This window comes from Melanaphis sacchari, unplaced genomic scaffold, assembly GCF_002803265.2.
Source record: "Melanaphis sacchari strain LSU unplaced genomic scaffold, SCAv2.0 Contig4_pilon_pilon, whole genome shotgun sequence".
Taxonomy (NCBI): domain Eukaryota; kingdom Metazoa; phylum Arthropoda; class Insecta; order Hemiptera; family Aphididae; genus Melanaphis; species Melanaphis sacchari.
The window spans coordinates 235,660-524,017 of NW_020271335.1; the positions used below are offsets into that span (position 1 = coordinate 235,660).

The 288,358-nt window shown below is 25.9% G+C and overlaps 33 protein-coding genes and 1 non-coding gene across 51 annotated transcripts in view; 22 read left to right on the forward strand and 12 right to left on the reverse strand.

Annotated features, from left to right (window-relative positions):
- The first annotated feature begins 31,263 nt into the window (after positions 1-31,263).
- On the forward strand, positions 31,264-34,028 carry LOC112598952 (elongin-B-like). Its single transcript, XM_025345621.1, has 5 exons — positions 31,264-31,366; positions 31,474-31,575; positions 31,663-31,756; positions 33,706-33,847; positions 33,907-34,028. The coding sequence occupies exons 2-5, from the start codon at positions 31,573-31,575 to the stop codon at positions 34,016-34,018; spliced, it is 351 nt and encodes a 116-aa protein (XP_025201406.1). The 5' UTR covers positions 31,264-31,366; positions 31,474-31,572; the 3' UTR covers positions 34,019-34,028.
- A 3,292-nt stretch (positions 34,029-37,320) lies between these two features.
- LOC112599171 (PHD finger protein 3) lies at positions 37,321-54,876 on the forward strand. 3 transcript variants are annotated; one of them, XM_025345970.1, is made up of 15 exons: positions 37,321-37,695; positions 38,571-38,717; positions 39,043-39,192; positions 41,527-41,655; positions 41,716-41,823; positions 42,201-42,295; positions 42,363-42,497; positions 47,136-47,738; positions 47,800-48,015; positions 48,089-48,141; positions 48,224-48,340; positions 48,409-48,851; positions 51,497-53,557; positions 53,721-53,932; positions 53,988-54,876. In XM_025345970.1, the coding sequence occupies exons 2-15, from the start codon at positions 38,585-38,587 to the stop codon at positions 54,609-54,611; spliced, it is 5,079 nt and encodes a 1,692-aa protein (XP_025201755.1). In that variant the 5' UTR covers positions 37,321-37,695; positions 38,571-38,584; the 3' UTR covers positions 54,612-54,876. The 3 variants fall into 3 exon arrangements, with proteins under 3 accessions (XP_025201755.1, XP_025201753.1, XP_025201754.1); XM_025345968.1 differs by lacking the exon at positions 37,321-37,695 and adding an exon at positions 38,101-38,200 and having other exon boundaries at positions 53,988-54,611; XM_025345969.1 differs by lacking the exon at positions 37,321-37,695 and adding an exon at positions 38,122-38,210 and having other exon boundaries at positions 53,988-54,611.
- Positions 54,877-57,685: 2,809 nt separating this feature from the next.
- On the reverse strand, positions 57,686-58,353 carry LOC112599019 (U6 snRNA-associated Sm-like protein LSm7). Its single transcript, XM_025345721.1, has 2 exons — positions 58,213-58,353; positions 57,686-58,126 (listed from the first exon to the last, which is right to left on the reverse strand). Exons 1-2 carry the CDS (start codon positions 58,278-58,280, stop codon positions 57,871-57,873), a joined length of 324 nt encoding a protein of 107 aa, XP_025201506.1. The 5' UTR covers positions 58,281-58,353; the 3' UTR covers positions 57,686-57,870.
- Positions 58,354-58,700: 347 nt separating this feature from the next.
- Positions 58,701-61,877, forward strand: LOC112598799 (probable ATP-dependent RNA helicase pitchoune). Its single transcript, XM_025345418.1, has 6 exons — positions 58,701-58,734; positions 58,797-59,213; positions 60,579-60,743; positions 60,811-61,112; positions 61,183-61,335; positions 61,395-61,877. The coding sequence occupies exons 1-6, from the start codon at positions 58,719-58,721 to the stop codon at positions 61,875-61,877; spliced, it is 1,536 nt and encodes a 511-aa protein (XP_025201203.1). The 5' UTR covers positions 58,701-58,718.
- Positions 61,878-65,020: 3,143 nt separating this feature from the next.
- Positions 65,021-73,327, forward strand: LOC112599181 (Fanconi anemia group D2 protein). 4 transcript variants are annotated; one of them, XM_025345991.1, is made up of 25 exons: positions 65,025-65,342; positions 65,419-65,797; positions 65,891-66,048; positions 66,108-66,241; positions 66,323-66,535; positions 66,602-66,794; positions 66,870-67,063; positions 67,206-67,359; positions 67,439-67,536; positions 67,620-67,788; positions 67,870-68,042; positions 68,125-68,270; positions 68,340-68,446; positions 68,535-68,608; positions 69,279-69,663; positions 69,735-69,877; positions 69,937-70,192; positions 70,897-71,142; positions 71,203-71,362; positions 71,851-72,066; positions 72,139-72,364; positions 72,422-72,611; positions 72,675-72,824; positions 72,882-73,049; positions 73,118-73,294. In XM_025345991.1, the coding sequence occupies exons 2-25, from the start codon at positions 65,458-65,460 to the stop codon at positions 73,292-73,294; spliced, it is 4,470 nt and encodes a 1,489-aa protein (XP_025201776.1). In that variant the 5' UTR covers positions 65,025-65,342; positions 65,419-65,457. The 4 variants fall into 4 exon arrangements, with proteins under 4 accessions (XP_025201779.1, XP_025201776.1, XP_025201777.1 ...); XM_025345992.1 differs by having other exon boundaries at positions 65,025-65,338; XM_025345993.1 differs by lacking the exon at positions 65,025-65,342 and having other exon boundaries at positions 65,458-65,797; positions 73,118-73,327.
- Positions 73,328-74,868: 1,541 nt separating this feature from the next.
- LOC112599182 (vesicle-fusing ATPase 1-like) lies at positions 74,869-79,138 on the forward strand. Its single transcript, XM_025345995.1, has 12 exons — positions 74,869-75,089; positions 75,179-75,267; positions 75,330-75,557; positions 75,626-75,777; positions 76,107-76,239; positions 76,310-76,452; positions 76,520-76,719; positions 76,778-77,002; positions 77,058-77,168; positions 77,257-77,736; positions 78,427-78,770; positions 78,875-79,138. Exons 1-12 carry the CDS (start codon positions 75,084-75,086, stop codon positions 79,008-79,010), a joined length of 2,247 nt encoding a protein of 748 aa, XP_025201780.1. The 5' UTR covers positions 74,869-75,083; the 3' UTR covers positions 79,011-79,138.
- A 6,994-nt stretch (positions 79,139-86,132) lies between these two features.
- Positions 86,133-92,356, forward strand: LOC112598840 (protein toll-like). The gene is made up of 4 exons (XM_025345472.1): positions 86,133-87,082; positions 88,475-90,488; positions 91,302-91,460; positions 91,546-92,356. The coding sequence occupies exons 2-4, from the start codon at positions 88,476-88,478 to the stop codon at positions 92,281-92,283; spliced, it is 2,910 nt and encodes a 969-aa protein (XP_025201257.1). The 5' UTR covers positions 86,133-87,082; position 88,475; the 3' UTR covers positions 92,284-92,356.
- Positions 92,357-93,372: 1,016 nt separating this feature from the next.
- LOC112598991 lies at positions 93,373-96,152 on the reverse strand. Its single transcript, XM_025345682.1, has 2 exons — positions 95,717-96,152; positions 93,373-94,196 (listed from the first exon to the last, which is right to left on the reverse strand). The coding sequence occupies exons 1-2, from the start codon at positions 95,967-95,969 to the stop codon at positions 93,376-93,378; spliced, it is 1,074 nt and encodes a 357-aa protein (XP_025201467.1). The 5' UTR covers positions 95,970-96,152; the 3' UTR covers positions 93,373-93,375.
- Positions 96,153-99,290: 3,138 nt separating this feature from the next.
- Positions 99,291-105,622, forward strand: LOC112598996 (protein brunelleschi). The gene is made up of 19 exons (XM_025345690.1): positions 99,291-99,475; positions 99,547-99,673; positions 99,772-99,963; positions 100,080-100,360; positions 100,418-100,634; positions 100,704-100,818; positions 100,890-101,025; positions 102,142-102,282; positions 102,398-102,867; positions 102,927-103,152; positions 103,227-103,528; positions 103,587-103,813; positions 103,915-104,029; positions 104,123-104,192; positions 104,345-104,487; positions 104,543-104,699; positions 104,773-104,965; positions 105,034-105,278; positions 105,358-105,622. Exons 2-19 carry the CDS (start codon positions 99,553-99,555, stop codon positions 105,502-105,504), a joined length of 3,498 nt encoding a protein of 1,165 aa, XP_025201475.1. The 5' UTR covers positions 99,291-99,475; positions 99,547-99,552; the 3' UTR covers positions 105,505-105,622.
- Positions 105,623-107,932: 2,310 nt separating this feature from the next.
- LOC112599246 lies at positions 107,933-112,875 on the forward strand. The gene is made up of 4 exons (XM_025346064.1): positions 107,933-107,947; positions 110,325-110,477; positions 112,090-112,284; positions 112,780-112,875. The coding sequence occupies exons 1-4, from the start codon at positions 107,933-107,935 to the stop codon at positions 112,873-112,875; spliced, it is 459 nt and encodes a 152-aa protein (XP_025201849.1).
- Positions 108,147-108,218, forward strand: Trnad-guc. The gene has a single exon. It is a non-coding gene; the product is annotated as a tRNA-Asp (tRNA).
- Positions 112,876-115,650: 2,775 nt separating the features above from the next.
- LOC112598744 (ubiquitin-like protein 4A) lies at positions 115,651-118,366 on the forward strand. Its single transcript, XM_025345327.1, has 3 exons — positions 115,651-116,046; positions 117,833-117,938; positions 118,026-118,366. The coding sequence occupies exons 1-3, from the start codon at positions 115,999-116,001 to the stop codon at positions 118,289-118,291; spliced, it is 420 nt and encodes a 139-aa protein (XP_025201112.1). The 5' UTR covers positions 115,651-115,998; the 3' UTR covers positions 118,292-118,366.
- LOC112598742 (presenilin homolog) lies at positions 116,053-117,450 on the forward strand. Its single transcript, XM_025345326.1, has one exon. The coding sequence runs from the start codon at positions 116,181-116,183 to the stop codon at positions 117,378-117,380; it is 1,200 nt and encodes a 399-aa protein (XP_025201111.1). The 5' UTR covers positions 116,053-116,180; the 3' UTR covers positions 117,381-117,450.
- Positions 118,367-118,475: 109 nt separating the features above from the next.
- LOC112598792 (methionine aminopeptidase 2) lies at positions 118,476-121,479 on the reverse strand. Its single transcript, XM_025345409.1, has 8 exons — positions 121,155-121,479; positions 120,887-121,099; positions 120,173-120,315; positions 119,871-120,108; positions 119,714-119,808; positions 119,516-119,657; positions 118,760-119,065; positions 118,476-118,676 (listed from the first exon to the last, which is right to left on the reverse strand). Exons 1-8 carry the CDS (start codon positions 121,306-121,308, stop codon positions 118,555-118,557), a joined length of 1,413 nt encoding a protein of 470 aa, XP_025201194.1. The 5' UTR covers positions 121,309-121,479; the 3' UTR covers positions 118,476-118,554.
- A 6,098-nt stretch (positions 121,480-127,577) lies between these two features.
- Positions 127,578-164,485, reverse strand: LOC112599174 (rho GTPase-activating protein 100F-like). 3 transcript variants are annotated; one of them, XM_025345981.1, is made up of 16 exons: positions 164,172-164,485; positions 136,717-136,833; positions 136,460-136,645; positions 136,226-136,384; positions 135,431-135,705; positions 133,048-133,207; positions 132,702-132,975; positions 132,421-132,624; positions 132,228-132,351; positions 131,569-132,113; positions 131,352-131,489; positions 130,897-131,283; positions 130,530-130,799; positions 130,307-130,467; positions 130,010-130,208; positions 127,578-128,263 (listed from the first exon to the last, which is right to left on the reverse strand). In XM_025345981.1, the coding sequence occupies exons 1-16, from the start codon at positions 164,241-164,243 to the stop codon at positions 127,785-127,787; spliced, it is 3,750 nt and encodes a 1,249-aa protein (XP_025201766.1). In that variant the 5' UTR covers positions 164,244-164,485; the 3' UTR covers positions 127,578-127,784. The 3 variants fall into 3 exon arrangements, with proteins under 3 accessions (XP_025201766.1, XP_025201767.1, XP_025201768.1); XM_025345982.1 differs by lacking the exon at positions 164,172-164,485 and adding an exon at positions 137,216-137,503; XM_025345983.1 differs by having other exon boundaries at positions 128,042-128,267.
- On the forward strand, positions 143,483-145,896 carry LOC112599175 (palmitoyltransferase Hip14). 2 transcript variants are annotated; one of them, XM_025345985.1, is made up of 4 exons: positions 143,483-143,589; positions 143,651-143,846; positions 143,928-145,261; positions 145,323-145,896. In XM_025345985.1, the coding sequence occupies exons 3-4, from the start codon at positions 143,940-143,942 to the stop codon at positions 145,873-145,875; spliced, it is 1,875 nt and encodes a 624-aa protein (XP_025201770.1). In that variant the 5' UTR covers positions 143,483-143,589; positions 143,651-143,846; positions 143,928-143,939; the 3' UTR covers positions 145,876-145,896. The 2 variants fall into 2 exon arrangements, with proteins under 2 accessions (XP_025201770.1, XP_025201769.1); XM_025345984.1 differs by having other exon boundaries at positions 143,483-145,261.
- A 571-nt stretch (positions 164,486-165,056) lies between the features above and the next one.
- LOC112599176 (pancreatic lipase-related protein 2-like) lies at positions 165,057-169,217 on the reverse strand. The gene is made up of 10 exons (XM_025345986.1): positions 168,991-169,217; positions 168,771-168,893; positions 167,969-168,237; positions 167,575-167,815; positions 167,005-167,235; positions 166,489-166,659; positions 165,856-165,948; positions 165,674-165,788; positions 165,385-165,585; positions 165,057-165,285 (listed from the first exon to the last, which is right to left on the reverse strand). The coding sequence occupies exons 1-10, from the start codon at positions 169,085-169,087 to the stop codon at positions 165,189-165,191; spliced, it is 1,638 nt and encodes a 545-aa protein (XP_025201771.1). The 5' UTR covers positions 169,088-169,217; the 3' UTR covers positions 165,057-165,188.
- On the forward strand, positions 168,307-180,715 carry LOC112599177 (sorting nexin-30-like). Of its 2 annotated transcripts, none has more exons than XM_025345987.1 (10): positions 168,307-168,607; positions 178,601-178,723; positions 178,781-178,918; positions 178,973-179,083; positions 179,145-179,309; positions 179,459-179,654; positions 179,718-179,881; positions 179,938-180,063; positions 180,120-180,368; positions 180,434-180,715. In XM_025345987.1, exons 1-10 carry the CDS (start codon positions 168,575-168,577, stop codon positions 180,479-180,481), a joined length of 1,353 nt encoding a protein of 450 aa, XP_025201772.1. In that variant the 5' UTR covers positions 168,307-168,574; the 3' UTR covers positions 180,482-180,715. The 2 variants fall into 2 exon arrangements, with proteins under 2 accessions (XP_025201772.1, XP_025201773.1); XM_025345988.1 differs by lacking the exon at positions 168,307-168,607 and adding an exon at positions 178,301-178,319 and having other exon boundaries at positions 180,434-180,714.
- A 307-nt stretch (positions 180,716-181,022) lies between these two features.
- Positions 181,023-183,433, reverse strand: LOC112599178. The gene is made up of 6 exons (XM_025345989.1): positions 182,910-183,433; positions 182,699-182,832; positions 182,552-182,634; positions 182,375-182,481; positions 182,126-182,307; positions 181,023-181,473 (listed from the first exon to the last, which is right to left on the reverse strand). The coding sequence occupies exons 1-6, from the start codon at positions 183,320-183,322 to the stop codon at positions 181,265-181,267; spliced, it is 1,128 nt and encodes a 375-aa protein (XP_025201774.1). The 5' UTR covers positions 183,323-183,433; the 3' UTR covers positions 181,023-181,264.
- Positions 183,434-183,699: 266 nt separating this feature from the next.
- Positions 183,700-186,149, forward strand: LOC112598809 (probable 60S ribosomal protein L37-A). Its single transcript, XM_025345433.1, has 4 exons — positions 183,700-183,807; positions 183,975-184,110; positions 184,179-184,263; positions 186,040-186,149. Exons 1-4 carry the CDS (start codon positions 183,805-183,807, stop codon positions 186,089-186,091), a joined length of 276 nt encoding a protein of 91 aa, XP_025201218.1. The 5' UTR covers positions 183,700-183,804; the 3' UTR covers positions 186,092-186,149.
- A 4,906-nt stretch (positions 186,150-191,055) lies between these two features.
- LOC112598948 lies at positions 191,056-193,945 on the forward strand. Its single transcript, XM_025345618.1, has 7 exons — positions 191,056-191,220; positions 191,351-191,443; positions 191,513-191,651; positions 192,157-192,278; positions 192,455-192,568; positions 193,398-193,529; positions 193,611-193,945. The coding sequence occupies exons 1-7, from the start codon at positions 191,151-191,153 to the stop codon at positions 193,805-193,807; spliced, it is 867 nt and encodes a 288-aa protein (XP_025201403.1). The 5' UTR covers positions 191,056-191,150; the 3' UTR covers positions 193,808-193,945.
- A 1,620-nt stretch (positions 193,946-195,565) lies between these two features.
- Positions 195,566-202,253, reverse strand: LOC112599057 (tubby-related protein 4). The gene is made up of 12 exons (XM_025345775.1): positions 201,948-202,253; positions 199,567-199,740; positions 198,544-198,726; positions 198,346-198,453; positions 198,124-198,277; positions 197,800-198,044; positions 197,510-197,725; positions 197,163-197,385; positions 196,807-196,976; positions 196,386-196,741; positions 196,204-196,312; positions 195,566-196,138 (listed from the first exon to the last, which is right to left on the reverse strand). The coding sequence occupies exons 1-12, from the start codon at positions 202,038-202,040 to the stop codon at positions 195,872-195,874; spliced, it is 2,298 nt and encodes a 765-aa protein (XP_025201560.1). The 5' UTR covers positions 202,041-202,253; the 3' UTR covers positions 195,566-195,871.
- Positions 202,254-205,455: 3,202 nt separating this feature from the next.
- Positions 205,456-210,100, forward strand: LOC112598983 (lon protease homolog, mitochondrial). Its single transcript, XM_025345666.1, has 15 exons — positions 205,456-205,974; positions 206,039-206,130; positions 206,213-206,379; positions 206,599-206,768; positions 206,844-207,032; positions 207,487-207,702; positions 207,870-207,958; positions 208,100-208,361; positions 208,437-208,597; positions 208,658-208,931; positions 209,002-209,091; positions 209,174-209,339; positions 209,398-209,618; positions 209,688-209,852; positions 209,921-210,100. Exons 1-15 carry the CDS (start codon positions 205,603-205,605, stop codon positions 210,068-210,070), a joined length of 2,784 nt encoding a protein of 927 aa, XP_025201451.1. The 5' UTR covers positions 205,456-205,602; the 3' UTR covers positions 210,071-210,100.
- Positions 210,101-212,886: 2,786 nt separating this feature from the next.
- Positions 212,887-214,854, forward strand: LOC112599043 (chromatin assembly factor 1 subunit B). Its single transcript, XM_025345749.1, has 6 exons — positions 212,887-213,189; positions 213,263-213,392; positions 213,455-213,676; positions 213,744-213,840; positions 213,908-214,402; positions 214,501-214,854. Exons 1-6 carry the CDS (start codon positions 213,064-213,066, stop codon positions 214,808-214,810), a joined length of 1,380 nt encoding a protein of 459 aa, XP_025201534.1. The 5' UTR covers positions 212,887-213,063; the 3' UTR covers positions 214,811-214,854.
- On the reverse strand, positions 214,650-216,586 carry LOC112599044 (serum response factor-binding protein 1-like). Of its 2 annotated transcripts, none has more exons than XM_025345750.1 (4): positions 216,416-216,586; positions 216,055-216,216; positions 214,877-215,984; positions 214,650-214,742 (listed from the first exon to the last, which is right to left on the reverse strand). In XM_025345750.1, the coding sequence occupies exons 1-3, from the start codon at positions 216,449-216,451 to the stop codon at positions 214,878-214,880; spliced, it is 1,305 nt and encodes a 434-aa protein (XP_025201535.1). In that variant the 5' UTR covers positions 216,452-216,586; the 3' UTR covers positions 214,650-214,742; position 214,877. The 2 variants fall into 2 exon arrangements, with proteins under 2 accessions (XP_025201535.1, XP_025201536.1); XM_025345751.1 differs by having other exon boundaries at positions 214,690-214,781.
- Positions 216,587-218,070: 1,484 nt separating this feature from the next.
- LOC112598806 (beta-galactosidase-like) lies at positions 218,071-222,738 on the reverse strand. Its single transcript, XM_025345428.1, has 11 exons — positions 222,624-222,738; positions 222,024-222,178; positions 221,183-221,333; positions 221,021-221,084; positions 220,182-220,276; positions 219,901-220,090; positions 219,406-219,755; positions 219,064-219,339; positions 218,868-219,005; positions 218,397-218,612; positions 218,071-218,301 (listed from the first exon to the last, which is right to left on the reverse strand). The coding sequence occupies exons 1-11, from the start codon at positions 222,690-222,692 to the stop codon at positions 218,098-218,100; spliced, it is 1,908 nt and encodes a 635-aa protein (XP_025201213.1). The 5' UTR covers positions 222,693-222,738; the 3' UTR covers positions 218,071-218,097.
- A 2,314-nt stretch (positions 222,739-225,052) lies between these two features.
- On the reverse strand, positions 225,053-227,674 carry LOC112598870 (tRNA-dihydrouridine(20) synthase [NAD(P)+]-like). Of its 2 annotated transcripts, none has more exons than XM_025345520.1 (6): positions 227,396-227,674; positions 227,200-227,338; positions 226,806-227,138; positions 225,950-226,237; positions 225,278-225,604; positions 225,053-225,208 (listed from the first exon to the last, which is right to left on the reverse strand). In XM_025345520.1, the coding sequence occupies exons 1-6, from the start codon at positions 227,571-227,573 to the stop codon at positions 225,103-225,105; spliced, it is 1,371 nt and encodes a 456-aa protein (XP_025201305.1). In that variant the 5' UTR covers positions 227,574-227,674; the 3' UTR covers positions 225,053-225,102. The 2 variants fall into 2 exon arrangements, with proteins under 2 accessions (XP_025201305.1, XP_025201306.1); XM_025345521.1 differs by having other exon boundaries at positions 227,403-227,501.
- Positions 227,675-229,988: 2,314 nt separating this feature from the next.
- On the reverse strand, positions 229,989-231,471 carry LOC112598918 (dnaJ homolog subfamily C member 17). The gene is made up of 7 exons (XM_025345584.1): positions 231,273-231,471; positions 231,087-231,215; positions 230,872-231,024; positions 230,632-230,814; positions 230,490-230,570; positions 230,221-230,415; positions 229,989-230,158 (listed from the first exon to the last, which is right to left on the reverse strand). The coding sequence occupies exons 1-7, from the start codon at positions 231,342-231,344 to the stop codon at positions 230,045-230,047; spliced, it is 927 nt and encodes a 308-aa protein (XP_025201369.1). The 5' UTR covers positions 231,345-231,471; the 3' UTR covers positions 229,989-230,044.
- Positions 231,472-231,573: 102 nt separating this feature from the next.
- Positions 231,574-232,594, forward strand: LOC112598919 (anaphase-promoting complex subunit 15). The gene is made up of 3 exons (XM_025345585.1): positions 231,574-231,851; positions 231,932-232,000; positions 232,410-232,594. The coding sequence occupies exons 1-3, from the start codon at positions 231,723-231,725 to the stop codon at positions 232,557-232,559; spliced, it is 348 nt and encodes a 115-aa protein (XP_025201370.1). The 5' UTR covers positions 231,574-231,722; the 3' UTR covers positions 232,560-232,594.
- A 915-nt stretch (positions 232,595-233,509) lies between these two features.
- LOC112598883 (uncharacterized aarF domain-containing protein kinase 1) lies at positions 233,510-236,971 on the forward strand. 2 transcript variants are annotated; one of them, XM_025345541.1, is made up of 10 exons: positions 233,511-233,855; positions 233,931-234,020; positions 234,109-234,312; positions 235,044-235,205; positions 235,545-235,703; positions 235,841-235,941; positions 236,090-236,252; positions 236,311-236,508; positions 236,570-236,712; positions 236,773-236,971. In XM_025345541.1, exons 1-10 carry the CDS (start codon positions 233,730-233,732, stop codon positions 236,939-236,941), a joined length of 1,515 nt encoding a protein of 504 aa, XP_025201326.1. In that variant the 5' UTR covers positions 233,511-233,729; the 3' UTR covers positions 236,942-236,971. The 2 variants fall into 2 exon arrangements, with proteins under 2 accessions (XP_025201327.1, XP_025201326.1); XM_025345542.1 differs by lacking the exon at positions 236,773-236,971 and having other exon boundaries at positions 233,510-233,855; positions 236,556-236,697.
- A 1,639-nt stretch (positions 236,972-238,610) lies between these two features.
- Positions 238,611-240,917, forward strand: LOC112599188 (COP9 signalosome complex subunit 4). Its single transcript, XM_025346004.1, has 9 exons — positions 238,611-238,932; positions 238,999-239,078; positions 239,184-239,305; positions 239,360-239,496; positions 239,559-239,673; positions 239,733-239,922; positions 240,213-240,383; positions 240,437-240,637; positions 240,704-240,917. Exons 1-9 carry the CDS (start codon positions 238,850-238,852, stop codon positions 240,841-240,843), a joined length of 1,239 nt encoding a protein of 412 aa, XP_025201789.1. The 5' UTR covers positions 238,611-238,849; the 3' UTR covers positions 240,844-240,917.
- Positions 240,918-242,695, reverse strand: LOC112599190 (voltage-dependent anion-selective channel-like). Its single transcript, XM_025346005.1, has 7 exons — positions 242,497-242,695; positions 242,039-242,262; positions 241,779-241,896; positions 241,599-241,717; positions 241,434-241,542; positions 241,167-241,375; positions 240,918-241,101 (listed from the first exon to the last, which is right to left on the reverse strand). The coding sequence occupies exons 2-7, from the start codon at positions 242,235-242,237 to the stop codon at positions 241,010-241,012; spliced, it is 846 nt and encodes a 281-aa protein (XP_025201790.1). The 5' UTR covers positions 242,238-242,262; positions 242,497-242,695; the 3' UTR covers positions 240,918-241,009.
- Positions 242,696-253,411: 10,716 nt separating this feature from the next.
- LOC112599187 (lachesin-like) overlaps positions 253,412-288,358 on the forward strand; it is a 101,980-nt gene continuing 67,033 nt past the window's right edge. For 2 of the 6 annotated variants that reach the window (XM_025345998.1, XM_025346003.1), the window contains exons 1-2: positions 253,412-253,707; positions 255,024-255,134. In XM_025345998.1, coding sequence (XP_025201783.1) covers positions 255,068-255,134 — 67 coding nt within the window. In that variant the 5' untranslated portion in view covers positions 253,412-253,707; positions 255,024-255,067. Of the gene's footprint in view, positions 253,708-253,817; positions 253,858-255,023; positions 255,135-288,358 lie in introns of those variants that run through there. The other 4 variants (XM_025345999.1, XM_025346000.1, XM_025346002.1 and 1 more) reach the window with 4 other exon arrangements.
- Positions 259,339-260,503, forward strand: LOC112599191. The gene is made up of 2 exons (XM_025346006.1): positions 259,339-259,659; positions 260,411-260,503. Exons 1-2 carry the CDS (start codon positions 259,342-259,344, stop codon positions 260,501-260,503), a joined length of 411 nt encoding a protein of 136 aa, XP_025201791.1. The 5' UTR covers positions 259,339-259,341.

The window sequence follows — 288,358 nt, forward strand, 5'->3', positions numbered from 1 at the left end:
GTTTTCCTATACCCTAACAAATCTATCCTTTCTCAGACTATAAATTCTAATTTTCAATGAGTAATTGAGTTTGTGTCATAGGCGCGTAAATTGGAGGGAAGGTTTCAGGGGACTTAGCCTCCTCAAAAATGTGTATAGCCCCCTATATTATGTATTTGTTTTATTTATAATTCAGCTACTACTACTATTTAGAACTTGAGAAAATTAAGTAAAATTTTGATTAAGCACAAGCTACACTCGGGCAAAGTCGGGTAATTCAGCTAATTTATAATAAAATTAGAATGATTGAATTAATAAACTTGTAATAACATGTAATATGTTGACACATTTTAAATATAATAAATAAAAAAAAAAAAAAAAAAAAAGAATGATTGAGTTACATTAATATCATATAACAACAAATTTTTCAATCTATATTTCGAGCAAAGTTTTTATGAGAACCATGAACTTTATAATATATTGGTTAATATTTAATTTTATATTTTATATTTCTTTAGGTATTTCTTTTAATTCATTGAAAACTGAAATGGCCATCGCAAAAAATTGTATAATCCAAACAAATAGTACTTTAAAAGCATTAACAGCAAATAACTTAAAGCTTATTTTTAGGGCTATGAATTTAATGCACTAAAAAATCTTAAAAAACGTCAAAAAATTCAATAAAATATGCACTTAAAATGCCAAAAATTACAGTATAAAATACACTTAAAATAATTTTTAATTTAATTTTTATATTTAAATTGATATTATAAGATATTATAAATTTATTAAGTTACATTTTACATACATAAAAATATGTTAATTTAATAAAACCTTTTTTAAAAAATTTTTTTATGTAATTATATTGAAGATGTTAATTAACAGAATTTAATTAAATATACCGAAAAGTGAACTTAAAAAGGAAAATATGACCTAAAAATGCAAAAATGACCTATAATTTAAAAATGTCAAAAAATGCAAAATAAAAGTTTTATAAATGGATTCATGATTACATAATTCAAATTATGTACTTACAAAGCTACGTTTCACAATCGCCAAAAAAAAAAAAAAATGCACTTTCCTACAAATTCACAGCCCTACTTATTTTATATGAAAATATTTACCTAAACTTGTTTTTTAATTTGTATAAAATATCATTAACATTACCAATTAGTTCCTCCACGTGTGAGAGTAGCTTCTCTGCTATACGCCACATAAAAACGTAGTTACAGACGTCTATGTTAGAAGATAGATTCAATCAGGTATCTATCTTGTATATAGAAAAAATTTATATCAAAAATATTAACAAAGAATTCTTAAGAATTTTGCATAATATGAACATAAATAAATAATGTTAAATTATATAGAAAAAAAAAAGTTATTAATAAATACAATAAAATATGGTTTTGTTAAATAAATAATTTTGAAGTATTTATATACATCTTCTAAAATAAATGTTACAATTAAATCATACAATTTATAAGTAGAGGGTGCGGGGGCGAAGCCCTCCGTAGGCCTATTTTATGTTTAAAAATTTAGTTCCCCATTTAAATAAGCCAAATTTACGCCTATGATTTGTGTAATTAATCATTAGAGTTTGCAGCGGTAGCGTGAACGGGGTTAATTTGATGCGTCACTGAAAAAATGGTGGGTTAGTGAGTAGGTATTAAAATTTAACGTTTGTAGTTGAGTAAAAGTTAGGAACTTATTTTAACATCATCGATTAATTATAAAATATATTTACAATAATCATTTGTGAATAGGACAATAGATTTTAAAGATGCTGTAAAATTGCATCAGATTAAGCTATAACTATTAATATTAAATATAGTTCCAAAAAACGCATTTATCAGAAATATTTTCAGTATCTTATTTTTTTTTTTAATATTTTGGTGTTGATATAAAACGTGGGAGGGTGTTGAAAATTTTTTAATGCGTCACTGAAATACTAAGTTCATGCCGCCACTGAAAATTTATAATATACAATATGTTCTTTTAGTAAGTTTATGATTAGAAGCCTTTCCCAATTCTCCTCCCCTTAAATAGTCTCCAAACCCAGTCCTGGTTATGAGGTGTAGGTTTACTTACTGTCATCAAATTTCCCGTTTACCAGTAGATGAGTCCATGCCACATTTACACACATAGTAGCGTACTTAGGATTTTTTTTTTTTAATGCAATTTTGACTATTTCCAGACTTCACGTTTAAACAAAAAATATTATATTCTAGATTTCTAGCATTTTCTTGTAGGTGCTATAATAGTTAATTATAATAATATATTATTAATCGTTTTATGGAAATTAGTAAAGATGTATATGTTATTACTTATTAGTAACGTCTTTGAGTAAATCATCACGTGATGGCGGTAAATAATAAATGTGCTTTCATTACTAGGTATATATCATAGTTTATGAAAAATTAAAAATTATACCTAAGGGAATATAAAAATACAAATTTTAGTTTTAACCATGAATGACAAGATATAAAACGAAAGGTGGAGGATATAACACCCTCGTCATTAATTCCCTGAACACGCCCATGTAACTCGCATGACATGTGTGACAAGTCTGCACCAAATACATAAATTCGCAAATAACAATAGTACACGCGTCCGGTGTTTACAATTTGGCCAAGTATATACCTATAATTTTAATTTTTATATAGTGCGCACGCACGTTTTGATAAAATCACGAAGACAAAGACCGTGGGCCCGTCCCATATAATGATTTGGTTACATTATTACACTTTTATTTTTTCTCTACGCAATCGTTTTGACTGGTAGAAGCCTACCTAAAATTTATGATTTAAATGCTGTTTCTGCTGCGTTCTCAATCCATTCCGATTACGAAAATAATAATAAAAATACCTACTTACACTTATTATGACTTCATTGTTTGAACAGTACACGCACACTGTATAAAACCTATTGTGGTGTGACGTAAGTACAATATAAAGAGTAAGACATAAAATTAAATATTAATTAAAAAAGCATTCAAATACAACAATAATATATTATATAGTATTCTATGTTCTGTGAACGAAATAGAACTTGCACAAAGGTGTCTCGAGATTATTTGTCGTCACTCGTCTGATATATGCTGATTAAGTGAGTTATTAGCCTTTAAAATGATTACGGGAAGTTTATGTTTCATAAAGATTTCTTTTGACTTTTGTATTACTATTATACCAAATAATAATCTTGGTTTCTTTATACGAACTTGTATAAATTTTAATAATATATTATTTGTATTTTTCAGATCCCAATAAATTAAAATATGCATCCTTTATTTGGTCTTCTATTAGAAGATTTCTAATAATATAGAGGTAACTCATAATCTCAAAGCTATTCAGAATCGTTTTCCTCGTTTTTTATCATTTACATTTAAAATCGAACATTCATGAAATTTCGATTATAAGATTATAATGGAGTATTATTTTATTTCGATATACAATCGTTGAATACAAGAAGAAGTAATCTTGATTATTCATTTTTTTTAAACTATTAAATAACTCTACAGGTTTCCCTTATTTATTAGAACGATTAAATTTTCGAATTCATAACAAATCTAATAGAAATCAAGAAAGTTTTTTAGTTAATAATGTTTCTAAAACATACTTAAAATTATCACCTACAAATATACTGATGACTATAGGAAACACTATGGATATTAATTTAATTTATTTTTAGTTAAGATTTATGTATCACATTTAAAAAAGACAATCCACTGTTTAAATATGGTTATTGAATCATTCAAATTTTAAATATTAACACACCACTTATGTGATATCCTGCTTCGACTTTATTAATTTATAAAGTATATAATATGGGTCACAAAGGACCAGTTCCCGATTATTGAATATTTAAAAAAAATATTTATATGAATCAATAAAAAGCTAGAGAAGTATATTATGTACAATTTCTACTATGTGGCTATTGTTACTATAAGTTATTTCTCACGTTGTATTTAATAAATAAAAATATGAAAAGTTAAAATGTATACGATTTTGTATCATAGCATTTAATTAAGAAAATTTTTAACGAATAGGTACTATACAATTTATTAATCAGCCAGTGTAAAGAACCAATTTTTTTTTTTTTTAATACGGAAAACGTCACTAAAATTTTTACATATTGGTACAACAACATACATAAAGTCACACTCCTGTATAAAATATTAAAATCATGATTAAAACAGCCAAGTGTACCTGTGTAAAAAAAACAATAAGTACTATTTAAGTATGAATAAGTATAAATATGGATTTTTTTAAAACTCACTCAAAATGAAAATAATATACATAGTGAGTAGTGAAAGGGACCGACCGTAAAGATAAGTAATGTATCCGCCACCAGCAAAGTACCAAAACGAGATTAATACTTTAAGTACACGCCTTCAGAGTTACCTCTTACTTTATTATATTATTTTTATTAAACGCGGGATTTATGTATATATAATTGACGTATAATAGTTATAATAGTAACATATTAAAATAATATAATAAAAAGAAGGATTTCTATTGACTGATATTTTATCAATATTATTATTACTATACACCTTTGATCGTAAGTGATCAATGAATTAGTGTAGGCGAGTGTTAAACGACGAGTGATTGAGTTAACCAATCAAAATTATTATCGCAGAAGTATTTTTACACTACAGGAGGTCTTTAAAATAAAGAAAATGTAAACTATTAATCATATACTTAATGTCGTATGGCTAAGTAAATCATATTTAAAACAACAAAAAACCAATGATATCTTATAATCTTATGAGATAAAAAAAAAAAATCGATATATCATTCTTAGCTTGTTTGTAAAATTCACATGTATTATACTTTATAGTATACATAAATATACAATTTATACGTTAAAAACTAAATCATTATTAAAAATTAAAATATTATATAAATTATAATAATTAGTTTATTGTTTATTGATATATTAGTATTAAGATTTGTAAAAAATAATATATAGGCACGAATTACGATATACTCCTCTTAAATAGTTTATTTGATTTTGTCTTTTATACAAAATGATCGGAGAGATTTTTAGTTTAAATAATTAGGAGTTAAATTTAGTTTATTCACTCACAAAATCACAATAGTCACTACTTTGTGTACCACTTTTTATAGTTAGTAATTACTAATTTAGTAAGACTTAAGTTTACGTAATGAACTAATATATTTTTTGTATTAAAATATTAAATACTATTAATACTGATCAGTAATATAATAACAGAAATTTTATTTAAATGTATATATTTTCATATACTATCATATTTTATCAGTCTTTACAAAACTAATAATTTCACAATGATATAAAATTTTATTGTACGAATGTTCAATTCTTATTTATGAAATACATAGATAATAGATATACAATAATTATACATATAATACATATAAATAGGTACTATATGGCAAAAATTGTTGTATACCTACTTGTATAGCAAATTAAATCGTAATAATGCAGATTTTATATCTATTTAAAATTATATTCTTTCGTAATAAATACAACATAATATTATAATGATACGACTTATGAATATTAAGTATAACTTATAAAATAATAAAAAAATCATTATTATATTTTAAGAATAAAATTAAAAAATTATTTAAAAATATACGTTTAAAATTATTGTAATATGCAGATTATTTGATTAAACACAATAATAATACAAATTTATAATTAAAGTACAATGCCATAAATTGTATAGATGTGTATAGTTAATCTGTTACTTATCATAACTGTAATTTATTAATATGTGTTGTATAAAAATGTATATTTTTCATAATACAGTCGAGTCGCAATAACTTGAAGTTGAAGGGGGGGATACAAATTTGCTTCAATGTTCCAATGTATGTATTATTCAAGATACCTCACTCGAATTTATTAAAATTAAGTTAAAATTTCAAGTTATGTAATAAAATAATCAACTTAAACATTCTTTACCAATTGTACAAAACTAAAATGCTGTTTACCCTACATTTTTATATTTTTTGACACTTCATAAAATATTAGTTATTACCCACTAATTTAATATTTAAAATTTAATTCATACATTTAATAATAACATAAATTTATAATGTAAATACATCTAATTTAGTTAATTAAAAACTTTTGTAACTTATAACTTATAACTATTGTTCATTTTTAATTTGAAAATCATGACAAATTGTTAAATACTTAAATGTATTAATGTTTTTTTTAATAGTTATATATTATAAGTATTAATTTTTTTCTTTGATATCACCTTTTAGAGTAGTTAACATAGGTTTTTTCTAGTAGATAGCAAAATGGATCTTATTAATATAAGGATATCAAAAGTAAAAAATTCCCTTAATACTTTTCAAAATAATTGGAAGTATATTTATACATTAACAGACATTTTTTGTTTGGAAATTGTGTTGTTTGATATACTTAAAATGATAGTGAAGTTGGAATTTAAGGCTCGAAGTTAGTCCTAACACTTCAAAATTGATACATTACGTATGTATTTTATAATAAATACTCATTTATTGTCCACATTGTTACTGTAATGTAGACTCTAAGGGATACTTTATATGCTTTATTTCTAAATGTCTAATCTATTACCTATATGTTCTAGAATTTTGTTTTTTGCACTTTTTCCATCATGTTTAACAATAGTTGATACATTATTAGAGATTCTTATTATTATCATCGTTATAATTGTATATATTTATTTAATAAATGTATACTTTTGTCAGAAATTATAATATAATAGGATTGGAAAAGACATGATGGGTATTTAAGAATAATAAATTGTAATATAAACCGAAAACTTCAATGAGAAATAACTTTGAAACTAAGTTAAAGCCCTAAATTTTGATTTTACTATCATATTTTTCGTCAAAAAGTTACCAAATTTTCCAAAAAAATCGCAAAAAAAGAGGAGTCTGGTAATGTATAGAAATTCCTAATCGGAAAAACAATCAATGTTAATAATTAGATGGCCGTAGGTAGGAAAAATTTTCGGAGGTTTTATTATAAAACATTAAAATTAAATATAAATTATTTATTCAGTTTTATCTTCAATTTCGGGAGGTATTTTAACACCCAACCTCTCTTATCTATACCCATGAATAATTATAAAAAAAAAATGGTAATATTTATGCAAAACCAGTTTTCGACCAAATTATGTTATAATTTTTATTTGAAAATGAACAACTATAAACTTGAATCCTTTTTTAAATATTTGAATTAAAGTTTTCTAGATATGATATTATATAAAAAATATTTCTTTTTATGCTATTATTATAGGAATTTTTAATTTTTTTTTTCAACTTACGTATAAAAACATGTTCGTTTGTTTGCTTGTAAAAAATATTAAATAAATTACCTAGCTTATATTTTATAATATAAAATATATGACTAATAACAATAAAAATATTATATAATACAATATTTATAGAAATATAGGCTAATGACCAGTTATGTTTAATCATATATTCATATGTAATGATTTATCCATAAATTTAAATTTAATACATCTATTATTAATGTAACTAACTCAATTTTGGGATATAGTGGACATCTACTTTACAGTAGAGCGACTTCCTCGGTTTTTTCTTCATTAATCATGAATAACACAGCAACAGTTATTTATCGTTTTTGGTAAACGTCAAGATAATTGAACGATCACGAAAAGGCTGTTAGTTAGTCTCTCAGTTTTTTGTTTATCAGACCATTTTGACTTGTCATATTTATATTTTAATTATGATAAAATAGTAAAATATTTTTGTCACACATACATCGATAACACAAAAAAATAATTGTAAAGCCAAGTTAAATAAACAAATTTAAACTTGTGATTTTTTTAGTGATTTATGAATCGCTTATTATTTGACATATAGTAATGATGTACGTACTCTAAATATTAAAAATAAATAACTACCTATCTACCAAAAATATGAACGTAAAATACAATAAAATAAAGTCACTAGTCAGTATATTTTTTATTCACTAACAGTCTTAACATGTTACAAAATAAAATACTATACATACCAATTTAACAATATATTAATAATTTATAATAATAATATAATTAAGCATTTATTGTTTAATAATAAAAATATTTTATTAAACTAACCGTGTTTTAAAACAATGGAAAATTATGTACTATACGAAACTGCTTTACACCGGCTACATATGTTCCTACCTATTATGCTATATGCCTACATGAAAATATGATTAACGTATTTTTTAAATATTTCGCGGACTATATAATTATATAAAAATTATTCTTCATTTTTTAATTTTTATATAATAACACGATATTATATTTATTATATATAGGTACTGGCGTACTGCAAAAAGTTATTAACATTATTTATAAGTTATTATTCATTATAAAAATAAAAAACGTTTATATTTTCAACAAACTTTAATCAAAACTTATCTTATAAAATTATAATTTCTTTATAAGTTAAAACTTATTAAATTTAAAGATTTTACTATCATGATTATTTAAAAAATACAAAACGTTGAAAACTAAAATAAATTAACGATTTTAAACAGCATATAGGAATATACATAATATATATAGGTATATATTATTTATAACATTTGTATACATATACTCGTATAAAATATAGATATATATGTACTTAGAATTAAGTAATTATTTATTTTGTTTTTACATATGCAAAAATCAATATAAATCTAAAATTGATGGTGGGGAGGGGGGTTATATTTTTTCAGAAAAAAATATAATTATTGCAATAATAGTTAAAATAATACATAACTAAAATATGTTATAACAAAATAATAGTTTATTTGTACTTTAAATTTATAAATTTAAAACCTACAGAGTATTTATTACTCTTATAAATAAATTCATGTAAAATGTATAACATTTCTAAAGAAACAGAGGTAAAGCCTCTTAACTCCCTTCTTATATATCTGCACTTGTTTGTGCATAATATATATTAAGGCCTAAAGGTAATCTCCGATTATGGATAACAGTTATCTTACTCGATTAAGATCAATTGCATACATTGCACACACACAAAAAAAAATAGACGACGAAAACAATTTTTATAAATGAAACAGTGAATAGGTAGGTAATTTTTAGCGGCCAAAATCAATTCTAAATCCATTTCCAATGAAATTTCTTGGGTATAAAAACTAACATGAAAACATTCAAAAGCAATAGAAAACAAAATGTTAAATATTATTATTTACTTGTTTATTAGGGTAGGAAAAGGTACATTCATTCACCACTGTTTTTTATATTGATTTTATTTAGTGAATACATATTATTTTTTTATTTATTAAATTAAGTGGATCAAGTGCAACAAGTGCATCAGCACAATAAGCAAATAAAGTATATTTCAATATCTTAAATCAGTTTAATCTATATATGTTAAAATGAATGTATATTAGATGTGGGTTAGTATTGGGCTTATAGACTTGGAAACAAATAAACTAATTACCAACAAGCTTAGCAGACTTACTCATATTATTCTTTGAAACTTAAGGAGTATTATTTACTTAGTTTTTAAACTCCTATAGGTATAGGATAACTAACATGTTATACATTTATCGAAAATTGAATAATTTTTTTATTTATATATAAGATTACTATGAGTTACAGAAATATAATTAAATATATATATATATATATATACCTAATAGACTAGCCAACCCGACATATTTTAAATAAAATAATATTTAATTTATTGTTTGTTATTTAAATATACAACAAAAAGCGAAGTTAATTTGTTTGTAACTTATAGACTCAAAAACTAATTTACCAATTTTAATGAAAGTTTCAGGGATTATTGTAAGAGGTATAAAAATCTTGTACAGTGGTTTGAACCACATTAAAAATATATAAAGTGTTATATTCATTCCTCTATGTCTATAGGCAGCAATCTAGTTAGGATGGTTTAACCACTCCGGTTGAATTAATTTTCTAAGTAGTAAGTAATGTAAGTACACCAATGCTGATTTTCCTGTGAACTGAGGTTTGCTAAAACTAAAACAAAACAGCTTTGAGTTTTATATTTGTTTACTTTTTTCCCTGAGGAATCCGTATACTTACAACAAGTGTACAAAAAAAATGAACTTTAATACAATACGCGTAAGAATAAAAAGATTATTATTTTATAGAACTCAACCTGTTTTTTTTTCATGATAAAAACATTATTTTAGTTTAGTACCTAAACGAGAGATATAAGAGAGGTTCCTACAATATTTAATCGATAAGTAGCATTAATAGGTTGTGTATTTCATAAAATGTGCGATTTTAACGAGCTGGATGAGTTTGTAATTTTAATGCTTAAAAATATTTGGTGACTATTTGGTACCTAATTAATTTGATTTTAGTGTTATTGACGTTAATGTGTAGCACGGTGGAGGGTGAGGTTCAATAAAAACCACAGTGTACGAATTATCGTATATAGTCACGCGTAGAATGATGTATTATGAGTTTGGTGAGGTTAATTAGTAGCTTTAAATAAGGATAAAGCAAATGTTGTCGTTTTTCGTTTAATTTAAAAGCAAAAAATCCAAGTCCGTTTTTTATCACGCATAATGCCAATCGAGATACTTGACAAATGAATAAAGTGGGATTAGGGTTGCTCAAAAAGAACAGATGAATATAAATTGAATAAACCTATGTACCTTAATTTATAGGCTGCGGTTACCTGTAAACTATATAATATATATCGCTACTGCAGGTTTAAGTGTTTATATTTACAGTAAAAATATATATTATTAATTTATACTATATTATAGGATTATCTTTTTGGTTATAATGTACCTATTATAAAATTATAAAATAATAATTATATTTAATATTAACTTCAACTTCAAAATATTTGATTAATATTATAATATCAATATATTTGTAAAGAAAAAAACAGTTTTCAATTTTTATTGTTCACACATAACCGGCGTATAATATAGGTATTACTACGAATATTTATTTATATAAGCCATTATATTGCAACATTCAACAATCTAGTGAAAATATTATATATATTTATTTGATATTCTAAAATAAAATGTAGTAACACAATGTAACATTGCTTAAATTGCATTTTATTTGTGGGCATAAACGATTTAGGCGTGCCCACGCCATATCGGCTGTGGTGGCCGGATGGAACACTAATAACTTAGCGAACTCAAGCGATAAAAAAATATAATCGTATAGGTAATAGTTTTATTAGGTATATGATATATAGTAAGTTTATGGAACGAATTCAGTGAAGATATCTGTTAGAATTTTTACGTATAAGTTTAATTTATTAAGGTTAGCTTTCATTTCCGTTGTTTTTAATTTGTTTACTGTAACTAAATATATATATACATATAATATATATATTATATAATAAATTGCATCTTTTGTATGTGTATGTGTATGTATATTGTATGTATATATTAGGTAGCTAGTTTTTAAAACTCTAATATATTGAAGTAATTCAATTATTATGCTCCAAATAATATTAAAAATGAATAGAGCATACACACAATTCGAAAACAATTCAATTCAAAGGAAACGCTGAAGTTAAATAAATTAAGTTAAATAATAGATTTGTTTAGGAACAATATTTCGATAAATGTATGACTGAAGGTTAAAAATATAATACTTTCATCATCGTATACACATTATACCTCATGGCTTATTATATATACTATATATGAAAGTGTTATACCTTTTATTTGTGTTATCCATTCATTCATAAGCACCTTATAACAGAAATAATAATTTAGTAAGCAAGATACTTTAAATATGTGGTGTCTAAAAAAATAATTATTTTGATTTTCACCTTCTTCCCACGTAACAAATTTATACCCACGCCACAAATTTGATTTATAATAATATTTCTACGCAAAAATACTCTTAACATACAACGTGATGATTCAAAATGATAATTATGCTATAATTTTAAAACTAACATGTTATTTAAAATATAAATACTTATAGAAAATATTAATTAACATTAATAATTTAAATTTTGATTACTTTATCTCTTTCTTTAAAATACTGTTATTGCCTATTTGAGTAAATATATATATTTTCATCATGTATTCCGCTACGTTGTAAATATATATTTATAGGTAGTTAAATAGTATTGTTATAATTATATTTTTTTAAATCAAAGTTAAGTATAAAAAAATCAGGTTACTGATTAGTGACTTCTATACATAGGTAATTGAACACATATCACCTTGATACTGAATAGTTTTTTATTATTTTTTTATAAAAACCATTACAAAATCAATTCTTAACAGTATTTGCTCTTTAATAGTGCACGGGTCATTGGAAGAAGGAGCCAAACTCATCCAGGTATAAAATCAGCCCCTCAGTTAAATCTATTTTTAATTTTTGAGCAAAGCAATGAATATATTAATTTATAACGATGTGTGCTTTATTTTATATCTGTGTATATAATATACATATTAAAGTATTCAATTAATGCTTCAATTTTAAATTTTAAGAGTAGTATTGAATAAAAAATTAGATCTATTTTAAATTTCAGATTAAAATTAAAAATTCCAATTATTTTTCAAAATTATAGAAAAATATAAACAAAAAAATTAAGGAAAAATTGGATTTTTGCGTTAGACCAGTTTTAAACAAAATTAATTTCTTAATATTGTTATTATTCAAAAACGAAAAACCGTAGAAACTTAAAATTGTTACCAAGTGTTTATATTAAACTTCTGTAAATGTTAAAATTTTCAAAATATTTTTGCTATTTTGGAGTTATTTATAGGCAATTAATTTTTTTTTTTTTTTTTGTTTATAAGGAAAGTTAAAAAATGTATGAATGGATAAAACGCTTAAAAATGTAACACAAGGTTCTTAAGAGGACACCACATCTGCATGTTTTAACTCCGTCTTACATACATACAACATAGCAAATTTTAGTTCAATAGAATCCATTTTATGTCATTAGCTTTAATATTAGAGTAAATTCACTTATTATAAAACTAGCTAAAAAATCTAAAAAAATATACTAACACAGACAAAATGACATATTTTAGCTATGGATGTTAATTATTTTGTTAAATAAAAATATTATTTGTGGGGGCATACAACTTTTACATTTACATGACGTATTGTGATTTTTAATTCAATTTTAGAATATTCTCTAATTATAATATGAACCTATTTACAGTATGATAAGTATTTACAGTAAAGTATTATTAACTCAAATTTTAATAACAATAATGTAATAATATGATATAAATATATATTATTATAATATTTAAATATTAATAATTTAAACAATGGAATTTATTTTAATTTATTTTTTTCGAAAAAACTGTATCAACCTACCGTAATATTAATAGAAAAATAAATAACTTAAATAATTATTATAAGCTCAGTGGACATTGATACAGACTGATAAACCGTCTTTGCTCATTATTATTAATCGAATACAATGATATTTTGTTGAATTTAAATTTAAGAGAGCGTTATACGAATTATATGTATATGTAAAGTATAACAATTTTAAATTGTTCATAACTCACTTAAAATTTAAAATATCATATAAAACCTAAGTTTAAACATAGATAATTTTCTTATCTTCAAGTTTAATCATAGGTCTATTAATTCTAATATTAAAACTAAATAAACAAAATTGATCTCTTGAACGCAAATTTATTATAGGTATTCAGGATATTATTCTGCGTTTGTAAGATGGAGACAACATAATATTACTAAGTATCTACACACCCCCCATATAGTGACGCACTCAACATGTATAATGTACAATAGAGCGGTACCAACTTGCCTATACCTTTTTTAATAGTCTATTTTATTCATATAAATCATAAAGTTTAAGCTTATTTTAAAAAATGTATGTCAAAGTCCTGCTTTATGCTAATATTCATTATAAAATTTCTTTACGCTAGTAAATAGCGATAGGTTAAATAGGTACCTATATTTATATGTATTATATGTATTTGTAATATATAATATATAACGAGTTCTGCCATTCTGTGTCCTACTTCTTGATTTTTTTTTTCTGTCCCAAAAATCAACTAAATTAAAAAAAACCATACTTGTACATGTTTTATGTGAATAACTATACTATAGTTTCCTAGAACATTTCAGTTGCCTACGTAGACAAAATGAACCTATGTAAACTATTAAGACGTGTAGTTAGCCCACCCTAACATTAATACGTTGACAAACGTATCAACACTATCAATTTCAATTCTTCACAATTATTTTACGAATTATATATTTACAAGAATTTACAAGTAACCTTTTAAATGAAAATTATTCCCCACTGCAAAAGGTAAATTAAATAATATTCTGCCTTAAAAAGTGATTACAACCCAATAAGTTGCCATAAAGAACTTCAAAAATAACATTTAATAAAAGATATTAGTTTGTGATTATAGGTACTAGTATGTAGTCAATATTTTTGAGTAGTCTTAATTAATGATATCGATAACTTCACATTAACCACCTAATTTTATCTGAGACTTCAAAATTAGAATAATTGGTATATAAAAATTATTGTACAGACTTAGATTAATGATAAAATTCGAAAATATACTTTACTGTATTTTTAAAAAACTATATTTTTTACCAAAAACCTTATCCGAAATAATAACATTTTTTTTTTTAATTTTTACAATAATATAATAATTAATAACTGGTAATAAATGATAATTTTACTTTTTGATAATTATAATAATCAAAATTACGCTATCAGAATATAATTTGATAGGTATACATATATTATCATAATTATTAGTTATTATATTATTTATGTATAATAATAAATAATATATTCGTTATCTATTCGTTTCAATTTAGTTTGATATTTAGAACTTCAAAGCAGGGGCGTCATTTGTGGGGAGGGGGTTAGGGTGTGCGGTTGCACCCTTTACTTTTAAAATAATATACTAATTGGCCTGCGCTCTGCTGATATAATGCTCAAAATTAAATCTTCTTAAATTGCATTGTAATTTTTATATTGACATTTATCAATATTGGCATATACAGTCAATTATTATGATTGTTAATTATTTATTATATTTTAATTTTTAAATTGATTTTCACTGCCTATTTATATTGATGCAATGATTCGGTCCATGAGATATATGGAAATAATTAAAAGCAAGATAATGCGTACATATACACACATATATCAATATTCGTGATATAGCCATCTAACATTCTATGTAGGATATGGATCCATTAAACAAATTAAATCTTATATCTATATAAATGATTTATACATTATATATACAGACTGATACAGTAAATCGTAAGCTGTGCAAAGATGGTATATCTAATAATATTGTAAGTATACCCATTTTTAAAATAAAATCATATTAATACACGTAAGCGCCACGATAATTTTTAATTGATAAAATATCAACCGTGTAAATAGTGTTTATACTTTATACCTATCTAAGTCTATAATAGGTATACCTACATAATTTATTTTTTAAGGTGAGTCATCAAATACCGATATGAGTTTTCATGTATGTAAATATAAGTACCATTCTCCTTTTTTGGTAGATAAAATACCAACAAAAAAAAAAAAAAAAACGAAGAATAAAAAGTTCTAATTGGTCTATACATATACGCGGCATATTTATCGTTAAACCCCCAGATCGCATGATGTTATATTCAAAAAAATATATTATATTTTGATGATGTACCTATATAATATTACTATTATTATATTATAGTTATTATACAATAGCGTATAAGCATATATTTATATATTATATTCAAAACGCACCTTAATAATATTTACGCAAGTCTGCAATTTTAACCGCAAAGTTGCCGTGTATCTATTACCTAATAGATTCATATAAATATATAATATTTACATAAATATTTAATTTATTGTGTCTAAAGATTTGGGTCGATGAATGCAGGCATATACTATATGTATACAGAATGTCTCTCATAGTATATGATGTTTCCTCCGCCCAATTCATCTGTTTATACACTTATACTCATACTGTAATAGTAATAAATACATGATAATATATTTTATGGAATACTCAATTCTGTGCATCTATTTCAAATGTTAACTTCAACTTCATCATTAAAAATCATAATATACTTCTGTATGGCTATAACAAATAAAAACCTACTGTTTTAAATATTTCAAGGTAAGTATAGCACAAAATAAAAAGAATAACATAACTATCACAATTATAAGAGATAAAAAAGTTTCTAGCATTGATATTTTTTTAATTTTATTTTATTATTGAAAAGAATTAAACCAAAATCGATTTGATTTCATCAAAAACATATTTAATAAACTTAAAGCAGCATAGATACAAAATATTTTTTTAATGCATAGGTACATTCAAAATAAATTTCAAAAAATAAAAGAAAAACTGTTTAAGAAAAAATACAAAATAATTAGCTCATAAAAAATTGATATAAATATTGATACTAATTATAATATTGTAATCATTATATTGCAAGTGTACATATTTATATTGCTTTTTAAATTGTTGTTTTATAATTATTAGTAATAACTTAACAAAAGACACCCCTTCTCACCACAAGCTTGCTTAAAGAGAGGGGTAATCAACTCATATATTATTATTGAAAGTAAATTTATATATAATGTTTATTATACTTAATTTGAGTTAAATGAAATTGAAAAAAAATATGATAAAGATGGTGAAATGTTTGAAATGTGAATTATTAACTATATAAGCGATTATTCACGTACCTACATATTGGGTGTTTTTGACTTATAAATTCAAGTAACAATACTCGTATTTTACACTATATAAATTATAAAATAATAAAATATAGTATGTAACACTTAAAATAAATTATAATTTGTTACTGCTGAGGTATTATAATAAGTAATAACTAAATACTATACCTTTTTTAAAATAATTGATAAGAATAAAATATCATATAATTGTTTTGATAGTCTTAAAAATGTTATTTTTTTAATTGTATACAATTTTTTACAGCCATAAAAGAGTAGCAATTGAATTAACCAAAATTTCAGGTATGCCGCAAAACCATGCAATTAAATTAAAGGTTTTTCGTAATGATTTATATTTTTGCATATTTATATACAAATTAACGTAAGAAAATCAAAAAATGACCTATCTCAATCAAGTACAGTCTGTAAATTTATATGATATATCGGATATCATCCGATTTTCCATCTATCAGAAACGGTTTACACACATGATTGCATAAATAGTACTCAAGTGATCGAGTCACTCCTTCCGCTCGAAAAAAAAATTATCGCTTACTACTTTACCGTTACGCTCAGAACATACGTTTATTATACCCAAAAATTATCTTGTTGAACGAAACACCCAATGTGCGGCCCGTTGCAGTGCGTGCCTTATAATCGTCCCGGGTGGAGCAACAATATAATATTTACAATATTTTATCGCTATTAGCCTTATGACGCGTGGGACGGGGCGGTCGCGGTACAGTACATACTCCGTCTTGTCGTCGCCGCCGCCGCCGCGTGCCTGAATCGGATAGCAAGCGACGACTCTGCTAACGGCCGCGGCCGCAGCAATGTACGATATAATATATAATAATAATATCACCTCCGCAATAACGCGCGACCGCCTCCGCATGGCCACGGCCCACGGAGGACCGGTGCGTTGCCCACTTGGCGCCCTCCAAAAACGGCATCCGCTGCGGCACCGGCAGCCGCCGCGCTCAATTCACGAGCGCATACGGAAAGCGGCCCGCGGACAAGTTGCGCAGTGTGAACGAACCTGCGCGCGGAGGTGTTTATCCCACACACGGTCACATCTGACACATGGCAAATCGCTTAAACGCGTGCAGTATTCCTCGTTAAGTTTTTATCTGCACAACTGCAACAAAAAGATGTTTTCGGTACCCCTTTCTCATTGAGAAAAAAAAAGACTGTATCTACATTTTTATGACGGCATTACAGCAGTTGAAATATAACCATAAATCCTTATAGAACCTATTTTATTGTTAGTGTTAGACTAGATATACTTTCTTTTTTTTTTTAATAATCATTTATATTTCTAAAGTTACTTGAGAAAGTACTTATAAGATTAACAAAATACTTTTTTAAATACTTCTCGAGTATAATTACCCGCTAAAATTAAACTAGTTCCTATTCCATAAATTTGTTACCTAGTTTTTTTCTTACACAAAACATGATTATTAGTAGGGATGAACCTATACTAGATATCGGTTTTATCGGTATCAGTTTCGAAACCGATACCAAAAAAAAAAATCTATCGATAGTATCACAATTCACAAGTGCATATGTACAATACAATATCAAATACTTTTATTGACTATACAAATTACAAGTACTATTTGTTGAAATTTGTTATTTAACTATATAGCATTATTATTTTATATTTTTATATTTATTGACAAAAATTTATAGTGAAGGTTCATTTATGTTTATTATTATTTGTGATTCATAATTATGATTATTTTTAAATTTTTTATAGCTTAATACAAATCGTATTCTAGCTTTAAAATATTAAAGACTGAAATAAAATTAAACATATAATAACTATTAAATAATCATTTTTACTATTAATAATCAACATTTTCATTTTTATAAGTAATATTTGTGTAATCGGATATCGTTTTTATTATAATATATTGGTTGGTGGTATCGGCTCATGTATTTTTTACAAAAAAATATTGTTTTAAAATGTCCATACATTATCAGATATTGATTTTATATCGGCAGCATGTATCGGTGTATCGAATATCGGTAATAAGTGATATCAGCCCATCCCTAATTATTAGTGATCTGTAGGCTGTGAAGTAAACTTTATTCGTATGTGAAGACCTGTAAATCGAGATTAAAATAATAATTATTACCTTGTCGGACCCCTCCCCCTTAAACACACACTCATTTTACAAAGTTCTGGGTACACTGCTGATCTGCACCATATTATTATTATTATTATTATTATTACTATTACTAACGTTACACCTATTATTATAATGATTCATAATATTATGATACGCGTATAATATCGCGCAGTGTGCGAAGATGGTTCTATATAGTAGCACGCCGGTCGTTGATGGCGCGAACACGTTATTGTAAATATTGTTATGGACGAAGTCGCGCGTGTAACGACTGCAGGTAAACGATATTATAATATGACGAACATGTTGTGCAGAGGTTACGCACTGCAACGACTGACGCCCACGTGCATTTTGACGAGTCCGGTCGCGATGCATGTTCCAACGGCGGTCTCGGCGATTGATGAAAAAAAATTTATAATATACATCGTTATTTTGATACGACTACACATACAATATAATATGATTAAAGCATTATACTATATTATATTGACAAAATACGATAATGCTTTAGCTTTAGCTGACGGTCGTATTGTCAAACTTCAAGATACGACATATTCATCGAGGGGTGCCTATATAAATATATTATATACCTACCTATATACATCATGTATTATTGTAAAATATTTTCCGGGGCAGTGGTGTATCCAGAGAGGGGTTAGGAGGTTACAACCTCCCCTCCCCCCCCACGAAACGTTTTCGACCATTTTATATATTTTGTAGGTCATACTACATAATACTATGACAATTGTCGGACAAAAGTGTTTTGTGTATGAATTTTAAATATTCATTATATTATTTTATATTTTTAAAAATTTATAAAGTAATCTATACTTCATATCTCATATTGGCCTTACCGTCGAAATTATATTATTTATAAATCATTACATATTTATCATCAAGTATGGACGCATATCATATCGATGACAGAATTTATCTGTGGGTAGAAAAATTATAAATTATAATTTTCTTATCTTTTGGTATTTCTCTCCAATAACAACAGTACCTATATATATCCACAATACTTAGGTAATACAATTTCTGTCAATTCCAATTTATACTTTACAATACTCTTCAGTCGGCCATTATACGTGCAGTTGAAACTTGAAAGCTCTTGTACTATTTATATTTGTGTAATTTAATCTGCTTGACTATATTGTTTTTGCAAATTTTGGGAAATATACCTACTAATTTTTAATTTTTAATTATTAGTAAAAAATCTCAAAATAATATATTAAATTACTTTTCTTCGACATTAATACAAAATTGTAAAAAACAAAAACTATCTGACGACCAAAGTGTAGTTTTTAAAGAAGTTTAAAAACCAACTAATACTTCATCCAGTATACGGAATTGGTAATGTCTAATTTACCAGAAACAAATCAACCAAGCAATACAAAAAATCTGATCAATCTTACTTTTGATGAAACACAAGATATTTTTTTCTATATTGGAAAACGGGTATCAAATAGATGTATATATATATATATATAAATATATAAACGATAAAAAAAAAATTAACGCTTGTACCTTGCATCGCGTATAAATTGACATGATATTTAAACCTATTAATAATACATACTATGATTTGTTCCTTTTCAAACCTTTAATAGATTTTGATTCATATACCCTTATCTGTTCTCAAAATTTAATGAAAATTATATGAAAAAAATAACAATATACTTTTCACGTGAATAGGTATTTGATCAAAATATTTTTCAAAAAACATATTATGGCTATTCCTGCAATAAAATAAACTACTTAAAACCGCTCAACAACTAAACTAGTACTTATATATAATATATAAATATATATATATATTGGAAAATACTAAAGGAGTAATTCGTATTCAATTTGATTTTTAAGCACTACATGCAATATACTTGTTATTTATGCCTTTATAATATCCGCGATGTATATACAAAATAAACTCATGTGAGGCATGTGAAGTATTTAGCTACATAAATAGTTATCGATATAATATAAGAGTATGAGACTCAACTTCGATATTTAAAAAAATTACTTTGATTCATGTACACGTATAGAAAAACCTACGCACAACACACAAATACCCATATAAATATATTCACTTTCGGTTTTTTCGCCTGCAGTTCACTGCACGTATGTAAAAAAAATTAATATTCCATAAACTATGTTCAACGATTTTTACTGCTGTGGTTGTAGATATAACTAGTTGTAATTCAATAGTTTCATAAAAGATTCAAATTAATAACTTACACAGGTTTGCACTTTTGGTCAAGTATATATAATATATATATGGCCATATGGGCAATGGACATAAATGTGTAATAATAAGTATTCTATATTAATTAATACACAAGTATATCATACGTAATATATTACATATATATAGTATGCATCTAGTCAAGTATACATACAATATTGAAACGTTGATAGGTACACATAAATATATATATACACATACGCAACCATACGCACGCTTAAAATATCCCTTGGATTCCGGTGATCTGATATATTATAACCCTAAGTCTTTTTTGGACGTCTACCAATTTTATATATATATATATATAAACGAGCATACAAAATTTCAATGATGGCTTGCGACTTGCGTACAACTGCTTACACAGATAGTCGTCAAAATGTATAGATTACACCTTTTTCTGAGAATAATAATTTAAGAAAAGTAACTATATTTTTTTGTAACTATTTTAAATATCACTATATTATGATAAATTATTTATGATTTATACTTAGGATATTTATATTTAGTAAGCCTTCTCTTTGAAAGCCAATAATCTTTGTTGGTGTGGCTACTTAATAGAAACAAAAAAAGAAATTATACTTAGTATAATTAATAGTTGGTCTTTAATTTAGATTAATTAGATTGTCTTTCGATATCGGCCATTCAATCATTTTTGTTATATACTCTATTATATAAATTAAATATAGGCATATTATACTCGCATAAATAAAAATCTTTTTCTAATGTATAAGTAGAATGTATATGTTGTTTATTTATATTAAAAATAAACTGTGATATTTTGAATTATTTAATAATGCTATTAATTAGTAATTTATATGTAATATACTTGTATTTTTTCTGCGATTAATTTTTGAAATCACTAAGACATAATTTTCAATTAGTTTAAAGCATATGTTTTATATTTCTGCAGATACGAAATTAAGTATATTATGATATCCATTAGGAATACAAGGTCTTTGATAAATTTCACTGAGGAGATCTTTTGTGTTTTATTCATACCACTTCGTCAGTAATGCATATTGTAAATGATATATTAGTTTTTTTTAATTGAACATTACAAACATTTGAAATTAACTATCCATGATATTATTATAAATATGGTTTTAAAAAACTCTCTGAATAAAAGAAATTGTACCATCACAAGTACAAACAAAATAAAACTCTTTTATAATATTATACGTAGTATAGTTAATTACTACTAAGTCTACAAACTAGACATAGTAATATTTAATTAAAAATGTATTCAAGTTAAACTTTAATTTTTTTTTTTAAATTAATCTTTTCAATTGCAGCTTCGAAAAGTATATAATATAACGATAATCTTCTACGTATGCGTTTTGAAATACGCTAAACGCCGTATTTGCATCATAATGATAGATTAGTCATCAGTTCACCAGGCATACAGAAAGTATTATTAACTTATTTTACTTATTAACTAATCTAACCTAAACTAATCCTGAAATTAATAATCAGATTTTGAAAAGATATAAATAGAAAAATTAATTTTCTGTAATTTTTCAATAAATTCATTATATTTTAATTCATAATACAGCTGTATAAGTATAAAATATAAATAGTAAATGCATGATGCAAATTTTAAGATTTAAGATAAGTAATATTTTTTGATACAAAATTATGACAATGGGAACCGGAATTGATTTGACATGGATAGTATACGGGATAGCCGATTCGACTCCTTATTTGAGTGCCATTATAAGTGTCTTCTATTCAACCGATCATTCTATACACGTACCCTAAATTTTAAGAAAAACGCATAGGAAAGATAAAAATTATTATTTATTTAATAATATGTAATATTTTAATTATTTCAAGTAGCTTCATTTGAATGTACCTAAACGTACAACATGTTGGCAATTAATACTCTACGATAAACATACATGTTTGATATTACACACCCATTTTAGAACTTCAAACAAGTTTTTTGTACACTATTAGTTAATTTAGTTTATTACCTAAGGTGTGGACAATTAATTGGTTTTGATAATTTCGTGGCATGTTCTTTTGTGTTTGTATATTTGGATTATGGATTATAAGTGAACTAAATTTCTCTATTTGGTCTACTTACAACAATTATTATGACGTATAATCTCATAACCACATAAGTTAACAAAGTTAACTTACTATATGCATTTTTAAACTTACAAAAAATAATATCTTCTTAAACAAAAATAAAAAACAACTTATAGTACCAATAAATAAGTAATACTATACCTAGAGTACTTATAATAGGTAACAATGATACCATACTATAATTTTGTATAGCGTGAATAACTAGACGATTTTTCATAGCATACATATTAATATTGATTTACAGCTTTAAAATACTGAAAATAAAATACCTATGAAATTAAGAAAAATCTGCAAATAATTATTATTTTATCACATAATCCTGTAAATATCATTATTATTATTATTTGTTTTTTTTTTCAATAAACTAATATAAAAGTTTATTATTATGAGTAAATTAAAAGTTTATTATTATTACGTGCAGTAGCTACACTATACAACAATGATTAGATAAACTATTCTATGTCAATTAGTATAATAAAGCACACTAAATGTTTACCATAATATTATACAAATCTATTAAATTTGCCAATCTTCGAAATACCAAACAAAAATATTGCTGTAATAAAATATCTTCCTACGCCCAACTAATTTAAACTATGCAACTGGATGCCTGATTCAGGTAACCATCTGTTAGGTTTTTTAATAAATCTCGGATGTGAAAGATGACCATATGCTTAATAAAACTCACATAAAACGTTTCAAAGAATTAATATAAACTAATTTAAGCCTCAATGAGAATTAAACACCGCAATCATAAATAATAGATAATATTGTAATTTGTATTATATTATTTCCGCTGCTGTAATACTATAATAGTACTGCAATATAACCTAATAACTACCTATACATAACTATTAACTAATATGAAATTAATATTTAAAACATAATACTATAAATTTGGAAATGTTATGCATGTATCGACTAACACGATAAAATAATGTAGAGCTTAAATATTTAAATATTTTATAGCTGAAAAAATAAAACATTGGCTATTGCCTATATTTTATATTTTAAAAATTTAACTTTTGACGTGTAATTAAAGAATTTACTAACATTATAATAAGCATACAAAGTAATTTGAAATATTAAAAATCAAAAATTATATAAATATCATGAAGTAAATATGAATTATTTGTTTAAAACTATGCTTTCATGCTCAATGGAAAATAACATATTAAGTACCTATGCATAACCTTAATCCATTTATTAGGGAATGAATGATAATATAATGAATATAGTAATTGAATAATTGAAATGTTGAGTGAATGTTAACTTCGAATACATAACTATTTTTCTTTTACACAGTAGGTATAATTTACATGAAATTATTATTTATTTATTGTTACTTTCGTTGTATATAAATATATAATATTATAAATATTAAATAATGTATTTAATAGTATTATTTCTATGGAAATTTTAGTATACTAAATTATTTATTTATTTATGTAACTTTCAATCATATTAAATTTTTGGAAATTATTTAAATTAACGAGTTAATTTATGATATAATTAAATAATAAGGTATTTAATAAAATTCAATTACCTATTTGTAAATTCATACTCATCATATCATTTGGATTCACATACCGAACAAGATATTTTTAGTTTATTTTTTATATAGTTAAATAATGATAACACTTAGCTTCCAGCTTTAAGTATTTACATAATAAAGAGTCTTTATAGTATTCTCTGGGATATTTTAAAATAAATTTAGAATGGATAATTAAAAATTATTACAAAATGTGTGGTTAAAAATATTTACATTAACAAACAAGAAGAAAAATATAAATTTATGAAAAATTATAAAGAACAGTTTATGTATAGTTAAATGCTGCCTACGCTAATTTAATTGTTCCGAAAATGGTTTAAGTAACCACTATTTTTAATTTAAAAATAATTAAATGTATAATGATTGTTTTTATATTATACTAGGTATTAAATAGCGTTGCCCGTGACAAATTTACCGGTTTAAAACTTCATTAAATGTAAGCTACATATATTTTTAAAAATGTATTTAATCATTCAGGCGATTTTGACTAAATATAAAATACTTGTTTTACGTGTGCCAACAAATCCCTGTGTGGATTCCTCTTTAAAATTTAAAATTTAAATAATTTACTTTAAGATTTATATACTCGGGTATAGGATTAGCTATGTACCAAATGTTGAGAACCATAAAAGCAATAGACTTGACTGTGGATCATTTACACACACCTACAATATACACACAGTGATATTGAATTGAGTCCATGCTACTTTTATGTGTTTGAATTGAATTCGTATGGATAAAATAACATAGGTAACTATCTATATAGCCAATGACACACAATTAGTTAATACTTACTTAATTAATAAATTATTACGAGTGAAAAATGGAGTGTATGTTTAGATGTTTAGATATTCACCTATAAAATAATTATTTCTCCTCAAACAATTTTTAATATTTTGTTATATTTCTAAGAATAATAATAAAAGTATATACTTGAAATTTCCAAGTTATTATTTTCAATACCTATATTATGATAAAATTTTCAACAAATTTTAACTCTTTTTAAAATATTTATAAGTATGATAAATTTTCAACTTTTTTTTAGTATTTTTCTATAACTGTCGATAAAAAAATTTTCTCTAGGTAAAAAGTACCTTTATTTATTATTATTTTTAATATTTTTTAATTAATTAACTCTTTAGTCTTTATACTTATTATTATAGTTAAAACTCAACTCGAATAACCTAACATTATTGGTCGGACTTAACTCTGATAACCCAAAGTATTTGCAAAACTCAGTTCAATATTAAGGACTTAATTTAATGTTATTCCATACACATATACACACCGACAAATTTCGATTTTTATCAACACAAACTATACAAGTTAAATTATAGACAAAGTAGTAGGGATAGCTACTTTAAAATCGTAAATTCGTAATCACTTTATTAATGAGTTTTAAATTCAATGTATATCGTAAAAAGAACCTTTTTTAGTTTTTTTTTTATTATTATATGCGTTAAAAATTTAAATAAACTCGTTTATTTCATAATATAAGTACCTACTCCAAATTCACGCGTATTAAATTCTTATGACTAAGAAAAAATATAAATTATAATTTTAATTATTTAGATTACATATATATATATTTAATGTGGATTTACATTTTTCGAAACAATATTGTATATGTCTATTGGTTTAATGAGTACTTTCAAAAATAAAAGTGATTTTTTTATTAAATACATAAAACTAGACATAATTATAATATTATATACAACTGTTTCAATTGTGTATGAACCATGTACGTTCCTATGTGTTATTATTTCAATGACCGGTCCCAAAACAAAAATTGGTTAAAATAAGTATTATACAAATCATGGAACATGCATAAAAAATTAGAAAATAATTCATTCGTAGAACCTTTAGAATCATTAGTCGTTTGAAATATAGTAAGTACCTATGTCAAGAACGTAATTTTATGAAAAATATTCTGTTGGAAACACGCTTGTAGATGAAATTGTAGCAAACTGAACAATATTTTGTCGAAATCTAATTTTTTGAACAAATTATTTTCGTGGAAAATATTTTGTTGGAAATATATATTATTTGGTTGATTTATATACAGCTGTAAACAAGTGTCAAATACTTACCCGACAAAATTTATTTTAAAATCAATAAAATTCCAAATAAATATAATTCAGAAAAAATATTTCCAAATATATATATTCGAACTTATTATTTTCTAACAAAAAATACCCCTCTACGTTGCGCATGTTTAATATAAATTATTAAATTATATACACTTATCAATATTTCAATAAACATACTATTAAAACTATACAACCCTGTTAAGCACATGGCACATTGACATATAGTACATATTCTACGTATACTTCATATATAGTATTATAATATATTGTAATATAGTATATATATAGTATTTATAGTATAGGGTTGCATTTTTTACCAATTTCCCTTATTATTGTGTTAACATTACCACTGTAGCCGAACTCTGACTAGGATTTTCTACATAAGCCCATAAACGACGAATAACGTGAGCATGCGTGACGCAACAGAGCGGTTTTTGACAACCCAAAGAAATTCGCTTTCTCCGTGCTCGGCGGCACATCAACAATCGTTGCTGACGATGGACAGCAGTCGAGTGGCTATTAAAGCCAACCGACATTATTATGAATGACTAGGATAGTGCACTTGACTGCTGAATAAGAGACTTGATATAAAATTTTGCGATGAATATAAAATAATAATATATTGTTTTATCGTTACGAAAGAATGACGACAATCACAATCCATTTAGTATAAAAAAGAATAACCGTCACGTGCAAAAAACGACAAAAATTGCTACGTGAGTATATTATATTGTGCCTATATATAAAATAATGGTTAAATGCATGCACCATCGTATATAGCCTCTATAATAATGGTGTAATGCATTCGGTGCAGTCAATGCATTGTATACTATTATACTGTATAATACATAATATTAACTACACTATACTATAAAGTACATAAAGTGCATATAACTATATAATATATAATATAAACAACACACATTAAAAATATATTATAACATTTATATTAATATATAATATGATATAAATATTACTTTTTTCAAATATATTATTTATACGCGCCATCGTGAAATACTAGATTGATGTCGAAGATAAATAAAAACAAATTACAAAAAAAGTAAAAATACTTGAAAATGAGTCAGTTAGACGACATTATTAAAGTATTAATGTATTATAAAACGAATTTCGCGTGGTACCTGCACACGAAGACGTCGACAGCGGCAAACAGCATTAATAGCGTATAGATTATTCCATGCAGTGGGAATATATAATTAGATACAATAATAATAATGAAATTGGCGTGGCGAGAGGATCAGACTATGTGCGTGCTCTGTAGGCGTGACAATGATGTGGGCACAAACGGATTATCTCTCTTGTGGTCGTGTAACGAACGCGAAAACAATATTGTGATATTTACTCAAAAACGGGTATTTAGAGAGGGGCGATCGCCTCGGGTGACACTCGTATTTTGTGTATGAAAATACATACATGATACATTTATCAGCATTAGAATCTTAAATATTAATAGAGCATAATTTATAATTATATTATTTGAATATTTACACCCTAATTACTTATTAGTGATTTTCCTAGCTTTTTTTTTCATCATCAAACAGTTGTAGACACGTATTAACTAATATCTATTGGCTATTGCTATAGCCTATAAGGAACCTATAGGTTGTAAATTATACAATGTATACATACTTTCTTACCTTGACGCGCTGCCTTCGACTCGTAAGTCGTAATCCTCGAGAAACAGGTGATGACGATGCAAACGGAAATGAATAGACAAACATACGTAAACTTGTTTCGCTGGAACTTCGTCACTCTGCACTCTACATGTTAATTACTGATTGACGCGCTCACAGGCGTCAATGTTAAAACGGTTTAATCGAAAATCAAACGGGATGATAAATGTGGAGTTTTATCTATTTCTTTAATGATATGATGAGGCGATGAGCGAATTTCCTAAAATTTGGGTTTTCATTTTAACCATTCCGTGTTATATTTCATACATCAAATATGCAGGTGATAAAATGTGTTAATATTAATAGCACAACCATCCACCTGTAAGAATTTTCTGATGCGGGAGGGGTCTAAAATATATTTATTTTTTGTTTTTTATCTTATATATATATTTATACATTATTATTATTATTCATCTTCATAATAGTATCTAATTATGGTTTTGGTCTCAAAGACCCCATCACTAAATACAAACCTTGCCACATAACCCTGTAACCTGTTCAATACTGCTTTCAACTTTCATCTACTGTCCTATTGGGATTTCCGGCTCCACTGTCTTAATATATTTCTTATATTCAATCTTTCCATCTTAACTTTAGTCTCTCCAAAGAGTGAAGACTAAAGGATGATGATTGATTACATAGAGATATGAGTGTATTTATCGGAATAGAATTGTTTGTAGTATCGAGTTGCCAATATTAGTTAACTGTTGGTATTTATATGTCTTTACTTCTAATGAAGTAAATAAATTGGTCATATATTATGGGGCTCCAGTTATTTTTCTAAAAGATTTTATATACTGGATATTGGAGTATGAAAGGTTTGTATAGGTAATTTAAATTAGTTAGGTAGTGCATACTTTGAACAAGACGTTTTTAGTCTGTCTCAGGTTGTAATATGAATATTTAAGTTTATTTTATGTGTAATATATAATAAATGTATACCTTTACGTGTGGGTATTACGTCAACGCGTTCTTACCGGGAATGTTCGTTAAACTGATACTGTTTATCGTACAAGAAAAAATGAATATTTTACGGTATTATGAACTACAAAACAATAACTATATCTATGATTATACACAAATGTAACATTCATACATATGTGTATATATATATATATATATAATATTCAAAAATAACATTCAAATTATTAACTAAAAAATAGCTAAGACTTAACAGTCAACACTATATAGGTAAAATATAGATGATAATGTACTATAAAAAAATAAAATAAAAATGTATATATAATATGTACTAAAATCACCTCAAGTATTACAATCTGTAGATTGCTTAGTCAGCTGTAGTTCAATGCATAGAAATATTAGTATAGGAATGACTCATTATATTCGGTCGTTCAATATGTAACCAATTGTACATACAATCCATTGCTGATTTTTAAATAATACTATTATAATATTACTAAATAGTAGTGGTGTAGTGGAATTGAAGTAGTCTAAGGAAATGAACTAGAAAAAGAAAGCAAATTAACTATACTTTTTACGTGGGATACGTATTGGACAGATCGACAAATTTTGGTGGGTTAGAACGTTACGTCAGTACAGGCAACGGTCCACTCCCTGCCAGGGGTGGACTGGCCAAGTAGGCAAAGGGGCAATCACCTCCCAGGGCCTTGATAATATTAATTAATAAAAATTATACATATTTAAATATAAAGTGTAATATTAAAATGTAGTAGTAGTAGTAACCTAACCTTACACCACCACACCACATTTCTGTCTGGTCAAATATCAGTACGCTCGAGACTTTGCTATGATAACGCCCTACAGAAAAATCTCCAAAAGTCCGACTGTTGAAAAAATCGACATCTATTGTGCTTTAATAAATTCGATGAAATCGTCTTTGACCGTTTCTGTGGACTTTACACCAGTTATCGGTGCCAATTATTAATACAGTAACAGTATTGTTCTGTGGTAGCAATCCACCCAAGTCTAAGGCTGTTGACAACGTACAAACAAACCAGGCCGTTGCTTCGTTATCATCCATAAACATAAACTGCAACGTCACTATGTATAGTAATTGGTCTAATACTGCAAGTGATATGATTTCATCATATTCGGTCCCAGTTATATTTTAAGAGTCATCCGACACTTGTTCGATAGGTACTTTGACAACAGAAAATAATATAAAAAACGATGATGCATAGCAGTCAAATCAGTGCGGCCTGCAACATTATTCATTTAATACTATGCCATCACGTCTCCCTCCTACCCTTGAAATGTTAGTCCTGTCAAATTTTTGTTTATAATTTTCAAACTTTTTTCTTTTATTTCATTATTTGTACGTTTATTAATTAATAGATAACTATACATTTTTTATACATAGGTAAACGAAAAATTTAGTTTTTTGTTCCATTATTTTTTTATTACCTATTATTAAATCAGAAGATAATATTTGTCCGAGTTTATGAATAATTCTGAAATAGTTAGTCAAAACACAATTTATGAAACTTTTTCTGATGTTTTATACAGGTAGCTAAAAATTTAAAGATTAATGTCGATTAGGTACTAGGTAAATCACTACCTATAAACTATAAAGCATAAATTCAAATCGCTTTATTTTTTTTAAATAAATAAGTCATCGTAAATTTAACAATATATCAATAATTGCTTAAGATTCTTCACGAAATCATGTTTAAACTATAGTTGTTGCCCGTTTATAAATTGAAAGGCAAAAAATATTAAAATGTGTTATTAAATTAAAAGTGGTTGGTTGGCTAACCTGTAATATAAAATTGTATTAAAATTGATAAGTAAGATGAATTGATAACGAAAAAAAGAATGACTATCAATATTTACTATTATTTAGTATTTACATTATACAGTAGATACTAATGATACTATAATGTGTGTAGTAAATACTAAATACTAACAGCACTAACTACCTTAGTAAGTTGAAGTTGTATTATTGTAATTGTGTTAACATTAACCTATATAGATTGTATTATTGTATTATCTAATCTAATGTTTGTTTTTGCCTTTACTATGCAATACAGATTTTAGATTACTTGACCTCGTGCTTTCAAAATCACTTTATTAAGAAAAACTGACTATCAGTATAATTCACGATCAAAATATTTTCAGTTTCATCTAAAATGGTTAGTCAATTTTTATTTTCTGATAGCTTATTTTATTAAACTTCTCGTTGTAAAATATAATTTAAATGATAATGTTTTATTGTTTAGGACGCCTTCATGATGATACAACGAAAAAAGCTAACCATATTTACTGATGCTAAAGACAACATACTGGTTAATGAACTCAAAAAAATTATTGGATGTATGTACTATTAGATATATTTTTATGGATAAAAATCCATTGATATAAAATATATATATTATTTAAGTTTAACCTGATAAAAAAATATTTTATATTGTATGATTTCATCATAATATGAACGTGATAAATAAAAATAAATAAATATATAGAGTGTTTCGTAAAGAACGCAGTTTTTAATTTTGCTATAAATCAATTTAATTTTACAAGAAATACATTACAATATTTACAATACGTAAATATTGTTTCACAACAAGTTGAGGTTTAAGTGTGAAACACAATATTATACATATGACCCTCTTATTGCTCATCACACAATAACTGTCAATACAATTACTAACCTCGCTTTCACGAATTTTTTCATTAAGTTTACTGACTTCTCATTGAAGTTTACGGCTTGCTTTTTAAACCAATGATTTAATGAAACTCCTAAGGGAAAAGTTACATAGAGTAAATCATACGACCTTAGTGACCACTGCTGATTGCTTCAGAAGAAAATGAGTCGGCTGTCAAATTTTTCAGGAAGTAGAAGTGTAACAAGGCGTACTGTTTTACTGGAACCACATTTTTTCATTAACTATGTCATCCCAAAAAAAGGCTAAGGAAAATTGGAAATCATGTTCCAATAGCAATCTTCATTCACTGTTTCTGAATTTCTATATTCATTTTCTAAAAAGTATGGACTTATCCCCACTTTCCCGATAGCCACACCAAACAATTACCTACCATGGATGCATTTGTTTTTCTTTAATTACCCTTAGATTAAGCTTTTTCATTTAGAGTTTCATTAAATCATTGATTTATACAAATAAGCCATGAACTTGATTGAATCTTAAACAAGAAATTCAATGAGTTATCAGTGAACTTAATCAAAAAATCTGTGAAAACATGATTAGTAATTGTATTAACAGAGTTAATGTATGTCAAGTGATTAGAGGAAGTCAAGTGTACGAAAAATGTATAGCAAAATTTAAAACTGTTCTTTATGAAACACTATACATAATTTTAATAAATAATAATAACAGCAATAATTTCTTTGGCAACTAAACTTAATGCTAAATATAGATTGTACTAGAAAAAAATTGTGTTAAATAGATAAGAGAACTGAAGAAATTTTATCCAAATTTTAGTTGAGTGAAAAATGAGATAAATGTGAAAAGATTTTTATATTATTCATGTAAAAAATGTTATTTACTTTTTCTTATTAAACACTTTTTTGAAAGTAGTGTTTGCTATCTTTGTCTATTACATACATATTGATCAAACTGATGTGTTAAGGATTCTCAAAACAGATTTAGTTTTTCATAAAATTTGCTTGCTATCAACCTTACCACTTTTTTTTTTTTTTTTGTTTGATTACTATCCATAAATATTCAAAGAAAATTGAATAAATACCATATTAAATGGTATGGTATAAGTAAATAAAAAAAAAAAACTGAATGTTGATCTAATGTAGATTTCATGAAAAATTAAAATTTGTTTTCATAATTATTATTGTGTAGTATTAGATAGGCCAGTGCGTTTGAAATGAAACAAATTTTAATAACGAAATAGCAAATATGGTGGATAAAAAGTAAATCACTGTTTTCAAACTTCTAAATATCCAATATTTAAAAAGCTGACAGATAAAATTAAATATTTATTTTTTGTTTATGATTATAATTTATAATGAACAATTTAAGAAAAATTTGTATAAGTAAAATACTTTATTTTTTTAAGACAGTTATGATAGTAAAATATTTAAAATTCCCAATCAACAACTACTAAAAATATTATTTTAAGCTCCTCTTATAATATTACCTCAAAGGTAAATGAGGTTAAATCCTTAATTCAATTTGTTAGACAAATTTTTGATAACACTAATGGGAACAATAAATTATAAAAACGATCAAGACTAAAATTCATTTATTGAATTTTTTTAATATTTACTATATTATTCATTATTATTTTAGGTATCATTAAAGTAGCACCAGAAAATCAACAACTTTATTACAAAGAAGAAATCATGGATGGGACAAAAACGTTGTCAGAGTGTGGTTTGAATTCTAATATTGCTAAGGCACAAAGTCCAGCTACTATTGGTTTAGCATTGAAGTAAAAACAATTAAATATTAAAATATTTGTAGATAATTAATGTTGTATGGTGTTTACAGGATGGATAATGGAGAATTTGAGGCATTAGAAATGGTACCATACTCATTGCCACCTGAATTACCATATGTTATGAAAAATCAAGAACCTAATGGCCAAGAACCACCCATGTAAACAGCAATCACTAAATAATATATTCCAAAATGAGTTTGTTTTTTTTAATGGTTTATAAACAAGTGAAAAATAGCATCTCAGCTTAAACTAAGGATTTTTTTTTTTATGATTGGTTATAGTATTTTTTTATTATTATATAACCTTATTTTATATTTTATTTATAATCAATAAACATGTCATGACTATGAAAGTGGTAACATAAACACTAAAAAAATTAATCATTATACCAAGTCACTAAATTTGTTAATTTAAACATAATTGTTAAAAAAAGTTGTGTTAAAATTTAAAGTATTCAATATAAATATCTAAAATATTATTTATTTAGTTTGTATATTGCTTTCAAGAGAATAAAAAAAAATACCATAACTGAAACAAAAAATGTTAAATAACTAAATACAATAGAATGTTGAAATGTCTGTTTACCATACTTATCCTTAATTAAAAATATTTATTTCTTTATAAGTTTGTTGACCTTTTTTTAAAAAAAAAGAAAACAATGTAAAATTAACAAATTAATTAAAAGCATAATTTTTATAATTTAATATTCAAATAATAATTAGTTTTTACTGAGGAACGTAGACATATTATTGTACAGACTGGAATTCACCTATACTCTACCAGAAGTTTTTCAGTATCGACATTATTGAAAACATATAGCCAATATAATATGTAATATGATAATCTCAAATCCTTTTCCAATCATTGATATTATACATTATATATGACATTCCTATGTTAAATGCAAATAAATTTTAAGATCAACATAATAGTAAAATAAACTATGTTCTTACTTATACAGAAGCTTCTGAGCCATAAAAAAACTAACATTTAAACCACAGAGAAAAGAGATGAGATACAATGATGTAGTATTAGTTATATTGGCTTATACATGTTTATATAATAAATCCATAAGTTTAATATTAATGGACCCAAGATATTTGTTATATAAAATGTTTTCTCTAAACTTTTTTCTTTTCACTTAGTCTATATGTTTTTATGTTAATAGTGAGGCATCACTTCTAAATTCTAATGAATGTTCAAAGTCTCATAAATCAATCTTATCACTAGAGGCAAGTAAGTAATAACTAATAAGTTATCAATTGCTTCATGATGTCAAAAAAATTGAAAGAAACCAAATAAACAAAACTTAATTACTAAAAACAAAAAAAAATAGGACAGTGCTTTACATTCAGTATTGGTTATAAAATAAATTGTACTTAAAACTATCGTAATATTATTATTTAAACATGTGTTCAGGTTAAATAAGGTAAAATAAACAATGATTTTTTTTTTCATATATATATTTATAAAGAGCTATGAATCAATTACATTGGTTTATCCAAAATTCTATAACATTGCCTACCATTATTATCTTACCATTTTTGTTTTGTTTTTTTTTTTTTTTTTTTTAATATATATTACTTATACAATCTATTTACCTGTTGGCTGTTACAAGAAAGTAAAAAAAATATTGGAAAACTAAATCTTAATCAGAGGATGCTAATTATCCTTAACTCTCCTCCCATTTGTGTCATTTAAAGTTATCAAATATAAATTTAAATAAAATAAAAAGTATAATATTAAAGTCTGATGTTTGTACATGAGTTACAAATAATCTGTAATTATAAATTTATATCCATACACTAATTAGTAATTACAAAAATTATAAATACTAGCTACCAATCACCTCTGTACTGGTTTAATTCCCTTTTATTTTCAATACAGTCAATATTATTAGAAAATTATTGTTCCAACTTCCAAGTAACTTTTACAGAAAACCAGTAACTCATGGTCTGGTATCTGACACTATTTGTTTTCTCAATTATACATACTTCTCATTTAGAATTAATGAGTTTTAATAATAAATCTAACTTCTAAGTATAAATATTCAACAGATAATAAATCTAAATTTGTTTTTAATTATTTAAAAAAAATTAATATTAAAATAACCTGGTAAGAAAAAATGAATCTGTATAATTGATATTTATTATTTTATACTATATATTTCAGTATGATTTTCAATAAAATGTTAAAAGTAATGATAAAAATAGATTCTAAAAAATATATTTACTAGTTTACTTCTGTATTTAAAAATTTTTATATTTTTTTCCTATCAAGGAGCTCATTCATTATGAATTATGATAAAATAGTTTGTTTTTCTTATCTCTTTAAATATTTTTCTTTTTTTTAAAGTACATCTGACTTTTTATTACTTTCTAATTTTTTTTAAGAAAATTATTTTATTGATTGCAATTTTATTAAGTAATTTTTTTATGTCCAAATGCTTGAATCATACAAGTTATACAAGAAAAAAATTTTAAAAATAGTTTTGGTCTAAATTTATACAATTTAATTAACAATAATATTTTATTTCATTAAATTTAAAAGCTGATAATTCTAACCTTTGGAGCCTACGGTTGAATTAGTGATTTTATACTTAATAATGATATGCTCTGTTATGTTCATAAATTTGCATTTTTGGATTTACTAGTCAGTGCCTAATCACTTGTACATATTTTTTATGTTTTTTTGTCATGCAGCAATATGTACAATTCCTAAACATTAGGTTGTTATAATTATTAATTAGGGCTCAAATTTAAATGCAAAATGCATTATTACATGAAAAGTTCTAGGAAACGCTTTTCAAATACAATATCCGTTTTATAAACCAGAGAATTGAAAACTTAAACATATTTTATTAACGGTTTCGACATTTTAATATAATTTTGATAATTTTTAAATAAAATTTAAATGGTTCTTATTTATTACAACCATTTAATATTTATCATTTTATCAATTGTTTTATTTTTGATTTGATTTTTTAATGCACAGATGGGACGATAACCGATAACGTATTTACTTATCTACAGTACAAATTAACGGCTGTAATAAGTTCGGGACTCAAGTAAATGTAAAGCTTAACATAAACTAATTATAAATTTTGAATTATTTAAAATAAGTAATTCAGACTCAAGATTGATGATTTTACCGATTAACGCTTAAAACCAACACCGAAGTGTCCATTAAAATTTTATAGATTATTCATAATAATATTATAAATTAATAAAATAATATTGCAAAAATAAACTTTGGGTTTTTTTAGACTTTTTTGTAGTAAAAGTTTAAAGTTTAAAATGTATTTTTTTTTTAGTAATTTTAACTATTTTAAATACTTGTTATCACCATTCACCACCACAACGTCTTTATCAATATCAATTTTTCTTCTACAGTTATTCACTTTTCCATGACGCAAAACAATGGCGGACGGCGCTTAAACACATAATAATAAATATCACAACAGTGAACAGAATTGCGATTACCAACACACGGTTAACAACAAATTAAATCGAGAAGACGATAACCCATTACCCGACGAGAATTTGCTATATAGTCCGACCCCGCGAATACCGCACCTGAAAATCTGTAGGCCTCTGCGCAAAAACTAAAAGTCAATATGAAACAAATTGTAGACTCCCGATAAGCGCAGTATCGCGAATATAACAGGACGGTACCTACACTTCAACGAACCATGGCGATGGGTTCAGACGAACGAGTCGGATCGTGTTAGCAATCCAGCCAGCAGTGATAACGGCGCCGAACCGTCGGCGGTTGTGTTACAGACGTTACAGTTAAAGACTCGTGAGTCCCGATTATATTCACTGCCTGTAACCGAACCGGTAAGTACATAAAATTGTTATCGTTGTACCTCTTCGCATAAATTTAAAATATTTAATTGCAATGTTATAATACTAAACTTGTTATGCTCACATCGATTTTCGCGCGCCTGTATGTCGTGATAATATCATTACACGAAATAATTTACCGGGGATGTGTTTATAGTGTTGTGAATTTTTTTCCTCTCTCCGTCACTACTATACACATACCATCTCACTCCTACCACCAAGACAAGCTGTGTCCTTCGCCCGGGTTTGTGTGGCCCCGCGTCACCCACACTGGAGCTGTTGGAGGGAAAAATTTTCGGTTCACCTATCCATAACAGTCGGTGTAACTTACGCATCATAAACGTTATACTTATTATTATTATTAAATACGTAATACAATAATAATAACACTAGATTGTTTATTTTGTTTTTATGCTGATATCAAATTGTAAATTGTTTTACAAATTACTTATGGATTTTTACATATTTTAATATTGCACATTTTCACCGTTCAAGACAGGTTAATGATGGTTATTAATTTATTATTATAAATTATTTTTATGAAATGATAATTCCCTCAATACCTTATAAAATTATGTTGTTATTATAAAATATATTTCATTGATCATTCTGGAATAATAATAGTAAAAATATTGTAAAATGAACTTAAACATTTTTTGAATGATATGATTTTTTTTTAAATATTTTAGTTGTATTTTAAATAGATAATCTGATACATTAATTTTTTTTAAGTATTTGATAGTGTTATCGTATATTTATTAATATATTATGTTGAAAATAATTACATTACTATACTACACATACATTTTATTTTATAATATTGCATTTTTTGTTAAATTTCTTTTAATTTACTTTAAAATCTTTTTTAGGTTAACTGTTTATTATGTCGTGTTCAAAAATAACTGAGAAAGCAGACGAAGAACCAGAAGATGAAGAGGCTGATGATACTTTAGTAGTAGTTGTTAAGCCTGATGGCACAGTTGCTATAGATCAAGAAACATTCAATAGAGTTTTAGGTAAGTCATTTATAAGTATCTTAAAACTCGAGGGTAAATCACTTCATAAAAAATATCTATATTTGATGGTTGTTTAATTATTATGTTTAAATATGTGTGTATATATGTATATATTTAATAAAATCATACACATATTTTATTTTTTTCTATTATGATATTTATATTAATTGAGACTTTGTTTGTAAAATCTATACTTTATTGAAATTGTTTATTATTAAAAACCTATTTCAATTATTTTGACTCATAACTTTGTTATTTTCAAAATTACTCCTGCTTATGTTTAGAACTATCATATAATCTTGTATTGTTGAACTTCTTTGTTTAGAAAATAATAAGGAAACCATGAATATTATCCACTTTGAAAACAGCAGTAATAATGGCATAACCACTAATCCAGAAAACGGAGAACCAGAAATCAATTTGACTGTGCAAGGTTTTTATCCATCTATTTCTACCAAAACATTCTTGTCACAAGGTAATGTAATATTAAATATAAATTTTATTATTTTCTCATAACATATCATTTTTTAATCATAAAATAATTTTATGTAATAAATAATAATAATTAATAAGTTAATTAATATTCAGGTCTTGGAAGTAACAAATAATTTTTTGTTAGATATTTAACTTATATACATATATATTTATAGTTATCCCTGTACACTGCGTTGCCTGAACAAAATAAATTCACGTTTAAATTTGATTGCCTAATACTAACATTTAGTGTAATTTGTGAATAAATAATATTTTTGATTAAGTATGTAGATGATATTTTCAGTATATCAAGTTTATATAGCTGTTTCGTCTAGCATTATTTTTTTTTTCCATTTAATAACAGCATTTTTATCAAAATATTTTTTTTTCTTTTTTTGAACAACCAAAATTTGATTTTCTCATCATTCTGAATTAAAAATAAATAACTCATAAAGTTTCAGTAATGTGAACCAAGAACAACAACAAAGTCTTGTACTAGTATACTAGATCAACTATTCACAAAAATATCAATTTCTAATAATAACTAATAATTAGTAACACAGATGAAAAAGAAAATTTTCAACGGGTTTTGAAGATAATTTAATGAGTTATTTTTTAATAGGTAGATAACTCAGTTTTTCATTAAATTTCTACCAGATATAGGTTTTAAACTTGCTCTTGTCAATGGTGGATTTAGAGTTAAATTTTGGGGCCTCCTAAAAAAATTACTTCTGAACCATATACATTATAATGTTTTAATTCATGTGTTTCTAAAAATATGAAAAAAATGGTTAATGGAACGTTATTAATTTTATTATAGTTGGATTAGGAATTGTTTATGTTAATTAGGTACCTATAATAGTTATACTATTATAAATTTTAATTGTTTAATTTTAAAATAACTTCTATCATACAAAATCTAATCTGTACTTATTTTTAGAAGTGAAATTATTTATAATTAATATTATTATTATAATGCGTTATTACACAATTTAAAATATTTGTATAAGTAAAAAACTGTTAAAGTGATCTGAAGGGGATCCACCACTGGCTCTGCTATATAATCTTTCATTAAAAAAAAAATATATATATATAAAATCAGATGAGTAGTTTCAGAAAATATGTATGACAAAGATTTCCATTTTGCAATTTATATATTTATAGAGAAATTGATTTAAATAAAGTCTTTCACAAAGTAATACATAAAATTAAACTGTCATAGTGTTTTCTTAAATATTTTTAGAAAAGGAAAGTTAAGCTGAGCTTTATGTACCTAGTGATTATTAATGTAAAAATTTTTATTTTTACTTTTTAAATGATAACATTCATTTTGTATTTTATATCCAAAGCAAAATAATTGTCCAAGAAATGTTATAATTATAAAACAAATATCAAATAAATTATTTACTATAGATTTACCAAGTATTTATTGTATTTAAAGTTTAGATAACTAGAGTAATGCACCAACATTAAGAGTACATCACTTTAATCTTAAAAAATTTAAATATCTATATAATATTTATTAAATATTTATTTTTTAAATAAAAATGTTCACAGTACCATATTACTCAAGAATATCATTTAAACAATCTTTTTAATTATTTATTAAAAACTAAAAAAATAAAATTGATTTTAAGTTTTCATATATTTAAAAAAAAATTCACATTAGGTAAGAAAAAAAAAATATTTTTAAAACATCAAGTATATAAGAATAATTTTATATAACCTAAAAAATTAATATATCACATAGTATAGTAATTGTATAAAAAAACAATAAAAATGATCAATTAAAGTTTTAAAATATTTATATACATATATATTATTGATTTTCATTCTATTACCACTGAAATACAAATAAGTTTTTTAAATGAAAGTTGTAATAATGTAAATTGTTCAGTTTATATATCTAATAAATTTAAATACTTTATAGATCTGACAATTAAAATAATTTTAACTTTAACATAGATATTACTATTATACTATAAATTATTTTCTACCATATAACTTTATTTTAGTTTATGTTTATTGAAAAACAGATTACTAGTCAATAGTTCTATTGTTTACATTTTTTTTTATTATTTTAAGTTGTATGTAAAATATAATGAATAATTATTATTGGTCTATTATGATTGAATTCTGAACATTTTTTTTTTTAATTGAAAGCTTCTTTTAATTATTATGAAATCTTTGGTTAAGGTTTACCTCATTTTCTAGGTAGTAATATGCTAGATTTAATTAAATAAATAAATTTATCATTAATTACATTTTAGCACATGTTTAATATAACATTACATAACTACATTCAAAGTAACACTTCTATTTTGATTATTTTTAGAAAATAATGATATGACAACTAATACTATTTATTTGGATCATTGTTACTACAAAGATTGCCCTCCTAACACATCAGAGGTCATCTCTAATTCTCAGAATACACTCTCTACCGGAATACAGCATAGTACAAGTAATCAATATGATAATTAATTTACAAGTAATATATTTTAAATTTAAATTAATATTTTAGATAAATTGAAAAAATCAAATATTGTAAACGAAAATGAAGAAATTGAAGAGATCACTGTTTCAGTGGATGAGAGTCGGTTAAACGCTTCTTTGTGTGTACTTATAGAAGGTAAATATTAAACATTTTAATAGTTTATTGGTGTAGTATTAGTTCAGTAGAACCCCTCTAATCTGTCTCATTTTTTGACTGAGGGCAAGGTTGGAATTTTAAAAAGGTTGAATTATCAGAATATACAGAAACATTTAATTTTCATAAGTGTTATACTATTAATATTAATGTAATTATTTATATATATATGGAGTAAAAAATAACTTAGAAAAAAATAAAATTATAGATTTTTATATATCTATGTACTATAAATTGGAAAATCCAAATATATTTTTAAAGTATACATATCAATAATATTATTGTCGAATCAACTAGAGTAGGAAGTGTGAATGGTTCTACTGGACAAAGTTTTTGTAAATTAACAAAAAATTTTTTAGATATGAAATCAGGCACACCAATAACTATGTCCAATAATATCTCAGAAAGTAATTTACCTAACAGCAAAAGGATGTTAAACTCAAGAGTTGGAAAAGTATTTAAAAATATTAGTTATCAAAAAAACTAAAATAAATTACTAATAATTGTTTATATTAATTCAGAATGAAAAAACAAGACCTAAGGGACCAATATCATTAAAAAATACAATGACTAAAAAGAAACCTATGGAATTACAAAATAGCCAATCCAGTGATAAAGCAAGAATTACAAAAACAGTCAAACGTCTATTACCAGCGGTAAGATTAACATTTGTAATTTGATAATAGAACACAAAAAAAAAAAATTAGTTACGCCTATCTAAAATTCTAAGACTTAAAGCATAATAGAATTTGAAAACATAAAATTATATTTCTTAATATTTAGTAAGAGTGAATGATAATTTTATTTATCAGCAATTTTTTAATTATTTTATAAAATATTATTGATTAATTAAGCATAAAATTAATTTCCTATTTAAATATTGATTTTAACATTTAATGAATTATAAATTATTTGATTATTACTTATAACAAGATAACATAATTTTTACTTTTAAAGTATATTATTAATGAACGTTTTGATACCTATTGTCAATTGAAGGAAATTTGAGAAAACAAAATTATATTTAAAATTTTGTAATATTTATTAGATTAATTTAGATTTTAGATATAAATCATAAACCACAGACAAATAACAATGTACAATGTACAATATAAAATAAAATTGCACAAATAAAAAAAAATAAAAAGATAAACGAACAAAATAATACAATGAAATATAATTTACAATTTAAATTAAAATCCTTGATGAATAATTAGATTAAAGGTAAAATAAGTATATGAGAAGGGGATCAAAAATGTAGAAGAACAATATGGTCAAGTAAGTTATGTAAGGAGGCGAATAAAGTAAATAATTAGAATATTCAGTTAGAGAAGTTCACATAATCAAAAAGTATACACTAGAGGTTGCATGAAGCCTTCCTAAGATAAACCATTAATGAGGGTGATGGGTTGTATCCTTTAAGGAAATTAAATAATAAGTTTAAAAAGGAAGTAGATTATGGTGGTACCATAAATATGAGAATACAACTACAATATATAGATTCATTGGAAAAAACCATGGTTTGACATGTAGTAAAGTGCTTATGTCAAAGTAAGAAAGAAACTCATTTGTACTGCTAAGCAAAATATATTTCTCTGAACAGGGAAGAGATAAACAAAAAGAATGATTTATTAGAAACTTAGTGAAAAACACTAATAAATCGGCTTTTTTATTTCTGTCCATCCAAACTTCAAACATAACACGAGTGCTCAGAGAAACTTAAAAATAATTAAGATTTTAAAAGTACATTGTGGCGGATAAAAACGAGTTTCTAAAGTTAAAATAAATATATTGTAGATACGCTTGAAAATCAAAGACATTTAAAATTTAGAAAACTTATTGTATTTTATGTAAAAAACAATTTTAAGTTTGACTATGTAAAAATAAAAATCTGCTGAATCGATGATAACAGATTTGTCATTAAACATAAATAGTAAGCAGAAAATTAAATTATTTAAAATTTTGCTAAAAGAGGCTTAGGAAAGGATTGTTAATATTTATGGGTGAAGTCCAAAATATTTATTACAAATTAATTAATCAGGATAATCGATTATTAAAATGATGTTATAAATTTGTAAATTAACGTTAGAACATAAGATAAAAGTAATAAAAGAAGCAATATGGAAAAAGTTTTTATACATTATTACTGTATCCAGGACATTTTATTATTAGTGTAAGTTATATATAAGATTGAATAAGTGAAAATATATTTTAATAAATGAAATTAATGATGTTTAATTTCTATTAAGTGACAGGAATAATCTCAATACTAGTCTATTCGGAATGAGATCGTACCTCGGCGGCCGATTTCTGCGCATGGGCGTGGCTTTGTTCCACAGCACTAGCATGAGCTTTCGTGGTGGCATCTGACCTTCGCGAACGAAAACTGGTCGCCGCCGAGGTACGATCTCATTCCGAATAGACTATAGTTAGGAAAATTGGTTCCTATTGTCGTTCTGACATTATAATATATAAAAATTGAATTTATTTGTTTGTAATAAATGAAAGGAGCAGAAAAATAAAAAAGAGTTGTAATCCTATATGAAAAGAATGACCGCTTTTAAAAATAAGAGAAGATAAATTATGTGAACTCCAATAACCAATAGTAAAGCACATGCATATTAACCAAGGACAAATAGAGCTAAAAGAGAGGAGTTTGAAATGTACAATCCATCTAAGTTTGAGATTCAGAATGTGACTTATTTAAATAAGTATCGTTAGATTAGCTTGACTGACATTAAATTTTTCCGAAAGTTAAAAATGTAATAGAACAAAACCGTTTTTACAAAAGAAACTAAATTCAATGCAATTTTTATGATGGATTCTCCTATTTTACAAAATATGGAAGAGTTCAATAGGTTCATTGTCATTTATGTTCGGCATCTTTCTAAATTTGTAGGAATCACAATTTTTTTTAAAACCACCCGAAAGTTATATATTTTATTGTCACGATCAATAATACTTTCTCAAAATTAACTTGTACCTTTTAAATGGTAATAAGACAAAAAAATTAAAAAGTTTTTCCTACCTTAAAAATACATTACAAAGACATACGAAAATATTTTTATTAAATATATGAAAATATGTTTGAGTTATTACTCATACTGAAAAAGTTTCAGTCCTAGTCTAATATTTTATTCTTTAATGGCGTTCGGCATTTAAAACGCTTTATGACTTTTGAAAGTTGTCAAATAGTTGATGTGTTAATTTTTTCCGAATTGTCACTGTTAGTTTTGATTTTCAAACTTTTTATTTAGTTAGAATATTATTGATCGCCTATTGTAAATGATCAGTTAAAGTTCGCAAATTTTCTACCAGTTATCATTATTGCTGTGTCATCAACAAACATATTTGTTATTTAATAATTGTTGGTATGAATATTGAAGAATAAATACAAAGTGGGTCCAAGAACATTACTTTGTAATACTTTTGCTGATATGTTTTTCCAGTCAGTTATTGCTTCCTCGTGTATAATCCTGAACTAACGTTCAGATAGGTAAAATTCAGTGAGTTTTCGGTAGTTGATCACATTTCTCAATAAATAATCCTCTGTGCAACAACAAGGAATGCTCCACAGCAAAATATTTTTCTTCCAGTGCCTTACTTATCACATAAGTAACACGATGGACTTAATCAATAATAAAGTGGTTATTTCCAAGTCCAAATCGGTGTTCAGGAATGAACTATTGTCTATTTCCATTGAGGATTTTAATCATTTTAAGAGTAATTTTTAAAATAATTTTGATAAATTCGGAAGAAGTTATATTAGTTTGTATGAAGTTACTTGTTCGGGTGGTTCACCTAGCTTAAGCTGCATGATAATTTTCAATTATTTGTATTGTTTAGGAACGCATTCTGTACATCGAATGACATTGTAGATGTGTATTAAACGGGCTATAACATTTTGGATAGCTTTCAAAATTTATGGGTTTATTTGATTAATTTAATTGAGTTTATAAGTCAGATGCTGTTTTTAGGTTGATATTCGTATCGATTTCTTTTGCGATTTTAATCAGAGTTAATTTAATCTTCTGCTTTTTGCTTGTATAACTGCCTTCATATGAAACTGGTGACTCATATAATGATGAAAATTATAGGTCAAGAAAAACAGAGGCCAGATCAATATGATTATTACTGATTTTTAAAAAAACTTTTGATACTGTGGTTGATGGTTTTCTAATCAGAGACTCAAAGGACTAAGTGTAGATGACCCCACTGTGTTCCTACTAACTTCTTACCTAACGGACAAAAAACAATTTGCCAAGTTACACGATTCCGTATCTTTCATGATAAATGTATCATTCGATTTTCCAATGGTAGCCATTTCAGTCCTCTACTTTTCATTTTATTTGTTAATTATATAAAAAAAAAAGTCATCATGAATTGCGAGAGTAAGGGAAGTGGTTTCAATTATATTGAGTTATAATAATAGGGAAATAAACTATAACAGTGATTTAAAAAATTGCTTTCATTGGATATTAGAATGGAATGAATGTTCCATTTTTTTTAACTCTCAGTATAATTCCATAGGTCCAGTATAAAAAAAATGTATAATAAAATATTCTTTTAGGTAGAAGGCTATTTTAACTTTGAGATATGAGCGTTAATTCAAAGTTATGTTTGTACACTGTAAAATTAATCTTGCATGCAGAGATTTTATATTTCTTAAAAGCCGTGATTAGTATGTGATAATTTTTGCATGGTTGGTTCGACCAAAACGCAGAAATAGATGGATATTTTTGAAGGTTAAAATTAATTTAGATGTACAGCAGAATCTCGGTAATCCAGCCGTTCGATAATCCGATACGTCCAGTAATCCGGCTGTATTAACATGCGGTTTTATCATGACGTGGAATATGTATATCACTTCTATTAATTCCATTAATAATGATGGAACTATAATCAACTCATCTCCAGTTTTAATGATCACACACATGCAACAAAATAGATATTTATCTCTCAATACTAAGAAGGTTTATTTATTTTATTGATTATTTATTAATTTTCGAATTAGGACAATACAATGTTTTTTGAAAACACTATTTAAAATATATATATGTGTATTTGTGTGTTTACGTATTTAATAACTATATGTATATCTAATTAAGAGATTTATGATAAGTATTAAATTTAATACTTAATTAGAAATAATACTACTCTTAAAATTAATTTCCTGATAAGTATTGTAAATTTATATTAAAACACTCCTTCAATGTATGAATTTTAGTCTAAAATTAATATTATTACAACATTTTTTTTCTATATTAATAATTTGAAAATATATACTCTTTTAGAAAACCTATCAAGTTCGTTCACCGGTTCAAATCAAAAATAATCGACAAAAAAAAACAGATGTTATTGCTGACAATGTTTTCTTGCAAGCTAATGAATTAATTCGTCAGTCAAGTATTGAACCAAAAAAATACATACAAAATCAGTTGATGTTTAAAAAAAATAAAGATAAAATTGGAACCATTGAGAATTCTCTAGATTCTTCATCAGCTCCACACAAACATGTCACAAAATTACTAGATGTACCTGAATTATTTTCCTCTCCAGATATTATTTTAGATGATAACAAAACATCTATTCAAACAGTAAATGATAAATTGGATCCTAATATAATTGTTGTCGATAAAATTGATGAATTAACAACTAAAGATAACCTTGTTTCCGACACAAAGAATTTAGATCAAGTGACTATAAATAAAGAAGAAACTGGAAGAGTACGAAAAGTCTCAAGCCGAATGAAGGATAATCCAGTTGAAATTACTGTAACTAAAACAGTAGAAGACATACTAAATGATATTAGTTCCAAAATAGCCAATCAAACAGAAATTATTGATGAAGAAAATTTAATTGATGAACTGGCAGATCTCAATGAAGACCTTAACTCTGTATGTAAACTTAAAAATGTATATAATTAAATTAAACTAATTTGTGCATTATTTTTTCTAGTCAAATTTTGTTGCTCCATCTAACTCTAGTCATGATTTGATGAACAAACTATTATCTGATGATAGTCTTAATCAAAGTGACCAGAATGACTCTATAACATTAGGAACTGATGACAAATCTAAAGGTTCTACTGTTGTAGTTTATGGAAAATCTGGTAAAATAGTGACACTACCTCCAATCGAGATTCCTAAAACTCGGTCTTTAGTAAAAAAAGAAGTATGTTTTTATCAATAATAAATATAAAATTACTCTTTTTATTCTTTTTATTCCTTTTAATATTTTTATTTAGAATCTAGATGCTAGTATAAAAGAACAAGGTAGACAGAGACGTTCATCAGAAAAGTAAGTTTAAATAAACAATACTTAGGATTTATTCCATTATGATTTCTTAACTGATATATTATTAATATATTAATTTTTTTAGTTCCAGAAGCATAAATGACTATAGTGAAGAATCAGATACTGATAGAGAAGGAAATATGACTTCAGAAGATGATCCAAATAGACTATGGTGTGTTTGTAGAAAACCTCATAATAACAGGTAATATTTTCAGATTAAATTTAAATTTTAAATTATAATAAACTTAAATGACTTAAAATTTGGTTCAGATTTATGATATGTTGTGATACGTGTGAAGATTGGTTCCATGGAAAATGTGTGGGTATCACAAAAGCCTTAGGTGAACAAATGGAAGCCCGTGGTGTTGAATGGAATTGCCCTCCGTGTAAAAAAAAAAGGATCGAGGATACACGTAAAAAAGCTGAAGAAGATAAAGCTATTAAAAAATTGGAAGAAGAAAAGAAAAAAATACCTAGTTCAAAATCCCCGGTCAAAAAACCTGAAACCAAAATCATGAAAGTTCAATCTCAATCACAACAAAAGTGTGCTCAATGTCAAAAAATTATTGAAAATGTACCATTAGGTTTATTTTGTAATGAAACATGTTTGGATCAGCATATTGAAGAAAGTGTAGTTGCCATAAAAGCCTGTTGTACGTCAGATTCACCAGATATTATTTTATTTGACAAAAAAAACAGCAAATTAATCACTGGTATGTAACTATTATATTATACTATATGAATACAAAGCTTCAACATGTTATTATTAAAAATTGAGGCAATACGTGGCAAAGTAGACAGTCTCCACTTTTTTTGAAATTACTGTTTTAAAAGTAATCTTATTATACTTTTCACGCTGCATCGACTGGTGACACTGATTTTTATCAAACATGTTTCCTGATCGAGATATAATGTTTTGATACTAAGTCATTGCTGACAAAGACAGTAATCTCTAAATCAGTTTTTGACAATTACCAAAAGTTACTGAATCTGGAGATTGTCTACTTTGCTACGCAACGCCTCAATTATTAAAATAGAGCTTCATAATATCTAAATAAACCATTATGTTCAATATACAATGGTACCAGTAGTGGTAATCTGAACTTAATACAAGGAGAGGACAAATTTATGAGTGACATTTTAAAATGTAATTAAATAAATACTTACTATATTTTTGAAATTTTGTGAAATAAAAAGGTCAGATATTTAGTATAATATAAAATATAACAAAAAAGGAATATACATCAAATTACAATATGCTTATGATTGAAGCTTGGAACGTTTGGTATTTGCATATTTGTTTAAAAATTACATATTGAACTTGTGGTTTGATACAAAATCAATCTATACTACATATATTTCGAGTACAACAATTTTTATTGCATAATTTTGCATATTTTATAGAATTAACAAAAATATTTTCTTTTACAAATTTATAGTTCAACCAAAAAATATTAGATATATAGCAACTTAAGTTCTAAATTTTATACCGTTTGACAAAATAAATTGATTCATCAACAGTTATTTTTGTACTGCTTCTAATGCATTTAACAATAATATTTTAATCTCTATAGTACTAAGAACTCATAATAGTGACTGCTGACCAGCTCACATTTATTTTTATCCAAATTTACCACTGCATCAATATTTTGTATTATGATATAAATAAATTGTATTCACAGCAATGCGCAAGTTACAAAATGTTAATATTTTTTTTAATTTTTTTTTTTTTTCAAGTACCTAATTAAAATTTTTCAATTTCATTTATAAAATGTATTTTATGCAATAAATTACATATTTTTGCATATTTTCCAAATTTTTACTTCATATTTTGATGTTTTCTAATACATATGTATGAGCATATTTGAGTACTTTTTAATGCATAAAGTTCCGAGCCTCATGATAAATACTACATGTAATAAGTTTATTTAACCTCAATCATTTGGCTGCATATTAGTTATGCACTTATGCCCCAATTATATTTATAAGGAAAGGTTTAATCTAAATTTTGGTCTGATTATTATTTTTATGGATGTTACTAACAGTCAGCAATCATAATATAGGTTTATAATATTCTTACATTAATTTTTCTTCTCAAATGATTAATAACTTGTTCACTATTTAATAAAGACAGTTCAATGTAGTTACTAAATTACCAAATACACCTTATGTCATCGCTGACATTTTTTTTCTAAATTATGTTTTACTTTTTTTAGTATAGCAATTAAAAAGAAAATTATGTAGCAATTATATTGTGTAGGCGCTTTTGTCACAATATGACTTTCAATATAATATAACAGTATTATACCACAAAAAAAAAATACAACATAACACAAATTTGCTACATATAGTTATAGTTTATAACATTTAGATCTAGAATTATAGTGAATGTCAACCTTCTAAACATAAATTATTGTTAAAGATAAATTAACACAAGTCACAGATATCATGAAAAAGCACCTTAATCTAAATAATCATCAGGAGATCTTCAAATAAGAGATATAGAATATAAGACCATTATTAGACATGAATTCTCAGGCCTAAATCAAGCATTTAAACTTAACTCTGACCGATATTTTAGATAAACACTAAAAAGTATCTATTAAATTTTTTCTGAGTTCAATTTATTTTGACTACGAGCAATCTAATATCATTAAACAATTGTTTGTATGTGGCAAACAGTATTGCAGCTATTTGAGAAGATTGAAATAATTCTGTAATTATCTATATTTGAAATTATTTTTCTTACATTTTTTCTCAAAAAATCGACGTATGACATTTTTTTTATTTCCTTTCATAGATTGTAAAAGGAAAATTGATTTAAATGATTTTTTTTTTTTTATGTGTTTAAAAATTTGTATTGTAATAGTAATAATTTGATTTTAAATTTAAAGGATGGTTTTTAGTAGTAATTTAGAGAGTCTATTCCTAGTACTTTTCAAAATAATTGAGAAAAAATAAACCAGAAAAATGGCTATTTTAAATAATTTTTTTTTAACTATTTCAAAATAATGAATTACAATTTTTATTTCTTTTCGGTGTACTAATTTTTTTTTTTTTACAATCACAAAATCAATATTCAGTTGTTTTGAATGACAAAAATATCATCAAAAAAATAATTTTGGTCATTACATGTTTTTTTTCATTTTTATCTAAATTATTTGTTAAAAAAATAGATCACGATAAAAAAAAAAATAACTGTTAGTATTTAATAGTAAACTGAGATGAAATAAATAACTATGAGTAAATGTTTATAAATATAAATATCTCTTAATTAAATGCAAAATGTTATCAAATTTAGATTTATTATTAAATAAATATCTTAAATAATTTTATACAAGTTTAAATTATGTTACAGGTGAACAAGCTCCAAAACTTGCAAATATAAAACAATGGATGAAAGAAAATCCAACATTCATAATTTTAAAACCTTCTGGACCCAAAACTAGCCTTAATAAACCATCTATAAAATCTCAAAGTAGTTCTAAATCAATCCCAAATGCAATTAAAAATCCTAAAAAAGATAATGAAAATCGCCTTAAAAGACCAGCTACAAGTCCAGATAAACATAAAGCAAAAGAAATTAAAAAAGATTTTGATATGTCAGAATTATTGCAACCAGATAAAATGAAGCTAGTATTTGTTAAAAAAGATTCATCAAAACCAATATTACCTCAAAAAGAACCTATTAAACACACTACTCCCCAAAAAGAACCCATTAAACATACTACTCCTCAAAAAGAACCTATTAAAAATACTATTCCTCAAAAAGAATCTATTAAACAATCTACTCCTCAAAAAGAACTTATTAAACATACTATTCCTCAAAAGGAGGCATCAAAATGTGTGCAACCAGTAACACAGACAAAAACAAATGTACAAAAAGTTGTAAAAAAAAAACCAGAACTGACTAAAAAAATTGAAACCATAAAAGAAATTTTCAATGAGAAAAAAGGTGAAGAACAATTGCGTTCTAATGTTCGTAAATCTTTATTAGAATCGTTAAGTAGTAGAATATCTGAAAAACCAGAATTAAAAACTGCTGAACAAAACTTGGAGGAATTAATCTCAAAAATTGAAGAAGAACTTTATAATCAATTTAATAAGGTTGATCAGAAATATAAAGCAAAATACAGAAGCTTATTATTCAACATAAAAGATCCTAAAAATTTAAATTTCTTTAAAAAAATTATGTTTAAGTGGGTTACACCATATCAGTTAGTACGTATGACTGCTGATGAAATGGCTTCACAGGAACTGGCTGAATGGAGAGAACGAGAAAACAAACATCAAATAGAAATGATCCGAAAAACCGAGTTGGATATGATGAACCAGCCAAAAGCTTTATTAATGAAGACTCATAAAGGAGAAGAAATCATTGAATCCAAGGATAATAAGGAGACAATAGTATCAGAACTTAATCCTGACATCAAGGTGGAGGAAAAGAAACCACAGATTTTATTAAAATTAACCAAAGAAAAGAAAAAGAGCAAATATAAAGAAAGTAGTAGTAGTGTTGAACGTGAACGTAGACATCATAAGTCTAGTAGAAATCGTCATAAATCTCACAAGGATAAAAAACGTAGAAGTCGTGACCGCAGCAAAAGCAGAGACATAAAGAATAAAAAAGTTGATAAAAATAAAGAAAGTGAATCTTCTGTAGAACTAGTTACTAATAATATTAAAGTGCGGAAAGATGAGGATAATAGTGATAGGGAACCAAGTTCAACTGTTGTAATAGCAACTCCACCTCGGGTGGAAGAAGAGGTTGGTCCTATATGGAAAGGTACTATTAATTTCACTGATGTTGCACGTTGTAATGTTACAATGTCTCGATTATCTGGTAATGTAATTGGATTGGAGGCAGAACTTAATTTAACAGTTCTAGAATGTGTTGGTCGTATCAAACAACAAACTGTTTGGGAGTATATGGGTAAATTGAAAAAAACTGGAACCAAAGATATTATTGTAACAAAGTTATTATCAAGTGGAATGGAACAACAAATGTCCTACCTGAGTTTATATCAATACTTAAGTGCTAAAAACCGCATAGCAGTTATTGATAGTAAGTCATTTCCAAATATAAAAGATTTTTATCTGTTTCCTCTGGGCTGTCATAGTCCTATTCCTCAAGTACTATTGCCATTAGATGGACATGGCATTGATGACTATAGAACACATTTGTTGTTGGGAATAATTGTACGAAATTCTAAAAAACATTGGGTTCCATCTTGGAAAACATGTGAAAATAATTATGTGTTACCTGATATCAATGACACTTTGGCTTTACCTCATCTTAAACCTGCTTTTCCGGCATCTAATCAAGACAATTATTCACCAAAAGAAAGTTATACACCGCCGAGATCACCAACTAACAAAATTCTCAGCTTACCAACACCCGTCTTACCAGTATCTTCAGGTAAACATTTTAAGTATTAGTAAAGGACCATAATAATAGTAGGCAGTAATTATAAGTGTGTAACACTGTAACTAAGACACTGTGATGTTTATTAAATTAATAAGTGATAACTTTTTTTTCACTTACATTATTATATGTATTTTTTTTTTTTTTTTTTTTTTAGTTTTGACTGATGATGACTTGCCTTATATACCTGGAGAAGAAGAACCATACTCACCTGTTGATGAAGATGTACCGAGCTTATCTGATGATATAAATACAACTTCAAGTATTCACCAACAAATGGAAGAGTTAACGAGGAAGATTGAAAAAGAAAAGTTAGTTATTCAAATGATGACTGCTGGTTCTCAAAATTCAGTTCTTATGGATGATAATGTAAGTATATTATAAAATTGTTTTCATAACTTTTATTTATTATTATTATACATAGTCACTAGATCCAGATGAAGAAGTCTATAGTCCTACAAGTGAACTAGCCCCATTAACATCTGAAATTCAACTGCCTAGTAATATTAAAGATATACTTTCTTCCATTAATACAAAAGAATTACTTTCAAATGAGGTAGAAAATTCTAAAACTACTGCAGATGTTGAAAAGAAGTGCAGAGATCCTCGACAACGAATTTCAACAGCTGAACCTCCACCACCTGGTTTAGAAGATGAATTTACACCTCCTCGTAATCCTGACATAAGTGTACCTCCACCCCATTTTTCACTTCCATTCAGACCACCTACAAATTATATTGCACCTATTCCATATCCTTATCCTCCACCTGGGTATATAACTGATGCTTACCCAAATCAATATGGACCTCAGCAACCACCTCCACCTCCTCCAACTATGGCCTTAGACCAAGGAAAATACAACAATTATAATCAACCTGGTTATGCATACAATACAGTACAATACAAACCACCCATTCCACCACCTTATCCAAAAACTAAAAAAGGATCAGGATTTTGGGGCCATGGTAGTTCTAAGAATGAACCAAAAAAGAAAAAATTTAAAAAATCAGGCGATCGGAGAGATAAAGGTTCTTGGAGACATATGTAGCTGTTTCCTAAATGTTTTTTATGTTCTTGGGTCATGTTTTTATTAAATTTATGTTTTATATGTACAACTTATTTTATTTATCTTGATATTGTTAAGATTTTTTTTTAAATATATTTTACACAATTTCTTATATCTAATGTAAACCTTACATGTCTATATGTTATTCATAAAAAATTGTTATAAATTTTATTGTATTTATTTATAGTTTAAATATTATAAAAATTAATAAATATAAATGTACAAAACTAATGTGAATTTGTTGTGCAGGCACGTTATAAATGGAACATAATTTTATACAAATAAAATGTATAACTTTTATACAATAAAATAACACCGACACTTAATTATGTTTTTAAACACAGTGACTTTAATTATTGATGTTAATTTTTTCAATAAAATTAGATTATGTGGACACGTGGCTTCATAACATCTTGTCATTAGATTTTATTTTTGGACAAAAAAAGACATTTCAATATATTAAATCATAATTTAACCCTTAGACATTTAGTCTATTGATGAAAACAAAATCATTTATGTTTTATTTTCATTGTCTTAATATAAGTAAGTATGTATACAATATATATAGTATTTGTAAAAACTAAACATAGACTTCTATAGGTATTGTAATAGATATGACGTAGGGTAATAATATTTTTTAGTATAATTTATGTTGCACAGTTTTATTTCATAATCTAATCTATCAAATTGTAAATATTGTATATCATTCTGTATTTCTATATTTTATATATGTTAAAATAATTTTTCATTTGCAGTGATATATCATTGAATTTAAATTTAACATATACTTTAAGCTAACTTATTCAATAACGAGGAACAATCGATACCTACTGTTCAGCAGAGTGTTTACCAACGCTCCCTGCTTTTATTGAAAAAATTTCTTATTTTTTTCCGATTTACTGCGGCTAATAGTTATTTTAGTATAAACTTGGACAAATATTCAATAATCTGTAACTAGGTAATCAAAATTTATATACTTTATGATTATAATAATACTCTTAAATTTGAATTCATTGATAAGTTATTGCAACATACCAAAACCGCTAAAACTATTCTAAGTGAACAGTCTACCTGTATTAACATCTAGATATACCAAGTATTTATTAGATGTATATTTATATAGCTATTAGCGATTTTAACTATTAGTAATTTACTAGGATAAATTAATTTTTGAAGAAAATATTGCATTTATTATGTTATTAATTACTATTATCAGTTATCAATATGAACAAATAAAAATCTGTGCACTTACCGTAGAACTATATGATTAGGTTTGGGGTATCAACAGAGATTAACTTACAAATAATAAATATAGATTTTTTTATTGAAAACTTTAATTTACAATCTGTACAAAATATGGCAAAATAAATAAATAGTTTGAAAATATAATATGAAATTAGCTTGATTGTCTTAAGGAGGGAATTGTCAGAAATAGTACCTCCTAAATAAAATGAGTTTAATTAGTTTAATTGCATATAATTAATTTATAAGCTACTGTAAGAAAAATGTACAGCAACTTTGTTCATGAAATACATTTTTTAACTTTTGCCTTAACTACTTTATACATTTTTAACTACAAAATAATTAACCCGATTTTGTGATTTGATCACTTAAAAAAAAAATTGTTTCATACATTTTCGATATTTTTAACTGCCATAAAAATAACTGATCTAGGGCTCTGTAAAATTGTCTTCAATGTTTTTGGCTATGTTTAATAATTAAATTAATTTTTATATAAAAATTTTAATGAATTTAAAAATGTCAAATGTGTACAATTAAATTTAACTGTTACTAAATATTTTAAAAATCTTGTTCATAAAAAAAATATAATTTAATTGATACTGAAATATTTAAAGTTTTTATAATTTAAAGTGTTTAAATTAAATAAAATAACAAAAAAATTATAAAAAATTGTTATTTTACGTAAAAAAGGTAAGGTAAAAAAATGATAGGATAATGGATATAACTCTGCTATATAGTAAATGTCTAGTAATTCACAATAATGGATGTGTTAAATTTGTATTCTATGATATATCATTGTGAAAGTAAAAATTAGGGTGACTAACTTTCAATTTGTATCATTAATTAGTTAATATATTTCTATTAATTAATTATTGTGATTAACATTTAAGTTAATAAAACTACTGAAATTATTTCCAAATGGTATAAAATAGATTTATAGGAAGAATAGGAAGAAAATATATCAAAATTAATCTACATATTGTACAAATTTCAAATCTATAATAAAATGTATGCTTATATATTCTTTAGATTTATGATTTAATATAAATTATTATGAGGAACATTGTATTAAATTTTAAAACCTCAGCTATAAAAATTTGATCAGCAAATAATTGAATAAAAAAATTGTTTACAAGTACTTTTTGCACAGATATCAGATCAATTTATGTAGGACCTTGTATTAAATTTTCAAGAATTTCAACAGAAGGAATAATTCTTTATCAATATTTATAGAAAAATTAAAACTAAAAAAAAAAAAATATTTTTTTCAATTTAAATTATCAGTAGTTATTTGTTTTTGAATAACAAAATATCAAAAATCGTTTGACTTTCTAACAGGTATTTAAGTTTTATATCTGAAATAAGAATATTTAACTAAAAAATAATTTCATAATTTTTGTAATAATTTTGATGAAATTCATTTAAATTTTAACATGTGATGCTTATAATTTTTCTTTTAATAGATTGGTGCATACAATTTTATGAAATTAATATGATAACAACTTATGAGGAACCTTGTGTTAAATTTTCAAAATGTTTGACAAAATAGTGGCACCTCTTTCAAGTTAGGGGTACGTCACAAACAATATAATGTTTTGATATACAAATTGTTTATTTCTCTATACATGATTATAATCTATTGTATGTACAATAAATATTATGTTTGTTAATATTAATTGACAAGGAGTTGAATTGAGGAGTTGTTAATAAAAATATATTCATAATAGAAAATTTATCTCAGGTTTTAAGATTAATGAATGGTAAAAACATTGTCTTATAAGATGGATTTATATTGAATGTACAGAAATAAAATATTTAAATTTAATATTCTGTATCTTTTATTGAGATTTTTATTTGTGTAGTACAAAAGTAAATTTAGAAAAACATAATGGAAAATGATAAAACCATAGAGGCTACATTTCTACAAATACTTAATAAATACTCATAAAAACCTAGCTACATAATTATTATAAATTAATCATTAAATATAGCTTAACATCTAGTCTTGCTGTACAAAAGGATTGGCAATTGCTTCCATACCATCAACAGGACAAATTAGAACAATCGATGTGCCTCGACAAACAACTAAACCTAATGTTCTTGTATCTTCCGTTAATTTCATAGGTTCATCAGGATCTCGTAAATACTCTAATGTATTATCCAATACAAGATTTACTAATGGATCAAATCCTTTTAAAATACCAGATACTTCTCGACCTCCAGAAAACTTAACCCTAATGGCTTTTTCTAAGTACCTAAGAAGACATAAAATATAAAATTATTATCTTGATATGTTTTTAGAAAAGTTCATGTAATTCAATTTTATTTATGATCGACTAACCTTGTTAAATCTAAAATACTTTCCTTTTTCTTTTTCTCGGGAGCTGAAGTTGCTTCTTTTCCACTCATTTTAAATAATAAATACTGTAATATGTTTATCGGTACTTGATATTTTAAAATAAGGAATTTTAAGAATTTTTTTTAAAATATTAAAATCCCTGGTAAATAATATCATATCAAAATTATTATCATAAATGCTTATAAACATAACCAATAATTGCATTAATTGTAACCGGTATACAGAAGATTCTAACATTATAACCACATTAACCACTTATTTATACCATGCTTCATGTGAGAATTTTTGTTAAAAGTTTGTACACATAACCTAAAATTAATCATTTAAAATTACTTAATTTAATATTTACTATTTACGTAGTTCTTAGTTCTTACTTTTTACTTATGAATTCACGATATTAATATATTTTACTATAACTTTTTTTTTCAAAATTTAGTTAAAGCTAATTATATTTTTTGTAATTTTAATGATTTTATAAAACTGACAAAATGAGTGACGACAAATGTAAATATTTATCTAATCTAATTTGAGAGTAAGTGGTTTTTATATTTTTTTTTTATTCACAGCACTTCCAGGTTCCAGTTTGGAGTTGAAAATAATGGCTGAAGATAGAAAATTTTCCAGTCTAGAAGGCCATGTATGTGAAAATACATTAAAAGGGATAGAGGACATGGGATTTACAGTAATGACTGAAATTCAAGCCAAAACTATACCGCCATTGTTGGAGGGACGTGATTTAGTTGGAGCTGCCAAAACTGGCAGTGGGAAAACATTGGCTTTTTTAATACCCGCTGTAGAATTGATTTACAAACTTAAGTTCATGCCCAGAAATGGTACTGGTTGTATAATTATATCTCCTACCAGAGAATTATCAATGCAAACTTATGGTGTATTAAAAGAATTGATGAAACACCATCATCACACCTATGGCCTTATGATGGGAGGTGCAAATAGGCAAACTGAAGCTAATAAATTGTCTAAAGGTAATTATTTTAGAATATTTTAATTTTATTAATCAAGATAGATCAGTAAATTATTTATTTTCTTTGGCTCACATGCAACAGAAAATTTTGCTTCACCAGAACCAATCATCTGTTAGTTATAATATTAAGTTAAATGATTTGTCAAGTATTGTAAATGTATTTTGTACATTAGATTTTTACAAAATTACACAATTATTTTAATTATTAAAATTTTAACAAATAACCAAATTTATTTTTTTTAACTGATCATTTTTTATATGAATCTCCTTCAAAATTGCTGATTAGAACATTTTTTTTACAATGTAAAGTATTGTCAGATTCAAAAATAAGTTTAAAAAAATCCCCATTGTTAAATTAATACATTTTATGAATAGAACCTTGTAAGAACATATAATTGAAAAATTGCTGGGTTATCAAAAAGTTAGACTTTATATATACTTTGACATACATAGTTCATGTAATTTAATTTTAATTTAATACCACTATAACAATAAAATCAAGGGTTGTTAAACTTGAAATTTACTGTACAACAAAGCAATTGACTACTCGCCTACTTTTATTTATGTAAAACACAATTTAAAAATACTTGTATATTGTATACAAATTGAGAGTTTATTAAAAATGGATAATATTCTTACCTTTTGAATTAATAATTGGTCGAATCACTGTAGTATTACAGCTAAAGATTAATGGTTCTCTTTGACGCAATTTTGGTACAGTGACACCTATTACTATGTATCAATATTGTAGATGCAATACCTAATTTATTTTTATAGTAATACGGTGGACGTTTGTAGTCCATTAGATATATTTATACAAGTTTTAGATAATATGATATTAATATATACATTTTAGCTTGTATTTTAATGTAACAATTTCACTGTTTACTGGTACTTTCTATTTTTGAATTTTATTTTTATGAAATACTGTTAGAAACTGACATCATCATGATAGCACCAATGATTTGGTAAGTCTTGAAATGTACTGATATCCTCTTCAAATAATATAACCATGTAATACAATAATTAATAAACCTTTCATTTTTTAACTATAATTATTAATTTCTGACACTAACTATATTTTAGTATGTATGATTGTTGTGTAGAATGAGTGGTTAATACATTTTCATAGAAAATAAAAAAATGTTAATTAAATATTTCTCTAGTTCTTAATATATATGCTATCAATAGTTTTATAGAGCAAGTAACACTGTTTCATATTTTATGATAAATCATAACATTATGATCTATTTTAATCAAAAATGTTAACTTAATTAATAATTATTATTATTTCTTATATATCTGATATCACATATTGAAAAAATTTTATAACTAAGAAAACTCATCTAAAAACGTTTAATTTTAGGCATAAATATAGTTGTAGCCACTCCTGGAAGATTATTAGATCACTTACAAAATTCTCCTGATTTTCTTTATAAAAATCTTCAATGTCTCATTATTGATGAAGCTGATCGTATTTTGGATATTGGATTTGAGGAAGAAATAAAACAGATAATAAATTTATTACCTAGTAAGTTTTCTTAAAATAATATTAATTTTTATTAATTTATTATAATTTATAACCTATATGTGTTTAGAACGAAGACAAACAATGCTATTCAGTGCTACTAAAACACCTAAAACGGATGCACTGACTACATTTGCATTGAAAAAAGAACCAATTTATATTGGAGTAGATGACAGTAAAGACGAAGCTACGGTTGAAGGTTTAGAACAAGGATATGTTGTATGTCCATCTGAAAAACGATTTTTATTGTTATTTACATTTTTAAAAAAAAATAGAAAGAAGAAAGTTATGGTATTCTTTAGCTCATGTTTGGCAGTCAAATATTTTCATGAATTATTAAATTACATAGATTTGCCTGTTATGTGCATACACGTAAGATTTTTTTTATTTAAATTATTATTTCAAATGTGTTATGTTATAACTTTGTTTCATTATGATATAGGGTAAACAAAAACAAGAAAGACGAACAACTACATTTTTCCAGTTTTGTAATGCAGAAACTGGTATATTGTTATGTACCGATGTTGCTGCTAGAGGATTGGATATTCCATTAGTCGATTGGATTGTTCAATTTGATCCCCCTGATGATCCCAAAGTAAGTATTTTTAATTGACTATAATATTATTATTTAATAATTATTATATGCACTTTTAGGAATATATTCATCGTGTGGGACGTACAGCTCGAGGTGAAGGTAGCAGTGGACATGCTTTATTAATTTTACGCCCTGAAGAATTAGGATTTTTACAATATTTAAAAAAAGCAAAAGTGCCATTAAATGAATTTGATTTTTCATGGAATAAAATATCAGATATACAACTACAACTTGAAAAACTTGTAGCTAAAAATTATTTCTTGCATATATCTGCAAAAGAAGCATTTAAGTCATATGTCCGTGCTTATGATTCACACCATCTAAAACAAATATTTGATGTTGGAACTTTGGATATTACAAAAGTCGCAGCTTCGTTTGGATTTACTACACCTCCAGCTGTTGAATTAAACGCAAAAGCAGTTCGTCCTCGAAAACGACATGGTGGTGGGGGTTTGGGAAAATTCAATAATATGAATAAAGGTGATAAAAAAGTATATAAATTTGTACAACCTCCAGAAAAAAAGAAAAAAAGAAATAAATGATAGATATTGATTTTTTTTGTACACTATTATTTTTTATTAAAATTTGTTTACACCATTTATTTTATTTATTTATTTGAAAATTTAAACCCACATCTAAAGCTCTAGTAAATTACTTAATTAAATTGTTAAAATTAAATATAAACATTAAACATAATAGTTATATGTTAAATTTATTATTTAAATTTACAATTAAAATGTAAATTATTAATTAAAAGAAACATTTACTTGAACTTAGAAGATATGATCAATTTATTTATATTAAATATATTTATCTATTAGAAGTACAGTCTGATCCATTTAATGGGAAAATTCTTCACCTACTTTCATCGCAGTGATTTAGACGTCTATATAATCTAATGAGGTATTATTTTTTCAGTATTTAGCTTCCAGTATATACTTTATTTATTATTTTTTAAATGGGATATCGAATTTACGTTTATAATATTTTTGATTTTTTTAACCCCCAATCTTTTAAAATTAAAATTTTGTAATTATCGTTTTACTTAAACGACAGTATTTTTAAATAGCTTAAATAAACTTAATCGTTTTTATTGCATCATACCTTATTACCATTGTGTTATATACCACAAAACGTTATAAACATAACTCACAAGAGATAATAATTATACTGTAGGTAGTATACTGATATGTAAGGAGTAAGGACCTAGGTACATAATGTACCTTACATCTATAATATATTTGACTATTTATATATGATAATATAATAATATATATAATATTATATAATATACTAATATGTAATATTTATCAAGAAAATACTTTTAAAAAATAACTATTATTATAGTTTTATATATATATTTTTTTTATTTTGCAATGTGTACAGTGGTTTTTATGTACAATTTTGAACATTGTATTTTACATAGCCTAACGGTTCCCTGCAAATACAAATTTGCAGTGCCTAAAATTATTAATTAATTTAGTTTTTGTTACAATACTTCAATCGTTATTTTACTATCTAATTATAATACTTCCTCCAAGCTTCTACTTAATCTTTAAATCGTATCTAGAAGACAGGCAATTTTCCGTACAATATGGCTCAGCCCTATCTGACATATCAATAATTAGAACTGGAGTACCGCAAGAAGCTGTAGCGGCACCTCTCTTGTTCAATCTGTACACATCAGATCAACCCACCACCATCCTTACCACCACTGGTGACGACTTCGCTGATGATAAAGCTATCCTGGCCCTCCACTATGACCCTCTCGAGGCATCCAACATAATCCAAACCCACCTCGACGTGGTACAAAGAATGGGGATTCAAACTCAACGAATCCAAATCTAAACACTGCACATTCACTCTCAGACCAATAAGCTGCCCCTCTATCACACTCAACAATCAACCTCTCCCGACCGCTCAAAATGTGCGTTACCTAGGCTTATACCTAGATCGCCGGCTCACGTGGGCTATCCACATACGTAACAAACGACTGGTACTCAATAATCGCCAAAGACAGCTTCGCCTCCTCCTCTCTTCCAAACACGTCTCATTAAATAATAAAATCCTTATGTATAAGGTACTCCTCAAACCTATCTGGTCCTATGGAGTTCAACTCTGGGGATCAGCCAAAAACTCCAACATAAGCCGAATCCAAACCTTCCAATCAAAATGCCTACGATAAATAACCCAAGCCCCCTTTTATGTGTCGAATGACACCTTACATAGGGACCTCCTCATTCCAACAGTAAAAAACGTCGCCAAAACCTAATACAAGCGTTACCACCTCAAACTTGCTAATCACCGTAACTCTCTCATCCAAAACCTCTTCATGTACAATTCCAAGCGACTCTACCCGTCGTTTAAAACGTAGTTGGTGTCGTGATCTTTTAGTGGACTAATTTACTAGCTTCTTTCTCGCCATGAAGTGCTATTATTGAATAACTCCTTCAACCAAGCCAACCATGACCTATTGTAACCCTCCATTGTGCTTATTGTAAATATTTTTGTTACAGATTGTATAAATTAAAATAAATATATTAGAAAAAAAAAATTATAATACTTAAAATACGTGAAAATATTATCTAACTTAAGTACTTCACTGAACGTTTACTATCTATACTTATTTATAATTTTTAAGAAATTAAACAAAATATGAATCATTAAAATATTTATGTATATTACTTATAGAAATTTTGGGCCAAACACGTAAAATTGTCTAGTTGTAGGTATTTAAGAAATTATAGGTAGATACGCGATATTATAAAAATAATATTTAATTATTCATAATTGTAAATTGTATTAAAATGACTAATGAGTAATAAACAAAAAAATGTTGTCATATTATTACGTTTATTTTTGTTTAATAGATGGATATCCTCATAATTATATACATAAATCTCCACCTCGTTATCCGTTTTATATAGGTAGGTACTATACTAGTCTAGGAATAGAATAAAAGGGAATACCTATGTTAATATTTAAAAAAAAAACTTTAAAACGTAATAGGATACAGGAAAAAACACCATCTCATTTACAGCATAATATATTATAATAGTAGCAATATAATATTTTATTTTTGGAAAAGAAACAAAATATCGTATTCAGCATTCCACTTAGGTACCTACCTACTTTTTATGTATATTATATGTTTAAATAACTATAATAAGTAATATTACGATTTACGAATAGTAATCATAATATAGTCATTAGTCATTACTAAAATGACTTTATGAAGAACTTTGTCTTCAATTTTTAAGCTATATGACTAACCAATTATGTTTTCATCAACATTTATATAATAAATGGAAAATTTTTATTTCTCTAAATTATAGCTATGTCCTATAACAACTTAGCGCAAACATTGATAACATGGATTTTATCTTGTAGTGTTTTTGTTTTACCTATCACTCTATGAATATTTTAGATAAAAGTGATATAACACACTATTATTATAGTTTACACAGTCACACAAGACTTCTATACTTCTATAAAGAAATCTGTGGTTGTATAATATTAATATACCAAACGGGAAACATAATATTATCACAAAATAATCTATGATGATGAACCATATTATGATGAACACCAAGGTGGATATATCCACCTTGATAAACACAACAATAAAATCCCGCCATTTTCATGTTATCATTTCGAGTTATGACTTAAAGTATTAAAATTATTAAATACTGTAGTCTGTAATCGTTTTCTTTAAATGTTCTACATTTTGTACTAAATAATAAATATAATTCTTTATTTTTATCGCATGCATCATGAAATAGATCTATTTTGTTGTGAATTGTGATTGTAACCTGTAGTTAACAAAATATTAAAGTACAATCTCGAATTTTGATACGCTGATACTTTGATCCTGTATTTTAAATAATTCTGTTTGGTTATATATTTTCTACAATAATTTATTGCTAATTCAATTCTTTAGAAATTGGAGCACTGATCTGTGATAAATCGTTAAACGTGATAGATATTATATTTATTTACGATTGTATGTTAGTAATACTTTTATTTGTTTCTAATTAATTTTTTTTAATTGTATTTATTTTGTATCATTATTTGTTATTACAGTAATTCAAATCCTTATTTTTTACTAAATTGGAAATAAGTATGTATAAAAGAAAGTTTCCAAAAACTGTGGTTGAAAATGCTTCGTCACAGTTGCATAAAAAGTCTACAATTTCTTCTTTGGATGGTAGCACACCAAGTATGTCTCTTACATGCACTAGCACTAGTTTGAACGATAAATCGCCAGAATCGCCATCAATATTGGATGATTTTGATCATTTTCCTGTCGTTAATAATATAAATACTATAGATGATAATGATGTGGATGATATGACAGATTGTTCAGAACCTTTATTTAATGACAACAATGATGTTTATTCTTATTTAAAACAAACATTGATGAGTTGTGGCTTACATTTAAAAAATGATCAAAATATTTTGTGTAAGTCAGTTACCAACTTTATGTAATATATGAATTCATAGATACTAATTTTATATTAAACATATTGTGTCAATGGTTTTAATTTATTTTCAGCCGTTAAAGAGAACAAATTCTTGCAAAATATTAAATCCAAATTATCTAATGACTCTGAAGAAATTGGTGAAATTGATGTTGTTAATAAGTTTTTTAAAGAGTTTGAAGCATATCACAGTGATAAAATAAATCTTAAAATAGCTCTTTCTCCATATAAAGTAATATTTGGAAAACTGTTTTTTGGAATTATAAATTTATAAAATATTTTTATATTTAGACTATTCCAGAAAATAAATTTCAACAACAAAGAGATACTTTAGCTCGTCTTTTACTTCAAGTGCCTCAACTTCAATCAATTATGATTGATTTTTTATTCGATAAAATGGCTGAAATAACTTTAGAAGATACAACGTAAATAACATTAACTATTATTTTAATATTTATTTAATTAATTATGAACAACTATAGTTTCACTTGTAATTTGAATTTTAGTGATAATTCAGTTTTTCCAGTACAAAAATGGATACGACTATTGATTAGGCCATTTAAATATCTTTATACTGTATTAGATTTGAGAAAAACTTGCAATAAATTATTTGACAGTCTGTATGTCATGTCTGATGTTGACATAAAAAGGGAGCTTATTTTATCAATTCCAGATATAGTACTTGATAGTGAGGATCACGATGCACTTGATGAGTTATGGTAAAAATAATAAATTTGTTATATTCAAATTTCAAAGTAATTTTTATGTTTTATTATTCATTTTAGCAAACTTCTTAGAAATGACAAAGAATTAATGGCCACTATTTTGGAGACCATTAATCAATTAAACATCAGCAAAGATGAATTATCATTAATTCAAATAGATATGATACCTGTTATTCATCATACTCCACCAGATATACTACCAGCATTGGTCAGATTTTTAATTAAAGTATATGATCGTGCTGTAGCCGAAAGAGTAAGTATTTATTTTTCAAAGTCATACAGTACTTTAAAGTATAATTCAATTCTATTCTTACTATTTATATGGCAGATTGTGAATGGTTTAAGATCAGAACTTCCATTTTCAACGCCAGAAAGTATTTCACAAATTTCAACAACTGATAATTTATTGAGCATACAACTTATAATTTTCAATTGTATACATGATAAGTTTTTGTCATGCAAATTATTATTGGAGGTTTGGATAAAGACAATAAGTCAAATACAATCCCATGCAGAACACATGTAAATTAATATAAAATATAAATATATATATATATATATATATTTTAAATATATTGAATCCAAAATATTAGCTTTAAAATTAACATGATTTTAAGTGTTACTTAATATATATTTTTATTAATTTATCTTTATTATATTTTAGACCATTAGATGTTGTTATTATGTTTTTGGCATATTCAGCATCGTTTAATGTTCATTCAATGAAAAATACTGTTTTGTCAATTTTTAAAGAACGCTTAAAGAATGGATTTATTCGCTCAGAAATTATTGTGAAGACTTTTCAAACATTTACTCCAGTTAGTCATTCATGATATTATTATGATAGATTAACAAAATTAAATTAATTTAGACGTACCTGTTTTATTATAATTGAAGGTATTCAAACAGTATTTTGAAATGTTCATTGATTTATTTTCCAATCTTCTTAAAGCTACTGACCACGTTTCTATTGAAATTGTATCTAGTATGATAGTGTAAGTATATAATGTTCTTAAGAAAAACCAAATGCATTAACAGATTTGTTAATTTTTATTTAATTATGTATTTACGTTTTCAGTAACTGTTTTGATAATATTGATCAATGTTGGTGTAAATGGATTGTGGATGAACTTCTTGTTTTATTGGGAACAGGTAACAAGTTAACTATCGAAAATGTATTAAATATACTAACTGAATTAACTGAAAAAAGGATTGATAAAATTCAACCATTAGCTACTCGTTTAATGGTAATAATTATGAATTAATATTAGTCAAAATAATTTGAATGCAATCTGTATGTTATTGATTTTATTTTATCTTTTGGGCAGTATGTTTTTATGAATAAAGTGCACGATTTTTCTACAAAAGACATAGCTCAAGTCTTAGACATGTTGTGTAAAATTGCTTACTCAGAAGGCCCTGACGGAATTAACAACTGTTCAGTATTCCAAGATGAGATAAATATATTTGTACAAAAAGAACTTTGTTCCCTTAACATTGTGTAAAATTATTTATATTTTTCCAATTTTTTTTTTTTTTGTATTTATTTATAAAAATTTTTTCTGTTTAATGTGTTATTTTAGATCTCAAAGGGTTGGAATCATTGGTGCAATTATGTTAATAAAACACATAGTTCTATTGTCTCCTGATGAAGAAAATATCTTAATTGATAGGGCTAATGATGATATTTTACTTACTAAAAAAGCAAAAGAAGCTTATTCCCTTATAGGTAATTTATTAATATAATAATAGGTTTAATTTAATTTTGAAACATCTTCACCATCATTTTTTGTTATAGAATTATTAGTCACAAGAACCCAATCAGATACAGATTCTCAAATTTTATTTTTTGATCAATTTTCACTTATGTTATTTCATGGTCTTCCCTTTGATAAAACTTTTATGGTAATTTTTTTTTTTATTACAGCTATTGATTTTTAGAGTATTGTAGTTTAAAATGATTTATCACTAAAATTTGGTTGTTGTTTTTTAGTATGCTGTATCTTCAGTTATGAAAAAAAATTTTCAATACAGTTTTTTGATTGCTGCTAACGATTTTAATAATGAGTGAGTATTAATTTTGATTTAAATATATAATATTGAATATATTTTATAAATTAAAGTTATTCAAATAAATCTATATGTTTATATCGTAAAACACGCGCCCTTCAGCTCATTTTTTTGTGACCTGTGGCTACCAATATTAAGGGACAAAAAAAAAATAATAAAATATTAATGCCATGTCACAACTATCTTGAATTCTTAGAGAATTATTTATTTAGTATACTATAAACATTATTATACTGTCTTATTTTTTGATAAGCTAACCTTTATTAATTTATTTGTATCTACCGTGTTCATAAACATAAAGAATAAAATTGAAAAATTTGTATAAAATGTTTATTTTCTTATTAAATTTTTATATGCGGTATATTAAACTATTCAATATATTTGGCCCACTTGATACTTTGAGTTAGAAATGCCTGTCATAAAATATAGTCAAATCATTTATCTAAATGTCTAGATAGATAGAATAATTGCATAAAAACTAAATTCTTCAACTATTGTTTAGGCATTTAAAAAAAGATTGATTTGACTATATGTCTACAACATATATAAATGAAAATTAATAGTTTATATTGTATATTTGTTATTTATAAATATATTTCAGGAAATTGTTACTTCATTATTGGTTATAATTAAAATTATTTTATTAATATAACATTTAATTTTATAGAAACTATTTAGTTGACTGTTCTTTAACATTTTGCCTTGACAAAGAACTTGATGAGATTATTGCTGTCAATTTATGTCCTAAAGTCATTGGTGAAATGAAAAAACTTGATAATGCAATAGTGATGGGTTTACAAAGTTGCCATTCAAATGCTTTAACATCAATGTTTCGTTTAGTCAGAGGTTTGGAGCGTGAAGATTTAACTGAAATTGATGCATTATTAGGATGTCCACTTGTAATGCCTACTAGTAAAACTATTGATGAATTTGAAATGTTATCTCCAGAACAACAAAGTGTTGTAGTCCATACACTTTTTCATGCTGTCAATTGGTTTCATGAAGTTATTAATTGTTTTTCTTATTTAATTAAACAAAAAAATGGTGACAAAGTAAATTTATTATTAGTTGTATCTTAAGTATAAACTTAATTATGGAGATTAATTTTTTTTTTTTTTTTAAGGTACTTATTAGATTAAGAACTATAATATATTTAATTAAAACAATAAAAAAATGTTTATCGGTTATGTATGAACCCGAATACATTCCCCCTTTTTGTTATTATGGATTGAATGTAGAAAAGCCAAACTTTAATAAAAATAAAAAGTACGTTAAAAAAATAGGATACAATTTTTTAATTATTACATAAATAATTATTTGTTTAGAAAATCATTAAAACCTAAGAAGAAAAATACTAATGCAAAAGGAAAGAAAACAGTAAATGAAAAAAAAAATGTTTCTCTAGAATCAACAAATTCATCAAATTTTAATATTACAAATTTAGTAGAAGATGAAAATGATGATGACGTTTTAGAAAATGAAGTGGATCTTAGTATTTATAATCATTATTTTCGTGAACTTGATATTGATACTTGGCTTATACTGACACAAAAGTTTGTAATTAATCCTGAATCTGAACAGGTTTGTTAAAAAAAAATCTAAAACTTTGAAATATAGCTCTATAAGAAAGTATTAAATTTAAGTATTTTAAATAATTTATTGAATTTTAGATAGTTTAATATTTAATATAATATGAAATATTGTCAAATAAACTGTATTTTATTTATTTTGACAATAAATTATCGCTCTATATCTACAATATCACATAATTTAATAGTCTAACTTATGTATATTATATTTATAATATTATCTACAACTAGATTTTAAAACTATAAATTAATAAATATTTATAAATTAAATTGTAATTGTAAATTTTAATAAAACTTTACATTAGCAAGAAGTGTATTTAGAGTTACTGATAAAATAGATATATAGTTAACCATAGCTTAATAAGCTTAGTTGGAGGGCTCAATCCCTAGATTACTTTAAGGAATTGGTATGATCAATATTTTTATATACTAAATATACTAGTCAGCTTAAAATATGATTTATACCTTATTATTTTCTAATTTATAGTAATTTAAAATTATTTATTCTACCTTTTCATTATACATTACAATATATTTTTAAATAGTAAAATAAACAATTAGACTAGTTGTTAATTGTAAAACACAATAAAATTTACACAATTTAAATAGCTATTGGCTTGATTTTACATCACTTTATTTTTTATTTAGCTAGCTTGTTATTTAGAATTACATTAATTTTACTTGAATTATTTTTAGAATGAAGAATTTACACCTGAATTAGGTCCCTCAGAGTTGCGTTATTTAATGGAAGATGTATTACAAAAATTGGAGCATGTTGTTTTTAAAAACAAAAAGATGAGTCCATTGGTTAAAATTAAATCTAAAGATATCATTGGATTTAGTAGTGTTTCTTTAGTACCTACTAAAACAATACTTAGAAATTTTATTAAACTTCTTCCATACTTATTTACTGATTTAGAAATTCTTTCAGAATTTTTTAAGGTAACTTAAGTTAAATATGATGTAAAAAAAATGAATCTAAAAATTAAATTTATTCTTTAGAATTTATTGATGTCAAATGACAATATACTAGATGCCTCTGGAATGTTTATGCCAGAGTTTTGTGATATGAAACATTGTGTTGGATTAATTTTGAAATCTTTAGTGGTATTATTCCAATGGAATGATTTTGAATCTTCAAACACAGATGATCTTTTCAAAAGTAAGATTATTTTATATCAATATTGAAAAATATTTATGTCATTAAATAATTGTATCGTAATTTATAACTTTTGTGATCTATATTTTATTTCAGTGTTACTATTATGAAAAAAAATATTATGTATCGCATGATATTTAAAATTGTAATTTATCTCTTATTTCATGCTGTATATTAAAATATATAAAAAATAACTTTTTGTAATTAAATTCTTATTGTATCAAAAAACACTATTATTATACCTTTACTTCTAAGTTTTTAATAATCAACATTTGGGTCTTAGTTATGTATACTTTATATTTATAATTTATATAATATACAATTTCATGACTAGAAATAAATTGTATATGGGCTTTAAATTTATAATTAGCTTAACTTTTTTTTTTTTTTAATGTGATATTTTAATCCTCAAGTCACTAGTTTAAATTTAAAAAAAACTAATATTTTAATTCTTTATTTATGCAAACATTTATATTCCAAAATTATTTTAGATGCCTTGAAAAAAATAACAAACAGAACTGATTTGAGCAGCCAGAGTACACAATTTAAACAACCATTATGCAAAAAAAGATTGATCTCAGATAAAATAAAATATCTAAAAGAGTTTCAAAATATTATACTACATTTAGATGCTGCTGTTAGTTTAGTTAGCATTATACAAATCTTGAAAAATTTTACAGATGAACCAGAAAATGATGTTGTTTTAAGTAATTAATAATATTATATTTTAGACAATTTTTTTTATTATTTTTTTACTTATTTTTACTTTTATTTTCCAGGAGATACTTGTTGGAATTTTTTAACTCGGCAATGGTATTCAATGAACGGTTTAGAAGAAAATGGTCAAAAGTACAATGATCAAATTAAATCTTTACTTGAAATATATTTGCAATGTCATACTGATAAACTAAAAAAATTGGTGGAAATGGTCGATTGGTTGGAAGTAGAAGTTGTAGGTATGGAAACAAAGACTGATAAACTAAAAACTTTGCCAACAATTAAAAAGTAAGTTAATTTAATTAAAACCAATGTATTATCCTTAATTACTTTATTTGTATCTAGAATAAATTTTAAGATTTTAATCAAAGTTGTACTATACACTTTGTTAGAATCTGTTAAAAATGATTTGAAAACTGCTGAAAGTGAATTGGAGCGACTCATTGTTTGGCAATCAGCAATTTATGTGATGGAAAAAATAGTACAAATTATAAAAAAACAAGATTCAAGGGATAATCTTCTAATATTTGTTAAAGTAATATAATTAATGATTATTTTAATGATATTTGTTTATGATAATTAAAGTTAAAATTTACAGGGTTCTGTATTATTATTAAAACTGTTCTTAGCTGAAGGTATGACTGTATGTCAAAATTTATTTAAAGTTCGTACTAAAGAAGTGTCAAAGGTTTTAAAAAACCTTCAAGTTATCACAAGATACATACAAAATATTTGCAATTACACAAAAGTTAGATTTTTTCGATTTATCGATTGAAACATATTTTTATTATGTTATTAATTTCAGGTGATTAAAGATAATGCACTGAGTAATTGCTTACCAAATATAAGAGGTATTTTAGAAGCTCTGATATTGAAAGTGAAAAATGTTATTGTTATGAATGGTTGTACTGATGCATTGTTTATGGGCATTATGAAAAACATGGACATAAAAGGAGATGAAATAACGTCACAGGTACATTTGTCAAATTTGTGTATAATATATTAATAAGTATTATAATTATTTTTTTCATGTATTTTTAGAATGATAGCTCAAATGATAGTGATGGTGAAGATGATGATGATGATGATGATGATGATGATGATAATGAAAATGATAGGGCTGAAGCAAATTATTTAATTCAACTTCTGGGCAACGATAAATCATCAAATGATGAAGATGAAGATGAAGATGAAGATAATAATTCATCAATATTATAATTTATTTATGAGTTTTGACATTATTTATATTTTCATATTTTAACTATGTTAAGATTTTTTCTATGTAAATAAATGTAAAATTTAATTTTCTTATAATAAAATAATTGCTTAGTTTCTAAACCAATATATTTTTTTCATTCTCCCTTCACTCCCATTTAAATGTTTGATCAATACTTAAGTAAAATAATTATATTCTGAGTGTCAGTATTTCTTTTAAAATGTCTCATGAAACATCTCAAAACACGTAGTAAGTTAATCAAATAATCACTAATATTTTATTTGATTTTTTTGTTGATTGTATTTTTTTTATAATTTAGTGACATTATATGTAAAGAACGTTTGAAATCATCAAAACGTAAATATCTAGATTTAATTTTTAAAGAAATTGATGATTTGATTTTAAATCAAAACTCTGCCATTGAAGGAGTAAAATTTCAAAGGTTTTTCGAAGACCGATTCCCGTATGAAGAATTTATGATTAACTCATTGTCAGACAAACAACGTGACCGGCTAAGAAACATGTTTGATGATCGAAAACCCTTTGCATGACAAAACAATCAAATAGAATAATATATATTATTTATGAATAATTTTAACTGTTCTAGGCAGAACAACATCTTAAACAACATTAATGAAAATATAAAAAGCTATCTACCCATAGTAACTATCACTAGTGGTGGTCAGTGAGTGTCAAAGTAAAATTAATATAATAACAAATGACAATTTACATTATTTTAAATAACAAGTAATACATTGTATGCTTTCGAGTGAGTAAAGTACATTTTATAAAAATTTATAGTTAGACTAAAAGTGTTAAACATTTTACGTGTATATTATAAGTAGTTTAAAAAACCATAATATTTTTAAAACAATAGCATGTATAGAAATTATAATTTTTCTGAAATTCTCTAGTTAATGGTTATTGGTATTAGAATGGCAACAAAATAAGAAAATCGATTACTGTCGATAATTGGTTTTCCATAAAAGTTCCAGTTGTTTTCCTTTTTATTAATAAAAATACTTAAAACCCACCAAAATATCAACTAGATTCACTTGCCTTTCAGAAATTTTAAAGAAATTGAAAATTTAAGCATTTTTACTGCTCCTATAGATAGACAAAAAAAAACACGCATTGTAAAATCAATATTTGTAAATTAATATTTCCAAGTATAATAAACTGAATTTTGATCCTTGCGAGCACCGCCCGTTAAACTTATTTTCAGAAAATGACCCTGCGACTTAATTTTTATTTCCATAATATAATAAAATAGTTGTATCACATGCCCGGTGAGTGTGCTACACAACTACTGCAATACGTACTAAACTACCAAATGGTAAAATACTGTATCGTACTATCGTGTGAGTGTGTGATCCACCAGGCATTGTTCATTGGTATAACATTGTATAAATTATAAAATACTTTCCTCCCTATCCCAGCGACCCTACCAGACCCATATAGAATATACTGTAAACTCAGTACTTAAAGTTTAACATATATATGAACGCCTTCCATAACTGTGTCACGAAGCATGCGCATTTCACTTACCATTATTGATTTTTAAGCATTCATTGATAACAACGTTGATAGTGAATTGGTGTTAAATGTTTATTAGTTATTATAATTGACTACACGGATTTTACTGATTCCCAGTATTTCCACGTTCACTATTATATTATATATTTAATATTCGTGTCCAATCAAACAGAAATATTCGAGTCGTCTGGTAGAGGTGTCCTACTAATGTAATTTTATTTATCAAAAGTTCACTTACTCAGTCACTGCAAAAAAATGGTGGTAAGTCTTAGGGTTTAACTGTTTTGAGTGATTATCGCTAACTTTGTACAAGCCAACAAAGTGTCTATTGTTCTACTATTTTTATATAGGTTTACAGGGCAATCAAATGTTTGGCAGACGATTGGGCTCTTACAAATTGTGCAGTGATTAATGATGAAGACTTTAAAGACGATACAAAGTATGTGAAAATTAATCATATCAATGTTATTGTTTAAACAACTATAATAAATATATATTTAGATACATAGAGGTCCAACATCAATTCAAACCAGATCTTAAGTTTTGGTTTACAACATTGTTTGTGAAAAATCCTCCTCCACGAGGAAGCATAGCTTTTTCTGTGAATCAACGAGAATGGGCCAACCTGTCTATCAATCAGCCAATCAGTATTACTTCTTATCCAGGTAATACTCCTTTTGACTTTTTGTGTTCAGTTGAAGCTGAAATTGACTATCTTCAAAAGAATAAGTAAGTATATTATTGTGTATTTATAAAAAAAGTTAGTAATATAATATATAAATATATGTATATAATAGGTCTAAAAATACTAATGAACAGTTTGATACTGACATGATGGCTAAAGAGTTTTTAATAAACTTCACAAATCACGTTTTATCTGTCGGTCAAACATTATTATTTCAATTACCAGATAAACCATTGATGATAATTAAGATCAAAAGCATTGAAGGTAAATATTTAATGTTCATTGAAATTGAACGATTTGTTCAATTTAGATCTTTATATTAATACAATATGATATCTTCTTAACTTTGTCATTTTGAATATTAGTTGATTAACTTTTAAAATAGTAATGTATACAATTTTTTATTTTAGATTTACTATAAATTTCAAAGATTTAATTAAAAAATCTCTGTTTTGTAGTTTTAAAATAATATAATTATTTTGATTCAAAAATAATTTTAACATTGTCCAAAAAAAAAATATATTACAATAATTGAGACAGATATAAAAAAAAAATTTAAAGTGTTATAAAAAATATACGATATACATTTTTAGGTGTAAACTCTCAAGAAATCAATTCTGGAGGAGTACCCCGGTCTATTCAATATGGGAAATGTTTGAGCAATACAGCCGTACGATTTGTTGTAGGCCCTAATTCTACATTGATGTTGGTAGGAAAGTCAAAATGGTAAATTGATTTTTCTTATTAATATTGAATTTTCCTACTTTCTGATTATAATGTTGCTTATTATTTATAGTCAACAAGCACGTGTATCAATAATTAATCCAGATTTTGACTTCAACAAAATGGGAATTGGTGGTTTAGATACAGAGTTTAATGCTATTTTTAGAAGAGCATTTGCATCTAGAGTATTTCCACAAGAGATTATTGAACAACTTGGTAAAATCAATTAAAATTGAAAATGCTTCATTTTAAAATTAGCTAAATATACTTTTCATTAATTTAGGGTGCAAACACGTCAAAGGTATTTTGCTTTTTGGTCCACCTGGAACTGGTAAAACGTTGATGGCTAGACAAATTGGACAGATGTTAAATGCACGTGAACCCAAAATTGTTAATGGCCCTCAAATTTTGGACAAATATGTGGGTGAATCTGAAGCAAATATAAGAAGGTTATTCGCAGATGCTGAAGAAGAAGAAAAGAGGGTATTTTGGATTATTAATTTAATAAAGATTAGTTCTTATTTTTATATTTTCATTTTAGTCTGGTTCGGCTAGTGGCTTACATATAATCATCTTTGACGAAATTGATGCTATTTGTAAAGCAAGAGGTTCTGTTGGAGGAAATACAGGAGTACACGATACTGTTGTTAATCAATTGTTAGCTAAAATTGATGGAGTTGAGCAACTAAATAATATCTTAGTTATAGGTATGACTAATAGAAGAGATATGATTGATGAAGCATTGCTTAGACCTGGCCGACTTGAAGTAAGATATTTTTTATGAAACTTTTTGCAATCATATCATAATTACTTGGATTTAGGTACAAATGGAAATAAGTTTACCTGATGAACATGGACGTTATCAAATTTTGAATATCCACACAACACGTATGAAAGAATTTAAAAAAATTGCTGATGATGTAGACATGAAGGTAAATTATCTAAATAGTATATCCTGTTGTTGATATTAATTTCTGGTCTATAAAATCTATATACAATTTATGTGTCTTAATTGTTTAGGAACTTTCAGTACGAACTAAAAACTTCAGTGGTGCTGAGTTGGAAGGTTTAGTTCGTGCTGCACAATCAACAGCCATGAATCGTTTGATAAAAGCCAACAATAAGGTAGAAGTTGATCCTGATGCTTCTGAAAAACTTCAAGTGTGCAAAGATGATTTTTTACATGCATTAGAACATGATATAAAACCCGCATTTGGTGCTAGCGCAGAGGCTTTGGAACACTTCTTAGCTCGTGGCATTATAATTTGGGGCCCATCTGTCAGTGGAATTTTAGAAGATGGAACATTGCTCACACAGCAAGCTCGTGTAGCTGATACATTTGGTCTTGTTTCTGTACTCATTGAAGGACCTCCAAATTCAGGAAAAACTGCTCTGGCTGCAAAGTTAGCAAAAGATTCAGATTTTCCCTTTGTTAAAGTGTGTTCACCAGAAGACATGGTTGGCTTCACTGAAACAGCCAAATGCTTACAAATCAGAAAAGTATATTCCCTACAAATATCCTAATAAAAATAACAATAAACGCTCAAAATCACCTAAAAATTTAAAACCTATCTAAACTTTATCTGTAGTATGAAAAATAAAACATAAAATTGACATAATTTTTATTCAATTTTATCTATAATCACGAACAGATATTATAGGCTAATAGTCATTTATAAATTATTTTATATTCATATATTATTTACTCTACATAAATGTGTGTTGTCTTTGACTGATTCAGCATTTATAATAGAATATATTTAGGTATTATCAAATTAATTTGTATAATTTATAAAATTAATCATACATTCATGTATGTCCTACCTAACCTATATACAAACTAAGAATTTATTACATATATATATACATATACAATTATTGATAACTACAAATCAAACTTTAATAATGATTATCCTCATTTTACACAGTACTAAATAAATATTTTTATAAAAAATCATGGTGTTTTTTACATATTTATGCGTAATTTAAGTTTAAGTTGTGAATTTTAAATTAATTTACTATTTAGTAAAACTTTAAGATATATAAACTACTTAAAAATGAACATTTTTTACTTCTTCCATGTATATATTTTTAATTATTTCATAACTTAAAAAGACATTGAGTGTTTATTGATAATTATGTAAACTGGTATTAACTAGAATTAAAATATTTTCGTATTTTTTTTTCTAGATCTTTGATGATGCGTACAGATCTCAACTTAGTTGTATTTTAGTTGATAATATTGAACGTTTATTAGACTATGGGTCGATTGGTCCAAGATATTCTAATCTAACACTACAAGCTTTATTGGTTCTGTTAAAAAAACAACCCCCTAAAGGTAAAAAACTTTTAGTTTTGTGTACTAGCAGTCGTAAACAAGTACTTGAAGAAATGGAAATGTTATCTGCATTTACTGCTGTACTTCATGTCCCTAATCTCAGTCAACCAGAAGAACTTATTACAGTTCTAGAACAATTTGATTTGTTTACAAAACAAGATATCCACAAGATATATAACCAAATATCTGGGCATAAGTGAGTTAATGAATTTTGTTGAGTATTTTTTAATTATAAATAGTTATAATAATATGACCTTATAAGTTACTTGATATTTTAATGGTAATGTTTTATGGTTTTAGTGTTTTCATTGGTATAAAAAAGCTATTGGCTTTGATTGATATGGCCCGTCAAACAGATCCAAAAGTAAGAGTGATTAAATTCTTAACTAAAATGGAAGAAGAAGGTTGTCTGGATCTAGGTACTATGATACATTAGATATTGTATTGTTTTAATTTTAAAAATTAGTCAACTATTCAATAAATCATATAAAAAAAATAATTATGATAACATTCCGAAATAAATTAAGAGTCAGCAATTAGGCTATATTATTGTTTTAAATTAAAATCAATTATTATTACAATTTTTATATTTTTCTTTGCTTTTATTTCCATTAAAATATTGTTTAATCTAACATATACATTACAATGTTTTCAATTTTCGTCCATTTAATTGTTATATATATATATATATATATATATATAATAATATATTTAATTATATCATTAATTTTTGTTTTAAAATGCATTGGCTGTATATTTTTTATTTTCTAAAACATGATGTTTGAACATTATAATAATTTAATATTTATGATTCCTATTTATATATATATTTAATAGAAAATTAAGTAGTTTGGTAATTGTTTAAAAAGTAGACAATACTAAAACTAATACTTGTTGACAGTGAAATATTTTCACTTATTACTTAAGAGTTATATTACTGAAATGCTAATTTATTTACCCTATTAAAATCATTTATAATAAAGTTTGTTATTTGAAGACAAAAAAAGTTTTTAAAAAATGTATTCTAATTTTTGATAGTTATTTTAATAGTATTGTAAGTATTTTATAAAATAGATTTAACTTCAATTTTTGGAATTTCATTTTCTTAATAATATGTTAAATTGTATAAAACTTTTAACTTATTTAATAACATTCTAATATCTTTACTATAGGTATCTATTATATAATAATTAGTGAAATATGTTTCAATTAACCTACTTAAAATTATATTGAAAATAATTTGATTCAATCAAATTACATTAATAGAAATTATTTTTAACATTAATATATTTGTAGATTGTGATTGGATACTTGTTTTTATAGTGTATACTAGTCAATTCAGATGTGAATTGACTTATAAATTATAATAAATGCTTTTAAAAATTAATATTTTATTCAATATTTTCAAACTTATTTTTTTAATTTGCATTTACCAAATAATTTTGGTGAATTTTAATATTAATAAATTATGTTTGTTTTTTTTTTTTTTTAGTTTAACTTGATTATAAAATTTGCTCGACACTGTGTTTTAATAGAAAACATGCTTAAAACCCATTAATACAAAATTGAAAATATAAAAGTTACAAGTATGTAAGAAAAAAATATATACCAAGTTTTTATTATCTCAACTAGCTATCATTGAATCATTGAACCTCTTTAAATAAATATATTATATTCTAATACCCTGTTGTAGGCTTGTTCAATGTTATTAAATTATTGGGACATGACTTAAATGATTTCAAATTTTTTAACCATTTGTCGTAATTATAAATTTGGGTCCTCGGGGCAGTATAAAGTGTTGGCCTCCTTATATTTATAATACCAAAGTTAAAAAAAAAAATAGCCACTTTATTTCTGTATAGTAGGTAGGTATTACAATTTTTAAACAATAATTTAAGTGTTTCAAAACTTTATAAACACACGATATAACAAACATTATAACTTAAAAGTTAAACTTACTTGTTCTATGCAAGTTGTCCAGACGATTCGACAATCAAATGTAAAATGGCGTGTAGATGAACAAAACGAAAAATAGACGATATTAATATTAATATCACGACAATAATAATAATCGTTGTACGTACGATTACCATTAGTGATGAGTGGCATAGATTACCATTAGTGATGAGTGGCATAGATTAAATATACTAGTATATTTAATCTATGTTAGTGGATACTGGATAGTATGTGTACGAGTGGTACGACGATTATTATTTTTATCGCATAATAATTCAAGATTCTATATATACGTCATAATATTAATATAAAAAATAAACATTGTTTATTTTCCAATAATAGGCTGTTTTTCACTTTTTTCCTATCCTAATAAGTAATAACAGTACATGTCTCGTGAATTTTAAAATAAAATTCAAATGTTTGTACATCATTTTTTATAATACAAATTGTATGTATGACTGTACGAGGGTCGAAGGCCCCTCCGGGGCCCACCAAGTCCAAGGCTCCGAGGCATTGCCATGCCTTGCCATCCCGTAGTTACGCCACTACATTTGTCATTAACACGCCTACAAAATTTTGTCATGGTCTTTTTTTTTCATATCATGCTTTTATGTTATAGTTATACATCTTTAATTATTGAAATATATGTTATATGCATTTAGTCTTTATATATATATATATATATACAAGAAGAATTGATAGTTGAGTACTTTTATCCTAGCAGAACAATTCAGGTTAAAATTATTAGGTGAAACCAGAAACATGCAACAATTAAGCTAATCTTTTCTCAAATTCTTCAATCAAAATGTAGGTATTTGATTATATTTCCCAGTTAATGTATTTATTTCAAATAAAAATATACATTGTGCAATAAATTAGTGTTTTAAATTTATTTATGAAAAAAGTATTATTTATGGCAAAATGTTTTAAAATTTAATATAAAGTTCCCCATAAGTATGCTTGCCATTTGTCCTTGTTTGATCGGGACAGGATTTAACAGCATGATTGGTGTCCCAGTCAGTCATTAAATTTGTCCTGGTTAATAGAAGCTGAAAGAAAATAACTTAAATATTGTATTATTTAATTAAAAAATCTAGAGATATATTGTACACTATGTCATTACTCATTACCTATAATATATAAATCATATTATGATTTTCTTGTCATATTATCTAAATGTGTTGCTATAAAATATGTTAGTTAACTTAGACTAAATCTAATCGAAATTGTTTCAAGTTTATCTGTCTTTCTGTCTCTAAAGTCTATACGATTAGGTAAATATTATTATTCTTTGTTATATTAACAATATTCATAAGTAAAATGAAAATGAAGTTTTAAAAATTTGTGGAGATGAACTATAGACTAAGAATGAAAAAATTAATTATGACTACATTCAGATAGTGAGTGTTACTATATGCACTAAAAAATTATTAGGGGAAAAGATTTTTTAAAAATTTCCCAACAATCCAAAATCTTTGTGTATACACTATACAGGATGTTTATAGTTTCGTCGACTTATTATAACACAAGATTAAAATACATGCCCAAAATAATACGTCTAAAATACGGTGGTAAGCATATGTATTCAATTATAACTATTTTTTAAAGTAATAATAATATTGATAAAATAACAATTACGGATAAAATAGTGTACTCAAAGTCCTTGGGACATTGTACAATCAAAATTGGTATTTTTAATAAATTATTGGTGAAAGCGAGAAGTACTAATAAATATTGTCTAAAAAATCCTCAGAAACGTTGAAAACATTGGCAGAATGAATAATGATCAGTCAATAAATATACCGATAAATATTGCTCCTGTTACAAAACCAGATTTAAATGAATTAAGATAAAAATTAAAAAGAAATATTTAAGATTTTCCAATAAGTTTTAAAAAATTATTTGAAACATAACTAAGTTTACTACAATTGAAACTAAAATGTTACTTTTTTAAGAAAATATAAACAATATTACCGATTATTTTAAACGTTAATTTTTATTTACATTTTTCAGTTATATTTTTATTTAAATAACACGATTATTTTACATTTTAGGATATTTTTAAAGGTAATTGAATACACTTTTTAAAAAATTACAAGTTATTATTTGAAAATAAATAATAAACAAATTATAAAAATAACTTTTCCCTAACGAATTCCATGCATTTATCCAGTCTGTATTTGTGTGTGACAAATATACTGAATTGTTAGATAAATTGCCATAGTAAGTTATTTTTCGTTTTAAAAACCATTTGATGTCATGTTATGCCCAGTAAACTTACATTTTTTTTTTTGTCTAAAACGAATTTTTTTAAACAGATTATTTTCGGTTATACATTTTCAGTTCATCAAGATTATTTTTTTTTTCAAATTCAGCACAACATACGCATTCAATATCATATTTTAAAATACAACACTTTTACACCAATTTACATTAGAAACTTTTGAACTTCCATTAATATTTAACTCCTAATGAACTTGAATTGAAATATTGTAGTTGAATACCTCGTCCAAAATCATTATAGGCTCAAAATTATATGATTGAGGGAGCATATATAAAAAAAAAATAATAACTAAATCGTATTAATTATATATTTACAGTCTTATAGATATTATACATGTTCACTGTAATAAGTGTAGTACTAGTTTTAAACTTGGTAAAATATTAGTAAGGTAGTACTGCAGCAGTAGAATACTAATCCGTGTTTCTAGTATAGCATATAGCTTATTATTAATTATTATAAGAATATTTATAACTCATACCTACCACAGTAATAAGTAATAATTATTAATATTTCATGAAAAATAATACCTACCTACTTCTTTAAAAATAAACACAAGCCAATTTGGACAATGGACGTAGGGTGTACAACTATGGGACTCTGCTAAAATCTCGAACATAAACCGTACACGGCATTTACAATTCTAGTACCTATTACGTAATGATCTCGCCATTTTCTCTGTCCAATATGTTGCAAAAACCTTCAATAAATGTTTTAACTTAAATATACAAAACCGTGCAAATCCCTTAATAAAAAGTCTTGCGCCATCACTTAGCAAACATTCCTGGTAATCCTTAAAAAAGATTAAAATGTAGCCACTGTAAGGACCTACTCATCTAAAATTGAATACCCAAATATTTTAAATACTAAATACATTGTAAATTGTAAGAAGTAATTATAATTTTAATTAACTAACTTACAAAGTCTTTTCACTGGAAGGTCTTTCTGAATTAAAAAAAATAAATAAATAAAATAATTTATAACGTAATCGTTTTTTAATTCAATTTTAGTCAAATATTTTTTAATTACTAAGAATTTTTTTTTTTTTGTCAAGATTATTTAAATCCAGTTAACTATAAGCGCAACTGCTGTAAACTAAACGTATTTTGGTTATCGTTTTGTACAATTATACTTGTCAATTGTCATTAAAGATGTATAAGATTGATTAATATGATGTCTGCGTACTTGTTTCCAATATATGAACCACGCGCAACAAAAAATAATATTCGACAAAACCTATCTTGTATTGTTAGTTAATTATAATATTATTAGAGTGAATTGACCTATTATTAAATTCAATGATAAAAACATTATCTACGTCCGTATATTATTATATTGGCTTTTTATTTTTATGCAAGTTTTAAGTGAGCGTGTAAAATATTACAATTTAAAAATGATCATTGTATAGCAAAAAAATTGAAATATCTCTAAAATACAACTTATTAACAGATAATGTGGATTATAATTGTTAATACTTAATAGTTATATTTACTGTTCTCTAGATTCTAGATAACCGTAATTCAATTCATTAAAATATAAATCTAACAACTACGGATATAGATATCTATATCCGTGCTAATAACACAAGATCCATTTTACTGAACATGAATTTGATATGCTGAGCGTGAATCAAAGATTAGAGTGATAAAACAAAAATTTAAAAGTGTGCTGATGCCTGATCCTATTAATACATTATAATTTCAAATAGAGGTACCTACCATCCATTAGTGGTTATTTTCTTTCTGATTTTTGTTAGTGCTATTTCTTTATTGTTTCTGTTTGATATTGTAATTTATTTTATTGAAGATAGGTGTATCATGTATGTAAACTGGAGGAGTCGTCCTCTATGGCTCTATCCTTTCTTGGAAAATCCAATGGGCAGTGACAAATGACAATGTAATATTAATGAATAAAATGTGATGTTAAAATCTTTGAGAAAATAAAATATTGTTTAAGTTAAACTAAAAAAAGAGATGTGGTTAATTCCCCCTTCCCACAGATCTGTATTATATACATTTTTAGCCACCAATCTTTCAAAAAAAAAAAAATTTGAAATTGCACGTATATTATGAATAAACAGTCAATTTAAAAATGTAAATATATTTACAGAATGTTTCACTAAGAAATATCTAAAGGCTACTACTAAATGTTTCAACAATGCTATAGCTGTAAATATAAACACTAATACTTATAAAACACAAAATCTAAGAAATAATTATAGCAATAGGTAGGTATTTTAGTTTTTAAAATCGTTTTTGTACCAAAAATTTATCTTATCTTACAAAAAAAATGTTAATAACAAATAATCTGAATCTGTAAAAAAAATTGGAACTATTATTTAAAAAATAAATGTGGTATCTAGGTATTGATGGTATTGTACATGCATATTCCAAAAGGATTGACAATAGGCATTTTTTCAAAACGTGTATAATAATACTTTCTTAACCTTTTAACCTTCGAAATCCACATTTCAATATGAGGTTATCTAGCTGAAATTTTTCTATAATACTCCTAACCTAACCATGCGTTTACCGATATAATATATAGTTAAATAGGTATTTCATAGTATAAAACTACCCGAATTCGGCATCCACACTGTTTTAGGACGGCTTTAATACTATTATCACTTCGAAAACCACGGAAGCAAGGCCAATGCAGCTATTTTGGAATTGTTCAATCTTACCTTATATCATATTATACAGATATCAGAAGATTACGAGAATACAAAGAATTCGTGGTTTGTTGGATTGCGGTGGAGTAGCGGCAGGTCGTAGGTGGGAATATTGTCACCAATAAATGTTGTAATACGAAGCTCATGTATAATTTATAATAGAAGGTATATTATTCTCAGAAAAAAAAGTACCAAATTAAAATATTCTCAATCATTGTACGTAGTAACTTTAGACCTTATAGTATGATAATATGTATATTAGTTGTAACCTACATTCGTCGTCGTCGCTCATAAATAAATAATAATAATAATGATATCAATAAATCACATATTATATATTATTTTTTTAAAGTAAAGAAAATATGCATTTTATTGTAATGTGTACTGAACTGCGCTAAATATAACATAAATAGTATAACATGATACACGTACACATTACACAATATAATATATATATATATATATAAAGTTGGTTATCGAATAGACATAGAAAAAATCGCCGACGAACGACGGAAAGCATTTTGCACGCAGATAACGAGCGTTTGGCATTCTCCCACTGCACTGCCACACCGGACGCGATAAATTCAGTAAATTCTCATCGCCATTATGCGAAATTACAATTTTGTGGACATGCGTCTGGACGGAACGCCGCCACGTTCTCGGTCAGTGGCGTAATCGCGCGTGCAATAGCCAATAATAATAATAATAATAATAATAGTTATTATTATATTATAATATTAATGCGATCTTACGTCGCGATACGACTACTTTAGGAACACGGTACGCGTGTTGTGACTGTAACCCATTATCGTGTTGTGTTGTTATTTTTATGGTCGAAACCGGTTGTGCTTCAGAGGGGATCGCAGATTCGAGGCGGCGCGCGCGAAAGGCCTCCGCGTACTGGGTTTTCAAATTTCCACCACTACCGCCGAGTGCCAACGACGACGACTGAATAATATTATTATTATACCTGCCTACCTACAGGTGCGGAATGGAATAGCGACGATTCACTATTGACGAAATATTTCACGCGTAGTCGTAGTACTACTAGTGCTACAATAGTAGCAGTGTGACTTGCCCGTCCGCGCACGATTCGCGTTTGTAGAAAAATCTTGTTGTCCTCATGGTAAAATCTGACATTAACTCATCACCAGTGTTCTACGCGATGAATATTTAACTTACTTTTTACGGTCGTTATTCGTGTCCGCTAATTAATAAATAATAGCACCCATCGATACTTACAAGGCCGCGTCGTTATATACTTGTTAGATCGTCGTGTCGTGTTTCGTTTGAAGTTATCCAACTAACAAACTTCCGATCTTCTTTCCAGTTCTCAGTCTCCTTGGCGACGAAATACGCTGTATTTACGACGTTTGTGTGGTATAAAACACAATTCTGTCGCGGCCAGAAGATTATGCTTCTACCGCCGCGCATATCTTTGTCCCGGGGACCAGACAGATCTAGTAGGAAGATCCGGTTCACACCGAAAGCACCGAAGTCTTAGGGATGAACGCGCTACAGCCATGCCGTCCATGGCAATGCCCGCATAGAGTCCGTTGACGCACCGCGAATTCTACATCACGTTCCACAGCCGGCCCAAGTAAGTTTTTCACACGATTATATGATATTTAATATTTGTCATTAAATAATAAAAAGTTTGTTTTGTCTTCAGTGTGGTGGGATGTTTTTGAGACCCTAGAACATTATTGCTCTGTAGTTATATTTTTATCGCGATTTTTTGTTTCGTAAAATTTGTTTTCTGTTAAACATGGATTATTTATTTGTTTAAAATGAGAAAAATAATTATTAATGATTTTTTTTTTAAATATATGTTGTAAGACGTGAAACCCTTTGTTTCTTTTAAAGTTAGTTAGAAGTTTTCTAGAATTGTACAATAAGTTAAAATAAAACTTGTTTTTACCATAAGTCTATAATCCTCATTATAGTGTACCTATATCAATATTTTAATGACAAATAAGTAATTACATAAAACATACACAGAAAAATAGTGTTCAAGCTTAAACATAATGCAAAGAAAAAAACTTTTTAGGCATTTAATGAATTAAATCTATAACAAGAGGACAAAATAATAACTGCTCCCACTATAAAATGTGGAAGGTTAGGTCTTCCTTCCCTAAAATAACTTTTATCTATATAATATTTTCTTGAGATAATTCAATCCTGGGTGCTAATTGATCATTGATATGTAAAATTACTTACTATAATTTATATTGAATATATACTTACTACTCAACCACTAGTCTCTACCTATGTTCAATAGAACACTGTATTTTATATTTTTGATAACAAAATTGTAATAACACATATTTTGCTATTATACAACAGCACTAAATTCAATTATACTTTCTGGAATAACTATTAATGTTGAAATTGTTTTAAAAATCATAATATCTAATTAATCTTTGTAACTTAAAATACTCAAGTATAGTTTATACTAATAGGTTTAAATACTATAAAATAGTTATTTCAAACTCAATAGTATTCTCATTAGAAAAATTTATGAGAGTAAAATAACAATTTACTCCAATTTGCAATTATATATAATAATAATTATTGAACTTAATTGTGTTAACCTATAATTTTCATATATTATTATATTCAAAAAATATTATTCAGAATGAGTTGGTAGTAAAATAATAATCTAATTAATGAATAATAGTGTTATCTAAATGATTTATAACAACGCAACCTTTGATTTGTATTCAATTTATTTATAATTGAATCTGTATACTTACTTATTTACTTTAAATTAAATTGTTTATTGTACTTATTTATTTTAAATAATCAACAATCTTGATAAAATATTTAGTACCTAAATCAAGGTTAACTAGATATCTATGACTTTATGAACTCTATTGGATATTTATTTTTAGAAGAAGAATTCGTATTTTGACTAGTTACATACAATTTACAATATTTTCACTGAATTGATTTATAATTTTAAAGCAAAAATTTTATTTTATTTTTTCAGAATGAACTGGTTAATAAGCATTATTATACTTCAAGTAATTCTTGGTCAAGTATTATCGGAATTATTATGCTTAAGTAGTGATAAATGCTCATGTAGGCATCATGTTTACAAAGATGAAATACAAGTGGAATGTGGCTTATCAACTGTGGAAGCCAATTTGATGGAATCCATAGTTAAAATTGAATGTAATTCAGATAAAATACATTGGGAACAACATTTTGATCAAATCAATATAACAAATTTAAATTATGCAAATTGTCTATTATCAGATATGGGAATTCATCAAACCATCTCGTCACTTGGCATTAACAAAGTTCAAAATATGAAACTAGTTTCCATGAGACTCAATGGTAGTCTAGAAAATGGTTATCTGTCAAATTTGGAGAGTGTGAAGACATTAGATATTACTCTTACCAAATTAATATTAACCAATGAATCGTTTAAGGGAACACCTTACCTAACAAAATTATATCTCAGACATAACTACATTGAAGAATTACCTAATGGTGTGTTCAAATCCCTCACTCTTCTAGAAATATTAGATTTAGGTGACAATAAAATAACCGAAATAAATAGTGATCTGTTTTATGGTATTCCATTGAAAGGTTTGAATTTGGACTCAAATTTTTTAACAACTTTGGACTTAAATGTTCAGAGTCTGAAGCATTTGGATGTAGCCAATAATAGAATTACATCCATAACTGTTGGAAATCTCAGTCAACTTGTTGACATATCATTAAACAAGAATATTTTAGTAACAATGCCAGATCAAACATTTAAAAACACTTCTATAGAATCTATAAAATTTAACTATGGTAATTTTACCACTATACCTCATAAATTTTTAACCAACTTAAACCGATTACATTATGTTTATCTGAGGTCTTTAAACATAGAAAAAGTACCAGAAAATATGATTTGGAATTCATCAAACATTAAAGAATTATCATTAGCTTCAAATCGTTTGAATGAATTGCCTGTGATGTTTTTTCGGGATGCTGGAAAAATGAAATTGTTAGATTTATCTAAAAATCAAATTGAAAATATCAACCATGAATTGCTTAAACCATTAATAAAGCTAGAAACCTTAGATTTATCCAATAATTTACTATTTCAAATAAACAATTATGGCTTAAGACACTTAAGTAATTTGAAGTACCTCAATTTAGAAAGAAATCAAATAATAAATTTTGAACGGGAAGCATTAAATCTCCCGAAATTAACAACATTGAAATTGTCTCATAACAAAATAAGTAGCCTGATCTCAAATTATTCATTCTCATTACACTATTTGGATGAAATTGAAGTTATTGATTTATCTTACAATTATATAAATTGTATTGATCCTGGCTGGTTAAATTTAATTAAGTTAAATAATATTAATTTAGCAGGTAATAACTTCACTATACTCAGAACACAAGATATTCAGTATATTAATGAAATTGTAAGAACTAATCTTAACAATAATCCATTAGAAGTGATTGATTTGACAAATTTAGAAATATTTGCTAGAGCACAATCACCACCACACAATTTTTGGAATAATAGACGAATAAATCTGTCTAGTGATAAATTCATTTGTGATTGTCGTAATTATGAGTTTGCAAGATTCTTACATAATCAAATGCCAAAAATAGTGTATAAGTACTTACAAATTGAACAAAAATTGATATGTAATGATGGTTTACGTACAGAATTTTCAAATATAAATATAGAAAATTTAACATGTGACTGGAAAATTTTTGAGGATGTAGACAAAACTGATTGTTTAGAATGTGAGTGTACTTACCGTCCTCATGACAAATCTGCCCTGATGGATTGTTCAAATAGAAATTTAACATTGGCACCAAAAGTAATAATTTCAAGTAAAAATATTAATTATACAGAATTAAATTTAAAAAATAATTTCATTACCAAGTTGCCAAACTATGAAAATTTGAATATCAAGAAGTTAAATATTGGCTACAATAATTTAAACACTATTAACCTAACACAGTTACCCAGAAATCTTATGGTAAGTTGATGAAATTATATACTTATAGTTGTATATTTAAAAATAAACGCATATTTATTTTGTTTTATGTTCTGAATGAAGAGGATTTAATTTTAACCATTATATTGTTTTAATTATTATAATTTTTCTATTAAGTTTTTTCAGTAATCTTTTATATTAATAAAAACTATTCTATTATTATACGCCTTAAATAATACAGATAAACAAAAAAAAAAAAAAATAGTTTTGAAATAACCTATTCTGTTTTAAAAAGAATATTCATCATTCTATAGCTGGCATATTAGATGCACAGGCCCACGGCCACCAGGATTATTAAAAAATTAAGTACAATTAAAGAAAAAAATTAATTTTATTTTGTATCATAACTATTTTAGAAATAAGTATATTTTGGTATATACATTATGTATAATGTATATAGGTAGGTTTTTTCCAATCAAAATTTTTTATACATTTGTATAAAATAATTTTTTATTTAATAAGTTATTTGTGTGGCCTGCGTAATCTATTTTTGTCTAGTTGATACTATACATTTAACATGCCCGGTCTAGAAGTTTATTGGCGTTTTTGCCAGTTATTTATTTTAGTGTTGTATAAATGTGAACATGACCACCAATTTAAAGTTTAATATTTTAACGTTTTGATGTTTTCTCTTAGTATTAATATCTTAGAGTTGTTTATAATATACTAAAAGTTATGATTTATTGAACATAACTTTCTACCTTTAAATTGATCTTAGGGTATTAAGATTTTCACATGATTTTTATTACCATTTAGACTTTTATGAATATATTTTAAAGTCTGTTTTCATTTTAGGAATTGCACATGGAACATAATAATCTTACAATGATTAGTGAGACAAATTTGAATAATACATTACTAAATATAAATACCTTAACAATGAATAGTAATTCATGGATATGTGATTGTGATGCCAAGAATACTATTCATTTTATTCATAAATATTCATCTAAGGTAAAATACGAAGCTCTTAACAGTCTTAACTATAAATTATTATATTATATTTATGTATGTATTTATTTTTTTTTTTTTTTAATAGATTTTTGATTTGGCTAATATCAAATGCTATCAATCATCAACTCCTTTATACACCCTGACTGTGGAAGAAGTATGTTTAGAAAGATTAAATACTGCCACAATCATTATTTTATCTATGTTTTTAGCTGTATTTAGTTTAGTATTAGGTTTGTTATGGGTTTTGTATAATAATTATAAGACTAAAATTAAAATATGGCTGTATTCTCATAATATAACATGGCCAATTTCTGAAGAATCTCTTGATCAAGATAAAAAATATGATGCATTTATTAGTTTCTCTCATAAAGACGAGGAACTAGTTGCAAAGCATTTAGTGCCGGGCTTGGAAGGAGGTAATTCACCGTTTAAACTTTGTCTTCACTACAGAGACTGGGTAGTTGGTGATTGGATTCCTGCTCAAATTGCTCGTTCAGTTGATGAATCTCGAAGAACCATTATTGTATTATCACAACATTTTTTGGACAGTGTTTGGGGTCGTACAGAGTTCAGGACAGCTTACTCCAGTGCTCTTAACGAACGGCGCAGTCGTATAATTGTTATACTTTATGGAGAAATGTCAACTAAAGATTTAGACCCAGAATTAAAAGCTTATTTGTCTATGAATACTTATATTAAGTGGGGAGATTATTGGTTTTGGGAAAAATTAAGATATGCTCTTCCACATAGACCTGAAATGAAAAACAAAACTAGAACCAAGATAATAGTACCCGATAAATTAAATCCTATTTTGTTGACATGAAGTTTATTTTATAACTGATTATCTGTTTTAATTGTATTATAAAATGTAATTATATTTACATAATTTTTTCAGTATGTACATTTTATGACAGTTACTTTATTATAAGTTCTTTTTTTATTTTGTTATATAATTATATGTTTATATCTATTAGTTTTAATTACACACAAATATGAAAATAATATGTTTTAAATGAAAAATTGTTTAAATACTTTTTTACCAACAATTTTATAGTATCAAATGTGTTCTAAATATTTATACTTATTGTTAGTTATAATTTACAATCAAATTAATAAATGTTATCATGTATTGTACTTAAAGAAAGTCATCTATTATTTTTCAATTTTAAATAGTTAGTATAATATTTTTACTTAAACCCAAAGTCAATAGTTTATGAGTTATTACCAGAATACTAAATAACAAATTATCAATTGAATAAAGCAAATAGAAGTATCTTTGGAAAGTATGAAAGATATACTGAGTCTTCAAATAAATTAAATTATTGCAATATTAATACCGATGATATATTTTAATTTCATAACTAAAATGTTAAAACTAAAATATGCCAGAAGAATAAATAAATAATTTAAAGATGTTTCAAAAGTGTAAAAAAATAAACAATTATTCATAAAAGTTATTTAATAGAGAAATAGTAGTCAGACATTTAAGTAAAAAAATTGTTTTATACACTTCACTTAATATAAAATTAAAATTAAATAATAAGATAACAAAAAAAAAAAAAACATATATTTGAAATTTTATAAAAACAAGGCTTTTTATAGTCTATTTATAATCTCACTTATTCTTTAAATAAACTAATATAAACATTTAAATCTTAAAATATATAACATTTTATAAACTTGAATAAACGTGAACAAAATTGTCCTAAATTATTAATTAGTTGTATACTTGTAACAAAATCTAAAAGAATAAAATATAAAAAATATCAAGTAAATATAGTTATTTTAATTTAAAATTTATAATTTGCTCTATTATGATAAAAGAAACAATAAATTAAACAAATAATATTTTAAAATATATATAAATATATAATAAAATTATAATAAAACAATGTTAACAATGAATTCTGTTTTATCACTGTTGTTTATTGAATTTATTAATTCTATTTTTATTACTTAATGGACATCTACTTATAGTATGTGCTTTAGTCCCAGTTGCCTTACAATGTGGACACGTGTACCTTGATAAAAACGGACACTTCACATTCCCTAATTCATCTTTAACAAAATGTGTTCTATAAACTGATTCTTCTTCACCATTATTTTTACAAAATGCACAATGTTGATTATTTGGTAAAAACGGAGCATCGGGCAGCTTAATTGAAATTTTTTTAGATGGTGGAATTCTATTAGATTTAATAGATTCTTTTTTAGATTCTTCAATAATATTATACTCAGGTTTTTCAGATTGTTTAGGTTTTGTAGGTTTAGAATATTTTATGATTTCCGCATACGATACAGTCTTTTCATCAATAGTAGTATCTGATTTAGAACTATCCGAGTCAATGCTGCCATTTTTAGTATCATTGTCCTCTATGACATGTGTTTTATTATTATTTTCTTCAGGTGATTTTTTTAAATCATTATTATTTCTAGACATTAATTTTAGAGGTGTAATAGGCTCTTCAAAATCTAATGGTGAACTAGATGCTGAAAATGATTCAACAGAACTAGGTGTTGGAACTAGAATAGTGACTAGTTTATTGGGTAATTGAACTTTAAGAGTATGGCTATTAGTTAACTCCCTCTGATTGTTATTGTATTTGTAATTGACACTATGAACAAATGTATTTTGTGAATTTATTGGTCGTAATACTGGACGATTAGTCCAAGGAACTGTAGATTCATTGAAAGATGGTTCTGAATATAGTTCACCAAAATCAAACCAACGAGATTCTGTTAATTTAGATATAAATAATTAGTATCTTTATTATATTATAAAATATATTAATTTAAATAATGTTTGTATTTTTTCAGTAAATGCTGAGTTATCTAATCTTAACATACAATATATAATAATTGATTTGATTGATAGTTCTATAATATACATAATATAAGAAAATATTATGTTATAATTAGGGTTGCCAAATTTTGAAATCCTCAAACCGTGTCATAATATTGACTGACCTTTTGTTTTAATATAACTCTTCTATGGAAATAAATATATAATTTTTTAAATTTAAATATTATTAATATAAAGGCACATTTTTATTTATTAGTAATATTGTATAGTTATTTAATATTATAGTACAATTAATAATGATATAATAATACAGTGTACAATATAATCATTATAATATGTCTTATTATAAAATAATAAAATATTTGATTTTTTTTTCTATCTTAATTTGTATTAACTGAGACAAACTGAATAACTAACTTAGACATCAGGATATGCATTTGAAACTGGAATAAATAGTAAATCTAGTAAGAGTACACTAATAATAATAAGCTTAAGAGCAGCTGATAATTTTTCTAATAATATTTTTAGAATCAAGCAAAAATACAAGTAGATATTAAATTAACTATTTTTTAAGGTTGTCATAAGTTTAAAATAAGAACAAACTGATTTTTTTTAAATTTTATTTTTATTGAACTCAAATAAAACTTTTAAAAGTTATTCAAATTAATAATTATTATATTTTGGGTATATTTTGTTTCTTTATCACTTCATTAAATTCAGTACAAATTTTCATTAGTAATCAATGAAATTGTTAAACATTTGTGATTTTCTGTTTGTTATACATATCAAACTTAAGTTTATTGTAAACAATTTACAAAATTACTAATATTAATTAATAAATTAGTGGTAATAAAATTTTTAATAAAATATGCTCACCTTTAGCAATTTCAGAACAAATGTATAGAACCGATTGTCTAATATTATTTTTAACTTTATTTAAGTACAATAAGTCATTACTTAGAAGAGTACAATGTACAAATAAAAATATCAATAGATACCATACTTAAAAAAATAGAAAGTCTTACAATAATATAAAAGATTATATTTGGCAATGTTGCTACAGAATAAAGGGTTAGCATTTCACTCTTAAAACACTCATTCAGTTCTTCCTGCTGTACAGTAGTATTTTGTGTACCTTTTTGTAGTAAAAATGTAAAATCGTTTGTATTCTGTTTCTGTTAGTATTAATAATTGAATAATACAGTAATATATTAAGAAATACTTAGTTTTAATAGCATTTTGTACAATTAATTATTATTGAAATATGTTAGATACCTAATCTCGATCTTTTCGTAATAAGCAAGTAATACTAAGAACACTATCACACTATCAAACAATACAATAAATCCGTTCGTGCAAAGTAAATAACGACCGTCGGATATAGAGGAAACAAAATTCACTTACTAATAACTAATACTTATTGGAATATTAATGGTCTAGCAATAATACTCACGATAATAGTTGACGTGCATTTCTGCGATATTCATAATGTCGTCGTAGAACGACGAGCTCATACACATGTTTGGGAAACGTTTCGAATAGTAAAACGCCATTTTTCGTGAGTTGCCGGACCGCTCGACATTCTCTCTGGAAACTCTGTTGAGAAATCGGAATGGAAACTTTTGCAATAGCACAGCTGCTCTGTCGAACATCTTTTGCTGGTACGATGAGCCATCATTAAGTATCATCCCGTCGTGAAGGATCATCGTGCGCGTAGCTACTGTGCACAATAAATTATTATGCTAGGAAAGGTGGCCAGCGGGTATGAAAATAATAATTATATTATTAAACTATTAATATTGTAATCGAACACTCGCATAGTGTTATCATTGTCAAATTAAACAGCGAAACGTGAAAAATATTATAAAATACATCAAAACTATCGATATACAAATAAAAATATTCATATATATATATATTTTTTTTTATAACATTGAATACGCGTAAAATAATTAAATGGGTTTTTTTTTATAATATGACGATCGCATCCGCCGTTGAAAGTGAACAATTCAATTTTATTCTGGTACTGGTACTAGTACATAATATGACGTTTCGAATTGTCCACAAGATTTAAGTATGTTTACGTTAGGTAACCATGCTATTTTAGTGCCAGGGAAAAATGTGGGAAATCCCCACATCCGTTATCAGACTTCGGTTTTATGATAACTTTGCCCGAGGACGGGATTTGTGTGCATTTTATTGCTAACAATGCTAACAGTGTCGCACCATCACGTTATCACAACATATTTTAATTTTTAAGCTTTAAGTTTTTTTTTAACCATAAACCAAGATGTATCCCTCTTGATATTATAACATTTATAACTTATAAGTTATAATAAGTTATAACACAACATTAGACATTTATTAAATAAGAAATTATAAAATTTAATATGTCATGTCATAATAACTAAATAACATTGTTGTTTTGGACGTTTTGGTGTTAATATTGACTAAAAGTAATATTAATTAAATTATTACATAAATATTGACCGTAATTAACTCTTCGTCGCAGCAATTTATAGATACAAAATTAAAATATAATATGTCTGTAATAATATATAAGTTAATGATTGATGACTGATGTTTGAATGTCTGAAACAGTGAAATATTTAAGTAACACATTTCCTGTAGTTTATTACTCTTCAAATTAATAGGTATGTGTTTATCCAAGTCTGTAAGTCGATTGCTTAGTTTAATTTCAGCTTAATTTTGCTATTTTCAAACAACTATCGTATCGTGTTATTGAGCTATCTCTTACCATTTGAAAATGTAATTTTTTATTTTGACATGCATCTGGATTCTGGAGTAAAATATATATATATATATCTTGAAATCCGGTAATGTTGAGTCAATATAAATTCGGTTCGACGTTATCGAAATCTTAATATTATAAAATTAGGTATACGGTATACTTATTAGGATATGGATTTTTATGAACTAAAAACTCAAGATATTTAAATATTCATGTTAATATTTTGCAAATTATGAATTACAAATTTTAAAAAACCAATAGTTTTTATTTAAAATTATTTTAATATTACAACTATAAAAAAATTAGATAGGTACTGAATTATAAAACTAACAAGAACAACTCGTCACTAGCTATTGCTAGATGATATAACCATCAACCGATATAAAAAATATCATTACCTATTTTATTTATTACGATTAACAATACATTAAACATATTTCTCTTGAAGAATAACTTATAATGATTACCTATTATTAATATGTCTGTGAATAAGAAATTTATAAAAAAAAACATTTAATATGTACTTTTAAGTAAAATATTTAAAAATATACATTTATTTCAAAATGTTCGAATATATTACGTAAAAATTCATATTAACAAATAATCATCCAAACCCACTAATCTCAAACCTCTCTTCTAAGACTATCCCGGACAACCCTCCCCGTCGACTAAAACGAAATTGGCCTCCTGATTTACTTCGCTAAATAAAAAAAAAAAAAACCAGTTTGAAGTAGTGTCAATGGACGCCCCCTTCACTCAAGCCTCCAAACCTTGTAAAAAAAAAAAAAATATCAAATTTACTTAATGTTTTTTAATTTTATTACAGATTGTAAATATACTTATATATAAAAAAAAAAATTCATATTTTAGTATTATATTGTATTATTTGTATTTAGAGGGTTTAAGGTTGTTATTATTTATGAGTTATGAAGCATACCTCATTCAATAAAATGATGTAGGTATATAAGTATAATATTTATATAGAAATATTTAACTTCAATACGTTATCTCATATTTGGTTGTAAAGTGGATCTCAATAATACTTTGACCTTTGGGTGGCTAAAGTAAAAATGTCGAACGTTTTTCTTAATAACTCAGAAAATCTAAAAATAACTAAGAAAAATCATTAATTATTTTTTGTCAAAATTGATTTTGTTATTTTTTTGTAATCAAAAATAAATCTATAGTTATCTGAAAATTTCTAAAAATATTTATAGCATATTTTAAACATATTATGTATAATTTTCAAAATATTTTGACTTTTTTCATTGAAGTTTAAAATTTTCTATTTTCTTTAATCTTCTCTAAAAATAAAAATATATAAATGTTAATAAGCCTGAAACTTTAATACAAGGTTTTTCAAAAATTATTCATGCTAGAATAAAAAAAAATTGAGCCTAAAACTAAAAAAATTTTTAAGTTAACATTTTGATGGAATTGATGTGTAAAATCACAATTTTTCCTCAAACGATTTTAATTTTTAGTTATTATTTAAAGAATATTAATCGTATTAATTTGAAACATTCTTCTGTTTCCTAAGTTATCATTTTTTTATACTCAATAAAATTTTTTAAATATTTAGACCAAGTTTAGGCTTTTTATATTTTCTTTTCTAAGTTGATTCAAAATTTCAAACTTGGTTAAAAAGTTTGAAGACTTCACATAAGTTGTTCTTATAGCACTATAGCAGTTTAAACATATTAAAAACGTATAGACACGATTTTATTATATAAGCGTTTGATGTTTGAAATTTACAAAAAATTACCTAAATTATGTACGTTTATAAATTATTTCGTACCTATTTAAAAATGTATGAAATTTTCAAATTATTTAGTTTCTTCGCAATAAAGTCTTCGTTTATCCACATTTTTGTTATTTATTCAATTTTGTAAAATTAATTTTTCCCAAAATATGGAACCTATATTTACATTAGAGTACTAAATAAATGACGACGATATAGAGTATATACGATAAAGTGCCACAACCACAGAATAGATTTAATTAATATCATTTATAATAGTACCATATTATATTCGTCACTCAAGTATACACATTATATTACTGAATATCTGTGATGGTGTTATACTGATATGTGTAACAACACAATATAATTAAATATTTTTTTTTAAATTTATTTATTAACTACGTGTACTATAGAGTAGTGAGTACAGATCTACTGGCTACTGTTATCAAGTTTATTATCTGTTTTATTTTTTTGGAGTAGATATTAGATAAGTAATTTAAAAAATTTGAAATAAAAACGAAATACGAAAACAAATTTGACTATCATAAATATTTAATACAATTTTGATCATTAATATGATCAAGAATTAAAATTATTTGTCATATAGAAGAATTGAATTGTCTACAATTTAGATAATGACAATATTTTACTTTAACAAATCTATTTTGTGCTCGCCATCAACAATTATTTTTGTTTAAGATTGGATTCAAAATCAGGTGAGCATTCGCATTTTATGAATGGTCATATCATTAATGTTTTGAATTGGCATATACGTATTGAATTTCAGGATTCAATGAGATCTTCAGTTAGTGCCATTTTGTCGACTCCAACACAAGACCCAAACATGTCACATCCTGACTATGAAATGACTGTGCATGATCACGGTACTTTACTTATACTAGTGAAACATCTGGGTAAATAATTTATATGTACAAGATACTAATTTATGTTTTTAACTTGTTTATTTTTACTGACTATGGTTCCCTTAATAAAAGAAATAAATTGTCTTCAGGTGAAGAATTGTCATCAAAAAACTTTAATCGTCTTTTTGAACGTATATGTCGGATAAACCAGTTACGTTTAGTAGATGGTACTGGTGCAGAACGATGTGTTCAAGCAAGATATATCAAAGAGTATCCAGTTGGTAACAATGATTGGGGTGATTTTCAAACACATCGACGCCTTTTGGGTCTTATAACTATTTGTAAGTATTTTTACAATACTTAAATATTATAGTATGCTTATTATTCAAAATAATCTTGTGTATAATTTTCATGAAAATTTAATAATATACATCATTAATGTATATATTTTTTTTAGCTAAATGCAAACTTCAAATTGAATTAAATGAAATATGTAGATTACATGAGAGCTTAAAAGTTAAATATCAATCTACTCTATATGATTCAAGATGTATAATATTTGGTGTAAATGCTCCAAACTCTCCAGAATTAAGTACACCATCAAATTTCAAGTCAAGAGATGTATATTATGCTAGTGATAATGATCCAAATCCTTCAATTGAAATGCATTTAAATGAATTTTTGTCCTCTTTATTTTGGGTATTAGATGCCAAACGACTGGAAAAATCAAAAGAAAAAGTATGCATTGTTATCAAATTTACTACATATTTTTAGTACCTACATTTTTTTTCTTAGTTGGATAAAGCCACCTTGTTAATTGCACCATTTGAAAAACGTAATATCATTGGCTTAGACATGGAATCTAGAGCTAATAAAAAACGTTGTATGGGACGTGTAACCAAGCATTTGGCTGATTTAAATCTGCAAACTGGTTTTTTAAATGATGCTCTTAATTTCTATCAAACTGCTATAGATACACTACGTTCTTGTAATGATTGGCTTTGGTTAGGAGGTAATTTTAAATAGTTAAAAAATAAAGTCAATTTTGAGTATGTAGATATAGTTATTATTCTATTTAAAGGTTGTCTGGAAGGGTTATGTGCAACATCATTAATGATATTGCAACCTCAAAATCAACTGACAAAATCAAATTTTCAAAGAAATGCTTCACTTCAAGAACGTCATTCTAGATTTAAGTATGTTTTTACTGGTTATTTTTCATAACGTATTGTATAATATTTTGTGTAATTGGAAATTTAATTTATAGATTTAGACCATTATCCACAAATGCTGGTTTTGTTTCATTAGATGATAATGTTGTCAGATCTTCATTGCCTCAGAATTTACTTAACATTGACGATATTTATAAAAATTATGGTGAAGCTTTGAAACATTATAGTAAAGTAGGTGGTGAATTGCAATAAAATATAAATTTATTAAACACAGACAGCAATGGTTGGATGTTTTCTGTTTATGATAGTTAAAAAAAAGTTTAAAAACATATAATTTTGATGACGTCATACACGCACATGTTATTTTTGTCTTACTAACATATAGTATACCAATATTTAGGTTCAAAAGTTCCAGTTTTGTGTTGTTATAAGTTAGTAAGACTGAAATAACATATTCAGGTATTTCGTCTTCTTTAAGTAATAATAGATTAAACAATAATTATTTACTAAACTGCAATTAGTATTTATGGTCTTCAATTTTTTTTTTTTTAACATTTTTAATAAAATAAAATAATACACAATTTTATCAAACTACCTTTTGATACTTAAACCATATTAATTATCATTGATGTATTTATAAAACTAAATATAGGGTTCAGCATTAAAACGGGAGGATTTCAATATTTAATTATTTTTTAAATACTGAATTTATTTTTATTTTAGTAAATTTAAATATAAAGTATAAGACGTTACCATTTGTTCAAAAAAAAAAAAACTATTTTCTTTAAACTACACTTATCAAATGACCTACATTTAAATTTATGCATTCTTTTAAATGTAACTAGAATTTTTGTAAAATTTGATAGGTGAAAATGTGTCTCATCATTCATCAATTTCTTTAAGCTTCCTTAGCATATCCTTATAAAATTAGATTTGTTATTGAAAATCATCTAGATTAAGAAATATGCACAATTTAAATTTTGTTAAGATAATTATGAATATCCTGATGAAGAATCCTCACCTATGTCTCATCTGCCCAACAATCCATTGTTAATTGTTACTAAATAACAAGTTGTGGTGATAATGATCAAAGACTGTCATTCCTATCAAAAATAATCCGGTTTCACTGCTGAACTCTGTATATAAAAATAATATTGAGTGATCTAACCATTTATATAATGAACATAAGCATAGAAGTGATTTGTTACTAAATTATTATGTTAACTAAACCATAACACCCTCCTACACAAAAACACACACATTCATTTATCCATAAAATAATCAGTTCCTCAGTTTTTGTCTAACGCAAAATTGTATACTTTTATAATATATTTGTTTATCTTATAGTATTTAAATGCTGGAGTAGTATTAACCGAAGGAAGTCTAAAAGCTGCTCGTATAGCTGTTGACCATCATCATTTTATACATGTCCATTATTTTTTACAAAATGTTTTACCTGTAAACTTGACTTTGACTGATGAGGAAAAAGTAATTTTAAATTTCAATATATTATTAGAAAAATAAATAAATAATCAACTTTATTATAATTAATTCATTTTAATATAAATAAGTTTAAAATATATTTATATTATTTAATATCCAGATTCAGCGTTTAATGAAATTAGCTGAATTATACTCAGAAATTGGTTTTCATCGTAAAGCATCATTTTTTCAATGGTTGGCTTCAAAAAGATATGTTTCTGCTAGTAATCCACATACCTCATGGGAACAGTGCTATCAGTTATTACTTAAAATGTTGCCAGGACATAAGTTATCTTTGGATCCAAATGATTATGTACCTGGAGGGCAATTTGGATGGCCTGAATTACAGCGACAAGTAGTTAATGAAATTGTTTTAGCTGCAAAAAGAGTTGGAAACGCTAGTTTAGCAACAAGGCATTGTACATTCTTATTACAAACTATGTGGTGGATGATGGACAAAGTAGAAAGAAGTGCTTATGCTACACAACTGTCTGTATTATCTGCGCAATGTGAAGGTTCTCCTGTTCCTCTTGTATTGGATAATGGGCTTGTAATACCTCCAGCAAATCTTTTAAATATACCACAACCTGAGTAAGAAATTTCAGTTTAACAAATTATTTAATTATCTACTATATTATAATCTATTTTAGAAACTTTTCTGTTCAAAATTTAAAACTTCACTTAAGGCCACATAAGTTAGTTAAAGCTAAAGAAGATTTTGGTCCATTTTTATTTACTCCATTGAAGTTTGGCTCAATGGAAAAATATAATATTAAAAGTAATAAAATGGAATATGTTTGGGTAATAAATGAACCTTGTGAAGTTATATTAGAACTCAGTAATCCATTAAATTTTGAATTAGAAGTAACTAATATTGTAAGTGTTTTATTTACTAATTATTTTTTTTACCATTATAATGCTATAATAGTTCAATGGTAATTTGATTTTAGCTTCTATTAACTAATGGCGCTGTCTTTGAAAGTATTCCATTTTCTATAAACTTACCACCAGAAATTAGTTATCAAAATGTGGTGTTAACTGGTATACCTAAAGAAGTGGGGAACATTGAAATTAATGGTTATTCAACTCATACGCTAGGAGTGAAATCTAATTGTCGTCTTAAAAATATTCCAAATGTACCAGAAACAACATATAATGTACAAGTTATCCCGTCAATGCCGTGTCTAGAAGCATTCATTTTAGACTCAAAAAATGATACTATATCTAATATTACATTATTTGCTGGTGAAAGGTATATAAAACATTTTATATTCTTTGCTAAAATAGTTATTATTTTTTTAAATTTTTAGTCTGGATTATAATCTAAAAATATTAAATGTCGGATCAATTTCTGTTGATCTTTTGGAAATATCAATTGAATCAACTATTGAAAATTCATTAAAAAATAGCATAATTAAAGTTGATACTGAAAATATAAAAGATTATTTGCCAATAACTCCTAAATCAGAAATTGTTATGGGTATTCATTTAACTGGTGCATTAAATTTCCTTTCCAGCAACCAATATCCACTGGCAGGTAATATTATTATTAAAATAAGATAAAACTAATATGCATTCAATTGTTCTTTTTAATTATATTAAAAATTGTATTTATTATTGTTATTTTTATTGTAATAGAACTAAATAGTTTGAAAAGTAGTTTAACTATATCTGGTCCGAGTTCATATCCTTCATTACATAGTCCTAAACAAAGAAATGAAAGATTGTCTCCTATGACTGCTTCATCTTTTCGGTAAATTCATTTCAAGATTTACTTTTTAATTTTTATAAATCTATTGAATTTTAATACACATATGTACTTTAAAAATTATTGTATATTTTTCAGATCAGGAGAAAGCAGTTTAAATTCAAATTGTTCAAGATATAGAAGTCCAACTGATATAACATCTTTAAAAGTAATATTTATTTTATTTATGATTTATTACTAAAAATTTAATTTAAATCAATACATTTATAAATTATATCTATATCATTTTATAATAATCCATAATTATTGTTTTAATTATAATACATTTTTAAAATCAATAATAAACATCTTTAACTTTAGGTAATTGAATTTAATATTAAAATAAAATATGCCGGAGGTGAAGGTATGGCTGCTGGTTATTGCAGGATAATTTCATGTCTTTTATCTTTAAATATATTCAATTCTGTATTAGTAACTGGATGGGATGTCTTACAAGCAGAAACGTGAGTATATTGTATTATTTTATTTACAAATGTAATTAATATCTTTGTATTTTAGGGGTTCTCAATTTTATTTGGTACTTGATGTTGTAAATGTCACTAATCAAGAAATGGAACTTAAATATGCAACAAATAAAAGCATTTTAATGGAAGAAAAAGAATCTTACAGAATTCCAGTACCTGTTGATAGATTTTTAATTCATAGTTTAGAACAGGTTTACTGACATTTTTTATAAATAATAATCTGTATTTAATGTATTTTTATATTAAAATAAGTTTTTGTTTTAGGTTAGTAGTAGTGAAGAAGGACAAGCTGATATGGTATCCCAATGCAACAAACATATAGCTGAACAAGTTTTGTTAAGATGGTCAGTTAATTCATATGATGATTTACCACCCAGATGGGGTGTTGCAAAATTATACGGTCTTACACTGTGTCCTCAAATGCTTGATATTGTTTGCACATCACCTATTTATTGGGGTAATTTATTAAACTAAATGTTTGTAAATCAAATCTATAATATTATAATATATTTATAATTTTACTAGAAATAAATTTAAATGAAGAAAAAATTGTAAGTGAGTGTGATGAAAAGCTATTATCGGAAACATCTCAATATCCTGTTGGTCAACAACTAAAGCTACAAATTTGGGTACACAATTCTCTTATGTCTCCATTGGATGACGTTACATTGGAACTGAATTTTTACCAGGACTATCAGAATGGAACTACAAATAGTCAATTAGGAAATAGATTAGCTACTACTGGATCAACTAAGACTCATACAACTAGAGTGAGTACAACAATTAAGTTAATAAATACATAAATTGAACATTTAAAACAATTTTACATTTTTAAATTATTAAATATAGGTTAACAAACATGATAGGTTATATCATGAATGTGGGGTAATATTTTTCTACCCAGGTCAATACAAATTGAATTTGCAGTGTCAAACATTAAAGCAACATATATGGAAATTAATACCTCCATTACAGTTGGATATTACTGCTGAATAAATAATAAATATAATATTTATCCATATATTTATATTTCATTGCTTAATTTAAAAATTATTAATTGAGGTTAAGAAAATAGTTGTCAATTTAAGACTTATAATATTTACTGCCATGGTATAATATTTTTAATTAATAAATCTTTGCTTTAATTTGTTAATGATTATTTTGTTCTCTGTTATAAAATCTATGTGTACAAAATAAAAAAAGCACTAATTATGAAGGAAATTAAAAAAATTATTATTTTACATTATTATGTGTCAATGAAATTATTTTTGAAGATAAATCAATATTCTTAAATTGTCATTTATCTAAATTTATTAATACATCAAGAGTTTATTTTAAATGTACCACATAGAACATTTATACCTTTCATCATTAAAAATAATAACCTAAACCTGGTATAACTATTTAAAATGAATGACCAAAGTAAATTCCATTAGCCTTGCTAATTTTAATAATGTTCATTATTATTAAAGTTCAATTATTATGCTTTTTTAAGACCAGTCAACTTTATTCTAAAACAAAATATAATTTTTTTTAATTTTACTATGTTAGTATTTTAATTTTTTTTATTGTTTATCATTCATTTATGTTGATTAAATATTCATATTGTATATTTAATCAATGATATATAATATAGTTATATTACTTAATGATTAAATTTTTAATTGTGTTCAAATGTTATTTATTTTTAAATAGATATATTATATTATATTATTATAATGAATACCAAATATTTATTTTTGTCAATAATAATTATAAATTATGATTGTTTTATTATATTAAATATATTTATTTTTTATTAAAATCAAAATTTGGGTTTATACTTTATGTATTTTTTCATCATAATTATATTATAATATTTTGTAAATATGTTTTATTTGGGTGGAGGAAATTGTATACTATCTAGACCAGTTTTAGATACAATTAACACATGCGGCAACACAGAAAATAATCTGAAGAGCGCGTGAATGGTGTCAAAATTAAAATTTGATCAGAGGGACACCAAAATAATTCTTGCACTTGGCACTGGAAGAGTTAAAGCTAGTCCCATATACTATTTACTACTATATTATGTAATTTTTTGGTTTTACTTTGTTACTTGTGAATTTAGTTGTTGATTATTCAGAACTGAATCTGGCATCAGAAATCAACTCATAACTTGATTAAAATATAAAAATATGCATTATAGTTTAATGATGTATTATGACTGGTTGACAGTTGGATATCAATATAGCCCAATATTACCAGTATTTCAAAGTAATTGTGGTCGTTAATTGTATTTATTTTACTATATTTCAAATATTAAAAAAATGCCAATTACAAGAGAAAAATTATATTTTAGTAGAATTACAAGAATTTTTTTACCCCTGTTAATTATGATATATTAAATTTAAATATTTATTACTTTTAATTTTTGTTCATGATGTTATAATAAAATTCCAGTTTCACATAAATACGTGGTAGCAAAAAGAAGTGTTATAGACTATAGTATAGCTTTTTTAGCCAGAATTAAGTTTTTAAAGAAATAAAAGTTGAAATAGAATCAGGGGTTATTTCAATAAATTCTCCATACTCAGTTGCAAAGTTCTTCAAGTTTATTTTTGATTAAAATTGGATTTTTAACCCAATGTATGATTCGATAAATTGTATATCTTTACTCTCCGTAAAATATTTTTTTAATGACTACAGTATTTAATTTAAATGTTGCTCATTTCTTTATATATTTCATTAAATTCTTCAATATTACCTTCAATTGATTGTAAATATTCTTTTAACAAAGTAAAACTATGAATTTTATGTTGAGAAAAAACACTACCCAAAATTTAATTCTATTTTTTTAAATTTGAATTTTGTCATAACCGTGACAACTGGTCATTTTATTTTATATTGATAAATTTAATTTTGACAAAATATCAGCCAAGTATGTTGAATTAACCAAATTTGATTAGTAAGTCTGAGTTGTGATTAAATGAGTATTCAGTGAAAAAACGTACAATTCGTTGCGCAACTCAAGTAATCGTACCTACCAGTATTTTTTTTGTTGAGAAAGCTATCTTACTTCGGTATGGACTATGGATTACGGACACTGGACAGTGTGATTAAATAGTTATTTATGAATATTTTCTGTATCTTTACACAAAATTGTGTACTCTTGTGTTCAATGTTCGAGATTTCATGAGATTAAAAAGCTAAATTAATAATCTTTTATTTTTAATTAACGCACCTCTATGCATAGATCAATACGTCTGTCATCTGTGGCAGTAGATGGCATAGAAAATTATGTATCACTATAGTAGGTAATGTAAAAACAAATTTCGATGTTATTAATATTCATCATTGACATAAAAATATAATTGTATTTCTTACAATTTTTTTTTTTTTTTTTTATGAACTTACGTCAACAAACATTTTCAATCTAAACAATATGAACAATAAAATGGTAATACCAAATATAATAACATTATAAATACAGTAGCATATTTTAGATTTAAGGTAGCGAGGTACAGTCAATAAAAATCACTCAATTGAAAACAAGTTATTATTTATAGATCATTAATTCTATAGTTAAGAATTCTCCAATAATTTTTTTAATTCGAATGAAAACACAAGTGATAGGAAGCATGAGGAGTCATAGGATGTCCTCGGTAGTATAGTGGTAAGTATCCCCGCCTGTCACGCGGGAGACCGGGGTTCGATTCCCCGCCGGGGAGCCAATTTGATGCGTACCTGGAGGTGGAATGGGACGGTTGGGTGTAGAGGTAGCAAAATAATAACACAATTCCTTTTTTCGGTAAAAATCGGTCTTCGCCGGTTTATTGATGTGAAAACGAACAAACAAGTTTTGTTAACGAAAAACCAAGATAGTCGGTGGTGACAATGTTGTGAAATTGTCCAGGTGTAAAATAAGTTTACTGTGACAGTCAACGGAGAGGGATCTCGCTCGTGACGTTACCGCGTACGGTGTCTGGAAAAAACTCACTCCGGTCGTCGGAAAGGTTCGCGCCGTTCGCGGTATCGTATCGGCGGTCAAGACGTTCCGACGCCGTTGTCGTGCGTCGGCGTCGTCCGTCGTCGCTGGCGGTTGGATAGAGAAGTCGTTCCGCGGTTTTCAGCGTAAAGGCCGTTTGAATTCAAACGGAATATTACGCGGAACCGCGTCAATTTCTTATTTTATACTAACCCCCATACTATAATGATGATAACTATTGACTGATGGATATGAATATTAACTATACAAAAAGGGTCTGGAAGATTTGGTACAAGAACCATATATCTGAAATATCTCTATTTTTTCCAAAATGCATGTTTTTGTCAACATTTAGATGCAATAACCAGGTAATAGTTAAGCTAATAGGTATTATAGAAATTGATATGTCTGGTTATAGAGTTCGATGCAGTAACCTAGTATCTTCATATTTTTTAATGATTTTTATTTTTATTACTATAAATCAAAATAATATTGTTTTTCTCTATACTATGTTGTAAAACATGGTTTATGATAAATATTTTTTTAAGTTGCACAGTTTTGTTTTATTTGTGATTATATTTTGACATTAAATAATTGTTGTTAGGTCAAAATTTAAAATAAAAATGTCATTTCGGTGCAATAACGAGGTATCTCCATGTGTTTTTTATTTTTTCTTATTAATATTTAATGTATTTAAGATAATTTAAAATATCTAAATATATACAAGTAGAGTTAGCTCTTGATTTGGAGTCTTCGGAAAATTAAAATATGTTTTTATAATATTTTTATCTCTATTAGAAATTCAATTATTTGGCTATTTGTTTCTTCTAATCAATTTAAAAAAAGTGGAGATATCTGTTTCTTCACCGGTGCCACTAGTTGTAAAATAAGTGTATATATAGATTATAAAACATAGGGATATTTTTTTAAAGTAATGCATAGCGTAGACATTTTGATCAGTTATCTCATCTATAATGGTGTCCAGTTTTTTAAGGTGAACATAATAATTAATAGTTAACTTTTATGACTACAAATGCTTTTATAAAAAATTGAGTTTATGTATAATTAATATTTTTTATATATACATTTATATTTTAATCAATTTTTAAAAATAAGTAGTAAATATTAAATGTCTGTTAATAGTTGAAAAAAATCAATTGGTATATTTTTAAAATTATACCATGTATAGACAATAATTGTTTAATTGGGTGAAAATGTCAAATACCTATCTATGGTTTTCGATTTTGAATTAAGTAGGTACCTACATCAAAATTACATAATTAATTTTATTTCAAATTTTTTTTTCTATTTGTTTAGAAAACTAGAGTACATTTTTTTTTTTGATCTCTTCAAAGAACTAACTTAATTCACTTTCGTACTAAAAAAGATATTTAAATCAAAATTTTAAGCATTTTTACTGCTTCAAAAGGTGATAACAGACTTCTTTTCTTAATGAACTGTTTTATTTTCTGCTTTAAAAACATTAATTTTCTTTTTAACTACTTAAGTTTCTACTGATTGATATACCTAATACACGATAAGAATCTTAAAAATGGGGGTAAGGTAATTTTTTTTATTTCCTTTTATAGTGTATTTTTTTTTATCATTAAAAATCGCATCATTTAACCGATTGGTATAACGTAATGAAAATTAATCAATTTTCCTTCATGGCTATAAATATACAATATGATGCATTTATAATGATTTAATATATAAAAATTAACTAGTATAAAACTATTTACAAAATTTATGTTTCAAATCCTCTTGAAGTACTTAGTACAAATTAATATATTATTATCTTAGTTAAAATAAATTATTTTATAGTTTTTAATACTTTTCTTTAATCTAGAACTATCCGTCACCTGAAATGACTCCCGAACAACTTCAAAAACTTTTACCTTATAAAAAGTCTGAAGATTCGAAACATTTTAACCTTCCAGATAATTTTGTTCCTGGATCCATAGCTTTCGCTAACTTTCCTGTTCGACCCAATATGCGTAAAGTAAGAACATTTTTGTTAACATTTATCTATAATTTTACATAGTTTAGACTAGGTAGTACTATACTTATTTTATTAATTATTAGAGTATTCATTCCATTATTTCTACTGAAATATATTATTATTTTTAAGTAGAAAGTAGACTATGGCCATTACGACATCACCACATTTATTATAGTGATCGATAAAGTTAAAATTACTATACCTTTGTAACTTTAAAATAGTAATAATAATAGTCTTCGCGTCAACAAACCATAGTACACGGTTTACTTGAAAGACAGTATATTTATAAACAAGTATAATGTATTATTATAAAAATGACGTATAGATCAGCGATTCTTAACCTGTGATCTTCGCCTCCCCCCCCCCCTATGTAGGGGTCCATGATATTTGAGTCAGAGGTCTGCGACAATCTTAACACATAACATAGGTACGTCATACTTCAATACGTGACATGAGGGCATTATTAAAATAATATTGTTGGATTTTTATTTTTTATTTTTTTTTTCATTAATTACCTATATATCTTATTATATAACAGATAGACCTATCTTCTCTATATTACACCGATGACGAAATATAATGGAATTTGATATAATTATGTATCTACAGTGTTAAATACTATAGCCTATAAGAGTAGATTCTACACTATCAATAATTTTATTATTAAAATTTATTTATCAGTTTTTCTTATTCATATACAAAATATACAGTCGTACAACACCTTATTCGGTAGTCGTTTATTTACTGCGACTTAAATGCAACACCAACCATCGCATTAAGTCAGTGGCGAACTCAGAGGGTGGACCCCGGGTCTGGATCCTCTCTTGACTTATGTCATAGTATTTATTTTTATTTTTTAAAGTTACCCTGAAATTTTCATCAAATTTTATTAGTTAGATTGATTATTAATTAATTGATATTTTGTTAATTACACGTCGAATTCGATGTATAGATAAAATCAATATTAAGACTAATGTCTAATGACTAAATCATAATTTAACTGGTATAATAATAATAATTATTGACATACATTGTAAATATAAATTTAAAAATTTAAAAAATATGTATATTAAATAATATAATTTTGTTTATTAAGCAATAAAATGTATGTATTATTTAAGGAAAAGAATAGAAAAACTGTAGATAAATACATTTTTTTGGACCCCCCACCCCTCTTAAATAAATCCTGGTTGCGCCACTGAATTAAGTAAATAAAACTTAAACTTAAAGAATATTAAAAATAAAATAATTAATACAACTTTTTTATGAAAAATTAAGTGTAATAAAAATAACTATAAATGTATAATATATGTTTTATATTATGTCTACTTATGTAATTTTTAATGTATAATAATTATTATAATTTTGGTTATGATAACTTGAGATGTTTCGTAAAAAAAAAAGGTATTCGAAAACAAATTGATGAGAGGGTCCACAATTTCTAATAATCTTTTATCAGGGATCGATAATATATAAAAGATTAAAAATCGCTGGTATAGATTATGTTTTTAACTAAATGATTATATTTTATTTAAAACATTTTTTTAGGTATCTTATATTTGTTAAAAAAAAAATAAAATATTTTTAGTCGTTATTTATGTTTTAAATACAGCAGACAAATAAACCAAATAAAAGACCACATCACTCTACCTGGACTCAAAGTGAAGCAAAACGGATCTATATAAAAAAGACTATGAACTTATATCATTGGACACAGCCCGAACTTCCCACAGACTTCGTTCGAAAAATTATTTTAGATAGTTGGGATAATATGACTGTAGATGAAAAACAAGTGTACGAAAAACAAGTGAGTGAAAAAAAAATGTACATATTATTTTATTATGAGCTTATGACATATAGACAATAGTGAATAGATTATATTATGTTATATAATATGTAGTTATATTATATAGCCAGTCGTATAGGTAATATTCTCTACAGGGATCTGGATGTAATGTACTTAATTTAAATCATGCATTTCAATTTTCATTAGTCAATGTCTTTTGTTTCTATACGATTATGTAGGTAATGATTATGATTTTAATTTAACTAATTGATCATTTGATCATTATAATTTATAATAAATAGAAATCTCTATTTATTTATACAATCTTTGGTGTTGAATTTTATATACGGTCCTCTTAGACTCGGCCCAGATAAATTTATACTGTAGGTAGTGTCTGTAGTCTGCAAATTATAAGTACTGATATTATGTTCCAATGTATATAAAATAATTATAAGTATATTCATTGCGTATCCTTGTGTAGTTGTGTCACTAAAAATAAAATCTTTTTGTAAACAGGCAAACGGAGAATATGGACCTTTGATGGTTCACCCTCACTTATCACTTATGTATCAGTGTGGACAGCTAGGAAAGTTTTCTAATCAATCAAAATAACCATGAAGAAATTTCATAATTCTAAGTTAGGTATATTATTAAATATGCATTTATTAATACACTTCAATTGTCCAAAATATTTTTATGTAAAATGTATTTTTTTCTCATTAAAAGTTAATTGATTAATACACAGCTAATTTAACCTTTATTAATAGATATGTTACGGTAAATGATGTTATATCAGAAATTAACGTTATTCGCCGGTTATTAACGTTATTTACCTACGAATGTGGGAATTATCGTTATTTTCTAGTGAATAACGTTAATAACCGTATGATTTGGGAAATTTTGATCTGATTATAAAATAAAAGAGGTTATTGCGGAAGATTTAAAAAAATAACCAAAGAACTAATCATCAAAGAAGACAAAATCGGATATTAAATCATAGAAATCGCAGAAAAAAATTCGGAACTTGGTACTTAAATATTTTTTAATTATTTAACGATAAATTTCCGAATTTTAAATATAACAAAAATAAAACTAAAATATAAATATTTGAAAATTATTTTAAATATTTTTTTGATGATTGTCAAGAAAATATTTGTATTGCATGTAAAAATTCAAAAAAAAATTTAGAAAAACAAGGAGAGGAAATGATGAAATTTTCTAAAGAAAAGTTTCCTCAGCTTGAAATAGGCTTAACTGTATGTGTATTTATACCAAACGTTGATAGAGCTCGTAGTTCTATGCAAAATATACTATCAGTTGTCACTCAAGTTGAACATGATTTATACAAACTCTGTAAGTTAATTCTTAATGAAAAAATATACTATTAAAATTAAAATTTGTTTTATTATTTTATAAATACGGAATATAGTTTTCTAAAAATATTATTTCACATTCCAAAAATAGCTGTTAGCAAATAAAATCTATTAGACATGGACAATGTGATAAAATTAGCAGATGGTAGACAGTTGTCACTGAGGGAAGTAGCTAGTAATAATTCGGTTGCGAGCCCTCGAAGGTACCAGCGTTGTCATTGCAAGACTAGCTGTAATAACAATAAGCATTGTGCCTACCTTGGGGCTGAAAAATTATGTTATATTAAATGTCATGGGAGTAAAACTTGTAAAAATAAATAAAAAATAATAATGCATTTATTCTATTTTTAAAAATATCTGGGTACTTACATAATTTTTCAAATTGTTGTATTTGAGATTCATGCGCTTATCTGATTTATAACATCAATTACCTGTGTATTTGGTCATTAACGTGATTATCCAGTTTATAACGATAATTACCTGTATATTTGGTAAATAACGTTAATAACCGGTGAATAACGTTAATTTCCATTTAACATCATTTACCGTAACAGATACATATACATATTGCGTATAATTTATTATTCGATATGTATTTAGTAGGTAAATAATAAACGCTGTACTTACGCATATTTAAGTATAGATACCTACCTTACATTGTAAATATTAATAAACGTGTCCCTATTATATGATTACGAGTAGGTATGTATGTATATAGCTATTAACATAGGTACTTAACGAGCATAGGTATATATAACTATATATTAGGCATTTAAATTAGTTGATTGCGATTTGGGGTGTGGCGAGGAGAGGGTTGTACTGACTGGAGTAATTTTTATAGCAAAATTAAATATAGGGATAGAGTCATTTACAGATTCACACACAGCTAAAACTTAAAAGTTTTAAGTTAAAACGCTGAAAACAATTTATGACCCGCCCTTTAGTATGAATATGTTTTTTATATTATTTATTATTTTTTTTTTCGTAAAATTTTAATGATATATTTTTTGGATATAAATAACAATTTACTATCAATTTGTAAAATATTGCGTATATTTTGATCGGTTGGATTAAGTTGAGAGACTGGGTGAAGTTAGCTCTCATAATGGTTTATATACTATTTATATAGTTTATAGTATTTTAATGACTTATTTTATACTTGAAAATATTAATAATAAATTTTCAATTATATTTTTGTTTTCTTAGCTTATTTTATTTTTCGTATTTGGTGGTCGTTAATTCGTTGTATATTATGTTGTAATACCACTTTACTAGAAAATATAGTTCAGATAGTTCAGCTAAAACTAATATTTTACACACGTAACAGTAGTATAGTACAGAATATCATTAATCAATATCGCTTTGAAAATGTTGGTCTTGAAGATTTAAAGACAAACACGTATGAAAACGTATTCATCTAGTTTGTATGATTTCAAAAAACACAAAGTTATGTAGAAATATATATTTATTGTAAAATAAGTAGAAATAGGTATGATAAAAGTAAGCTTTTTACCGAGGATTATTAATAATAATAATAAAAGTAAACTAATTTATCAAAATTAGCAAATCACAAGTACTCAAAAAAAATAAAAAAAATATCTACATATAAAACCGAATCCTATTATTTTACGAATTTAAAAGTGACGATAAAGTAAAATATCAGATTTTTAATTAAAATTATTTATTAACTGCGAGATTATATTTCTTGCTTATTCTTAGTTAAAAATTGTAATATTGGTAACGCTTTGTAAAAATAAACTATGACTATGTTGTCTATTTATTTGAAACGAAACGTTAAAATGTGATTCAACAAGATCAATTGACGATATTTATAAATAAATACTTTATATTTTATTAAAATTCTAAAATGTGTACGATGAATACGTATGTACGATGTTTAACAGATTTAAATTTGCCGCTGCTTAGTAGAGTCCTAAAATTTATACAACATCCTTGCTTTTTGTATACTATACAATTATCGATTAAATCATATAGAATAGTAGCTGATGCATGCATCCTGCATGATCGTTTTCACTGACGCACTGTAAGTCTGTACCTATTGTTTAATTTCATAATTTCATATCACCTATTTCTCGTTGACGAAATCACGACTCGAGTCTTGACAGCCAGCCGCTACGGCTACGAGCGGTGTTTTTACCTATTCCGATTTCAATAAAAATTTCGGAATTGTCGTGATTGAATCTCATTCTATCGCTCGAATCGTGTATTTTCAACTTGGCAGCAACGCGAAACCTCGAATGTCCACGACATGACGTTCTGAGATCGACGGCATTTCCTCATATATACATCAAGTATTGATTTGCAGTTTAAATGCAGTGATTGTTACATAGTCCACGAAACAATGAAAATCAACATCAAGATACTTAATGGACAGGAATGTTCATTCGACGTGAGTATAGGCGCTTTTTAAACGATACGTTATTTTCTGTTACATTGTTGAGGAAGTGAGAAAACGCGCTTAGATCTGTGTGCGTAGATTGGGGTTTATACTTTGACGTCACCCTTCGTTAGTGTGTATTATTGATGCGCGAAAGCAGTAGCAGGAGTAGCAGTAGTAGCAAGTCGCCGACACCTAAAGAAACAGTTCCACTGATGGCCGCCACTGCCCCCAGGGAAACGTCGCGCCGCGACTCGTTGACGGCACAGGAAGAGGAAACTCTCAAGTACGGCGCCGAACATGTCATTAAACTGTTTGTGCCTGTGTCAATGTGCATGTTGGTTGTAGTGGCCACAATAAACTCAGTGTCGTTCTACAATGTCAAAGACGTGTACTTGGTGTATACACCATTCCACGAGACCAGTCCTGAGCCTTCGACTAAAGTGTTGAATGCCGTGGCTAATTCGCTGATATTGATATCTGTTGTCATCGTTATGACAGTGTTCCTAATTGCGTTGTACAAATATCGGTGCTATAAATTAATACATGGTTGGCTCATAATGTCATCGTTGCTTCTCTTGTCTATGTTCACTTGTCTGTACATCGAGGAAATCTTACACACGTATAACATTCCCATGGATTATATAACATTTTTTTTGATAATCTGGAACATTGGTATGCTAGGCATGGTGTGTATACACTGGAAAGGTCCATTGCGACTCCAGCAATCCTATTTGATATTTATTGCTGCTCTCATGGCACTCGTGTTTATTAAATATATGCCTGAATGGACCACTTGGGTTGTGTTATTTGTCATATCTATTTGGGACTTGGTTGCTGTCCTTACTCCACGAGGACCTTTGCGCATACTTGTCGAATTGGCTGAGGAGCGTAATGAACAAATATTTCCGGCACTAATCTATTCATCTACGGTTGTATACATGATGAACCGTTCAGATAGTGTAGATAGTGCTACAGACAGTCAAAACGGATTTACCAGGACATGGGTCGAAGAACACCAACAGCCTCAAACTGAAGAAGTTAGAGTTTGTAGAAGATTAATGGATGAAGACGATAAAGGTGTCAAACTCGGATTAGGAGATTTCATATTCTACAGCGTTTTAGTGGGCAAAGCGTCATCTTATGGAGACTGGAATACCACATTAGCATGTTTTGTGGCTATACTTATTGGATTGTGCTTAACACTATTATTATTAGCTATATTTAGACGAGCTTTGCCCGCTTTACCAATATCAATAACTTTTGGACTTGTGTTTTATTTTGCTACTCGTGGACTTGTAAAACCATTTGCAGATATGCTAGCCTCGCAACAAGTTTTCATATGATTTTAATTCATTAATTTATTCTTCATATTATTGTATAACTAAAATATATGTATTATAAATAATAACAGTTACTATCCAAAAAATACTTTTATAATTTTTTTTTTTTATATTTACTAAGTATAATAATATGCAATTTAAATAATATTTTAAATAAATGATTAATTATTAAAAATTATTATTTTTCTGTATACTATTTTGTTCCTAAGTTATGCACAATTGCATTGAGTTATTTTTAAGCTTATTGTGGTAATTAAATAAACAAAAAAAAATAAATAATATAATTTAGTTCAAATCTTGGATGACATCATTAATTTTATTAGTTAATTATACCACAAATAATTTCAAATTATATGATTAATCCATATAGATATTTTTAATTGTCAATTATCTAGTAGTTCTGTGATTCAGTTAATTTTTTTAATTGCATTTTAATGCGAAAAATTCATTTTTAGGTACAGAGTGAAATGACAATAGCAGAACTAAAAAATCATGTATTTGAAGCACTTAAGGTTCCTGTTAAAGATCAAAGATTATTGCTTACCGGTCGTCCTTTATGTGGTAATTATATTAAAACTTTAATTTTACAATATATAATATTTATATATTGTTTATTATATTATGTTAACCTTTTATTTTTAATTATAGATGAAAAATCATTAGTTGATTATCCACAAATAAAGGACGGTACTAGATTGAACTTAATTGTTAAACAGCAAATTATTAAGCCTGATGAATTAGAAGAAATGATCACTAAGCATGTACGAGAACATTATAGCACAGAAGATACAGTCAAGGTATTAAAAGAATTCATGAAAGAATTTGACCGTTCTCTTACACAGTTCAGCTTAGATGACTATGAGCGTATGGCAGAATCATTGTTGACCAACAATGAACAACAGAAGAGTCAATAATAACTGTCAAAGCATGTGTAAAAAAAAACGAGGAAACATTATAAATTAAGTAATAAACTTATTTTTATCCACATATTATTGATAATATTATAATATTGATTTGTAGTTCAGCAATTTTTTGTATAGGGTTTTATAATACTATAATTCGTAATATTAAATTTTTTCATTTATTGGTCATCAAAAAGTTGACATTTTAAAATAACAATGTATTTGTTATATCATTGGCAACATAATATTTGTATTGACTCAAATTATTAATAGAGTTAATAATCATCTCCTTTGCTTATAATTTCCTTACATGTCGGTCTAAGTACAATTGTGTGTTCAAATTGTGCTGTGTAACATCCTTTGATATCACATAATGGTGGATAAGCGTCAAGAATTCCTGTACAAATAAATATTTTATAGAGTTAATAATAAAGTACATAATATGACTTAAATTTTTTTTAGACAAATATAAAAACATGCCTTTATCACATAGATCTTTTAATGCCATTTGATATTTAGTTGCACCCAACCTATCTAACCAGCGTTTACAAAATGCCAATGTACCGAAGTTCTTATTGACAGTACCAAGTAACTTTTGTGATGCTTGAAGACGTAGTGGTACATATGGAGCATCAAAGTTCTTCATGTAATGCGATGTATCCATATCATCACGGACAATTCCTCGTCCTGTGGAACCAAACGTTTCAATAGCATAGAACTCGTTCTCCTCCATCATAGTACCTTCACCACCTTTAACAATTGGTACAGTTTTTCCTGCGTGTATTCCTACAAAAAAAAAAAAAAAAAAAAAAAAACAAGTAATATAAAACTGAGTTATCAAGAATTTACTAACTGTTAACTTAAAATAAGAGAACAGTGATGTTTACTTCACTGTTAATTGGATTACCATGGTCATGATTGGTATTTTACAGTTATATTTAAATAATCAGTTAGAAAGCAATATTAAGATTTTAAGGAAAGGTAAATGTTATAATTTTTTTTTTTAAGACCACTTTATATTACAACATTTATCTATTACTAAGAACATAAGCAATATCCTTTGAAATCTATTTTTTTATTTCAAATCCCAACATTAATTGGGACTACTTATTGAAGTATAGAAGCTATTTTAGTATAATAGTATTAAAAAAAAAAAAAAAATTAACCAAAATAATATATGATGGGCTAAAATATCTTATTATGATTTAAAATAATAAACATTAATTTTTTATTTACTATATGCATCAATTGAATGGCCATTGAGATTTCTGATTGACTTAACAGGATATGTTTTACCATCAAGCTCAACTTCATAAGATTCCATCACTTCTTGAATTGCTTCACCAACTTCACAAAGTTTAACATCAATACCAGCAGCCTAATAAATTGTTAATAAGTTAAATAATTTAATAAATGTTAATCTTCAAAGTTTACTTTTATTCCTGTATTAGTTGCATCCCTAACAGCTTCTACAAGTTTATCATACTTGGGATTAAAAGTTAAAGTAAATGCACAATCAATTATACGGCCTAAAAATAAAAATAAATATATTAGACATAAAGTTTAAAAAAGAAGAAAATGTTAACTTCACCATTTACGTGTGTGCCGAAATCAATTTTGGTAACGTCATCATATAATAAGACTGTAGGATCGCCTGCATTAGGAGTATAATGTGCTGCACAATTATTTCTTGAACACCCCGTGGGAAAAGCTAGACCAGCTTTAAGTCCATCTTCGCCAATTAAAGCTCTTGAACAGCGTTCTAGCTCTTCACAAATTTCAATCATAGTCATACCGGGTTTTACCCAGCTTTGAATATGTTTTCGTACCTAATACATGAAAATTAATATTAAAATAAGAATTAAACAACAAATAATTGATAAATAAATTTACTTGTCTATGAGCTTCAGCTGCCCGTCTGGCATCATTGTAATCATCATATTTTGAACTTTCTATTGCTCGTTTTTCTTCACTTGTTATTCGCTGTTTACCCATACGACCATCATATTCAACTTCTTGACCAACTGGATACTCGCCTGTGATAAAGTAGTTAATACAAACTAATTAGTTAGTTACAAGATGAATAGGTATTAATTATCAATATTTTCATTTATTTTAATTAATGGTTTTTAAAGACGAGTAATAATTATTACCAATTAAATCAATTTATGTACAGCTTTCAAAAATATTTGAGAATTTAAAACATACATTTTTTGGGCAAACATTTTAAATTTGTGAAATATTATGAGATACCATGTAGTGTTAACATAAGATTAATCTTATCTTTAAACACTATAGAATAAATAACAATCATCAGACCATGATTACGAGATCACACCACTTTTATCTACTGTATGATTAGGTATTAAGTTCAAACATTTGTTTTCAATCATGTTAACTAGATTAATAAATATTATTTTTAGTTTTAAATATGAGTAACACACAAAATTTTAGTTTTTAAAATAATAAGAAAAATTTATAAAAAAAAATGCTAAATATCTTAGCCTGTTAACTCCTAAAGAATGAAATTACACCATTTTGTAAACAGCATGAACAAAAAATTAAATTTTAAGTTCTTTTAAGATTAATAACTTTTAAGTAAATTACTTGTTGGAAAGAGCTCATGTATGGGGACAGATGGAGGATTAGTTTGCTTTTTTTCTTTTGACTCTGGTTCATTAACTTTGGTTTCTTTCTTTTTAGTACGACGTCTGGACTTTTTCTTTTCACCTTCAGTTTCATCATCCATATTAATATTAGTTACACCACTGGTTACTTCTTTTTCTACTTCATCTTTTTCTTTTGTATCTGTTCCATCGTCTAAATATGCACATGTTAAAATGTAAAAAATTTAAAATTGTTTTATAACACTTACCGTTAGTTTGTGTCTTCTTCTTCCTTCGCTTTCTCTTCTTCTTTGTGGTTGTCGGTTCATCTCCGACATCTTCTTCTAGTTCGTCATCATCGAATACTTCTTCAGTCTTTTTTGATACATTAGACTTTCCAACGTCGTCCAATACCGCAGCCATTTCTCTGTACGTGACGATTTCAAAAATCAATAATTGCTAATTAAAGAGCAAAGTTCTTAATTCTAATTTCGTGACAATCAGACTACTATATAATACGTATAGAACATAAAACCATTCGGAACGACTGATTTCAAATATTTAATACAGTATACACCACTCGAAACTTGTCGTATTTGATAAAACATTTGTTTTTTTTAGGTTATTTTACCGGTTATCAGTGTATTTAGTCTAACAAGGTTATCATTAAACACAGTGATACCCACATGGACATATTATAAAGACAATAACTTTTTTTTTTGTGTATGAAAACTTCCTTTTTTTTTTACCACGAATTACTAAGAATTAAGATATGTATATAATATATTATGTTATGAACAATATGAACTAAAATATCTTAAATCGTGTTTATTATTGTAAATTTTTGATACGCCTTTATACAAATTCGAACGAGTTATTTCTGAGCCTCTAGGTAATATATATATATAAACATTTGCAAATAGACAATAGTAGAATGGAATAAAAATTAATTTAATTTTAAGAGATTAATGTTTGATAAACGTTTTACATAAAATATAAAATGTATGTAATATTCAGTTAATATACTCAAATATTAAGTCATAGATTAAACAATATATTCTATAATGTAGTATACCTACATATCTATTTAATCTATAATATAGTATACCTACTCATTTATCTCTAGTAGATAGGTACTTATTAAACTCGTAAAATTATTATACAATTCTTGAATTCTAAGACATAGTCTCATACAAGCCTAGAAAGGTTTTTATTTTAAAATAAAGATATAATGTATTAGCATATATATTGTTGCATATTTCCAGTTTTAAACTTACTTATCAATGATAAACCAAATTTAGGCATTTTATAAATATATAAGTTCATATTTTTATTTAGTATTTTTTTTTATATGCAGTATAAAGATAAGTAAAAAAAATTACCTCTGCTTGTATAAGAGGTAATTTAATACAATGTATGTTGGGTAATTTGTAAACTTGCTACAGAGAAACTATCATGAAATAATGCACATCAACTGACCAACTTCAAGTGAATAAAAAAAAAGAAAAGTTTTTTTGCTTGGAGTATAAATAAAATAAGAGATAAAAAATTTTTGTCAAATGGGCCCCATAGCCGATTTCGGATAGGAGAGGGATATTTTCAAAAACTCCCAAATTATTAAATACTTGGGTTGAAGTCTTCGTTGCTTATCATATGTAATAAAATCAAATCTTTACCTATGAATGGGCCGATAGAAATTTAAAATCTCGGTGGGCCTAAAAGTCTCAATCCGGCGCTGGGCCCTCATAAGTAAATATCAATATTATATACTATAATTTTCAAATTATCAGATATAGTACCCATATATTTAAACAAATTATGGACTATAATTAATACCTAGGAGGTACCTACATAAAGTTAAAGAACTTTAAAAATTACTCATTTGAATTTGAATTTAATATAAATTCATAAACATTTTCAAAAAAAAAATCATAAATTCAATTATTTACAGTAAAAAGGATATTTACGTACCTACGTAAATATATATTTTTATACATTCATTTCTATTGCTTGTAAATTGTAATGAGTACAGAAGTTTATTCTATGAACAATTTTTGAAATTACGCTCCTCACTTTTTTCGATTAATTTTTTTAGAACACTGATTGCTTCGTCAAACATAACGATCGGCAAAGTTCCTATGCGGGCACAATTAAGAAAGCAAAATGGTCAGTTTTGCAAATTATACTGTTGAACTTAGCAATAAAGTCTCATAATTCAAGTCGTTCAATACCTGGGTATGTCAGTATTGACAAGAGGCCGTCTTCGTTAAACTCAAAATGTAAATATTTTAATCATAAACTACAAGATTGAATGAAAAACAATTTTAAAAGTATGTATTATGTATAATACATTAACAACACTTCAGGAGTTATAAACCAAACATAAGTATATTTACTTATAGTAAGTTAATAAAATTGAAAAACATATTGTGTCTTTTTATCTTAAATCATATTTAATCATTAATATATTATATGGTATTAATCTTGGTTTATAATATGTTTATCAATAAATTTGATTGATTTAAAGTGACCACGTCATGTCTACATGTATAGTATGTATACGTATAAATATACGAATAGGGACAAATGGACACATGAACAAAATTTTATTAATTTTGCATTATTATACTTATGATGATTATTAAACAATTTATACGCGTAGTAGAATAATTATAAAACATTTTAGTTTATAAACATACATTTTATTCAAGTACAGTAGAAGCCGCTTATTAGAAACACGGATAATTGATACAATCGTGTTATTGAAACAAAATGTCTCGGGACGGATCGGCCGTATATTAGAACATTGAAAATAAATCGGATTATTGAAACATCACATCGGTTATTTGAAACAATTGGGAGAAGGTCAGTTGACATATACACCGATTATCTAGCGATAACCAATGTACTTCAATTTTATCTTTGCTGTCGTTACGTTTATTTTTACTGTAATTTATCGCGAGAATGCTCTTTCTGTACGTACTGGTCGTACCGTTTGTAGTTTAGCTTCAGCGTGCGTATGTAAAGATTATTAGTGTTTCCTTTTTCTAAAAATCTAAAAATGTCTAAACGCTAAGATTTTAGCCAATTTTCATGCGACCATTCGTGGTTTGAAACTCATTTGACCGATTTGCTAGCCCAATACACACGCTTTGATATTTTCAATGCGGACGAGACTGGGCTTTATTTTGGAGCTCTACCTGAACACACATACGCACTCAAAATAAGTGACAAAGCTAAAGGGGCAATATTACTCGTATGAAAATATGGTCATGGAGTTACTCGACGTAAAAAAACAAATTACGAATGATAAATATTTTACATAATATCGTAAAATATACACAATTGTGCATACTTTTTTAAATTATACAATATAGGTACATACATACATACATATTTTTTTCGCGTACCTATTATTCATTTTTTTTTTTCAATCGCTTATTAGAAACAATCGGTTAATTGACACAATTCACCTTGGTCCCAAAGTGTTTCTAATAAGCGACTTTTACTGTATTTGCATAAATTAAAAATGTTGTTAAAAATATAATAATTCCAAATTTAATTGTTACTGCACAGAAAAATATTGTGCTCTATATCCCTCTTAAAAATGACAAAATTCCAGTTTGTTCATAATTTTTAACTATTTTTAAAATCCTCTTATCTACGTCAATTTTTTTTTACGGATAATTCCTAATATCATTAGAAAACTATAATATTTTATAATAAATTATTATCCTAGAAACGTATTAAAATAAAAGAATTGAATTAATATAATTTGTCCTTGCGTACAAATGTTTTAACGTTTAAATGTCGCATCAATTTATACTAGATCGATAAATATAATATTATGTCCGATAACGATCAGAGCAATAACGCTAGTTATTTAATGATAACAATGAATTTATTTTTAAAATAATTTACAAGTGGTGCATAATATTACAATACAATAGATTGTTTTGTAACTATAAAATTATATAGAAAAATTGTTTGATAAGTGTTCATTTCATCTAAATGGTAGTAATTACGAAAGTAATAATGCTTTTAATTAAAAAATAAAATTTATGAAGATTATTCATTTATAATATAAACAAATTGTAGTGCCACCTGAAGCATATGAATTTTATAATTGTATTATTTTTAAATTTTTTTCTGGTGTCTACTAATTAGGTACTAATTATTGGTGCTTAAAGGGAATATTTCATATACATATTTAGGTTTATTAGCTAACTTGTTTAATTTAGTTGATCACTGGAGCGATGAATGTATTATTTTTACAATGATGTTAGTTTTTTATCAGCTGTATATACACGAAAAGTTGTTTAAAAAAGTGCTTTGATTTTCAACTTTAATTTCTGATGATAAATTGCATTTATAGTTTGTATTGATATGAGTTTAAACATTTAATAGGTATAATTCTTTATTTAATTATTTCGTTATAATTCAAAAATATGATTTGTTTCAACCTAAAATTTTTTTTCTGTATGCAATGCCATTTTCAAAATATTTGGATTAATTTTAATGTATTAGCTATTAATATCATGAACCTAAACACACTGTTTTACGGTAAGGTGGTATATTATTGACTTAAATGATAATATAATATAATTAATTATAAACTTATAAATATATGTTATAATTTTATTATAACAATTAAATACCTGTTGATAGGATAATAAATGCAATTATTTCAGAAAAATGAAATCAACATATCAACATACCGTAATACTAATAGACAATAGTAAAATAAATTACTAATTTTATTGTTATAATAGCAATATTATGAAATAATTCTAGTGATACAGACTACTTATAGTCGATCATAGTTTAGAATCGTTTTTCATATAAAACGGTATATAATTGAATTCAAATTAATGAAGACATAAAAAATATTTATAATTATAGAGTTCTATTTTTCAATATTTATTTTATAAAAATTAATTTTAACAAAGATTTCATTTTTTCTTAAAAATATTAGTATTTATTTTTATTTTGTGTAATTTTTAGGTTACAATATTAAAATAAAATAAATTGATATATTTTTTTTTTAAGAATTCTTAATTTAGACATTTATATTTAACTAATTTAGAATTCATCATTGATACATCTAAAAAACACCATATTTTGCTCTATAGATATATTTTTTCAATATATTATTAAACGAATTACCTATATAGTACTTATACATATTTTTACTTATTTATTATGCACCAAATAGAATATTTAAAAAAAAAATTAAACTATAAGGTATCTAGTTTTTTGTTGATATAATTACACGAATATATGAATTTGCAAATACCAATATACTGGATTACCGATTAACATTCAACATTTATTTGGTACAAATATATGATACATGTACATAATATTGTTTATATATAAATAAAACATAAGTATGTAAAAGAAATAAATAAAACAATAAATTTGTTGAGTTATAAGATTAGTCATACAGTTTTTTATATTTAAAAACCATTAAAATTGTTTTGAGAAAAAAAAATCTAAATACATATACATGTTCTTAGTAGCAAACATACTTTTATGCACGTAAATTATTTTTTAATTTTATTACCGTTGATAAGTCTATGTACCATTTTTTTTTATTGATTTAACTTTTACATTGAAGCAATAGGAACAACCATTTTTTATTTACACACAATTATTTATTACATTTCGTTTGAAATCAAAATATTTAAAACATCAAATTGTTCTGGAATCAAGTGCTTTTGGGATTGTGTCTTGTATGGATTACTTTTTATAATATCTACGAGTAAATGTCTATCTTTTTATGTTTATATAATGTTAATCGTTTATAATGGGTGCACGAAATAATTTATTTTAATTTTTAATTTATACAAAATTATAGTCATTTTTAAATCATATTTATTAACACGTGATCAAAATCAGTATTTAAATTTTTATTTTGTGCTTAATTTTCTTTCAAACATATATTTGTATATTTATATGTGTGCGTAAGTATTTAATTATGAGGAATTATGCTTGCCAAATTTCTACCATTTATTAATAAATCCAGCTATTGTTTATATTACTTGTATGACTCTAAAACACTTGCACTAATTTATACATTTATTCATTTTATAATGAGGGATGATTTTTGTAGAAAGCTTTTGATATGAAAAACAATAAATGTTAGTTTTCTTAAACCTCAATAAATTAAATTCTTTTTGATAATTAACGTAATAGTTTTATGTTTGCGTGCTTATCGTGTTGTATATATACATGGTAATCATAATATGATTATATAATTAAACAAAGTATAAACAAAATTATTCTGTGTATTTATTGTCGTTTTTATATACTTGGATAAAAGTCTTAGGAATTTTATTGTAATATGTATAGAATTATGTTAGGTAATTGTGGTTATTATTTCCTACTGTGGGAATATTTTATTTACATTGTATATTTATGGAATTTTCAATAAATATTCGGTATTTATTGTGAGTAGTTACATGGTGTAGGTATACATTTTATAGGTACCTACTACCTACATACTGTATAATAATATATCGCTATATTATAACACCACAGACCTTACTAGTGTAAGTACTACCACCTCTACCTATCCCGGACGAGTTAACATTATCGTTTTTATTTTTAAAAAAACCTAAAATAATCAATTCACAAGGTGATAATAATATCATACATATGGTAGATATATGTTTATATATTGTTTCTTCTACAACAGCAACAACATCAACAAAAACAACAATGAAATATGGTGTGTCATGAAAGATAATAATATATTATTATCGCCGGTCCAGTACAGATCGTTTCTACATTTTCTACGGAACATCCGGCCTAAATAATATACAAGATTCTCATAATCTCGGTAGAAAGTTGGCAAACATTTTTCTCTAATCTGTTTATGATACATAGTCACAACATTATTGGCGATTATTATTATTACTATTGTTACTATTGTTAATAGCGTTGTGCTTGATGGCGGTGTTGTTGACGTTCTGCAGCAGTCCTCGCGGTCTCCGTTCCAGTTGTTCCTCGCCACAGCTCTCTTCGTCCGCCTCAGCGGCGCGCTCGGCTACGTCGCGCTGCGAGTCTTCCGTGCCGGTGGACGAGCTGGGCGTCTCGGCTGCGTTCTCTTCCGGATCCGGCGCCGCCACCTTGGTCAGCCGGTGCGCGTTAGACCTGGCCGGTATCTGCGGCGGTTCGATGGCCGCCCCGTCGTGGCCGTGGTTGTCGTCGTCGTCGTCGTCGTCGGACGAGGCCGTATCACTGGTCGGCGACGCTACAATTACGGGCGGCGGGACGCGCCTTGTTGGCACAGCGGGCACGCAGGATGGCTTCGCGGGCAGCGGCGGGGGCCGAGTAACGCCGTTGACGACCGACGGCGGCAAACACTCCCGAACTATCTGGAAAACATGGTCGGGGCTCATCAATGTTCACAATGCTCGCGAACCCGTGGTAAAAGAGGATAACGATATAATCTATATAGTATCTATTTACTAAATAATATAATAAAGCTGAAGAGTGTTGGTTTTTTTTTGTCTCAACTCTTTCTAATATTTGGAACTACCTGTCGAGTTTGAAAAATGTATTTGGTAGGTCGCATTCAACGTCGAGCTACAACTACCTCTAAGAGCCGAGCGAAAATGAAGTAATAGTACGAGCGGTCGATAATATAAGTGGTGGGTCGGGGGCTCAAAATATCCACTATGTCAGTTAAAGATGAAATAAGTTTTAAAATGTTGATTGAATTATATTCGTCAGTCATAGATGTTTGCACAATGATAATGTTTACTACCACGCAAAAGCCAGGAGCTAAGCTTCTCCAGCTTGAAGCGGGTAAAAACGTACTTGCGTAACTCGATAAATAAAAGTAACTTAGTAACTTGGGTTTTTTCTGCGATTTTTTTCTCTCCGGAATTGATCAAAATAAATTAATAGCAACTTTAATGTAAATTAAAACAATAAATGTGATGACATTTGCAAAATATTATTGTGTTAAAACTTAAAAATAAAATCAAAATTAAAGTTAAGCTTAAATCATTTCTTTTTTAATTTTGAACATCTTTACATCGAGTATTGAATAACGAAATGAATAAAATAATTTAAATAATATAATAGATGGAAATTTTTACGTGCAAGAAGTGTAAATGGGAATAGTTTATAAATATAGGTATATTTTTTATTATATGATGTTTTTTTAGTTTAGTGTTGAAAAATACACATTATATGATTATCGTATTTCATAGGTATATAATATGTCTAAAGTCATAGCTTATACTAGCTGTGTTTAGAGTATGTATAATCTTAATATAGGCTGATACCCTTGCGGAGGACTTTTCCCTTACAACCCTTTTTATGCTACTCATATGTACACTATTTGTATCTATACTTACAACTTAATATTACAATTTAATATAAAAAATAACTACTAATATTTGCTAAAATTAAAATGCCTAAATCTCTACACTACAAATTTTAAGTAAGTACTTGAGCTTAATTTTCAAAGAAGAAAATATAAATTTTTGAATCCGAAAATGTGATAACTATAATTAGTGCATCTGACTAAAAAATTGTATTACCACCTAAAGTTCTAGCAAATAAATATATTTAGTAAATATTGCAGTTTAGGTACTGTTTAGGACTGTGAATTTAATGCTCCATATAACTATGAAAAAAGATGAATACTAAATCTAATAAAAAATATACTTGTTCAAAATGCACTTATAAATCCAATAAATGTATTAAATTCATATAATTTAATATTATTAAAAACTGTGTAATTATCAAAATTTTAAAAATATAAAACATTATCCTTTTTTGAAAATAAAAAAATATATTTTTATAATCATGTTTAATTAAAAAAAATGTAGATAGGTTTGATGATCTTCAAACCCAAGTTTGAAGCATTATCGAATATTAGAGCATGTAGTTGTATAAATTATGCACATTTAAACATATAATGATTATTTTGGTACCTATAGGTATAATTGTAGATATAGAATATTATATGCATATACGCACGGTTGGTGTTGAACCACTGCATTATACCATAGAAATACGCGCTGCATGAGCAAAATTTGCATGGCTTGCAGGTTTGTTTTTGTGTAGTTTTTAACGGTATCCGTGTAAATAAACTTGTCCTAACCTGATTTAGTCGGCCAAATCTCTAATAAATATCGTAACACGTTCACAGGTTGTTGAAAATCGATCGGTTTTTCTTTCATCTCGCTTTGGACCATTAATACGGGAGCTAGGCATATAGACAGATTTTGCGCCGACATCTTGTTTCGCGAAGATTGCGACACAACGAGTGCCAGATGATCCATGATATATGTTAACGTAGCCTTTGAAGAAAAAAACACGTATTTAATTATACTTAAATAAAATATTGTTTTACATTTTTATTAAGATCAAGTACAAATATTAAATATCTATGACATACTCTATTCAACTTTGGCAGGCAATCTAAAATCGATAACATCAATTTGGCGTTGGCCTGTGGATCGTCAGGCAATAACACCGTCAACGCATCAAGAAGCATTTGGTATAAACAGCGCGTGAAGAGTGGTTCGGGAAGTTCTCTCAAATAGTCCTTTAAGACACCTAAAATTGAAAAATATTATAAATAAATAATTATATAATAATTTAATTGTTATTGTATTTACCTGTGATTACATTAATATCGGGCACGTTGTCCGGCGATAAATCCACGGTTCTCGGGTTGCGTTCAAAAGCTTCTCGGAGAATCCGTTTCTTAGAAGCGGATCCACAAAGTCGATAAAGACCAATAATGTCTAAACCCCTACGTTCGACTTCTTCAATACACCTTCGAACAATAACTGGTACAGATGCTGTAGCTGGTGCTTGTGCTAATGAAGATAAGGAACTGGAAATTGCTCCACTTTCGCGTGTGACTACTGACTCAAGATCAATACCTTTATTTATTAAATACAATTTAAAATTATTATTACAGTTACAAATTTTATGAAAATAATAATGATAATAATAAACCTTATAGATTGAAATACATACCAAAAAGTCCAGCAGTTTTCGTTCTTGGAGGTAGCGTGGTTGAAGTTCTTAAGGTTTTTCTAATAAAAGTCTGGTAAGGATCGGTGTGCCTTAGCCGTAAATATAATGTACCTCGAGGTTCAATTTTTAAAGCTAATTGATGTACAGGACTATCTCTAACTAAAGATGCCAGGTGTACAGATCCTTTGTAGCATAATTTGTGTCTGTACTGTTGGTCCCATGAGTATATTAAAAAGTCTAATTCTTTATTTGAAAGAAGATCCAATTCGAATGTTTCATCCCAATCAAAAACAAGATCTCCAGTGCGCACCACAGTTCTGGCTTTATGCACGCGATCACACTCCAAGACGCAATATAAGTCTCTCGAACTACCGGTGGCTGCTATAACTATATTGTTTTTCAAAATAATATATTAATTGACAATAACTGGAATAAATATACTAAACTATACCAACCATTTGTAGACTGGCCTGGTAATACAGCCGTAGGTGTCGCCCTGAGACCTCTGCCAGCTAGTAGATGCACCCATAATAAACCACTTATTGGTGGGGCATTGTCTATTGTAGTTTTTTCAAATTTGTATTTTAAGAACTCTATTTACAAAAAATAAAACAAAATATTAGGTACTTAATTTAAAGCTCATTATAACAAATTAAATGGTTAAAAATTTACCAGCTGGATTAATTTCCAATACTCGAGCTCTGTCAGCTTGTAAATCAGAAGTGGACGAAGGACTACGTCGACCTAAATGTTTAGCTTCAAGTTCTAAAAGATGTCGAATTCTTCTGAGTGATGACGTTCTAGTATGTCTGTCTAATGTTGATGTAGTTGCTGAAGGTAATGCTGGAGACCCAAGACCTCTAAATGGTCTTAAATCTGCATTAGTTCCGGAATAACTCATCAGTTCCGAATGCCTAGTTCTTTCTGGTAGGTTTTCAGCGCTAAATGTAAATCTTTGTACTTTTTGTTGTTTTAATGATGGGTCACAAACATTTCGTATACGATCATAAATAGCGCTGGTCGACGGTGCTCTACTCATCCACGCTCTGTATTCATCAGCTGTAAATACACTAGGAGAGCTGACTAATCGATTTTTGCGTCGCATTTGAAATTCGGGAGCACTGAGATTACCATCACTATCTTCATGATCACTTAACAGAGAAGATGATATTTTAGGATTGTCCTGTGTATTGTACCGTCTCAAGCTACCTCTCAAGCTGTATCATAAACATTATAATTTATTATTAATGTGCTGTATAGAAATATTTTAAATTTAAATATATGTTTATAAACAATAAACAATAAATTATAATAAACTATGGTTATTCTACCTTGTGTTTAGAGATGAAAGTGGGGTTCGTGGTGTACGAATATCTCTTGGAAGTGAATTTGACCTTAGAGAATTGCTTCTAGATAGTGTGGAACTTCCTTGCAATCTCGATATATTTGAGACACCTATAAATAATAATTTCAAAATAATTAGATAATAATATTATTTTAAGATAGCTAAAATGTTAATCAAACCTGATATTTGTGGAGAACCTCTGTAGTAGTATGGAGATGTAGAAGTTACTTTGCTTGCTTCAGTATCTGATGCATAATCAAGATGTCTTGGTAATGTTCTAGATGAACCTTGAGAGTATTGTGAAACTAATCGTGTACCGGATCCAGCGCCAGCACTACTTCTAAGGCCGGATCTCATCAGTGTTTGCGATTGTCGATATGGTCCTAAAACGATATAAATATATTTTTGAAGAAAAATTATTGAATTAAACATGATTATTTATTTTATTTTTTTAACTCACTGTTTCCATAATCATATTCAGATCTAGGTAGATACTGATCTGAACCAGATCTTGGAATATTATTACGGCGATATTGTTGTTGTGTAGTTGTTGCTGACATTCTTCTGCCAGTTGAGGATTGTCCACCTGGACAAAATGGATGTACTTTTTCAGCTAATGATTCTAAGGTTTTAGGATATGTTTTATCAAATGGTTGAAAATGCTGTGATTTGGGTTGTTCATTAGAAACTGGTGGATGAGGAGGCTTATATGACCAATTATTACGACGATCCAACTGCAAAATAATTTAAGTATTAAAATATAGTAAATTGTTTTTAGTTTATCATAGAATAGTCTACGATAATACCGTAGATGCTTGTCTTCTTGATTCTGGAGGCCGTGAATTGTAATAGAGATCTCCAGAAATATCGCCATTTGAATCCAAGGCAAGTTGAGATTGTGATCTTCCTCTAGTTTCTCTTCGTCGTTGTTCGTGCATGTTTTCTTTATTTCTTTGATTTACTCTCCTATTAAATTTTTAATTTTTTTTTTTTTTTTTTAATGTGATTATACTGATTAGTACCTATGTATGGGTTTATTGTTTCATTATAATAAACATCAAAGATTCTTAAATGTCATTTTTTCACATTAATATACATATATATGTTACCAGAAGTCAGGGGGGATTTAGGAGGGGCGAAGAGGAGGAGCAATCACCTCGAGTGCCAAATTATAAGTCTCTTAAGGAAGCGCTGTGCTAAAAAAATATTACTAAGAAATAAAAAGAAAGAAAAAAATATGGAATTATTGGCCTCGGTGATATTGAATTGAGTCCATACTACTTAAATGTGTTTGAATTGAGTTCAGCTTGTTATCTTAATATTTTTGAATAAAGTTCGTATAGATAAAATGTCATAAATATTTCCATAGCCGGTGATACACAATTAGTTAATACTTACTTAATTATCAAATTATTGCAAGTGAAAATGGAATTTCCAAAAATAACAAGATAATTAGGTACTTGAAATTTCCAAATTATTATTTTCAATATCTATATTATGGTAAAATTTTCATTTTCTTTTAGTATTTTTCTATAACTGTCGATAAAAAATTATTCTCTAAGTAAAAAGTACCTTTATTTATTATTACTTTTAATATTTTTGAATTAATTGACTCTTTATACTTATTATTACAGTTAACATTCAACTCGAATAACCTAAAATAATGGTCGGACTCAACTTCGATAACCCAAAAGTATTTATGGGACTCAATTCAATGTTTCAATATTTATGGGCTAAACATTTTTTATTTAATGAAGTTTTTTTTATTAGGTAAATCACCGATGATTAGCCGCCCCTTCCTCAACAATTTTTTAGGGTTTTTTTTTCTTTAGGGAAAAAAAGGCACCAATATATTGTAAATACAGCTCTGACCGAAATGTTAATAATATAGAAATTATTATAATTTTCGTAATTTATTAAGAAATATAAACATACATCACTTTTTTACTCTTAATTTAATATTTAAAATTAACATACATATTTATTAAAAATACAGTCAGTGATTATAATGTTGATCATATGAAATCGGCTTTACTATTAAAATGGTATTTAATTCAAAACGGTGACATACTAAAAACCGTAATCTTTACTAGAATCGTGCTTAGTAAAAAACTTAGTAAAAAAAATTGTTATAGTTTAGTATATTTTATTATTGTAAATGTATTGAATCTAACTACTGTTTTAGAACCGGCCAGTCACGCAGAAAACCAATATCACTTAGGGAAGTAAATAGTATTTCAAGGGTATAGGGATATCCAATGTAAATGTAAAACAAAATGCAAGATTAACAGGTGTGCTTGCAGATTGAAATTGGCATCTAGAATTTGCAATAATTATATGCGTTATAAAAGTTTGCCACATGAAAATAAAAATAAGTAATTGTTTCAAAAATATAAAAATATTTAAATTATACAAATAAAATTGATAAAAAAAATCTAAACATTTTTTAAAAATATTATCAAAATTAAATTATATAAAAAAAATGTATTATAGGTATATTATTATATTAATCAAATTTGTAATAAAAAAAAAAAAATGCTGTTTATTTATTTATTTTTGATTTATTATTTATTAGGGTAATAGGGTAATTAATATTTAAATTGAATGAAAGTAGTATCTAAATTAAATAAATTAAATTAAAATATCAAAAAAAATAAAATGGTATGATGATGTATATGCTTAGATCAATTATGATCTAAGTTTATATGGCAATATCATATCACTGCCTGATATCGTTAGATAATGATAACACAAACTATGCAATGATAACATTTTCTTTCGCTATTAAGAATTGTCATAATTTCCTAAATGTTAAAATTTCCAGTTATATATATATTTATATTACAAATCGCTTAATAATGCAATTATTGTGACTTATCTGGTTAGTCTTGTCAAAAATATTATTTTTATATAAATTAATGCACTAAATAATTTGCTTAGTTAATGAATTTATTTTATAATTATTTTTAATTAGCTGTTATTATCTATTAACTTGGATATATTTTAGTTTATTAATAACATTATTAATAAAAATTATGGTTTAATTTTACTGTCCTTTTAAATATATAACATACTTGTAGTGCTTTTTACTCTGAATATGTGTATACTATATTAAAATTTGAAAATATTTTTTTGATCTAAATATTTCTTAATAACGCTTATAGTATTATTTAAAATATAGGTACGCACCCTGTAGTCATATATGATTTCATGTGCATATCATCGTCATCATCGTCATGTTGGTCATCTGATTCTCTACTAAGATCCTTTTTGATCACAACAACTGGAGGTTGATGACTAGGCATGGCAGAAGCCAATGAAGCATTGACTGAAGCTCGATGAATACCTCTTGTTTGTCTTAAAGCTAATACCAGTCGTCTAGGTATCGACATAATGATCACAACCTCATCTACAGCTTTTCTAGTAACGTCTACTAGGTTTACAGCTAATACTTCATCACCAACCTAAATATTTAAAAAATTAAAAATACATGTTTTATAGCATAATATTAGAGCGTGCTCACGTGGGGGGAAGGATTATAGTTTTATATGTGCATCCCTCCCTTAAGCTATTTTTCGTTTATAAATTTAACGCCAGCTCAAAAAAAAAAAAAAAAAAAACTGTAAAACTAATAACTATTCATTTTTTAAATAAAAATTCATGATTCAATATTCTTTTCTGCATGAATTTTAATATTTCATAGAAGATAAGAGTTGATTGATAATAATAAAATATGTGATAATGTAATGAAAGTTTATTTACCAACATTGCTACAGAATAATTTACGTTAAGATGTTATTAATACATATTCTATATTAATTATCCTTACAAACGAATACACGATTGTATTATTATAATTAACTAGCACCTGTGGGTAAATTCAAGAAAACAAAAACTATTGTAATGTAGTCTGAGAACAATAAACAATTTAATTTAAAAATGTGAGCACGCCATCGATGTATATATATTTGAAAAATTGTTTACCTGAATACATCCGCTGTTATATACTGCTGACTCAAGAGCTAATCTAGAAATGAATAAACCATCGTGACGATTTATACCGTTACCTTCTCGAATGTATAATCCTAAAGTCTGTCCAGGTCTCTTTATTATCTCAACAAGATTGACAATATGATTAGAATCCTGTAATAATGATATTTAAATCATATAATAAATAAATATTTATATGCTTGTTAATAAAATGCATTTTTAACTTACTTGAAGCATTAGGAATTTTTTAGCCGCATCTGCAGCAGTTTTAGTGAGGTGAATTCTCGGGTCCAATATTCGGACAACCATTTCACCTCTACGTTGTACTGCATCAAGTGCTGCTGCTGTAGTTGCGTCATACTCATTTTCAATAGTATCGATTAATCGAAAATCTTCTTTGCTAATTCCACTTAACTAAAAATTAAAAATGGATATTCAAAATACTATAGTAAATTATAAATATATTAAAATTAAAATTGAATTACTTTTCGGAAATCACTCTGTAAGACCACTGGTAGTGCGTCTTTAGTTTTTGTCCCAGCCGGCAACGGTTGTTGGCCATGTCTGGACGATGTGGCCAAGTCTTGAGCTCGATCACGGCCCTAGAAAAAAAAAAAACAAAAGTTTAGCTCTTGACAAACCTACTTATTTTTTATGTAATGTTGAACGATTTTTGCTACAAATATATCAAACTATTATAGGATATCATATTTTTTTATTTTTGTTTACTATGACTTCAATGCATATTAATGGCAATAATTTTGGGTAGATCAATCACATTGTTTGACCTCGTTTTGATATGAGCAGTACTATTCTATTCTCGATGTCTCTTTGGTTACAGTAATATTTAAGTATAATATCGTAATACATAGGGGATGTTAAAAACGTGTCGTTTACGCGATTCATATGTTATCTTTGCATATATATGTGCAAAATGTTTATATACATGTATATAACATATATACATATAGTATCATCACCGACCTTTCTCGATATGAAGAAACATCCCGAACTTGAGTCCCTGTCACACATTTGCAACGATTATTCGTCTAATCGTATGTATACCATTACACTGATTCGGTGCGGTGTATCATATTATGCGATCAAAAGTAGGTGTCGTCCGTTGTACGCGTTATTTGTTTTCCCGTAACGGCGATTTTATCTTCAACCCGGACGAAAACATGTAAAACGCTATATCGTCGCCCTGCCGGAGAGCGTGTACGCGCCGTGGAAAAATGATTTTTCCAGGACGCCCATCCAACAGTGCTCCGTTTTACGCAGGAACCGTACGCTTGCGTACAAACACGAACCCCGTACGGTATTTATCGTACCCGTACGATATATTGTTATTGCCGTGCGTGTCGGCGGCTTACGAACGCGCCCGCCGAGGGTTTGAGACTGTTGTACGAATATTATAATATCATTGTCGTTCGATATACAATGCCACACACCGCATGGTAATAATATACATAACAATATATATTGCGCATACGCGAGTCGTAAACGAAATAAATCTACACACGACCACGGCGTATAGACGTATAAATATATTTTAATAGTTATCTTATAATTTACGCCGTTTGCGCATAAAACCGTGTGTATAAATCTGTCGGTCCGATGTTGGCAACGTTTGGAAAAGTGTACACAATATATATTTATATATAATGCACCTACCCTTGGACCAATACTACTATTACTATTACTACTACTACTACTACTACTACTACTACTACTACTACTACTACTACTGATGCCGGTGACCGGGGTTGGGGGGAGGGTACGCGTGGTGTGTAGTGCATAGCGTAGTAAAACGCGAGGGTGTGCGTACTCGGAAAACTGTCGTACACGGCGAATATGGGTCAATGAAAAGCGGGCCGGGGAACAGGGAAAGTAAGACTCCATTCAAAACCTGCGAGGCCCATCAATTAATACCGACGTGCGCCTTTTGACATATATAATAATATATGTATGTGCAATGCCTCCGTCGTTTACCTTTATTATGTATAACGGCTGGTCATAACATTTTAACGTACTGCGCATCGTTAAGTTTGTTAAGTTTGTGTTTTATGCGATGGCTGCTGGTACGGTATCGCACGTTGTTTGTGATATATAGGTACCCTGTATAGAATATAATACGAGCCGAGTTGGTAGACCGGCAAGAAACTTCGCCGTTTTTCTGCTGGGAAACTTTTGTAATAATTGGATCGTAAAAGTTGGCCGGCATCACACTACGGGTATTGGCTTACCTCTATTGGTTTAATCTATAATACGGTTGTTTGTGTGTGTGTGTGAGTGGGCATAATCGTGTATTTGTCGAGCACACCTGAGGGGTAGACTGGTAGAGGTATATAGTACCTAAGGTACTGATGAGATCAATATAACGTTTTACTATTAAATGTGTTATTAACATTTTATCATGTTTGACACAAATATTATGGTACTTATTATTATTATTCACTAATCTATTCAGTATAATGTATGTGCTTAGGTTACATTTATATACAAACAAAGCTTATAAAAGTGTGTACTGTATTCAGATATTCTATTTTCTTGTATAGTTGAATTTAATTAGGCCACCCAACTAAACTGTTACTACCTGCCATGCAGCTTCCAAAAATTTAATTGTATTTTTTAATAATGATAATTTATTATCATATTACTATATATTACTCATAAAATTGCGTTTGACGGGGAATAATTGTCTTTAAACTCCGACAGTGAAATAAGCGTATTTAATACATTGCGCATATTAATATTGTTTTTCTACAGCTAAAAACATTAAATATTAATATTTTAAATTTTAATTCTATATCATTTACGAATATCCTCATAATGTAATTTTATTTATTTATAACCTAATAAAATATAAATTATCAAATCTACTAAAAATATGAAATATTTGAAAAGTATATTCAAATATATACTAGTATTTAAGTGTTAGAATAAAAAGTGCCAAAAATTTTGATTTTAACGGATTTATTTTATAGTTAAATTATTTTAATTTGATTTGGGCTTAAGACTAAAAATAAGTTATGAATATTTTTCAAAAATATTAACTGATAATATCCGCTTTAAAATATTATTTTATTGTAATTTTAAACCAAAATTACTTGAAATTTTCTTTAAAAATGTATATTATCATATTCTTGATATGATAAAATTTTCGAACTATTTCAACTAATTTTAAGCTGTTCACTGTGTAAAATTATCGATTTTAGTAGTTTTTTTTTCGATTTACTTATAACATCAGATAATTCCTATCCACACAGTTCTAATATCTCTACGATAGGTAAATCAGTACTGAATATTGACTTAAAAGTTAAAACTATATTAAATGTTATATGGTATATGGTATTACGAGTATATTATTAAATTCTTAAATAATTGATGCAATATTTTATGAAAAGAATGTTCGAAATATTGTACTGATAAAGTTTATTGCTAAAGTTGCACAAATAAATTAGAAAATATCTTTAAAAAAAAAAGATTAACACGCACTATATACTAGTGCTACGACTTACTTTTTGATATTCAATATGATTTACCGTTGAATTCAAATTTAATATATTCATTATTATGATCCACTCAATGAAAGGTTCATGAAACTATTGAAACTATTATACCGCAGAACGATTCAGGTTTTTTTAAACTTTATTTACATAATAGTACTTACAACCTACCTGATTACCTACAGTAAGAAAAATAATCAAACAGGTACATATAATATAACAAGTGTCTAGTTTGAAGTTAACTGTATGTACGATGGAAAAAAATAAAACCTTATTATTGTTTGAATCACAATAATACATCTACTTTACTCTACTAATTTGTACGTGTTTGAAAATTTGTATTTTCTTTGATTTATTGTGCATTATAAGTTATAACATTGTTCGTACGAGTGCTTAATGCTTATATTTCACATATTACATTTATATACATTTATAAAAAATTACGTCTTACATGCATATACCATTTTTATAAACATGGTATTGGTACTATTATACATTATACTATTTATAATACCTTGGTATTATTAAGCTATTTGTTAATTGGGCATATGCATATTATATATATTTGCATATACAATATACATAGTGACATAGTGTAGACGTGTAGTAGTGTAGTACTGTAGGTTAACTATATATTGAATAATATATGCTGTACGCAATATTTTCTCTGTATAATTTGAAGTTGTCTGTCCTAATCTATAATAAATACCAATACCTAATGATTTCATGATAATCCATTTATTGTCATTTAACTCAAGAAAAAATAGTTCTAATTTAATTATTTTATAATATAGTATTTGCAATACTGTTATAAGAACAATTTATAATAATAGTAACTAGTAATAGGTGGTACCTATAAATTATTACTGATGTTAAAATATTTAATTTCGTATAATTTATAAGGTATTAACTAATAAATATATAACCAAATGTAGGTCATCATATAGGGGCGGTAATAGAAAAGACTGTGCTGCAGGTTGGATAGTATTATCTCATCTTTAATAATCATCAACTTTATTGTTAAAAGTTGTGACTTTTATACTTCGGAACAGTGGAACCATTATGACTTAAAAATATGTTATGTGTAGAGATGTGCTGAAATTCTATTTAGCGAATTGTTGCTCTACACTTATTTACCCAGTAACCTAACCACTTAAATAAAAATAGACTAAGGTATTAGATAGCTATTCCCGTTCACCAACTGTCAAATTGACGAAAAATACTAAATTTGAATTGTATCTAAAACATTAACATTTATTATTATAAATAAGAATATTAATATCGATATTAAATAATTGATTTTAAAAGTGAAATAAGACGTATAATGGTTTTAGAATGATAGGGTTTTTATCATTTTTTATTATTATTATTTTTTTTTTTTGTGTAGAAGAATTACTCAAAAAGTTTTATGAAATTTAGTCACACAGTTATGTAATCAAGTCTGAATAATATTTTTATGATAAATCATTTTTCAATATATAGTTTCTCTCTAAAACTACCGACAAATGTTAAACAATTTTTGAAGTAATATCAACAAATGTGATATTAAACAGGATACGGTCAGAATCATTTTTAAAATGATATATGATTGCTTTTAAAATTAATATCTACAACAATACAATATAGCTTTATAACCTGCACTTATATAGTTATATAGGTATCTTAGCGAAGACCGTAGAGAGCAAACGAATGTGTCCAATGTCCCAACTTTTCAACTGCCGTATTTTGTATCCTCATCCTTTTTTTACACTGACATATGTTACGACAGCCAAAGACTTTGTTTATACAATACAAATAAAATATGTAAGTTTGGTTTACAGAAATTCATATAAAAATATAAGGTACGTAGGAAATTTTATTTTGTAGTTTTAAAGTATTTTTTTGCTATACACAATATATTAAAAAAAAAAAATTTTAAAAAATAAGGATTGTAGACAATATTATATTTTAAATTTATAATTCTTGAGTATATTATTAGTGATTAATGATTTATATAAGTATATGGAATTTTGTCAATATTGTATTGCTGGTGATAATATTTATGTATGACGTCTGTGGTTGAAATTTTATGGTGCCTTAAATGATTTTGTGATTCGTCTATATGAAAATAAAGTCATGTATGATTTACGAGCAATTCAAATTTAATGCGTTTGATACACACTAAATAATATAATATTTTAAAAATTTATGATTATTCTCAATAAACTATCTTAATGATTATTCCATTTCTGATTTTATTTAGACATTATAGAAAGTCTAAGTAGGTATAGGTGATTTATATTTTTAATTAAAAAAAATTTCGATAGAAACGAATTTATCAAAATGTATAAACGGTTTGAGAATATTGTTAATCGAAAACGATATTACAGATTTAAAAGTTACAACCAACCTGAATATCAACGATTTTTTAAAATTGAAAACCAAGAAATGCTTGTAAAAAACTTTTAATCAATTTTTACTTCTTGACATTTAATTTAATGTAGATATTATTGAATTTAGAGAGATAATTAGGGGTCCATAATTTTAAATTGTACTATGTCTAATAAATGGTAAATTACGTATCTACCGATTTTGTCCATAGTGTAACCTGTAGGTTATTTAATTATTGTTATTTATTACTCTAATAGTCAAATGTCTAATACGTATTGGGTATAGACGACAGAGGTATTATAATAAGGTACTGCTCTTAAATTCTTAGTTGCAAAGTTCTCAATTAGGCAATATTCTTATACAGTCTATTTCTTTTAAATAAATATAGACAAATTTCAATAATATATTGTAGTAATATAGCACTACTACAGTACAATAGCTACTTTAACTTTAACCAAAGCTTGTAATGAAGCCAACGGAGGTAAGAAACTCTTATTATATTAATCTGATATATTTTAAATAATAAATTATATGTATGTATTATTTAACTTCTTGACAAAATTATAATTTAATATAATCAAATTTCAATTATAAAGTATTTTAAATAATTATATTATATTATATTCCAGTTAATACTTATTTATATGATAAAATAAAATATAATTGCATATTTAAATGAATTGCGGTATTTATAAGATAATATTTGAATTTATAATTTTAAAAGACTTAATTTGCAATAAAAATATTAATTTTTTTTCTTTTATGCAGTACTACTTTTATTAGTATTATGTATTACCATTTTACTATAGTAGTACTAATCAGTGTTGCGACTAGACATATTCATCGGAGGAGGTGTAAGCATAATAGTGTACGCGACCCATTTAAAATATACCTAATTTTTTAAATAATCAGTTCGGTAGGTGTCAAAAACACAGACGGACTCGGTATAAATTATGTCCATACGTTAAACAATAAAAATGCATATTGTATTTTATTAAAAATGGAACCGATCGACTCAGTACGACTAATGTATGGTGGGAAGTGGGGATGGTTGGTAGTTGCGGCATTGCTACCACCGAATAAATGGCATTATTATTTATTTTGTGGTGCTTCTACTACAACTACTACAATTACTACTACTACTACACGTGCGCAGTGTCCATGTGTGTAATTACGTTTGTCAAGTGATATAAGGGGTGGCTTACGTTTGTGATGGATACGAAAAATGCCGCGCTTCCAAAATTGGGTCAGTGCTACGTCACGATCGATATAGACGGCAAGCGCACGCACGCCCTCTTAATATTAACCGCGGTACTGGTGCGCTGTAGTTCGTCTTATCAACACAACAACAAATCACTATCAGTCTCGCCTCTCTCGAGCCGCAGTCTGGGTTCTTACTTCTTATAAATACCTCTCGGCACTCTGTCAGTTGAGTGGCTTAGTGTAGAGTCCGCTCGGATTACTTGTTATTGGTTATTAGTAAGTTTTTATTCTGACGTATCTCGGTGTTCTGAGTATAATATTCAATAATTATTATCAGTGGTGTCTTGTCATCTTCGGGGTTGTTTCGATATCGAATTTCACATATGCACGAAAAACCGTCTATTAATGCATACACTCGAGTGAATGGGTGTTAACGGTGTGATAAATGTATCACTATAATTTGTGGTTGGCGTCTGACATTCCGAGTACTTGAACACGTTCATTCAATATGAACCAATGATATAGACCGCTTGGTAAGTGTACCCGAAAAATCGAATCATACGTATTCATATCATCTGGTCTGCACAAATTTTACTATTCCTTGACAATTACAGTTTTACAGAATAATGCATTCGTTATGTGGCCACTTCAGTCTAATACAGGACGGCTGTGGTGCCATATCATCGGCAAAAAGCACCGTAGACACTGTACCAGTATTTACCAAAAAGACAACAAATTCTCGAAAACCAAATGTTCCAGATGATGAAGCAAAAACTTTTGATATCGTCAAAGCTACTCAATATGGATTGTTAGACCGGTGTAAAGAAATAATTGAAAATGGTTATGATGTAAACCAGCCAGATCCTCAAAATATTTATCTTCTACATTGGGCTGCAATTAACAATAAAGTTGATTTAATTAAATATTATATTTCAAAAGGTGCAGCTGTTGACCCTGTTGGAGGAGACTTAAGAGCAACTCCATTACATTGGGCAACTAGGCAAGGCCATTTATCTGTTGTGGTATTATTGATGAATAAAGGAGCAGATCCGTATTTTTATGATGTTGAAGGTCGCACTTGTTTGCATATTGCTGCACATTTAGGTTTCACAGCAATTGTAGCTTATTTAATTGCCAAAGGTGTTGATGTCAATTTGCGAGATAAAAATGGAATGACTGCTATCATGTGGAGTTCATATAAATCATTAGGACTTGATCCAACTAAACTTTTAATAACCCTTGGTGCTTCTATGTCTATACAAGATGATGTGCATAGGAACACTCCACTTCATTGGGCTCTGATTAGTCGGAATCCAACAGCCATCAGTATTCTAGTCATGAGAGGATCACCATTGACCATTAGGAATTCAATAGGATGTACTGCTTTAAATTTAATTCAAGAGTCAAGATCAGAAGTGTGGATAGGATTAAATACACTAAAAATTGTTGATGATAAAATGAAACCAAAGAATATTTTACTAAAATTAGATGAACAAACTATATCTATTATAATTGTTTCTGTAGTGTTTTATGTGATTGGAGTTATATTGGACTCTCATATGGTATATATAGCAAAATTATGTTGTTTAATTATTGGATATCTCATTATGTATAAACTAAACCGTACATATACATCAGTATCCAAAACACTGCCTGTATCAGTTTATTTTGCTACAAAATTTTGGATGTATGTTACTTGGATATTTTGGATATTACCCATCATAAGTTCTTGGTGTTCAGTTGGTTTCTTTTTTACTACTTCATTATTGTGGTATAACTTTATGTACAGTTGGAAAGGCAATCCAGGATATGTACCAAACACTAAAAATGATCAATATAACGCTATCATTGAACTGGCTGAAAGTTCTGGATTTAGAATGGATGTGTTTTGTAGTACATGTTTGATTAAAAAGCCAATCAGATCAAAACATTGTAATATTTGTAATAGGTAAGAATAGTAAATTAATTTTTGAACTGATTTTTTATTTTTATTATGTTTATGTTTACAGATGTGTAGCAAAGTTTGATCATCATTGTCCTTGGGTGAGCAATTGCATTGGTATTTCAAATCATCGTCACTTTATAGGATATCTTATAACATTACTTGTAGCATGCAGTTTTATTATTTTTGGAAGCATAAGATACCTAAGTATGGTAAACCAATTTAATGAAGAAACATTTCATTATAATATATTTAATGTCATTTGGGAAGTTCTCATATTAGATTCATGGGTCAGTTGGATTATGATCAATGCTATTTTACATTCAATTTGGGTATCAATGCTGTTAGGATGTCAAACCTACCAAATTGTTTGGCTCGGTATGACTACTAATGAACGTATTAATGCTGCACGTTACGAGCACTTTATTCCACATGGAAAAGGGTATAAAAGCCCGTATAATCGTGGTAAATGCCAAAACCTGTTGGATTTTATTCAGTGCTATTGTCTTCGTTTAAGATTTTTAAATGAGAAAGTTTGGTTTAATTATTATGACTTTCAAGTTTTTACTGATATAGAATTGAATTTTTTTGCTGTAAAACCTGATTTGGAATATGTTTAAATATTATGATTAAATTTTCAATTAGCAATAATTTTCAAACTAATAATACTAATGTTAATACAGAATAATAGTTAAACATTATTAAGATTCTATTGTACATAAATTTTTTTTCTATTTGATATGGCTTATTTCCAATAATTAATATAATATTTTAATATGTTACGTTTTTTAAAACTCATAGTATTTTAAACCCAATTATGTATGAGAACTGATTAAATTAAAAAATAATTTGTAGTTTATTTTTTACTTTACTAATTCTTAAATATAAAAATTAGTTGGATATTTATTGATTTAATGTTTTGAAATTTTGTCTGTGATTGTAAGTGAGAAAATTTAATTCTGTAGAAAATAATTTTGTATTTTAAAAATAACAATGAATTATAAGAAACATTTTGCAATTTGTTTTTTAATGTTAATTTGTAGCTAGTATATGAACTAATCATTTAATCATTATATATTTGTATCATTCTTATAATATGTATAACTAGTTAAGTATAAATTATTAATTTCTATAAATTTCATTAATTATTAATCATTATTTATTATTAATAATTTGGTCTTAAGAACATACACTTGCTTGTTCGGAAAATTGTATTATAAGTATGATATAATTTTGAATCATATTCTGTGTTAAAAAATTTATTTTTATAAATTCTCAGTAGAGTAACCTGTTTTTCAATAATAATTAACTAGTAACATACATTTTTCAGTAAATTTTAAAAATTTGTTAATTGTCAAAAAATATTTTAGACCTTTTTGTTTTATTTATAACAAATTATTATTTATTTTTTTAAAGAATTTTTATCAATTTATAAACGATAAAATTTTTATTTTTGAGTAAAATATGGTAAAAAAAAGTAAAAGGTTCCTCATAAGTTATTTACTGAAACATAATCTCATATTTTATATGCTTTTTAATTTAGATGTTGACAAAATATCATTTAAATGTTATTTTGTTATTTTCCTAAAAAATCATTTGTGAGGACTTTATTTTGAATTTCCAAAATATTTAGGATAATTATATTTATATTTTATACCACAAATTTATTCATACAGGTTTACGATATGTCTACATCGGTATTGATTTATATTCTATTAATTAATGAAAGCTATAATATAAAATGATATAATTATTTAGGTACATGCAATTTGTTATTGAAAAAATAGGTTCAATCCACTGTGTAAAAAAAAAAAAAAAATTATGAATTATATAAATATATAATTAGATATTTTTAGGACAATTTAAAAATTTAAATTTAACGCATCCATTACGCTAAACATCACAATTACGCGGCACACTCAACACTTAGCTACTATAGAGCCCTGAAGAAAGTACTCCGATTTTTCAAAATTGAATAATTATAAATTGTAGTATATATAATTGATAAATCTACGTTCACGTTAAAATCCATTTGTTGCAAAAAATTAATTTTTGGAGCTTTAAATATGATAGTTGAGAACTATTGTTAGTTTTTACCTAAAATTCTCTCTTGGTTAACTAACTGTACATAATTTATTCTAAATTTTAGAGTAAATTCAACAATTTATAATAATTACATTTGTAGTTTTTTCTTTTCTATTAATTATTATTTTTATCAAAAATATTTTAAACATTTAAAAAATATATTTTTTGCAATTTTAATAGCCATAACTTCCAAGACTTTCTATAATGATTAACATCGGTAACAATTTTAAATTTTGCTAATGAACATTTAACAGTCTATTGTAAAGTTCCTTGAACAATAGCTAAACAATCGATAGTAAGCTAATGGTCCCTTAAATATGATTTAGTAGCCCGTGATTGGTCGATTGAATTTTATGAAACCATTTAACTAATCAATTTTTCAATCCAGCATTTGGGTACTAAGTAGGTAATTTAAATCAGTGATGGTATAGTAAAACTATAAATTATCAGGTGTGAGCATTTTTTCTAATTATTTCCTTTCTTTTAACTTTAATTGCTGACTGACGAGCAATCACTCAATTTAGATCTGAGAAAACTCGCTGAATATATCTTATATCAATTTTATTGTAGTACAATAGGCAATACCATTTAGAATTAATCCTCCCCACGCTCGAAACTGATTAAAATCTTGAAATCCTTTGACTCAATTATGATTTCAACTGGTTACTGATGTAAATCGTCTGATAATCAATAATTGGATACTTTATACCTATTCGTTATATTATTAATTTATTTCATTTACCTAATTTAAAAGTTAATATTTATTTAAAAACTGTTGTTAAGTTTAAAAAGATAGTAATCGTAACTCACGAATGGCAATAACTGTTAAATTGTGTACAATACTACTTAATAGTATATTACTCTATGACAGTGATTGCATCCGTGATTTGCGTGTCTGAAATGAGACGTGAAACATTATTTACATTTTTTCTTTTTTATATACTTAAATACAATTTAATGATATGTAAGTAACAAAAAAACAAAAATCATAGAATTTTTTGCACGTTACGTTAGAAAAATTTGCCACCCCTATGACCTAATACCTATAGATTTGATACTAATAAAGTAATAATTGATAATAATGATTTTTGAAAATGAATATACCTACTTAGTTAATAGGTACTGCAATTTGTAGGTATTTGTAATATTTGCTATAGATATCCCGAAAACTTGAGAAATATAATAGTAGGAAGGTATATCTAGGTACTTAAAATGCTATCTATTGATTTTATTGACTTTTAATTATTTAAAAATCTGATATAAAGGTAAAATATACCAATACAATTTATTTGATATATAATTAATAACAACAACATAGGTACCTATCTACCTACTCTACACTTTTGTAGATTCTAGAGAGTTATTTAAACAATGGATTTGTACCTAATTAATTATCTATTTATCGTAAAATTATTTCAAAAAAGTAATTTTGACATTGTTATATTCCAATAATTAATTTTAAAATCTGGAAAGGGCTTTAAAATAATTGAACACGACTACATAAATAGAAGTTATATGTAAGCATGTCACCATATTATGTTTGTATAAATTCTAAGGTAAACAGGTATGCTGAAAGTATGACAAATTCCGTAGATTAACCGGAAATTATATAATCAAATTCAACTGTTGATGTAAATGCATAGGTAATAATATGCAAAATATGCAATGTCAGAAGATATACCTAGTTGGTCAGGCGGACCAATTATTAAGCTGAAGCCGAATTATAGTAATTTTATTGTCTGTTTGATCGAACTGAATATATGCGTTACTTTGATTACGAATTCAGTTGAATATACTTTCTTTTTTTTATTAATAATATAAAACTTAAATACCCATACATTCACCAAATATTTAGTATTTATTTAATGTTATGCATTATACCTAGATATATCTAATTTCCGTGTTTTATGTAAATATGTAATGGGTATAAATATTAAAGTACCTATATACCTTTTACAGGTAAATTAATATTTAATATCTATGTTATTTATTTATGTATTACGGTTTAATTATGATTTAAGTCAAACAACTAAAAAACTAATGACTTATTAATAGTCTTAATGTGCAGAGCATATAATTTAAGCTACTCAATCTCAATATCAGAAGTACCTAACTATTAGCCATTTAGTTGAGTTTGTAAAGATTAAATCTTGTTCGTCAAAATCAAGAATATAAATTGAATTTATTAAATTCATAAACTGTTTACATTTTTAACTATTTCCTAATTTACTGTTTAAGTATCACAAAATAATACTATTTTGATTACAAGTTTAGATATTGTAATTTAATGGGGTTTTTATAATTTCAAAACATTAGCGTTTGATAATAATCACATGGATATCAACAATGAACAAATTTATTAAATATTCGAAATTATATTTTAGTTTGAATTTTATACGAAACTGATTTCTTATATTATATTCTTTTTTAATGTCCGATTACTCCGATTGATATTCACGATTACATTAAAAATGAAATATATTATTCAATGTTTATATTATCTACAACACTAATCGTGCTAGCATGTAACAGAGTGAGTAAATTTTAATTTTTTATAAACATTTTTAAGCACTTACTCAAATATATTTATCAAAAAAATAATTTATTTACATTTTTATTATTCAAACCGATATTTATGAATGTGTATAAGGCATAGATGAGGAATGAACAACAATTTAAACGATGTTTTTAATTTTAAATATTATTTATTGTTATAGATTTAAGTGATTTAACGTATTTATGAGACCAGTGATCTTAAAATTACAAATAAATTCAGGTTTAGTAAAATTAAAAAAAGAGTCTTGATGTATCTTTAAATATGATGTCCTTATTATTCAAAAGACAATTCTCAATATAGTTTAACATCTAAAAATAACAAAAATATTATAACCATTTTTATTCTTTGCAATTTACATTATTCTAAATTTACCTTTCGAGGACTTAGGTCTTAGTAACAAAATAATTATTATGATATGTATATAATGTAAAATGTATCTAGTCAATAACTATTTACTTAAGTATTATATGATTGACACATGATTGACATATTATGTCACTGCCCATTGGGCACTAACACTGTCATGAAAGAGGTACTCAATAACCCTTTATTATATTATTTTAATTAATAACTCTTTTAAATATTTGTAAAAAATTATATTTAATGAGTAAAAACACATAATTTTAATTAAACAATGTATTATTTTATGCATACCTACATGTTATATTTAAAAGAATTATACAATTTCGAGATTATAGGTAGGTGTGTTAAATTAAAATAAAAAATAATTTTATATAATATTTTTAATTTATAAGTAATTACTTATTGATTTTAATGTATTGGTCGAACAGCAATTAGTAATAAATAAAATGTTAAAACAGAGGTGCACGTAATAGTACGAGTAGTTTTTAATTTAGTCATAAATTTTATTCCGAAAATATCGTATTTAATTATTAGAATAATAGACAATAATATAATATATTTATACCATATTATATCTACTTATATTACTCAAAATTGTTATAAAATATTTCAGTAAACACCATAAAACAGTAAAAAAAAAGTTCGTAGACTCATAGTATAATTTAGATAAAATCTTAAAATAAATTAGAAATTACATATATATTTGTTAGATTTTTTGGTTTCAGTATAAATTACTTATGAAGAAACTTATACAAAATTTTCAAAATTTAGTGATAAAAATAAAAATTTAATGAACTTTTTTCTAACTACAAAATAATTAACAATTTCTTACGATATTTACGAATTTTATCAAAATTCTGACTTCAAATATATATAAAAAAAATTGTACCAAAAAATTTTCAATAATTTTATACAGATAATAGAACAACTTATCTAGGATCTTGTATTAATTTTTCAAGATTTTTTTATTCAGTGAATTATTTTTAATTGATATTTAAAAAAAACTAATAATCATTGAAAATATATTAAACCTACAAATAATAAACAGCTTAAAAATAGTCTAAATATTTTGAAAATTTTATCATAAAATTAAAATAATGATATAAATATTTGGTAAAAATTTCAAGTATCTATAGTTATTTATTTTTAAATTACATCTATTGAAGAAACAAAATTGTATTTACGTTAATCTTTTTACTTTTGATTCTTCAAAATACCAACTAGATCTAATTTTCAACCAAAAACCACTCCTATTTTTGAAAATCAAAACATTTTTACTTTCTTTTAAAGTATTTACACACACACACACACACACAAATAATACTCATCAGTCATCATTGTAAAATCAATACATTCATCGCTCCGCTCAAAATTTAAAGTGGGCATTACTTTATAGCACGATAGGAGTCAAGTGAGTTACTGTGATGGATGCATTAAATTTGAATTCAATAATTTATCATTATATAAAAAAAAACGATTTTGAGTTGAGACGGTTTATTGATCTTGTATCACAAAATGTACTTCGTTGTGTTTTTAATATTGTTTTTAGATAAAGTAATGCATTTCACTATAGTAATACAGTAGTATTTGAATTAATTTTTGCCCAAAATAGTGTGTATAAAATAAAAATAATATACGTAAATCCCACGAATAAAGTTTTTGAACTATTATAAAATAATGAATGCCGTTATTAATAGATTAAACATATAATTTCGTCCTAATTTGAATTTAAAAAATCTATAAAAATAAATTATATTTATATGTTTTAAATATTTTTGTATATCTATAACAAAAATTAAGTGGGATCTTGTATGACATTTTCAATCATTTTAAACCTGTGAATAATATTTAATCAAGATTTATGAAAATTGAAAATTAAAAATGTCTATAAATAGTTCAAAAAGAATAAAATCTTTTGAAAATTATATTATTTATAGAAAATGAATAAAAAAACATTTTGTAAAAGAATCTAATTATTCATTTTCGAGTAACACCAAAAACCAAATCGATTTTCTGAAAACTGAATTTGTGTAAAAATTAGCGGCTAGGTTATACAGATATATACCTAAAAAACATATCATTGTAAAATCAATATATTATCATTCCACTCAGAATCTAAAAAATACCTCATGAACATAATCTCGATCACATACTCGTCATACTCTGTCAAAATATATTATTATTAATATTATTTTATAGGTGGTTTACCATTTTCTGCTATATTTAAAGACTAAAACGTCTCATTATTTTGAGATGTTTTTTTTGTCCTAGACGCTGATAAAAAGAACGGCGATGACTCGATGATGGCTGTCATAAAATTGATCAGTTACCCGGGCGGCACCGTTTTTGGCCAAAATGAACCTTTCCCTTTTCGGCCAGTACACTATTTTGGTTACCAATGAAATATTTTTCACGTTTTTTTGTGAAGTAGAAACCTCTAGAATTCACGAACGGACGCTTTTGGAATATTGTTGCCGAAACATTTATCGGTGAGTTCAGGTATAGAGATGTTAAACCCATATAGTCTAATCCATAGACGTATAAAAATATGTACTGAACATACACACGAAGAGAGAGAGAGTGAGAGAGAGAACTTTGGATACAAAATTATAAGACAAAAATGATATACAACTTAGTCCATATCTATACTCATCATTTCAATTTTTTCTGAGTTTATATGGTATTAACTAGACCATTCGATCGATGAATATCGACGGTACTCGTGGCAAGCGGGTTTTTACGTTATTTTCCGTCGGATAGTCTATTATACGAAACTGTTGATGCAGTGGGCTTTTCCGTGTTCGTCTCCACTGTCCGATTCTCAATCGCAACAGTTTTCTAATTTTTTGTATCCGCAAGAACGTATTATAATAATATAGTGTCGTACTGTGTCAAATCAAGTCTTCAGTTCAACTTCAGTTCAATATACATCAAACGGTGTTCGTCAATTGCGCCGGATTTGGGACACTACCTGTATAGTATACATCTATTGCGCCGGTATAAAAAAGGTATATTAAAAAATTATAATCTAAAAGTCAATGACTGTAAAAGTTTTAAAATATTTGATATAAAAGTGACTTGTCTGGCAACATCAGCTTTATCAGATTGTGAGGCAATTAAAAATATATCGAACAAATGGTCAAATATCATATTTAATTTTGCCATGTCTAATAATTTTTCATGTCGGTTAATTGTATTATACACGTTTATATAATAATATATTTAAAAATCGATCAACGCAATTGATGTACACAATTTATAACATTGAAATACTGATCGGCACAATTGATGTATACATTTTTCCCATCCCATAATTTTTTTTTTTTTTTTACCAGTGATTTTCGGCGCAATTGATATATACCCACATCAAATGACTCAAGTACCACCACGGGTATCACACCATGAAGTCAAGGTACAATGCACTACAAAATCACCAACTTTATTATTCACGGCCCTTTTTATGCTATATACAGTTTCTGTGCATCTATAACCATTACTAAAAAATTGAAATGTAATGTATTTACATATTAAAACATAGATAAGACGTTAGAAAATCCGAGGGGAAAATTGATAAAATAATCGCCACATAACGTGCTGTATTATAATTTATTAAAGCTAGGTCGTATGAAAAATTGATTAATTTAATGATTTGATAAATTTAATGAATCAATCATGGGCTACTAAATCATGTTTAAGGAACCAATAGCTCACTATTGATTCATTAAAAGTTTAGTATTTGTACAACCTGGGATAAGTATAGCACTATAGCATCTATATATTAAATATCAAGTCATCACTAGCTTTAATTACACACCGCATGTCATCATCTGCTCGTTTATAGACGTTAAGGCAGGACATATATTATTATATATAAAATTAAATTTATGTGTATTTATACAAACGTTTTGGTGTAAAGTAATTGAAACGTGCAAGTGTCATCCAATATTTCAATAAAATATTACTATATTATTTAGTTAGTGGTGCAGCAAATTCAATCGTTGTCGGTATTTGTTCTTATTTCTGACAATCATCACTAATCATATTTTGTATTGTTCATTATTATACATTGTTTTTTTTTTTTATTAAAAATATGGAAAATTATTCAGATAATAACTCATTAATTATAATATTCATTTTTAAATTTTCAAAATAATGTCAAAAGCACGCTCAAACAATAAAATCGTATCTATTAATGACTATTAATATTTTAACTGTGTAAGCTGACGATTTTCATTCTCACAAGTTTGATTATGATATGGAGGAAAATGTCTCGTGATTATTTTATTCGGAATAAACAATTATAAAAAAATTAATTAAATTGTAAGTATAGGTTGTATTTTTTTTTTTTATTATCTCAAACAGGTATTGCTTATATATTATAATTATATACATTAATATTTTATACATTTTTGACTTGCCTCAGCGTATTACCAAGTGCGTAATTCTATATTACTACTCGTATATTATCATAAATATCAAATATGTATCCTTTTCTAATTTGATCAATTTTAATTTTTTTTTTTCTAAGAAAATAAGATAATAAAAATAGGTACCCATTTTAAAAATTTTAAAAATTAAATTACACAAATTTATGAGTATACTTTTTACATTTTTTTTAAATTCATACAGTTTGTAATATATAAAATTTGTTCACATAGTAATGGAGTATGAACCATACACGTTTCGTGGTATTCCTGTTGTCACTACTCTACTAAATCTTAGATAAAATTTAAATATTCATAAATAAATTAAAACCTATTTTCTCCTTGATATTTGCATTTATTTTATAAAAGTATAGTTATTAATTTATACATAAATAGTAATAGTTTGCTAATAAGCATATAAAGATGAAAAAAAAATAAGAATAATTAAAAATATTAGATATGCATACAAGTACAATATGTAGTATTGTAGTCAAGTAATTAATAGGTATCTTAAATTCTTCAAAAAACTATGCCTAATTAACAAGTGAAAAAGTTAATACTTTTTGAAACAATGAGTATGAATCTGTTCTTAAGTTTACTGTGTAAACTAGGTTTTAAAATATAATTACAGTATCACATTATATATCTTACAATTTAGAACATTTAAGTAATTGAAGTAGGTACCTCCATAAATTTTAGACAAAACAATTTTATAACTTATAAGTTGTATACAGCACTTGTGCAATTTTTCATGAATAATTTAATATTTATGCTAAATAGTAAAAAAGTCCAAGAAAAAAGTAATTTAGAAAAAATTGTCTTTATCAGGTAGGATAATAATATATTTTATATACTACATTTATTCTATGTATTTTATAATTTATAATTTATTCTTAATATAAACACAGATTTCTATGTTATAGTGTAATAGTGTTAGAGAAGCATTTATACTAATAAAGTATAATGTATTAAAAGTTTGTATAAATAGTAGATATATTATATTAACTTAGTTTAAGGTACGACGTTTCAGAGTAATTTTTTGTAATTATAAAGGTGTCTATTGGCTACTGTGTTTACGTATGTAGGTATTAGTCAACGGATTCTAGAGATGTATTCAGATATGATTTTTTTTTCACGAGAGAAAATGAAATTTAAACTCCATTATAATATAACAAAAACAAAAATTAAATGACTTGTATAATGTAAAATAAAATACCATTTGTAGGTTGGAAAGATTTATTTTTCCTATAAATATTAATACAATATTAAATATTTATTTAAATATGTTATGTACCAGCAATGAATTCTGTATTTCCATTTTCGATGGTATCAAAATCAAACAAATTATGTACGTTTAAATGTTTAATGACACCAGTAGCTTTTAGATAGGACATTAGTATCAATATATGTATATTGTAAACGCATAATAAATAATATTAGAATTATTTTTTGGACAATCTGACGCATTAAAAAAATTGAATATTTATAATGTAAATAAAATGACTATAAAAGAGCATACAGGGTGATTCACTAAGTAAACTCCTCATCTTAATTTTTCATTTACTAATGAAATTTTTTAATTTGGAATTTTTTTAAGTATATACTTTTCAAATACTGTATACTATTTAAAGAGTATTCTGGGGTAATACTAACTTCTTTTTTAAAATAAGAATCATCCCTTTCCTTAAAGTTGTTAGTAAATTATTTTTTTGAAAAATTAAACGTATCTTAATCAAAATTTGAACAAATAGTTTTTGAGATAATTAATTTTAGGTATTAAAGATACAAAATAATAAATCCATAAAAAATAGTTTTAGAAAATATAAAAACTATGATGATTTAAAAATCACAGTAATTTATAGTAATTGATCAACATTTTATATTTAAAGTTTTTTTAGTTTAAGAAGTACTTGATTAAATATTACATACATTACATTTATACAGTCTTAATTTCGTTAAATCATTTAAAAATCTATTAACATTATAAAATTTCTATAACTCAGAAACTACTCGTTTGAGTTTTGATTTAGATAGATTAACATTTAAAAATAATTATCTGCTTAACAATAATTAACAGAGTATTTTTTAAATATATTCTTTAAATATAGTTATTTACAAATATAAAAAATCAGTATTTAAAAAAAAACCATTATTAAAAGAAAAATAAGGATGAGCTGGATGAATCACCCTGTATATATTATAATATATAGTGTTTGGAGGAAGCGTACAAAATAAATATTTCTTGCAATAAAAAGACGATTTTTTTTCTTTTCCTCGTCGAAATCGTTGCCAATCCCCTTTCTTATGTCAACAAATATCATTTTATATGCAACGCTATTTCTAAGTACAAGCAATATCCTAGTATATTATACTTACACTATGCACACACATGTGGCTGAATATATCATTTTTAAAGACGACGGACAAATCGATATGGCGAAGAGAAAATTATTCGTATACTCGTATATATATATATATATATATATATATATATATAATTTATAATACAATTTGTATTTTTTATATACATATACAAATGTGAAAACTGGATAAGACTAGTGTCACCAGCTGGACAAACATTGTGACATTAAATTTTTTACCGATAATATTTTATATTATATTATTATACAAAACAAGTGTTGTTTGCGATACCTATTTAATATAATATGATAATATTAAATGCATTTATGTGCTTAAATTTTGAATAAGTTTTCGTACACTGTTGTTGTTATGACGGCCATACAAATAAAAACAATTTATAGAGTCCAACAGAGTTTAAGTGTAAGAAAATCATGTTTTTTTTTTTTTTTATTATCGATTTTGCTTTAAAACTGTATCGCCGGTCGTCGTGGGTATCCCGCGCGCGAAAACGGCGCGAGTGTAAAATACCGTCCACCCGTCCAAGACATTATGTATATAGATAGATGATATAAACATAAATAACATAAAACCTTAAAGAGAATCTGCTTGTAGTTGCTTTTTTTGGTGTTATTTTTTCACTCTGACCTTTAATGTTTATCCGCGAAAAAAATAAGAAATGTTTTTTCACCATAACGACCGCGACGTTGGTGCATCGTCCGTTGAAAATTACGTTATAGTTTATATTTCTTTTTGTATAAAGTACACATTAATGATACAACAGTATGAAATATTATATATATACGTGTTTTCACCATTCAATGCTCATTAGCATAATAATATACATTTGTGTCGTACAAAAGTACAATACATGCATATTTTGGTTGATGCTTTTAACCAGCAGATCGTATTATTTTTAAAATCAAAATTTAGGGACGAATATTTAAGAAAAAAAATAAAATCTCGAATAACATCAATTATTTGACTATATATTATATGATATATAAATATATATACATATAGTTTACCATATCGGCATTAGCCGACGTTACACATACGACATACATATTATAGCATAACAATATAGCACAAGTAAATAATAGTATAGTAATATTAAATCTTTAATTACGGTAAACAAATCCTCATATTATATTATAGCGGTAGGTATACAAAAACATTGTTCGATTTATATAATATAGCTGCGGCGTATTACATAACAAGTAATATATATTATGTTTAATGTACAATATAATACAAAAATACGCGTATATGTGTGTGTATATTATGAGTAACCGAGTAGGGGTGATTAGTTACCAATGTGGCACAAAATAATTAAACATACCTAACTGAAATAATATGTGTGGGACGAGGTTAGGTCACATAATATTGTATATAATAGAGTGGTTGTGTGTATAAAGTCACATTCGGGGTCGTTAAACCAGAGACATAATAATATATAATACATATATATATATACATACAGAGTGATCCATTTATCGTAAGAGTCGTAAGACACTCATTATTTTCAAAAATACTAACGTTTTTGAAAATATTTTTTTTTTATAATTTTAAATTATTATAAAACAAATTTTTTCAATTCATACTTCTGAACAGAATATTATTCGGAGTATCTTGGTTTCTAAAAATCAAATTTCAGAGTTTATTAGTAATAGATATTCAAAATTTTAAATAGCGTAGTACTGGGCCAACATTTTGCGGGATATCTCTGTAGTAACCACTTTTCTCATTTATACTTAATAAATGCTTATATTTCATAAAATACTCGTAAAAAATTCTATTTTTATGTATCGAAGTATTTTAAAAAATATTTTGTTTTGGAAAAAGGAATTAAAAATGCTTTGTTATTAAAATAGTAAAAAATTAAAGTAATACAAATAGTAAAAATATATTGTTTTTTAATGACTTAACATTATTTTCAAAAGAATTTAACGTTTTTGAAAAAATGAGTCGAGAAAAAAAATAATCTTATGTTAAATGGATCATCTAGTATAGTAGTATATACAATATACATATATATAAATATATACATTTACTGCTATACACAAATAGTAAACCATACCTGTTATAAATTATATTACATATATATCTACAATGTTTCTATTGCCAGTTCGATAGTCTGTTGGGTGTCTGAGATTGTGTGTTATGATTATGAAATATCATATAATAAACATAAATCGTGCGCATTTCGTAATACAAATCATGTATGTAAATAATGTCAGCAGCTGTCTCCAAGGGATTCAAGATACCTTTACAGCACTACTGCAGCTTATCCAACATAAGGGTTGCCTTATTCGAAAGCATAATAATATTGTTATTTGCTTTCAAGATTTAATCATCCAAATAAGGATGTATATCACGAGTAGACATTGTATTATTTTTATCTCGGATCATTTGATATTTTCAAAAATTGTTTTTTGAGAATGTGGCGGCCGAAAGAAAATAAACTTATGATATCAAAGTTCTCATAGATGGAAATATTGTTTATTGAAAAGTTTGTCCATCGTTTTAAATAGGGCTGATATTTTAAAATACTTTATTGCATATAAAGCCTGTTTTGTTAGATTGCGAAAATCATATAACCTTAAACACCATTTAAAATCTATGTAAATATACTGTATATCTAGTATGTAAAATGTGTATGTCTATTGTTTATATCATATTAGCATTTATGAAATATTACTTTAAATAGATATGAAAGATAGGACAGGTAGATGAAAGCTTTATTAATTACCAAAATAATTTAATTAACATCATGTAATTTAATCAAGATTAATACTTAATTTTTTTTATAAAATTGTACTTATTTTTATTTGCGATTTAACAATTTTGTAATTGAAAATTACTATATATTTACTATTGATAATAGTGACCAGTGACCATTTAGTATATTTTTGGAGAACCAATCTCTCCTTTATTACATATTTAGGCGTTTTTACATTCCTAAATTCTGCCCTAATTTATAACTGTTCTTCCTGCTATTTATTATAAATATTAAAATATGTACGTCCTGGCCAGTGGCCGTTGATATATATAATTATTATACTGTAATTTATAATATTACTTACTAGTATTAAAATACATAAGCTTATACATTTATTAGTTAATTACTATTCTATCAATTTTTATTTGTTTTAAACATCTATGAAATTTTACATTTAAATATTTTGATCCATTTTAGGTATTTATAATTTATATAAAAACATCGATTTTGTCTTTATATACCATAACAAAAACCTAATTAAAATGATCTAACATTTAAATTTTTAAATTATGGCTATGTATTATTTATTTATACCTATACAACAAAAATGTAGACAAGTGGATACCGTTTTCCTATACATTAGGAGTTGAATAAGTCACAATTATGGATGTGTTAAAAATTTGAATTCAATAACATAATATTGTATACAAAAAATGATTCTGAGTAGAAAACGTTTGTCAGCCTATATCACTCATTAAGTATATTTTGTGGTAGGTTTTTTATTAAAATATATATTAAAACCGTTTGTTTTACTTTTAGTATTACGGTAGATTGATATTTTTTTTTCTAAGATTATATGGTATTTTATTATTATAATAATATACATTTATAGTTTATACCGTATTATATCAACTTGGATAACTCAAAATTCAATAATATCTTTCTATAGAAATTTTTCAGCTAATTTCGAAGTTAATTTTAACCTTTTCGTTTATTCTCTATAAGAAAATTGTTCCTATCATTTTCATCTTAAATTTCAATAATTTTATGAATAAATAATAAATTTAGACCAAAAATGTTGTTATCTTCAGAGTATGTTGTATTTCTAATATATTTTTTTTGTTTCCTCAAAGTAGAAAAACGCTTTTATTAAAGCTATTAAATACTAATAAAGATGTAGAATTAAGACTAATTTTAAGATTTGGTATATTTTTGGGAACATATTATATCACTATCACATTCTGTCAATATTTTAATTGCATTTAAGTGATTTTCATTTGGACTGCCATAATTGTAACTTTTCTTCAATAATATTTTTATAATCTAGTAAATTATTTTCTAAAAATTGAATATATAGTTTTAGTCGTTTTAGACATGAAATTTAGATTATCTACAACTAGAGACGGAAATATATATTGTTATGATGTCTGTATGGGGTAAAAACGTTATTTTAATAGGAATATCAAATAATTTAAACACGGTATAAAAACTATATAATTCTTCAGTATATTTAAAAAGTTAATTTTTACATTTTTTTTTATGCAAAAAATGTATGATATACCTATATTGGTTTATTAAATGTAAATTAGATTCTTGCAGCAACTTTCATACATTAAGTATACCTAACCTAACCAAACCTACCATATATATATATGATACTGCGTACATATTATAAGTGTATAACACGTATTCTTTATATGTTTTAAAACAACATAAACAAACAAAATATACTAAGTACAAAACCAAATTCAACTATTATTATTACATGTATATTTTGTTAATGCTCACCGAAAATTAACTCCACGCAAACAGATTATAAAACCGTTGTTATTGTATTGTTATAATGTCAACTGCATTATGCTTTAGGTTAGTTTTAAATCGTTAATGATAATATAAATTATAATTGGATTTTAATCCAAAGGACTAATTTATATCCTTGGTAGTCGTTATACGACAGTAAATACATGTAAAATGGTCAAATAACTAATAAATAATATAAAATTTTCTATACGTTTAATGATGCAATTAGTTATATATTTTCTGCACATTTATTAATTAACATTATTTACCATGTATTATGTTCAATTATACATTTGATAAATACATTTTAACCAAAATAAAATAAATTTAAAAATTAAAAATTATTCTAAATGGGAAAAGGGACGGGACATGTTCATAATTTAAAACTTCGGAGAGTTGATACCTTTTTCGTATTCAAATACTCACAGTTTTACGCACTTATATAAGCTCTGAATGTTGTATACCTATTTCTGATGGAAATTTATTATGTCCAAACAAGTGTCAGTTAATTAGGAAATCCATTTACGTTTTCATTAAAAAACACTATTAACTATTAACACTGCTAAATAATATAATCTTGAATTCTTCCTGTTAGTTATTACCAATTATACGTATAGAATATAGATGTATATTATACAGTGAAATTTATGGATATTGCTTTTTTGTAAGGGGGGATGCTGTTATTTTGTTAGATATTCACTAAACATTGGAATAATTTTTAAATTTTAGGGGAGAGAACAATCTCGTTAGCCTTTTTGAATATACTGCTAATCTTATATTAAACATATGATACAAATACACAGTAATAAAATATTATCTCATACAATAATCTAAATTTAAGCTGTAAAAATTCTTTTTACTGGTTTTTTAATAATATTTATTATGATTTTTATTATATTTATTATGTACAATGCATAATATTGTATGTACCTAATACCTGAATAAATACACATAAAGTGTTACACAAGTTTTATATAAACAAAATTAAGGAAGTTAAATTTTGTATCTTAAATAATTATATAATTGTAAATTTATAACTTTTAAGTTTTATTAAAATTATATATATATATATATATATATATATATATATATATATATATATTATATCGTTTAGTATTACCTATGTACTTAGTTCTAACAAAATACAGCTCATAGCTCATAATTATAAATAATCTAATGTAGGATTATTTGTAGTTTGCAATGCCATATAATATAAAATTACACAATGTCAATATAATTCAAGATCATTGTAATAATTTCAGGTAACAATAAAATTCATTCATCTCAGTAATAAAAGTATAAGATAACTTTAATAAACAAAAATTTATACTTAGTGCTTTAGAAGGTTACTTAAATTGTAATTGATATGGTCATAACTTGATGTATTTTATGTAGCATTTTTATACACATTATTATGTTGAAATTTATCCGTATTAACATAAAATAGTATAAGTAATAGATATAAAAATATTGCAAAACTTTATCATTTTGAGTATAGTTATAGTTATGACATATGAGCTACCTGGCTACCTACGTATTGTATAGATGGTATAAATGTAGGTACCATGATTGTATAAATCCATTCAATATGTATTTTTCAATTTGTAAGTTATTTAACTAATATAATAAAATACGAAATCAATCCAAGTCTATGATCAGTGAAACTCCACGTATCATATTTCAATCAATGTAAGTATTTTTAATACAGTTTATTAATTCAACTAAAATATTTAAGCTTATTCATTTTAAAAAGTAATTACTAAATATAGAATCTAGAAATTTTTAACTTATTTATCATATTTGTGATATTATATTGTCTTTATATTGTAGTAATATATTTTTTATACAATAAACATTCATTAATCGTATTCGTATAAACGAGTATATTATATAATAATTATAAATGATTTCTTACATTAGGATGCAAATTATTAAATTATGATTTTTGTTGGATTTTTTTATCGTATTAATTTTTATTGTAAAATATTTATCGCTATTAATAAAAAAATTTAAGAAAACGTGTGTTATACTTTTGTTTAACTTAAATTATATAAGATTTAAAAATTTGTTTGTATTAAAAAATAAATTATTTAAACTAGTACAATGATAATACCTATACTTAAATATCTAGACTCTAGAGTAACAGTTTAAATTTAAAAGAAAATTATATTTACTAGAATATTGCAAAAAAACAATCAAATATAATAATATTAAATATTGTATAATACGTATTTATAAAAGCTAATAAATACTAAACGAAACATTTCAATGTTTTCTTGAGATAATTGTACTTCTTTTTTTAACTAAACTTATTTGTATCATTAAAAAGAAAATATTAATTTTCTTGTAACTGAAAAAAAATAAATAGAGAACGAGAAAGTAAGTGAGAGGGAAAAAGACTTATTTATCAATAATAATACAAAATATGTGTGTATATATATGTATAATGTATATATATTATATAAATAATATATAATAAATATTGATTTACGATTTCGTTAGTGTACTATAGCCAGCTATACTTGTAACCGGTCTGCACGATAGATAAGTATAATAAACTAAATCAATTTTATAATTTTTCTCGGTATAATCTTTATTTGCACTTACCTTCTTTCGGGCGCAACAGAGCATTGCAGCAGACAATCGTTTGTTCGTTGATGCTACTCTGGTCGTTACCATTTTGCCATAATGCCACCGAGAGATTCAGGTACCCGAAGCACCCGGTCTTCCAAACACGAAACACGACATGCCCCTTTCGAAAGAAGTGCGCTTCTATTGGTGCATAGTATGTTATCACTTCGTACGTAATTCGTGCGAGGTATATAGATACTCGTCCTGCATACGTATAATATTTCTCGTGCAAAAAAAATCCTTCGCCGAATCCTGATAAAAACACGCGTGTTGTGTTTACAGCGCCGAGAACACAATAATTATGGTCATCGTGGCATACTGACTAATCTGGAGCGAAAAGCGCTGGCGCGCGCCGGATGGGTCGATCGATAACCGTACAAAACCGCTTTGCACCCTCCGTGGATTTGCGTCGAGGGGGTGAGAATATAATAAAAAGAAAAATATCAGTCATCAGTCGCTGTGTAGATAGGTACTCAATATATAATAAAATATGTATACAAAAATACAACAGATGTATATAATAATGTATAATGATGCCAATACGCACGATTCTCCCACGTGGGTTATATACTTGTACTTATATATTATATATGATCAAGAAATTTTTAATATTTATACGTTCATTATTTTATATATTTCTATCCTCTTAGTTCGCTAAATACCTACCTAACTATAATTACTATGTCATACTTTTTGCTATAGTAATGGTTTTATGGCTCATTGCATATTTTCTTTTTGTGATTTACAGTAAACATTGTAAACGTTTAATATGAAAACAAATGGGTAATATAATATTATATGTAAATGCATTTATTTATAAAGTATATAAAATCATTACGATTTTAAATTAGAATTAAACAGTTCACAAATTTATAACCATTATATTATACAATTTTAGTATTATAATATAAATGTAACAATTTCAGTCATTTGTTAAGTAGATATATTCAATAAATAATAAAAAAAAAAATTGATCGTTCTCAGTTATCTCGACTAACAAGTAGCAAATAATGAAAGAGAATAGGTTTGGGCGTATATCGTTGTTCCGTCCACGTGGATCAAATTCGAATTTTCTGTACAATTAGACCATCTAAACAAACAAAATATTTGCTACTGTAGGTAATTTCAATATGAATGAAAACATTTTTTATGATTAGCACTTAAAAATTATATATACATAGGTACTTACACGTTTCCTTCGGTGTCGAAAATGAATACTTTGTCCACAACCACATCGATTATATTACTAAGTCCATACTTTTCGTTTTCAGTTTGATAAGCTAATGATTGGAAACTCAATTCAATATTTAAATTTTTTTGCACAGATTTTTCATATCTAGCTACTGAAAGTCCTTCAGCTAGAAGTCCGCCCGAAATATAATCCATATGCCTGGAAATTTATGAACTCAATATAGATATAAGTAAAACACTGGTAAAAACGATGCTATATCAGAACTAAATATGATATCAATTATTACTTTGTTCGTAACTTAAAATTTGCTGTATTATCGCCATCTTCTAAGGATATTTGCAAGTAGCCTCGAAGTTTAGATGTTTTGGGGGATAGTAAAACGGATGCCTTGAGCTGTCTCCCTAGGATAAGATATATAATATAATTTATTTATTATTATCAATTCGAAATCAACGAAATGTCTCTTACCACAAAATGGACTTGAATCTCTAGTTGTCAAGTACAGCGGACCACGGAGTTTTGATTGAGATGCTGCAAAACCCATTGTTACACAATTCGAATCTACGAAAAAGTAATGTGAAATGTTTTTAAATTGTGATACAATTATAAATAATAATGCATACAATTTGATATGCTTTTTTTCATTAATAGAGTTACGTACACTTAAATCAATATTTACTTTAGCTCATATTAAATAAATTAAAACAACGTAAAATAGAACTTAAAAAACGCAATGATAAGTGCACCGAACTGTGAAAACGAAATTTCACGCAGACTTGGCATACTTGAGTACCTAAGAGTATAATTAATACGTAACGTTCATATTATACAGATCTCAGTTTCGTGAGATTCTTTTAGTCTAAACATAAATTTATTTCCAATATTTTATCACATAGTGACTACTGACTAATATCTTTTTCATTAATGAATAAATAATTTTTAAAATGGCCAACGAGTTGTCATAGCATAATATCTGTTGGGTATACGAATAAATGTATATGCGCAGTGCGAAAATTCTGTAGTTATATGCTAATTGTATATTATATTAAATTATTTGTGGCGATGGGTCATATAATATATATTTTATAATAGGTTAGATACCTGTGCAATTTGTGGGGAAGCACTCGCCCCTCTGAAACATTGACCATCCGGTAGGACAGGGAAATGCGGTAAACTGACATGCGTCGGGATCTGACACAGCTTTGAGACTTTCCAGGAAGAACTGCAACGCTCGGAGATGATTGCATACCACGCTTGAGTTCATCGTTCCCTCTATAAATATATATACATATGTATACATTAACATAACTCATAAACAGTAGGCAATTTAACAGGATATCATGTAAACCCCTTGATACTTTACTCTTCTTATCAAAAATGTAAAATGCTTTTGTAGTCAAAAAACTATTATTTAAATAGATAGTATTTCATACGTATACGTAAAAATGTACATAAAAATAACCCGGTTTAGATTGCAAAATATATTTACTTTTTAAAACTACATTTATACATTCGTAAAAAAGGACATACTTGCTTAAAATGCGCCGCGCATGAACCACAATCGCGTTATTTGATCTGAATAATATGTAATCTATATAAATATTATATTTGACTTACCGAATCGGCTTACAATTACCGAACCGCGGACTTGTTCGCAGCCTGGCTGGTCGAGACCGCCGTTTGGGAAGTAGTCGACGTCACCAATCGGGTTGAACAGGCCAAACCCCTCGGACCATATCCTGGCACCGTCTGTGTGTACTACATCAACGAATGCGGCATCGTCTGAGCTCAGTGATAGCAGTGAGGCTGACAACATTTGCCTGAACAACGGAGATGCAGGATCCAGACCTGCAGCAAATAACGACATCACTCTTTATAACAAACATCTTTGTATTAAACATACCAAATCGGCCGTAAGCTAATATTATTAACGAAATTTTCAATAAAAAAAAAAAAATCTATGCACATCAATACGCAGTTATTCCATATCGAATCGTACCTGAGTCTGAATTAGTTACCTACGGCTACGAGTCGGTACAAAACGTGCACAGGTGTATCGCACATAAATATTTTATGCCTTCAACACTCGATATAATTGGAACGATAATGTATCAATATACATTCAAATTTGATTCTTAAAATTCTCAATACATTAGTAGTAGGTTTACTTGAGACCCGCAGCATTACCTGTAATCCTACCAACGCGTATGTCGAGTAGCTTCAACGCCTTGCCCGCAAAGCCGGCCACATGAGCGCCGAGGCTGAACCCAATCATATGAATCTTGGCTGGGTCACTGTTCAGTGCTATCATGTCTGTGATCAATATTGCTAGCTGGCGTCCGATTAACTGCGTATTGGCGGCCGCAAGTGCGTATCCCGGGCCGGCGGCTCCTTTTTCCCAGTCCACGAGAATCACGTTCGCGTCTTCCTGCAATGCAACGTATTTAAATTAAAAAAAATTGTTTTAAATTTTTATGTAAAATTATAGACCTATAGGCTATAACCGCGTCGCGTATACATACATATATATATATATATATATATATATATATATATAGGTATAATATTTCTACAAACTAACCAAGTCCAGGAGCGCATTGCCGAGGAGTTTTGCTACTTTGTCGTGTCCGCTGCCTTTGAATCCGTGGATAATGATTTTAGTTGGTAGTTCGGGCTTGAAGTTGGAGTTGATCATCGAATCGTGCTGGTCGCCGTACTTGATAAAAATCAGATCGCTGCGATTTTGTCGGGTCATCACCAAGAATTTCGTGTCTACCGTATCCGGCGATTGAGGCGATTTCATAAGCGGTGAATAACTGGACCGGGGTATAGGAAAACATCCGACCATGTCTGCAGCGTTATTTTTGACGTATCGTTGTTCAAAAACATAAAACAACAAAATAAAAAACCCATCGGCAAGTCTTATAATATGTGATGCATAGCGTGTGACATTCGTAATATATGCGTTGCACGTATCGTCAGTCTTTCGTACGAGATGAATAATAATTCGCCGATGTTGCAGTTATTTTAAGCCGACAAGTTAATAGTGCTTTTGCTCGTAAAGTCGTCACAAAAGTATACGTGCAGTGCACGTGAGTTTATATATACGTATACGTGTGTTTCGCGACAGTTACTTTTTCACAGACGCCGTTGTTCAAGTCTTAAATTTTTGTCGTTTTGGTAAAAAATGATCGTCGGTCCTTGTGTTACGATGTCTGACGTAAGTTAGTTTTTTATTAAAATTTAAGTCAGTCGCAGTTTAGAAATATAATATATTACGCATAAAAATTACAAAATATATGCACATATTGTTTATGATTAATCAAACTAGACTTAAGATCTAAATGGTCTTAAGATCTCTAAAAATTTTAAGTTTATCTTACCGTAGCAAATTTGTTTTGAAGATCTTGACTTTTTTCTCTCTTGTCTCCTAGACAAATGGTCTCTGACCAATTGCATTGCACGCTTACCCAATATATTTGATGGCCAAAAATCATAATTAGAAACTATTTAACGCGATTATTGAAAAAAAAAATGAAAATGAAAATTCAATTAACACATAATTAAAAAAACAAAAAATCAGTGGTATAATTTAGCGTTTACCTTCAGACGCTGCTTTAACTAGACCCACATGGTCTAAAACCAAATAGGTCGCGATGAATATAGTAAAAATAGTTCTGCCATAATGTTTAGTATGCATGTTATGGTTTTATAGTATAAGATTTTTATGAGGTTCGATGTTCTTAAGGCGCGAATCTAACATGACTGTTTAAAAAATCAACATTGATAAAACTATAACGCTAAGAGTTCACTAAATTATATAATACTATAGTGTCAAGTGTGTTAACCATTATATTATTATTGTTCCTTGTTATTATATATATGTTTTTACTTTCACTCTGTTGAAGGTAAACTCTATAATATTATATCAAGTGATAGGTAGGTAGGTAGGAAGGTATCTTTACAGTTACATAGAATTTACACGCTGACAGCTGGTTATGTACCAGATTATTATATTGTAGTACACGCACGCGTGTATAAATTACACCAAGTATACATTTTTTGATTTTCAAGTAGTTTTTATACATAAAAAAAATATTCATACTTCACTGCAGCCTGCAGGTAATATACATTGATATAATATCATAAATTCATAACAATAGACCATTCAGAAGTATACTATATAAGTAGTAGGTACCTATATAATATATATGTGTGACATTAACATCGAAATATACAGCAATTTTAATAACATGCAGTACCTAGTTACATAATACAACAAGACGTGTTTAATAGTTTCATAAAATAAATTATACTTTATTGAAAAAATAAATATAGTAATAATTATATAAAAAATATATTGGTTAAAATCATCTTTGAAACTTACAAATTCGCAACTATAAAACTATCATTGTAAAATATATTAAATAAATCAAAATATAAAAATATAAAAATAAAAATATTTTAAAAAAAAAAGATTAGTAAATTGAGATGGACTATGGAAGGAGTATAATGGTCATGGATTTATTTTGGAAACCTTTATGTATATAAATCAGCTATTTGTATAAATATCTATAAACAAAGGTAGATATGTCTTAATTATCTCACTCTTGCACGTATATTTTATACAAGATTAAGTTCACGATCTTAGTTCGTGATTAGTGATTACCGATGTAGTAAGGTAAATAATCATTTATCAATAAACATAGAGGTTAGACACTAATATATAATTTAAAAGCATAGACCTTATACTAATTTAAGGTATATAAGGTATATTATTTAAGGTATATTTTAGGTAGTAAGGTTATATGTTTAAAACATATAACGACATTGACATTATTACTTCTTACCAATATTAATATACAATAATGTTAAAAGTATTATAGCTAGTTCTATTATTCATTAAAATATGTCCTAAATATTCTGAATAGGTATACGAAAATAGCATAAATAATTTAGGTGTATACCTATTTACTTGTCATTATTATTTATTGTAATTTGTAGTCTATAATATACTATAGAGCGTAAGAAGTATTCACCAACATAAGTCATGTGTCAATCTCAATTTATTAGACATTAGTATCACCACATAAAATATACAGTTAAATACCTCACTAAATATTAATTTAAAATTATAAGCTGGAATACGCTAATACTTAATTAGATATTTAAATTAATTTAATTTATAATAGCTAATAGATACCTTTGTTTTGTATAGCATATTTTGAACTTTATTTTAAAACTAAATATTTTTAAGTTTTTATTAAATTATTTTTGGAATTAATCTCATTTACAATTATGAATACCTAGTGTTAAAATACTACAAACATCCTATGTTGAACATTAGTTAGTAATTGACATATTATTTAAATCATAAATATAGTAAAAGAAAAGTTAACAAAATATTAAAATTTAAGTAGTTTTACAATTGAAATGTATGTTTAATAACTTTTATATCTACAAAAATAAATATAATTATAATTTAACTGAATCAACAATAAACATCAACATGTTCATATAAATAAAATAAAATATTATACTTTATAATTTATTTATACCCTTCATGTACTCGTATGTATACAAGTGAGAAAAAAAATATTTTTATAAAATATCAAGTACATTATTAAATAACTACATATTAAATGCTGATTTAATATCAATTATATTCCAAAAAAACAAATTTTATTTTATTGAATTTGTAGTGGACATCAATGTATTTACATAGGAAAAAGCATAGTTTGTACGTATATTTTTTTTAAAATAAATAAATAATTATTTCTTGTTAAATTAATTTTTACTTTAAAATCAAGATTTTTTAGTACTTCTTGACATTAAATTTAATTATTTAAAAATTAAAAGAGAAAACTAATTTAAATATAAATATTTTCTACGATTCGTTAATATAAAAATATTAAAAAACTGAATAGTCTTTCATAGCCAAAATGTGGAAGTTATTTTACATTGCATTTAAAAAATAACAAATATAAAAAAATAGTTTTGAATCGAATCAGAAGTTTGACTTTAAATTAAGCAACTAGAGGAACAAATAAAAACAGCATATTCTAACTAAGAACATTCAATAGAAAAATATACGTTTTTTATAGCAAATAAATTTTTAAAATTTGAATCAATCTTTTGTAAGATATTTTTTTTAAGTATATTCTGTAAACACTTTTTGGAGTACGAAAAATGTTTTGATGTTGATGATCAATGAGTTAATTTTTGGTAGTAAATTAAACAAAACTAATAAAAATTGTAAAAATTAGCAAATTACTTGATTATTAAAAATTTATTTTAAAAAAATGATATACTAAAAATTTGAAATTTAATACAAGATTCTTTATCAATTTTTCAATCTATTTATTATGAAAAATAAAATTAATTTTTTATTAGCATTTCAAGTTCAAATGTTTACGACATTCGGTATTTATCTGTAAAATAATTATTTATTATCAAACAATTTTTAATAATTTATTAAAATTAAAAAAAAAATAAAAACAATAATTACATGAAATTTTCATAACACTTTTATATTATAATTTTTATTATACAGTAAAATATTCAAAAAATGTAAACACTTTTTAAGTTATTTATATGTATGAAAAATACCTATTTTTTTCTATGAATGTTGATAAAAAAATTATTCGCTGAATCCAAAGGTGGGCAAGTTAATGAAAATATTTAACTCAAGTTTAGTTAAGTTAAAAGAGCACAAAATTTATAAGTCAGAACTTAACCGTTAACAAATTATAAATTTAACTCGATAAATTAACATTTAATATAAAAAAAAAAATACTAACTTAACTCAGTTTAAAAAAATTTAATCTATTTTTTTTTTTTAATTAGAATGTAAATTGCATAAAGAATGACTATCTATATCTTTCTAAATTACAAAATTATAAAAAAAAAAAATTAATTTAATTTTTATTATAATGCACATTGTACAGTGCAAATACCCTTTTGGCCTTTTACGTTACATGATATATTATTTATTGATTTAAACTATATACATCTCAAATTAATAATTCAACAAATATTATTTTTTTATATAATATAACAATTGAAAATCATAAAACATTAAAACAATACAATTTATAATTCATAATTGTATTAAAATAATTTCTAATATCAACTGCAAAAAGCTAATTTATTTCAACTGTCAATTAAACTCCTGAAGTTCATAAGTTGATTAGAAAAAAAACTAACTAGTTAAACAAAAAAGTTATAAAAAAAATAATATTTTAACTAGTTAATAAACTTTTGGCCGAATCAAACTTCTTGAAAATTTTATATAAGATCCCAAACACTTGATTCTTATATTTTTATAAAAATATTATTTTTTTTATATGCATTTTAATTTTTAAGTTCAAATTTTGAAAAAATCCGTTAAAATTGGAAAAATTGCAAACTATTTAATAGTTGCATGAAAACTTTTATTTTTTTTATCTTAATTTTAAAAATTTAAATAGTATTTCTCATATATATTAACTCATATTAGAATCGTAAAATCTAAAAATATATATAGTTAATCATTATTTAAACATTTTAAGTTTAAATTTTAACGAAATTACCTATTTAAACGATAAACAAAAATGTTAATTATTTAATTATAATTTATAAACATTATTTATGGAATCTTAGATTTTTAAGTATATTTTATTATTATGTAATATGGACTTTATTACAATACGTAATGACATTTTTTATTTATTTTAAAATAACATCTATTTAAATTATGAATATATTTTTGATATTTTACAGAGTTTACAGATAAATAAAATTAGATTTCGAGCTGCATAAAATTTTACAATATCATGTACAATATTTTAATGTGATGCTTGAAAATAAATACTTTTTAATTTAAAAAAAATATACAATATTGTAATTATTTATGCTCTTCAAAAAATGACATATGTGGCGTTGTGGCATGAACAACGACTTAAACATATATAGTGAATACTTATACGTACCAATATAATTTAAGTATTACTAATATATATATTAAATATATTTACCATTTGTGTAGGTTTATCATGAGTTATTGTTGTTCACGTAGGTATATGGTGACATGTATATGATTTCACAACAAGCTATGTAATTATTTTGTTATACTGTCCGACGTATTAATGACATTAATATATCGGCCATGTTTCACGGTCATCTTATAACACCCGAAATTTGCTTAAAACTTGGTTTAATTACCATTCTATGCAGCCTGAACAGGATTTAAACAACTAATATTTACACGGAATTTGTCCATAAAATACAGAACAGTCATAGACACTGACGGTGTCTAATTCTAGTTAAAAAAAAAAAAAAAAATGATAAACCATCACATTGTCACAATATTCCTTTCAACCCGCTACAAACCCGAAACAATAGATGCATATTATTATATACCTATACTTGTGATCAAACGACGTGCATATAATATTACATTTATTATTATTGTTGTAGATCTATAAGTTTTATGTTCAAGGACGAGCGTTGTTTATAAATTATAAATAATGGTAAGGACTATCTAAATACAAGCGGAGTGGGTTTAGAGAAGTTTTTTGAGAGTGACGAGTACATTTTTCTTTTCTTTATTTTCTCGAGAGTATTTTTTTATACATCAGCTAGGAGTTTGAATTTTATGAAATGTTACAATTTTAAATATTTGATCATAGAAATTTCAAAAATTATATTATATTAAATGTATACACATAAAATAAATAAAATTTCATTTATTCTATGATATACATTTCACTATAATGTTCACAAATATATTATTATGCTTCTCTAAGAAAGCTATTCTATGTTTCCATAAACTTTGATACGTCACCTATGGCGTTAGATACCTACCCTGTTGTTTATTAGTTATCAACTTATCAACAACTAAATAATTCACCGAATAAACACATAAAATAACAAGTTACAAGAGTACTCGTACTTTGAATAACCAATATTGACGATAACATCGAAAGTTATTCTTTTATTAATTATAATATTTACAATTGGACAAATTAATGTAAGGATTTTAGATTTTTAATAGAATAATTAAAAAAAATATAAATCACTTCAATTTCAAATATTCAAAATCATATTTAAAATTTTCAATTTCAAGAACCAAGAGTAGACATTTAAGACGCTTAGACTACTCTACAAATTTAAATAATGTTAAAAAATCTATCAAATTAAATCCTAAATATTTTTTAGGAAATCTTTAACGATATGAAACCTAAAAAAGCGGGAAAGTGAAAACCGCTCTGCTGTAAAATAGGTGTTGAATGAGTTACAATTAAGGGTGTGTTAAATTCGAATTCAATGATATATCATTCTACTCGAAAAACAATTCTGAACGAAAACAATCCGTCAGCCTAAGTATAATTCGTGATATGTTTTTTTTTTTTGTGATATAGCTAGTAAAGCTATTTATTTTACTTTCAGTTTTAGTATAGACTGATATAATGTAGTATTTTGCTATTATAATAATTTACATTTACACCAAAATATTTAAACTGAAAATCAGATAAAAAAAAAAAAAACAACATATATACCTATTTATAAATTATTAAAGGTGGGCTTTAATTAATTATAAATAATATATAATATTGATGATAATCTATAGCTTTTTCCAGTTAATTTGAAAAATTATACGTTAAGTTTAAATTATATCTATGACGTACTGTAGACTATAGTTAAAACTAATTGATAATTCATTATTATTACTTATTTTATTTTTTAGATATAGATATATCTTGATAGTAATAATTACTATAACTAAATTATTTAGTTGACACAAATGAGTAATTATACTTAAACTATTATATCTAGTGCTTGTTATAAGAAGGGATAGTATAGGATGCATTTTTAAAAAATATTTAATTATTATTTAAAACAATTTAAGTTTCATGATTAGGTGTATAATTGGTACTCAGTAGTATAATTTAAAAAACAATAACTGAGTTTAGTTAATATTTTTCTCCGTCTAAGTGACTTTTTCATTAAAATTAAGTCCTGTTAACTATTTTAATTATCCGGATTTCTGACAAAGTAAATTATCGTTACTAGTCTTATTGTATAGTATAGCCAATATAGGTAATAATAACTAATAAGTACCTATATTATAATATGATTAAAAACTTTACTAAATTAAAATAAATAATATTGAAATACTTAACATTTTAGCAATTTACTTGCTAAATAATTATTTAGAAAAAATATTTTAAGCTACGGTAGGTAACTATAGTATCTTGTGTCTAAAAGTGAAAAAAGTACCCTAGTATTTTTTCGAAAATGTTAAATATATTTTGTGTCTTGAGGTAAACAATAATATATTTAATTTCTAAATTATTTTTTTTTTTTTTTTAATTTCCTGTCCATCCTATAGACATGTACAATTAAAACGGAAATAAAAAATTATATCTGTTATGTTTTTTAAATAATATTATCATAATCGTTTTATTATTATTAAATTTTAAAACATTTTCTAGAAGATTCCCAATAACTATGTCTAACGATATCTCTGCTTTCTCTCTCCTTATTAATCGTATGCATGTGTATGCGCAATCATACACATAAAAATAATATACGTTAATAAATAATAAATTTGTAAAAGTGAATTTGTTACGTTTACATAAGTGAACAACATTTACCCTGCCCTACGTGTACGCAGGTACCCACAAAAATAAACTAATACTTTTTTTAATTTTGTGCAAATTACATTTACAATATTGGCAAATTATTTGCTTAGATTATCTTGAACAGATATTCTAAAAACAATATAGTAAATATTTTTTAAGTGATAGCTGTGTACAGTGTGTACTCATGTGGTCGTGTGCTATTTACTTAACATGCGCGCTAAGTAGATATGCATATGGGTGGCTATAGCAGGTCAGTCCGCTCGGATTTATTGGTATATTAATTACAATTGTATACATTTATTACACCTACTAAGCTTATATTTATTATGTATTTATCCCGCTATCATGATGTATAGGTACATAGTACTTATACTGAGTTATACCTAATACCTACTACATAATGTTTACACATACAAACCCGACACCCTACTGAGTATAGATTGACAGTGATTAGCGATGTGTATTTCCACACAATATATAATATTATATTATAAATTACAGTATTACACTGTGTAATACATATTTAAACTTTTATTGTAGATTGTGATTTTTAATAGTTATATATCTATTTTGCGTACCAATAACTAGCTATATACTTTAAATTGTAAATACAATAGGTAACTAGTAATTTTACTCAGCTATAAGGTACCTATAGAAAAACGAAAAATTATACCTATTTGTTTATCGTCCCAAAGGTTAGGTTAGGCTAATTAGCTAAATGTATGATTTAAATATACTGTAAGATTGTAAGAAGTATATCTATAACCAATAAGTCTCTAAAAATGTTTATCAAATACGTTTAAAAATACATGGTAATTATATTACTAAGTGCACACAATGGGGTAGCTAAACATTAAACTCTTCTTTGCACGTACATGCAATCATTTTGTAAAATTTCAACTACACCCTACTGGGTACTGCATCAAATTGAATGTATAATTATACTATTAATATATTAGTAATGTTTAATTACTATTCATTTGTACAGTTAAGAAGGTGCTTGGACTCTTGCGAATACACTCACCATAATTTTTTTAAATATATAGAAACGATGGTCCTTTGGACTTTTAATGTGCTTAAAAAAAAAAACTTATGAAAGGTCCGCTATAATATAAAGTACATTTTAACTACTTATTAAATAAAATTAAATACGTGTCGATATGTTAAAAATGTGACAATATAAAAAAAAAAAACAAAAAAAAAATAATATAATAATATAATAATAATATTATATTATTATAATTATTATAATTGTTTTTAATAAAACAATTATTTTTTTGATTTAAACATAAATACACTTCACACTTAATGCACTTGACTAATGATTTTTTTTATTTTTAATAATGACAATTTTTATTTTTAACCTCTATAAGTACAAACTTATAAATCAATCCAATTGTTTATCAGAAACCACACATCAAGTTGAAGATTGAAGCATTTTTTCAAATACTTTTCGTATATACGATACTGATCATGCGCATTGGAAAATTGTATTTTTACGATTTTGCGGGGGTGTATTAAAATTTTTTAGCAGGACGAAATAAAATACATTATAGGTACTGTATGGTTTGAATGACTTGAATTCAAATTCGTATACATGGGAATTCTGTTTATAATTTATAGGAACATTGGAACTATTGGAAGATATTAAGCCCGTATTCTAAGTACCTAATATACTACCACAATAAACAAATAACTTTTGTTTGTTCTTTTCAGTTTTATCTTTTTTATCATCACTATTAATTTATAAAAAATCTATCATTATATTATTATATTGCAGATGAATGATAAATTGCGACAACCATATTTGTATTAAAACATTATTAGGCATTAGCTATCTCTACAGTCTACAATACAATAATAATATTATTTAACTATCTTAATACGTCTATATCATATTATAGACTCAGAAACAATAAAATAAAAGCGGCAACTACAGTTGGTTTCGACGCGTTATTATATTTTTCTAAATTACAATGATCGTACTATGTGTCTATGTTTAACCGACAACCATTCAGATAATAATAATTACTTTAATATTTGTTCGTGAGTCGTTAAATCTAATAAACACAACAGCTGTAGTACAATTAAACACAAACGCGAGTGCGCGCCCTCGTACAACGCCCAAGCACTTACCGACAATAATGATTGCAAAACAATAAAAATTAATACGATTTGTGATTTTAATACGTCATTGTTAATCGTTATAGTAATGGATGTAAAATATGTAGTACACTATAATTATATTATTATTTTTATTTGGTTTCTTGATTCGTGATCTCTATCAGATCTCCGTCAGTCCATTCAGTGAGTCATTTTCAAGTGTGGTTGACTGTTGAGAGTTATCAATAATTAAATAGATTGATAATGTCGCGTTAATAACACTTTCAAGGTTATGTTTAAATTGCATGTAAATACTTGGGAAAATGTCAAAATGATGATAATGATAAAACTTAAAGTCTGAGTGTCGGACGGTTTTTTTGAAATATACTTACGCTAGCCTCGGGAACGCTATACGTCTTATTCATTGTTATTATTATTTTTCTGCAAAAACGAATGATGATTGTAAATAAAAACATGAATTTCAGCTGTCGGATAATTCCGAACCCGATGAAATGATGACTGATCAGAATTCTGCGGTACTTGAAGTGTCTGTCGAAGAAAAAGGCGTTACTCCAATGCCTCAGACTCTTCTAAATGATACTTCTACGGTAAATGTATTTTATATTAAAGACTGGTAGTTATTAATTTAAAACTATGGTTTCTAGTTAGTCTCGTTTCCAACAAACACCAATGACTTTCAACTCAAATTAGACTTTCGACGCGATATTCAAGTACGGGTTGACAATCCACAAAAGATTGTTGAACCATTGGAGACTTATATCACATATAGAGTATCTACTAAGGTAAAATTTGATACTCTCACAATGGTGTAAAATATTTGACCTAGTTTGTTTTAGGCGGATAGAACAGATTATCCTCACAAAGAGTATGTTATTCGCCGACGTTACAATGATTTTATATGGCTGAGACAAAACATTGCTGTTGAATATCCTGATCGTATAGTGCCTGTAAGGTTTTTTTTCTTCACACAAGTTTCTTTTTTAGTTTTAACATTGTTTTTATTTATAGCCTTTACCAGCAAAACATACAATTCTTGGTCAGTTAGACAGGTATTCAAAAGAATTTGTCACATGCCGAATGATATTGTTGGAACGTTTTTTGACACGTTTAGTTTGTCATCCTATTCTTACAGAAGATAAACATCTAAGAGTTTTTTTAACTGCAAATGCTACCGTATGAACACTTTATTATATAAAAAAATGACCTTCAAAACTATTTTGATGCATTTCTATGAATTAAATTTAAAAATATTAGAAAGATTGTAGTAAATTTGTTTGAATAAGTTTTAAAAAAAAAAATTGATTATATATTCTTGATTTTAGGAATTCACCACATACAAAAAACGTGGAACAGGACTACTAAGACGTATGTCAAACAGTCTAAATACCATTTCTGTGTCATATAATTCAAGACAGGTAGATTTTGAGTTTGATCCCATCAGAAATCATCTTCATGGTCTATCTGAGAAGTTAGCCATGTTAGAAAAAGTAGCTCAGAGAATCCACAAAGAAAGAAAAGGTTTTTAATGTTTTATTATAATTTAAAATTAAAAACATTTTTAAACAATTTTCTTATTTTTAGAACTGTGTGTGGAATCTCACCAACTTGGAGCAGCATTCATTGAATGGTCTTCTAATGAACAATCTATCTCTGTTGCACTATCCCGCATTGGTCATACTATCACAGCCAATAGTTCTGCTTTACGCCATAATTTAATATCAAACTTTATAAGTGACTGGGCACAGGTAATTGAATAAAACAAAAATAGTAATACAATAATTCTAATGATTTGTTTCGACAGCCACTGAAGGATTATGTTAGCTATATAGAATGTGTCCGAGAAACGCTAGGTAAAAGAGATGCACTGCAAATACAGTATGAGCAATCTCTTATGGATTTAGAGAAGAAGAAGGCTGACAAAGATAGGGTAAATTTTGTCTTATATATTTTAGTAAATGATTATAATTCTTGAATATACATTAGGTAACTAACGATGAAAAACCATTAATGTCATTCTGGTCAAAATCAGAAATAGATAAAGAAGAAAAAATAGAAAAGATGAGTCAAGTTATCCCTAAATTAGTGTCAGCCGTTGAAGCTAACCAGGAACGGTTGGATGTTTGTAGTAATGTGTTCAGGCAAGAGTATGGACTGTGGAAGTGCCAAAAAAAAGCAGATTTCAAAAGCATGCTAACTGCCTTAGCCGAAAGCCATATACAGTATTATCAACATGTTAGTATAGATAACAATAGTATTCAAAACAGTTTTTTTAATGTTACTAATTAATTGTGTTACAGTGTGCTGCATCTTGGGATTTAGTCTTTAAACGCATGTCATCAGAATAAAATAATGAGCTTAATCTTTTAGTAAACCACAAAAAGAAAACATAGACAAGGTATATTTTCTTATTTTATGATAAAATTGATTAAATATTAATCCCAGAGAAGAAATTATATTATTATTGATCCTATGTAAAAATGTCAATGTAACTAGGAAGTAAAATATATATATTGTTTTGTTGTTTTATTATAACTCTATATTTCGGAAAAATATTCATTCCATGTCTTTTAAGTTATTCACTATACCAAACTATAATATAAATATATTTTTATTGTTTAATGTCATTTGAAACATAGTTATATGAATTAAAATTTTTTTTTAATAAAATAAGTTGTTTTAATAAAAAAATTACATTAATTGCATTACGAATAACTAGTGAAAAATATGTTTAGTTCTAACAAGTGATAACATTTCATAGCTATAGTATCACACGAAGAAAAAAAAAATTGCAAAGTAACATAGTACAATTAACTAATATTTGATTTATGTTATATATAATATGACAAATATTTTTTGTCTTCTATAAAACATAGTAAATCAATAGTCTATAATAGCTTTTATTTTTTTTTATAAACTTGTTTGAATTATAAAAAAAGGACAGGTTAACAATTTTGTTTTCATAAAATGGATACTAAAATCATCACAGTTACGTATACTAATAAAGGATAAGTATTTAATCATTCTAATGATTGACTTTAAGTTTGTCCTGATTACAAAAATGTAAAATGTACCAATAGTTAATGTTAAAAAGCGATTAAAAAAAAAATGTATACCATCATTATTCAGAATCATCGTTCTGTGGGCGTAGATGCAGTAAACATTATATTTTTGGAACTATTTCCAAATGGTACCATACTAGACATTTCCTTAATGCTCATAGTCATAGTTTGGTAACCAGTATCTGAGCTGTTTTCCATCATTAAACTACTTTTTTCAGTGCGTCGACGTTTCGGCATTGACATTGTAGATACCGGAGTCAAAAAAATAAAATCTTTGTCTATAAAAAAAATAAAATACACCAATTGTTATTTAATTGAAACAATTTTAAAGAACATACAATGATTTTATAACTTTTATAATTATCAATAAATTATTAATAATAAACCAAATTTTAAATCTTAACCAAACCAACACCTCAATGTTAAAAAAATTTATATCAAACTATTTAGTATTTAGTATTGCCCAAAATTCTTGTAAATATTCGTCAAACCAGATTTATTGGCTATTATAACTTCAAGTTAAAATACTGAAAATATATACTTATTAAAAATATTGAAGATTAGAGAAAGTGGTTTGTTTATTTATTTTTAATAAAAAAAATCTTTTTGGGTTGAACATATAGTAATATCCTGCAATAGCATTATTTCGATGGTTTAAGTATAATTAATACAATATATATTTAAAAGCAGAATAATATGTAAAAAGTATTGTCATTATGGTTAGTTTATATATTATATGAAAAATTAAATGACAAAAATGAGTCTAGGCTTGATTCAAAAATAAAACTCAAAACTTGATTTGATATTAAAATTTAAAGTTTGACTAAATACTAATAATTATTCATACAAGTTACCAAAAATGTTTAATCATTTAAAGTCGACAATATAATTAAGAAAATGTAAAGCGATAACATGTCTTAAATTACTTACTTTTATGGTTGGGGGGAGTATTTTCCCTATCGTTTTTATTTATTATTGGAGATACATCAATAGGAATATGACAGTCTTTAGGTAGTTCTTGTACGCCTAAATGATTTCCAAGTACTGGTCCTTTTGAATTAATGGTTTTAATAAAACTCTTTGTTAATGGGCTAACTGACAGATTTCTGCGTCTATAAAAATCAATTAAAAAAATTAAGCATGAAAATAATTTGCTTTAATTAAACACATCACACTTACATTCCTACTGGAGAAATTGGGTCATCGTTATCATTCATAAAAAATAATTTGCGGCGTAAATTTGAGTTGTCTTTTGTAGGACTTATTTCTTCTTCATATTTTTTAGTCTATACAAATTGAGAAAAAATATATTATAAATTATATATTAAGAAAGTATATGAGGTAAGAGTATTTTACTGAATTCAAGAAGTATGGTTTTAGTATTTCTTCAACATGATCAGGTAATATGGAAGGAAAACTTAAATTTGTTTGTGTAGAAACTGAAAAATATTTAAAATATTTAAATGTTTTTAGATTTATTTTAATCAAATTAAATAATAGTACCTTCGCGACTATAAGACACAGATTTCTGGATTTGTTTATTTGATATGGGTGTAGATGATGAATTTTTATGAGTTTCCCAATCAACAACTTGATTATTCCAAGGGCTAGGAACTTTATGCGTTGAACAAAAATATCTATAAAAAAATGAATAACAAAAGGCATATTATAATACACTAACTAATAGGTACCTATCTAATGAATTTTTGATTACTTATTGATAGTCTCTTGTAACTTAGATTCTGTTTCATCATCAACTTGATCCTCATCTACTATACATTCATCTTCTATATGCACTGGGTTTAATTTAGATACATCATCTATATTCCATCCAAACTCAACTTCTTGTCCTGGACTTCTCACATTGGCGAATACCGTAGGGCTGATTGTGGTTTCACCCAGTCGTTGCATTAAATTATCATCAAAAGGATTATAAACTTTTTTTTTGCGTACATTGTTAGTCTTGTATTGAGAACGCAAAAGTTCTGTAGACATGCACCAGTGACGTGACGGTTTCAGAGGAGTTGGAGTGCGATTAATATGAAACTTTTTCCCAAAGGATGTTGTTTCATTTTTTTCCGAATTTAACGATATATCCATGTATTCTACTTCTTCACAATATGCCATAATTAAACTAAAAACAGGTCATCGACATTAACTATCAACATAAATACATACACTTCAACAAAACACAAAATAGAACATAACTGTGATAAATTAACAGTAATAATAGCAACAAACAAGTGTACAAAAACAAATCAATAAAAATAAAAATACAATTTTAAATTATTTTAAAACAAATAAATTAAATTATCAAATATCGTAAGACATTTTTGTAAATTTCATTCATTTTTCATTTTAACGGTTGTTTGATTGTTTGATATCCATACATTCCATACTCCAAGGACACTAAAACACTTGTGAGAGCATTTCCAAGGTGCTCGTACATTCGGTACATTTGTCGTTTAACATCCGGTAGCACTGTACTGGACCTCCCACCAAAATCGCGTTTGCCGTTTTAGGTTAACTCGTCCATTTACCCTACGTCCCCACGTCCGACCAGGTACAGTGGCTGGTTGTTGTCATTTTCGAATCACGTCCTCGGAATAATGGTAAGTTTCTTAATGTTTTTCTTTTTTCATCCGAATTTATTCGAACAATCCTTTGGTTAGAACCATCGCCCGTCTCTTTGTCATTCGGTCATTAATTTGTCGATTACGATCGTTAAAATTCGAAATCGGATTTCACAGTTTTGTAGCTGATATTGTTGTGTTTTTAGACGAAAGGTACTTCGAGTTTTGGTAAACGTCACAATAAGACGCACACTCTGTGTCGTCGATGTGGACGTTCATCGTATCACATTCAAAAGTCCAAGTGCGCCCAGTGTGGATACCCGAGCAAGAAGCTCCGTCATTGTAAGTATATTAAACTGATGAAGACAATTTCCTAAATTTTCGTCATTATTGTATTAATTTATCTCTAGACAATTGGAGCGTCAAAGCCCAACGTAGGAAGACCACCGGAACTGGCCGTCTCAGACATTTGAAGATTGTTCGCAGGAAATTTAGGTAAGTTATTTCACAACATTTTATTAGTATTGCTTTAAGACTTGTACCTCTTTAAATCATTACATGCACATGATGCAGAAAGATCAATATAATATACGCTAATACGACTATTTTAATATGGGTACTTCTTGCCCTCACTGAGTATTGTAATGACTTCTAATGTAGGTATAAAAAATAAGGAACATTTGATAATGTTAAAAAGTTTTACAATGATGTTAAATTTAATTAATATACGCTAATACGACTTAATTTAAAATGGGTAGTACTTGCCCTCTCTGAGTATTACTTTTTATTTACCATTATATCAATGTGTAGTAGATTATGTATTTATACTTATTTACATTAATTAGTTCTATTTGTATTTTTAAAAATTATTATGCTATTCATTTCTCGTTTTAAGTTAAAAGATTAAGTACTTTATATATATTTATATAATATAATCAAAATATTTTCCTTTTAATATTTCTTAAATTATCCTTTTTTTCTGGATAATATTTTTAGTATGCTATTTTATATGATTTGTATAATATCAAGATTTCAATTTAGTTTCTGAAAGATTTTATTTAGTGCTTTCAGCTTTTAACCTGTCATTGGTGACACTATGAACATTTTGCTCACCTAATTATCATTTTTAAAACTACTGGTTTATATTTCGATTTTGACATTATATATATGCTTCATTGAGTTATTCACATAAATGAATATGGAAAAACATTAAATGTTATAAATTAACTAACAAAGTTATTGAATTTAATAATGCTGTATATGTTAGTGTTACTATTCTTTTATTTTGTTATTATTTAGCAGTTCATTACTGATACATCAGTACCGTGGTATATAAATTTGTAATCTCACTTGTGTATTTTAATAGGTGAGCATTTTGCTCACATGTCAATAACAGTGTTATACAAATAATGTCATCAACGAAAGGTTAAATACATCTATGGTGAATAAATTTGGTGCCAAGAAAATCAATTGACGTTTAAGTCTTTCTACTATGTTATATTTAAATAATGACTCCTAGCTTATAAACATGGTCTAGTAATTGCAAACAGTACTTTATCATAGAATTAACCAACTGATACAAGTTGCTTTTATTTTATTTTTAAAAATATTAGTAATTTTTGATATGCTAGAAAATTTCAAACATAATATTTGCTCTTAAATTATTAAATTTTATTGTAGTAAGTATAGGTTTTATTATTATATTTATAAAGTTATAATATACTTATATGTTATACATTAATGTACATCTCTCTAGTCTCAACTGATGAATAACTATTTAAAATCCATATCAACGTTGTCTAAGATTTGTGCTATGATGTTAAATTTTATTAATATACGCTAATACGACTGAATTAAAAATGGGTAGTACTTGCCCTCTCTGAGCACAACATGCTCAGTATTATATACAGTATGTTTTTAAATCCGAGATTTCCCTATTTGGTTTTACTTCTATACATTGTATTTAATATGCTTTAAAATTTAACATGCTTATTAACAAATAATATTTATGTTATATCAATATATTTATGATTTATTTGTATGCTATACACTGTTTTTATACATCAATTATCTAGTATTAACAATCAACTCTAATTATAAAGTTCAATATTGTTTTATAGATCTGTGCAATGATGTTAAATTTTATTAATATTAGTATAATATGACTGCATTTAAAATGGGTAGTACTTGCCCTCTATGAGCATAAACTTCACATGAATAATAATCAATTCAACTTGTAATTATTTTTAACTTTTTTTTTTGCTTTTTCAGGAACGGTTTCCGTGAAGGAACCCAAGCTAAGCCCAGAACCAGACAGAGTTAATCATGTTTTCTGTTTAATTGAAAGACCATAAAAAAATATACAAATAACTTTGTAAATATTGTTTTTGTTTTTATTTAACAATAACTGTTTTAATCTAATATGCCATAATTAAAATTAGAATGACCTTAAGTGGTTGGTACATTTATTATTTTATTTTGAAAATTTATGATTAATACAGTTAAATTATATTAGTGTTATTAGAAATTGAAACTTATACTGTAATCGAGATTTAAGACTAGTTGGAGGCAGTCAAGACACCACCTATATCCCCAAAATCAACCATCTGTAGTTTACATTTGCCAAATCGTAATCATATAAATTATATGTTTATACAAAATATAAGTTAAAGATGAACTCAAGATGCAGTTTTGTTATAGTTTTGATAAGAAAAAATCTTAAATAGATAAAGGATTTAAGAATAGATTTATATTCTAACTAATAATAATTGATAATGTATTTTCAAGTTATTTAAAAGTGCCATATTTTTTTTTCTTTCAAAGATTTTTTGCTATTTTATTAACCTTTAAGATTGTGTCATTTTCCAAAACAATAGGTAGGGTATGAAATGTATTTTAATGAATTTATTGCGTACCTATACTTGCATTATATAATGTAATATGTATATTAAATATTTAATTATTGAAATTGAAATTTGGTTAAAAAATCTATTTTCATAGCTTTGACTGCACTAAACCTAATGGGCTTTGCTAAGTAAATTAAAAATAGTCAGTACTATACATCATAATGTATTAATATGTATAGTTCATTAGAACCCTCGGTATACTATTACACTTGTAGTTTCGATACTTTCTATAACAATTACTACGTGTGTTGACATTAGGTCAATCTTAAATGTGAATGTATGTACTGGGATACCAGGAATTTTCCCGGTGCGCCCCTTTCTCCCTTCTTTTTATACTGTATAATATACATTTACTCTAATTTGTTAGTGTGTACCTATTTTTTATGTGTGCATTTTATTACACAAATTATACATAGGTAGGCATATTAATAAAAATTGTTTTGTTACAATATTATTAATAATAATAAAATTATAGTGGCAGCGACTTATGAAATCTGAACACTCTAATAGTCTAATCGATATAAAACTATAAGAGTAAGACATTAGATTCATCGAGTATTTCTTTTGTTTCAGTTTTTCTACAGGATGTTTGTATAATAAGGAAGGTATATAAATAGAACTGTGAAGTACGTCCTAGACCGGTGTAAATTGTAACGAATATAAATCGTAACACTAGTCAATAATACATAATATTATGTACATTTTTGGTTTGATAATATTGTTTCATTTCTTCATGTACCATTGACAAACTACATGTGTTCGAGATACGATTAGGGTTGTCACCTCTCTGGGTTTACATATAAATCTACGGGTTTAGTGAATTATTCTGCGGGTTATAATGTTATAAATAGTTTGTAAAGACTTGTTTTTATTATTATGCCTTATACATTCAATTTATACTAATAATATAAATAACACGATAATAAAAATAATAAGATTATGATTATAGATCATAGTGATACATGAGGTACATGATAATACTATATACTCGTACAGGTGTATACTGGCTGATAATCTTTTTTTTTTTACTTATCGGTCCGTCTCCGGGGCTGCTATCTTACAAAGGTGGCAACCCTATGTAGGTACGATTCACTGTCTGTAAGTATATTTAAAATTATTGAAGAGATCGTCCCAATAAAACAATGGAAGAAAGGTAAGCAGTATACACCAAAATAATACAAGAACAAAAAAAGTCGTATCATACGAAAACTTCAAAATCCTAGGTAACTTGGGTAGGCTATTTAAATTTAGAATTAAGTATATCGTTCAAAAACTTCGAACGTTTAATCCTAATCGACAAATTTATTATCTGATTACGACTGGTTGTCACATAGACAATGTGTGTGCAGTTTTGTGTCTTACAACTAATTTTTACTTCTTAGTTCTTACTACCTATTTCGTAAGCATTCGTGTATGCATCATTTGTTATGAATTATAATGAATTTTACATAAACTATTACTTATAAAGGTGTTACATGCATTTTATTTAAAGATCAAAAATATAGATTTTTACGAGAAATGGCCAGCGGTAATATTTTATTAAAGTTTACCTAAAGAAATAATTGTACAATGGAAGAAATATTAGAATGGTGAAATCAATCGTATATTTCTATAAAATATGTAAAAAAAAATGGATTAAAAAATCAACCAATTAATTAAAATTATATTCCAGGGATAGCCAACATGAATAGATTCGCGGACCATCATGTAGATAAATACAATGATACCAAGAGCCAAAATTTTTAAATAATTTGATAATTTTTATAAGCTAATACCTAAAAATTAAAATTCATGATAATATTAAGTAAATTTTGATTTTGTACATAAGACGCGAGCCTCATCTGACTATAACGAGAGCCGCAAGTTGGCCACCTGGCACCTATGTTATATTCATTTGTATGTAATATATTATTGACAATTTTTATAAAATCAAAACATCAAACGGTACCTTTGGCACTTATAGAATACGTTGGGTATAACAAGTATATAACACTAGATTGGCGCTTATTTCCTACACATTTTGGCGCAAATGATATGTAATTTTTGTACCTTTGACACTTATGTCATACAACCTAATAAAATATGTTATTTTTACAGTGTACTAATGAAAAATATATAAAAAATTTAATATCTACCTGAACTTCCTAATTGTATTTTAATTTCTTATGAATAATAAATACTAAAAGTAATTACTGGGCCGGGCACCATTCTCAGGAAGCGTTGAAATTTTTTTCTTAATATTATTTTTTTGAAAATATAAAATACTTACCTATAAGTGATAACTTAATACTGAAATATTGATAATTATGATTATTTCGTTTAGTAATATATTAAAATAATATATATATATATTTAACCATATTACTATGGTTTAGCATAGAATGTTTATTGTATACCTACGTAAATTTATATTTTAAAAAATGTTATTAAATTTTTTTCTATTCGTAAACATACTCGAAAAATTGAATGCAAGGTTCTCCATAACTCATTAGTTATTTAAACTACGAAAAAAAAGTTTAGTGAGTTGTATTTAACTATGCTATGTATAATTTAATATTAGTTTATTATTTTATCTATTTAAATGATTTTAGGAAGTATTTATTTAAGATGAACAATTATTTAATGTAATTTATTACACTACATTATTATCATTTTCTCTAGATGCTATAATTTTCAAAATATTTTGACTATTTGTAATGAGAAATTTTTGTTTTTTTAAATTATTTTCTTGAAAATTTAACACAATATAATAATAATCCTCATGAATAGTTCATACAGGATTAAAAAAATTAAAAAACTATAAAATATATTAACACGATTATTTTTTATACATATTTAAAGTTTTAATTTGGATGAAATCACATATTGTAATTATGATGTTAATAATATTTTATGACAATTCAAATTTTACTATAAATGTGACATTTTCAAAATATGTAGTGGATTTATTAATACACTACACCATAGTACACCCGCATACAGTGTCTCCGTCTTACAAGCGCATAGCATAGCAAATTATTTGATTCGATGTGATTAATCCATTTAACTATTTATTATTATAGTATTTTTATTTTAAAGTTAGTCTTAGTTATGTGCATTTCAAAATGTACAAAAACTTTAGATATTTTTAAAATGTTTATTACTTATTTTAAAATAAAAATGTTAAAAAATGTCTATAAGGTTCACCATATAATAATCTTGATTTTAAAATTTATAACTGGTCATTTCACGGTCATATTATACATGTCAGAGTTAAATGAATAGGTAATTCAGAATGAACAATTTACTATGCTATCAGTATATAGGTATTTTTAAGACGGAGACACCATGACATACGGGTGTAGCGTCCTTTTAAGATATTATTTATTAACACTGTTATAAGTGTTATAACTATAGCTATTATAACCTTATTTACTTTTTTTTACAATATTTACAATTAGATATTATTACACTAAAAATTAATAATAACAATAATATAATATAGTATAAATATATTTTATTTATATTATTATAATAATTAAATATTTGTAATTTTGTAGGTAAATGAAATGTTTTAGAAAAAAATCAACTCAACGCGTAATACCTAGTACTATTTATAATCAATGGGAATACTAAAAGTCAAATTATTGACTTTAATAGCTACCTATAAAAACAAAAAAAGATTATGAAAATACTTAGCTAATGGTATAGATATCATTAAATTTAAATTTAATGCACTCATCGCATAGTATGATATATTTATTAATTTTACGTAATAAAATTGAAAATTTACTGACTAAAAAAGAAAAAGAAATTAAATTTAAATACTGATACCTGCATTGAAAAAATATTTAAAATAATATATAAGTATTTTAAAGTTAAAATTATTTATATAGGTAGCTACTTTACAATGCTAGTAAGTGGTAGTAACTAGCAAGTACCTTGTACTAAATTTTATATATTTTTTTGCACGTACATACCTTATTATAGATATATAACAATAACTTATAATATGAATCATATGATGTAGGTATTTGAATAATGATCTGTATTCTATACTTATATAAATTTTGATTTTACTTAATCGCCTAAAACTAATTTTTTATTTAAAGTGTTATTTAAAAATATATCTACATGTTTATATTAATACCTGCCTATACAACATATACTTTCATAAATTTATTATAATATAAGAAATGTTTAAGTATATAATATGATAATTATGAATTATGATATATAGGTACCTACTTACTTATATTACCTACCATACACACCCATTTATAATTGTATGCATAAAACATATATTTGTTACTTATAACTTGACATTCATTGGGTACATGGTCATTTGTATAAAACTGGTTATGATTAGTACCTACCTATAAAAACAACATTTGAACATTAGACCTTAGTAAGACCTATAAGACCTCCCATAGGTGATAGGTCCATCATAGTGTTAGTTTAACTGTATTACAATACTGTTCATATATTACAATTAAAATGATTAAAATTCAGACGTTTTTTTTGAAACTTAGTTTTTTAATATTTTTGTACTCAAGCTATGTAAATGGTAAAAATAGTTTATTAAATATCTATTAATTATTAATAATGTAGTAGTATATGTGCCTATATAAATAGACAATACACTACAAGTATTTAACAATTTGACATACATAATTTAATCTATATTTTTGTTTAAGGTTGTGTCAGTAATAAAAAATTGTATACTGAAATCGGATGTAAACCTATTTACAGTAATGATTCAAATTCTTGTCCAGTGGCCTATGATTGCGGTAAATTGCTGTATAAGATCATAAAGAAAATATTTATTATTTTATAATTGAAATTTAACTTTTGTGTAGAAAATGTGTTCACAAGACCAAGTAACAAATGTTATCTGAATGGAAATGTTTACGAACCAGTTGATAGTCTTTCTAAAACTGACTCAGCATTAAACCCATGTCTTGCCGCTTGCTTTTGTGATCAGAGGACATATGAAAAGTATGACAATGACAATATTTATATTATATTATAATGTATGTAACTACTATATTATATTTATTTAATTTAAAAAATACATAATTTCATGGTTTTTAAATCAAACATGACAACATTTAGGTAAAAGCTATAAAGTTTCTAACATAGGTAGAATAATTTAAATTTTAAGTACCTACCTATCTTCTAAGTATACTAAATAGTAATATGTATATATAATACCTGTAAAAACTGTTATAACAACTAAATTTATTTTTAAATAAAAAATTTTAAAATTAGGGTAGACGAGTATTAAAATTTACTCTATAGTCTATTCTATTATTATATTTATGCTAATAACATTTCCCTAAATATTATAGGTATTGGTACTTTAGTAATTATCCAGTTAATATTGTAATAACAAATTATTTTTATTTTCATTATCGTATTATATTTATGAAAATATAATTAAATTTTAAAATTTATTTTTATTTTTTAACATTGATATAAATATTAAATCAAATTTTTACAGTAAGACCTCAACTAAATTTACATGTGCCAAGGTTGAATGTCCATCATACTTCACAAGACTAAGAGATCCATGCTATTATCAATATGATAGAGATTCATGCTGTGAGGTTAAAAAATACTGTCGTAAGTTTAGCAAATGTTTAAATATTTCTAACAAGTAGTAATAATTAAGAATATCACCTAACAATGTGTTGTACAATGTATTAATTTTGTTTTCTAAATAACAAATTAAAATTAACTATAAATGTTTTGAAAATATAAGTAAATATAAAATTGATAGTTTTCAATTTATTTTTTAGCTGAAGAAAAAGCAGTTGATCATGAATGTATGTATGACAATCAGGTTTACAAAAATGGTCAACGATTTTATGTTGGTGATTATTTAAAATGTGTGTGTTCTCCGGAATTTAATGGTAAATACATCATTTTAATTAATTTAATATTTTGATATATACATAAGCATATACTTACCTAATTTAAAGCTAAATTTAAATAATCAATTGATTTTTTTTTTTTTAAATAAGATGTTCCTAGCCTTGGCTATCTATATCTATTGATGATTACAATGGTACAATTTTTAACAATTTTAACATGATAATTATTTAGAATAATAAAAATAGAATAGTTAGTAAGAAATCAATTGATTTAAATTGAAACATTCAAATTTTTTAATTTAAACTATCAAAGTCATGGAAATAAATTGCAAAGACACTAAAAATAATCAATGTTTAATTTTCTATTATATTTTTTTAAACTAAATTATTGATCTTAAAGAGAAAAAATTTTCTGCAGTACCTAGCTGCACCATAATCTGTAGATACCTCCTTCATTTGACTTTCAGAAAGTTTCTCTCTTCACTGTAAGAATAGTGACCAGTTCTTAAAATCTCATGATAGTGTAGAATATTAGTTTAATTAAAATATACCTAATCTAACCTTGATAGAATTAAAATACAACTAGCTAAAACAATCATTATAACAAAAAGACTAAATCACTACCTACCTATAACCTAATTAAAAAATAATAATATTTTGCTGAGACTTCAATATTTATAGTTGACTAAAGGTTCTTTGAATAAAGTGAGTTTTAAAATCAAATAAATTTAAAATAAGTTGTTATCATACTTAAAGAAAAATTATAATTTATCTAATCATATTTTATGAATAAACTATTAATTAAATAGTAAATGTATAATGTAATAATTTAGATAATTAATGGATATACTGTATTAATTACATTTAGGTACACTAAGTGATAAATCATGTAGAGAAGTTGGCTGTGGTTATGAGATTTTATACATGGAAAATATTTTAATAAAAAGTGCACCTGTTTATTTTGAAAAAGTAGATGGATGCCCTGTTGAATGGTTAAATCGTAAGTTACAATATACTCTACAGTTTATGATTTGTCTATATTTTAAAATATTATTTTTTATTCTATGCTTATATTTTATAGCTGAGTATAATGTCGCAACTGCTGATGAAACCACTTCTACCAGTAACTCTAATGGCTACAAATGCAAGTATGGAGATTTAAGTTTTTCAATAGGTCAAATTATAACTTTTGGTTCATTATCAGACTCAAATTCGTACAAAACAACATGTTCTTGTAATACCCCTCCTTTAATTACTTGCATTAAAACGAGGATATAGATCATTTAATAATACAAATATTATAGTACATAATTATATATAATAAACTTAAATATAATAAATTATACAAATAATTTTATTCATATAGGTTGGTATAAACGTATGATTACAATATTCAATAAAACTATTTTTTACAAATATTTGTCTTTTTCTTTGCTCCCAACTATGTATAGGGTTGGCCATTTTTGTTATTAATCTTCATAGGACTTTATAATATATAATTCTCTATTCTGTCTATCCATTTCTTTTCAGTTTTTTCTTATTTTCTTTTCTTCAAAATGTATTTCCTTGGACACTTTTCACTTTTCCATGTAACATATCCAAACCATTTCAACTTATATTAATTTGCATAATTTATGCCACTCCTACATTGCCTCTAATAAATTATTTTATTACTCTATTCTCATTAGTCACTTTACGCATTTTCATCTTTGCTCCACTCGTCATCTCTGTTCTATATTATTATGCATAGTTCAACATTCTAATCCATTCCACACAATTAGCCTCATACAACTGATTAATTAAATATAACTTTTAGTTATAAATATTTTAATGTACATTTAAAATACAACATAACATGTGTGTAATTAGTAATGATGATATAATAATTTTATTAAATATAAAAAAATATTGATGATAAATAATTATAACATAGCGCAAGGAATATTTATTTGTATTTCCCAATAATTTTTAATAACGATAATAAGCTTTGTGATTAATATTATTTTTAGTTAATCAAGAACTGTTATAATTTGTAATAATTCATAACAAGATGTATAGTACAATAATCATAACATTCAAAGTTAATATTTAATTAATATTATGTGATATGCACAAAAACAATGTAAACATATTTACATATAATGTAAACAAAATCAATATAAGTATTATCATTGATGCTAATATTATAATAATTGATTATCATTTTGTTTATTTATTCTTCACTTGATTAAACCAAAATTCAAATTATGTAATATGTTTAGTTTTAAGTGTGTTCAAAGATACTTAAAATTTACATTTTTATTATTTATGAGATACATATGCATTTTGACCATGAAATATATAAACATAAGTTTATATTTAAATGAATACATTAATGGAATTTAAAAATTAGCCTATTTGAAAAAAGTTCAGATTGCATCTCAATCTTAAATTATTAAAATATATTAAATTTCAATAATATTATATATATATATATATTTAGTAGATGGTAATTTGGACAGAACCATAAACTGGATGAAGTTTTATGTATGTGATCAACAACCTAGATATTAGAAATTTAACTTTATTAATTCCATTTTATATATAAACTTGTACAATCTACTTATTACACAATATCATAATTCATAATCAAGTAGATGGTAATGATATACATGGTTTCTAATGTCAAATTCTTTTAAACTAATATTATGATTGGTTAAGTGTTAACTTATATTATTCAAAAACATTTTCTAGTTTTTATAAATTCTCAAAAAATCACCAATATATATACAAGTATAGTTATACATTTTTAAAATACTTGTTTTCTTTTTAAAGTGATAAAATATTATGTACTACACTTTGGCTGTAGTTTGTATTTGTGAGAACTTGGTAGACTAAAAATTGTTTATAACCCTGATCTATAAAATACTGGATATACCATTGAATTTACTAAATTATTAAAATATATTAAGTATAGAAAAACTTTTATATATACTTATGTTTACAAATACACATTGTTGAGAAGTCAAATTGAAATAATAAGTAACACACTCTTAATTAATTCTTTATTTAATATTTTTATTGTAATTAATAAAGTAATGCTGAAATACATATGAACACATATAATAAGATATGAGAAATATATTATTTTTATCGTTGAAGAATGCAATAGCGAATGTTCAGTAAAGCAGTTGTAACTAAATAGGTAAGTGTTAATTAAAAACTAATGAGGAACCCTACTTGTGAAATATTGCACTAAATAATAAAAATACAAACAAATTTTACAGAGTGTTGACACATTATAATACTTAAACACACCTGCAAAAAAAGTGCATAAATAAATTGCACATGGTTTCAATCATTTTATTTGAGCCTTTGAGTTACACTTGCTAGTGCAACTGCAAATGCTTGGACGGCTGAAAATGGATGTTGAAAGTCTAGAGCAAAATTATTGCGGTCAATGCGTCCAAACTGCATAACTTGTATTCCATCATATTCAACTTGAAAATTTTTTGCTGATTCTTGAGTAACACGTCCTCCAAAGTCCAACTGGTAGACTTGAGTCAAATCATTCCAAATAGGTGCTTTGTTTTGCATAACAAACTGCTGTCTTTTGGTACACATTTCAATCTAAAATTGAAAAAAAAAAAGAAACATTATACAAGTTTAAACTTTGTTCATATAATTTTAATTACTTTATTTTTTATTTGAGATTTTTGAAAAGTTTCTAAATTTTGAAAATCTGGTTCAATTTGAGTTCTAAGGACTTTACGGAAAAATAACGGAGAGTTCATTAATCGTTTTCTAGAAACAAATAAGATCGTTTATAATTAATAATAAAATACATTAATCAGTAATAACCATACAATTATTTTACCTTATAGGTGATGATAAACCACTTTTCTTTTTAGCTGCAACTGGACTAGATGGTAAACTGTGAGCAAATGTCTCTGAAACTTTAGAGTCTTCGACTACTCTGGAAACAGCAATTTTTGGATTTGATGATCCAACACTACAGCTACGTCGCCTTTGAAGTTGTTTTGGAGTTGGAGAATCATCTTCTATCGATTGTCCATCCCCAACAATAGAGAGTGTCATTTGACGAGGTTGTAAATGTAAAATAGATGTGCGATATGATACTCTTCCTAATTTTTGAGTCAAATCATCACATAACCCACGGATATGGAATTCTGTACCCCAAACATTTGCTGTAACTTCTGCCAAACGATAGTCCTACACAATAATAAAATTAAAAAGGTTATAAGATAATGCAACACTTTTTATACTGATGGTTTTACTTCTGGTAACACATCGGTGTAACAATTTAATTGTAATTTTCGATTACAACAGGCAGGTCTTGATCTGTGCCTATTTTTTCGATGAAGCTTGGGGCTAGAGCAAGATTCAGGTTCAGAGTCATCCCAACCAAAATTACTGTAAGTTATCTGTGCATTAGCATATGTTGTATCTATATAAACAATATATATATTACGTTAACAAAATGAATATATTTAAATCAACATTAGCAACAGTATAATATTTTTTATAGTATATCATTTATGATAATGAATAAACATTATTAATTGAATAATTATATCATTGATAATAAATTAATAGAAATTAAAAACAATGTATTTATGTATTTTGTATTTACCATCTACTTGTGGATCAAAGATGACAAACTCTGGTTTTAGCATACTTATTCTTTTGCCTTTAAGTAATGGTACTAGACCGCCAAGATATTCCATGTATAGAACATAACAGACTGGAGGTGTAGTTTCTGGTCCGTTAACATGTTGTACGACTGTACAATATAGACGATTTTTTGGTGAGCTGCTAACAAACTGACGCAATTCTGATAACTTGGGCACTTCACACTAAAAAATATTTTTTATTTGTCAATTTATATTATAGTATTATACAAACTAAAAGTTTTATTAATTTACTTATTTGTTTGTTTAACTTTAAAAATTATTTTATATTGATAAATAATTTGCTCACATAAATAGTAGATGATGAAATAGCATTTAAAATTTCTTGAATACTAATAGGAAGTATTTCATCTGAAGGAAACAAAGATTCATCACACATTCGTAATGCACAAAGTACATACAAAGGAACAACTGAAGCAGATACACAAGCAACATGTATTTCTGGTCCTGTTGCTATAAAAATTCTTCGGTCATTGTGTGCCCATGTTACAGCTGTTACTACAGCCTACAAATATAAGGTTATATTATATCAAACTACTTAGTACATAATTATTAATAATTTTAAAAATGGGAGCTTGCCGAAGATTGAGGCATGTTAATGGAATACACTAATTGACCAGTAGCAGAATAAATTTGCACAACATTAGTACTTAGTCTTCCCGGTCTTGAACCAGCAACACAAAGTAACTCTTTTGCGTTAGACCATTCCATATAAATAGGACATAAACCTGTACGTATTAATACTGGAGCAGGATCATCAAATCGTCGCATTAATTGAATAGTACCATTTTTACAACAAAGTGCTAAAACGTGTTTAAACAAATCTGAAAATATTATATCCAAACATTAAAAACATAATTTCTTTTACTATTTTTCATAATACATTTTACTCAATATACTAACGATCTGATTTTATTTTATTTTCATTCATGCAAAACTTTTCACAAGACCAAGACATAGAAGATATTCCAGAATCATCTGATAAGTTGACTTGAGATACAGGAGCTCCATGAATATCTAAAACTTTCATTTGTCCTCTGCTAGTTCCAAAATATACCTTGGTGCAAAATTATATTATTATTAATATCCAACAAACTTATATTTATTGACGATTGAAAAAAATACTTGTTGATCATCCGGGGACCAAGCACCACAAGTAACTGTTCCTTCTGGATGTAACATAGAAGACCAGTATCTATGACCAGTAACAGAACCAACCAAAACAAACCCATCCTAAATAACAAAAAGGTATAAATAGTTATATAACTGAATATATTCAAAAATAATCTCTAATTAATTCATTATTATTTATTTAATACTAACTTGATAACATATTAGTGCCAATCGACCATCATGGGACCAACTAAAATAAGTGACTCTAGTATTACGATCATTGATAAGTTCAACATTCCAACGACAATCAAACTTAGCCCATACATTTATAACACCAGAACTATCACATGATGCCAATTTTTGGTATGGTTCATTCCATTTCACAAGAACAACCTTTTAATAAAAATATTCATGAAAATTAGAGTTATCAAAAACAAATATTAATTTCTAAAATAATAAATATTTCATCTTTCTTGATCAATAAAAATTAATTATTGATAAATTAGAGGTTAATTCCATTATAAAAAATATTAACTTTAAAATGTTGAGTTAAATAGTTCTAAAGAGAAATATTATGTGACAATGGCTAATTCAAGTTATCAAAATATACATATATATATTTAATTAATGTAACCCATGAAACAATATATAAATAAATAATATTTTTTTCTTTAAATCGACAGCTGTGGAGGAGGTGTACAGACATTGCAGATCCTCCACTGCTTTTTAATATTCTGTATAGAGTGGAAGATCTGTAAGGAACGATATATTATTTTTAATTTTGTAGAGAAATTGCATCAGTAAAACCTGGTTAGACTCCAGTCTCTCTGTTAACTTTATGAAAAATATATTGAAACATTATTCAAGTCTAACAAATAATATCTATTTTATTATTCCTGGTAAATATTAATTTTTGAGGATTAGTAAATAATTAAAAATCAAGAAAGTGATATATATAATATGTATTAAAACTGTTTATACTTACCAATAATCAAATGAGAAAACCCAAATCAATAATTATAAAAAAAAAAAGTGCAGTATTCAAATGTAATATAAAATTGCTGTAAAACTAAAAATAAAAAATAAACAAAATAAAAGATAAAAATAACTAAATTATCTATAAAGTTTTAAATAATAAATAAATAATTTAAACAAAATAATAAAAATATTTCATTGCATTTTTAATAAAATATAAATATATGCAATTAAGGAACAAGATAAACGTTGCAATACCTTAGCATGATGATTTCTCAAATTGTAATTAGTGCGGAGAGGTAATCTTTCGCTGTTTAGTCCACTATTGGCTGGTATAGAAGTAAATGTAACACCGACAACCCCTTGAGAATTGCCTGTAGCCAACCATCCTTGTTTATAATAATTACGTCCATCCAAGTTCCATCCTTCTTCCTAAAATTAGTTAGTTGAAATTAGTTATTATAATAACAGTTAGCTAATAGTAAATTGCTACAACAAATAAGTTATATAGATTTTTATTGGTTTTCTGTTTAATAACTGAAAATTGAAACTGTTATTCATTTTAACATTTGAAATATTATTACTATTTTTTATTTAGTAAAATAATGTATTAATATATTTTTTTTTTTTTTATAGAAGGAGTTTTCTTAAAATATTACACATTAAAGCCTTGATTCTAAGTCTGAAAATGTCACAGCATGTTATAAAATGGTAAATTATTAAAGGAATAGAAGAATAATCTAATTTCACATTCAATGTGAATATGCAATAAGTAAAAAAATAATATATTCTGTTTTACAAAAAGAGAATTTTATAAAGCATCAATAATCTTTTATGTCCTAATTTTATTTTAGAATGAAATATATACCATTAAGCGCATATTTATCTTCAATCTGATAATACATTTATTAATAAATAATAATTAATTAAAATCATATAAATCAGCTGTTCTTAACCTGTGATCCGAGGCCCCCTGGGATCCGCAATACTCATGTTGGGGGTCAACGGCAACCTTGATAAATAACATATGTCAATACTTGACGTATTGTAAAAGAAAGATATTTGGAAAAAAATTGGTAAGGGGATCCGTGATTTTTAAAAATCTTTGATCAGGTGTCCATGATCTACAAAAGTTAAGAACCACTAATATAAATAACTACCTGAATTATATTATACATAAAATTATATATTAAAATTATTTTTCAATTATGTAGGTATTAATTTAGGATTTATAGCCAAGCACCCTCAATCTACTAAGAAAACAAAATAAAGTATAAAAAATATTATATTAACAATAGTAATGTTTAAATTAACATATTAGTTATCGCGACTACCTAGCAAGACGTATTGAATGGTGTTTATTATTAGCATTGGTGTGAGGTTTTCTTTTATATATGTTACTCAAGTAACATGACGTTTTAATTGCCATTTGCCAATGCAGTTAGTGTTAGACCATTGTAATGTCATATTATTACAATTTAGTTGAAATAAACCCTCGCAAAAATGGTCTATTCTCCTGTATTTGTTTTATTTGAACTAATAAGGTGTTAGGTTTACTTGTTAGGTCAATCGGCTGTCAAAGCTGGCAGATGAAGGTTATCACTATAATAAATACTTATATTATTCATATTTTATAGTTAAAAAATAAGACATCAATACTCTTAATAGGCGCAGTAAACTAGAGTGATGCGCGAATATAACTTCAAAACTAAGTCTGAACAATGAATTCTGATTGGTCTATTGTTCTTAAATAGTTTACATAAGTAAGTTCCAAAAAAAATCAAAAATGTTGTATAGGGTGGTAATAAAAACCACCATTCAATACATCTTGCTAGGTAGTCACGATAACCGATAAGTACCAACATAAAAAATAGAATATAATATATAATTTTATAATAGTATGATTTTAAAATTAAAAAAAAATTAGAAGGAATTATTAGATTAATTTGGAAGTTTAGGTTATCAAAAGTTTTTAAATTAGTTTTATATTCTAGACATAAATATTGTAATACTGGCAAGCAAAAAATATGAACAGTAGTATTCACTACACAGCATTAACATTAATATAAAATATGTGAACTAAATATTAAGTAATAAATAAGGGCATGTCTAAAATATGACAATATCATAGTAAATTTAGGGTAAATTTCTTCATTCTCAGTATATTTCTTTCGGCACATACCTTATGGATCTACAGATACTTTTTATGCCTTCAGATTAAATATTTTTTTTTATATAAATTATAGATTGAATTTTCATTCTAAATTAAATAATAGCAAACAATTTATTTCAAAATGTGGTATATAAACTAATCAAATAATGGTTAAATCTACATATTTTAATCAGCAATGACTTTTAAATAAAGTCTAACCGATTGTAATTTTGAAACATAGAACATACATTACATTAATTCTACAAAACATTTTCGAAAAACTAAATGTATTCCAACAATTTGATTTAGATCTTATTTATTCTTTAAATAATAATAATAATAATATTAATAACAATATCAGTATTTTGGAACCAAATTATTCTGTTAACAATACCAAAAAGAAAAAATGTAATTGTAAATGTTGATCTGATAATCAATATACAGTGTCGAGAACAAAATTTTATTACAATTAATAGTTTAAACATACTTCTGCATTATCTGGAACTCTTCCCATCCAAGACAATGACAATATGTCACTGTCACATTTTGTGTTGGCTTTCTTTTCAAATCTAATGTGCATTGTAAAATGTAAATTCAGATACTGAGAAATATCATGATTTTAATGAAAGTAGTGTTTACGGTTGTTGAAACACTCAATTTGTTTAAGTATTTACAAAAATGTATGAATCCAAGTTTACACGATTCTACCTATTTAGTATTAATATTAACTATTACAACACCAAATACCAATATACCAGTGTTCAGAAGAAACTAAAAAGGTAATTCATAAAGTTATTGATTATAGATAACACCAAAGTATTTAGTATGAGTTTTGTAAGGTGGGTTTGTGATAATATTATTACTGGCACGGTGGTAGATACTAAAAATGGCCATATCAAATGGCTGAATTGTCAACTTTACTACCGTCAGCTGTAAGATTTTATAAACAACCTGTTAGATGGCGCTACAGAGTCCAAGGTAAAATCAGCAGGTTTCGGATGAACTTCTGTGATAATATCATAGAATATATGATAATATTATAATATGTTCTACTCTATGGTCCATCCACCATCCACAGAATAATTCAGTAAGTTAATAGTTAACTCATAGAGTAATTGAGTTAACCACTGCAAACCACATTATCATAGATTAACTTGTAAAAAAATGCTCATCTTTTTTTTCTTGAGGTTATGTTCAGATCCCTTAATACGTTTATCAGTTATGATTGTCAGAAGAATGAACTGTCCCAGCATGGGGATTAACATATTTATTATTTAATATATTATCACGGAACACAAACTTGAAACTATATGAAAACATATTTCAAAGATATTATTTTTTTATGTCCGTGTCCTCATAATAAGAAAGAGAATAAATTAATTTTGTGTTAATAGTGTTTATCATTATACGGACGGTATAATTTATTTTACGCTGTGTCTAGATACCCGGGTGCCCGTGTAGATAAAGCGTACACGGACCCATCCGTGTATATATTCGATACCCGAATTGGTCGAATTGTTAATGCGCATGCGCCATACACACTATAATATTATTTCATGTTTATATGCTATTTAAAGGCAAACTAATTTTATTTTATTTTATAATTTATTGTGACGAATTTATGATTTCCAACTTTAATTTATTGTTTATTACATATGTATATTTTAAATGAACAAGTTATATTAAATACTTTGTCAAAGTATCTTAGAATATTAGTTAATATATTTTCTATTTTAATTTTTTTTTTAAACAATTAAAATATTACTATATTAAGTATATATGTGTACATAGTGGTGTGTATAAAATAGGTAAACATTCTTTAATAAACATAAAACGTTTAGTTGATTTAGATAAATAGACCAAACTAATAAATAGCTTAATATGTCATGTAAATGTTATTGAGCAAATATTATATATTTTTGGATTTGTTTAGTAAGTTAGAAGCCTATTAATAGTAGATATACTGTATTTATAATATCATCACTATCATATCTTTGACATACTAATTACTAATACTAAAGACAATTGTATAATAAATAAAATTATATTAATGAGTGATGAGCCTCTAATACATTTTTTTTCTCCTAAATAATTTTTAAACATTTTTAAAAATTTAGTCATGTACTAAGTTAGACCTTAAACAGTGCCAAAAGAAAATATTTTATTTTATTCAATATTCATCAAAGTTTACAACAATAATAAATGTGGAGATATCAAGTTACAAGATTATAAAAACAAATTAAGTTATGGCAGTATTATGTACCTACTCAGGATTTTTTTAAGACCATCAGAATTAGATTCTGAGTTTAGAGTGAAATTCATCTTAGGTGGTGTGCATAAATAATGAAGACATTGCATATAATTTCTAATGATAAATATAATTATATTGAAATTAATATAGTCAGTTACTTTTTGATTTCAAATTATAACAACTTAAGCAGAACCAAGAACTAATATTATTTCATGTTTATATGCTATTTATAGGCATTTAATTTTATTATTTTATAATTTATTGTATTACGCTTATTACGCTTATTGTTTATACACATATTTTCCATTTTAATTTTGAAGTTTGTATACTCAAGTCTCAAAATGAAGTTAGGTGACGAATTTATCGATTTCCAAGATTTCGAGAGAGTGCTTAAACTTTATAAAGATTCAAACTTTGTAGATTTTTCAGTACACGATTGCAAAACTTTAGAATCTATAAAGGCGAAGCATCCAGCCGGAAAAGGCGCTAATGCCCCAGAACAGTTAAAATACTACTATATAAAGTATTTATGTGTACACGGTGGTGTGTATAAAAAAAGGAAAACATGCCTCGACAAACGTATAACCTCGTGAGTACTTAATTTCTGTTTTCAGGTGTTTAGCCATTTACGGCTCTGGTACCGGAGTCCTAATAATAATTATTTTATGTATTATAATAAAATAAAATATTTTCTTTTGGCACTGTTTAAGGTCTAACTTAGTACATGACTAAATTTTTAAAAATGTTTAAAAATTATTTAGGAGAAAAAAATGTATTAGAGGCTCATCACTCATTAATATAATTTTATTTATTATACAATTGTCTTTAGTATTAGTAATTAGTATGTCAAAGATATGATAGTGATGATATTATAAATACAGTATATCTACTATTAATAGGCTTCTAACTTACTAAACAAATCCAAAAATATATAATATTTGCTCAATAACATTTACATGACATATTAAGCTATTTATTAGTTTGGTCTATTTATCTAAATCAACTAAACGTTATATGTTTATTAAAGAATGTTTACCTATTTTATACACACCACTATGTACACATATATACTTAATATAGTAATATTTTAATTGTTTAAAAAAAAAATTAAAATAGAAAATATATTAACTAATATTCTAAGATACTTTGACAAAGTATTTAATATAACTTGTTCATTTAAAATATACATATGTAATAAACAATAAATTAAAGTTGGAAATCATAAATTCGTCACAATAAATTATAAAATAAAATAAAATTAGTTTGCCTTTAAATAGCATATAAACATGAAATAATATTATAGTGTGTATGGCGCATGCGCATTAACAATTCGACCAATTCGGGTATCGAATATATACACGGATGGGTCCGTGTACGCTTTATCTACAAGGGCACCCGGGTATCTAGACACAGCGTTTATTTTACGTAAGAGGTAAGAACCGACATTCTAGGTTTTAAATTGTGAGAACTGATATTATCCAATCTTGGTAATTTAGAAATATGGCAACACTGATTATACTGTTTTTTTTAGGTTACTATTGTAGTAACGTTATTGTATTAATTCAAAGATTAAATTATTATTTAATTTTTATTTTTATTACTTTACAATTAAATCTGTACGACAGTACGACATCACTTGCGCCTATCAATCTTCATTATAAACTGAATAACCGATACATATTTATTACTTTTAAGTTTTTAAGTTTTAATTGATTGCAGCATATTACATTTTTACAATTTTTTATTTTAGCATTTTCATTTTACACAGATAATGATACATATTATTTACCTATTTTAAAATGTTAATGTAATTAATTGATGAATAACAGATAATTACTGAGTACTGAAAAAAATTTAGTGCCTATAATTCAATTAATTAAATCTTTTTAAAATGTTGCGCTGTATGTGCCAAATTGGTTTAAAAAGGCATTCTATAATTGATCGTCGATTTGTCCGATACGCTAGTGCAATAATTTCGAACAATGATAGATCAGCATTAGTTCAGAAAAACCATGAAACTAATCGTCTATGTGTTGTTTCCACTATTAATGTTCCAGTACGTTATAGAAGGTTTGACAATAAAAAAGAAGATGATAATTCAGGAGAAGCAGAAGAATCTCAAACTGTAAGAGCTGTGTATGACATCAAGTCTAATCCTGATACTTCAATTGCAACTATTCAAGTACCAGATGAATTGCCTTTTCTACCGTTAGTCACAATAGCGAAACCTCCCTTATATCCTAGATTATTTAGAATTGTTGAGGTTTGTATGAATTAAAATATATACAGAAAATAATTTTGAGTATAAAAGACATTTTGTTTTACAGATAAGTGATCCTAAATTGATTGCATTGATCAAAAGGAAAAAAGCTTTAAATCAACCTTTTATTGGTCTTTTCATGAGAAAAAACATTGATACGTAAATATTATTGCTTTTTATTAATTATATAAATAAATATAATTTAATTAATTTGTATGTTATATATTTATATATATTTTAGAGTTCCAGATAGTATAGTTACAAATATTGATGAAGTGTATAGTGTGGGGTCACTCGGTAGAATAAATGAAATGCGAGACTTTGGAAATAAATTACACATGCTCATACAATGTTTTAGGCGTATTAAGTTAACTAAACCACTTTATGAAGATCAAGATATTGATAAAAGTAATTTTTATGCAAATATGCTTATTAATTTAATGATAATAATTGATAATTGTAATAATAGTGGTAATAACTATGGTAGTGCTATTATAAATGTCATTTGACTTAGTCTATAGATATTTTAGAAACAGTAAAAAATTATGAATCACTGATTTTTGTCAGTATATTATTATTAGTTATTATTCATTTATAATTATTTAATATTGTTTTAAACATTTATAGTCACAAATGATTTGACCAAACGTAATAAAAAACAATCTCGTAATAAGGGTTCATCAAGCACAACTGAAATAGAGCCAATTCCTGTAACAGAAAAAACTCAAGATCAAGTGCTTATGATTGAAGTAGAAAATCTGAAAGATGAACCTTATGATAAAACAATGGAAATTAAAGTATGACTGTAGTATATAATATTTTTATTACATTTATATATCAAAACATTGTTATTAATTTTTTATTTGTTTTAGGCATTATCTCAAGAAATAATTAAAACTATTCAATCAGTTATTAGCATAAATCCCATTTATAAAGAAATATTACATCCAATGTTGCAACATGGCAATGTATCAGATGATCCTTCATATTTATCTGACATCGCAGCTGCTATAGCTGATTGTGAGACTCACGAATATCAAGAAATTTTAGAAGAAACTAATGTAAGTAAATAAATATTTTATATTTGAATATAATTTTTAAAAAAATTTAAAAAAGGATATTTCCTTTATTTATCAAAAATATTTGACTGAAATGTCTTTATTTATGACAACATAATGTAACATTTGGATTTGTATACTTCATATTTTTATTGAAAGGATTTATTCATTAGTAGCATGAAATGTCAATAATTTATTTAACTGAGAATGCATAGAAAAAATGTATAGTGCATGTAAATGCATATTTTATAAACAATATCCAATAACTATTATTACTGCCATTTATCATATTACATAGCTAATAACAATTTTGACCATTTTCTAGTAAAATAATAGTTTTTTTACTTTGTACATTTTTTTTTTTTTTGTGTAGGTTATTTAATTACTACTTCTTACTAATTTATATTATAAATGTACTGTATTATTAATATCTATATTTTTTTGTAATTAATTTCAGGTTCCCAAACGTCTTCTTCTTGCACTTGGTTGTGTGAAAAAACTTTTAGAACTTAGTGAAATTCAAATAAAAATTAGTAAAGAAGTTGATGAAAAAGTTAAACAACAACATCGTAAATTCATCCTTCAAGAACAACTGAGAGTAATAAAAAAAGAGCTTGGTCTTGAAAAAGATGATAAAGATTCAATTGTGGAGAAGTTCAGAGACAGAATAAAAGTATATTTTATAAATTATATTTATTATGATGTATTAGTTTATTACTTAGTTTAGTATTCAATAATTGTACCAAAATAATAAGTTTAATCAAATATTTAAAAATGTTAAATTAATTTAATGTAATTTTACTTTAAAATGTGTATTAAAAATTAACATTTAATTTAAAGGACAAACAAGTACCACTTAAAGTTATGGAAGTTATTGAAGAAGAATTAACTAAACTATCATTTTTGGAGCAACATTCGTCAGAATTTAAGTAAATGATTGTTTTGTATTTAAATTAAATTTTTGTAATAGAGATAAACATTATATAAATTTATTTGTAGCTTCTAAATTATTGAACATTTAGAAGTTTTATGTTAGATCTAATCATGAATTTTTAAATTATATTTTTTAGTGTTACAAGAAATTATCTAGATTGGCTAACACAATTACCATGGGGTACAACTAGTGATGAAAATTTTGATTTAAAAAGAGCCACAACTATTTTAGATGAAGATCATTATGGAATGGAAGAAGTAAAAAAACGAATTCTAGAATTCATTGCAGTAAGCAAATTAAAAGGTTCAACTCATGGTAAAATTCTTTGTTTCCACGGACCACCTGGTGTTGGAAAAACAAGTATAGCAAAATCAATTGCAAGAGCATTAAATCGAGAAGTAATAGAATTATCATTATAATAATAATTAATTTATAATCCAAAATTAAATAATATATTATATTTTATTACATAGTACTTTAGATTTAGTGTTGGTGGCATGACTGATGTGGCTGAAATAAAAGGTCACCGTAGGACATATGTAGGTGCCATGCCAGGTAAAATGATTCAATGTCTGAAAAAAACCTTAACTGAAAATCCATTAGTATTAATTGATGAAGTCGATAAAATTGGAAGGTAATAAAGTTACAAAATGATTGTTTTAATTATAAAATTTAATTTTAATTATTTTGCTAGAGGACATCAGGGTGATCCTTCATCTGCACTTTTAGAAATGCTTGATCCTGAACAAAATGCTAATTTCTTGGATCATTATTTGGATGTATCAGTAGATTTATCTAAAGTACTATTCATTTGTACTGCTAATGTAATCAACACAATTCCAGAACCTCTGCGTGATCGTATGGAACTTATAGATGTGTCAGGATATGTAGCAGAAGAAAAAATGGCCATTGCAAAACAATACTTAATACCTCAAGGACTTAAGTCTACAGGCCTGAAAAAAGAACAAGTAAAATATATTTATAATAAAATTATTAATTTATGTATTTTAATATGTGATAATTAATATGTATTTATAGATAGAAATTGCAGATGAAAGTCTATCTACTCTCATTAAATCATATTGCCGTGAAAGTGGTGTACGTAACCTTCAAAAACATGTTGAAAAGGTACTTTTAATTAGAGTTTTAAATAAATATTATTTTTTTTAAATTAAATCTATGTTTTTTAATATCTATATGTATTTAATAGTTGTTACGGAAAGTTGCATTGAAAATAGTTAAAGGAGAATCAGAAAAAATAATTATTAGCAGTGATAAATTATATGATTATGTTGGAAATCCAGTATTTAACAAGAATCGAATGTATGAAGATCCATTACCTGGAGTCGTTATGGGATTGGCCTGGACTGCTATGGGTTAGTTGAATAGATTTTACTGCTTAGTTTTATTTATTATACAATAATTTTTATTTAGGTGGCGCTTTAATGTATATTGAAACTGAGTGGACAAAAGACCCAGCAACAATTATAGACAAGGATAAAGCTGTTGGCAACATTATGTTAACTGGTCGCTTAGGAGAAACTATGCAAGAATCTGGAAAAATTGCTTATACTGTGGCTAAACAGTTTTTAAGTGAACTTGATCCAAAAAACCAATCACTGTTGACTGGAAATATACATCTACATGTTCCTGAAGTGAATATTATCTAAGTTAAAAAAAAATAGATATAATATATTAATTTAAACTTTTTATTATTAATGTAGGGTGCTACGCCTAAAGATGGACCTAGTGCTGGATGTACAATTGTTACTGCCTTGTTATCATTAGCTTTAAATATTCCTGTACGTACCAATGTCGCTATGACGGGAGAAATATCACTCAAAGGAAAAGTTATGCCAGTAGGAGGAATTAAAGAAAAAACAATTGCTGTAAATAATTAACAATTTGATACTCCATATTATATAACATATGAAATAACTTTTTTCTTTTTTTTTAGGCTAAAAGAGAAAATGTTAATTGTTTAATATTGCCTGACGAAAATAAAAAAGATTTTAATGAACTTCCAAAGTTTATAACTGACGGGATCGATGTGCATTTTGTTTCATACTATAAGGATATTTTTAAAATAGTCTTTGAAAACAAATAATATTATTCCCTTTTTTTAAGTTTGTTAATTTAAAATTTATTGTTTGATTGTTAAATCGTAATTGTATATAAAATATACCTAGATGTTAGTATTTTTTTAAATAAAATATTGTAAGACTGTTATTTTATCATTTAATTTACTAATCATAATTTAATCAAAATAACTACTTTTTTGGAAGCATTGACTATTGAATAGACTTAAAACTAATACTAATATTATCTATCTCCCTATATTATGTGATCTACCAATGAGCCATGGGCTAAGTACTAGAGCTTTGCATGGCCTGTAATATGGACTAAACTGTACTGATGAAGAACATTTAAGACTGAGATTGGACTAAATCAATATGTAAGGCAATGCTACTGAACTAGACTAAATCGATATATTTTTAATTTCTAAACAAAGACTAAACAGGGCCCAAGAATCATTTTTAACTTTGTTGATTCTAAAAAAACCTTTTAATATGTTGTGTTGCGTATATTTCTGACAAAAATAATAAATAACCAATTTATTACATAATAATAATAAAAAATGATTGAGTTCTACCATGTATACAAATTGTGTTAAATTTACTGATTTACTATGAAATAAATTAAGATAGTGAAGAATAAACAATAAATATAGATTTTAAAATGTTGATTATAATCCAATCAGGTGCACACTTCAAGAAGTTTAAAGGGATCACCCGCCTCACAAAATTCTAGAAAAACATTAAGTATTTTTAGAAAGTAAGAGTGGTTTATGTCAATTTATTATTTCATTATAATATAAATATATATATATATATGTGGTTATAAATTATAATAGACCATAATATATTGGGAAATAACAGAAAATGTTAATCACATTTTGGTTTAAAATATTGTATATACCATTAAAAATAATCTATTAGTAAATCTCTCAAAAAAGACGTAATAACAAATATTTCTAAAAAATTCTAATGCTTATCTATAATAGAATTTTAAAATCATCTTATTTTATATGATATGTGTAAAACGTAGTAATTGTTTTAATCTACAAGTCTGCCAAGCCTAAACATTTATCTTCTCCGTTCAGGCTAATCAACCTATTTCCTACAATCAGAAAACTTTAAAAAAAAAATTTGCTTAAAATAATTTGCTCAATAATGATAAAAAAGAGTATAATTCTAAATATCTAATTCGATTTTTGCATTAAGCATTCAACGGACAACAATCCTTCTTATTTATCGCTTAACAGATTCTAAAGCATCGGCACTCAAAATAAACAATAGTGTAAAGCCATTATTCATAGACATAGAACATGTGTTTGAATGAGTAAGAGAGCTTCACGCCCACTAACCCAAAAACAATACTAGCATTCTACTTACGCTGACGAGGATGTTGTTCTATCCAAGCAAACCAATTTAACCAATTTATTATCTCTAAAAACTTACATAACACATTTTTAAATTTGATTAAAAAATATGGAAAACAAAAATAAATGAAAACAAATCTATTTTACATTCAACCTTAAAAAAGATCATTGTTCCAATATTAAAATCAACAATAAAGTCATTCCATCATCTGACTAAATAAAACATTTGGGCTTATAAACATAATAAGCACGTCACATGGGGACTCCATTTAAAAATAAAAAGATACCTATGTAGCAAACACAAGACTAAAAACTTCGCCTGTTTCTAAAATACATACATACTAAATCTAAAAATAAAGTTATTAATTTTAAAGACTTTAATAAGACCTATCTAATATTGCAATCTTATGGAATCTTAATTTGAGGTCTGGCCAAATCTTTAATATCCGTCCAGTACAAACTCATCAAAAGATTACTGTTTGAAAAATTACAGACACGCCGTGGTACATCGGTCATCAGCAATGTTTCCCTTTATAAAGATCTCAACATCTCAATCATTAAAGAATTAGCTAACAACCACATACTACTAGCGATTTCATTTCAAAATTTACTCCCACAAAAACCCCTTTATATACAAATATATCCCTATTCAAAAACCAAAAATGACTTCTAAAAAGGAATTGGTCCCGTGACCTATTAAAATAAAAAACAAAATTTCCTCATAAATCATTTGATTGTTAATTAAATTAAAAATTATGAGTATTACTAATGGGTCTCTTCCTCACAACCGTGTTTCTCATAAAAATTATATGCATATTATTTATTCTATGTATTATACAAACTACAAGTTGTAAATTTAATTTTAACAAAAGAAATAAAATAAGGATTAGAGTTAGAGGTGTTAAGACCGCAATATTATACTTTCAAATATCTTTATAAATTAATAAAAACTTAGAATATTTTGAAAATCATGTTATGTATAGAAAATGTTTGTGAAAATTATAAATATCCAAGATTATTTGTTTGTAACAGTCATTAAAAAATAAAATCGGTTAAATTGAAAACTGAATTTGGCTAAAAATTTTGGTTTTTTTTTAAAATTCAAATTTTTTTTTTGCTTTTTTGAAAAATGCGGGAAATTTTTAATTTTGACTTCTCCAAAGTTCTAATCAGATTCTCTTTGCTATTTTAAATCATCCTCGGAATTGAGGTATTTTTTCAACTACTTATCGTATATACACACAAAAAATACACTCATCGTCTTTTAAATCGCTTTGCTTAGATTCTTAAATAATTTCTATAAAAAATAGTTTCCCGCTTAAAATTCAAAATTACACGTAAATTTACCAAGAACAGCTGAGCGCTACAGTAAATATAAAACATTTTGTCTTATTGTATTGATAAAATATTGGCGCCAAAATATCAAGGTCATTGAAATCATTTGTAGATCTGAGATTTTTGTTCTTTAATATCTTATTTTAAATATTATACTCTATAGTCTATAAGTTACCATTATAAATAGGTATTTGGTACTAAATAATAAATAGTGAACTTTCTGTTAAAATAGATCTAATTATTTCGCTTACATTCGTGAATAGTAGATTACTTAATTTTATAATAAAATTAATTTTCATTAAATTTAGTCCACATCAACGATCATGAAATTAGTGATTCCAGAGATTTCTTGGCACAATCGTGACCCCGTACTTAGCGTTCATTTTCAACCTGTTGCTGAAGATGGATTTTATCGACTGGCTACTGGTGGATCAGATTCTCATGTTTTTGTAAATAATATTAAATTTTTCGATTGAAGATTCATTTTTACTGATTACTATTTGTATGTGTACAATATTTTAGATATGGAGAATGAAAGTAGATGGTTCTAATGTGACTGTTGAATTTGCTGCTGATTTGACCAAGCATCAAAAGGCTGTAAATACTGTACGCTTTTCACCCAATGGACAATGGTTAGCTAGTGGTGACGATGGTAAATAAATTGTTAATTTTATTTATTTATATAACAATTTATAAATATATTTATTTTTTCAGAGTCTGATATTTTCTTATGGAAATTTAAATCAGAAAATGGTCCTGATCAGAGACCTGATTTGTTGGAAGATGATGAATCCAAAAATCTTGAAAAGTGGGTTTGTCATAGTGTATTGAGAGGCCACCTAGAAGATGTTTATGATTTATCTTGGTCTCCAGATTCTAAACAACTGATATCTGGTGGTGTTGATAATAAAGCAATTATTTGGGATATTGAAAATGGTAATTATATTTAGTTTTAAAAATGATTTGAACTTAAATCAATACTTAAAGATTTTTGAATTAATAGGACGCTATAAAGCAATACTTAATGATCATAAAGGTTTTGTACAAGGAGTGGCTTGGGATCCTTTAAATGTGTATGCTGCCACTCTAAGTAGTGACAGGTAAATATATGATAAAAATTATATCAGTATTTTATATTAATTTATTATTTATTATAATAATTTATAGAACTCTAAGAGTGTTTAATACGAAAAATTGTAAATTATTCAGTAAATGTGATAAATGTGTCCCTTTGGAAAAAAAAAGTGATGGCGAAGAAATAAAAATTAGACTTTTCCATGATGATACACTAAAGTCTTTTTTCCGGCGGATTGCATTTTCCCCTGATGGTCAAATTTTAGTAACTTCATCTGGTATCGTAGAGACAATTGATGAGGAAAACAAAATTAAAAGTACCACGAACGTCAGCTATGTGTTTGCCAGAAAATCATTTACTAAGCCTGTACTATACATACCATCTCTTGACCAATATTCAGTTGCTGTTCAATTTTCGCCAATTTTGTATGAACTTAAAGAAGAAACAAAATCGGTGTTTGATTTACCATACCGGATGATATATGCCATAGCAACAAATACAAGTATTTTATTGATGGATACCCAACATGCTGCTCCATTTGCTTACATTGGTGATATACATTATACTCGTTTGACAGACCTATCATGGTAAGAACATAGGTTTAAAAAGTACCTAAATATTTTGAACATTTATTTAATAATTTTTATAATTTATATTATACATTAAACAATTTTATGTGTATCAGGTCTTCTGATGGACAGTTACTTATAGTATCTTCATCAGATGGATTTTGTTCAATTATAAGCTTTACAAAAGAAGAATTAGGTATAAAATACAAGGGTGACACACAAATTAAGCCAGAGCCAATAGAAATATTTGAGTCAATTGTTCAAGAAGATACTGAAGTTAAAGATCTTCCGATTATAGTCATTCCATCGCAAACGGAACAAAATGAAGAAAAACAAATTGCTGATCGTTCTGAAGCTCCTACAAAAAAAAGAGTGCAATTGGTCAGACTTTCTAGTCCTAAAATCAATAAATATGTAAATAAGTAACAGTGTAATTATTTATTTTTGTATTTTTTATTATTTATATGAGATTAAACAATTTTTTTTACAAACATTAGTCTTCATCATCAAATGTAATTTTCTTTCCTTCAAATTTGGCCAATGATTTTTGTTTACGTTTTGCTTCCCATGATGGATGTAATGTCATATCAATAGATTCCTCAACTTGTTGCTGCCTTCTTTCCCTTCGGTTGCTTATGTTATTTTGCTTGCCAATAATCACCCTTTTACCTTTATTAAAAATTTCTTTAATTGGTTTTTGATAATCTATTTTTGTCTGTTCCTCAATATTTTTTTTAGTTACTGGTGGTGGTTTGTAAACAGACATGTAGTCTTTATTGTCAGTAGTCATAAAAAATGAATCTACGGTTTCACAAACTGGTTTAACCTCATTTACTGTATTTCTTTGTCTTTTAAAGTTAGTTTTATTTGAAACACTTTTTTCGGCTTTTCTTTTTGATACATTTTTATCAATATTTATATCGGTGTTTTTAAGAATTTCATTAGTAGTCAAATCTAAGTTTTTCTTTGTTAGCTGAGTGTTTAAAATATTTGTTTTTAATTGTGAATGATGTAAATTTTTGTCTAGTGTTATTAAGCATTCCTCTTCATCACCGACTATTTTGTTATTGTTAGAGATTAAAACTTTTGAGCCTTTTGACATATTTTTATCTTCAACAATATTTGTATTGTTCTCTTCAATCAAGATTTTTTGTACTAGTGAACTTTCAGTTTCTGTAGTATTTACAGATTCAGATTGACTATCTTCTGATTCGGATTTAGTATCTGACACTGACATGGCATGTTCAAGCTCAGACTGTGTAGATTTAAATTCTTCCATGTTTTTAATTGTTTTATTATTCTTATCAAGAATTTTAGTTTTTACCTCATTTTTAACATTATTAAGTTGGATTGTTTTATTTTTATTGGATTTTTTTTTTGCTCTATATTTAACACCTAATTCATCTAATAAATCTGTTATACACAGTTTCCAATCTGGATATTTATTTCTAAAATTTTGAATTTCATCCATTATAAATTTATGTCCAACTAATTTCGCTAATGCCCTTGTCTCCAATGTTATGTCTGTACTATTTAATATTGTAGCAGAAGGTACTTCATTTTGTAAGGCATATTTTGTGACATCATCATCATTTAATTTCTATGAACAAAATTATACGTTAGTCATTAAGTTGAAAATGTAATAATATTATTATAATAAACTTTTATACCTTTATCACCATCAATTCATTGATAAAACGTTCAGATTTTTTTTGATTTTTTACAATTTGTTCTTCACTTCCTTTTTTTTCTTTTAACTTTTTTGCTTCCCGTGTTAATTTGTGGATTGTATGTACTTTTGATTTACGTACAATATGACGCATGGAAACAATCTAAAAAAGTATTAAAATTTTTATTTATCAGATATATTTTCTATAGACATAATGATTAAGCAAAAAAATTTTAAACATAGAATTGGATTTTTTGCATTAAACATATTAGTAAATAAAATATAAATTAAGTAAATTATAAAATTATTTAAATACATTAAAATAATAATTAAACATTAAAATTAAAATTAGTAAAAATCACCTGATTATTGAGAGAAAATTTTGATAAAGGCTCCATTGTAAATGTATTAGATATTATAAAATTATTTTCTTAAAAGTAATAAACATTAGAAATTCGAATCATTTAATTGAGGATACTTAAAAAGAATGAAGATTATTTAGATAATATTAACACGTTTTCTGCTATCGGTTTACTAGAAGCATTGATTATAGAATCGACTATAATCAATGCCATATATATAGTAATCAAGGTCTATAGATAATGTGAGTTGCTTTATTTTCAAAAATGGTTTGGTGGTCACGGGACTAAATATATTTATAAATATTATATTATATTTTTTATATATCTTTTATGTACATGAATATGGACTACGATATATTGTAATTAATGTATTATTATTTATTATTCAAATAATAACATTTTGGTGAAGCTTAAAATGTTTAGTATTATAAGATCCTGTTACTAGCGCGCATGGTGATTTAGTTTTAAATTACGGACTAGATAATATGGTGGTATATTGAAATTTGAAAGCGTAAATGCATAGTATCCTTTTATACTGTTTTTACTGTTCTACTCACTGTTTGGTCTATATCCAGGTCCATAATATTGCTGTGGTAACTGACTTGCTCATTGTAATTTATTTTTAATGTTCAGATTGTAATTGTTATTTTTATTAATAGAAATATGTACTGTGTGTAATTGTGTAAACGCTAATCGAGAACACTCAATAACTCTGTGTAGAGCCTTCCAATTTGAATTCTGTTTTTTAGTTAGTTGTTATGACATAAAAATACACATTTTTATGGTTTATTTTTTAACTTAATTTGTCGATTATTGTGTTTAATTGTGGTTTAAAGAGATATGGTCTTAATACAATTGATTCCCTTATCCCTCTACAATACTAATACCATTGATTATAGAATAGACCATTCTATATTCAATGCTAATGCATACTAATGTTATAAATTGACATATTTTTCTCAATTTTTCTTACGCGTACAATTGTAATGTCAAGTGAAAAAATCAAAAAATTACTTGTTTAATTAATACCACTAAAATAAGTATTAATATTACAGTAAAATCTCGGTAATCCAACACATATCAGACCACGCTACTGCCGGATTAACAAAAACGCCGGATCAGTGGAGAGTTCACAAAAAAACGCATTTTTACTTATTGAATTTTACATTTTTACTCGTATTAAAAAATGATTTAAAAATCTTTTAGATTGAGAGCAGTTTTCATTTTATTTATTAGAATTAGATCTGTTATTACTTAGTTTTATCTAACGGTTTATCGTTTATGATAGTAAATTTATATATAAATACATATTGGTACATATAGACAATAGATTAATACAGCCAGGTTACTGGACGTATCAGATTATCGAACGGCCGAATTACCAAGATTCTACTGTATTAATATTAAGTCCATTGATTGATCAACCAAAACATACTTAATATTTTAAAGTTTTCAACCAAAATATTAATACAACTATTATCAATAATTTCTATTACTAGATTGAACTTCTATAGTGGCTATACACAATATTTTTAAAAAATATTTCAATATTCTGGTTTACGTATCTAAACTAGTGATTGTTATATGACAGAATATTATAATACAATAAATCAAACATTTAATATTTTTTTTATGTTTATTTTATTAAAAAAAAAAAAAAATTATAAAACATACATTTTAATTTATGTTGTTATTGGACCATCAAGAATAGGTTTGTCAATAAATTTTATGGATAAATCTTGAGATGCACCTTCAAGTTCAAACATCACAAGAGTATTGACATGAGGTGATGGTTTTAGAAAAGGAGCTGGTACATAAAGTGTAACTTGAGGTCCACCGAGTGGCCAATATCGACCAAGGTTTACATTATTTAAAAATGCTACACCCTAAAAATATTAAATATTGTTTAAAAATTAAGTTTATAAATTGTAAAAATAAGGTTAAAATACTGAATTAACAGAATTAACTTGTTAAAACATACTTTAGTCCAGCCTGAAGTATCCAAATAAGTGTCTAAACAATTTGTATAGTTTTTTGGTAATGTAAACTGTGTTATATAAAATGCCGGTAATTGAATACTTTCGACATTTTTCATCATATTGATTGAAGAAATCCATGTTGTTTCATTCAAAGGATATGCAGTCATTTTCCATGGGCTTAATGATTTATTTCCAAGAAACACTTGGTCGAAAATTCCCTACAAAATTATTATTGTTTTATATACAATATTTAAACTAAATAATTATACTAGTTGATAGTTTAAATAAGTATAATACAATTTGATTTAATAATCATAAGTACAACACTTTTTGTTGCTAAAAATAATATGTCCTCAATCTTTGCTTTACACAATTTATCAAATATTAACTTCAAAACATTATATTATAGTATATAAATATTTATGTATATAGTACTATTTCAATCACAAGATAACAATTAAAATAATTACTACCTTTCTGTCTTCAATAAAGTCACCATAATTAATCCTTCCCTGATTTTCAACTAAAATACTTAGATTCTGAACAGAACGGTTAATGTTCAAACTTATTGTAGTATTACCTTTTAACCGATTCATGGTTCCCACTTGTACCTGAAAAAATATATTAAACAACAGTGTTTCAATAATATTAACTGTAATATAATTTTACTTTATCCAGATAGATGATTGCTCGATCTCTAACAGAGTTCACAGTTAGGTTTACTGGATTTTTGACATTTTTCTGATCATCTGTTAATGTTGTTTCATACATTACAAAACCAGTATTAATATCTAAGTCTTCAAATGGTAATGGAACATTGCTAATCACTGGTTTAATACGTTGAGTAACCTTTTCAAATATGCTAACCAAAGGTTTTAAGTAGAATTTACCATAGGCACCTTTAGGTGTGGGATTTGGTGATATCTCGTTTGTCACAGCATATTTCTTAAAATTAATAAATTAATTTATTGTATAATGATTAATAGATAGTTAACTATAATAACAACTCACAGCTTCTTCAAGTGTCTGTTTAATTTGGAAATACTTTTCGGTAGGATCTCCAGCTTCATCCAATGGAGCATTATAATCATATGAAGTCAATTGTGGTAAGTATCCAATACTATCTTTAGTGTCATTTGTATTTGCTCCTGATGTAAATCCAAAATTTGTACCTCCGTGAAACATATAGAAATTAAACGATGCATTCATTGCCAACATTATTTTCATTTGTTTTATAACGTCAGTAGTGTTTATTATAGATTCTGATTCTTGCCAATGAGTTAACCAACCAGGATAGAACTCTGAGTTAACTAATGGTCCTCCTTTTTGAACCTTTTTCATGAAGTCAAAACACTGAGAAACTAGAACAAAAGTATAGGGTAGAATAAAAATAAAAATCTGAAATAACATTTATTTCGGTACTAAGTAAGATTAATTTTCTCTTAAAGTTTTGATAACATTTTTCATACACCAAATTATTTATTAAGACTTTATGTTAATATTAACCATTCACGTAAAGTCCAAAATCTACAGTTGCATATACTTCTGGAATAACACCACAGTCAAAGTATGATTGACCACATCCATCAATTGTAAAAAGTACAGCCTTATTTTCTATATAACTTCTAAATAAATCTCGAATCCAAAGTTTATACTCAGAATCACAGGCATAATAACTTCCATATTCATTTTCTACCTAATGAAATGAAGTATGTGATAAATTTAATCTGTACCAAATATCTCAAAATTAAACATAGAATGTCTACAAAAAATATTAATTTTTTTACCTGGACCAAAATTATATTTCCTCCATTCCCATATAAATAAGGTTGAATTATTGGCATAAGTACATCAAACCATTTTGAAACATATTTTTTATAGCCTGAAATTTAAATACTCACTCATTAGTTATCTATGAAAAAATTAATAAAAATAATTTGATGTTGATAAATGGGAAAAAGTTAATATTGATCCAAATATAAATGCTATTTATATTATTTCTAATCATAAATTAACTATAAATAATGAAAAATCTATTATAGTCACTCAAGAAATAAAGCTATAATTTTTGTTAATTAAAAAGTTATGATTTTAATTTATTCACTTTTACTCATAAACCATCTAATTATTCCTTTTTATTTTTTAAGCTGTAATGGTTAACTTAATTAATAGATAATAGATAATAAATAATAAAACATATTTCATTAATATTTTGAGTGTGTGAGGTGTGTTTTTTATGAATTATATAAAATAGAACATTTTTGTTTTAACTATCAGAATAATTTTACATCAATCAATTTGTCTTATTCACTTCAAAAAAGTGTTAAATGATTGTATTATTCTATAATTGTATTATTATTTCTGTTACTTGAACACATCAATCAACAAGATAAAAAAAAATTATTTTTAAATAGTATCACTATAAAAATCTAGCCAAATATTTAGATACTTAAATTATATGAACATTAAACAAAAACATAAGAATTGACTAAAAAAAATAAGTTTATCTTATTAAATGGAATATGTTATATAGATTAGTAATACCAGATGTTTCTAACATTTCTTAATCATAGATCATGAATTTTTTAGAGAATTTTTTTAATATTATAATATGCTTTCTTCGTACTTGAGTTGTTAGTCCTCAAACTTTTTTTAGGTGTCACGTTTAATAACCAATAGGGAAATCCACCCTAAAAATAAAAACAATTGATTTGCCTATATAAATCTAAGCTTAAAAATAAAATATTAAATGAAAAAAATATTTTATAAATCATAAGTAGGTACTTACAAAATCTCGTTCAGCGCATATATATGGTCCTGGTCTTAAAATTAAATACATGTTTTCATTTTTGATTAATTTAATAAAATACTCCAAATCAGCGATCCCTTCAAAATTATATACCCCAGGAAATGGTTCATGTAAACTCCATTCTACATAACTGCATAAAACCCATAATAAATAAAAATATTAAAAGTTGAATTTGAAATACTTATTTGTATTTATAACATTATAACACAAATAGTCTATTTGTTTCATTTGTAAGTGAAAATAATTTTATATAGGTAGGTGTGTAAATATATTTCATTTAATTGAATTTAGTGGTCATAAAACTAGATCTTGTACATGTCTTGTAAAAATGAGAAGATAAAAAATAGAATTTGAGGAATGGGCAGTACCTAAAGAATATATTATTATGATTAACTTTTAGATTCTAGGTTAACGTTTTTAATTTGTAAGTTTTTTTATATTACTATTTATTTATTTTTTTTTGTTTTTAAACCTAGTTAGCTATTTAACTATATTTGTGATTATAGAGAAACAATTTATTCGTTTTACCAGTTTCATTAGTTTCTTTTAGAATAAAGAAAAAGTAGACATAAAAAAATATAGAAATTTATAACATTAATTAAAAAAAAAAAACTAATCTAAGTGATTTATTTTAATTTAATAAATAATAATCCTATTGCAGTAGAGAGTGATGGTATCTATAATGAACTAATCAAAAATAAACATCTAATTTTGTGTATTCTTTTTTATACATAGACATTGTTAAGTTACAATAATAATTTATCAAACATCCTAATAATAATAAATAATTAAATAGTATAGATATGAAATAGGTGCTCACGTTGTTATAGTATTTAATCCAGCAGCCTTCATTTTTTGAATTCTATCTTTCCAATAAAGTTGAGGGACTCGGAAATAGTGCAATGAACCAGAAACATATCGGAATACTTTGCCATCCTTGAGAAATTCATTATTTTTATAATCAATAGTAAAAGTCTAAAAATTAAATAAATTATAATAAATACCCCTTAAAAATAGTTATACATAATATAAAAATATAAAATTATTAGATAAATTCATTGAAACTTATACATTAATTAATAATAATTGTATTATTAATAATAATAGTAAAAATGTTCAAAGTACGAGTGATATTTTGTAAAAAATCCTATATTAAATTTATTATACAACCATATTAATAAAATTATAATATGCACCAAAAAACATTAAAACTAATGAAATTATAATTTTAAGTATTATTACTGGTGGATTAAGTTAAAAGTCAAAACACATCATTTCATAAAATTTGAATATTTATAACTTTTTTGTTGTTTCACCTTTTTAGACAAAGTTTTCATAAGTTATTTAAATCAAGGATATTTGATACATACAAAAATGAAATCTTTATTAGTATTATATTTTATAAAGTTTTAAAACTTACTGGTCTTAGAGTTTCCAAAATAACAGGACTGATTAATGAGCAAATAAAACACAAAAATATCCAGTTCATGTTTTATAGTTGAATGAAAAAATTCGTATTATTATTTGATGTTTGATGAGAAAGTTTTTGCGTAAATTATAAATATATACGTTAGGTATAGCTAATTTTTTTTTTATACGTTAAATTACTAAACAATATGAATATTGAATAAGTATTAACTAATAAGTATAGTTATTAATGTTATTATTCAAAAGTATATGAACGTTGGACCGTTTTTATCTCTTTTCAATGTCGGTATCTGACTAATAAATAATAATACATTTACTTACAATAATTGGTAGGTCTATATACCTAATTATTTGTTATCGGGTCATTACTTGGTGTACAGAACGTTGTTATTTATTAATATCTACACGTTTTAAATTGTGATATAATATACAGAGTACCTACATATTTTAATGATATTATTATTGACAGTCAAAATAATAAACAATACTGATAAAAAGTTTGTTGAAAATTGTAAATTTGTGATCTGTGAACAGTTTTTTATTTCATATTCATACAACTCAGATGACTATAGTAGGCAAGCCCGGATTAAGGATTGATTGGGCTCCATGACATCATAAACTTAGTGGGCCCCCTTTCAACTTTAACTTCAAAAAAAATTGTATCACTACATTTTAAAAACGGTATATTATTGTATAATTTTATCAGTACAAAAAAAATATAAAAGGCTATATAAATTAATAGTTATATAATAATATATTATACATGTATTATATTAATATAAACACTGTATTTGTTAAAAAAAATAACAATTTAATATTTATTATCATTTAGTAATTTTTCATAATATTAAATTAAGAACATTTTATTTTATAATTATTAATTATCTACTATACCGACTAAAATATTTATTTTTTTTTTTTTTAATGCATTAAAAATATTTATTTATATTGGAGAAAAGATGGGCTCCGGTCCGTGCCCTCTCATTAATCCAGGCTTGCTAATAGGTATATAGGTACCAACCGTAGGCGTGTTTCATATTATATTTATTATTAGGGTTTTGGACGTAGGAAGTAGGGCGAGTTGACACGTATATGTATTGAAAATTTGTAAGGTACAGGCGATACAGCATAATATAACAAATACGAGCAGATCTAAATACACCTAATATAAGACAAGTATTTATACGAATAGTGATTAGTTAAATATCAGTAGATGATAAACTGTAAAGAGAAAAAAATTAAAACTACTAGACAATTGAGATGTTATCCACTTGTGAGTTTTTGTATCTAAAAATACATTTTAACGAACTATATAATAGGTACCTATCTATAATATTACGTTTTAACTAGGTACCTTTTAATATGTGCTACTGATTCGTAAAAATGTGTGGATTTTTATTTTTGAGTCAAATGGATTTCTAATTTTTGGTAGCATAGTTTAAAAAATGTTAAATTACCTATTTAATTACACTTACGTCTTGGTTTAAGTCGTTTTAGAGTTCACAATGCAAAGATTCACAATTCACGTTCCATATTATACACAAATACTAGCTCCTAAAATCTATGCATATTTTGGAATCTTTTACTATTTTTTAATGTATATAAATTCTAGCGGCTAGAATCTAGCCTTTCTAATAAGTAATAACCAGTAACTTATAAAATAACAATCAATAACTACTTTTCAAATTATTTTTTTTTTTTTTTTAGTTTAAAGATATTTATTCTTGCAGAGTCAAATCCTTTTTAAATATACCAGAATTTAAAATCAATTTATTAATAATGATATATTTTAATAATATATAAATTATATATTCCAACATAGTTATCATAAGTTACATAAAAACTAGATAATATGATGTTAACACTGAGTTGATGCACTCTAAGGTTTCTATTATTAAATACTAACATAGTATATTAAATCAACATAATTTTTCCATTCACATCTCTTTTATATATTAATTAAATGTTAGTTGATTGAAAAATGTAAGACAATTTTATTTAATTTTCTGTATAAATCTATCTCTCCACTCACATATTTTTTTTAGTAGAGGAAGCTAAATACTTCATATAAATATTGAGCTTTATTAGGCATGTTTCATACTCATGATTAATAATACTTAATATTTTAGTAAAATGTACTTGGATATCAGAAAATTCTTATTAAATTTTCAAACACGGACAGATTTATATTTTAGTCAATGTTTGTAATTTATTTTAGATTTGTTGATAACATTTTAATATTTGTCTATTATATCTCAGTCTACAATTTGAACAAATTTTGTACAATTTATAGAAACTGATTTAAGTTTTAATGATTAGAATATATTTATTTACCATGAATCAAAATTTAAGGAAAAATATTCATTATAATATTAGAGGTAAATTAATGCAGTAAAATACTTGTAAAAATGAAGACATGAATGATATGGTGAAATAAATTTTATTTAGTTAAAAAGAAAAAAAACATCTAGCTAACCAAGAATTCCATTAAATTTCATGTAGTCAACATCGTAAACCTTTAAATAGTGTAAACAGACAATTGCAGAACCTTGCTCTGCCCATCTTTTATTTTTTTCCCTGAAAAATATAAATATATCAGAAAATAAATATCATACAATTTGCTTTTATTCATAAATTAATAACTACCAAAAAGATGATGAATATTTTTGGTTATCAAATGTCACAGTACTTTTGAAAAGTTTATCAAACTGTTCTGTATGATATTTTGGTAATGGCTTATTGTATTTTTTCGACCAATTTAACAGTTTTGTTTTTGGCAAGTCTTCAGGTTTCGGGTATAATGATCGTATAAACATACATTTTAAACTATTAACATGATTTGATTCTTCTTCATCAACAGAATTTTGCTTAATTCGTTTTTGGTCATTACGTGCTACATCTCTTTCTTCAAAACGAAGATAGTTCATTTTCTTTTGTTTTTGACGACAATAATCACCTAATTCCCAAACATCACTAAAAAAAAAATCAAAATTATAAAATATTGGGCAAATTACAACTATAAATTAATTTTAATTTCTTAGGATTGGTTCACATTAGTATAGCATTGTATAGGCAGCTAAGTTAAAATAAAACAAAATCTAAAAACTGAAGATTAAGGTGGCTACGTCGTAAAGGAATACACACAAAATATAAGTGAAACAGGTAATTATTTGGAATCGCATGTAATTATGGAATTGTTATAAAAGTAAAGTTTAGGTATAAAGGATATTTTAATAGGGAAGTATGTTTGTAATAAATTTAGACAAAACTGAATACAGACTACAAACTATACTAATGAGAACCTGCCTTTAAACAAACCAAATTTGTTGTAGAGATGTAGACTCCAGAAAATGTCTTCCCTGCTCTGTTTCTTGAATATTTTGTAACATATTTTGAATACAGTATTTTGTATTTGGAGCAACATTATCATAATCAACAGCATGATGTAGGTAATCTCTTATTACATTAAATAATTCTAATTTTCCATCCCTTTTAAATATAGAACAATTTTTTTCAGCTGTCCGTGCTATCATAACACTTGAACAACCAGTTATGTTTTTGAATTTTATTATATCCTCAAACACTTTAATTTCTTTTGACCCACCACTATAACAAAACATTAAAGTACATCAAAAATCTTATTTTTTTAAAGTTATAAATATATATATAAGTAATATACAGGTGCTTTATGCTTTCATTTAATTGGTTTGCTTGCAACCCCTCTCTCTTAACATTTTAGGATTTACATAATTTCTTTTTTTATTTTAAGGTCATAATTCAGTGTTTTATTGGCTTAATTTTTAATTCATTTCTAGATAATTTGTTAGAAATCAAGTTTTTGTCAATATTTTTTATGAATTAAGTCAAATATTATTTTAATTTATTAAAGTGAGATCAAATTTTTATGATCAATAATTAATTTAGATTACATCATATAGAAAAACTGCAACATAAACTTTATTTAATTTAGATAATTTTATGTCAGTAATAAGTGGTCACTATAAATTATATTTATACAATTATGATTGTAATAGATCCAATGATAATTAAAATTTTTTATATTATACTTGAGCATTTTTAATTATTTAAATCCTTGTTCTACTTATGATTCAACCTGTATATAATATTAAATACATATAACTAATGTTTTATATATTTATTTATCTTTACTAACTTAGCAATAACTGGGATATTTAATGCTTCAGATATAGCTTTAATGAAATGGTTTCTATTTGGATGCATTGGTCTCTCTTTAATGGTACGACCATGTATACCGATTGCAGCCACTCCAGTAGCAGCTAATTTTTTACATAACGCAATTGTATCATCAATGTCTTCTAACACACGAATCTTGCATGTCACTGGTATTTTAACAGCTGAAACCACTGCAGAAAGAATTGCACAAGCCTTGTCAGGATGAAATAGAAGAGCAGCTCCCATTCCTCCTTTGAGTGAGAAGTCTTTTGGACAACCCATATTTATGTCAATTCCTGCTACATCTTGTTCTCTAATAGTAATAATTAAAAAAGTAATAAAATTTAGTTTGTGATTATCAAAATTATACTCACACTACTTGTGCAGCTTTGGCTGCTCGTTCAGGATCACTAGTGCCAATTTGAAGAACAACATATGGCTTTTCGCGTGAGCAAGTGCGGAATACTATAGTAGCATCACTTTTGTCAATGTAATCAACACTTTGTAATGTCTCTAAAACAATTAAATTAGTTGTTTAAAATGTAAATACAAATTTTATTTCTAAATTACCATTTACTTTTCGATAACATCTAATCAGCCTATGATCAATCAATTCTTCTGTATATACAATATCTGCTCCATAATCCAATGCTAATAAACGCATTGGTAGAGTGTTTATCCTGACCATAGGTGCCAGCATAATTTTGTTGTCGTAACATAGTCGTTTAATGTTTTCCATACAGACCATAGATAAACTACACGCAGTAAAAATAAGGATATTTTGTAATGAAAATAAGTATTTTTCTTGATTGACTTAACTTTGGTTAAATTATTTTTATTTTGTCATGAAAAAATATTCTATCAAATGTAATTTGAATTTATTTTACGAACAAAATTATTATTTTCATAGTGATATACTAATATACTAACTAAAAAAAATATTCTAAAATAATAACTTTTCAATTTTTTAGTACTCAATAAATAATTCAATTTATTATTTAATTGTATTTTATAATTTAAAAATATTGTGTGATTGTGTTATCATAATATTGATATTATCAGTATTTATTCCATATTATTTATTTATTGTATATTATAACTAAAGCGCGGATTTTTATGCACTTAAAAGTATCGAAATATGGCATATAATATGCAGTAAAAATAATGAAAATATGCAGTCAAAATTATGAAAATATGCAAAAATATACAAGAATTTTTTATTTATTTAAAATTTACAATAAAACTTATAATAATTAATTACTTAAATACTTAATAATAAATAATTTAGGAAATTTTCTAAACTTAATTTATTTTTAAAATTGTATTTATTATTAAAATTAATAATCATATGCATTTCAAGTTTTTCTTCTGTGAAGTTGTATCATTTATCGATTAACATATTTTTAAAGACTGAGAACGAACGTTTGACGTCAACCGAAGTTATTGGGGCATATTTGAAGCAACTTAGTATTGTCGGATCTTGATAAAGATCTTCAAGATGAACGTTTTCACTTAATAACACTGAATTAATTTTTCGTAGAATTTTCAGACCTTCATTTTTATTGGAAAGCTCGTTTAATTTTGTTGTAATTTATAACCACAGAATATTCTGTTATTACTAAGGTTTAAAATGTATATATCACAGAAACCTTTATAACTTATTTGGTCTATGACTCGGCCTTAGATAATTATTAATTGCCCACTAGCTTTGGCCTTTGTTTATGGTGATCCTAAGTCTCGTTTTGATTGGAACCACGGTCTTAGAAGATACCTTCTAAGACCATGATTGGAACACTAAAATGTCCCATTTTCAAATTGTAAACAATGTAAACAAAAAAAAAAATATAACAAAAATTAATTTTTGTTGACTTATATCTAAGAATAGGTTTGTCCAGAATTTTACTTGTGTTTTTGAAGTCACTACTCAACTTATGAAAATGAATTTGTTTCAAAAATAAATATTAGTATAAACTAATAATTAGTTTATACTAATATTTAAGAAAATTACATACACTAATTATTAGTGTATGTAATTTTCTTTTTGATTATTAAATTATTAATAATTTTAATTTGTATAAATATTATAAAATTTTTTATTATATTTAAGATTAATTAAAACTTTTCTCCATTTAAAGAACTTAATTAGCAAATTAATATTGGAATACAAATTGATCCCTTAGATAATAATAATAATAATGAAAAGTTGTTATTAATAGTCAGTTACATAGTTGCTACAGTCAGTTAGACTAAGTTCAGTAAGTTCTACAGCTGAAATTTATTTTCTAGAATCTAGAAAAAAAGTCTCCAAACCAACTACTTAATAATACTCATCTAAAACTTACTATGGACACTGTTTAGTGTTACATTATAATAAAAATAATAGTGACTTATAAATTGTATTTACTCTATTAATAAGATATGATTAAAATGATTAGTATGATATTTTGCTTAAGTTAAGTGTAATGCTATGATTTTATAATATTTATCAAAATGTGGTAAATTCTAGTTTAGCCTCACTTTTTGTAATGTTAATTGACACTGACACAATTGTAATAAAAGGGGGCAGTAGCTTCTTAAATTAGTATGGACATCAGTTAATTTTTTTGCTCTTTCTATAACTGCACTTTAAAAATTACAATGTTCAGATCAAAATTATGTATTTATAAAAGTAACCAACACTAATAAATCATAATCAAGATGATTATAATAATTAAATATTGCAAAGAAAATTATTAAAAGCAATTTTCAATGTAGTGGAGAAAATGTCTATGCCAATCAAAATAAATTTTACTACATATTATTAAGACCATAATGATTTAAAACTACTTTGAAGATAATTTATTATTGTATGAACTCAGGAAAAAACCTTTTTTCTAAATTATCCAAAATCTTGAATGATGTGTAATATGCTAAGACTATGATAGTGTTTGATATTGCACCTATTAAATATTGGAACATGTACAACATTCCCATAACTCTGTCCAAATATTAAATTCACAATTAAGCTGTTTCACTATAAATCTCGTACATAAGTACATTACACCACTACTCAGAGTATTGTAAAATTAATAAATAATATAATTAAACAGTTGTAAGTAGGCAGTCTTATTAACTGGCTTTTATCAAAAGAAAAAAAATAAATATATTTATATAAATTTACATATGGACATAATAATTACAAGTATTAAAAATAATGATGTACATCAAACATTATACTTTTTATACTACTTTTGATTCTTCTTTATTTATATTGCTTGAATTACTATTTTCTTGTTGAGGTTTACCAGCTTGTCGAAATCTCTCAAGTATCATTGCTTCATAATCCAAAAATGCCTAGAAAAAGTTTAATTTTTTTATAAGTACTAGGTTGGTTATCGTGGTTTAAAAAAAAATACTTGTGCAGATGATGTAGTTTTTGAAGTATTTTCAGTATGATTAACATTTTGGTTTTGATAAGCTGAAAATATATTGGTAGGATTTTGAGCTGAAGTATGAGCAGAACTTTTTTTAGTGTCTTGTCCATAATCTCCAAGAAAACTCACAATTAGTGGAAAATTTGGATAACCAACTTCAAAATTTTTGGCATTTATCTAGCAAAATATAATAAGTGTATGAACATAGAAAAGTATGTACACAAAGTTTAATTTAATTTAAAATTACTTACAGCAGAAGTCTTAGATTTGTACTCAACAAGAGCAACACATTTTTTGTTTTCTAGAACCACAACAGTTATAACATCGCCATGCTATAATTATGTAGTGTATTAGAAATAAATATTTAAAACATAATTTTAATAAATTACCTACCTTAGAAAATAATGATGTTAAATTTTCTTTATTATATTTTCCATTTTCTTTCCACTTTACTTTTAGCTTGAATGAACCAATTTTTTCTTTTTCAGATTCTTGCTGCTTAAGGAGCTCATTAACTCGAGCTCTTTCTTTTGCAAGTAGGGATGAACTTTCTTTTCTTAAACGCTCAAGTTCTTTCTATATAAATATATATTATACATGAATATATAAAAAATAAACAAAATAAGAAGTTACCTCAAAATTACGTTCCACTGTGTCTTTTTGTTTTCCTAATGCTGCATTTTCTCGTTTAACAAGATCATCTATGAGTTTCTTTCTTTTCGAATCATATTCTTTCTCACGCAATTTTGCAGCAATTTTAGCATTTACTAATTTGTCATAGGCTAACTAAGAACAAGTAAAAACATTGAAAAAATAACAATTTACAATACAAAAGTAATAAATCTTACTCGTGCTGCAGTGTCTGTAAGAACAGTTAATATTTTAGATAACTGCAAGAATAATTGAGCTGCTTTAGGATTATCAGGATTTTTATCTGGATGGCATTGTAGAGCTTTCTTCCGATAAGCTGTTTTAATCTGATTGAAATAGCCAATATTAATAAGTACTACATTAATGGTCAAAAATTGTCTTACCTCTTTTTCAGTAGCAGACTGTTGGATCTCAAGTATTCCATAAAGGTCTAAGTCTTTCAAATCGGAATCCATCTTAAAAGCCGATGATTAATAATATGAATTATGAATTCTTTAACAACAGACACTAAATATACTGTAAAAACCTTGTTATAAGTTACAATTTATATCATGACAAATAATTCTATAATGATTAATGGAAATAATTTAGTTTGTTATCAGTTAATATCTTAACGGATATCATAGATTATTTTGTGTGGTATCTTTTCAGTTAATGGTTATCAATGCAACTTCCCTGTTTCTGTTATTAGTGTTATTCATACTTCAATACTTCATAGAATATGGTAACTATATAATCTAGTCTGATCGATGTTGATGATAGTTTAAATTTTTCATGAGATGTTTCTCTTTTAAATATTTATGTTAATTTTTTCATTATAATATATCATAATAATGAATCCTGGCATTCCAATTTTTCCAACTATGATCCCAAATATTGTAAATCCATTATGGTTTAGCGTTGATGAGCCTAAAAACGAAGATACAGAACTTATACGAATTGAAAGTATACATCAAAACTGGGTAAATTTTAAAAGATCTATTAAAATATTTTATAAACGGATTTATTATAAATATGAAATAATGATCCGTTTATTTTTCAGTTACTTACATTAACAAATAAAATCAACGACAAGGACTTTCCGGTACCAATTGGCAAAACGGCAACTGAAGTAATATACTTGTTAAAATATTATCATAATTAATAATTTTCCTGCATTATTTGTATTGTACAGTTTTTATTTACAAGTTATAGTTTATCTATGTGTTATAATATTATTTTTAGTGATATTTGAAGTATATTTTTTAGATATAAAAAAATAGATACAAAGGTACCTATTAAATATTTATTATGACAATGTACAATAAACATCACTTAGTCATAATAATTAAAAAAAAAAAATTGTTTGAATAAAACATATTTATTTAAAATATTTATGTTTGGGTACAATATATAATTATTCTGTTTAAGACTGTTCTTATATTAGTTGATAGTTATGCTATCATTACAATATTATTACATATTAATATGTATATTTTATGCTTTATTTATTATTTTTATTAATTTTCCTTTTTACATAGGTGCAAGATGAAGAAGATGAAGAAGATGAAGAGGAAGAAGTCAATGCTTCAGATGATAGTGAAACCCATGATGAGGAAGATGATGATGTCGAAATGGATGTTACCAATACATATGATCGAGATTCACCCATTTCTGTTTCTACTAGATAAAAATAAATAATATTAGTTATTTTTTGAATAATCTACGATGAAAATTGTTTACTCATTTCAATATGTCATTATATTATATAACTAAATAAGAGTTAAATACATTTTTAAATGCTTTTCATTTATCATATATTTTACAATATTAAAATAATTGATTGAAAACATGAAAAAATTTAACAACTGTATATAATATATAAAATTTATTAATATTATTTTTTTTTTTAACAAATCAGTGTTAATATAGTGTGATTCTTTTGACAGAAAACACTCATTACTCAAAAAGTATTTAGAATTTTGAAAATATTTGTTTTTCATAATTTAATCATTGCAAAAAAAAAAAATTTTTAGTTCTCATTTTTCTGAATAATTCATTTAATTTTAATTTTTTGAATCAGATTTTTTGCTTGAAAATTTTAAATTTTTATAATATAATTTCAAAATAAAATAATATGTGTTACTGTGTGGAGTACTCAGCAAAATATTTATCCACTACTCTGATCCTAAAATGCTTTTAAGTTCTAACTCTTGTTAACTATTTGAATATGTTCTATTTAATTATACTCCTGTGTTTAATATTTACATAGTTATAGTTTAGGTTATAATGGAGTACACAATGTAGTACACTACTATACTATTTCTTATTATAAACTATTGTTACTGAATAACAGACATTTAATTTTTTCTTTGGCATTGTCTATTGCATAATGTCTGTAGACCTAGTAATATACTGATATAATTTACCTATTCAATACATATTATTATGAATTATGATAATATGGTAATTAGTGTGTATTATTATTTTTATTTATATTGTTTTAATATTTATAATAAATTAGATAATATGAATATAAATTTTAATCAAGATCTCATAAATCATGAATTAGTAAATTAGGAGTGATAAAAATTCGTGTTATCACTTAAGTTTTCAAGGTCATAAGTTATGCACACCACTAGAGAAATTTAAATTATTTCTGAATTTCTAATTGATGATTTATATTATCAAAAAAACTTGTCGGTTAATAGTTATTTCTTATTCAGTTCATTTAATTTTTATGATAAATTACCAAATTTAATTGCTAAGTAAATAGTGATGTAATACAAGTTAACCAAAGTCTAAAATGTTTTTAGAAAAGTAAAATTAAACTCAGTGTGTGACGAGGAAAGTTAATTAATATGTTGGGTAGAGTAATTGGATTAGGTATTCTGAGTGGTACAGTAGCAACTGCTTACTCTTTTTATGAAAATGATTTTAATATTGATTCAGTCGGTATTGTTCGATTTAGTCGAGCCGCCTCTACTGTAAGTTTTAGTATTCATTTCAGAGTAAATGTAAGTAAAAATTACTAAATTTTATGACCAAACTATTTTTTTTAGGGAATACATGTAATGTATCATTATAAGACTACTTTGTATGCACCATCGGTTAATAAATCTCTACCAAATTATCAAGAAATAAGATCAAAAGTATGTTAATTTCTAAATATTTAATTTTTTTTTTTTAAACTATCAAACTTCACATCAATCTTTGTAACAATTTATTAATTTTGTTTAGTCTCACGAGAAAGCTGCAGAATTATTATTAGAACTATGTCGCACTAATAAAGGTGTTTATATTAAGATTGGACAACATATTGGGGCATTAGAAAATCTTTTTCCAAAAGAATATACAGATACATTGAAGGTTTTGCATAGTCAAGCTCCCATTACACCATTGAAAGAAATTTACAAAATAATCAAAGAGGATCTTAAACAAGATGTATGTATTACAATTTTAAGCTTATTAAATAATGTGTGTGCCCATACATTTTATAGTACAATATATTATATACAATACAATATAGCACTGTTTCTTTACCTTTACTTACATTGAAGTAATTATTTTTATCCATTAATTTTTACACAAATTATGAAATTATTATGCCGGAGAGCAGGTCTTATGTTAGTAATATACGTTTGATTTAATTCTATTAAAAATAATTTGTATATTCAGTATTTGTAATGTACATATTTATGAAAGCTGTTATTTTCATTAAGTTATTTGGAATAAATTTCTATTATTTTATTATAGATAAAATTGTTCAAACATTTTTCACTTTTTTTTTTTTAAATATTAATATAGTTAATAAATATAAATTGAAACTTGATATTATCAATTTTAAGTTTGGTTTAAAAAAAACAAAAATATCATATGTATTGACAATATAATTAATCAGAGTTATATCTGTCAAGTGTTATAATCTATAACATTTTGTTGATACAAAAAATAATTATCTCAGGAATATTAATTTTTTTTCTATTCATAAATCTTCAAAAAAATTGTTCTAAAATGGAAAATTGAGATTGGAGTTATTCAACGAATTCTCCAAAATTATTTACAACCTCGAATGGATCCTCAAGGTTGAAACATTGCAATATAGTATGTAGTATATATTTATTGAATTAATAAAATAAAATATCTTAACAAGTTGATATTATTTATAATTAAAGGCCGATCAGTTGTTTAGCGAAATTGATCCAAAACCACTAGGTGCAGCTTCGTTGGCTCAAGTACATAAGGCAAAATTACGATCAACAGGAGAAAATGTTGCAGTTAAAGTACAGCATTCATATGTCCGGGGAAATGCTAAAATAGATATTGCTACAATTGAAGTAATTTACTATACAACACAAATCAGTGGCGAATTTTTTAGTCATGCTTGAGAATAAAAACATAATTACATAAATTATAATACCATCAATTATTAGTTTAATTATTTCATAACAATTATAATATATGATAGAAATTTGGTAAAATGTATATGTATTCATTATGATTTAATTTTTTTTTGAACTGGTAAAGCATATGTTGAGTATGCTAAAAAAAAATTGAGCATGTCCTTGTTTTGTGGTCATGATTCGTCACTGATACAATTATTATATCTAAAATATATTAATATTAGCATAAACTCATTTTCTTGATAAATAATAATTGTAATTATATTGTTTTAGACTTTAGTGAACATTGGTTCCTATATTTTTCCCGATTTTAAATTTAAATGGCTTGTGAAACAAACAAAACAGAATATACCAAAAGAATTAGATTTTACAATTGAAGCACAAAATACTGAAACTCTTAGATCAATGTTCAAACACTTTAAGTGGTTAAAGGTATTATTATTTTAAGCTAGTGTAGTCAAATACATATTTATTTAACTTTTAGTACAGTAATTTAACTTTATATATATGTATAAAATAACTCGCCCAAAATTAATATTGAAGCATGTTTTTTTTGTGTTAATTTCTAGGTACCAAAGATATATGATGAGTTTAGTTCTTCTAGAGTTTTAACTTTAGAATTTTTTGAAGGTGGACAAATCAATGATCTTGATTATATCAATCGAAATAAGTAAGTATATAATATATTAATAACATTTGTAATAATTAACTACCACAGTTATATTTTACACCATACACAATGTATATAATATTATATTATATATGTTAATCATTTAAATTGTGGCGTGAATAAAAATAATCAAAGTGCATACATTTAGATTAAAAGTGGATGAAATATCTGATAAACTGGGAAGTTTATACAGTGAAATGATATTCAAAAATGGGTTTGTACACAGTGATCCTCATCCCGGTAATTTGTTGGTGAACAAAGATAAAAACGGTGAATTGAATTTGATACTTTTGGATCATGGACTTTACGCTGTAAGTTTTGAACTTCTATGTTTATCTATTTGATTTTTCAATTAACTATTTGTTTCAGACATTGACTGATAGCTTTCGACGTACTTATGCTAAATTATGGATGAGTATATTGGATAATAATCATGATAGAATGAAAAAATACTGCACCAAACTAGGCGTAGCTGAAATGTATGGTCTACTTGTGTGTATGGTAGCTGGGCGTACTTGGGATTCCGTTCAAGATGGTATTGTTACTAAGAAATTAACTGATGTTGAAGTAATCAAAAATAATAAAACTATGAAAGAAAAACTAATTATTTTTAGTTCTTATTTTATAGAAAGAAAAATTTCAAAGTGGAATTCCGTTGGTGTTGACTGAAACTTTGTATATTTTGGAAACTGTAAATCCTCAAATTTTGTTATTACTTAAAACTAATGACTTGATACGTGGTATTGACACAACTTTAGGAACATTGTCTAAGTAAAGTATTTTATTTATTTATTGAAAAATTTAAAATACAATGTTATTATATGTATTTAGGTTAACATCTTTACGTCCAATGACTATAAGCTGCATAAACACAATTTATGATAAACCGTTATACAAAAGTTCATTTTGGCCCAGCTTAAGTATTCGATTCAGAAAACAATGGTTACTTTTAAAAGCTAAGCTATTTTTTTTCTGGCTCAGCATTATTGATACTGCTTAATTTTAATAACAGCCAGTAATCAAAAGTTAATTTGATAAATAAATATAAATCAAAATATTTTTTCATAAATATTTAAGTTATATTTTTATTATTTCATTTATCAAAAATTGGTGTTAATATCATATTATGAGTGGAATTGGTCCTTATTTTGTAATGTTGATAGAGTGTCAATTCAATGATTAATGTTTCATATAAACTTGTATTTACTAAAAATAATCATTCCATCATTGTATATATTTAATCATATTTTTGGAAAGATTTATTGATATATATTTGAAGGCGTCACCATTCATATCCATAATTTAAGATGGTATCATAAATCAATATATTCATAGTATTAGAGCTTATACTGGTTTTAGTATCAGTTTATACTGTTCATACAATTTATTATGTATTTTAGATCTTGGTTTATAGTATCAAATGTATTGATTTATATTATATAAGTTAAATCTATATGATTTAAAGGTTAGTATGTTGGGACATGTCCTCCTATTTACTTCACATTTTTCGTTGATGTAACCAGAATTGTATTAATTTATACTGTACTGTTATTGTAATTAAATTGTGCACTTTAGTGAACCTGCACGTATATAAAAAAATAACTCAATAAAAAATGTCCTAAATAATTCAGTATTAGGATTCTCAAGCAATGAATACCATGTTTACAATTGTTTTTAATTTTTCAATAAATGATGATTTGTGGGAGGAAGTAATTCTAACACAGTCCTTTCTTCATCATGTTAGTGGTTCACAACAAAATAAAAAAAGGATCTTTAATATAGTCTGAAGATTTAACTATTGTTCATCTCGACTAACTAATTTTAGATTTGAGTATAAACATTTTCAAAAATATATTTTTCTTTATAGAGTACTCGTAGAATAGCAAAATCTAAGTATTTTAAAATAATTAAATAATTTTCTTGAGAATAATTAAAAATGATAAAAATGAAAATTTGAACATAAAGAAAATAATTAAGTGAACACACGTGGTGGATTATTCGATAATTAATATTTTTCTATGTCCTAAAATGTAAAGTGAGAGTGGTATGTCTTGGGATCTATCTGATATAGTGAATAGTGATATAGAGTTAGCCTTCTTCTGGTTTAGATTGTTTAGAAGGCGATAATATTTCAGGAAATCTTAACTCTCCCATTCCTAATAAAAATATTATAATTATAACATATACTATGATTATTATAATATATTACATTTAGTAACTAAATTTAAAAAAATTACTATCATATTACATGTATCATATAAGATACACATTACCTACACAATGACGATTGACGAACTGCTCAGAATCTAAAAGCGTCGTGTGTTGTGTGTCAAGTAAGAATTAATTTGTTTAGGGAGTGCTACCGTAGCCTTGCACATTCACTGGTTATACCTGTGATTTATGTAAATTATGATAAAATAAATGAAAATATGAGATTTTCATAAATCATTTAATGATTTCAAATTTCAACATTTGACTGAAATTGAAAATTTATCTATCTGTTTTAAGTTTTCTCAATGTTTAAGCCGTTTAAGGCACTTATGTTTCCGATATAATAAAATAAATATATTGTACATAGTTTTATGTGGTTCGGTTGGTGACCATGTAACATTTATGGTTTTCATGGTTAAAACCACAGTGCGGTACGTTGATAAATTAAATTGTGATCTCTATCATTTTGTTTACTCCGATATTCCGGAATTTGAGTTGGGACTCTGAATGCCCAATTTTATTTCGTGAATACATCGAGTATTTACTGTTTATATTCGTGATTTAAGTTTTTGACACTTTTGTAGATAGTTGTGATTTTGCATTATAATTATAAATTTACAATATTACTTCACTAATTCGTAACATATAACAGTTTAAACTACATTCAATTATTTAAGTCAAAACAAAGTCTGAAAACATGTCTCTTACAATAGCTCTAATTCGCCAACATCTCAGTCACTTGGCTAATGCACAAACCTCTCATAAAGATCAAGTCGACAAGTAAGATAATTTTATTGGATATTTTGAAAACTAACATTGTTAATTATTAATATTCAATTTTTATAGATATAGAAACTTGTTGCAAAATGTTGTAACAACCACTGGAGACAATGTAGTTGAGGCTTTAAAAGTATTTGTTGAAGCCAGTAAGTATCTGGTTATTTGTTGTTTTTATGCATTGCTCTATTAGCTTATTATAATATGTTAAATTATAATAAATCATTAATTCATATAATTATTTTTATTATTAGTTGTTAATGAAAATGTCAGTTTAGTAATATCTCGTCAAATATTATCCGATGTCAGTACTCAACTCTTACCTGACTTAGCTGATGCACAGTCTAAAGTTTTAGCTCATTTCACACTGGAAAAAGTAAGAATCTATACAGCCTTTAGTTATATAAATAATTAATTTGATTTTTAATAGATTCAACCAAGAGTAATTTCTTTTGAAGAGCAAGTTGCTAATGTTCGTCAACACTTGGCATCTATTTATGAAAGAGAAAACAACTGGAAGGAAGCCGCATCAGTACTTGTTGGCATACCGCTCGAAACAGGACAAAAGTATTTATTGAGTTGAATTTTTACATTACTTTATTATTATTACTATAATTTATTATCTTTAGGAAATATACTGTTGATTATAAATTAGAAACTTATATGAAAATTGCACGCCTATATTTAGAAGATGATGATCCAATGTTAGCAGAGTCTTACATTAATAGGGCTTCATTATTACAAGTAATATCTAAACAGCTATTTAAAATTACTATTATTAAAAATATTATTTTTTTATTTAGACTGAATCTAAAAATGAGAAACTACAGATATGTTATAAAGTGTGTTACGCCAGAGTGTTGGATTATCGTCGTAAGTTTATTGAAGCAGCACAAAGGTACAATGAATTGTCATATAGGTCAATCATATCAGAAGAAGAACGCATGGCTGCTTTAAAAAATGCTCTCATTTGCACAGTATTAGCATCTGCTGGTAAGTCAATGTAAATTGCATATCCAGTTGGTTCATTTTAGTCTTATACATGGAACAAAGCATAAATGTTCCAAGAGATAAGGAAGTATGTTTATTCAATTATTTATAAGTTATTAAATAATGTTATTAATAATAACATTGGGAATAAGTTAAGAATTTATGTATCAAAAATACTTGCATTTTAATTTTTCATTATTTCTTTTCAGAAAATTGTTGATTTATTTTTGTTATGCTTTAAATATAGTTAGTTAAAAAATATAACATAGTTTAATGTATTTATCTTTTTATAGGTCAACAACGCAGTCGAATGCTAGCAACATTGTTTAAGGATGAAAGATGTCAAAGCCTACCAGAATTCTCAATCCTTGAAAAAATGTATTTAGATCGTATAATTCGACCGAATGAAATAGCTCAATTAGATGCAATGTTACAGCCACATCAAAAGGCTAAAACAGTAGATGGTAATTATGTTCAATTGGTTTTTGAAATCATTTTTCAATTTTCAATTTTAAAGGTTCAACCATATTGAATCGAGCTATCATTGAACACAACTTGTTATCGGCAAGCAAACTTTACAAAAATATGAAGATTGTGGAACTTGGCCGATTATTGGGCATTGAACCAATAAAAGCAGAAAAAATTGCAGGACAAATGATATCTGAAGGACGTATGGAAGGTTCAATTGATCAAGTTGAATCTTATGTTCATTTTAAATGTAAGTGAATTATTTATACAGATCCATGTTCTTTAGTTTATATTATGTACACGGATTTTTTTACAGCTCAAAAACTATTGCCAACTTGGGATAAGAAAATTGAAGCTCTGTGTTATCACGTCAATCATATTATAGAACTTATGTCTGCAGATCCAAAAGTACGCGAATGGATGAATAAACATTTAGATGATCAAATGACATTATAACGAGAGCAACTGATATAAATTATATTTTTCCTAATTAATTTTAAACAAATACACTGAATTTAATGTAGTAAAAATACTCTTATGATTATGTTTAATAATCCTACGTTTACTGACAATACATTTTGTCTACATATAACGTACAATAAGTTTGGCTTGTATATGTCTCTTACAAAGCAAGTTCTAAGCCAATACCAAATTTATGACCGCCTTGGTTGAACTGACGACATTCCAATAAACTAGCCAATGTCAATGTAACGCCTAAAATAAAATTTTTGTTAGTTATAATTTTATTATTTGTGAAATAATAAACTATGATAACATACCATCTTTGACTTTAATGCCAGAACCTATAGACAATTGACTTTTGTTATTGATCTTGGCGCGCAACTTGACATCTGGGTTCAGTTGGTATTGGGTACCAATAGCAAGTGACGAATCATTGCTTTCAGATGACCAAGAAACTTGCAAGCCCAAATCTAATTGATCAGATAATTTTTGGAAAACAGAGCCACCAAATAACTTATTATCATTTCTGTAAAATATGAAATTATTATTAAAAATATAGTTCAATTTTTGGTTATTTTACTTACACAGTGGTGGTAAACACAAATTGTTTAGCTACATAGCTAAGAGCAAGATTGTTAGATTGTAATTGATTATCGCCAGTATTATATTTGACATTAAAACCTCCCAACCATCCTAAAGAAATAATAACCATTTAATATTTTTTAATACATTAAGTCAAATTTATATACCATTGTAAGCAACTACAGCAGAAGCATTAATGACAGGTTTCAGTGCTTTGAATTCAGTATCCAAGTTGAGTGAGACATAATCATTTTTGTATTCAGACTTCACTCTCACAGCCTTAGTTCTTTGAAAAATTAAAATGATGTACAAATAAAATTTGATAAAATTTAATTATTGTAACTTACTGTTTCTTGCGATCGAAAGTACCATCAGTTGTAACTTTGACACCAGGTAACAAGCCACTTAAAGAAGCTTCGGTGGTCATAACATCATTTGTGTTCCATTTTTCAACCAATGTAAACACTTAAAAATAAAAAAGTATTAAAAACTGAATACGATTTTTTGACATGGGTAAGTAAAATAATTATTACCTAGTATTGATCTGTAAATAATTTTTTATTCATAGAGATAATTAAAATTGGCATATTTATTGAGAATAACTTACAGTATTTAGATTTTTTGATCACGTATTTGGTTTCCAAATTGGCATTTACAGCGCCCGACACCAAATGTTGAGTACCACCTGCCTTGATTTCTACGTTTTGATTGGTTTTTAAATCTAACTTGAGTACGTCAAAGACATAGCCGGAATTGAATACGTCGCGTGCGGCTTTGCCGAGATCACTGTACGAAGGAGGAGCCATCTTTATTAAAATTTTTAGCGGAGTTCTGAAGGAAATAGAATAAAAAATTAAATTAATATTATTTATGATTAAAAAAGTTAGGTAATGTAGTTTTCCCAAGCCATATTAATGCGGTTGTCAAATAAACAGTGGAGGAAGTGTGCGGGGGAATGTCATTTAGTCGACACCAATCGCACTACTAGTAATAAACTTATAGAAGGTCGGATATCAGCCGTGATTCGAAATTTCGTTTTCCGGACGGGCTGTGCGTACAACTTACCTTTGAATATTCAAGCGAGTCCAAAATTGGTTCGAACACCAACAATAAAGTTTATAGTTCAGGTGGTGTGCACGAGCAGTGGGAAAATGAAGGGAATCAAGATTCGGAGATGAGGTCTAGATGATACGAGCCACAGCAGTGCAGGCGTTACCGGGTCACGTGATAAGATTGGCGAAAAGAATAGTGAAAAAAAAATATATCCAAAACGGATAAAATATTTCTACTCGTGTTTACTGTTTAGAATCAAATCAACGTTGAAAATATTTGCCAAAATAACAATTAAACAATAATAATTTTTGACAATTTGTGTTTGTCAAACAAATTTCGATAAAAATTGAGACGGAACATTGACATTGTTTGATTCATGGAAGAAAAATATTCGATGCTTGACGGGTGTGGGACAGTACTGGACATGGTTTTATAATCTTCAATGAATTTAATGTGTCCGTGGCACCGGACGTGACAATATACATCGTATGCCTTACACCATAAAATGGACAACTGCAATGCTCTAAATTAATTAAATTTCAGTAATTTTATGATCAAATTCAAGATTTGACGATTCATAAAAATTTCATTATAGATTTCGAGTCTTAAATTGGCTTCACTGAATTTACTCAATTTACTGATAAATCGTGTTATTAAACTTGAGAAACGTGATATTGTATCAAACTATCAAAGTAAGATTGTTATTACTTATTTAGAAGACAAAAGTTTTGAAGTTTTTTTCCAAACGCAAAACTTTATTTTGATATTTTTCTTACCAAAAGTAAATAGTGTTCAACGATATGGATTTTGGAAAATTCGCGTGGGGCATATAGATTTTTTTCCAAAGTTTTTTTTCCATTTAAACATAGTATGTTTATAATAAGATATTTTATAATGGAGTAATAATTTACCACTAGATAGCAGTAAATATTCCAGTTGGTTGATAAAATAATATTAATATTATAGTATTATACCTACTATCAATCGTGGCTCGTTACTATAAAATATTTTATTACTTGTTATTATTATAAATTTTATTATAGTTAACGGATCTTCACATCGCATCATCATGGGGTATGAAATGAATATTTAAATACATATTATATTTAATTAGTAGATAATGCGTTTTAAAGATTTGGCAAACCTGGGTAAAATACTTTAAAAAAATATCTATTAGGTATATATTGAGAATAAATATTCAAATACTTAGGTATAGAAAAAACGTATTCCGAATAAAGTATTTAAAATACTTTAAACCTATTCAAAATATTTTTAAAATAGTTTTTATTTTAGATATTAAAAATATGATGCACTTGTCTTCAGGATAATTTTAAATTAAAATTTATAACCATTGTAAAAATAAATTGAATTTATGTATACACAAGACATAAGTCATAACTGTACTCGTAACTGTTAAATTTACGATTTACAAGATAACAATAAATATTAAAATAAAATGTTTTATTATTTTAAAAGTACTTTTTAAAAAGTACTGCTTTTAAAGTATTTATACAAAATGTGATACAAGTTTGATATTTTGTTACCAATGTACTGGGTATTTTTCGTTTAGCTATATACAGAGTGATTTATCGTGTTTATTCATTCCTTTTTTCTTCAATAATACCGTTATTCAATACTTGATTTTTGGACTATTTAAATATACTTCAACACTATTTTTTCAAATTCTTGAAACTTCTTATGCTACTTTCTTCCATCGAATAAATCGACTTTTTTCAGATTAGAATCGTCTTTTATATTCCAAATTATTTTATGAATAATATTTTTTTTTACTTTTTGACGTATTATAAATCAAAATTAGAACGAGTTATCATGAAAATCTTTTGAGTTATTTAATTTTACGTATCAAGTATATAATAAATCATTAAAAATGGAATGTAAAATATTGGAGGTATGGTAATTTGACAATTTTAGTAATTGATATTATTTTATTAATATTTATAATTTAGGAAAATGGTCAAAGTTTAATAAATACTAGAATCCATATTAGATATGTTCTAATTTTTTTTAAAATAATTTTTAAGGACTATTATCTTTAATATAAATACTTCACAACTCATACAACTTCAACTAAGAAATTATTTATTCAAATTTTGAATTAGATACCAACAATTTTTCTTTAAGTAATTTATAGAGAAAGTCAATAGGTTATTAATTTTTTATTCGAAAAACTAAGTTGATATTTTTAAGTAATACAAACAATTTCAAGATTTTGAAAATATATTCTTTAAGTATATTTAAATTTCACAAAAGTCAAAAATTGAAAAATGGTGGGCTAAAATGCTTGGCGAATAACCCTGTATATAGTATTATAAACTGAAGACAGACACGAAACCTATATACCTAATAATTATAACTTATATATATATATTATATATAGATACCAATAATTGTAAGCATTTATTATAATTTACATTTTATTTTCTATATTATGATAAATTTAATATAATATTATAATACCGCTGTTATTAGTAGATTCTTAAATTTCTTTTTAAATTTTGTTTAGTGCATTTTTGTTTAAAATATTACATTCTAATTGTTCAAACGTCAAGTAAATGTAGACATCTAACCTGGTCTTCATATCTACACAAAATGTTTTATATTTAAGCGGCTTAAACGATTGCTTCCATTTTAACTTAACATTAATTTTAAATTAAATTACATAAAATTTACAATTAAACTACTAATCTATAAACTTTTTATAAAATTTATTTGAATAGACGGTATTCAATTATGGGATCCTGCATAAATCTTAAACGTCAATCGTATTCAATGTTTTAAATTGTCGATCCATAACTCTTCGATTAGTTCAGGTAGTTCTATAGTTATAACTACAGTTGTAAAGTCACTCTATATTCATTGATTCTTTAATTTCTCCAGTCACTTAGCTATTCATTGTTAAATATTATACCTTGGATAAAATGTACTAAAAAATCAATTATCTTACTAGTTTTTAATTATCAAAATGTTAAATTTATGTTTAAGTCTATCCAGCGGATTATGTTTCTGTAGTCCAGAGGAATCCAATCTCTTGTGAAGACTAGGTCACATTATATGAGTAGAAGTTGTTGTAAGCCACGTAGGTACATTTTAATAATAATATATTTAAATGTAATGAATAGATTATAATACAACATTACATTTTTTTATAATTTTACCATAGCGAATAATAAGTAGAAATATTTTTACAAGCTATTAGATACATTTTAATTAAAATTATAAGGAAAAATATATTTATTTATAGTAATAAAAAATATTTTAAAATTATATAATATTTTATTAAAATCGTCTCAAGTCGATTGACTAATCACCTGCATCGATAATTAATGTGTACTCAACACTCGTGCTATCACTGTTGGATCCAATAAAAATAAAACTTTTATACACTATTAAAGTTTATTTGATTTTTAATATTTAATATTTTTATATTCTTAAAATAAATTTTTTTCTCGTAATATTAATATATTATATATAATTAAATGATGGTTAATTGAAGTAAGGGCCGCATTAATATCTACCGCAGGTTGGATACCCTTGCTGTAGACCATGTATTTATTTTCTTATTATTATAGTTATCATGCTAATTTATTGATCTTAATACATAGGTAAACAGATTAAACTAAAAAATAAATAAATTTGGAAATCATTTTTATTTTTTATAATTTTTTTATAACGTACTTAAATAATAAATTAGTGTATATGTAAATAAGTGTACGAATTTGCCTTTGTACATCATTATCGACGTGTTTTATTGAAGTGATTGTCAATATTATAGTCTAAAGAAGATTATTAAAAATAATAAGTATGGTGTATCAAATATTTAATATTGTGTTGTTAATAAGTATTTTTGATTAAATGTCATTCCTATTGCTTGATAAACTTAGATTAGATTTATATTTAGTAATTTAATCTATTACTTACATTTGTACTTACATTGTACTTATATTTTGTAAGTTAGGTACTTCATTATACCTGCTTAATACTTATTTTAAATACGATGTTTGATTTTATACTTTAGTTTTTTGATTGCCATATTTACATCTAAATTTTGAGATTTAGCAAAAACAATATTTGTATATGTTTGATTTTCTTTAAAAACTAATAACTATGAATTTCATAATCACTAAAACTTAAAAAAAGTAATTTAATGTAGATATACAAAATATATTTTGCGGAATGTGCTGAATTTGTAACTACAACTTATATTCATAAGCCCAAGTCTTTTTTTCGATAGGTAACTCCCTAGTGGGTAGCGTTGGTTTATACAATACTTATATAAAAAGTTCAACTTAAAAAAATTACAATGTAGATTATTATTAAATACTAAATCATTTTCTTTTCTTCAAAAGTTATTTCAGCTTTTTTAAATACTGAAAATGATGACATAGTTATTTTTACGTAAACATTTTAACATTTTAAATTTTATAGAATAACAATTGTATTTTGTTTTCATAAATCATTTCAAGATATATTTTATAAAATATTTGAATAAATTTTAATTTTATTTAGGAAATATTTTCTAAAAATGTATTTATATACATATTTTAAAGCGTGGAACGGAACAGTGGAATATTAATAACTATGTGTCTATGTATTATACTATATTAAATAGATATATCTACGTTATTAAATATTATTGATTGATAATACTGACAATAGTATAGGTGCCTACTTATATTTATTTTAATAATAAATTAATAATAATTATATAATTTTTAAGTGTTTATTCATATATTTAGAATTTAAAATGAGTGCATTCATTGATTCATGACGATAGTGTTATTTATATAATATAAATAGGTATGCATTTTAGCTCTTTAGATTGAACTAGTAAACCAATAATTTAAAATAAATAATAATTTATTTTGTTTTATTATATACTCCTGAAACATATAGAGAAAACTTAAATTTATTTATTGTTAGTGTATTTATATGAATCATAATTGAGATTTGAGCTATTTTTTTTTCTACAATGATATTGATAATTTTATTTATGTAATATAAACTCTATAATATAAATTTTGTATAGATAGAGGTTAGAGAAATTACATCACGTTTTCCGTAGATTGGATTGGAAAAATATCGCTTTTATCCCGTCGTTCTTTAGGCTGTTTGTGAGTAATGTAGAAACAGGCAACGTACTTATAATCTTCGCCAAAATTTAGCAAACACTTGCCCATTTATAATAGAAATATTCAATTGTACCAGATGTAAGCAGAAAGTGGTAATTGTTAAATATAATGAATTTTTTTTATGAAATATCATGTTCAAAAATATCGTTTATTTTATATTTTTTCTAAATAAGTGAAATTATAAACAAAGGTTTAAAAGTTTAAATGATAAAATTGTTAACTTAGTGTTTAAATGGTATAAATTGTGTATGGATATAAAATAATAAATACTAAGATAATTATTTATGTTTGGTATGAAATATTCAAAATCGAAAATGTAAAAATTAAATTGACTTTTATCTAAAGAAAAACACAAAATGTATATTACTATTTCTGAAATGGATTGTTAAAATTAAATAAATAAACGTTAGAAACTGATTTTTAGATGAAATATTTTAATTAAATTATAACAATTAGTTAAAAATAAAATATGTATTTTTTTATCTATAAAAGTTGGTTTACTTTTTTGAAAAAATTTTAAGTTATAACAATTGAAAAATCGCTAATTATTTATTTATTAAATATAACAGAATTCCACGCATATTTCTAGAACTGAATTATGGTGTAATTATTAATTTGTAAATTAAAAATCCAATTAATTTTAGCTTTCAAAATTTAATTAAATTTATATAAAATATTATTAAAAATTAATATACTATTTAACTATTTGAATTATACAAAGAAATGTAGTAATTGATAATATGATAACATTATTTGTTAAGTTCATGGATAAACAAGAGGATTGAAAATTATGTGTTTTGTTTTTATAATTAAAATATAATTTCTTTTAACACGCAATACGAGTATAATACGTCCGTAAAAGTTATAGTTGCGCAATGTTTGCTCAGGGAAGAAACCATGAAAAGTCTGGAGGTTGTTATATTTCTTTTATCCATTAATAAGTATTACTGGTTTTAGCTCCGTGAGGGGCTCTTAGAGTGGTATAAACGTCCGAAATAGGCTGCAGTTATATGCGAACGTGCTGCGGGTGGGTTCAAAGCCAAGCGTGCACCTCACTCACCCTTTCCGCCATTGCACGTTGGGGCTTGAGGCGCCCATAATTCAATTTCGGATCCAAACGAACAAATTTAATTTAGGATGTTTTGGGAACAATTCGGCAGTAAACTAATATGGAAGCCCTGAAGGCCGAATAAGCTAACCTTTAAAAACCGAACAATTCCCAGACATATCTGATTAATGTTTTCTCTCGCTCTTTCCTCATCCTGACACTATTTTCTTGAGAATCGTAAATACTCGTACATACACTTCGTATTAACTGAATTATACTGTGTCCTTATTTACCTCTATGTTTATGATTCGAAACGTGTATTATGACATACAAATAGAACGCCTTTACTTATGGTAAAAACGTGACCAGAAATTAGTTGTATCACTGTTCAAGGTATTATTAAATGATAAGATAAGTATCAATAAATTAAGTCACATTATTCTAGATATAAAATAATTGGTAAACGTTTTCTCATAAGATAATTGATGACAAAAACACATCATATTAAATTATTTTCGACATTTGGGGTTTGTTTTGAAAGAAAAAAGGTCCACGATTTTGAAAAAGATTAAAAAAAGGAGAAGAAAACAAAATAAATAAAAAACGGTTATAGACCTCTTGGGATTTAAGAGGCTCGTCCAAAGGAGAATATATACTTTGGAAACTTTAAGGCTGTTTATTAAAGGTAAATGAACAGCCGTTTATTTTATGGTTTCTGGGTGACATTAGCATAATGATTCCCGCGATAGTGCAAAAAAAAAAAAAACAGGCAACGTAGAAAGTAACAAAAAAGTGTTTAAATCCCAGGAATATGCTAAGAAATTCTGTAGGAAAAAACAGTACTTAGAATATGCGCTAGGGAGTACTTCAGAACAATGAGGATAATTCTTGGATTAAAAAAATGTATAATTTATTTTGACAAATATAAAGTTTTCTCATTAAATGCTAAAAGATAGATGTCATATGTAAATATTTAAAAATTAAAATCACTAATATGTTATTATGATATTTTGTTCATTATATTCCTAGTAAGCCAGTGGTTAATAAATAGCTGTACCTGCAGAAACACCTAAATACAACAATATATACATTTATAACATGTATTTTAACTTAAAGTTTATTCCAAATTTCTAATCATTTTTATAATGTTATGATTTATGATATTTTTTTTCAATAAAATATACCTAATACTTTTAGGTATACTATTATTTTAGCAAAGCATTTAATTGAAGATTTCATTTTCATATTTTTTTAAATATTGTCAAATTTTGTTTTTCAATTTTTTTCTACTTTTACTACAAAATAGCTTATATTTTATTTATGAACTGCGTTATTGTATTATTTTTATAGTCTCTTAGTATTGTGTTTTGTGTATTGTGTACATTTAAATACATTCAATTTAAGACTTATTTAGAAGTTTTATTTAAATAATATAACTTTCAAAAATATGATATAAAATATTCGTGTTTCTATGTGTATTTTCACAATAATATGTACTCGATGTATTAAGTATGATATTATCATAATGTATCGTTATGATGTTATAAATTTATCATAAAAGCGTTTGGCATTGATCTTTAAGAAAATCATAAAGGTCTAAAATAATTCTAAATGGATAATGTCTGTAATATTCTATATGATACATTTTATTCGAAAACATCTAATGTTGACCCCCTTTCCCCTAATCTATTACATTGATGTAGTTAATTGATGTAATTTTATAAATACTTACATGGTTAGCAGAATTTTGATCCAATTCATAAAGCTCAGATAATATTAGTCAAATATATTTTGTCCTATAAAGGTATTACCTAGGTAAGGCCAGAAGATGGTATAGTCCAATATACTTTTCATCCAATCTATGAAGTCAAAAGTACTTAATTAAAACATTTATTATTTATTCAAATTTTAATTACAATGATTTTAGTAGTAGGATTTTATTGGTAGGTTTTATTCATTTTAAATTATTATTCTTAATTATTAATAATTATTTCTTTAAAAATAACATTTTTAACTTAGAAACTACCTGATGGAATATTAAGCCAAAATTTAACACTAGAGTTATTAAATCTAAAAAGAACAAATCAATACTTTTAAGCAATAAATTTTGTTATAAACAACATTTGTTTAACAAAAGTCATACTATACAGGTAGTATTAGAGATGTGAAAATCGATCAATCTATAATACAACGTGTTTAAGAAACAGTGATTTGGAAAATTTGGTTATTTTTAAATGTAACGCATTTTACACCCACCAGATGAAGCAGTCGTTGAAACGAAATAAATTGCTCAACGAATCAAAACAGTAATTAAAAAAGCATTTAACTCTATACTAAGTAAAATATTACAACAAGGTATGGGAAATGTTCATAACGAAAAAGTTCTTGTAAGTTAGTAAATAAAAATGTAGTCAAACAAGTGGATAAACTTACAACAAAATAAAACAAGATCTATTATGCCACATAATTTATTTGATGTTGAAATTCACGATCTTTACAACGTTATGACATGTGATGAACCTTTTTTATAAATGATAGTGAGAATAATGACCCTGACAGATTGATAATATTTTCTACAGTACAAAACGTTCGATTGATTATTCGTTACAAATGATACTATTTTTTCCAATGGAACTTTTTAAGCTGTAGATATTAAGACATTTCATGTTGTTATATTACGTAATATTCACGGAATTTGAATAAAAAATGTATTTCCTTTAATTTTGCATTGGCTGTTCATAAAAACGAACGAATCTATAGTATAATTTTTCAAGAACTTAAAAATTCTATCGAATGTCATTACTTAAAATTAAACTCTCAATTTGTAGTATGTGATTTTAAGTTAGCAATTATAAATATGTTAAGAACTATATTTAATGAGTTCCATTGTCTCTTTTATTTTGTAAAATCTTTATGGCGTCAGCTAGTGAACAGTGATTAAGAGAAGAATATTTGAACTATAGACAATTAGCCAATTATAAGAAATAATTTATTAGAGTTAATGTATTTACCATTCATAATATTAGAGGACTCGCAAGAAATTTTCGATGACGTAATTAATTGATAATTTGAATGAAAGCATTGAATAAATTTATAATCGTGGACGATCAGCGCGTGATAGGAAAAAAGCTGTTCCTCATTAATTCCCGCCAGGAATGAGAAATATATATGAGCTTGTATTAAACTGAAGACAGAACCAATAATGTTGTAAAATATTTCCATTCGAAACTGGAAAAATCTATTAACTCATCATTTTAATACTTGAAAGTTTCAAAAAATATAAAACTTATTTAAAAAGATAAGAAAAATACTATTATCCAGATAAAGGGTAGTCATACACGTGTCAAATCACCAATCCTCCAAAATGTACTGCTAATCAAGAATGAGTTCAAAATTTAGTAAACTCATTACAAAAAATAGAACAAAATCATTGTGTATATTTAAGTATTCGCTTATTACTTAAAACTAAATAGTAATCTAAACGCTTATGTAATAAACTAAATTTACAATAAATGTGTCCTTTTAATTCATTTGGTTTTCTTAAGACATAGGCTTAAAAAAATAAAATGTAAATACAAGTAAATTGGACATTAAAAATAACGAACTTATTTACGTTGGACAAAAATATTTATTGGAAACAACTGATAATAAAATGGATTAACACAAATAGTATCTTATGTATAAGATTAATATTATTGTTATTAAATGTACGCATAGTACATTAATGGTCATAATAATTGTAAGGTTAAATTCAAAACTATTGATGAAAGAAGAGGATGTGAAGTTTTAATAAGATTTTCGTATCTCATAGTATAATGTAGGACATAGGACTATTAAGTGTTGGATTTTCCTCCTTTATTTTCGTTTAAGTTCTCATGGTAGCAGCTTTGTAGCATGTCATCTGTGCGCGTGTTTAATATCGCAACTGTTATCTCGTAAATTCCATCACCATCGTCGCTGTCTCCCCAACAAGTTTGCAAACACACTTAATTAAAATTATCTACACACAAATACTGCATTCCGCTGATTAACATCATTATTACCATAAACAACCGCATTATATTGCTATATAATATATAAGCGTAGACATATGATAGTATAAATACTAAATACGAGAATAGTATTTTACGTTTATAAATCATGAAATTGCAGCCAATATGTATTTTAATTATTTTTTTGCGCGTTTAAGAGGAAACCGGTGAAATTTTTCTTGATTTCCGGACAAGGCCACGGGTTTTATCATTATTATTGTTATTATTATTTGCTCGCTAATTATTACCGTACACACGGTATTGTGGTAAGCCGGAGGGGAGGGGTTTTCATCAGGATAATTCATTGTCGTTTGATTAAACACCGTGGCCGCCACAAAGGATATCCACCGGGTTTTTATCGGGTCTCCCTTCTTTTACGTCCCGGCGTGCGTTGGCTAGTCCTGAGTCTCAATTTTAACGACCCTAGAGCTAAAGGTGTGGAAAGGCTGGTTAACGGCAGTGTCCGGGTATGATTAAATAAACCGGTAATTGGTCGGAAAAACGTGAGGGACGCGCGTCGTATTTGGCCCCACCCCTCGCCACCACCCTTGGACGGGACCCAGCTGGGGTGGAAGTAACTTTATATACGTTTTTCCCATTTTTCGCGCGAGACCGGAAAATACGGTTTTTTTTTCGTACCATCACCGTGTGCGGCGCCGCGTCGGCAAAGAGGCGCGTGCCGAACATCATCGCCCAGTACCGAAATCTCCGCGTCGGCTGCTAGTGTGCTAACGGACACCCTGCGGGAAACATCGTTGCCGCCGCCAATCTCATGCGCGTGTGACATTACTGACGAGTGTATTTACGCGATAGACGACGAAATATCATTCCGTAATTTCAATCTATTCCGCGGTGCTGCAGTGATGACATATTATATTTGTGTTTTTTTCTTCGAATATTTCTGCCTGATTGACTGCCGTTAAAATACAAATTTATTTTCACGGGTAACTGTATGTTATAATACAATACCTTGCAACTATCTGTTATTTACCAGGTGCTTTTAATTATAATTTTATTAAAGAAAAATATGTGCGTGTGAGAGTTTTAGAATATTTTAATAGAGTGAAACTTATTTTTTATAACGTCTTTTAAATTAAATTCTCTATTTTTGGAACTGCTAAAATATAATTGTTTACAAGATAATGTAAATATAATTTTTTTTCATATACTTATTATTGTATACATATACGCATTAATGCGTTATACATATTTTGTGCATTTGCATTACTGTATAATATATTTCACACGGATCAAAATTTAAATGTCAAATAATGAACAACAATAATTTTTATTCTACTTTCAATTATTTTTATGATGTACTTAATCTATATATTTGTATATATTTTTCCAATGGAAGTAAATATGTTTTCATATTTATTAAGTTATTATCGTAACTATTGATTTGAAACTAAATTTTCGTAAAGTATAAACTGTGTTATAATCTATAATTTATGAAGCGTTAATAAATATATAAAAAAATCATCCACCGTCAAGGAATTAAGTTTGTGACTTAACGTGTTTAAAGTTAAAATTACATGTTTTTAGTAGATTTTTCACATATTTCTAGAAAATTATTGAAATATCTGACCAATTAAGACTATTGAACTTTTTAATTTATCTACGATGGCTTAAGGATTTTATAAATATATATTTATTAGTACTTAGTAAAAAAGGATAATAGATAATAAGATATTATGTTCATCCAGTCATCTAGAATTTTGAGTTATCATTGACTTAATAGTATATAACATATTTTAATTGACATTGAATTAATTAAATATTTTACTAGGTATTAAATAGTAGCTACCATTAATCATGTATAAATTTATAATTTATAATTATTTACCATTTTAGTAATGCCAATTTAGACGTAATTTATTAATTAATTGTTCTTTTAGACATCTCGAAAGAAAATTATGTACATATCTATAATTATAACTAAATAAACAATTATCATGAATATAAATTAGAAAAAAATTAAATATTTCTTGATAATTTTAAAGCTTTTTTAAAATATATTAATTTTTGAATCGTCTAAATAACGGTTTTGAAGGGCAAATCCTACTAAATTACTTTGATGAAATTAAATTTAAACTATTTAAAGATATATTCTTAAATTATTACCGATAAAATATGATAATATTATTTTTATACTTATTTAATCTTTAAATTTGTCTAAAATCATGATTTTGTATACCTAATAATTGTTATACGTTAGACTCAATTTTTTTTAGTATAGAATTACGTTTTTGTTTGTCCTATGTCTTAAATTATAATATATTTATTAGGTATTATATTTATATTTTTCAGCAGCATCAGTTTTTTTCAATGCAATCGTTGATAATTTACTGGAAATGGAAACGCTGCAGGTCAATACTACAGTCTGGAATCTGATGGTTTGTTTTTGTCTTCTTATCACAAGTAAGTGTATCAAATTTTAAATTTTTAATAGTATAAATTTCATTATGCTTGTTATGTTTTTTTCCCAAAAATAAAATATTACGTTGTGTATTTAGTTGTCAGTTAGAATATTCATTAAATACTCGTATAATCCTACTTAAAATATATGAAAAATATGATTGACAGATAATGTGTTGTGTTACTTAAAAGTTTGTTTTAACTTTGCTTATAAATGGGAATTTAACAGCTAAAAATTTACGCTACATCACAATTACTCATTAAAATAGTGCAAAAATGATAAATAAATAAAATTCCAGAATGATTTTTTAGTTCAAAGAGCTGGTTTTAGTGTGTACCACGTGTACCCGACGAGTAGAATGTTCTAGGAATTTCATTGTTAATAACCTAATTAATTATAGTTATTTATGTATTATATAATTTAAAAGATAAATAAGTAAATTATATTATAATAGTTTTTACTTCCTTAACTATTTATGATTTTTTTAAAGTAAATTTCCTATATTTCCCTATATTACTCGTATATATGCGTTTAGATTGTTATTCACTGTAGATTGTGGTTTATACAGCGTTTTTCGACACAATACCATGTTAACCAAACTTTAAAGTATTCAAACTTTAGCTACGTGGTTGATAATTTTTATGATATCAATAATATTTTGAAAATATCTGACCACCATGTAACTGATTGTAATGAAACACTATGGTTACATAATTAATAAACAAGAAGGCCCATTTGAGTATCTTCACTCATTATTTTAAAAAGTTTTGACTTTCGATAAATTAATTAGACTAAAAATTTTTTGATTGACTTAGTAATACTTTTAAATGTACTAAAATTTAAAATTATACGTACTAAAAATTAAAGTAGTCTAACAAAAATATAATTTTATCATACAAAACTTTTAATGTATAACTTTCTAATTAATAATAACAAAAAAACAAGAATATATTATTAATAATTAATATTATTAATTATTTATAATGTAAAATTTTTAATAGAATGACAGATGTAGATGTTCAATTAGGTGCATATTACGTAAATATTACGTACATATAATTTTCATTTTTAAAGATTCAAGATAGTTTAAGCTTGTTGAATATTTTTTTTTTTTATTTAATATTTACACGACCAGATTAATGTTAATATTAATATAATATTTATGAAATAAAGTATTTATTTAGTCCATTTTGTATATTTCATACATAATAATGATATTTTTTTAAAATTAACATAAATTATTAGATTTATAGAACGTGAAAAAGAAAAGGAAAACACAATGGTAATAAAAATAAAAGGCCACTTAATTTTCTTTTTTTTAAACAACTTTTTTAAAACTAAAATACATTGGAAAGAACCATCAGTATAAAATGGTCTCTATATTATATAGGTACTTAAGCTTTATATAATATTTAGTTATGTGTTTTTGTAATCGCTCTTTGTTTGTGTCCCACTTGTTGTATTTAAAAAATATTCAAAATGAATTAAATTTTGTACAATTATGATGATAATAGTATATAATATATTATTGTAATATGTAATTTTTATTCTATAATACATTGAAAATTAATAAAAATACTATTACCTATAATTAATTGTGATACAATACTTTTAGATACTTTTAAAGAGTTTGATGAGTACATTTATTTGACGGCTGTTAGTTGGCTTATACTATCTTTTATGTGTATATTATATTATTCTAGTTTTTTACTTGTATTATAATTTAAGAAACCATATCATATTGTTTCATATTTGAACGTGAAATTATGTTATTTTGAAACAGTTGTATTTTAGTATAAAATAATTGTATTTAATGTTATTAAAGAAAAGTTTATTTTAGTTGAATTTACTGAAAATTGTTAGCTATTATGTATATTAACATAATATTATAGTTACATGTTTATGTGTTTATGTAAGTTAAAAAAGATGTAACTTGGCTAGAGCATTATAATATGAAGTATACACACTATTTTAATTTATTTAAGCGGATGAAAATATTTTGTATGAAATATTGAATTTTTTTTTTAAATAAAAAATAAGAAAATATATACCTACCTACGAATAAGTTAAAAAAGTATATACATTTTTTTATTTTAATTAAAAATGTACTGTAAATATTAAGGAATAGATATAAAATAAATCTAAATAAAAATTTACATTATATATGTATGAAAATAAATTTGAAACTATTAAACTATTATATTCAAAAAGATTTTTGGTTTTAATAATTATAAAATGTTTATTTTTATGTTTCATTTGGTATATATATATAACAAAATATTTATTAAACTTTGAAATGATATATTATAACGAGTAAGATTAATATCAGAATATGTGTTATTTTAATTAGTTGGAACTTAGAAATTTACACCTCTCTTCAAAAATTATCAAATGACCATTGGTTTTTTCTTGTAAACTTTTAGACTACACAGTGTTATACAGAAGTTGTCTATAGCATTTGCCATTTTTCTAATATTATATCAAAATATTTAAGTGGTTGTGGTACCACGTTGGTTTCATATAAAGGGTTAAAGTTATATCAACATTGTATACTGACAGGTGAAAACCACTAGTTGCGTCTTTTAAGTTAAATGATATTATAACACGCAAAGAAAATTTAAGAAGTGCAAAACAAGTACTTGTTTTATTAATAAGAGCAAAATGTTAATATCATTGTTGCTATTTTAGATTGAATTTAAAATCAATAAATATTTTGTTAAATATGAAATTTTGGAATAATGTATATTATAAAGTTAATTGGATATAATAATAATAAGTTCATATTAGAAAAAAAATAATTTTTAAACTTATTTTTAAGAAATACATTTTTGTGATGATATATTTTGAAAATAAATACTTTGGGGACCTTATTACAAATATACCTACGTTTTTAAATGTATTAACAAAATTACTAAAGATTTATTTATATAAAAGTTATTAGTCATTACCCTAAAATTGTATTAATTCTAAAATTTTTGACAAAAACTTAGTTTTTCGCACTTAATTTAACTAATTGTTATCAATTTCCTAGCATGATTTAAAATACTTCATTTTTGCAATGGATTTTTTTAAAGTGATTGTTATTGTTTATTTTTGTAAATCCATCACATTTTACAATTAAAAAAAAGAGTTTTAAATGCAATTTTAGAACAGTTATTTTTATTATTTTTTTTTTTTTTTGGTTAAGTTCGTTTGAAGAAATATATTTTTGAAGGGTAATTTGTGCATAAAACACTGTAAACATAGTATCGTTTTAAATGCAGTAAGTTGGCAAACAAACGAGGGAAAAGAAAAATCGTTTTGAAATCCTATGTTTGCATGACCTCACTTGGATTCTCGTGATGGTAACCAATCATATTATACCTTGTCACTATTAATTCACTTATGTTCAGATATGGTATGCCTACTTTTGATGGAAAAGGGAGATATAATAAAATGAATAAGGTTAAAAAAACTATACACGTCTATTATAATAAAACATATACACACACATTCATAATATTGTATGACCTTTCTGCGATATCGCCAAAATACCTAGTCTATTTGTTTAAATTGTTACCGTGACATAACACATATATACATTTTTTTTTGGCAGGATTTTCATATTTGAATAATACATAAACAAATAAAAACGCCAGAAGACAGTTTTAAAGAAGGGAAAATAAATGTACAATAAATAAGGCAATAAAATGAATGATTTAAAAATTTCACAGTTACATATTTTTTCTTTTTTAATATTTCTTTGTAATTTGTACTTATTTAATCCTAGAAAACACAATGTAATTGAATGTATCTTATATCTATTATATAAATAATAACAAATGAATTGTTTAAAAAGACTTGTTTTTTAATAAAAAAAAAAAAAAATTAGTAGATATTTAACGAAAAAAAAAATAACATTTTCATTGTCGATTGAAAATTTCAAATATTAATATAATATCGTGTTTTAATGTTAATTATTGACGTATAATATTATTTTCAATTGTTTAAAGAAAAGTTTTCTTTAAACCATAGAGGTATTTGTATAACTGATATAAAAAATGAACTCTAAATAATGATATTTATTTGTTTAAATATTAAAAACTTTGAAATATAATATTAATACACGTATTATCATTATATCGTTTTTGTACAATTTTTTGTTATATTATGAATTGTTTTTAAGCCGTAGTAACGCAAATTTAATAAATAACATTTTTAATAAATATTATGAAAATGAATACCAAGAATAATAAGTTAAATTTTATCCGCTTAGGTAGGATTTTAGAGTTATCATTATACCCATCTTTGGTTCACGTGCTTAGTGAAGTGCACAAAGCAGAAGCTATAAGTTATAATCATAAATTTCGCAAAATTTTCATGAACAGACTAGCTGAAGATCTATGGTATAATAATCCGTTATATCCAGAACGCAAAAGAACATTGGTTAGTAGCAATCCATTTACTATGGTTAGTAATGATTTGTTACGAACAACATCTAAATTTTCTTGGGGTTTATCACGAGATCAAGCGGCTACTATTATACAGGTAATCTAATATCTATATTCAGTATTCAGATTATAAGTTTCAATCTAAAATCTTCCTTATGATTTAAGAAAATAATAATTGTAAAATTAAAATTAAACATTAACAAATATAAAATTAGTATTATTATATAAATACATATGTGTATTAACATAATCTTAAAACATTTAAGTTTGTATAAAATTAATACAAAAATGTTTAAAATTAGTTGTATTTATGTATACGTAGGAACGTATAAAATTATTGATTCATTTTTTTCTCTAGAAATAGAAAATAATTAAACAACTATTACGCCAGTATTTAATTAATTTTGACTTAACATATTTTCAGAAAATACCTAATAATATATAAATCTTAAACGTAATAAACGTTTAGTACGATTGTATGAGTATATTATATGTAATATAAAATGCAAAATACAAAAAGTTTTGTATAATAACCAATAAAAGTCAGAAGGTATAATAAATTATAGTAACTAAACAAAACTGTGTAGTATTATATCAGAGAAAATTTGGTTTGTTTTGAACTAAATAATTTTGTTTTAAAATATTTATACTTGTACGTTTGCCAGACGAGAATCATTACAAAAGAAAAATAATAAACACATTCATAAACAGTACTCTAATAGCGCTTAATAGTTAAAACCTAATTGTATTTTATTTTTGTCTGGCGTTCAATGATCAATAGCCGAATTCATTTTTCACTTTTCCTTTAAAGTCAAATTTACCAAAAGAATGATTAACTGTTTTTTCAGTCAGCGTATCGTGCACACATAGTCCGGATACAGTCTGACGTGGCGGAAATGAGAGCTTTTTGGCGAATTCTGACGACCAAAGGTCGCAAGTAGACGTGTTGAGCTGTTGAAGTAGTTGCTTTTGTCAACTACTCCAATCAAAAAGAATGAATTCAACTCTGAAATTTTTTTTTTTTAGCTATTATAATGTTTAATACTCATAACGTAACAATGTTCTCGATTTTTTAAATCATTACCGTCGACATGCAAATAAAATATCTCCCCTTGCTATACTATGAAAAATATTATCATTTTTTTGTCTACAGTTCTAACTGATTTCTCCTATCAACTAACTATATAGTTTTCTTTTCCCCTTTAGATATTAAGTTGACCTTTTACTTTCATTCACTAAACTACCAATAGGTCTTACAACAATAATGGTCGCTTGGGACCCTTAAGGTGTATTATTGCACAAGGACATTGTGAATGATTCGTTATATTATGTTCATTGTCCATATAGAGTGTAATATAGCATATTAAAAAATATAACATAAAAACATTAAATCATAATACGCATAATAAAAATAGTAAAACTATAAAAATTATATATATATATATATTTATTATAATTTAGTAATTTTATAGTGAAGTATTCATTATTTATTACTTTACATTAAGCATTTAACAATAGCTAAATGGCTAAGAAGCCCTTAATTTTACCACTCTACTGGCTACTTAAATTTGTATACAATTTCATTATTGTATAAATCATAATTTTTAATTCCACTCTGTAGGCGAACGCCTGAAAACTTTTTAATTATTGTAATACTTAATTTAAAATTTACAATTAACGTGTTTATTATTTTTTTATTTTTTATAATAAACATACAATCTATACTAATTAAAACACAATAAATATATGGGAAAAAAGAATAATACATTGTGATTTACATGATTAAGAAGTCACTCACTAGTGGCTCTTTGCTAACATGTTCATATAATATTTAATTCTAACACTTGCGTTTTTATCGTACTTAGATTAATTTACTTCAAATTCAAAACTTTTAATTGACGCCATAAAATGTATGAATTAAATTTTTTTTTAGATTAATTTATTGTTTAGTTTATTAACTTTTAGTATACTTTTAATTTATTGTGAGGAAATCACCAAAAAAATAATTGGATAGTTACTCAGTTAAAACATAAGTAAAGTAGGGTTCGGAAGTTGATTTATTTTGCATTTTTTTTTTTGGAACTTATTAGATGATGCTCTTCTAGCCACAGATATGTTTCATAAACATGCGAATCTAAGTAACTAATTGTTATTTTACATTTTTTGTCATTTTTAGGTCTTATTTTCCTTTTTAGTTCAATTTCTTGTATTTATAATTAGATTTTGTCAATTAAATCTTTACACGCATAGTTTTTGTTTTACACAGACTGTATATAAGTACTTACATTAAATTTATATTTTATAAAATAATATTTTACACAAGTTGTATACGGGTTAGGTAAAGATAAAGATTCGATAGAATAAGATAATTTCTAGCTATCATTTTTACTTTTGACAATATAAAATATGCTTTAATAGTACAATGTAATAATTTTGAGTAATTATTATTCTTTTTTTTTTAAAATAAATTTTTACTAATTTTAAGCAAATATTTATAATTTTTTGTCATTTTTAAGTCATTTTTTAATGTTTTTAATGATCATCAACTTCCGATCCCTAGTAATAAGTAAATATAATTGTAAGTATGAGTTAGTATTATAAGTAGGTAATCAAATTATACTTATTATAGCTGCATGTTTTAACTATAAAAATCTTTTATTTACTATGGAGTATGAAACATTAAAAAAAAATAATATTCTTTATAAATAAACATACAAGAGCACAATGATACATTTTTAATATTATTTTACAAAATTAATAAGAGTTTATTTTAAATACTTTTTTCACAAATCAATCAATGTTATGATATAATACAGTTTTAGAAATTTAATAACAAGTGTATATTTTAATAATTATAATTATAGTTCACATATGAACTTAATCATTCAATTCGAATTTAAGAATAGTTTGTTGAAAAGTGAATGTATAATATAATATAATTTACTTAATTCCGAATATTTAATGCAAAATACTTATTGAAATCAAAAGATTAATGTCCTTCTATTGTTTTCATTTCTTTTCAATTAATTATTTAGTTAATTATATGATATTAAGTTATTAAAATGAATAATAAATATAATGAAATGAAATTGAATTATAGATAAACAGTAAATTTAAATCAAATAAATGGCCAATGTTCAGTTTGAAAATTTAACAGTTTTTATCTTAACTACAAATAAAACTTATAATAACCATTTTATAACGATAATTTTGATAATATAGCGAAATATGTTCATATAAAATTAAAAACACTACTTAACTAGTTATTCATATTCCATATAGTTATGATATAATATTAGCAGTTAAATTTAAAGTTAAATGCGTTATATTAACAGCGTGTATAGATTGGTACTCAAAAAAAATTAGAATTTTAATATATTGCTTATTTGTACGTTTTTCACGCACACGTATACTATTGTATTGGATGGTGGTAAACTTGTTATTAATAGTGAATCACGTGTATGTATGTATCGCTTATGATAGATATGTATTAGATTGTTTGTATTAACTCAGGTATTAACCACGCAATTAATTAACATAAAAATAGTATAATAATTAACATTTTTAAACTTATATAAAAATTCACGGTTCCTTTATCGTTTATAAAAACAATTACAAAATATTTGTGTTTTCAACCGTAAGTAAATGCAATAGTGTTATGATATCGACGGACATTGCAAGAGCTTATATAAATATATTATAATGTTAGACGATTATATATGCGAGACGTGAGTACCACGGATTTTGGGCAAACAACAAAACGTTAAACGACGGCGTGTGAGTGGTGTAGTCAGCGGTCGTCGTCGGGGAAGAGAGGGCATACCACCGTCACGCGACATCGGTGTAATAATTTGGCGGAAGGGGCGGCTTAGGCTTTCGTGGCAATTAACCCTAAATCGCATTATACACCCACTCACCCACCCAATCTCGTTGCCACGTCCGACATGGTATATTTATATCTATATTGTATTTACATGTCAGCTCAAGTGCTGCTGTAACAAATCATCGTGTACACCGTACCAATTCCTCCCATAACTCGGTTGCAAACGAGTTGTGTCTCAAATACAGAATTGTGTCCTTAGATTTGTTTTCAGGTTACACGAGTTGTGTCTGGTGAATTTTTCGGAAATGTAAGATTTTTGTCTGGTAGATTTTCTGGGGCTTACACAAATGATGCCCGGCAAATGTTTTTTGGATACATGAGTGTCTCGATGAAAAAATATATAAGTACACAAATCTAGAAATTTGTTCATTCTTCATTACAATATGATACAAATATATTATTATTATTATTATTATACATTTAACTATACAATTAATATTTAAATAATACATTTTGTTTTGTTATGTATTGATTATTATTAATACACTAATAATAATAAATTGTATTTTCAATTTTGTAAATAATCATACATGATACATGTTGTGACTTATGGATAATATATATAACAAAAAATGTGAAATAAAAAATTGAAATGTAACGTCATATTGTAGTCATTTAAAAAATTAATAATAAGAGCATAAATTATTATGTTTTAGGTAAAAATTAAGATGAAACTGTTTTTACAAATTCAAATTTAGAAAATTTTTCATTTTTGTATACATTAAAATTTGTATTTTGAAATAAATGTTATTACGCGTCATCTTCGATAATATCATAGTATTTCTGTTTTTAATATAAATATCACATTGATAATTCTTTATGACTTCAATAAATTGAAAAATATTAGGATGACTTAAATAGGGTATTGAATTAAATTTAGAGTAATATGCTTTACAACTATTAGTTGTGCGTAATATTGAATTGGACGATTTTGCCCATACGTAAGAAAGAGATAAAGTACATTTTATGACATAGCTATCTATCTATTAAATAAGTTAAAAATTTAAGAATTTTGAAATTATTTGAAACATCACATAACATCAGGTCAAACTTTAATGTATTTATTTTATTTGGATTGAGAAATGGCAGAATTTGCATATTTTGGAAGATCGATTCTTATTTTTCGCGGATAAACTGATTTATTTAACTTTTCATCACCAACATTGATCGAGATGGAAGCGGCGCGACAGCCTTTAATTTCAATTTTTATAGAAAATTCAAGTGTAGTAATGAAATATTTACGTTATATGTTAGTATGTATGATTCGTTATTTTAATATTTAATAATCAAGATAGATGGATACAATCGTTGAAGCTCTGCTACGTGCAAGTCCGGATAAATGGAAGGGGGGGGCACGGTCACGGGGCCCATCTTTATTTTCAATATAAATATATATTTTTAATGCGTTTAAAAAAGTAAAAAAAAAATTTTTTCGTGGGTACAGTAGATAATTAATAATTATAAAATAAAAATGTTTTTAATTTGATATTACAAAAAATAATTGATAGCGTATAAGTGGTAATAATTGATATTAGGCATTTTTGATCTATTCGCATAAGGTACCCGTATATAATAAAAATAATTGTTCGACTGAAAGAGCACTTTCCAAATAAACAAGAATTAAAAATAAATATAGAACAAGCCAGACTAAGAAAAATTTAACACCATTAATGATATTATATTCAGAAAATGATATTTTGCAATTGATCGATTTTTATGAAACTATTCAACAATTTGCAAAAGAAAAACCAAGGGAAACAATTTTAATTATTATTATTTTTAACAAATACAGTGTTTATATATATTTATAATATATGAATAATATATTATTATATAACTATTAATTTATATAGCCTTATATATATTTTTTTTTGTGCTGATAAAATTATACAATAATATACAGTTTTTAAAATGTGGTGATACAATTTTTTTGAAGTTAAAGTTGAAAGGGGGCCTACTATGTTTATGATGTCCTGGGGCCCAATCGATCCTTAATCCGGGTTTGGCTACGTGCCCCTTAATATCTCCTCATGATAACACAATATTATAAAGATAGTAAAATTTATTATTTACATTGCATTATAATTTTAAAGGGCACAGAAAAAGTGTATTTGAATATTTTTTTCTGTCGGGACTCAATTTGTTTATTCCTTTTTTTTCACCAGGACATAACTTATTTACCAGTAATTTTATGTTGGACACATCTTGTTAACTGTGTTTAACTCAACATATTCTAGCCAATTTTCAACGTCTATCTCTGTGAAACACAAGTATGTTGAAGTATAATGTCAGCCATATGATTTGTTTTTTAAAAAGATCTTTTAAATTTATTCGTGTTATTCGTGAACTGATGAAAGCTTGTAATTATAAATTATGTTAATGATGATGTCCGTGAAATACAAATACCTGAATATAAATATGGTATTCAAATTAAAATTTATTACACCTACCATCAACTTGGAGAATTATTATGTACTGCGTGGGTATAGGATTTATTGCGTAAATATGTTAATTTTTTAATCACCGAAAATTTGTGGAAATAGCTGTGTTCTGACTTAATTAAACAACTGTTAACTTTAAAATTGTTTAATGAAAAAATCATTTACATTTAATTTAACTAATCGTCCGTGATAATAATCACAACTTTTTATAGAACTAATTTTTTAATAAATACATTATAAGTTATAACATATAATATTTTAATGCTAGTAATATTAATATTCAGATTTTGATTTTGTTTTGCACTGTTTTTTTATTGTCCCAAGTTGTACTTATAATATTATGTATATTATGTGATTTTTGAACATTAAAAACATCTAAAATAAAAATATACAGGTAGTCCAATGTGATTTTTGATCTGGATGTTTGGATAGAGTAAGACAGCGAGTTTATATTTTGGCACGATTCTTATTACATCTTTGTTTATATTGATTAGATGTAGATGATACATGCCAAAAATTTAAAATCGTAAATTTGAAATTTCTATTCCAGGGGTAAGAATTTATGAATAAATAATAACTAAATGTGTTTATAAAAATATTGAGTTAATCTTATTATTTTTTAATTAATAATTATTTCCATTTTAAATACATTAAAATAAATATAATTGGTATTGATTTTATTTATGAAATTGTTAATTTTATCTTGTGGTTATTCAAAAAGTAGTATTCAAATGTGTAGTGGATAATTTATTTCAGTAAAACTGTTCACTACATCATTACCTTTATTAAACTTAGTTATCCATTCTACGTAGACTTATTTACATTTTTAAAAAAATAATTACATTTAATTAATAATTAAATTTTATATTAAAATGAATCAGATAATTTTCGATAAATTTGTATGAAGTTATGAAAAATCTGTTACATAATTCATATATTATTCCATACATTAATTTAATTGATTCAAAAGTTTAATAAAAAAAGATATATTTTTATTTTAAATTATTCACGTTCAGCTGTTCTTGCTTGTAAGTAATAATATGCTTATTAGGTATATTGAATAGACCATAACATCAACCATAGTAAAGTTATTGAATCATTGAAATAAAAAAACTTCCTGTTAATAACTGCTAATCGACGAACCACATGATTTATAATGGACTTTTTTTTTTAATTCTCCGGTAATATTTTAAATCTGTACAAATACGCATAGTACGTTAAATGAAACAAAATATTTGCGTCGAACGTATTTATACTTTCGAAAGGTATATGTAATTAAATGGTAATTATTATGCATCGATCGATGTGGAGACCAACCGTATATAGCTGCGGCACAAATTAGTGTCCAGGATGGAGCTTAGAGACAAATAAAAGCAGAACGTCCTGGAGGTACGTTACCGGTGCTCGGAAATTCGTTTTCACGGTTGGCTGACATTTTTTAATCGAATTATGCTCGTTGCCTTTTTTCAGCGGGTCGCGTATATAAAAGTCGCTGGCGGTGGCGTCGTGTACAGCGAGAATGGTCGGTCTTCTTTCACTTTGGAGCTGCGTGAAATTTCTCGCCCAACAACACTCCGACAGTGTTTTCAGTGGCGGCAGTGGTGGTGGTTTTTGGCAAATAATATTTTTGTTCCGGCGGCGTGAGAGGGACGTGGCGGCGGCGACGGTGGTGCCAAAGCGGTTCGGTAGGGGTCGTATAAAGTTATATAGGGTGGAAAACTACACAGACAGACGCCAAGACGGACATTAAAAACAAAGTCCCCTCGCCGCCTTCGCCGACAAGAATGATTCGCCCACGCGCGTACATCGCCGCCACCACACTGCCACGGTCACCGTGTAGGGATGAATCACGACTGAAAAATGTAAAAATATTCATCGATATTTTGGAAGAGACAAATTCTTGTATATTGTTATTAATAATAGTTATTATCGTTACGTCCTCGTAAAGTATATGCATTATATTATATTATTTTATTATTAAAATCATCACGTATCAAACGTTGCTACATAGCGTCATAGCAGTAATTTCATATTTTAACTTTATGCTGGTTTGGTTTTGTAAACAGTGGTTTGTAACATTACTGTGTAATATAATATGTCTCGTTAAATTCATATTGATCTCATATTTTTGCTACATAATGTATTGCAATGTTCACGGAAATAAACTATTATGATTAATTCACGCGTTATCCAGTATAATATTATGTAATATGATTTCATGTGCTGTGTATTATATTTGATGAGTTTAAAACGGTCGACGATGACGTGTTCACGTCTTCTTTGATCATGGAGTCGTAAATGTGTGTGTGTGTGTATATTTGCTTTTGGTACGTGCCATGTTTTGGGCAATGTTCGATTATGTGTTTTATACTGCAGCAATACGTTATTGTTGTTACTCGTTTTGTGTAAGTTTGTACACACGAGTCTTTGTTTATTTGAAACAATTGTTGGAGAAAGACGCGTGTGCACTGTGTGCTGTTTCTATATAAAATATTTGTTGTGCATTTAGCTTGCCGGTAACATTAATAAGAGATTATTGTTTCCCGATCAAAGTTTTTCAGCAATAAGTTAACTGTGTTGTTATATGTTTTCAAGAAAACGCCAAAATTATTAAAAAAAAAACATGGTGTATCAAAAATGATTCTAATTCTTAGTTTTAATAAATTTTACAATGATGTGTGTTTTTTATTTTTATGTCTAATGATTTTATATGATAAAAAAATGCTTCGATTTTTAATTTTAAAAGTATCAATTTTTTTATAGAAAATTGGGTGTAGTTTTTACTAGTAGGAGTTGAGGAGGTGAAGTAAAATATTCCCATTATTTTTCAAAATAATAATGTATAAAAAAAATTACAATTTTTTGTTAACATTTTAATTTTTTAATTATTTCTTGATAACATTGGTTGTCAAAAAGTTACATCATCTTTGTCTTAAAATAATTTATTATCCTATATAGTATATAATGATTTTAATTTAACACATCCATTATAATGATTTACTAAATTATGAGGATATAATAGATACCTGTATTGTACTTCGAGTGGTTATCTACTTGATGCCTTTTTTAAGTATAATATTATTAGTTATTTTTATTTACCACTATTTTTATAATTTCGAGAACTTGATTTTTGTGCTAAAATTATAAATACTTGGGCTTAAATACTTGTTGGCTTTAACCTGTTGAAATTTGGAACACATTTGGGATAAGTTATTCGTAATGTTTATTTATTACAACTTGTAGTTAAATAACTTGTTTATTATACATTTTATGCATATACTCTTAATTATCGTGTAATTTACAAAAATACAAATATATGATTCTGTATTAATTATAGTTAATGAAAATATATATTTTTATCTTTTAGATTTTACGCTATTGAAATTTAACATTTCATTTTCAGGAATTTTGATAATGGTTTTAACATGAAAGGCATTAATGAGTATTCTGAGTATTCTAATCATCTATTAATTGTGTTTAAATTTTAATTTATTCTTATAATAACGGTATTCGGGCTTAAATAATTTAAGTAAGTACTTAAACAATTGTTATCATAATATTGTTATTGTTGAATGTAAAATATTACGAAATTTAATTAAGCTCTAAAGTCTGGAAAATCCTGGGAATTGAACTTTTACTTGCTCTATAAATGTAACGATGTATTACCTGTAGGATATCAAAATTATCCGAAACACGGTTCATTGGATAATTATTTAATGATCCACAAAATCATCACTTTTTACAAATAGGATGATTTATCGAAAGATACTTTTTTTCTTTAGGAAAATTAAAAAATTTTTATTTTTGACATCACATGGATATTTCTACATAAATGGATATATGGTGTTTGTTTTTATTTTAAATATTTTAAGGTTGGTTTTAATAATTTTTTTTTTAATTTTAGATAAAGGAATATGTCATTTGTAATATATAACAATTATTTCTTTACACGGATAAATTTCAATTGTTAGTTTTCGTTTATAATATTTAATGTTATTGAAATTTTTAGAAAAGCATGTTGTATTTTAATTTAAAGTAGATTAATTAAGTTTAAATAATGTTAGAAGATAGATTGATATAACTTTAAAGGTAAAATATTAGGTATACTTAGTTTTTATGTGTAATTATCTCAAATTACGAGTTAGAATTTCTAAAAATATTACAAAAATCATGTAAATATGTGTAATGATTTTTTTACATTTAGCTTTTTATACCTTACATTTCATGCTTTTCGTGAGAAATTGTATTTGTGTATAGGATATTAGGGATCATTATTGTCGGGTACTCGGTTTAATTTAATAGACAATAACAAGCAAAATGGTGAGACCTATTGAGCATTAGATTTACGGCGTGAAATAAAGAATCAGGTATGTAAGAGTTGTGAAACTATTTTCCTTACCGTTAGCATATTTTTTATAAGTCGATTATTTTATTTTCTTGTATATAATATGTGTGAGTAGTACTGTTTTTGAAGAGAGTGCAAGTTTGTTTTATTTAAAACCTTGTACTATTTTTGCGTTTTACTATCAATCGTACATTTATTTATTTATACTAATCAACGGATTTAATCCCTTTAAAAAAGTAGTACATATTAATTGATACATGGAAATTAATAGACATAGTGATAAAAATACCGATGTTATGAATTTTTCTCATATATATGTAACATATTTGAGCCAATTATTATTTAATATTATATGTTAATCAATACTATCGTCAACATTAGGCCTCTGTTTACTATATTATACACATATTTATTTCTATATGAATAATATAATTGCCGTTATTCATCTGTAGTATCTGTAGTACACTCGATGACGGACTAGGTTAGGTACCTACTTAGAAAGACGATATAATCGCCATCATAAATATTAATTTCGTAGACAAGACAGTTTTTATAGCGCGATGGAACTAATTGTATATAAATTGCAGCAATCTTTATATATGTAGTGCCTTAAAACGGCACTAGCCTTGTGCGTACGGTTAACACAAGATCGTGTCAAATACACTGCACAACGTGTGCATGGGCTATTATGTACATGCGGAATACACACGAAGTATTCATAAACGGGAGGATATTTATGACGTATACACGGTTTAATCAAAATTAAAAATAAAATCTTCAACCCCTTTGTATATTGTACACAGCTCTATGACGGGTTTTTGAGAATACTGTAAACACACAGGGAAAATATATAAGACAGTGTTTGTATATACTCCGAAGCGACGTCTAAAATAACTAGGGGGAGCGAAAACGGTTATATAGCGCGTGCACCACGATGACAGCTATGGCCGTAGTCCGTCGATGCACATTAGTTTTACACGAGGAACCAATCGTTCCTCCTGCACTTAACCCTCCGTCTCATCATACACACACAAACACACACACACACACACACACACACACACACACACACACACACACATACACGCGTGTATATATATATTATACACGCGTATATATGTTTTCATGCAAGTCAGATTAAATGACTGTAGTGAAACGACCGACGGCGGCAGAGACTATGGACAATAAAGTTGTGCTTGTTTAGCTTAACTCATTAGTTTCGTTCGAATGTATATGGGATAGGGAGACGTTGTATGACTTATATATATGATACAGATATATAGTATTGATTTTGACGATGATGGCGACGGGCACGAAGACTGCGAGGACCGGGTCTGCGTATCGACGATGAACGATCGACGATTGTCGTTGCACTGTCGTACAGTTGTTTTTCAAACAATTTCGTTTTACCCCTCGTCTCACCGGATAAAAGTTAATTGTGTACCACTAGAAATTTGTCTGCCGAGGGGTCGCTGCTCCTGAGATGGACGTACATAAATCACTGTCAATATACAGTGCGTTTAACGGCAGTAAGGAAAAAGAAAACACGTGTCACCCACTATAAAGTGCGGGGTTTTATTATTATCATAATATGATTATGCGCAGTGATTTGTTATGGCGCCTTTAGCCAAATGCCTAAATGTCATAACTTAGTGATAAATATATATTATTATTTATTCATGTTTTTCAAAAAAGTAGAATATGAATTGATCGAGAAAACTGAGGTTGTGAAATAACTCTCTAAATTATAAATTATTCGAATAAACGTTCTCGAAAAATTGTTAATAATTGGCAATGACATTAACACATTTCATCATAACGCTACAATTAAATAATAATATTTAAATAATTATTTGTCTATGCTAATATCAATTAAAATTCAACCGATTATTGTGGTTGATTTAAATCTCACCCTCATAATTTTTTAAACGTTAAACTATTATTTATTTTAATTTTAATAAAGGTATATTATATAAAATGGTGTATACATTTTGATAGAAGTATCATGGAATTTCGTTTTAAAAAAAAGTTTTGTATTATGACTTTTAAGTTTAAACAGTGCAAAGAAGTTTTATTAAGTTGTCTGAAAAATAATATTATTTACAGGCTACGCTTGCTTCTCTTAAGTATTTGTTTGCCTTTTGAAAATATTTGTAACTATTTACCAACATTTTTAAACAAAGATATAACATTTTATTTTAAGATTATTAAAATTAAATTTTGTTATTATTATTGATATATTATCTAACTTTTATTTAGTTTAACAAGTTTTAACTTATTTTTGTAATGTAATAAAAGAAATATTTACTCGGATTCTGAGCGGAGTATTTGGTTTTACATTATAAGTTTTTTTTTTGTGTGTCAAAAATCGATTGTAAAACTTTATAAATACTTAAAATTTTTACCAAATATTGAAATATTTTGTTTCTTATTACATTATTTATAGATATTTGAATTTTTTAAATTTTTTCCTCTATAAATATCTATTAAAATAATGTATAAGCTCAGTCATTAAAATTTACGTCCTATTGATAACAATAATATAAATATTATAATAGGTTTTTTTTATTATAAATTCGTTGTTTTCGACAAAAATTAGTTTAACCTTTACTGTAATATATATGAGTACAAATGCTTTATAAAATATCCTTAGAAATGGAAACCGATAATCTGATTCCATTGAGAATCATTTTTGGTATTCATTGATGAATTATTGTTTTATATTTAGCATGTCCGTTAAAGTAATCTACTCAATAACAAGGTACCTACACATAAAATTTATTATACAATAGAGCTGTAATCAATTTAAACTATAAAAATAACAATAGTGATAAGTTCAGTAGAATATCTTTTGATTCTAGTTGAATATTTGTGTGAGATATTAACATAATTTTATTAAAATAAAATATTTTTGTTTTATTTTTTATTTGAAAGTATAATTTTTTAGTTTTCAACAATGTTTATTTTTTAGAATTGTTATGTGAAATAGGAAAGAGATGTTCATTTCCATATTTTATCCATTGATTTAAAATCAATAAAAATAAATAAATGTTCCTTAGCACATACATTGTATACATACGTCATATTACCATATATTAGCAATTGGATGAATCACCTAGTATGCTCACTCTCTTTTTCTTTAATTATATGTATTTATTTGAACTTAAATTTTTGGGATTTTTATACCTAAAGATCTTATTTTAAATATTTTGATAAATATTTAGAAATATCGTTTCATTTAAAGTAGTGTCCTATGGCATTAGTGTAATACTAAATTTTATAAAAAATAATAATTATTAAATCATAACATAAATTATCAAAGATATCTAAATGTATTTAAAATAAAAGGAATATATATACATATATTATGTATATTTAAATTAATTAATGAGAATATCAATATCATATAGGCATAAGTTAGAAAATAAGATAAAAATACATTAGTTAATAATCATTAATCTGCAATAATCTTTAGTAAATATGTTAATTGTTTAACTTAACGTTCATTATTATTACGTAAAAATTAAATTTCAAATATATTAACAAAATTATTTTTTGGTTTTTAAACAAGTAAAATAATTTTAAAATTAAAAGAATAATTTATTATTTTCTTTGGAAATTAAATAAAATGGAATAAAAAACATCGTAGGCAGATAGAAACGTTCTTTAGTCGTTTGAATTTAAAATGTTGTACTTTAATTACTTTGTGCAGTATTTTTTATAATTTATTTGTACCCCAACACATGGCCATGATATGTGGTTATGAATAAAAAACAAAACAATTATTACCCCTGTTGTTTGGCACAGTTAAATATAAAGAAAATCAGGATTAAATTTTAAATATTGAGATTCTTTCTATAGAGTATGTCAACGTAAATCTCTAGAAGCCAAACTCTCCATAGTTCGCCAAATAAAACAACTAGAAAATAAAAAATAAACACAGTCGGATTGTGTGCATATCCATCAAATCGGTCACCCATATTTTCATTTGAATCTTTTGAAAAGTTTAACTGAAAAGAAAAAAAAATACAAAATCTTTGTAATATATATATTTTTTCTTCGAATTACACGTCATACATGCACATTTGAATACTTTTACAGGATCCAATTTAGGTGTCGCATTTAAAGAAATGGAAATGATTGCATTTAAAAAAAAAAAAAAAAAACCCGTAGTGTTTTCTTTACAATGTAATTTGTCCGCCAGCGAAAAACGAATATACGCGTATTGCTCAGATAGTGAGTGTGTGTGGTGCGGCTGCAACAATTTGTTTACGTTTGCCGAGCGGGTCTATCGTTAACTGCCGCCACCGCGTATATAAGAACAGGGTAGTTGTCGACGGCATGGTGGAGGAGAGTCATGTAATCTTTTCCAAGAGGTTTCCTTATTACATATCTCTCCATTCCCTCCTGCTACACTCTATCCACCTTTACACACACCCACTATGAGTGAACTATTTTTTTTCCACGACGTCCCTCGACAAAGCCATTGTTTTTATTATGACGATAAAACATCGCTACAATATCCAATGCGGGAAGTGGTGACGGTCGCGGTGGCGGTGGTCGGGCTATAGCTAGGCCAAGCGAAAAGAACCCAGTCATTCGGATTATGCATTATACAGGATAAACCATCGTAATTTTTTCTTTTCGAACATCCCTCACCCCTCACTTACACATAGGTGCCTCGTTTTCATCGTCGTCGAGTAGTAAGTCGTGTGTCATCGTTTTCGTTTTTCGCCTTTTTACCACATATACGAGTGCACATATGTATATATGATTAAACATATTATAACTGCGATTTTGTCAGACATTGTCTATATGTAATACTTTTTTGTAGGACGCAATATTGCATCATTTCTCGCTAACGTACGCCAAGCGAAAACTAATATGTTTACAAAACGTTTGGCTTCAATATATATATAGAATATATTAAGAAATGATGTGTTTTACGGTTCGATCGTCGTAATAAAACAATCACAACAATCATATATACATGCGATGTTATGCATATTGCATTTGATTTTATGCTGAATGTAGGACAACTTATAAATTATATTGGTTAGATAGTACGTCTCGTCGTTTTGTAAAACGGTTTAAAAATAATGAAATATTCATGTGTATTAAATAATAATAATAATTGGGTATGATGTATCGATACTTTAAAGATATTGGCACAATGTTATTAGTAGTTGTACAACGCTTATATTTCGCAAGTTTTATTATAAATATTTATTTTAACTATTGAATTAAATCTATAAATATTTCTAATATCTAATACACGTGTTGTAATTGCTTACCATACTTTGTAAACCAGTATATCTGATATCGTCAATATTTTAAATTAAGTTATTGCTTATTAATACATTGTCTTAAAATCAGTTTCTTGAAATATAAATATAAATTGTTCGTTTACACGTCATGTGATATAATTATTTATTTTTATTTTTTTAATTATTTTATTTATTTTTAGTTATGTAATATATATATGTAAGCTTAAATTTCACATGATTAAAATAAAATAATTTAATAGGTATAATTTTAAAACGACAAATTTGCGTAAAATATATTAATATACGTTTTTAAATTTAACTCATTTTATAGGTATTAGCATATTGAGTATGAAAATTAGTGATGTGTGTATCTATTTCATAAGCAAATTTATTTACTAAAAATCAAGTAAAATATTTAAGCAATTTAAGTAAAATATAACAATATTGTACTATAGATAAACCTATAGACAGATATTTAAAAAAAAAAGTATTGAAGTTTTTTTTAATAATAATATAATTTAAATTAAGATTTTGAAGTAGATATATAGTGTCTATAAATATACGTATATCAAGAAAGTCGCGTCTCTTGAGTTGTTCTTTGACTTTTAATTAAAAAGAATCTGGTACATTATAAAAGTACTTCAAATTAGCCAACATTCGCATAATTCGAGTTCATATTTATTTATTTTCGTCTGCTATACAGATAAACATTATAACACTACTGAATTCAAATTTTAAACAATTTGTTTCCTATTTCTACGTATATTCAAACGTGATTTATGCTTTCAGATTTGAAATTGTATTAACATTTTTTATATGCATTAATATGTTCTTAAAAAAAAATAGATCTACTTAAGTTGATGTGGTTCAATTTTAAGTATTTTAGTATTGGTGAATAAGTGGAACAGACAAGTTATTTCTGCGTAACATTAATTTGTAAAAACTTGATGAAAACCCATTTATTTCTATAAATACATTTTATATGTAAATTAACTTTTTCTTAAGTCGCTAACAATTTGTCAGGCTAATTGCATTTGCAATCAAAAAGAATTAATAATAATTTTGCAAACTATTTTGATTAATCAATTTATAATGTTTAAAGCAAATGCCAAGGCAGTGTACTAACATTTTTTACGCGCATAATATTCAATCATTCAAATAAGGGAAACTATAAATTTTCATTTTAATCAAAAAAAAAAAAAAAAAAATAGGCATAGGTAAATCGATTTTTAAAGATAAGTTTACATAAATCATAAATTAGGAACAAATTCATTTTTATGGATATTGTTATACCTGTATCGTCTAAATTATGAATCAAACAATAATTGGATGTGTACTAATGCCAAGTATAAAGACTATATTAACACGATTTATACTTATGGTACGCATCATTTTTTCTCTAAATTTGCAATAAAAATTTTACATTAATAAAAAGTAACCAAAACTTATCGAATGAAACCGTTAAATTCAATTGTATTTTTTCTTATAAGCAGTGTGATATTTTCTATACACTATGATGAAATTGTAGGTAGTTTTTGTTTGTATATATTCATGTACGATAAACATATTATGTGAATAATACACATTGCCCACGAGACTGCAACAATATAAATTATGGGGAACGATGGTCGGCCGTTCGAGCGTTTTGAGTGTTAAGATTCATACGTAATCGTATTATCATTAATTATGAATAAATTCCTGTGCATAGCGTACAATTGTATAGTAGAATAATAAAATTACCCCATCTGATTAAAAAGTATCAATCGATTTTAGTGAAACAAAAGAAAATAACGTCATAAAGTGTATTTTATAATAAAATATTATCATTCATAGCTATATCACGTAAGAGTTAACATATAGCAGTTACTGTATACATCATTATTATAAATTATTATAACGATATAAGGATCGGAAATTTTCGATGCGCGGTTCGACCTCGCGACCCATTTTCTGTCGCGCCAAGATAAAAGATTTTTAGACAATAATAATAGTAATAATACAATCTCGGTATTTTATCCGGTCTGCGATAGTCTATCGTGTTTTATTTTGTACGTGTTTTCCATATTGCTACAGAAATGTGCACCGAGACTCGCGATGGAGGTAAAAATTAAACGCGCTGCCGTTTCTCTACAAGCTTATTATCATATTTTATGATACACGAGTACTCATATTATTAGTATATACGTAAATATACACTACTATAGGGTGTTATAGTATTTATTCACTTCGACGAAGTGCACTCTAGTTAAGTACGTTACTGAAAAGAAGAGAACGGATTTTTTTCTTCCTCTCTTGTCGCGATCTATACATATATTATATAAATATATTATACATTTCTTAGAACACCACAGATTTCCGGTCACGTTGACGTCCGTTTGCTTTTACTTTTCTCTCCCCTTTTCTCCCAATACACATACATACCCATTAACACTTCTTCACCCCCACACCACGGTCGAGCCGTTTGACGAATGATGTTTCGCGGCAGATACGCGGTTTTTTCGTTATTCCTTCATCATCCCCTTTTCCACCTCTATCAGGGCCACTTTGGGCGATGTGTTCCATTAGACGACTACTGCGTATACATAATGCATGTATTATGCAGTACGCACAACTAGTCTAGGCGCGTGTGTATATTATACTCTGTTGGATGTGCACCACTTTAACGCATCAATCCAGGCGGCGAACGACGAGCGATTTTACGCTATACCCTTTTGCACCAAAATATTATATTCTTTCAATTTTCCTCCGTAGATGTTTGCGTGATACGTTAAAATACACAAGTGTACAATATACCTACATGGTTAGGTATTGTATAGTATATATAAACATATTGGTAATATATATGTAGAGTACGTATATAGCGATCACTTTGTACATATATATTATACACTATACGCGTGAGGTTTGTAGGATTACTATAGTATAGTGGTTTTTCCGAACAAGACGAGTGTACAGAAATATTTTTATCTCAAAAACTTGGCAACAAAAACATTTTGGGCTCGACAGACGCGATACGAAATAGCTCTTTTCCTTCTCTCACACGACTATCACTATATTATATTATGTTAAATGTTTTGTTCGATAGCATATTTTGACGGTTGTACAGTACAAAATAATAACAGTATGATGGACCTTATGTAATAATTTGTCGTTAAATAGTAGCGCTTGCCAACTTAAAAACCAATCTAAATTCATTATTGTTAAGATTGGTATCGTCCTTCCCAGATTATTTGTTAAAGTATTAGTATTTATTATTCTTTTAAAATATTTTCAATAAATAATTTTTATATTTTGTAGACATTTTTTTCAAATTTATTTTTAATGATATAATATATTGAAAGCTTTAGCTACGGTTAATTATGATTACTAGTAAGTTAAGATGCATACAGTAACCTCAAGTCAGCCAAACACTCAAACTTGATGATGCAACAAGCGCCAGAATATTATGATTATTATGTTTTCTTCTATTATTGTTATTTAAAGATATAATTATAATAAAAAAGGACTCACGGGGAGAACTTTTAAAAAACTTTTACGTTTATCCTAACCATGTACAGATCAATATACACTATGATTTAATTTAATCATATTTGTAACTCCGTGTGCGTATTAGTTTCAAATATCGCTGACTTACATCAAGGTCGCAGCTGGAAAACAATTTCGGAGGGCGGCGGGGTCCAGACTCATGAAATCCCTAATTACGGTCTTAACTCTTCTGGTAAGAGGACCTACGTACGTGTATATAATTATGTATATAAATATAATGTTACCGGACTATAAATAATTTTATTAATAAAATCAAGGTCGCTTAAATTTGAAAAAGTTGTTACAAAGTCGCAAAGATCTCATACGACTATACGATATACATAAAGTTTGGATAACATTTTTCTTTTATTTTTGAACTACAACATGAGAATGAACCGCATTAGCATTACTTCCTCTGAAGTTTGGATAATTTGTGAAGTTAATAGAGTCTAATTGTTTCAAACTGAACTGAACGTGGTGTCGGTCATATTTTATAGTTTTCAATTTATTTAAATATTGACATTACCCGACAAATATCGATTGCCCGCGTATTTGTATTACGATTTCGGTGAGTGTTAATATTATTTGCCTACTGTCTAGCTGTTCTAATTAACGTAGTACATTTTATATCAAAAAGACACACTAAATACGCGCTAATGATCTACAATAATTATTTACGATCAAATCGATAGGCGCAATCGACCGCATCAAACGATTTTATATAATACTAGCTGTATTTTCTGACTTCGCCAGAACTAAAATTAATCTATTTTCATATCGTTTTCCATTTATCTTCAAATATGTATTATAAACTAAATAATAATTATTAATATTATGATTTCCTATTAAATTTCTTAATTTTGGATAAGTTTTTTACGCAAACATAAAAAAAACTAGAGCCATATTTAACTTATGTTTAAAAGTCCAACGTAAATTCAATACTGTTAAAATTGGTACCTATTCATCTTAATACATTTATATTATAATTTTTTTTTTAAAAATATATCTGTAAATAATTTTATATTCCATATAACTAATTACTATTACTATTTACTAATTATAATTACATTACTAATAATTATAATAATAGTAATATAATCTATAACCAACAGCGATCATTTAAATGAAAAAAAATAATATTAAATTTTCGTTAACCGAAATTAAATTTATGTATGACGGATAATAACTTTTATAGAATACGGTTCATTAGTTTTTTGAGTTTATATATATAAGAAGATATCTCGGTTAAATTTAGGCTTGCAGCTTGTTTAAATTTGGGATAAAAACACGAATGTTTTTACATTTACCTACAACGAAAATAATATGTTAATATATTTTCATATCAATAAGTCATGTTATAACTATGATAATATAGTATATGTATATTGTGTATACATATAAATTATAATTGCACTTAAAATCTGATCGTTGCTTTTAGATTCCCAGTGAAACAATGAATTGGTTTTATATTAATGTGAGTGTTTTAAATTTTTATTTTTTGTGTCTGTCATACCCTTTTGGATTCGTAATATTGCTTAAATATACAACTTTGAATGTGATTTCTGACAATCTATTGATTGTTAGGTTGGAGAGTGGAGAGTAGTTTGAATTAAAATTCCCATACTTTAATAAAACTAAAAAAAAAAAAAAAAATATGAAAAAATGGTAATATATACGCAATATTGATTTAAAACAAAATCCATTTTGTATCATTTTTTGTTCTATTGTAATTAAAAAATGAATAACTGATAAGTACTTGGAATTTTCATTAAATATTTACATTAGAATTATTAAGATATGGTGTAAATTTCAAGTTTTAAGCAGAGTAAAAATAACATTTAAATTTAATGTTCAATTCTTGATTAATTTTAGTTATAAAAATTACATAATTTTGGAAGTACATAAATACAAATTTTTTTTAGATACTTAAATAGTTATAATTTTTACGAAATTGAATATTTAAATAAATATATATTTATTTTTTTACTAAAGTTATTTTTAGATGGAATTATATAAAAGTAAAAGTATAAACTCTATCGAAAACCATAGTAATCATAAAAATTAATGTCATAGTTTGGATTTTGCCAAAATTTAAATAAATAAGCTTGAGTTTAGTGATTAATAATATGCATTAAAATTGAATTTATATTAAAAATGTGTTATTGAAAGATAAATTATTTAAAACTTTTAGCGCTTGGTTGATATTATTATAAAATCATTTATTTAGTCTTTTAATTAAGTTTGTTATTTTTTTTCATACGTAGAAAATTTGGAAAGTGTTATTTGAATATATTTAGTTTACTTTTTACTATAGGTACATTATATTATTAATGATTACCATTGTATGTTGAAAAAATAAAATGTTCTGATATTCCATTTATTACGGCAGTTTTCTATTCGTATTTAATTTTTATTTGTGTAAAATACTTTTATTATCTGTATTAATATTATATTAGCTATTGATTTCTTGTAGTCTTTATTAATGCTATTAATTTATCTTTGTAAATTATAATTTATAAATGATTTAAAATTGGTTTTAAATTTCATTGTATAAAAATATTTATTTTTATTTTTAAATGTTATATTAAAAATGTAAATTATTATTATTTAGTTTTACTCTTTATAAGTATTGGATATAAAATAGAATAAATAATTCTTTAAAATTATGACAATAGAATAAAGTTATTAATTTAAGTATGTTTTGGAACAATTTTAATCAATAAATATATTAAAAGTATATCAAATAATAGTATTAGATTTCAAGGAACAAGTTATTAGTAAAAATTTGAAAAGTGCGCACAACTTTTGTATATTAAGTTGTATTTCCGTGAAATTATAATAACATTGCATTTGTGATAAAGAACGTGCATAATTGAACATAAAATTGTATACCACAGAATATATTCAGTTTTCTTAATTAAAAATAGTTTAGAAAATTTTAGCGATGTTTAAGTGAAAATAATAAAAAGGGTAATCGCCTTTCTTTTAATTTAGTAAATATATATCCTGCAATATTATTGAAAGTATTTTTATTTTTTTGTTATAGTTTGAAGTTATTACAAAACAACATTTTTGAAAAAAAATATAATATTTTTTACTTTCTTAAGTTTTATTTTTTTAAAGTCAACATATAATTTAATTTTATATTTCTAGCCATATATATATATATTTTTTTTATGAATTTAAATAAATAAAAATCAAATTTTAAACAAGTAGCTATTAATTTAAATAGAGTTCAAAATTTTTAATTTAATATAAATGTTAAATCCTGAAAAAGGACTTTAAAATATTTGAAAAAAAACTAAAAAGAAATTTTATATGTAAAAAAACAATTGAAATGTAGAAATGTGTCATATTTTCGATTAAAATACATGTAAGTGAAAAAACTATGTTTAAAAGTGTTTATCAATTCATCATATTTCTATCAATAAGCTTTTTGTGCTGAAAAAAAAAAAAAACTATAGCAATATATTTTGATTAACATCAACTATACGTCTATTATTGATAATAAACATTTCACATGTGTGGATATTTTTCAGCTTTTAGACATTATCTGTCATTTTAAACCAAAGCTCGTCAATATGTGATATTATCAAATCTTTATGGATTTATACGTGAATAGTGAATGCGTACATAATTATTATTATGAATTCATAATAATATAACTAGCAATTTTTTTAAAAAAGGGGAAAAAGCAAGAATATTTTTTGTCTGGACTGGTTTATCTCTGTTATACAACGTTTAATATGTGCTAGATAGACACATTTGAGGACTGACGACTGACGAGCGATCTTATCTGCACTAAAACAGCGGGAAGCTTGATTAAAGTAATTTAAGGTGTGCTTATAAACCTAGTAGTTATGATGCTACGGTGAACTACTCTTTGTTCTATATAAAGTATTTTCACCTTGATTATGGTTTATATTAGTGATGATAGATTACGAATATCCTTGTTATTGTTGTTAGATTTGAAGTCAACAAAAACAGAAGAAGCGGATGTGTCTGTTGTTGTTTTTTTAATGTTTGCAACACGTTGCGCTCCCTATCGTTTAACTCATCTGTGCCATAATAAAAAGGTTATTTTTTCCGACTGCCTTTTTTCGTTAAATTTTCTTACGTTGTACAGTGATTTTACTTGATAATAATTATCAATTAAATATATTTTAATAGTTATAATACAAATTTAATTAAAACCACTAATAAGTATGAACCTTTCAAGCTCTCTTCAATGAACAATATTATAAATTGTACCCTAATAATTTTACATACTTAGAGATTTTAATAAAATAAGTTCATATAGATGTTTTACTAAAATAAATTGTAGTTAGTATTAATAATATACCCAACCAAATAAAAAAAAAAAAAAATTTAAAGCATAGATAATTATGAAAACAAAAATTAATAGGTTATAAATATGTAAAAATAGTTGTATTTAACAATATTAAAGATTAGGTTGTTTTGGATAAAAAAAAAATAAGTCTGATTGTAATAATAAAAATAAAAATGTTTTCTTATTATTAACAGTTATTTTTACCAATTTATATTATCATTTAATATTTAAAAACAATGTATATTATTGAAAATAATTAAATTATTTTTTAAACAAATGTACTCAAAAAAAATAAAAAAATATCTATACATTTATTATAATTTCTAAAAATATGTATTATTAACTATTATTTGAAAACATTTTTATTGATTATTATTAATAAAAGCAAAATCTGTAACATTGACTGTTAATTGAAAATAATTTGTAGTATAAATATTATAATGTTAATTTATTTAATTAATTATATTTATATTTTTTATATATATTGGTTGATCTTGGGGGGGGGGGGGTTGGCAATTTGTTAGTTGAAAGATTTTATTTTTTTTTTCACTTTGTGAATTTGGCGATGATGGTAGTTTTTATTCAGATTTTTTGGTTTTATAAGAGTGATATCTATACTACTCGTGTAAAAAATAGAGAAAGTACTCACAATATAAATTTAAATAATGAATTGCGTAAATAATAAACAGTGATAATGTAACAAGCGTATTGTATGACTACTGTACTAACACGTCAACACCGTAATGCATTCAATACTTACAATTATATAAATACAAGTACTCGTTCCAAATTCTTTACATCAAAATTTTGGGAAAAATATTCTACTTCAGAATATGAATCCACAAATGTATATTGTCTTTCAAAACTTTAAAAATTGTAAGAACATCATTTTTAAAAACTTAAATAATTGTTGAGATAATTTTGAGTATTAACTGTTAACAGAAAATCACTGAGTATAAGTGATATATAAGAAATGTTTATAACGTACATTTTCCTTGGACATACTACTGTCAGATACTATGTACTAATTGGTACATTGCATTTTATTATACGCATGTGAAATTGTATTTTTGCTTTTTAAGTAATTTATTTTTTATACTTTATATTGCTATGACGTACATGCATATTTATGACTTACAACTTGCGTATATAAAGTTTTTTTACATGTTTTTAATTTAAACGCATAATAAATAATAATTCTTCTGTAACATTACACCTTTTTTTGAATTTTTTGTAACCATATAAAAGTCATGTTAAAAAGTTTTCGAATATGTACAAGTATATGTATTACGTTTCAAGTAAACGGAATGGAAAATTATAAAATTAATTTAATTTTGATTTTTTATTGTCTTTTACATTGAATGATGCACTTTTTATTCTGTTTAACGATAATCAGACTACAGTAGTATTGATTATAACAGTCAATATTAATCATATACAAAGAGTAGATGCATTTTTACCGATTTGGTTATATCGTAATTATATTCTATTCACATGTTCATTTAAGATCTATGTATTATATAATGTTATAATAATACTAAATTTGGACAATAATATTTTTAACTAGAAAGGTAAATGGTATGAGTTTATAATATTTACACGCTTGAAAATGTTAGTTAAATTAACATCATCAAATTTATTAAATTTTGTGATTCGTTTATTCTACATGTACATAGGTATATATATATATATATGTTATACTAACACTGGAAATGATCAAAATTATGCTGAAAACTTGTTTTATTATTATTGATATTATTTTTAGTTGTTTTTTAGTATATAAAGTGTAGCTATAGGGCTTTAAACGATGGTGTTATGAATAGAAACTATAGTTAGGATACATAAATGTAACGTCCCTTAAACGATAAAAATTTCGGACTTTGTGGGTACCCTCCCCACAGGGTCTCAGTCTTGTGTGAGCGCGCGTAGTCGTCGATAAGAAGCTTTGTCCTAACTGCGTGGGAGATGAAGCGCATAAAATATATATAAAGAAGGACCAGGCAGGAATCGTATCGATACGCACACACATACACGCACTCAGTGTTATCATCTGAAGATTTATGACATTATATTATTCCATATGTATTTCCATAAAACGCCCGTTTTCGCAACATCTTTGCTGGACTGCGGATTGTCGTCGGTGTTTACACACACACAAATACACGTGCGATCGGTGGAAACCGTTTACCGCGCTCGCGGTATACGAAGAGAGAGTGAGTCATATACACGCACATAAGTACAGAGAGAGAGAAAGAGAGAGAGAGAGAGAGAGAGAGAGAGAGAGAGAGAGAGAGAGAGAGAGAGAGAGAGAGTGAGAGAGATCGTAACTATAATATTGTATACTCGTATATCATAAGAATTTTATATTTTTTTTTCTTTTTAGTTTATTTTTTATTTTCAATAATTTCCCATCGCGAATTTCGTTTTTCCCGACCACATATGAGCTGCAACTTTTGTCTCCGTGCGTTTGGCTATTCGGATTTATCCTCCATAATAATCTAATAACGTTCGAAATATAAGCCCCGCGGGGTCGATCGCGCCACCGTGCATCATCATCAGCCAACAGATGTGACGTTGGCCGTATAGAGTAGACGTTGTTTTCTATATATTTCTATTATATCATCTGCGGGTCATATAATAATATAATAGTTGCCATACGTACACACCCACGCACATTATTTGAGAGTTCGCATTCGGATTTATTGATTTGTCCTGTTGGTCGAAAATGCGTCTAGTAAAGAAATTCGAATTTTGGTATTATATTGTATTGTATTTTTTTTTTTTTTTGTTGAGAAGTCGATTTCATTTTTTATTTCCACGAAAACGTTATCGGCTTTTTAATATCATATATAATATAAATTATTGGTTCACATAGTGATTCCTATCTCATATTATACACTTTAATATAATATTTATTACCGTAATAGTCAGTCGTAAATAATTATAAACGTATTATAATATATTATTTTCAAAAATATTTTAATAACATAAACTCGTATTTTTTATACAAGTGATGTTGTGGCAATTGACAATAGTATACCTACTCTTTTTTCGTGTTATTTGACGATGACGATAAAAATGAAATGACTATTATTATAACCACGTAAAAAATAAATTACAATTACAAAAATTCATTCCAACTGCGTATGTATATAATACTAAACATAATCATAATATTATGTATGTATACTGTATAGCCTGCCAATAACAATGCTATAGTAATTGCATTCGTCATATATTAAGCTTCGTCGATGCGTGTGATCTTTGTTTATTGATTTTGTTGAACCATAAATAAAATATGTACACGCAAAACATATTTTAATTAAAAGTCTTGTACAAACTAATAATTTTTGATATATTAATTTTTCACATTTGTTATCGATTAATTTACGTTATTTATAACTGTTTTAAATGCTTGATAAATTATGATTGTGTGTATTATTAATGTATCTATAAATCATATATTTTTATATTAATATCTTATACTAGTAAGATCGATTAAAATCGTTGCTTACAAAAGATGTAGGCAACTACAACCAGTGCTCGAATTGGAAAAAAAATTGAGGACGGACGCTGGTTTTAGTTCAGAAAACACCGTTCCATAGCAGATAAATTATAAAGTAACCCGTTGTGGACTTTGTCCCCCCACCCCCACACATTTAGTAAGGCACTATAAGGTAGTACATAAAGCCGTAGTAGGTATAATCATAACATTTATTTACTATCATTATAAACTTATTTTAAAAACAAATTATAATATAACTAATTACAGAGATAAGTATTATTCTTTAATTAAATTCCACAATGACTTGTATGCATTTTCTTCAGTAATTTTGATCCTTTTAGGACAATTTTCTTCTTCAGCTGTTCGTTTGCCTTTCTTCACCCACGATTCAATCCATTTTGTTGTGTTAATCTTGTCAATTGGCGGACCAACACAATTTATAAACACTAATGATGAAATATGTACTGATCCCAAAGAATTTCTTTTGGGGGATACAATTTCATTCATCGAACTGAATGAACGCTCACATTCAGAAGATGAAATTGCTATACACTTAATTGCAGTAGTTAGTAGTTTAAGATCTTCAACATTATCTTCTTTTGTGTCTTTGAATTGACGGAAGCCTCTTACTGAAGTGATCTCATCAACTTTAAATTTTTTAGACAATCGGCGTATACAATCATCACCATATTGTATATTGAAGTTATCGGGCCAATTTTTGGGAACAAAAATATCTAAGTCAGACAATAATTGGTCATACTCTTCTTGAAATTTAGAAGAAGCATTATTAGAAGAATTTGATGACTGTGTAGTGAATAATCTTGATTTAAGATTGTTTGAAAGACTTCTAAAAAATTGAGAAGAATTGATTTTTTGAACGCTTTTGTGAAATGTAAGTTTTACTCCTTTAAAACTCATTTCCTGAGACGCTAAATTTACTTCTTTAAGTTTTGGTCCCGCCGTTTCAACCATGCTTTCAATAACACGAATTGTTCTCTCAATTACAGTATGCGCTGAAGTCAAACTCAAATCTCGGTTTTGTAGTTGACATGATAAATCAGACAACTCATGTAAAGCATCAAGTAATATTCCTAGATTCAGTATAAAATCATTGGACGTTAACATTTTATTTAAACCTGCATACTTTGATCTTTCTTTTGTGTCTCTTGTATTATCCAAAGAAGCTTCAAGAAAATGTTTATGTAGGACAGCAAAATTATTCCATACAGCACGAACCGTTCTATAACTAGATGCTACCCATCGAATAGTAAATATTTTTCCTATCTTTAAAATCCTTTGTTCTAATGATTCTGCACATTCATTAAGTTCTCTCATATTCTTCGGAGACTGGTGATAAAGAGAATATAATTTTTCAAAAAAACATTGGAAATGGTTGACACCATTTACTTCTTTCAGTGTGTCGCTTACGGCAAGTTCTAACCGGTGATTGCAACAATGCCACACAATAAGGTCAGGAAAATGGTTTAGAAGTAAAGCACC

Coding starts and splice junctions, on each gene's coding strand:
- LOC112599175 (XM_025345984.1), top strand. CDS start 143,940: ATGCATTCGTTATGTGGCCACTTCAGTCTAATACAGGACGGCTGTGGT. Junction 145,262..145,322: donor CATTGTAATATTTGTAATAG/GTAAGAATAGTA, acceptor TTATGTTTACAG/ATGTGTAGCAAAGTTTGATC.
- LOC112598991 (XM_025345682.1), bottom strand. CDS start 95,969: ATGATCCTTCACGACGGGATGATACTTAATGATGGCTCATCGTACCAG. Junction 94,197..95,716: donor AATGCACGTCAACTATTATC/GTGAGTATTATT, acceptor CTAAATTAACAG/AATCTCGTTGGTTTGATTTT.
- LOC112598883 (XM_025345541.1), top strand. CDS start 233,730: ATGTTGGGTAGAGTAATTGGATTAGGTATTCTGAGTGGTACAGTAGCA. Junction 234,313..235,043: donor AAGAGGATCTTAAACAAGAT/GTATGTATTACA, acceptor TTATAATTAAAG/GCCGATCAGTTGTTTAGCGA. Junction 236,509..236,569: donor AGAAATTAACTGATGTTGAA/GTAATCAAAAAT, acceptor CTTATTTTATAG/AAAGAAAAATTTCAAAGTGG.
- LOC112598792 (XM_025345409.1), bottom strand. CDS start 121,308: ATGGCTGCGGTATTGGACGACGTTGGAAAGTCTAATGTATCAAAAAAG. Junction 120,316..120,886: donor ACATGAGCTCTTTCCAACAA/GTAATTTACTTA, acceptor ACTTTATCACAG/GCGAGTATCCAGTTGGTCAA. Junction 119,658..119,713: donor CAACTAATACAGGAATAAAA/GTAAACTTTGAA, acceptor ACAATTTATTAG/GCTGCTGGTATTGATGTTAA.
- LOC112599188 (XM_025346004.1), top strand. CDS start 238,850: ATGTCTCTTACAATAGCTCTAATTCGCCAACATCTCAGTCACTTGGCT. Junction 238,933..238,998: donor CATAAAGATCAAGTCGACAA/GTAAGATAATTT, acceptor CAATTTTTATAG/ATATAGAAACTTGTTGCAAA. Junction 239,497..239,558: donor CCGCTCGAAACAGGACAAAA/GTATTTATTGAG, acceptor TATTATCTTTAG/GAAATATACTGTTGATTATA.
- LOC112598919 (XM_025345585.1), top strand. CDS start 231,723: ATGAATCCTGGCATTCCAATTTTTCCAACTATGATCCCAAATATTGTA. Junction 231,852..231,931: donor AAAGTATACATCAAAACTGG/GTAAATTTTAAA, acceptor TTTATTTTTCAG/TTACTTACATTAACAAATAA. Junction 232,001..232,409: donor TTGGCAAAACGGCAACTGAA/GTAATATACTTG, acceptor CTTTTTACATAG/GTGCAAGATGAAGAAGATGA.
- LOC112599182 (XM_025345995.1), top strand. Junction 75,778..76,106: donor TAAGATCAAAAGCATTGAAG/GTAAATATTTAA, acceptor ATACATTTTTAG/GTGTAAACTCTCAAGAAATC. Junction 76,240..76,309: donor TTGGTAGGAAAGTCAAAATG/GTAAATTGATTT, acceptor TATTATTTATAG/TCAACAAGCACGTGTATCAA.
- LOC112599043 (XM_025345749.1), top strand. CDS start 213,064: ATGAAATTAGTGATTCCAGAGATTTCTTGGCACAATCGTGACCCCGTA. Junction 213,393..213,454: donor GTTAGCTAGTGGTGACGATG/GTAAATAAATTG, acceptor TTATTTTTTCAG/AGTCTGATATTTTCTTATGG. Junction 213,677..213,743: donor TATTTGGGATATTGAAAATG/GTAATTATATTT, acceptor TTGAATTAATAG/GACGCTATAAAGCAATACTT.
- LOC112599177 (XM_025345987.1), top strand. CDS start 168,575: ATGATCGTCGGTCCTTGTGTTACGATGTCTGAC. Junction 168,608..178,600: donor CTTGTGTTACGATGTCTGAC/GTAAGTTAGTTT, acceptor CATGAATTTCAG/CTGTCGGATAATTCCGAACC. Junction 180,064..180,119: donor AGAAGGCTGACAAAGATAGG/GTAAATTTTGTC, acceptor AATATACATTAG/GTAACTAACGATGAAAAACC.
- LOC112598996 (XM_025345690.1), top strand. CDS start 99,553: ATGAGATCTTCAGTTAGTGCCATTTTGTCGACTCCAACACAAGACCCA. Junction 100,819..100,889: donor GAACGTCATTCTAGATTTAA/GTATGTTTTTAC, acceptor TTTAATTTATAG/ATTTAGACCATTATCCACAA. Junction 104,488..104,542: donor GATGTCTTACAAGCAGAAAC/GTGAGTATATTG, acceptor TTTGTATTTTAG/GGGTTCTCAATTTTATTTGG.
- LOC112598809 (XM_025345433.1), top strand. Junction 184,111..184,178: donor GAGCAAGAAGCTCCGTCATT/GTAAGTATATTA, acceptor ATTTATCTCTAG/ACAATTGGAGCGTCAAAGCC. Junction 184,264..186,039: donor ATTGTTCGCAGGAAATTTAG/GTAAGTTATTTC, acceptor TTGCTTTTTCAG/GAACGGTTTCCGTGAAGGAA.
- LOC112598870 (XM_025345520.1), bottom strand. CDS start 227,573: ATGGTCTGTATGGAAAACATTAAACGACTATGTTACGACAACAAAATT. Junction 227,139..227,199: donor GCCAAAGCTGCACAAGTAGT/GTGAGTATAATT, acceptor TATTACTATTAG/AGAACAAGATGTAGCAGGAA. Junction 226,238..226,805: donor AATATCCCAGTTATTGCTAA/GTTAGTAAAGAT, acceptor GTTTTGTTATAG/TGGTGGGTCAAAAGAAATTA.
- LOC112598806 (XM_025345428.1), bottom strand. CDS start 222,692: ATGAACTGGATATTTTTGTGTTTTATTTGCTCATTAATCAGTCCTGTT. Junction 219,756..219,900: donor TTTTGGACTTTACGTGAATG/GTTAATATTAAC, acceptor CTTTTGTTCTAG/TTTCTCAGTGTTTTGACTTC. Junction 218,302..218,396: donor ATACTTCAGGCTGGACTAAA/GTATGTTTTAAC, acceptor TAATATTTTTAG/GGTGTAGCATTTTTAAATAA.
- LOC112598952 (XM_025345621.1), top strand. Junction 31,757..33,705: donor ACTCAAAAAAATTATTGGAT/GTATGTACTATT, acceptor TTATTATTTTAG/GTATCATTAAAGTAGCACCA. Junction 33,848..33,906: donor ACTATTGGTTTAGCATTGAA/GTAAAAACAATT, acceptor TGGTGTTTACAG/GATGGATAATGGAGAATTTG.
- LOC112599190 (XM_025346005.1), bottom strand. CDS start 242,237: ATGGCTCCTCCTTCGTACAGTGATCTCGGCAAAGCCGCACGCGACGTA. Junction 241,543..241,598: donor TGCTGTAGTTGCTTACAATG/GTATATAAATTT, acceptor TTATTTCTTTAG/GATGGTTGGGAGGTTTTAAT. Junction 241,376..241,433: donor TTTGTGTTTACCACCACTGT/GTAAGTAAAATA, acceptor CATATTTTACAG/AAATGATAATAAGTTATTTG.
- LOC112599191 (XM_025346006.1), top strand. CDS start 259,342: ATGAAAATGAATACCAAGAATAATAAGTTAAATTTTATCCGCTTAGGT. Junction 259,660..260,410: donor AAGCGGCTACTATTATACAG/GTAATCTAATAT, acceptor CTGTTTTTTCAG/TCAGCGTATCGTGCACACAT.
- LOC112599181 (XM_025345991.1), top strand. CDS start 65,458: ATGTATAAAAGAAAGTTTCCAAAAACTGTGGTTGAAAATGCTTCGTCA. Junction 69,878..69,936: donor AACTTTAATAAAAATAAAAA/GTACGTTAAAAA, acceptor TTATTTGTTTAG/AAAATCATTAAAACCTAAGA. Junction 71,363..71,850: donor CACAGATGATCTTTTCAAAA/GTAAGATTATTT, acceptor AAATTATTTTAG/ATGCCTTGAAAAAAATAACA.
- LOC112599171 (XM_025345970.1), top strand. CDS start 38,585: ATGTCGTGTTCAAAAATAACTGAGAAAGCAGACGAAGAACCAGAAGAT. Junction 38,718..39,042: donor AACATTCAATAGAGTTTTAG/GTAAGTCATTTA, acceptor TTCTTTGTTTAG/AAAATAATAAGGAAACCATG. Junction 42,498..47,135: donor TCAAACGTCTATTACCAGCG/GTAAGATTAACA, acceptor ATACTCTTTTAG/AAAACCTATCAAGTTCGTTC.
- LOC112598799 (XM_025345418.1), top strand. Junction 59,214..60,578: donor AGCTAATAAATTGTCTAAAG/GTAATTATTTTA, acceptor GTTTAATTTTAG/GCATAAATATAGTTGTAGCC. Junction 61,336..61,394: donor ATCCCCCTGATGATCCCAAA/GTAAGTATTTTT, acceptor ATGCACTTTTAG/GAATATATTCATCGTGTGGG.
- LOC112599057 (XM_025345775.1), bottom strand. CDS start 202,040: ATGCACATTAGATTTGAAAAGAAAGCCAACACAAAATGTGACAGTGAC. Junction 199,741..201,947: donor GAGTTCCAGATAATGCAGAA/GTATGTTTAAAC, acceptor AACTAATTTTAG/GAAGAAGGATGGAACTTGGA. Junction 197,726..197,799: donor TTAACATGCCTCAATCTTCG/GCAAGCTCCCAT, acceptor TTATATTTGTAG/GCTGTAGTAACAGCTGTAAC.
- LOC112598744 (XM_025345327.1), top strand. CDS start 115,999: ATGAAAATCAACATCAAGATACTTAATGGACAGGAATGTTCATTCGAC. Junction 116,047..117,832: donor GACAGGAATGTTCATTCGAC/GTGAGTATAGGC, acceptor ATTCATTTTTAG/GTACAGAGTGAAATGACAAT. Junction 117,939..118,025: donor TACCGGTCGTCCTTTATGTG/GTAATTATATTA, acceptor TTTTAATTATAG/ATGAAAAATCATTAGTTGAT.
- LOC112599019 (XM_025345721.1), bottom strand. CDS start 58,280: ATGAGTGGAAAAGAAGCAACTTCAGCTCCCGAGAAAAAGAAAAAGGAA. Junction 58,127..58,212: donor AGTATTTTAGATTTAACAAG/GTTAGTCGATCA, acceptor ATGTCTTCTTAG/GTACTTAGAAAAAGCCATTA.
- LOC112599246 (XM_025346064.1), top strand. Junction 110,478..112,089: donor TTCGACCCAATATGCGTAAA/GTAAGAACATTT, acceptor TTTTAAATACAG/CAGACAAATAAACCAAATAA. Junction 112,285..112,779: donor AACAAGTGTACGAAAAACAA/GTGAGTGAAAAA, acceptor TTTTGTAAACAG/GCAAACGGAGAATATGGACC.
- LOC112599176 (XM_025345986.1), bottom strand. CDS start 169,087: ATGCATACTAAACATTATGGCAGAACTATTTTTACTATATTCATCGCG. Junction 165,789..165,855: donor AGATTCAAGTCCATTTTGTG/GTAAGAGACATT, acceptor ATCTTATCCTAG/GGAGACAGCTCAAGGCATCC. Junction 165,586..165,673: donor AATTTTAAGTTACGAACAAA/GTAATAATTGAT, acceptor ATAAATTTCCAG/GCATATGGATTATATTTCGG.
- LOC112599178 (XM_025345989.1), bottom strand. CDS start 183,322: ATGGCATATTGTGAAGAAGTAGAATACATGGATATATCGTTAAATTCG. Junction 182,482..182,551: donor AACCATACTTCTTGAATTCA/GTAAAATACTCT, acceptor CAATTTGTATAG/ACTAAAAAATATGAAGAAGA. Junction 181,474..182,125: donor TACTCCCCCCAACCATAAAA/GTAAGTAATTTA, acceptor TTTTTTTTATAG/ACAAAGATTTTATTTTTTTG.
- LOC112598948 (XM_025345618.1), top strand. CDS start 191,151: ATGATTAAAATTCAGACGTTTTTTTTGAAACTTAGTTTTTTAATATTT. Junction 191,221..191,350: donor GTACTCAAGCTATGTAAATG/GTAAAAATAGTT, acceptor TTTTTGTTTAAG/GTTGTGTCAGTAATAAAAAA. Junction 191,652..192,156: donor GATCAGAGGACATATGAAAA/GTATGACAATGA, acceptor AAATTTTTACAG/TAAGACCTCAACTAAATTTA.
- LOC112598918 (XM_025345584.1), bottom strand. CDS start 231,344: ATGGATTCCGATTTGAAAGACTTAGACCTTTATGGAATACTTGAGATC. Junction 230,416..230,489: donor ACAAATCTAAGACTTCTGCT/GTAAGTAATTTT, acceptor ATATTTTGCTAG/ATAAATGCCAAAAATTTTGA. Junction 230,159..230,220: donor AAACTACATCATCTGCACAA/GTATTTTTTTTT, acceptor AACTTTTTCTAG/GCATTTTTGGATTATGAAGC.
- LOC112599044 (XM_025345750.1), bottom strand. CDS start 216,451: ATGGAGCCTTTATCAAAATTTTCTCTCAATAATCAG. Junction 216,217..216,415: donor AATTTTCTCTCAATAATCAG/GTGATTTTTACT, acceptor ATACTTTTTTAG/ATTGTTTCCATGCGTCATAT. Junction 215,985..216,054: donor ATGAATTGATGGTGATAAAG/GTATAAAAGTTT, acceptor TTTTGTTCATAG/AAATTAAATGATGATGATGT.
- LOC112598840 (XM_025345472.1), top strand. CDS start 88,476: ATGAACTGGTTAATAAGCATTATTATACTTCAAGTAATTCTTGGTCAA. Junction 90,489..91,301: donor AGTTACCCAGAAATCTTATG/GTAAGTTGATGA, acceptor TTTTCATTTTAG/GAATTGCACATGGAACATAA. Junction 91,461..91,545: donor TTCATAAATATTCATCTAAG/GTAAAATACGAA, acceptor TTTTTTTAATAG/ATTTTTGATTTGGCTAATAT.
- LOC112599174 (XM_025345981.1), bottom strand. CDS start 164,243: ATGGTAACGACCAGAGTAGCATCAACGAACAAACGATTGTCTGCTGCA. Junction 136,834..164,171: donor TCTGTTGCGCCCGAAAGAAG/GTAAGTGCAAAT, acceptor TTTTTTTTCTAG/GGCCGTGATCGAGCTCAAGA. Junction 132,352..132,420: donor AGGTTCTCCACAAATATCAG/GTTTGATTAACA, acceptor TATTATTTATAG/GTGTCTCAAATATATCGAGA.
- LOC112598983 (XM_025345666.1), top strand. CDS start 205,603: ATGTTGCGCTGTATGTGCCAAATTGGTTTAAAAAGGCATTCTATAATT. Junction 208,598..208,657: donor GAAGTCGATAAAATTGGAAG/GTAATAAAGTTA, acceptor TTATTTTGCTAG/AGGACATCAGGGTGATCCTT. Junction 209,619..209,687: donor TACATCTACATGTTCCTGAA/GTGAATATTATC, acceptor TTATTAATGTAG/GGTGCTACGCCTAAAGATGG.
- LOC112598742 (XM_025345326.1), top strand. CDS start 116,181: ATGCGCGAAAGCAGTAGCAGGAGTAGCAGTAGTAGCAAGTCGCCGACA.